We start from the raw sequence: 229,273 nt of genomic DNA, 5'->3' as shown, positions 1-229,273 counted from the left end.
TCTTCCCTGTCTTCTTTTGGGTTAATTGAATGTCTCATCGTCCTGTTTTAGTTGTTATTTTGCATTATTTTATAGTGATTGCTCTAGAAATTATAATACCCATCCTTAACTTATTAGAGTCTACTTAGAGTTAATATTGTGTCACATTACATAAAACATAAGAATCTTGCAACAGTATAGTTCCATTTATTCTATCCTGTCGTTTGTGCTAAAGTTCTCATGTATATCACATCTATATATGTTATAAATGCCACAGTGTAGTGGTATATTCCTTGCTTTAAATATCCATATATTTTTAAAGAAATTAAGAGAAAAATATATATATATATACACACTTATGAGAGCTGGAACTCAACGGGGCTGCCTTGTTTTTCCAGGTCTCGCAAGTTTTCCACTTTTGACAGTATGCAGTCTTACTGCTTTTCTATTGCTCTCTGTTAGTGGGAAATATTTGAGTTTTCTGTCTCTGACAGGTTTCTGCCTTACACAAGTACTGGCTTTCTCAGGTTTTACTGTATACATTTATGGAAATAAATATATATACACACAGAAATACATTTTTTAAAATTTACTCACATTTTACCATTTCTAATGCTCTTAATTCCTTCCTAGAGATTCAAGAGTTCATTTGTTGTCATTTCTCCTTCAGCCTTGAGATGATTAATGTTATGTGTCAACTTGGCTAGGCTGTAATACTCAGTGGTTTGGCAGACACTAGGTAATCACCTTCCATTTTGTGACCTGATGTGAGCAGCCAATCAGTTGAAAGGGGAGTTTCCTGGGGGTGTGGCCTGTCTCCAGTATGTAAAGGTATGTTCTGGCAAAACTTGTTCACTTTCTCCACCCTACACTCTTCTTGCCACCTGACCCACAGTTCTTGAGACCTAAACCTAACAAAGTCTCTGTCTTGCACCCTGACCTGCAGATTTTGTGTTTGTCAGCCCCTGCAACCATGTGAGCCAGCAGTGGTCTTCAGCCTGTTGCCTGACCCACTGATTTGGGACCTGCCAGCCCCCGTGTTTGCATGAGCCATTTCCTAGAAGCAAATTTCTCTCTATATACATTTATATACACTTCACTGGTTTTGCTTCTCTAGAGAACCTAGGCTAAGACAAGCCTCAAAAACTGGCTTTAACATTTCTTATAGTGCGCATGCACTACTGGTGAGTTTCCTAATTTTTGTCTTTCTCTAAACTATCTTCATTCCATCTTTATTTTTGGAGAATATTTTTGCTGGATATACAATTCTGGGCTGACAGGTTTTTACTTTTATCACATTAAAAATGGCATTCTATGATGGAAATTTTCAGGAACAGATAAGGGTGATGGCTGAACAACATGATGAATATAAGTTAATGTCACTGTACATGAGAAGAATGTTAAAATGTTAAATGTTCATTACATATATATTTCACACACACACAAGGCCTTCTATTATCTCTTGGCCTCCATTGTTTCTGAGTGAAATCCGCTGAAATTTCTACCATCAGTCTCCTGTATAGAACACGTTGTACATTGTTTTTCTTGGCCACTTTCCAGATTTTCTCTTTATATTTGATTTTTTAGTAAGTTGATAATGATGTGTTTCAGGAGTGATTTTCTTTGTATTTATCAAGCCTGGAGTTTGGTGAGCTTCTTGGATCTGTAAGATTATGTTCATCAGCAAATTTTTGACCATTATTTCTTCACAGAGTTTTTCTGCCCCAGTGTCTATCTCCTCTCCTTATAAGAATTGAATTACATGTATTTTAGATTACTTGATACTGTCCTATAAGTCATTAAAGCTTTTGTTACTTTTTCCGTTATTTTTTCCTCTTTGTTCTTCAGATTGGTATAAGTTTTATCAATTGTTTTTCAAATTCACTCTTTCTTCTTCTGTCTCCAATATGGTGTTAAGCTTACCTAGTAAATTTTTCATTTCAGATATTGTGCTTTTTTATTCTAGAATTGTCATTTGGCTCTTTTTTATACTTCCTATTTCTCTGCTGAAATTACCCATCTGTTCATAAATTTTGACTATATTTTCTTTTAAGTGCTTGAACATACTTAAAATAGCTGTTCTGAAATCTTTGTCTGCTGATTGCAATATCTGAGTCATCTCAGGATTGGCATTACATTTCTCTTAACTATGGATCACATTTCCTTGATTCTTTGCAAGTTTAGTTTTTTGTTTTGTGTTTTATGCTGGACATTGTAAATGATACATTATAGAGAATGTGGATTCTATTATCTCCCATAAAAGAGTGTTTATTTCTACCAAGCAGTTAACTTGACGGGCCTAAAATTCCAAAATCTGTAATCCCTGAGATGGGCAGCAGCTAAAATTTTCGCTCAGTTCTTTCCGCCTTCTAGCTATTGCTTTCTGGTTGCTTACTCCTGGGCTTTGAAGTATCCCCTGCATATGCATAGGAACCCTGGTGAGGCAATGGTTAACCACTGGGCTGCCAACTGAAAGGTTGCCAGCTCAAACCCACCCAGTGGCTCTATGGGAGAAAGACCTGGTGATCGACTCGACGGCACCTAATAACAACACGCATAGGTCAGGAGCCAGCCAAGGATTTGCTCACATTTTATTTGCACTTTTATGCTCCCCAGTCTGGGGTTTCTTCCTTTCTTGGATCTCCTTTCAGCTCTTCTGGCAGTCCCAAACACCGTTCTCTGACTTGTCAAACCAGTAAGACTGCAGCTTAGTGCTTGAATTCGGGTTGTCCCATGCTTCCATGTACCCAAGAGGGCCCTTAGGCAAAAAGCTTTGTAATCACAAATCTTACCCACTGCAGCTCCTTTCTTTCAATGGTTGACTTTTCTCTAGTTTCTGTCTGCTTTTGATCTCTCGGTACCTTCAAATAGTTGTGTATTTAATTGTACCTGGAGTTAATCATTATTATAATACAATACAAGCTACTCCACCAATATTGGAAGCAGAACCTCCAACTTTTGCTTCTAAAACATTCAAGTGAAGATGTTGCGTTGTCTGAAATTCAGAGAAAAACTCCAAGGTAGAAATACACATTTGTTATATACCAACATATAGATGGTATTTAAAGCCATGAGATTAGAATTAACCATTAAGAAGAGAGCGTAAATAGAAAAGGGAACTGTAATGGTTTGAATAGGATCTCCCCCAAAACTCACGTCCACCCAGAACCTCAGAATGTGACCTTATTTGAAAATACTATCTTTCCAGATGTAATCCGTTAAGAGTGGATTAGGGTGTCCTTATAACAAGAGGGAAATTTGGACATAGAGACACACACAGAGGGAAGATGATGTGAAAACAGAGAGGAGAACACCATGTGAAGATGCAGAGATACAGGGAGAACGCCATGCAGTGATGAAGGCAGAAACTGGAGTCATGTGTCTATAAACCAAGGAACACCTAGGACAGGTGGCAATCCCCAGAAGCTAGGAAGAGGCAAGGAAGGATCTTCCCCTAGAGCCTTCAGAGAGAGTTTGGCCCTGCTGACACCTTGATTTGAGGATTCTAACCTCTAGAACTATGAGAGAATAAATTTCTATTGTTTTAAGCCACTCAATTTATGGTACTTTGTCATGGCAGCCCCAGGAAATGAATACAGGAAACTCTGACATTAGGAAGTGAATGAAAAGAAAAAGAACAGCAAACTGTGCAGTCAGAGGAAAACCTTGGTGGAAATTTTTAAGCTCTCAGAGACTCAGTTTCCACATCTGTAAAATGGGAATAACAATTACCTTTTGTAATCAGTGTGAAGATTAGAAATAACATATTTACAATGCTCATAACAGTGCCTAGCACCTAGATAGCATGTAGCAAAATGATAACTATAATGCCTATGAGAGGTATTTCATGCTAATAGAATGAAGATCCTCACACCCCACATCCCTGAACATCCCTGCCCTTTGAATTGCTTGGTCTGGATTTAAGCTCTCTATAACCTGCTTCTTCCTCAGCTTAGATTTGATCAATTTTCTTCACAACATATGTTTGCAAAGAATTTTAAGAGTATTAAAGCTAAAAATACCTTAGAGGCTATTCCGGAGCTTCCTCAAAGGTATTCCACTTATGCTAATAGATGTTAAAGGATAACAAATGTTCCATAGTTAAATAAGTTTATTAACTATTGGGTGATATAAAGTTAAAGCTGTTTCTGTACTTCACAAAAGAGTAAACTTTAGTGCTGCTACGCTTATATGCATTGTAAATATTCAAGAGCAGGATAAATTATAGGGCAGCTCCGAGATTAGTTGGCCACAGAAACTTTTTAAAAGGAGCATCTCCTTGTTCATGATCCTATACATAGAAAATCCCAAAGATTCCTCAAAAAAGCTACTGGAGCTAATAGAAGGATTCAGCAAAGTGGGAGGCTACAAGATCAACATACAAAAATCAGTTGACTTTCTCTACATCAACAAAGAGAACTTTGAGAAGGAAACCAGGAAAACAATACTGTTTACAATAGCTTCCCAAAAGATAAAATACTTAGGAATAAATCTAACCAGGGATGTAAGAGACTTATACAAAGAAAACTACAAAACACTATTGTAAGAAACGGAAAGAGACATACATAAATGGAAAAACATACCATGCTCTTTGACAGGAAGACATAACATTGTGAAAGTCTCAGTACTATCTAAAGTTATTGTTATGGATGGAATTGTGTCCCCCCAAAGAGTGTATCAACTTGGCTAGGCCAGGATTCCCAGTATTGTCTACCTGTTTTCTAACCTGATGTGATTACCCTATGTGTTGTAAATCTTAACCTCTATGATGTTAAAGAGGCAGGATTAGAGGCAGTTATGTTAATGGGGCAGGACTCAATCTAATGGATTAGGCTGTATATTGAGTCAATCTCTTTTGAGATATAAAAGAGAGAAGCTAGCAGAGAGTAGAGGGACTTCATTACCACCACGCACGAAGAGCCAGGAGTGGAGTACATCCTTGGGACCTGGGGTCCCTGAGCTGAGAAGCTCCTAGACCAGGGGAAGATTGATTGATTTGAGGATTCTAACCTCTAGAACTATGAGAGAGTAAATTTCTATTGTTTTAAGCCACCCAATTTATGGTACTTTGTCATGGCGGCCCCAGGAAATGAATACAGGAAACTCTGACATTAGGAAGTGAATGAAAAGAAAAAGAACAGCAAACTGTGCAGTCAGAGGAAAACCTTGGTGGAAATTTTTAAGCTGTCAGAGACTCGGTTTCCACATTCCCCCAGAGCTGACAGAGAGAGAAAGCCTTCCCTGGAGCTGGCACCCTGAATTCAGATTTCTAGCCTCCTAGACTCTGGGAATAAATTTCTGTTTGTTAAAGCCATCCACTTGTAGTATATCTGTTATGGCAGCACTAGATAAATAAGACAGCAATATGCAGATATAATGCAATTCCAACCCAAATCCCAACAGCATGCTTTAAGGAGATGGAAAAACTAATCACTAACTTTATATGAAAGGGAAAGAGGACCCAAATAAGTAAAGCATTTTTAAAGAAGACAAATTAGGAGTCCTCACACTACCTGATCTCAGAACCTACTACATAGCCATGGTAGTCAAAACAGCCTGGTGTTGGTACAATGACAGACACATAGACCAATGAAACAGAATTAAGAAACCAGACATAAATCCGTCCACCTACGGAGACAGCTGATTTTTGACGAAGGACCAAAGTCAATTAAGTGGGGAAGAAGCAGTCTCTTCAACAAATGGTGCTGGCAAAACTGGATATCTATCTGTAGAAAAATGAAATAGGAACGAAACCTCATACCACACACAAAAACTAGCTGAAAATGAATCAAAGACCTAAATGGAAAACCTAAAACTATGGAGGAAAAAATAAGGACAGCACTAGGGGCCCTCATATAGGGCATAAAAAGAATACCAAACATAACTAAAAATGCACACACAGTAGAAAATAAATGGGACCTCCTAAAAAATTAAACACTTATGCTCAACAAAAGACTTCTCCAAAACTGTAAAAAGAGAACCCACAGATTGGGAAAAACAATTGGCTATGAGATATCTGACCAGGGTCTAATCTCTAAAATTTATAGAAAACTTCAGCACCTCAACACCAACAACAAAAACAATCCAATTCAAAAATGGGCAAAGGATATGAACAGACACTTCACCAAAGAAGACGCTCAGCTAGCTAACAAACATATGAAGAAATGCTCGTGATCATTAGCAAATAGAGAGATGCAAATCAAAACCACAGTGAGATACCATCTCACTCCAACATTACTGGTACTAATCAAAAACAAAACAAAAAACCCAAAAAATAACAAATTGTGAGGTTGTGGGGAGATTGGAACTCATATACTCCTAGTGGGAATGTAAAATGGCACAACCACTATTGAAGATGGTATGGCTCTTCCTCAAAAAGCTAAAAATAGAAATACCATGTGATATAGCAATCCCCTCCTAGGTGTATACCCTAAAGAAATAAGAGCCGCGACATGAATAGACATATGCACCCCCATGTTCACTGCAGCATTACTCACAATGGCAAAAAGATGGAAATAACCTAAGTGCCCACCAACAGATGAATGAATTAACTGTGGTTTATACACACTTTTTTTTTTATATACACACAATGGAATACTATTCAATGATAAAGAATAATGAAGAATCTGCAACATCTCACAACACGGATGAATTTTGGAAGACATTAGGCTGAGTGAAAGAAGTCAATCACAAAAGACAAATATTGTATGAGACTGCTATTATAAAGCAGCAACAAGAGTTCCACACACAGAAAAGAGAAAAAAAAAATTCTTTGATGGTTACCAGGGATGAGAGGGGGAGGGAGGGAAAATTAACAAAGAGATAGGAGACACATGTTAATACTGGTGAAGGGAAAGGCATTACACAATATGGGGAAGTCAGCACAACATGACCAAGGCAAAGGAAGACACTGAGAGGAACACAAGCATAAAGGGCAACTACGGCAACTATTATAGCATCTACAATCCTGCAACAATAGTATTAACACACTACAATTTATGAATGGATACATAGGAGGATAAATATGCCAAGGTGTGTGGGAGGGTGTAAAGGAGCACACCCACCAGCGGATACAGGTCTGATGGTGAATATTTCTACATACGTGACTGTAGGTGCTGTTCATATATTAATATATACAATAGAGCACACAAAGGGCACAATCAGGGAAACCTCTTAAACATAACCAAACACCTCGTGAGAAGTTCCTAGGCTCGAAGGCAAAGGACCATAGACTCGGGACATCCACGTCAATTGGCACAACATAGTTCATAAAGACAATGTTCTGCATCCTACTTTGGTGGGTAGCATCTGGGGTCTTAAAAGCTTGCGAGTGGCCATCTGAGACACAATTATTTGTCTCTTCCCATCCGGACCAAAGAGAGTGAAGAAAACCAAAAACTCAAGAGAGCAATTAGTCCAAAGGACAAATTGATCACGGGAACCACAGCCTACACAATCCCGAGACCAGAAGAACTAGATGGTGCACGGCCACCACTACCCACGGGTCTGACTGAGATCACAGCAGAGGGTCCCGGATTGAGCAGGAGAAAAACGTAGAACAAAAAATCAAATTTACAAAAAAAAAAAACAAACTTACTGGTCTGACAGAAACTGGAGGAACCTCTGAGACTATGGCCCTATGACACCCTTCTGAATTGAAGCCACTCCTGGAGACCACCTTTCAGCCAAACAATAGACATGCACATAAGATAAGCAATAACACCCAAGAGGAAAATGTTCCTTAGAACAATCAATAACACGAGATCAAAACGACAACTTTTGCCCAAAAGCAAAGAGGAGAAGGCAGGAGGCGATAGAGAATCAGGATGAAAGGAAACAGGGAATCCAGGGTGGAAACAGGGAGAGTGCTGAGATGTTGCAGGGAATGAAGCCAAGGCTATGAAACACTTTATGTACAAACTATCAAATGGCAATCTAATTTGCTCTATAAACTTCCATCTAATGTACAATAAAAAAAAAAAAAAAAAAAGGAGCATCTCCTGAGATCAGGGTCCATATATAGCCCAAGGAGTGGCTCAGGTAACCGTGACACTGGAGAGAGCAATGAAATTAGCTCAAGCTCTTTATCTATGTCCTGTGCAAACTCCAATGCCTGTCCCAGGTTTTCACAGATTGCTGGGTGCTTGAATTCTTACCTTCTCCTTCACCATTAGGTCAATATTTTTCAACCAAGCACCATAGAAGAGGATAAGGGGCAACAAAAAGGGAACATCATTGCCTGCTATATATGGCCTTGTTCTTTCTTTCTGCTTTCATGCCTTTTTCTGATGAACTTTGGGAAGGTAGAACAAAACAAGAAGACTTTTCTAGCACAATGTTTTTGTTGTTGTTAGGTGCACATCAAAATGTAGGTGTTAGGTGCACATCAAAATGCTGCTGTGAAAGGCAGTTAATACTTCTTGTAGATTCTTCACTCTAAAAAATCTGACCGACTTACAGCCTCCTCTCATTATGCCTAGGACCTCTGGCATCTGACCCCACTATTAAGAGGGTTCTCTGGGGTCCAGGGAGAAGGCATACCTGAGTAAGAAAAGGGTGGGCATAGGGATGGAAAAAGACTGAGAGAATCAGACAGAAAGACAAGCAGATGAGAGCGAAGGGTCTTCAAGATCCCCATTCAAAGTGGACTCTGTGGGCTGATCAGCACCCAAAAGGGAGAAGTGAAAAATGATTCCCACCACCTCCACAATTACGTGTTTGCATGATTGACGAGTACATGTTGAAACAATAAGATACCCCTAAAAACCAAAAAAAAAAGTTGCCACTGAGTAGATTCTGACTAATGGTAAGCCCATGTGAGTCAGAGTAGAACTGTGCTCCACAGGGTTTTCAATGGCTGATTTTTTAGAAGTAGATTGCCAGGCCTTTCTTCAAGTGCCTCTGGGTGGACTTGAACCTCCAACCTTTTGATTAGCAGCTGAGCATGTTAACTGTTGTACCACCCAGGGATTTCACAGCTGTTAGAATATCCAAAATCCTGACAACACTGTCAACACCAAATGCTGGTTGAGGATCTGAAGTAACAGGAAGTCTCATTCATTTATTTAAAAAAAAAGTTTTTGTTTTTGTTTTTTTTTAACGTATGGCTTTAATATCTTACACAGAAAAGGGTTTGGGGAATTGTTTTGTTCCTAATGCTGAAGAAAGTGACTGAAGTCATGATTTCACCATAAAAAAAGAGTAGAAAACAAGAAGGGATTGGTGTGGACAAAGGCAAGCTGACTCCTGGACGGGCAGAGAAAGGAGCCAATTTGTTGGTCAGAAACAATGGAAAAGTCTCAGAGAGAGGCAGAGACCTATATCCCATTTCAACTACTTTTAAAAACTGATGCCCAGACTGAACACATTAGAAGAGGTGGTTGAACAGTTGGTCAACACTAGTTTTAAGAAATAAAAAAAACAGAAGGAAGGAAGGGGGTGGGGGTGAAAGAGAAGAGGGAAAGGGAAAGAGAGAGGAGAAACAGTTTCTATTAAAAAAATGATTTGTGTAATAAAACAACTTTCTAGCTTATTTGCAGTGTTTCACAATGCAGACGTCTCAGTCTGGCAGCTTCATTGATTTCCTGATTTTCAGGAAAACTGAGACATCATTTGGTCCCTACTTGGCTGTTGACTGGCATGAATATGCAGTTCTTTCAAAACGTGAAATGGTTGCCAAAGGGGTAAAATCTAATTTTCTCTGACATGTTGTTCCAAGCCCTTCACTGTCTCAAAGATGAAGAAAACCAGTGGTGAAACTTTGCTCCTCTCCCCACAAAAGAGTGTGAAGAATTTATGAAGATATTCTGGGGGTTGTAGGGGGATAGTTTTTACAAGAACTAAAAGGTTCTGAGCCCATCTCCTGGGATGGGGGGGTCACCAGCCTGGGTTCGTGTTATACCTATGCAACTCAACCAAAAGCCTGAGGGCAGGGCAGTGACTTGTAATTCCCAGTATTCAGAAGACTATCATCATCACCAAGTGTTTTTGAGCCCCTGTTGGTACAACCACAACAATAGTAAAAATAGCTAATGCTTATTATGCACTCTGTGTATGCATTTAACCCTCACCACAGTCCTATGAGGAAGGTTCTTCTATTATTCCATTTCAGAGAAGGAAAATAAGGCTCAGAGGAGTAAAATAACTCTCCCTAAAGCACACAGCTAATAAATGGCAAAGCCAGAACTCAACCCCAGATCCTCTTGGATGCAAATACCATGCTCTTAACCCCACATTTGCCACCTCCCCAGACTTTGCACCAGAGGCTGCAGATGCCATGAGTCATAATAGAGCCAAGAGTGACTGGAACCAGGGCGGGTTCTTAATATGAAAACTAGCAGACCAGGCAAGAGTGTGACACTTGGTCCTACAGGCAAGAGGGGGCTAGCTGTGGCTTCTGAGCAGAGGGATGAGGGGTCTAAGGAACATTAAGGAAGAAGAGTCTGGCAACAGAAGGGATAAGAAAAGGGAGCCTCTGGAGGCAGGTGCCTGGGTGGTGCAAATAGTATGTGCTGGACGACTAACTGAAACGTCGATGGCTTAAACCCATCCAGCACCGTGGAAGAAAGTCCTGGTGATCTTCTGTAATGATCACAGCCAAGAAAGCCCTTTGGGGCCGTTCTACTCTGTAACACCTGGGGTCGCCATGAGTCAGAATCAACTCAACAGGTTTTAATGGAAGGGAAATTACGGTTAACACTATGCTAATGGTATGGGGGGGAAGGGCCTGGAACATGAGCACAGAATAGTTACGAAAAACATTACAACGGAGGGATCGCCAAGATGTGGGGTGAACAGGAAAGCAAGGTGGAGTCAGGGAGGTGCCAGCCAGGTGGTCCAGATGAATGGCCAAGGGGAGGGGGCACTGTGGGCCAGAGTGGGGGATCCATGAGAGAATAGGTCTCGGGAGGTTGGTTTGGGAATGTTAAGTGGGAGGAGATGGTGTGGCCTGGTGGGGAGACCCCACAGAAATTGGGTGAAGTCAGACCCAGGCTCTGGAGCAAGAAAAGCCAGGCTGGAGGGACAGTAGACTGGTGGAGAAGGAAAGACAGCAGGCTAAGGACCTCAGTCTCTGGGCTAGATTAGAGGTAGGAGGAAGCTAGAACTGCGGCAGGATGTAGGGCGATAGGGATGGCAGACAGTCTTGCCGCTGAGCCAGAGGACCTCCCCGTAGAAGGGGTGGGTGGCAGTCCATCCAGAGCGGTGTGGGCTTGAGGGTGCCGGGATTTGTAGATCAGAGGCTGCTGGTGAACCTGAAGAGAGTCTCTGTGGGAGAAGGATAGATGTTGAAGGCAGGTATAAAGGTGTATGCTCTGGAGTGGTGGTGAGGAAACAGGTGACAGACTCCTCTTTTGGCAGGACTGTAAAGACCCGGATGGTATTTAAGTGAGCAGATGTATGAAGCACACCAGGTAAATGGAGAAAACGGCTGTTGAGAAGGAGGAAGTGGAGATGTCAAGAAGATGGGGTAATCAGGGTGGGAAGAGGATGTGGTAGAGGAAATCAGAAAAAGAATAGTTAACACTTTGTGAGTGCTTCCGGTGTGTCCGGCCCTGTTTGGAGTGCTTTCTTTATACTCATTTCTTTAGTAATCACAACAATTCCTGAGGTGAATACTATTACCAGTATTATCCCCATTTTACAGATGAGGTAACTGAGGCCCAATATCAGAGTGGCAGAGCAGCAGGCAGTGTGCCTCCAGAGCCTAAACATTTAACTACCATGGTATACTGCACAGGGACAGAACAGGGTTAGCTAGAGGCACCATTTCCTCTGACAGACGATAAAAAGGAGAGGCTGGATGGAGTCAGAGAGTCTAAAGCCAAGCCCCTGTCCTGCAGGGCTGGAGGAAATCCAACTGCCGTCTTTACTGGGGCTCCTGCATGGAATCTTACAGACCCCACAACATGAGGAATGCCCCTCTGACCACGTCTGTACTTAGAGCCACTGAGATGTGGTGATGGTTAGGAATGTGTGGGCCGTACGTAGCAGGAGACCTGACTGATAGTGGCTGAGATTACAAAAAAAAAAAAAACTAAACTAAACCCATTACCATTGAGTTGATGACAATTCATAACAACACTATAGGACAGAGTAGAACTGCCCCCAAAGCATTTCCAAGGAGCGGCTGGTGGATTTGAACTGCTTACTTTTTGGTTTGCAGCTGTAGCTCTTAACCACTGTGCCACCAGGCCTCCGAAACTACAAAGGCATCTAGTTATTTCACATGACAAGAAGTCCGGAGGCAGGTAGTCCCAGGGAGTGGTTGCACAGTCCCCTCCTGTCTCCAAGGATTCAGGATCTCTCCATCCCCACCTTCTATCATCCTCAGTATGTGAGCTTCTTATCCTCACTCCTGTTGCTCCATAGTCACCAAGTGACTGCCAGACAGTAGCCGGGCCACTCAGCAGCTTCCAGGTAAAGTTACACAGTTGTGCTGCCAGTATAGCAACACTCCCACTTTGACATTAGAAGGGCGGTGTTCTTTGCGTCTTGAAATTCTGTGATAAGGCTGATCCAGAAAAGCTTTCAGTAAATTCCACATTTTATGAAAGTCCTGGGCTTAGACAGTTTGGACCAAGTGGAGATTATCATAGCTGTGGAGGACAAATTTGGGATTGAAATTACTGATATAGATGTGGGAAAATTAATGTGTTCAGAAGATATTGTAGATCACGTTGCAGATAAGAAGAATGTATATGAATAAAATATCAGACTGTGAGAAGATCCAGGTGATTCTGGTGTCTAGAAATGAGAAGACATATTGGGATCATTGCTGACTTTGAGAGAGTAATTCTGTTGGATTTGTATTTAAATTGTCTGTTTAGCCCTTTGAAAATAAATCTATAAAACCAGAAAAAAAAAAAAAAAAGAGACTGTCAGAGCTCAGAGCTCACAACACCATCTTCAGAGCAGGTGGCAGGTGCAGGCCACCTGGAGCTTCTTCCCAGACTTCTCCCAAATCCTCTTGGCCAGAACTGAGTCCTAAACCAATCACCAGCAAAGAGAAAATTAGCACACTTGATTTAGAGCAGTCATGGTTCACCTTAGGAGCTGGGGGAGAGGCCCACCTTCCTGAGCAAGTTGCCACCTGAACAAAATGTTCTTTAAGGAAGGAGAAGGGAATGGATGATAGGTAGGTATCCAACCGTGTCTGTCACAGATTGCCCACTGTCCCAGTCCACAGGGCTCTTTCAGGTCTGGTTCTACTGTGCCATGCCACACTCAGGGCCCAGAAATTTCAGCCAAGACCCAGCCCCCCTGGACATGCCCAGAAGCCTCCTCCTGAGCTCTGCCAGTGTGCTGACAGGGAGCTGGGCACAGTCCCAAATGACCATGTGCGCACACAAACCGCTACCTCTTCCCAGTCAGGAGAAACTTCCTACCAAAGGTGGCCACACTGCTTCTCCAACACACTTCTCTCAATCACTCCCAATGTTCTTCCCTCCTGGAGTCCCAGCAACATATCCTCAATGATAGCCTTTGGGGGAAATAGAGGGAAACAAGTGTCTTGCTGACAGCATCTTCTCTTGGCCAGTTAACACAAACCTGTCGTGGGGCCTGGCTACCTTTGTACCTATAGTGGCTAGGGAGATAGGAGCAATATTGCCAGGGAAACACACACATGTCAATCTCAATAAATGATCACGCCACTGTTGGAGCAGTAAGAACAGTGTGCTAATAAATAGGAAGGAGACCTGAGCCCCAATCCCCACTCTGGGAATAAACGTCTTCATTGGTAAAATTGTTTGGAGGGAATGCAGCTGGGTGGGTATGCGAGAGTGTCACTCGTTTTGCAAACTGGATAAAAAGGCCTCCATGAATTCCTTAACAAAATGCCCCAGTCAGACCCATTCCTACCTGGATAGTAAGGTTGGGAAGCCCAGGGGCGTGAGGGTAACAGGCATTGTGAGCGTCCAGGTGCAGAGTTCGGCATTTCCAACCTGGCTCCATGATCCTACAAGGGGGGCGGTTAAAAAATGGCAGGAGAGGATACCTAAACTCACATCTAAGTATCTAGAACAGGGGTTCTTAACTGGGGTTCACAACCTGTAGAGTTTGGGGGTCTGTGAACTTGGATCAGAACATATTACAACTTTACCCATTGCCATCAAGTCAATTCAGAATCATAGCAACCCTCTAGGACAGAGCAGAATTGCCCAGAGGGTTTCCAAGGCTGTAATCTTTTTTTTCTTTTTTTATTGTACTTTAGATGAAGGTTTACAGAACAAACTAGCTTCTCATTAAACAGTTAGTACACATAGTGTTTTATGACATTGGTTAACAACGCCACAACATGTCAACACTCTCCCTTCTCAACCTTGGGTTCCCTATTACCAGATTTCCTCTCCCCTCCTGCCTTCTAGTCCTGGCCCCGGGGTGTCGTGCCCCTTTAGTCTTGTTTTGTTTTATGGGCCTGTCTAATCTTTGGCTGAAGGGTGAACCTCAGGCAAGACTTCAGTAGTGAGCTAAAAGAGTGTCCGGGGGCCATAATCCCAGGGTTTTTCCAGTCTCTGTCAGGCCAGTAAGTCTGGTCTTTTTCATGAGTTAGAATTTTGCTTTACATTTTTCTCCAGCTCTGTCCGGGACCCTCTATTGTGCTCTGTGTCAGAGCAGCCAGTGGCGGTAGCCAGGCACCATCTAGCTCTACTGGACTCAGTCTGGTGGAGGCCACGGTGGATGTGGTTCATTAGTCCTTTGGACTAATCTTTCCCTTGTATGTTTAGTTTTCTTCATTCTTCCTCACCCAAAGGGGTGAGACCCAGTGGAATATCTTAGATGGCTCCTTATAGGGTTTTAAGACCCCAGATGCTACTCACCAAAGTAAAATGTAGAACATTTTCTTTATAAAGTATATTATGCTAATTGAGCTGGACGTTCCCTGAGACCATGGTCCCCATAGCCCTCTGCCCAGCAATTCGGCCCCTCAGGGAGTTTGGATGTGTCTATGGAACTTCCATGACCTTGCCTTGGACAAGCTGTGCTGGATTCCCCAGTATTGTGTGCTGTCTTACCCTTCACCAAAGTTACCACTTATCTATTGTCTATTTAGTGTTTTTCCATCCCCACCTCTCCCCTCCCTCATAAGAATCAAAATTGTTTCTTTTTGTGTGTAAAACTTCTCATGAGTTTTTACAGTAGTGGTCTCATACGATATTTGTCCTTTCGTGATTGACTTATATCATTCAGCATAATGCCCTCCAGATTCATCCATGTTATGAGATAATTCGCAGATTCATCATTGTTCTTTATCGTCGTGTAATACTCCATGCGTGTATGTACCATAGTTTGTTTATCCATTCATCTGTTGATGGGCATCTAGGTTGTTTCCATCTTTTTACTATTGTGAACAATGCCAAAATGAACATGGGTGTGCGTATGTTTATTTGTGTGACGACTTTCATTTCTCTAGGATATATTCCTAGGAGTGAGATTGCTGGATCATATAGTATTTCTATTTCGACCAAGGCTGTAATCTTTATGGAAGCAAACTGCCACATTTTTCCCCCCCAGCGGAGCAGCTAGTGGGGTCAAACTGCCAGTCCTTGGGTTAGCGGCCAAGCACTTAACCACTGTACCACCAGGACTCCTTTATTACACCTTTACTCACCTCCATTTCCTCCGTTATGAATAAAGGCAGTGAACTACCATCATATTCACTGTGCCAGTCAAAGCCACAGGCCTTTTCATGTCCCTGGATAATTGCTGCAGATATCTTGAAACACCGTTTACACTCATCCCTATGAGTCAGAATCGACCCACTGGCAACGGGCTTTGGCTGGGCTACCTCAAATTTACATTTATTAGACCCACCCCTATGTCTCATATTTAATATGTTCATAAAGAAACCTGTGTATTGCCACATCACATATTAAAAAAAGAAAACAAAAACATTTTGGCAACTATATTTCAACATAACTAGCTTCCTTTGTAATCCTATATATTTTCTTTTATGAACATTTAGATATTATTTTGGGAAGAGATCTATAGCTTCCCCAGACAACAAAGGGGTCTATGGCACAAAAAAGGTCAAGACCCCCTGCCTTGAGGCGCCTTGTTAACACTGGGGTTTTCCTGACAGTCCTGCCTGGGACACACAGGATGGCCACAGCGTGGCCACAGTGGGGTGTGAGGGCAGCTCCTGAGCTGAGGAGAGATTCTGGTAGGTGGACCCAGATCAGAGCTCCCAGGGAACCTCAGAAAGGGCTCAATGGTGACAACTCACCGGATCTTCAGTTTAAGCTAGCAGCCTGTCACGCAGAAGGAGAAAATCATTGGTGTCTTATCGTATGTCACAGGGGTGTTAGGAAGATGAGGATGGAGCTCCGAGCTCACTGTGGAATAAGGGGAGCATCACTGGTTCTTAAGGAATTGCTTCAACTGAATTTAAAGATACAAAAGCCAGGAGTGGGGTTGGGGGAGAAGAGGGAGAGAGTCCTCCCTAGCCAGCTGTGGCTCTGTGTGGGTCTAGTGATGGCCTCCAGGAAGATGCGAAGAAACTCGCACCTGGGTGAAGCGAAAAAACCACTTAAAGGTGCAAGTGAAAGTTGAGCCCTGCCCCTTTCAGATAAGCCTCCAGCCTCTAGGCAGTGCTGTGCACACCCTCCCTCACAGGAGCTCCTCCACCTCTGCCTCCCCAAATACATGCCCTCACTGAGAGCACCGCCAGCACCTCATGCCAGCCAGAGCTCGAACCATGCCAGGTAGGCCCGGCCCGGGGGCAACATGCCTGTCTCCACTCTCACGATGACACAGGTATCAGTAGCAGTCCCCACCATGCAAGGACACCATTTTACAAGGGAGAGAAGTGAGGGTGATGTCCTTGCTATTTATTACTGAACTGTCCCCGAGGTCCCTGAATGTGGTTTCTTTCTCTCTCTGTTAAGACCTTCCAAAACTCCTCATTAGTCATGGGGCAAAGCCTGGCCTCATCAACCCGGGGCCATGGGGCATAAGACCTGCCCATGACCTGCAGCTCACCCCTAAGAGTAAACAGTCGCCATAGAGTCAATTCTGACTCATGGTGACCCCATGTGTGTCAGAGTAGAACTGTGCTCCATAGGGTTTCCAATGCACTGGCCTTGTGCCCATTGTGTAAGGCCCAAGTTCATGAAGCCCTTTGCACCTTTTCCCAGAAGGTTTGAGATAACTGTGAGGGCGAGACTGGATCGAAGGACACATAAAGGTTTAATTCTGGCGTAAGGGAACACTGAGGGATGATGGAGTCTGGCCTGGGAGTCTGAGAACCTAGACATTTTCAGGGAGTAACAATAGGATACAGGCTACCTGCTTTGCCTCCTACTTTACTCTCTGCCACCCTTCATACCATGCTGAACTGGACAGGCAGAAAAATGGCCAGTGGACCCTGGGACATCATTTATTCATTCACAGGTATTTGTTCCAAGCACGGGGTTATGGGGGCATCAGGAGGGGAGAAAGAACCACACACACTGCAATACTGCAATACTGCCCTCCGGCTTGGCCGGCCAGAGGAAACTGCCCATTCCCTGAGGGACAGTGATGGAGAAAGGCTGTCAAGAGGGAGGCCTGAAGCATAGTCTTGAAGGATGAAGAGAATTTTGCCAAGTGGAGAAAGAGATGGAGGGCCTGAAAGAAGCCAAGCTCTAGGCCTACTTGGAGAGAGGCAGTGCTACGTCACTGTGCTTTGTGTGTGACAGCTGTCAGGAGAAAGTGGGGCCCTGTGGTAAAGTGAAGGAGCCCTGGTGCTGCAGTGGTTCTGCACTCGGCTTCAAACCAAAAGGTCGATGGTTCGAACCCACCAGCCACTCTGTGGGAGAAAGATATGGCAGTCTGCTCCTGTAAAGATTTACAGCTTTGGAAACCCTATGGGGCAGTTCTACTCCGTCCTACAGGGTCACTAGGAGTTGGAATCAACTCAGTGGCGATGAGTTATTTGGTTTTGGGTGGTCAAGTGCATTTGGGAAGTTCTAGGTTAAACAATGGTGAACAGATGTCTTTGCTGCAGGACTTATCAGAGCCTTTTGCCTGCTAATGTGCACAGTGAGCCTCACAGTGTATCTGGGACTGGTGTTCTATGGCAGATCAGGCTGGCATGAGGAATATGGAAGGTGGTGGGAGTTGATGAGGTTAGGGAGAATGTAAGGGACTTTGAATGCCAGGCCAAGAAGGCTGGACTTCTCCTTGGAACCAGTGAAGTCTCAGAAGGTGACTAACCGAGAGATTTAGAATTAGGGAATCTGGGGCAGTTTAGTAGCCAGCAAGGTCATGGTTATGGCAAGACATGGCCACCCCACCTGCCATCCGTTCTTCCCTCCTTGACAGCAGGGCAGCTCTGTGGGAGAGGAAGCAGAGTCCATGGACACAGTCAACAAGGAAGGGCCTCGAAGACACAGGTGAGGAGGGAGGAAAGGCTGGGGCAGCCCTCAAATCCAAATTTGGGTTAAGAGTCTTTGGCGTAGTGGTTAAGCTTGCTTGGGTTCAAATGAGGGCTTCTAACAGCTTCCTGCAGGTTCAAACTCCTGCTGAGAATATGCAGTTCTAACAAGTTGCCAGGCCATACTAATGCTGCTGGTTAGGATCCAATTCTGAGAACCACTAGTAGAGCAGTGGTTCTCAGAATTTATTATATGTAAGAAACATCTGGGGATCTTGTTAAAATGTAGATTCAGATTCAGTATATCTGGGGTGGAAATGCAAATTCTCAGCCGGGATTCAAACTGGAAGAAACCAGTTCAGAGCTCTGTTTCAAACAGACTGGCACCTGGTTCCCCTTCCCTACCATTCAACAAGTGCTAAGTGCGTTAGTTAAACTTTAACTCTTGGAACTATTCCAGCCACAAGTAGGTGTACCCCAGCCTGTGCCTTCCCCCAGCTTTGTTCCTGGGGTCTGCCCAATAGCCCTAAGATTCACCCCGATCCTGGTTCGAAACCCTAGTTCAAATTCTGGCTCCGCCAGCTCCTAGCTGTGAATATCTGCCCTAATATCCCTGGGCCTTGGGGTTTGGTTTGGTTTTTGGGGGGAGTCAGTTTTAACATCTGAAAAATGAGAGTGTGAAGCTTATCTAAAGCCCCGCAGCCTCCCATTGTCAGTTTCTTATTTAGGCCTCCCAGCAATTAAGCGATAACTGAAATCAGAGAAGTGTCTCTCTAAATGTGGTCTGATATCCATCAGAATCCCTGGGCCTGGGTACCGGGTGATGGGTTCCCATTTGAATGCACATTCTATGGTCCTAACCCCATCCTAACCCCAGACTTGCTGAGTTAGAACCCCAGGGGGTGGGACTTGGGAAACTGCATTGACATTTGAGACCCATGTGCCCAGGGCAGGAACTCCTGGGCCAGGGTCCTCAGCCGCTTGTGCGAATGGCAATTTTTTCTACCCAAGTTCTTTAAATCTAAACAGAAGGATCCCAGCCGTTGTCAGGTGAAAGCGCTGGAGAAATGAACCATCTTCCAAAAGGGGAGGAGGCAGAACATTTTGCCAGAAAAGCCAATTTCTGCCTTCTGCAGCTCCCAGCCGACAAGCCTGCTGTTGTTCCGTATCTTGATTGCTTATCACTCACCTGAATAACTTAAATGCATCGTCCCACCAGCTGCAGCTTTCTCTGCAACTTCCTGAATTCAGCAGCCAAACACGCTTGGTTCTACCGTAACACAGCAGCAACTCCAGTGGCTCCACCTGTGCGGAGCACAGGGCCCAGGAAGGGGACCTCCCTCGTGGCCAACTGTACTGGGTTGAATAGTGTCTCCCAAATTCATGTCCACTCAGAACCTCGGAACGTGACCTTATTTGGAAATGAGGTCTTTGCAGGCAAAATTAGTAAGGCTCGAGATAGTACTGGAATAGAGCAGGCCTTAACCCCAGTGACTGGTGCCCTTACAAGGAGAGGACACAGGGAAGGTGGCATGTGGAGATGGAGGCAGAGACTGGAGTGATGCAGCTGTAAGCCAAGGGATGCTAAGGGTTGCCAGGAGCCACCAGAAACTAAGACGAAGCAAAGAAAGAGTCTTCTCCTAGAGTGTTTCGAGGGAGTGTAGCCTGCTAACACCTTGATTTTGGACTTCTAACTTTCAGAACTAACTGAAAACACATTTCTCTTGTTTTAAGCCACCCAGTTTGTGGTAATTTATACAGCAGTCCTTGGAAACTAATACACCATCATTGCTGTAGATCCCGGCCCTGGCTCAGCCCACCCCTCTCAGCCCCACTACAGTGGTGAAGGAAAGGACCCCACACACAGGCGATTCTCCAAAGGGGCCTTTTAATGCGGCCCATCACGATCACAGCTCTTCTCCCAACCAACATCTTTGAATTCTACATCAACTAGGCCTATTTCCTTCTCAAGGACAAGGGCCCTGCTGTCTTCTCCTTGGATGACCATATTCCAGGAAGAGTTGACTTTAGTAGTGGCAAATAAATATTGGTCCTAGGGGCAGTGTCTGGCAGGTGGCGGTCCCCGGGCTTGTCAAGTCACTGCAGCTTCATGCCACTCCGCCGCCGTGAGTCCTTGCGGGCGATAGGGCTGAAGTTCACGATCTCCTTGTAGATGTGCTCTGGGGAAGGCAGGGTGGCTCAGGGTGGGTAAGGGGGCACTGAGGGCAAGAGAGAGCCCCTCAAACACAGCGTGGAGTGGGGAATCAGTTCAGAAAGGACAAGCAGGAGACAATATCTGCTCTGACAGAAGGGGGCAGGAGTCTCTGGGAGGGCGGTAGGGCAGGCCTAGGTCAGGCAAGGCAAGCAAGGCAAAGAAGAGTGAGCCTGCAGGCAAGGACAAGGAGGGGACTGAGGCCCCAGCTCTTACGCTTCCATTCATCCACTGTGAGCTTCTCATGCTCTAAGGATTCATCAAATGGCTGCTGGGCCTCCGTCTCCTCCTCAGGGTCCCGGAAGGGTTCAAAGAAGGGGTGGGTGAGGGCCTGCGAGGCTGTCAGGCGCTTGTCAACATCCAGCTCCAGCATCTTCTCAAGCAGGTCTATGGCTGCAGCAACAGAGCCATGAACCACACCAACCACCCTCAACTGGGGCAGCTCAGGAGAGCCCACCCACTGGGTGGCAGAAATATTGGGACAGCAGAAGCCCTTCAGGGACAAGGTCCCCAGACTCACCCTGAGGGCTGGCACGTGGGAAGAGCTGAGAGAAATCCTTCTTAGGACTCTGTGGCAGGGACTGGATGTAGGATTTGGCCTGGAAGATAGAAAGCATCCAGTGATCACTGACTGTCAACCCCTTGGGGCTCAGGCCTTGGGTATGGAGCAGGGATTTCAGAGACGCTCCAGTGTGCAGGGCTGAAGGCTCAGGTCAGAGGCAAAGGTGGGATGAGGGTAAGAACATCTGCCAGGGCAGAGGGACACTGGGGGAAGGCACAGGTGACCCCTCCTCCCTAGAGGCCCCCAGCCCACCTACTCCCTGAGTAGCCACGCCCACAGCCCAGACCCCATCTGCCCCTCACCGCCTTGTCGTTCAGCTTCTGCACAAACTCTGCGCCAGGCACCCCGGTCACTTTCAGGATCTGGGTCAGCTGGTCCAGGTCTGGTCAGTGGGTTAAGGCCAGCCTGGCTCTCTGTGGGTAGATCTGAGCCTGCCCTTCCCACAACCCCCATCAATCCCACTGTGGGGACGGTCCAGGCTCCAGAGACACCTAACGCCCTCCTGCTTCCAGAAAAGGAGGTTCGTCCTTCAGGACTCAGTCTCTGGAAGCCTTCCTGACCCACCAGGCCAGGTGAGGATGTCTCTCCAACAAATGCTCCTGGTCCGAGAGTGCCACCTTCCCAGCCCTTATTCCACCTGGTTATTGCAGCCTGCCTCCTTGTTTGCTTCCCCAATCCTTACACTGTGAGCTCCGCAGGGGAGACTGCATCTTCCTACCCAGTGCCACACAGGGTCAGCACACACAGGTGCTCAGTTAGCGTGTGCAGTCCAAAATGCGAAGTACTTCCTACAGGGGGACAGAACTACAGGTAACTTCTTGCTGTTGTTAGCTGTTGTGGCAATGACCCCAATTCCTGGTTATACCATGCACTATGGAATGAAATGCTGCCCTGTCCAGCCATTCCCATGCTCAGTTGCAGATGAAACCATTGTGCACCATAAGGCGTTCATTAGCTGATTTTCAGAAGTAGATCACTGGGCCTTTCTTCCTAGTCTGTCTTAGTCTGGAAGCTGTGTGGAAACCTGATCAGCATCACAGCAACCTGCAAGCCTCCACTGACAGACAGGTCATGGCTACGCCTGAGGTGCATTGGCTGGGAATCCAGCCTAGGTCTTCTGCACGGAAGGGGAGAATTCTACCACTGAACCACCACGGCCCCTGATGGAGACAAGTTTTCTTCATTTTGCTTATCTACATCTTAAAATTGTTCTACAGAGAGCATGTATCACTTCCACATTAAGAAAAGAAAAATTTAAAGTACCTGTTGGATGAACGAATCCCTGAATGAAGTCTGGCCTTTCTACCAAAGGATACAGTCTTTCCCCTTGAACAGAGTTTTCCCTGTCAGCATCTCTGCCATGATACAACCAACAGACCAGATGTCTACTACAGAGTGAGGGAGAGGAGGTGTCACCTCACTGTCTGACAAGGACCAGCTGACCAGTCAACACACAGTAACCAAGATGGTCTCAGGGCAGCTGCCCCACGCCCCTCCCCCAGGGCAGCTGCCCCACGCCCCTCCCCCAGGGCAGCTGCCCACTGACCAGTCTGGTTGTAGTGCATCCAGCTGAGGATCACCTCAGGGGCCCGGTACCAGCGGGTCACCACATAGCCAGTCATCTCAGCGTCTGCGTGCCGTGCCAGCCCAAAATCCAGGATCTATGGCTCAGGGGACACAGAGGAAGGAGCTCGCTGAGGGAACAGGGCTCCCAAGAAGTTTCACGAGGCTCCTGTGGGAGAGGGGCCCACCCTGAGTCTGGGATGACCCTGCCTGTGGCCACTCACCTTCAATTCGCAGTCCTCATTCACAGCTAGGTTGCCTGGCTTCAGGTCCTGGGACAAGAGGAGAGAAAGTGAGCACTGGGCTGAGAGGCAAAGACAGAGCACTCCTCCTGGCTCTGCCTTTGCCCGGCTGTGTGACCTTGGCCAGGCTCCTCCCCCTCTCTGGGCCTCAGGCTTATTATCTGTTAAATGAGAGTTGGACTAGGTGTCCTCTAGGAGCCCACCCAGCTCTAAGATGTTCTTGGAGCCAGAAACACACAGCTCAGGGCTGGTTTCCTTTGTAGCACTTCCCTATAAAGCTTCCCTGGGCCGAGGCTGGGTCTGAAAACCCCACATTCCATGCTCCTGAGGATTACCTCTTCCCTCCACCTTTCCCCACTCCCTGACTGCCAGAGAACCCCTCCAGGAGTGGGATGGGGGCCCCAGGGGATGGCACAGAGGCAGCACTCACCCTGTGGATGACTCCAGCTGAGTGGATGTACTGCACGGAGAGAGAGAGAAGGGTGAATCCGCTGCCCCAGCTTCTGCACCAGGCCCTTCAGGCTGGCCCAGAAACCTCCTCCGCCTTGTCACAATGTGATTCCCCCAGCCCCCAAGTCCTATTGTTGTTGTTGTTAGTTGCCTCTCGCTGGAGTCTGCTCTGACTCATAGCGACCTTATGTACAACAGAACAAAACGTTGCCCGTTCCTATCCCGTCTTTATGGTCATTGGTATGTTTGCATCCATTGTTGTGACTACTGTGTCAGTCCATCTCATTGAGGGTTTCCCTAGCTTTCACTGACCCTCTACCAAACATGATGCCCTTTTCTAGCAATTGGTCCTTCCTGATAATGTGTCCGAAGTAAGCGAGGTGAAGTCTTGCTATCCTCACTTTTAAGGAGCATTCTGGTTGGCCTTCCTGAAACCACAGGTTTGTTTCCCCTCCACAGCCCTCCAAGCCTGCACCCACCTTAAGACCCTTGAGTGTCTGATACATCAGGTACTGAATCTTTTCCTCGGTGAACTCCATCCCCATGATCTTCTGCAGATCCGTCTGCATGAAGGGCATCACCAGGTAGCTAGAAGGCACAAGGGATTCTTGCAACAGTCCCCAGCCCCACCCAGCCCAGGTCTGAGCTTAGAGGAGGGGGCGGGTGGAGCAGAACAGAGGGCTTAGAGATGACCTCTGGTGCACAAGAAGAACCAGCCCCAGCACAGCCAGCCAGAGCCCGACACGGGCCTCCTGACTCCTGGCTCCCAGCCTCCCCACAGCAGGCCACCCAGATGGCAGTGTTCAGAGTAAGCATTTAAATTGGAGCGTACTCGGGAAAACCAAATGGAGCTGTGTTCCCTCTCTTCAAAAGTGCCCTCTCCTTGCCCTCCTCCAGGCCCCACAGAAAGCCAATGGCTGTGAGTTAGAAACATCTGTGACTATTTCCTTTTGTTCCTATCCAAATGTTTTCTTTCCTGGAGAGTCATGCCCAGCTGAGGTGGCTCCACGAGCAAATAAAATGTCTGCCCTTCCAAGAAGGAAACGATACCACCACTTCCAGGAGGATGGAAGGAGGAAGGAGGAGGTGGCTGGGCTTTACGGGATTGCAAAATATATAACTGCTGCTCAAGGCAGTAACAGCAAAGTCCAGAGCAAAAATAATGAAGATTAAAAAATAAATTAAAAAAGAATGTGGTTGAGGCCATCTCCACGACCCTCTGAATTTTTTATTTTATTGTACTTTAGATGAAGGTTTACAGAACCAACTAGTTTCTCATTATACAGTTAGTATACATATTGTTTTATGACACTGTTTAACAACACCACGACATGTCAACACTCTCCCTTCTCAACCCTGAGTTCCCTATTACCAGCTTTCCTGTCCCCTCCTGCCTTCCAGTCCTTGCCCCTGTAGTCTCATTTTGTTTTATGGGCCTGTCTAATCTTTAGCTAAAGGGTGAGCCTCAGGAGTGACTTCATTACTGAGTTGAAAGGGTGTCCAGGGGTTACGCTCTGAATTTTTGAGGACTTTTTTTGCCTGACCACATTCCCGCCAGGACTCTGCCCCATTCACAGTCACCCCCCACCATTTGTGGCCTCTGATTCTTTCTTCTCAACCTACAACTTACTGAAGTCTCATCGTCCTGGAACCACCTTCCGTTGACCTTGCTTCTTCAAGCAACCACCCTTTTTCCAAACTCTTTTCCTTTCCACCAAACATCTAGAAAAGGTGGTCCATACTCTTCGGCCCCACCTTTTTAACTTCCAAACCCAAAACCCATTGTCACTGAGTTAATTCTGACTCATGGTGACCCCAGGTGTGTCAGAATAGAATTGTGCTCCACAGGGTTTTCAATGGCTGTAATCTTATATAAGTAGGTCACCAGGCCTTTTTTCGGTGGTTCTCCTGGATGGATTTGAACCACCAACCTTTCTGTTAGTAGTTAAGAGAAACCATTTGTGATACCCATGGACCTTCCCCCTATAATCTAGCTTCTGTTCCTGCCCTACCGCCAAAACAGTTCAGATCTAGGTCACCAACAGGTCGGATCAAGATACACCCATAGTTCCCATTTTTCATATTTGACCTTGTGCAAAGTCTGACACTCTCTCAAAGATCTCTGCCGATTCTCTCATCTTACCATGTTCTGCACTTACCTCTTCCTGTCCCTAGCCCAGACCTTCCTCTCCTGAGTTCTAGATTTGTTTGCAACTGCTGGTTAAATGCTTGAATGTTCACAGGCTCTTCAAAAGTGAACTTCTAAAATAAAGTTCGTATCTTTCCCCCAAGACCAGTTCTTTCTCCTTGTATTCCAAACAGGAACCTGGGTATCCCCCCGCCCCCTGCCCCCGGCCATCTCAATCAGCCACTGCATCCCAGCAGATACAACATTCTGCCCCACATGGTTCTCAAGTCTGCTCTTGGCATCCCATCACCTCTACTTTAGACTAAGGTCTCCGAGCTGCTGCCTGCTCCTTTCTCACTGCTGACAGAGCTGTTGTTGTTAGCTGTCATCCAGTCAGCCCCTGACTCATGGTGAACCCATGCACAACGGAATGAAACACTATCCAGTTGTATACCATCCCCATGATCAGTTGTAGATCAGACCATTGAGGCCTATCAGGTTTTCACTGGCTGATTTTCAGAAGGAGATAGTAGGCCTTTCTTCCTAGTCCATCTTAGTCTGGAAGTTCTGCTGAAACCTGTTCAGCACCATAGCAACAGGCAAGCCTCCACCAACATGTGGGTGGTAGCTGGGCATGTGGTGCATTGGCTGGGAATTGAACCTGGGTCTCCTGCACGGAGGATGAGAATTCTACCACCAAACCACAATGCCTCCTGCTGCCAGATAGCATCCCCAAATCTGAATGAACTATATCACCTCCCTGTTCAAAATCTCCATGGACTTGAGGCTGCCTGTAGGATCAAGTGTGGACTCAGCTTGACTGAACCAGCCACCGGTGTCCGCTCACCACGCTGTATTTCTCAAAATTGCCCAGACATTCCTTTCTCTTTCCTTCATCTCAGCCTTTGCCCACACAGTTCCTTCTACCTCCAGCCCCTTCTACCTCAGGCAAACTTCAATTCATCCTTCAGGACTGAGTTCAAATGTCACTTCCTCTGTAATGTCCCCTGAAGCAGCACATAGTCCCCAGAATTCTGCTCATACCTAGAGCACTGACCACACTACTGTCATTCTTCATTTAAAAACTGCCCGCTGTACCCTCCATCCCACCCAACACATGGTGCCTTGAGCAGGGGCTGGTGCTTGGTCCTGGTCCGCTTTGAATTCCCAATGCTAAGCCCAGCAATTGGCATTATAGGAAACAACTCAATTCAAAAATATTGCATGAAATTTAAAACAAAAGCATGCTAACAAAGAGGCCTTCAGTTGCATTGAAATAGAATTAAAAAAAAAAAAAAATCCACCTTCCTAAAGGCTTCGAAATCTTAGATCAGGCACTGCATTAGTGAAGCTATAAAGTTAGTAACTATATTTTCTGGCTCTGGGTAATTCTGTCAAATACCTCATTGGCCAGAGGTGGCCAAGGCTTCCCAATCCTCGCTTTATGCTAGAAGGAGCCCCTAGGTTCAGACTTGCACCTGGGCCTCTGGTGAATGGCCAGGTGAGTTGCTACAAACCCTGTGAGGTCTGACAGGTATGTGTATGTGTGTGCGTCTGTGTGCGTGCGTGTGTGCGTGTGTGTGTGTGTGTGTGTGTGTGGTGTTAAGGCTGGGTAACTAGCAACGCAGCTTTTCAGACAGCTCCAGGCCCAGTAAGCACCCTACAAAGCCCCTCCTACCTCTTCCTGCCTGCCTTCCTCTCCTCCCTTGGCTGAAAGAATCTCTTCAGAGAGAATCACACCTTGATAGCCCAGATGCACAGGGCAAGAGCACCCTCCCACTCCCACCCCAAGAGAGAATATGGATCCTCCCCCAACTGGCTCCTGAGTGGCAAGAGGGACCTACAAACGCCCCAGAGCCCAGTGCAGTTGACTCACAAGTCATGGAAGTTGCGCAGGGAGGAGGCTGGGGTGAAGACATCCAGGAGCCCAATGACCTGGGGAAAGGGTCATCAGTGAGAGCTGAACAGCAGATGGCCTCTCCTCATCCCTCTTGTAGGGCTCCAGCCATACACAGGACCAACCACCCTTTCCTAATACACCACCTCCAGCAGGAGGTAAGCCCCCAGGCTTCTTGGGAGAGAACTTGCAATAAACAGTGATGAAGAGTCAGGCTGGGGAGAAGGGGAGGGGGACGTTCCTATGCTCATTGCTCCCAAATCTGGTCTTCAGGGCAAGCAGCACAAATCCAGTCTCAACTCAAGCAGGGACCCAAGGGTGACAAAGGGTGTAAAGGAAGGGCTGGGGAAAGAGCCTTGCTACATGTATCCCTGCCTGCCACAGGGCTGGTTTGGAACTAGGGGCAAGATCACCCCTGGCTGGAGGCCAAAGGGGATGGGTTTGCTGAAGAGGGAGAGGGCTAAAAAATGTGCACAATATTTTGAAATCATGATTTTGATTGTTTGCCCTCCAATCTAGGTGTCCTGGAGCAAAACTTGGTTGTGAGGCCCAGCACTGGGTCACTGGTTTTCCTAGACATTTCTATCAGATGGGACAGGGTAATGGTTATGCACTCAGGCCTGGAGTCAGGATGCTGAGGACCAAATCCACTAACTAGCCATATAACCTGTGAGCTTTTCTGTGCCCCAGTTTTCCGATCTGTAAAATGGGAGCAATATTACTTGTCTCATGTGGCATTATGAAGATTAAACAAGTCAGTTTATGCAAAGCTCTTAGAACAGTGCCTGACACATAGTAAGTGTTCAGTAAGTATCCACTATTATTATTATTGGAGTCCTGGTGGCAAAGTGGTTAAGAGCCCAGCTGCTAACCAAAAGGTCAGCAGTTCAAATCCACCAGCTGCTCCTTGGAAACCCTATGGGGAAGTTCTACTCTGTCCTACAGGTTGCTATGAGTCGAAATCGACTTGACAGCAACGGGTTTGGTTTTTATTATTATTATCTGGGTCATCCATGGAGACAACCGTAGCTAAGAGTCTAGTCCCAGCTGGCCACCTGCTCTCAGGCCTAGGACAAATCACAAAGTTCCTCTGTGCCCATTTCCTCATAACAGTGAGACTGTAGTTTGTACCTTACAAAGCCCATTCTGCTCCATTGCCACAACTACTCTTCGCACTCTTTCTGGGAATTGAGCAGGGCAGGTTCTGACGTCCCCATTTTTATAATGAGGTGAGGAAAAGAAAGCTACTGGGAAGGGGCGGTGTAGCAGGGAGATTTCCGGTCTCTGGGCCCCGTCCTGAGCTCTCCGTACTCTCTCAGGCCGTCTCCAGCACCCACCCAGGGGCCTGCCCGTAAGCACCCCCCGGGCCCAGCCTACGTTCTCATGTTGCATGTGTTTCAGCAGCAACAGCTCCCGATAGGCCCGCTTGGCAAACATCTCAGACTGGAAGGGCCGACTCAGCTTCTTGATGGCTACCTTCTCCCCTGACCGCTTGTCGATGGCAGAGCTGTAGGGACACAGGCAGGTCAGCTGGAAGCACCCACCTCAGATCCAGGTAGTACCTCCCAGGTGACTCCGGGGATCCCAGGAGGTCCTCCCTCTCCCACTCCTTCATCCCCATCGTGGGCTAGGCTGGGGAGGACATGATGCCAACCACCTGGAATGTGGGGGAGCAGCAGGAAGCACAATGAGGTGTACTGCACTACAGCCAGACATGTGTTAAGGTGGACAAGGTCAGGTGCAGGGCGGGAACCTCACTCTCCATGCAACTGGGAGTCACGTCCTCCTCTTTGGGCCTCAGTGTAGCTAGCTCTAATTCAACCCAGAGAGACCCACACAGCCGCCCAATGAGAAAAATGAGATGGCGCTATGTCGCCTCTGACACAGCCTGGGGCTTCTCCCTCATCCTCCACTCTGCAGTCCAGCCTCCCTCTCCCTCCCAGCTCCAGGAAAAGCCCCTGGGAGGGCCTTCAAACCCTCAGGATGCTGGGCCTTGGGGGTCCTAGGTTAAGGTTGTGGGTATCCATCCCAGAGCAGCCAGCAGAAGGGGACACCTAGGGCCAGCCCGAGAGTGCAGACGGTGAAGCGGTCCAGGCCCACGCTTGTGGGGAGGCTCCCCTCGCGTCCCAGTGCCTAGGCGCCCGCCCACCGTCCGCCCCGACGGTCTCAGGCCCCCTAAGCCCCCAGCGGCCGCGCAGGCCCGAGGGTCTCACCACACGGCTCCATAGGCCCCGCTGCCTACGTGCGTCGGGGACACGTAGGTCTTGGGCAGCTCCCAGGCGGTCTTGTTGACGTCCTGCTTGTAGAAGCCCTTTCTCCGGGTGAGGCTCATCCCGGGCACCCAATGCGGAAGACTCAGCTTGGCGGCTGCGTTCGCGGCGCGCCGGGCTCCCAGAGCCCGGGTCCCCGCTCTCGGTCCCGCGCCGAGCCCGCCCCGCGCAGCCCGCTCCTCCCCCCGCAAGGGCGGGGACACCGGGCCCGCGACGCGTCCCACCTGCCGGCGCGCCCAGGTGCACAGGGCGCGGCCACTCCCGGGCCTGCCCCGACAGCCCTGCGCTGGGGAGGCCCATGTTTGCGTGCAGCTGTGAGAGTGCGTGGCCCTGAGGACAGACAGATCCCGAAGCGGCAGGTGCGGGCCACCTGAACAGACTCGCTGTCCTGCGGGAACCGGGAGCTTCCAGGTCGAGGGCGCGGGGGCGAGGATTTGAGGACCAGAGGGGCTTCCACGTGGGGCGGAGGACTTGGAAGAGGGGGCCTTCTAGCTCCCGTACAGCCGGGACTCTAGGAATAGCTCGCCGGGAATTTCGGAGACGATTTCAGATAAAAACAAAACTGTTTATTATGGAAAATAGCAAAATATACAAGAGTAGACAGAATAGCCCGGTGCTTCTCACGCTTGAATGTGCACACGAATCCCCTGAGAATTTTATTAAAATGCAGATTCTGGTTCAGTAGGTCCGGGGTGGGGCCGCAAGTCTGCATCTCCAACCAGCTCCCAAGCTCAGAGGGCCTCTGGGCCACGCTGGGAGTATGGAGCTCTGATGAACTCCATGACCCCAATCTCTCAGCTTTAACAATGACATCAACTCATGGACAGTTTTATCTACAAGCCCTTCTCTCAACCCCATTATTTTCAAAGCCCAGGCATCATATTTCATTCATAAATATTTTTTGTATCCCTAAAAGATAAGGATTATTTTTAAAAACATAACCTCAATATCATTTTACACTTAATAACTGTAGCTCCATAATATCAAGTATCCAGTCTAGGTTCAAAATTTCCGGTATCGAGCATAGTTTTTGCTGGCTCCGGAGGGCAATTACAAACCAAGGCTTTCTGCCACCTATGTCTGGTGGTTTGTGCAGCCTGAAGATGATTTCTGGGCTGAAATTAAATCACAGAGGCCCCTGAGGACCAAAGGGGAGGTCTCCGGATGCCTTTGCCTGGGACACCTCCCCTGTCCCAACTTGTCTGACGCACGGTGGCCTGGAGATGGGGGTGAGGAAGGAGTGGGGACCACTTGCTCCACTTTGTTGAAGGGAGAGGAGGGGTCTTGAAGATGGAAAGGAACTTTCCATGGCCTTTAGCAAGCTGGAGATCTGCACTAGGCGATCTGCAGGCCCCAAACCCAGCCCCACAGCCTGTCCCATAAAGACCGGCTTGGCCTTCCTTGCCCAGGCACCACCTGGAAAATCATTTCCGGGCGAGGGATCTGACAGAAATGCCCAACAGGCATTTTAGGCAGGAAATTGATCCTATTCATCTTTGGCACGCAGTAGGACCAATAAATGTATGGAGAATGAAAGGAGGAGTCAGCCTATTAGAAATGAAAAAATATTTAATAAACACTTGTTTGTCATGTGCCAGACATTGCTCTAAGTGTTTTACATACACAGCTCACTTAATCCTGGTAAGAGGCCTATGAATCAGTACTGTTATTATCCTCATTTAGAGATGAGCAGCCTGAGGTACAGAGAGGTTAAATACCTTGCTCAAGGTCACACAGCTGGTACGGGCCAGAGCTAGGTGAAGAAGCTAGTACAGCCTGGTTCGGGAGCCCCTGCTCTTGACCACGAGGGTTTGCAGGGTATGCAGGTTGAGACAAGAGGCATTGCTCTTTTAAGGAAATGTCCTGTGTTTCAAATAATCTGCCTCGCCAGCATCAAAGGACGGGTCTATAGGTCAAACCATATCTCTTCCAGCCCATCCTGCCCTGGGGTATCTGACAGGTTCCCTGCCTTCTTCCCAGCCCCATCCCCCTACTCCAGCCTTGGGACCCTCTGGGAGGAGAAGGGATTGCGAGCCTGGGGGCCCTGCAGGATGTCAGACCTTTGGGGTTGATGGTGCCAGAGGAAGGCACTTTGTTCCTGAAGCTGGGCAGTGTTAAAAAAAAAATCAACGCCCAAAGAAATTAAAATATAGGATTTACCTTGAGCAGTTATTGTATACGCATATAGGGAGACCATCCTGATTTCTAAAAAAACAAATGACTCAATGTAGGCTAGTTACAATGAAATTTATAAAGAGAAGAGGAAGGAGAATAGAAAATCAACCATTGGCAAATCTTAGCGTGATTGATTGAACCCTGTCCCCTCTACTGAGATCAGCTGACATCAGGTTGCTAGGTGATCTCTGGCCTTGGTAGAGGGGCGGGGAGGGCCATCATTTGCACAAATGTTTAGGTGTAGTCCAGAGGTGTTCAAATGATAAAAATTACCTCATCTCTCAGGAAGGAAAGGGAATTACCTAAAGTTACTTTCTTTTTTGCATTAGACAAACCCTGACCTACCTGTGGTTAGCAAATGTCTTTATCACAAAGGGGTTTGCAAAGATTTTATCACTGTCCTTATTATTAACACTCCTTTAAGAAGCTGGAAAAACCCAATTTAATAATTCAACAGTTTTGGGGGGTCAGGCTTTTACTGTTAACTTTGGACTCAAGGGTAAGATAAGATGTCTGTTATTCATTTTTTTTTTTTTTCCATAGCAAGGTCCCGGAAGCCAGAGCATAGAGCTGGGGTACAGGCAAAGGAGAGGTGTCTGGAGACTCAAGCTTCCTTCTAAGCTGGGGATCCAGTTGTCCAGGGTAGGGAAGGGGCTGGGACTTGGGCCAGACCTTGGGATGGAGGATAAAGAAGGTGTGGCTGCATCCTCTGGGTGGTGTCTTGAGAACCTGAGCATGGCAGGGAAGATCCCACCCAGCAGGGTGAGGAATACCAAGAACATGACTGTTGGCCAAGTGGGTGCAATCCTGAGAGACACAAACCTGCTACTCTGGCTGTAGCTCTGGACACCTCTTGAGCAAGGGCCAGGAAGTGACTCAGGCCTCAGACTCCACAGACACTGACCCCCACCTTGGGCCTGAGGAGGGTCCCTCCCCCAGCTCGGCCTGTGTTTACTGAGCAGCCAGATGGCCTCAGAGGGAAGCACTTTGGAGGACCCAGTCCAGGAAATCTTGAATGGGGGAGGAAGAGGATGGATTCACTGAGGACCTCCTGGATGCCCTCCCTCCCACAGTCCACCCACTCTCTCCTCTTGGAGCTCCAAGGCCCCTTTGCTCTTTTGCTCCCCAGACACCGACCCAAAGTTGTCTTGTTGGTTTCTGCCCTATTCACACTGAGGCAGGAGCTTAAGGAACCAACCTTGGAATGAGACCTGAATTTGCATCTGGCTCTGCCACTTACCAGCTTTGTGACCCTGGGCGAAATGCCTTCCCCTCTGTGAACTTGAGTGTCCTTGTAAAATGGGGATGATATTAAAGTATGACAAAACCATTTGCAGTTGAGTTGATTCTGACTCATGGCGACACCTTGTGTTGTAGAGTAGAACTGCTTCATAGGATTTTCTTGGCTGTGATCTTTATGTAAGCAGATCACCAGGCCTTTCTTCTGTGGTGCCACTGGGTGGATTTGAACCACTAACCTTTAGGTTTTTTTTTTTTTTTAAGGTTAGTAGTCAAGGGCAAACCATTTATGCCACCCAGGGACCTCTAAAGTATGACAAGTAGATTTAAAGAGTCCTTGGAACATGCTTTTCCACCTGTCACCCAAAACCAAATCCATTGCTGACGGGTCGATTCCAACTCATAAAGACCCTATAGGACAGAGTAGAACTGCCTCATAGAGTTTCCAAGGAGTGCCTGGCGGATTCGAACTGCCAACCCTTTGGTTAGCAGCCGTAGCACTTAACCACTACGCCACCAGGGTTCCAACTGTAGTGTATGTATATTCCTTACCACTACCCAGTGAGATACGGACTGCTACTGCCTCCAGCTGAAGGTCCCCAGGAGCACACCTGTGGCTGAACAAGTTGGGTTCTTTGCTCTTTGCAGTGAGGACGAACGTACACCATGGGGAACCTTGGGGGCATCTCAGTAAGAGGAAGTCAGAAAGGAACTATCATTGGGTTTGTGCTTGTGTTAGGTGATTCTGGAGGCTGGTTTAAGGAACCAGGTTTTTGTTCTTGATTGGATGCTGTCCGGAAGCAGGGTTAATTCTATGATTGGGTATCTTCATAAGTCTAGAAGGAGGATAGACTGAAGCAAGGCGACAGCTGTACTTGGTAAAGTAGCATCAGTCATTCATGTTAGCTGAGTGAAGGGGATGTTTGGACATTTTGGTGGTTTGGACAATACTCATGTTTTGTCTGTGCTCAGACATGGTTATGGAGAGGCCTTGTCTTTGTGTTGATCTAGCATGGTCCCAGATGGCCTTATCTGATGTTCAAGTTCTGTGAAAGTGTTTATGTTTGACAGGAGAATACCAAGACTGAGCTGTGACAGGACAGCTCTTAGCAACACCAAGGCTTAGCCGATGGGACCAGGCAGCTCCTGGATGTCAGGGCTGTTTTTCTCTGTCTCAGAACTATTACTCCTTGGTACGGATGGAGACACTGAGGCCCAGAGAGGTTAAGTAATTTGCCCAAGGTCACATGTAACTAAGAAAGTAGTGGATGTACCTTCAAACCTGGCATCTGGCCCAAGTCCCTACATTTAACCACTGACCAGACTGCCTGAGGGGTCCTTGGTTGTTCAAATGGTTAATGTGATTGGCTGCTCACTGAAAGATCGGAAGTTGTGGTCTACCCAGAGGCACCTCAGAAGAAGGGCCTGGTGATCTACTTCTGAAAAATCAGCCATTGAAAACCTATGGAGCCCAGTTCTTATCTGATACATAAGGTCACCATGAGTTGGAATTGGCTCAACAGCCACTGACTTTTAGACTGCCTGGCACACAGCAAATGCCTGAGAAGTGGTGGCTGCTATGGTAATGTTGTCTTCCTAACTCGGCTGTGAGCCATTGGAGGGCAGGGACATGGTTTGGGGATGGATGACTAGTTTTTAGAGACTGAGACAAAAACCCCAGATAATTATGAAGCAGGCCTCCCTTCTCCCCCCATTGTGGCCACCCAGACTCCAACTTGCCTCAGGAACACTGCAGTTCCTCAAACGCTACAACCCTCTCCACCACAAGTGGCAGGGCCAACACTCAAACCCTCACCATGACTGGCCCAAGATGAGAAATCATGACTCACCTGGGACCCCATTAGGGCATGGAATAGGCCAAGGAGCCAAGGCTCCAGCTTCAACTCTGTGAGATTCCCATGCCCCTGTGGTAATTTCTAAACTCTAAGAAATGACCAACCTTGGAAGGAGGCGAGGAGACCCTGCACACTGGGGCTACTCTGTGGCTTGTTAGACTGTGTGGCCTTGGGCAAGTTAATTATTTCCCTAAGCCTCAGTTTCCTCATCTGTAAAATGGGAAAGGGGAATAATACCCACCTCATGGGGCCATCATGAGGATTAAAAGAGAGGACATGAGAAGGGTCTAATTTAGTGCCTGGCACATAGTGGGTGCTCACCAGATGCTCCTTTCCCAATGGGCAGCAAAAAGGACGAGCTGGGCCTTCCTTGTCCAGGTACCGCCATTACTCGTCCCCCTAACCCCAACCCTTTTGATGCTCAGAAGCTGCCTCCTAGTTTGTTCCAACTCATGTCCAACTCCCTTATGAAGTTTTTGCCAAATACCCAGCCCGAGAATTCATTCGCTCATTCATTCAACATTTATGGAGGCCCTAGTATGTGCCAGGCACTTATCTAAGTGGTGGGGATGCAGCAGAGGACAGAGAAAAACCCATCCATGTGGAGCTGACAGTCTACTGGGGGAAGCACATGAAAAAAAGCCAATGAAAAAATATATAGCATGAAGTCGAACCATGTGAAATTGCTGATGTTTGACAATTTCATATGGGTCGACCAAACATAACGTCAGGTGGTATTAAGTGCTATGATATAAAGGTGTCCCTGGGTGCTGCAAATGGTTAGTGCACTTGGCTGCTAACCAAAGGTTGGCAGTTCAGTCCACCCAGAGGTACCCTGGAAGAAAGTCCTGGCAATCTCCTTCTGAAAAATCAGCCGTTCAGAATTCTGTGGAGCACAGTTCTATTCTGACACACATGGGGTTACCATGAATCAGAATTGATGTAACTGCATTTCAAAAATAAAAAAGAACTGGGGGTACTCTTTTAGACCGGGTAGTCAGGGACGGTCTCTCTGAAGAGGCAACATTTGATCAAAGCCTGAATGGAGGCAGGAGTGGGCATGCGGATATCTGGGGGAAGAGCAGGTGTCTGCCTTCCAGACAATGTACAAATTTACCAAACACGGTTAGCGGTTTTCCCACTCTGTGCCCACGCCAACCCTGGGCACCAAATGAGCCCCTACCCTCTACTAGGCCTCCAGCCTCATTCCTCTGGTGCTCCTGTCTCCGACTCCCATTACAGTTGTCTCTGTTAGGCCCTCAGCACACACAGCTCAGAGCACCTAGGGATGCCTTACTGGCCTTGGAAACTCAAGGGGTGCCCGACCCCTCCTGTGTGACCCTCTCTCAGGACCTCCGCCCTTTCTTGGGGGCTGAGGCTGGTCAGCCGACTGAGGGCCTGAGCAAAACATCCATCCCAGGGACAAAACATCAGACCCCCACTTCTACAGGCACCCCTAAACTAGATGAGCTTTTCTCTTGGGGCCTCCCTCCTTTTGCTGTGATGGTCTGCCCTCTCCCTGCCCTCAGCTTTAGCATCCCCTGGTGGAGGATGGGGGATAGGGACAGCTCTGCTTAAGTGGCACTTAGGAGCAGGCCCTGGGGTCAGCCTTTCTGGTAACCGGAAGGTAGCATTCCTCTCTGCACACCTACCACTGTCCTGTTGCTCCCCTTTCCACTTCACTCCTAAGACCCATCTCCCTTCCCACCAGCCTATAGGATGACCGCCTTCTCCTAACCCTGTGAAGATGTGGCCTAGGAAAATTCTGGTGAGATATTCTAGTGATACCCAGGCCTCTGCTCTGCTTGATCTCTATTGTCCTTCGTAAAGTTTATTGTAATTTTAATTAACCTGCATTGCTCCTTGTGTTATGTATTGACGTGTGTCCCCCTAAAATATGGGTCAATGTCCTAAACCCTATACCTGTGAATTTGACCCTATTTGGAAATAGGGGTTTTTATTTTGCTATGTTAATGACACCATACAGAGTAGAATAGGTCCTAAACCTAATCATTTCTAAGTGGTGTCTTAGAAAAAGATCGGAATAGATACAGAGACACACACATGGGGGAAGACAGATGCCATGTGAGGACTGTCTATAAGCAGAGGGACACCAAGGACTGCTGGCAGTCGCCGGAAAATAGGTCAGAGATCCACAGAAGGACCTGACACAATTGTCACAACTGAAACCCTGATTTGGATTTTAGCCTCTAGAACTACAAGAAAATAAATATCTGTTTTTTAAAGCCACCCTTGTGATATTTCTTGTTACAGCAGCATTAGGTAACTAAGACACTCCTTATGAAATGTCCATCTCCACCATAAAACAATGGCTCCATGAGGGTGAGGACAGTGCCTTGGTCACTGCTGAGCCCCCAGCCACGTGTCTGGCATATAGTAGGTGCTCAACAAATATTCAGTGAATCAATGAGCCAAAGGTTTTTGTGTCGCTTCTGGGGATAAGAGGTAGTGAAGAGATGTGGTTTGAAGGCCCAAATGGTGGCACTGAGGGAGCAATAGAAGGGGAATATACTTGAAATTAGGCCTACTGTGGGGTGTCTGGGATGTGGAGTCACTGTTTGGCCCAGTACAACCTATCCTGGGATTTTTCTGGCTTTGCACTGTTCTTTCCTTGCTTCCTGAGGAAAGGTTTATGGGTGTTATGTCTGAGTGGTCCTCCAGCCCCTAGCATGAGGTTGGACCAGTGGTAGAAGGTGTTTGATCTCAGAACGGGGGCACATATCCTGAATTTGGGGACCTATTCTCTCACTGTGAATTTGTACCAAGCTTCCATTCCAAGGCAGGCCCCCTCCTGCCTGTGGCCCTTGCTCTGCTCCTGCTGAAGCCTGAGATCAGCCAGATTGCCACCCTTTGGAAGTGCCCTTCCTTCCTGGTCTTTGTAGGTCAACTCTAAACTCATTTCTTCAGGGAGGTGTTCCAAAGTGAACTCCAGACTTGCTCACCCCAATACCCCTGTATGAATCCTCCTAACCCTATGACCCTGACTGCCAACACCCCATGCACATACCTAGGCGTTGTGGTACTCATGTTCTTGGGTGTACTTGTACTCTTGGGAGCCAGTGGAGAGGTAGCCGTGACCTGGGAGACAGAGTGGAGTTTGGATCTTGCACCACCACTTACGGGCTGTGTGGCCTTGAGCAGGTGAGCACACGTCTCTGCGCTTCAGCTTCCTCATCAGCAAAATGAGTGAGAATTATATTCACTTAGCTGGACAATGAATATGGAAGACTGAATAAAAATAGATGCCTTTGAATTATGGTGTTGCCATAGACCACCAGGAGAACCAACAAATCTGTCTTGGAAGAAACACAGCCAGAGTGCTCCTTGGAAGCAAGGATGGTTAGAGTTCATCTCACATGCTTTGGACAAGTTATCAGGAGGGACCAGTCCCTGGAGAAGGACATCATGCTTGGTAAAGTGGAGGGTCAGTGAAAAAGACACAGTGACTGCAACAACAGGCTCAAACATAACCACAATTGTGAGGATGGTGCAGGACCGGGCAGTGTTTTGTTCTGTTGTGCATACAGTCGCTATGAGTCAGATCTGACTCGACGGCACCTAACAACAACAATAGCCAGAGATGGCAGAAGTCCCTGGGTGGTGCAAATAATTAATATGCTTGGCTGCTAACTGAAAGGTTGGCAGTTCGAGTCCATCCAGAGGTGCCTTGGAAGAAAGGCCTGGCAATCTAGCTCCAAAAAATCAGCCATTGAAAACACTATGGAGCACAGTTCTACTCTGTATGCTGCGCAAATAATACAAGAAGCTGGACTATATGAAGAAGAACGGGGCATCAGGATTGGAGGAAGACTCATTAACCTGCGTTATGCAGATGACACAACCTTGCTTGCTGAAAGTGAAAAGGACTTGAAGCACTTACTGATGAAGATCAAAGACCACAGGCTTCAGTACGGATTATACCTCAACATGAAGAAAGCAAAAATCCTCACAACTGAACCAATGAACAACATCACGATAAATGGAGAAAAAAATTGAAGTTGTCAAGGATTTCATTTTACTTGGATCCACAATCAACAGCCATGGAAGCAGCAGTCAAGAAACCAAAAGATGCATGACATTGGGCAAATCTGCTGCAAAGGACCTCTTCAAAGTGTTGAAGAGCAAACATGTCACCCTGGAGTCTAAGGTGCGCCTGACCCAAACCACGGTATTTTCAATCACATCATATACATGTGAAAGCTGGACAATGAACAAGGAAGACTGAAGAAGAGTTGACGCCTTTGAATTGTGGTGTTGGCGAAGAATATTGAATATACCATGGACTGCCAAAAGAATGAATAAATCTGTCTTGGAAGAAGTGCAGCCAGAATGCTCCTTAGAGGCAAGGATGGCGAGACTGCATCTTACATACTTTGGACGTGTTGTCAGGAGGGATCAGTCCCTGGAGAAGGACATCACGTTTGGCAGAGTACAGGGTCAGCGGAAAAGAGGAAGACCCTCAACGAGGTGGATTGACACAGTGGCTGCAGCAATGAGTTCAAGCATAGCAACGATTTTAAAGATGGCTCAGCACCGGGCAGTGTTTCGTTCTGTTGTGCATAGGGTGGCTGTGAGTTGGAACCGACTCGACGGCACCTAACAATAACAACATAGCCAATTTCAAGCTACCGATGTGATATCACTAGACACAGAGCTGGAAGAAAGGCACAGTAAGCTCTTGAGAGCCACAACCAGGGGTTCCTGCACACCACTGTCAGCCCCAGCCGAAGCATGGCACCAGGGTTGAGTAAAGGACTACTGTGGGTACGAACCCCAGCTCCACTTTTAACCAAAAATGAAACAGTTGCCGTCGAGTTGGCTTTGGCACATGGTGACCCCATGTCTGTCAGAGCAGAATTTTGCGCCATAGGATTGTTCAATGGCTGATTTTTTTGGAAGTAGATTTCCAGGCCTTTCTTTGGGTCTGGTTGGACTCGAATTTCCTTTCTTCTGGTCTGGGTGGACTCGAACATCCAGCCTTTTGGTTAGCAGCCGAGTGTGTTAATCGTTTACACCACCCAGGGACTATGGAGCACAGTTCTCTGACACATGAGTCAGGATCATCTACTTTCAACAGGTCCCTTGAAATCTGGTCCCCTGGGCCCAGTGACTGGACTTCCTTTACAGACAGCTTGTCCCTGCCTCACTGGCCCTGCCTAGTCTTTACTACTTCGCACTTGCCTGAGGCCACCCTTCCTAACCCAACAGGGTGTACCAGTGGAACAGCTTGAGAGTGGTACAGCTCAGGGGTGACAGACAGGATGGCAAAAACCCAGCTGTGAGGAATCTTCCTGCACCGAGCAGCCTTTCCTACTTGTCACTTCCTACCCATTAGTTCTGGGTGCATCCAGGATGGAGGTCAAACTTCTTAGCCTGTTGGGCAAGGCCTCCCTTCACCACGGTCCCGTCTTTCATGCTAATTGGATCTTCCAATATCTCTGCACAAATGACCTTCGTTCTAACCATCCTTCAAACATACCTTACTCATTCCTGTCACCATGACTTGGCCTGGGCTGCTGCCTGTCTGGAATGCCATTCCTTGCTTGCCAAGGATGGGGTGGCCCCTCATTCCTCAAGGCTTGGCTCAGTGGCACCTCCTCCGCTGGCTTTGCCAGCCATTCCCACACACAGTGCTCTCCCCTCCTCTGACTCCAGTAGAATTTTTGGCACTGCCAGGTTCCTAGACTTGAACTGTCAGTCAGCTTTCAAACTAAACTAAATTACAAGCTTCTTGAGGGCACAAGTGCCTTATTTCTCTGTCCTCTGTATCTACTTGGTGATCTGCGGTAAAGCTTTAATCCGTTCAACCAAATTTTGCTGAGCACTTATCAAGACATTGAGAATACAGGGACAAATGTCATGGTCCCTGTCCTCAAGAAGCTCATACCCTGGGGAGGGAGGCAGAGGGAAACAGGAAATGATAACACACTGTCATCTTCAGGTGGAAGCGTAAACTGGTACCAGCTTTTAGGAGAACTCTTTGTCAATGTGTAACTTAAGTAGTAAAGGTGTGCACCTCGTTTATCCCGATAATCCCATAGTTATCGATTTAGTCTAAGGGAACTGACACAGGGGACACTTATCACTGTGTTGTTTATCATCTATGTCCCTAAAGAGAAATTTCCAGCCACATGGAGAAACAGGAAAAGGAAAAATGCCTCTATGGATTGCCCCCAGATTTGGAGGGTGTGTTTGGGATGGCTGAACTCAAGCTAAGAGGAGCTCTGGGGGTGCAGTGGTTAAGCGCTTAGCTGCTAATGGAAAGGTTGGCAGTTCGAACCTACCAGCAGCTTCACTGGAGACAGAGGTGGAAGTCTGCTTCTGAAAAGATTACAGCCTTGGAAATCACGTGGGGCAGTTCTGCTCTGTCCTATAGATTCACTATGAGTCATAATTGACTCGACGGCAACTAGTTTGGGTTTTATTTTATGGGACTTAAAGCACAGAAATAAGTGTTAAGGATGAAATTCACTTGACAGGTTGGGCTGGGGAACAGGGGTGGGAGGGGAGCAGGTCTCTGTTGAGGCAGGTATTATTGAACAACCACTGAGCTATCTCACACTCATGCCACATTCACTTCAGATATTTTAAAAACGTTATAAATACTAATAGTCATCATGATGGTGGCAGAAACTTACGTAGTTCTTACTATGAGCCATATACTGTTCTAAGTGCTTTAAATAGGTTAACTCATTTAATCTTCACCACAACCCTATGAAGAAGGTGCTATTATTAACATCATTCCATTTTACAGATGAGAAAGCTGAGGCTCTGAGAGATTAAGTAACTTTCCAGGGTTACACAGCAAGTTTGAGCGGCAGAGCTGGGATTAGAACCCAGATCGTTTGGCTCTTAACTACTGAGCCTCTCTTGTGCCCCATCCTGACTCCATGTCCTCCCTCCTCAGAGGTAACCACTGCCCTTGAGTTGGTGTGTATCATTCCCACGTGTGCTTTTTACTTGTACTATATATCAGTAGGCACTATCAAACTAGATTATTCAGCAACTTCCCTTTTCACTCAAGATTGCTGGTGAGATTTGCCCATGTTGATCTGCCTAGCCTAAGCGTTTCTCAACCTTGGGCACCCCTGGCATTTGGGGTCAGATAATTCCATATATGGTAGGATGTTTAGCAGCACCCTTGGCCTCTACCAACTAGATGGAAGCCAGTAGCACCTACCTTACCTCCCTCCAATTGTGACAATCAAAAATGTTTGTCGAATGTCTCCGAGGCGTGGTCAAGGTCTGGAGGGGCAGCAAAATCATCCTAGTTCATTTGTTCTCACGGCTGTGTAATATTTCATTGTATGAATGCACTATAATTGACTTTCCCATTCTCCATTGGTGGACTTGAAGCTTTTCTCCAAGTTTTTCCTGCTATTACCAGTGAAAAGCCCTGTGCACATTTCCTTGCACGCATATGGCAAAGTGTCTCTAGAATAATTACCTAAAGGTGGAACGGCAGGGTCATAAGGCATGTGCAGCTTCCACCCCTTGCGGAATCCTGCCAAATTGCCTCCAATGCATGAAAGTTGTACTATTTCTGTGTCGTCAAATTCATTAGCCTTTTCCTTTACGGTTTCTGGGTTTAATGACATGCTTTGAAAGCCCTTCTCCACCCCAATAAGTGAATTATGAAACTTCACTTGTGTTTTCTTCTCTATCATGGATTCACTTTAAACATTTAAATCTTTGGTTTGTCTGGAAATGATTTTGGTAAAACCAGGAAAGTAGCTATCCTGATGCCTTCAACGCTATTTACTGACACAGATCATTGAATAATATGCATTTGCTTTCACAAAAGTTATATATTTTTACATGTCTAAGAAATTTTCTAGGAGTTACACCAATCTGTTAGCAGTTATTATTTCCAGGGGGTGGGTTAATGGAAAGGTCCCTGGTGGTGCAAACGGTTTGCTTTTGGGTGCTAACCAAATGGTTGGAGGTTCGAGCCCACCCAATGGCACCATGGACAAAGGGCTTGGTGATCTGCTTCTGTAAAGATTTCAGTCAAAAAACCCTATGGAGTAGTTCTAGTCTGTAACACACGGGGTTGCCACGAGTTAGAATTGACTCGATGGCAATGGGTTTGGTTTTGGATAATAGGGGTTACCTTGCTGTTGTTTTTGGGTGCCATCAAATCAATTTCAACTCACAGTGACCCCATGTGATAGAGTAGAACTCTCCCATATGGTGTTCTAGGCTGTAACCTTTAAGGGGGCAAATTGCTACGCCTTTCTCCCACCGAGCCACTAGGTGGGTTCATACTGCCAGCCTGTCAGTTAGCAGCTGAGTGCTTAACTTTTGCACAACCAGGGCTCCTTAGAGGTTACCTAGCTCCATTTACAAAGTTTCAATAATAAGCATATTTTGTTTGTGTCATGAAAGAGTGATAATAGTTAGAAAAAGTAGTGTCTTTAGTGCTTTGGCACCAGTAAGCATGGCACAAGTCACAGAAGCACTTGGAACAGGCTCCTGACTCAACCTGAAGCTGGGGAGAGGCACGGTGGGGTGGGGGGTGTTTTCTGTGAAGCAAGATGGGGCTTGTTGGGGTACAGAGAATCAACTCAGCTGTTTGCCTCCTGTTAGAGGCATCTGTCAGCAGCCATTGTCAGAGAGTCACTGCCTGTCTCACTGGGCAGGGCTATGGGTGCCTGAGTTTTCTGGACAGGGCCCATACAAGCAGCTCCGTCATGCCTGAGCAATGGTCGAGGAGAAATGGGCCTTGGTGTAATGGTGGCAGGAGCAGGTGACCTCACCCTGGAAACAGATGGCTACCTTCACAACCCTGCAAGTGGAGCCAGCTCTTCAGGTCAAGGTAACACCCCAGGAAGACGAGCAGGCCTTGGATTCCCATGCAGAAATCCCATTGTCTGTCAGCTGAGTGCCAGGGAGGTGGATCAAAGGTGCACTTGACCCAGAAATGGCCTGTAGCAACAGGCGCTCAGAGGTTCTGTTCTAGGGGTACCAGGGAAATGGTACAGTCATTATTTATGACTATCTCTACCACCAGAACCTGAACTCCACAAGGGTGGGAATTTGGCTGTAATTTTTCCCCATATTCTCTGTGCCTGACACATGGAATGTACCTGATAGGTATTTGTGAGATGGTAAAATGAGGGTGCAAGACACCCTAATGACTTCCAGTTCCCCTCCTTTTCCCCTGATATTTTCATTTTAAAGTGGCAGATGGGTAGGGAAACAATGGGAATTATATGGATTATGGCCATCAGCCACCCTGAGCAATCTTGATTCTGGTTCCAATACATCAAATTGCTGTGCACGCAACCTGAATTACACAGCAAGATGGAACAAAAAGAATCAGAACCTAACTTTTCTAACACTGTCTCTTCTTAGACTAGGAGCTTCTACCCAGCACCGTTTCTTAGGCAGGGCAGATAACCGGTACACATTTCGGTTTTTTTCTTTAGACGGTCATTGCTTTTAAAGATTGTTGATTGATTGTAAAAACAGGAAGCGGAGGACAAGATGATTTGCAAATGATCATAAGACGATAGTTATTTACCGACTCAGTCCATAAAGATGGAATGCCTATGGTGTATGGGGTACCATGCTAGGTGACAGGGACACAGCAGTGAACAAGACTGTGTGTGTCCTCAAGAGTCCAGTAATGAGGGCTAGTATTTATGGAGCATCCACTGTATGCCAAGGGCTTTATATGCCTTGTCTCTTTTAATCTTCTCAACAACCCTAGGAGGTAGGCTCAGAAAGATTTAGTCACTTGCCTAAGACTAGACCACTAGGAATTAGTATGGCTGGGACTTGAACTCAGACTGGCTGGTTTCAGAGCCTGTGTCCTTAACTTTTATGCTGTCTTGCCTTTTGAGCAGGTGATGCAAATAGCAGGCAAGAACAAAGCAATGTGAACAGCGCCATTACTAACCAACCAGGTGAGTATGGGGAGCACACAGACGGGGTACCTAATCCAGGCTTGGGGATGGTCAGGGAAGACTTACAGAGGGAGTGGTGTCAAAGCTGGGTAGAAGAACAAATAAAAGCCCAGAGGAGCAGGGAAGGAGGAAGAAGAGGGTTCTAGGAAGAGGGGACATCCTGCAACAAGGTCAGGAGAGACAGAAAGCAAGAGAACCTAGTGCCTTCGAGTCGAGAGTGCATACAGAAGAAAGAGAAGGAAGTGATGTGAAGCTGGGGAGATAAGCATGTTGACTGTTTTCGCCCAGAATTTTTATTTAATTGGTCAGAGTACTGGCTTAAGCCCCTTCAGCTAGGGAAAAAGGTAATTCCTGCCAGTCCCTCCTGGGCCTGGCTCCCCTCCTGAGGGATGAAGGTACATTTCTATCCTAGCTGAGGAAGGAAGCAAGCAAAAGGGGGTTGGGATGGGGAGAGAGGCCTGGCATGAAGCTGAATAAGGCACAAAGCACACAGCGGTGGCTGCCATGGACACTGGTGCTCTTTTGGCTCCTCCCCTCTTTGGCCAGCAGCGGCCAGCAATAAGGCAATTATGCCGAGTGAATACATTTTTCTTGATTTTCTTTCAAAACACCGAGAGGCATGTCTAACATCAATACTATAAAACTCTTTCAATGTTGACACCACTGGTCTGTGGATTCCAGCCCTAGTTGTAACATGACCAGGATAAGAATTTGAGGTATCACTTATACAGGATATTCAAAGATATAAACTGCCTAACAGAGAGTAGGAGTTCAATATAATAATTTCTTTTTAGTAGAGAGGGGAGGAAAGGGGGTGAGGAGGCAAAGGAAGGAGGGGAAGAGGAAGGAGGCATGTCTGTCCTTCGACATGGAGGTTTCACTTTCTTAGGGCTCTATATCCCAGTCATTTCATCTATGTCAGCAGTTTTCAACAGGTATACTTGGGAAATCTGGGCGACATTTTTGGTTGTCACAATAACTGGGGGGTATTACTAACACTTAGTATGCAGGGGCCAGGGTGTGCAGTGGGATTCTCAAGAATTGTTTCACATCATAAATAACTCAAGAATCCTGCTGGACATTCATGTAGGTGAAAAACCTATTTAATGATTATCTCGGCCTGGACTCTAACTCAATTTTTACAAATAAAACAATGTTTTGAGTGGTGTTAATATACTTAAAATTTCCAGGAACAGAATTGTATAAATTAAAAATATATATACTCGTTTTGTTCGGAGTTTTACCAAGACTTGTTCACCAATTTCAGAAAATCACATGACGACAACAGTCAGCCATGGTGAGTTGCTGATACAACACAGCGTTTGTGGCGGTCGCGTTCACAGTAATTCTATGAATAGGTGCAAGCAGCTGACTACTTCATTATATCTTTTATGTAGTTATGCTTGTTTACACATTAAAATGCCATTATATTTTTCTTTTACTCATTTGTATCAAAGCATTATATTTTCTTTGAAATCACACATATCCATGTATATTATCTACAAATTTTGGTTCAGGGAGATAAAAGGCATATTGCAGGTCTATTATGAAAAGGGTGCTGATCTGATAAGGCTGAGAACCACTGATCTTGGTCAAGGGTCTAGGCTGGGCCTGTGCTTTTACATCTTTTTTTGGTGGGGGGGCCTCAACTGACTTTTAAAAAGTAGTGGCATAAATTGTTTTCATTATTGCAAAATTGAAGTTAATGTTACTTCTTCACCCAACTGCTCAATGACTTCTAAACAAAGCCTGTCCTCTATGTCGAACTATTAGGATTGAGTACTACAGTATCCTGCTGGCTACAGGCACTCAGACCACGGCCACAATAATGGGGAGCTTCCCAGAAACCACAGTGGAGCTGAGAGCAGGCACGCATTTGCATTTTGGGGCAGCCCTGAAAAGGAATCCTCTCCTAAAAGAAATCTGAGATTACATGCTTAGTTATAACAACTGGCTTTCAAGATCATCCCAAGTAGAGAAATTTGAAGACTAAATAGCACTTGCGGGGAGTAGTAAGCCTCTGGCTTGTCTCTCCAATCATGCTAGAACAGCACGCCAGCTACACTGCTCAGGAAGCTACATTTAAAAAGCCCCCTGACAGAGCTGCCCCCAAAACATTTTGCTGCTAAGTGGCAAAGCCCAACTTAAGTGGCACTGGGTATCAAATCCACTTTATTGCGCTCCTCAAGGGCACTGTGCAAGGTGCCCGTGGCAAATACAAAGGTTGAAGACAAAGACAAAATAGAGATAAAAGCCAGTAATGTGAGAATAGAGAAGAGGCTCTATAAATAGGTGAGGAGAGAGATCAATGGATGTCAGTGTCTGAGGGAAGCTTTCTCAAAGGATGTCAATCAGAGAAAACATGGAAGGCCTCTGGACCATCCAGTCCTCAGAGCAGCTTACACTGCTCCCAGCGGCAGAACACTCCCCAGTTGACCTTGACAGGACAGCCCAGACGCCCGAGGTCAACTCAAGTGAGATGCAAACTAACCAGTACCTTGAGTACCCACAACTTATCAGGTCTACTAGGATTTGTTATTTCATTTAATCTTTATAATCACGTAAAAGGTAGTAACTATAATCCCAAAGTCATATACCTGACAAGAGGTAGAGCTGGGATTTGAATCCAAGTTTTTGTGGCTTCAAAACCCAGTATTCTATCTACTGTACCCTATCACCTGCCTATCTAAGAAAATCTTGTAGCCGTACACCAGTTTAATTCCTAGATTTTCTGTCTGTGGACAGTAGTCAGAGCTTCTGAACAAAGGACAACTTAACTCACTCAATGCCCACACCCAGTTTTTTTACAAAATGGAATAGCCTTAATCTAGTACAGAACATACTTTCTCCTGAACTGCTTAACACCCTCCTTTACCCCAGAAAGATATACTCAAGTCTTTAAAAAGGCCTTTCAAACTTGTACTCTCCATTTCTGCTTCCCCTGCGATATCAAGTCATGTCTTAGTGACAATAGGTTAGTAGGTGCTAACCTTCAATTATTTATTTTTTCAAGAAAAGGAGCTTTGTATTCTGCAGGACTAGGGGGAACCATGCTTTAGATCAGTGGTTCTCATCTAGGGGTGATTTTGGCTCCCCCCACCCCCGCCCCCAGAAGACACTTGGCAATGTCCGGAGAGTTTTGGCCGTCACACCTGAGGGTGGGGTATGAGTATGCTACTAACGTCTTGTAGGAAGAGGCCAGGAATGCTGCTGAACATCCTATAATGCACCTCTACAACAATTACCCAGCCCCCAATGTCAACAGCACCCAAGTTGAAAAATCTTGCTTCAGATCCTTAAAATAGGCCCTTCAGCCCTCCCAGGTGGGTGGAGAATCCTTCTACAAAGGAGTGGTGGTGTTCTGCCTGCCAGAGAGAGGCCTCTCTCCTGGGTGCTCATGTTGCTATGTGAAGGCAAGATATTCCCTGCAATGTCTGATCCTTGCAAGAACTGATGTACCACATGTGGCAATTGAGTCTTTTCTCTCACTCCCTGAACAAGTCGCTGAGGACAGGACGAAGGAAGAGCCTGTGCTTGGTTTGCCTATCACGGCCATCATTCCAGCTGCCAGCCAGGGACCAGCCAGCACAGCAGGCCCAGCTGTACACACTCAATATCCGCACAGGCTGGGCCTCATAAATCCGTCCTAGGACACCTATCGGTATTCCAAGGCCATCGAGCAAGGAAGCACACCAGCACAGGCCTTGAGAACTCAGCTGTGAGACCTTGTGGTCCTTTAGTCCTGGGATGTAATTCTGTAGTTCTGAAGAGTATATCCAAGGGCCATAGCCAGCTAGTACAGAACAGTCATAAAACACATTTGCTTAAAGTCTATAAACAATGTACACATATGTACACACATATACATAGTCTATAAACACATATGTGTACTCATCCAGCCTCAATTCAAAAATAAAAATATACTGTTTACAGATGGTCTTGAAATGTCAAAGCAAAAAAGAAGTCAAATGTTTATTTAAGAAACTTCATTTTACAGAAGCTCGAGGCCGGGGGTGGGTAAACTTTTTCTGTAAAAGGTCAGATAGTAAATAGTTGAGACTCTGCAGGCCATGCAGCCTCTGTCGCGACTACTGAACTCTGCCATTATAGCCTGAAAGCAGCCACAGAAAATACATAAACAAATGAGTGCGGTTGTGTTCTGATAAAACTTTATTTGCGGATGCTGAAATTTGATTTTTACATTATTTTTCACATGCTACAAAATATTCTTTTGATTTTTTTTTTAGCCACTAAAAAAATGTAAAAACCATTCTTAGCTTGTGGGCTACAAAAAAACAGGTGGTAGGTTGGATCTGGCCTGCAGGCCACAGTTTGCTGACCCCTGTCCTAGGACACTCTTACACCCAAGTATGGTATCACAGGCCCTATCATGTTATGCATTGTTTCTTTGCTCTTTGCTTTACCTACCCACATCAAAGACCCAGATTCTCTTCACCATAGTAAGTACAACTAAAGAGCTCCAGCCTTCTAAGTTTTAGGTGTAATATTAAGATTTATCAGAAACGTATGCTAGGCCACAGTTGAGAGAATACTGAAATAATGTTATACTGTGTATTAAATAAAAATATCCAAGTCAAAACATAATAAATTTGAGAAACTCACTACATTTGAAAAATAGGCTTTATTTTAACCAGTGGTATTGTATAACATCCTATAACATAACTGATTACAGCCAAGTTCATGAATACAGATAAAATAGCAATTTCCCTCATTCTCTCTTCCATTTTCCATTCAGAGAAATCAGGAGAAGGGAGCGTTATGCTCAGAAACCAAGGAGCTTTCCACAAGCTCCAGTCTGGAGTCCAGGCTCCTGGAGCACACAGCCTCCTAACACGTATGTGGTCACATGTGCAAAGACCTTTATTAAAAAATATCCACTGCGGTATTTCTGTAGGAAATCACACTAGCACTTACAACCAAACATGGCTGAGAAAATTCACCTTGCTGTGGATTACATTTCCAAGTGAGGATTTGAACTGCATATAAAGGAGATGAGGCCTTAAAGTTCACTTTCCTTTCAAGAGCGGGTGAATCCCAGGTGAAGGGGAATCACCACTGGCCTGCCTCCTTCCTTCTTGCTCCAGCTGACTCAGGGGTATTACCCTGTCCTCTGGAGTACGTGTATCACTACACTGTGATACAGAAATGGAAACACCTTGTCCCAAGCTCAAGGTGTTGTCACATAGCCAACCCTGAAAGTGGCTTTGTACTTCTTCTTTCACAAAAGGCTTAAATGTGGGCCTTTCTGGAGCACAAGATGCCTGAAATTCAAAAAGTTATGAAAACTCTTCTCCACCCCTGAGGATATTTCATCTCTAAAAAGTTGAAAATACAAAATATTAAAATAATTTGCCCTTTCTCCCCATCAAAAGGAATCACATTCCCAAAGGATTCCTGCAATATATAAAATTCAGAATGAAAATTTATTTCTCCCCAAGCCAAGACCAAGAAGTCAATGTTAAGCTGCCAAGAAGACCCTTTTCCATAATGGGGTAAAAAAAAAAAAAAACCCTCGTTATTTTTTTTACAATCTATTTAGAGAAAGATAGCAAAATGAGTTTCTGGCCTCATGAGCTTTTATTTTCACTTTGATTTTCAGCATCCCTTTGTACTGGTTATTGGGAGTGAAGAGAACAACTTGTTTTCCAAAGTTTGGGATATTCCTGGGAAAAGCCCTGATCTTTCCCATGACAGCTCCCCCCAAGTAGTTCATTAAAAACTAGGATGGCAAGAATTAAAATGCTATCCATCCGTCCATTCCATTTCTTTACGGTTTTCACATCAAAAGCACCTGGAGTAACAGTTGTGTTCAACACAAAATAGCACTGGGGGCTGAAGAGAGGGTGACATCACCTGCCCATTCATCAGCTGAGGTGACACAGGGTCTGAACTACCCAACAAGTCTTCACTGGTGAGCGTGCCTGGCACCAGGGCCTCCCGAGGAGAACAGGACGAGCAGCTGTGCATGCTCAGATAGCAAGACATGCAAAACACATCCTCACTCCGCTAGGAATAAAGAGCACACAGGAATACACTGACAGCAAGAACCCGCTTCTGACTACTGGGGCCAATACTCAAGAAACCTCTGTGCCGAAGGTGAGGGGTAAGCAGAGAAATGGCAACACCACCTAGGGGTGAGGGAGAAACAGATACACATGTACGCATGCTCATTCATACACACACTGCCTCCGGAGGCTCCCTGGTCATTACGGGTTCACAAGTGGCCATCCGACAACGCTGTCTACTTGCCCGGCTCAGAACATTACCTGCTGTACTCCCTTAACGATCCACACCTTTTTCTCTCCTTTTAAGGCACAAACATATTTACAGTTTCAGATACAGCTGTCACGTTCTGAGGATGACACTAAGCAAGTTAATCACAGGTGAGTGCACAGAAGCCAGCTGGTCCGTTGTAGCTGTACACGCTGCTGAGGGACGGCTTCAGCTCTGAAGTAGCCAGAAGGTGCGAGCCTTCCCTCTGGGCCACTGCGGGATGCGGTCAAGTCTGCCCAACTTCCAGGTGGGACCACAAGAGAGGCCGAAACAACAAAAGCATGACTGGGATCTGGGAGGTTGAATATTTTTACTTCGCATTGAACATACCCCTGATAAGACGGGAGCTCTTGTCTGCCTGCGCCAACTCTCACAAAGAAGAGAAGGCACAGGCTACCGCAGAGCAATCTCAATGCCACATAAAGTCACTGTGATCATGGTTTGCTCCTATTCTCTTACCATAAAGAGAACACACACATGCACACGCACTAACACACACACACACACACATAGACATACACACCCCTTCCACCATGGAGGAAATCTTTGCAACAAGAGGCACTTGAATGATATTTGGAGAGTTCCCATGAAAAGGCCTTCCTCTCACAGTGAAGTGGGATCAACAGAACAGGAACCAGGTTCTCAGGACTCCATCTCTTCTTGGTCAAGGGGTGGTGGCACAAAACTGATGACTTCATCGTAGGTCAGGCCTAGAAATCGGGGAAAAAAAGTAAGATGTTAGAGTTGTAGAAGGCTATTCTCCTTGAAGAACACATTCGAATCGTCTTACCAAATTGGCAAGCATTCTGACTCCTAACCTCCAGATCCTCCCTCTCTGCCCAGACTAGTGGTTTGACGAGCTGCTTCAAATAACTGCCTCATTGTTTGAGGCACAGAAGTTCAAGGTTACAAATAAAACAGCTATTTTTCCTGATTTCTTTCATCACTGAGTACCTCCCTCTTTAAAACTCTCTGGAGAAGGTACTCAAGAATAGCAGAGCACTCCTACAAACTACAGCAAAAGACAGTCCTGGCTTTTGGAATTCAACTGGAGTTCTGAATTTGCATTTTTTGGAAAGGACGTTTAAGATTGAACATGGGAGAAATGGGTTCTATTCTTGGCTGTGTCCCAAACTAGCTCTAAGGTAATAGATAAGATATAAGGTCTCTTTGACTCAGTTCTATTGATAAAATATCCCATTCCCTACTCATCTCAGAGAGATGAAAATGCAAAGACTCTGAGAACCTCAAAGCCCTATGCAAATGAGAGGGGCCATGTACAAAATCAGATCAGACACGAGCTTCTCAAAGGTTCAGAGTGTCATCATCTACAACAGTTTCCATTAAAGGAACGTATTCATTCTGCAGTACAGACCCTAGCTACAAGTTTTAGTGAGCTGATTACAACCATTCAGACGTTTTTATTCTTTCATGGCTTTTGGTTCAGTGGCTCGCCTAGGAAAGGTTTTAACCCTCAGTTCTCAAGCTAGATACTGATTCTGCTCTCAGGACTCACTTTTCCACTCATCTATCAGGAGGTCCCTGCTTTCGAAGGACTGGTCGTAAGGATCTGCCACCGGCTCATCATCGGGGTCATGGTACTGAGCAAAGTAAGCATGCGCGAGGGCTTGGGCTGCTGTGATTCTCTTATCTGAGTCCAACACAAGCATCTTCTCCAGCAAGTCGACAGCTTTCAGTTCCAGAGATTGGAAGGAAATAAAAAGAGTTCTTAACATGGTACAAAAAATTATGCCTTATTAAACAAATACACAGTTTTGGTCCTTCATATTTAAACAAAGAATTCTCCTACAAAACCTCTGCTCTAAGATGTATCCTTATCCCATTGCTCCTTTCTAGGAATGTGTGTATGAGTGTGTGTGTGTGTGTGTGTGTGTGTGTGAGTGTGCACGCATGTACGCATGAATGGATGGATTTTTAAAGAGTACATTACTAAAGAAGACTTTAAAAAAAAAACAAAAACAAGAGGAATTCTGTTTGGAACGAGCTTGTGGGATGTCAGTGTCAATGACTACCACTACAGTCAAACTGTATCAAAATGAAAGCCTATAGCTAAAGTAATCCAGAAGAGGTAGGTAGGACTGGTTTGTTTTGTTTGTTTTTCTTTTTTGTCTTCATGATTTATTTACTAATTTAAGGTAAATAAATATTAACCAAAAGGATCTTCAAATAATGAAAAAATTGAAGGTTTGAGGCTATGGGGGAGACAGGATGTTTGAATAAAAGGGAATTTTATTTTTACAATTTTTACTATGAAAAATTTCAAATATACAAAAACAGAGAAGTAAAAGCAGTAGAACAGTGACCACCCATAGACCTACCACCCAGCTTCAAAAACTGTTAACATTTATATTTTACCTATCTATATATTTTTTGCTGAATCATTTTATAATAAAATTATAGACACGATACTTTATCCCCAAATATTTCAGTATTAAGACATCTTCCTACATAATCGTAATTCTGTTACCAAACTGACAGTTGAACAACTCACGAATCTCATCTAAAATCCAGTCCATGTTACAATTTCTCCAATTATCCTAAAGTTGTTTTTTACAGCTGGTTTGTTCAAACTAAGATTCAATTATGGACCATTTGGTTGGGTCTCTTTAGTCTCTTTTAATCTAGAATAGTCTCTCACCTTCTAAACCTCCCCCCACCCCTTTCCTGTCTTTAACCTGAAAAGACCTTCCAGCAGTCAAAGACTGCTTCGTTGTACTTTACTGTATTTCCCGAAAACTGGAGGTTAAATCTAAAACTTTGGCAAGTGTCAGGTTAAACATTTCTGGCAAGAATATTTCATAGGTGATGTTGTATATTTCATACTGAATTAATGATGTTGTTAAATTTGATGTTTTCTTCTTTGCCCCAAGCAAATAATCTGTGGGATACTTCAGCACCGTGTGAATATCAGTTTCTATCAATCTTTCACTTGTGGCTTTCAGCATCCGTTAATTTTCCCTGCCAGAAGTCATTACTTCATTGGGGATAACAAAGAGGTGATTTTTCTAATTCCTTCTTTCACGAGAGGATGTTTTAAGTTTCAGGACAGGGGCACTTGGAAGGATACACACTGCTATGAGCACTGTTATCACTTTGGTGAAATAGAAAGGCTTTTGAGATTTTGCAAATTATTGATGATTCCTTAAATTGGGTGGGGCGGGGAGGGGGGAGATGAATTAGTGAAGGGGAGGTCAGCTTCCTAAAGGGATCTACTGCCACATACACTGGAGGCTACAACTGACCCCTGTCCCGCAGCCCAAATCCCAGAGTAATCCACAGGAGAAATTGGGATTCCAGAGGGATACAGGAACCAAGTGCATATTCATGTGCTGATTCATGTTTGTAAGTTTACACTTTAAAGTAGTAGGAGAATTGCAGATATATATTCTCCCAACAGTCTTCCCTTCTTAGAAAAAGCAAACCTTATCAACTATGGGTTTTATAATTGAATATGGAGCATATAATGATTCCGCCACCCTTAGGGCAAGAAGCATTACATTTTTATAAACAATAGCTTTGATGAGGAATAAGGACAGGGATAAGAAAAAGATTCCTCAAAGATCTTGACAGATACGAATACACACATTAACATCAAAGGGCCATTTAAGTTTTAATTCATGTTTTGGGAATAATGGTCCATCAGTGATGGACAAAACAGAGTTGCTAATATTTACAGCGCTGGTGTACTCCTGCTCAGTTAATACGCTGGGCACAAGTTCACGATCAGTAACATTATGTTCTGTCTGTCAAGCAAGAGGAGGCTCTATGTGACATCAGTGTTTGGCAAGGAGCCGTTAAGGCAGGTTTAACTTACAGAGAAGTGCAGTGCCAAGCACCAGATTGACCAAATCCTACCATCAACTCACTAGCAGTCAGTGCATTGCAAAGTGGTGTCCAGTTCTTTTGAATGTTTAAATGTCATGACTTCGGGGAACGGGATGGGCGTGGCCTAAATAAGCTGCTAGGACACACGCATTTCCCACCCTTCTCAGAAACATGAATTAACAAATCTCTTTGAGGCTGCTAACCAGGAGTCAAACAGCACTACCATGACTAAAACTTAGGGCTGACATGGTGAGAAAAACTAAGAACAGAATGACAGACAAGAAAACTGCTGGCATACAACATCTTTTCCCAACATTCAAGCGTACTTCTGACTCCAAGACAGCTTCTCACCAATCCTTGAACCAGCTAATAATACAGCTCAAATAAATCATGCAAAACCAATAAGAAAGAGCACATGCCAAGGTGGATGCAAATCTAGCCCAAGCCCAGTGGGATTCTACATATGAGTGTGTGGATTCATCCTTGGCTGTGAGAATGACCCAGCCATATTACCAAGGCTGACGTGGACTCATTCATAACTGTCCAACACTTCTGAAGACAGTAAGCCTCTCTGCCAGCTAAGAATTATCACGGCAACACCGACCCTCCTCTCAACAATCACTAAAGACAAAGTACTTAAGATAAAAGAGCAGCTAGCCTTCACCCCAACTTTTGAAGAGCTCATTGTGACTGTCAGTCCCTGAAAGGATAAAACTTGATCTGAAACACAGCTGACGGGATCTGTAAGCAGCGGGATGGCCCACGCAGATCTCATACAGTTGCTTAATAGATGGGGTGCCTTAAAGAAACGCAGTGAGATTTTAACATACCACCACAACACGGTCTTCTAAAAGTGAGAAAGCTGACTAAAGTAGCTATAGTGCCATTGCTTCCTTCCCTGTTGTAAGAAGGTCCTAGTCTGAATCTTTCTGTGTCCACTACTAAATAGCACTGAGCTCTCCTGGAATCAGGGAATTACAGCCTCAGGCAATACGGCTTTTGGTGACCAATTGAAACACATACCAGCCCCTAGCTTTAAGGCACAGAGCCTCATTTTTTAGCCAAAGCAGTAAATATCCTGTAGCCCCCTCTGTGGCTGCCCCTCTGCCAAGGATTCTGGAGGTGATGGTAGCAGGAAGGAACGTGGTGCCATTCCTTGAAGTTTGTGGTGAGGATGGTTAAGCTTCTGAAGAGCACAGAAGACAAGGGAAGGGGAAAGTACATGAGTGTGGAGGGCGACAGGATCTGCAGCACCAGGAAGGTCCAGGCAGAGCAGAGCACGCTGCATGGAGTTCCTGGGTGTGTCCTCTAAACACACATCCATGCTTCAGTTTTTATCCTCAGCCTGGGAGACTATGAAATGACAGCAGTTGTGAACAAGTCACAGGCTTTCCTCTGCATCTCTTTCCTCCTGCCCCCCCAATCTTTTTCCCTAACATTCCCACCACTTTCTCTCCTTTCCTCACTGTACCAGCCCATGCCCTCACCAAATCCTGTGATCATATAAATATATATGTATGTCATGTGATAAAAAAAACTGACAATATAAACATAGATAATAAACATTTATTACCTTCTAAGATTTAACTTGCCCTAATCAAAAGGAAAAATTCTTCAAATCCCTAACTTTTATCATAATCAATGCAATGTCCACGAGGAGCGGGTATGGTCAACTTACCCAGGGGATTGGCACCAATAAATACATTTGCAAAGTTCATCTTCGGCATCTGGGTCAAAGACTGAATGTAGTTTCTTGCCTGTAAAAACAAGGGTTTTCAGAATGGCTCTGTTCACTCATTAATATCATTGCCTTCAAAGATTCTCGGTCCTGCTAAGGAACGAGTGTTAACTGACAAAGCCTACCAGCTCCAGTGTTTTTGACTGTCTTTGATATTCTTTAAAAGCTTTTCTCTTACCACCATTCTAACTTCCTTATTTGTGATTATCACCTATATTTATTCTTGCTATCTCTCACAGTTATATTTCAAGTGAACAGGAAGGCTGTTCTCAACACAGGATCAGAAGCCTAAAATATAAGGCCAAGATAGATAAGAAGTAACTCTTTCCCAGTAGCCTTCCTAAACAGTTAAAATGGGCGTAAGGGCTGGTATTCCTAAATACAATTTAGGACCAGCAGTCTGTTGATGATGCTGGCCTCAGTAGGTGCTCTTAGTACATTAACAGGATATCAACATTAAGCCTTGCTAACAAGAAAGTAACCTTGGTAACAAGAAAGTGAACATAAACTTAATATATCATCCAAAGAGATTGAAACACATTTAAAAAATAGTTTTAAAAACATCCTAATAAGAGTAATGAAGAAGTGCCCTTATAAGTGGATTACAAATTATATGGCCTAGGCAGAAATCCTTCCTGTACCACTTATAAGCTACCATCTTCTTGAGCAAGTCTTAACTGACCTATCAACTACCTCATCAGTAAGATACTAGTATTAGTATTTGGCTTGCCCATATCATACGGTTATTGTAATACTCAAGCAAGATAAAACCCATGAAAGCACATTGGAAACAAAAGTTCTGACACAAACAACATCTGTATCATCTGCACAGTTACTATAAACGTCGTCTCTGGAGTGGGGTAGGTTTGGGTCTGAACCTTGGCTTAATCACTTTGGGGAAGTTATTTATTCTCTTCATGTCTTGAGTTCCTCCTCTGTAAAACAGGATTAATACCAGTGTCTGCCTCACAGTGTTAAGAGTGAGGACGAGAGATAATAAACCAAGCACTTCCTTAGCATAGCACTTGGGTCACAGTGAGAGCGCAATAAACATCAGCTGCTATTGCTGTCACCTTTAGAAAGGAAAGTCTGCTTTCATTTTCCAAGGATGCTTGCACTTCCCAACTTCTGAGCTTCATCCTAAAGAGCTTAAGGTGTCAAATATTTTCAAGGACCGATATAGCTCTAATCAAGACAAAAGGCCTTGATTAAAACAAAAATTGGTGTTGTGAGTAATTATGTAAGAAGAAACGTTAACTCATAATTAAATGTTTCAGATATTAGTTAGGTATTAAACTGTATCGATGGCCTTTCCTGTTTCAAATAAATCCCCCTATCAGCCCATCTGAGTAGTTGAGATAAAATTTTTGACTCTGCCCTAACCATTTCCTTAAAATTCCTGTTTTAATATAACACAACAGTTACGTATGTGTATATGTATTTACGATCATCACCTTTATATATTCTTGGTCTCTCTCACACATGGTTTGAAAAAGCTCTGGCAACTTCACCTTCTTACTCATTGTATGCGGAGCAACTGGGAGAGGTCAGCTTTAAAACAGAGCTGAGAATCTTTCCGATTTGAGAAGAAAGTTCTAGGAATTTAATACATACATGGATGTAATCCCTTTCCGTTTAGCATGTAGATAAAAGGATGAAGGGAAAACAGGTAGGAGACAGCTGTCTCACCCAGAAAACAGTTACCCCTCCAATAAAGATAAACTAAAAGACTACCTGAATACAGCTGAAGTAGGAAAAAAGGTGCTGGGAAAGGCCCCTGTATTGCCAACCTGGTATGAAGTCCCCCAAAAGATTAAGAACGACTTAGAACAGAGTGCCCCAAACATCTCTGGTGATAAAACTAGAGTTAGATTAAGTAGTTAAGAATTGGTAAAGAAGGCCCCTAGCCCTACCTAAGCAAGTATTCATATTTATTCTTTATTATTTGCATGCTTTCTTTTGAATATAGTACTTATCAGTGTTGGGTATTTCACATTTTTTTTTTTTTTAATGAAGAATCCTATTCTGCTCATTTAAAAAATGTTTGAACAGGAAAGCACGCTAATGACGTCAGCTAACTACATGTCCAGCAGAGGTTCATCGGATGGTAGCATAACCCTAACTGCAGGCATACACCTAGGAAGAAACAAACAGCTTCTTGTGCACTGAATTCATAAAACTCAAATATAAAAGTAACACCATTTTCTCTTTACGAGCCTAAAAGTTACATTCTCAATCCACAGGATTCAATGACATTTTATCCCAAATGTCAACATCTTGTAATAGCACATAGGCAGGCATTGCCTTAGTATCCCTCAAGACACATGCAAGCGTTCAGTGACATTAAACACTGTCAGTTACGTAGTGGCAGTAAAACGTGAATGTGGCCTTCTGAATTAGACACCCCTGTACAGTCTACTTGTTCTCACCTCATGACTTGGCATCCTGTTAATGAGATAAGCAGGGGGTGTCCCCGTCAGACGCATAATCTGCTGAAGCTGGTTAATATCTTAGATGCCTAGTCAAGGGCATTGTTAAACATACAGTGCAAAAAATAACTTTCAACTTAAGTTTTTCAAAAGGCCAAAAAGCCACGCCAAAACAAACAACCCCATACTCCCCCACACACCCCACCCACCCCTGGCCAGAGCCCGAGGCTCCATGTTAAAGCAATGCTTCTGTGAATAGCGTGAGCATTATCAGGCATGGAGCCAATGACTGGCCATGCAGATAAGGAAAATTAATTTCCTTCAGTTTTAGCACCAACATTAAATGTTTTAGCCTCTCTGGAAATAGACTAGCCCTTGATTCAGGATGCCAGCCAGAAAACTATTTGCAAGTACCAATGGCCAAAACCTTAAATGTGGGATAAATGCAGAAAACTGTGACTCAGTGTTGAACAAAATATCCAATATATCCATTCGAGGAAAAGACTAAATTTTTGTGGCACAGGTTCTGGTGATTCTCCAAGGTACCAGCCCTCCAAATGTTAAGGCATAGGTGGGTGTGTGGGTAAACACGCAATGCCAAGTTTCAAAAACATGAGTAGTAGTACATTTAAAATACATGCCACAGACACACAGTGGTTAAGTGCAGACAAGGGGTGTGGGGGGAAATTAAGAGTCCAATGGCAAAGACAAAATAGAAGTTACAAGCTGCTGACAGGTTTTATAGCATGCCACAATGACTTCTCCCAGAAACCTCTTTAACAGGTGAATAAATTAATTTCACCTAGCAAATAACCTGGGAGGAGGTTTGCAAAAACACTCAGCCATAACCTGAATAGAGCAGAACTAGAGGTCTTCCACGTGGACGAGCACATACGTAAGCTGTCGTATTTCAAACTTCTAACCATCCATCAATGTTAACACAATCCCTCCCTCACAAATACCATGAGAACTGTTAGTTTATCGTGTATTTCTACTAAAAGCAGAAATGGTGGGATCTTTTTTTTTAAACACTTCTTGAAAATACTTTGATAACCCCCTTTTCCCTTTCTTGTTAACTATTTATTTAGTTCCTTCCTTCAGTTGTTGCATCATTTGCAACAAGCACTGTGGTCAAGTAATTTCAAGTAATTTGTTATTTCCCTCAATAATCTTTCCACGTTTGCTTACCCCCTGAACTCAAACTCCCTAATGGTTAGATTGCTGCTAACGTAAGGCTAGCCATCAGCAAAGAGCTGGGGCCAAGGGCACCACCCTGTCCTTCACGCTCCCTAAACCCAAGGTTAGAGGGGCATGGAGTTCTTTTAACAGTCTCACAACAAAGTTTAGATTTGCCTTTAAGCAAATTACATAACAAACAGTACTGTGCCTGCCAAGAGAAATAACAAAAGGGGCCACTAAAAGTCAAGAACAAAAAACGTCAAAATCCTGCCACTTTCTCCCTTCCTTTCGGTGAATAATACTTTGCCTGTATATTTTCTATTTTTGTTTCTTCGTTTTTTTTTTTAGTCAAATTGGTTATTATACCACCCACCCCCCTTGCCAGGAGGTTAGCAAGAATATATTTCTAAAGAAAAATGTGAGAGGAGTCAATGAAAGAGCTTAGGCATTCTTAATGTGATTTTTTCATCTTTCACTGATACTATAGTTACTGGATTACGGCCAAAAAAGCTCTGTCCGATGACACCCATCGTGAGTCACACTTCCTTCCCTATGGTACATCCTAACTTGAGTCAATGCATCCATTACCACCTTCTCTTCCTCAGAATTTCCTACTATTTACGGTCTGAAGTTTTACACTAAGTGTTAGCATCACTACTTCACTGCTTTGCAGAAGTAACGAAAACAGCTATGGGCTTTCTCTGTTTACCACATTCCTTCATTAATGCTTTTCCCCCCCAAAATAGTCTTTGAACAATTTCACTCACCCGGCTTTGTTATTTTTCCACTATGTGCGTCACACATTATGTGCTTCTATTTATGATAAACAGACACTTGGGGAGTGTCACTGTTTGTTGTCATCACTTGGAATTGACTTGATGGCAATGAGCTTGGTTTTTACCCTTTTGAATGTTTAGACTACTTTTATCTACTTGCCACAACTACATAGGAAAGAGAACCTTTCTGATTATACCTGCACTCAACAAGTATTGTTTGAGTAAGTTCTGTAGTCCGGTACTCAATCTCATTATGCCCAGCTCTATACCATCAAGATATATGTAGCCATCGAGATGCATAGTGTGCCCCAGCTCACATTACATAAATAAATAGCATTCTGTGCCGTGCACCCAGTGTTATTTTTTTCTTAAAAACAAATGATGGATTAATGATAGACAAATGCTATTTTGCCCATGCTTTTTTCTTTTAGAATTTCTTGTGACTAACAACATATATTTACGGGACAGATGGTTGTGGGATGGGAGAGGTGACTGAGAAAGAGCTACTGGTAGTCATTCTGAGACAGGGAAATACTTTGCTATCTCAGTCTCATTAGCACTATTCATTAATTAACTGAGATCCTGCACAGGCCCCCACCCCTGCCCCCATGTCCTCTCTACTAGCCAATCTTTCTAAGCAAAATGCATTAAAAAAAAAAAAAAAAAAGGCACTGTCCTCTTTAAGCATCATCTCGTATCTTCTTTGACTCACTTTAATCCAGCTTCACTATTTTATAAAGTAAAAGAAAACAGTCTTTCAGTTTGACATCGTGGTCAATAGCTCTGACAATGACTTTCAGAGCAGTGTGCAATCCCTTGAGATTATAGCTCGGATCATGTTATCAGAACAGCTGGGATCAATATTCCGCTCTGCCAAGTGACTCAGTCCATGATTCGGGCAAGCCATAGTCTTTCCGTGCTTTTGCTTCCTTACCTTAATTAAATAAATGAAACAAACTAACATAGGTCTAGTAAATCCCTCAGAGTAGAAATTCAGAAATACACTGGGTTTTGTTGTTCTTTTAAAGAATATACCAAATACATACCAGGTGATGGTATTCTTTATCTTGTCAAGGAGACAATGAACAGTTCAAACTCACCTGCTCATGCCTGCCTGAAGCTACCCAGCAGTCTTCCCACTGGGCAAAGGGGCCCCTTCAGTCTGAAATGTTGGGAGGAGAATCCAGGATGGCACAACTGGAGCTTGGCTCAACAGCTCCTTTTCCCTTTTATCCAACTTTATGGTCGCAGCCATGGGTTGTGGCAGGAATTGAGGGGGGGAAAGGGAGAAAGACTGGGCTTTCGTGGCTTCTCTCATGTCTCTGGCCCAAGAAAATGACCAAAAGCAGGAAATCATAGCCAAAGTGAGCAGGGTCATAGTCCCATGGCTTCTCTTTAAGTCTCTGATGAGAAGCAGGAAAGCACTAGCTCCAAAGCCCTTTCTCAGGTTATTCAAGGTGTAATTACAAAGGAAGGCTGTGGGAGAAAGGATTTACAACCATATTCCCACGGCTCCGAGGTGTCAGGACCGGGAATGTCTCCTCTGAGCGGCCTGAGGACTGAGTAGAGAGGTATCCCTTTGGAAGCCCCATGTATTTGTTCAGAATAGATACCTTACACGGGATGAATGAGTTGTCTATTCTAAAATATGATAATTTCTGGAAAAGGGCAAGAGCACGTAGACAAAGCACATTTCATTCTTTCAGTGATAAAGCTAGACTAATACATGGTAAAGTTCATGTTCTGGAAACAAAAACTACCCAAAAAGGGAAAGAACTCTTCAGTATATGTGAGACTTCTGAGAAAGATGAGGTCAGGGCTTGAGACCAAAGAATCAAATTTTCCATTAATCTCTTGGAATGAACTGATCTCAAATCTCATTGTTTTACTGGGATACTATTGACCATTAGAAGCTCTCATGATTAAGGACGTACCCAGATAGATTGAGAGACAGGATAACACACTCGTACACACATGCACACACATTTATATCCCATCCCAGAAGTCAGGACACAATAGGTACATGTGCTTGCAAACATACCCAAGTCAAAGTACAGAGTGATGGGAGGCATGTGGCAGAAGTAAAAAGGAACTTAGGTTCCTAACAGGGCAGATAGTTACAATCAAAGCATCAACTCACAGACTCTGAGGAGATTTTCTTCAAAAGCTCAGCCCCTGGGGTTCCAACGAGTCTTAAAATGAGCTTCAACTGATCAATATCTAATGGTGGACTATAAAGGAAAATGTTGGGACAAAATAAAAATGAAAAACAAACAAACAACAAGCAAAATAAAACAAACAAACTCCAACAACAACAACAAAAATAATCCAAAATGGTGACTTCATCTAGTCCAAGGCTTCTGCAGGATGGTTTCTTCAGTAGAACGCACTCCTCCTGTACAAAGATTCAAAATGCTACCACACGCATATCCAACTTATATTCATTTTGTGCATCTGTCAACATCACCTGTCTGTAAACTGAAATGACTTTAGCAGGGTACTCGGCTGCTAAAGACAGCAGGTGAAAGCACGAAGGCTTTATTCAGTTCATATGCTCAGTCCACACCTACCTCACCTTCTGCCAAAGTACAAGTAGCCAGTCAAGCAAAGAGGATTGGAAAGCAAAGTGCTACAGATTGGGAGAAAAGCAGCAGAGTCTAGGAGCTAGGGGGGTGCAAGCCTATTTGTGACAATTTCCTTAAGGCTTGACCTAAAGGGTTTGTAATCCAACAGTAGGAGGCCTGCCAAGATCCCAGGGCCCAACCTCTTGAGCATGCGTTCCAGAAAACCTCTCTCTCACACTGGCTAGAGAGCTGTGAGCGACAGTCGGCCAGCAGAGGGCACTCCTCCACTGCACGTTCTTTCAGGAGTGCCAGAAAAAAGCAGGGCATATTAGATTTCATAAACGCAAAATGAGTATAGAATGCTTAACAAACTTCGCATATCCCAAAGGCCCTAAATGATGCTCAAACCTTTATTCTGGTAGCCAACACTTTCATGTACATCAGAATGTGCATGTATTAACCAGAAGACAAAAAAATCCATTTAGCTGTACTACTTTTAGTCTTACCTAAAAAAGAAGTTAAAAGTTGAGGAAAAAAAACTTATAAAATAGCTTTTAAGATTCTTAATGAAAAATTGAAATTGTTTAGCCATGTCTATATTTACATTTGGAGGGAAGGTCATGACTTTGCTTCTTAGTATAAAACCCAAATTAATTCATCATTGTAAATGAAATGGAAATATTGCAACTTAGACTCATACAAATTACTCTCAACATAAACTTCCTTTCTTTTGGTCAAAGTCATCAGAGTGAATACATTTTCTAGTTTAAGGCGAGTGGTAAAAAAAAAAAAAAAATGGTGAATTTGTTTTCCTGCTTTCATTAGTGATACACTTCCATCAATGGGAGATATTTTCAAGGTAAAGCTAAAGAATCAGAAAAAGACAACCAACATTTTAGGATTCAGCAATCATTAAAACTCCTATCTGGGCTCCAAAATTCTGAAACTTAGCCTGATCAATGCTTCTTTAGGGCCAGTAGAAATTTACCCAGCAATAAAGTTAAGTAGCATAGGCAACATGGCTAATCAATGTATAGGAAATTTACTAATTCTTAGTCCAGAAGTGAGAGCTAGGTCTAGTGCTAAGTAACTACTGACTAAACAAGGTTTGGGAATCTCGAGAAAGATAGCTGGAGCGTCCAGGTTCACAAGTCAAAGTTGGTGACAGGCAATGTACCTGAACGTTAGTCTCCATTTCCCTCATCCTGCCTTAGGATCACTGAAGACTTTCCTAGGCTATTTCTCTCATTTGATTCATCTCCAGATTCTGCAAGATGATAATTAGGAAATGTTTTCTACTCAAATAATACTAAGCTTTTTCTTGTCTTTGAATACTGTCTGGAAGTATGTCCCCTGCCCCCTGTCAGGTTCTCTGCATGATTAGATTCATCTCAACTTCAAGTCTCAGCTTAAACTTCACCCTCTCAGAGAGGCCTCTTCCAAAACGCCATATACAAGTGTTGCAAATTCTGTTATTCTTAATCTCAGCACCATGCTTACTAACATCACAGTGCTTATTACAGTCTATAATTACTTTATTCGCTTACTCATTTTTGTCTGTCATCTCTACTGCTCTATGAGCTCTGAGAGGCTGTTTACCACTTACCACCCCACCCCCAGTGCTTAGCATAACAACTGATACATGGTGGGCACCGAAAATACGTGATTCAATTTGCAAAAATTCAGTTCCCTCACACTTTTCAGGGATACATTTAACTGGGTAGCTATCCCACAAGATAAAGTATATCACATGAGAAATAAACTAGATTATTTCAACTCTCAAACATGTAGTTTTATAGTATGTGGATTAAAACTCATCTCTAGAAAGAATGCTACTGAGATTGGTAAACTTACTGAAGAGGCTTCTGACTACTTAAAATAAGGGCCAAGTTTTATACTCCTTCAGAAAGGAGGAACGCTCTGGACCGTAAGACTCACGTCTTGACTGATGTTGTAAAGACTTAGTCTGCAAGCTTTTTCTCATGTCATTTCTAGAGATGAGTCACGTCCATAATATATGAAAAGTATTATTTGCACAATATATATTAAAAACAAAAACAAGCCTTTTTGCTTTAAAAATGGTTTTATGATCATAAATAAAATTCTCTAGTGGTCTAAGCAAACGAGTGAATCAGTATTGACCATATCTTGCCCATCTATGCCAAGCAGTACAGTATACGGGCTGAAGAAAACCATTTCTAAACACTCATAATTCATAACCATTCAATCATGTGAAGTTAATACTAAATTCAGTCTTTGGCAAACTTTTAATTCGCCTGTTCTCCAGCCTCAGTTTCTACAAAAGATTGCTTTTTGACATTTATGACACTATGTTTAAAGGTACCCAGGAAGACTATCCTTATTTGTAAACTAAACCAAACCCGTTGCCGTCGAGTTGATTCTGACTCACAGGGACCCTACAGGACAGAGTAGAACTGCCCCATAGAGTTTCCAAAGAGCGTCTGGTGGATTCAAACTGCCGACCTTTTGGTTAGCAGCCATAGCACTTAACCACTATGCCACCTCCTTACCTGTAATAGTTTCATAAATGAAAAATGCACATGATTTCATAGGGTGGCAAGCTTTAACACAGAGTAACTTAGCAGTTATAAAATACTGAAATAGCAAGGCTTCAAATGGAAACACAGAGTTTAACAGTGGTGTTAATTTCTAAACTTTTTTTATGCAAGGTTTATTTGGTAAAAATGTATACTACTATGGAATACCTTTAGCACATCAGGTGAATACCACTAGGGCTGCTTGAAGAAAAATTGGGGTGTAGCACCACTTGTGTTATTCAATGAGGTTTTCATAGTTGCTAACAATTATATCAAGATGACAGAACTAAAATCTTAAAATGAGCACGTATGCCTTCTTTGTCCAACTTCACTGTCACTGCTTTGGTTTAGAACCTAATGACTACTTGTCTGAGCTTTTAAAATGCCGCACCCACTTAGCACCACCCCAAAGTTAGTCTCAACCATTATTTATGATTCAATCAAATATTTTCCTGCCAGTAAATATCTTTCAAACAAAACAAAAAAACCCCAAACAAAACAAACAAATAGAAGCTGGCTGGATCATAAAAATCTCAAAAACCCTTTTCTGCCTATTACCCAAAGCAGGAGTTTTTGATTGCTCTAACTTCACCCTGCTAACTGAAAAGGCAGAAACTGGAGTCCACTCAGAAGAAAAGCCTGGAAATCTACTTCTGAAAAATCAGCCACCGAAACCTTATAGGGCCCAGTCCTACTTTGACACCCGTGGGGTCGCCATGAGTCAGAGTCAACTTAACAGGAACTGTGTTCTTTTTTTAATGTCACCCCAACCTGTCTCAGGAATATGCCAGTCCCACCAGACACAGTGGCTCACTACAGCAAAGACCGGGGCCTCATGCCTTTCCCTCCTGCTGCTGTGAAAATCACAGGCCCCAGTCCTGCAGCCCCACATTCATGGTCCTCTGTGGTCTGGTACCAGCTTCTTTCCTGACTCTGCCGTTAGTAAACACACGTGCAAAATAAAAATCGACTTAGTAGCTAAAATCACTTGCACGAAGGAAATGCAAGCATGCAAACCTCAGAAGGAATCACCATAGGTTCTCCAAGAGCTGGCAAATCCACTGAAATACAGGTCCGTCTTCCACTAGTGCCAGCTACTGTAAGGCCACTACAATTTGTCCAGGCAGCTAAGGGTGGCAGCGCTTCAGGTAGCTAATACAAGCAGAGCAAAGCAAAACTTACCACGTTATGACAATCAGTTATTTCCATAGCAAGCCATTTTTAATAAAAGGCTTAACCCTTTTCTCCCTGAACGGAAGGTATTTTTACCTCAACTTAAAAATGTGTTTTAATTGCAAGGATCACAACATCAAAATCTAAATAATAATTCTCCTGATCTGAAGAAAAGGACAACTACTTAGGCCTAAGATTGCCCTTTGGAACTAAGTCCTATTTAACAGAAGTAAAAGGTATTTGGACAGAATGAACAGGTTAGAGAAAAAGAGAAACAAAAAAACAGACTAAGGGTAATGGGATGATGTGAGGAAAAATAAAAGAGGGAGAGAGGGATATCCTAGTCACTTCTGAGTGCTCTAGGCGGGTAAAAACCTCCACAGGTGGGAGAGTTGAAGACGAATAAAAAGACCAGTTTCAGGACCTACGTATAACCTACAACCACCCCTCGTGAGCAAGTTTCAAAAAAAAAAAAAAAAATCCACAGAGGCGCAAAGCCAGAACACTGATCTCTGGGAGGGCAGGAAATCCTCCTGGTGACAAATAAGAGGAACTAGGATGAGATACAGCCTAGTTCCTTCTCTTCTTGTCGTCCAAATAGTCACTTTTCACTGCCACACAAAGAAAATTTCTTAAGGTACCTTAGGTCTGTGGACAAATCTGAGAATTTTAGCATTTTCTGGGAAAATATATTCTCAAGTTAGAGATGAAAAGGCAAATAACAATTTAATACTTTTCTTCTTCAACATTTTTCAGGACACTTGCTTTTAGTATCTAAAGTAAAATTGTTATTAAAAAATGACAGAGTGAAGGAAATTCATTCAATTACATAGGGAAGGAAAGCAACAGCAAGACAAGAATATGGTGTCTGGTAGAGAAACCAAAAACCAAACTCACTGCTGCTGAGTCGATTTTGACTCATAGTGACCCTATAGGACAGAGTAGAACTGCCCCATATGGTTTCCAAGGAGCGCCTGGTGGATTCCAACTGCGGACCTTTTCGTTAGCAGCCGTAGCTCTTAACCACTACGCCACTAGGGTTTCCTGACATCATATAATAGGACTACGAAATTCATTTTTTCCCTTCCTTAGGCTGCAGAGTGTTAAGCTTTAATAATAATATTTTCTAACTGGCTTGCTCTTTTCAAAATCAATGGTATTCGGAAATAAGTTGGCGCTACAGCAGTTCCACAGGGGAAAGATCTGACAATCTGCTCCTGTAAAGATTACAGCATAGAAAATCCCATGGGGCAGCTCTACTCTGTCATGTGGGGTCACTATGAGTCGAAAGTGACCCGAGGACACCTAGCAACAACAACAGACCTGAAGAGGCACTCTGTAGCCTCATTCGCTCCTAATATAAAGTCCTGTCAAGCTGTGTCCAATTGACACACCTAGTCAACTAAGCTTATATAACCTATCGCTGTTGATTCCGACTCAGAGTGACCCTACAGGACAGAGTAGAACTGCCCCATGGAGTTTCCAAGGAGCGCCTGGTGGATTTGAACTGCCTGCCTTTTGGTTAGCAGCCGTAGCTCTGAACCACTGTGACATCAGGGTTTCCAAGGCTTATATGGAAGGGTTTTATTCTTTAAAAAAGAATACTATTACTGAACTTGATAGAAAAGTTCTGCAAAGTCACAGTGAGCATAATTTCTAACCCAATAATATGCAATTAGCCCTAAGACAAAAGTTAGTATTTCTTTTATCTTTAGGCATACTCCAGGGATTATTAATAAGAAGTAGCGAAAGAATTTCTCAAATAGGAGACTTACTGCAAAACAGAGAAAAAGACAGAATAGGAAGAAGACTTGCAGACATCTAAAACTGCACAGTCCAATACAGTAGCCACTAGCCATATGTGACTAATTAAATAAAACTGAAAATTCAGTTCCTCAGCTGCACTCACCACATTTCAAGTGTTCGATAGCCACATGTGACTGGCGGCCACTATACTGGACAGCGCAGACAGAAAGCATCTCCAACATCACAGAAGTTTCTATTAGATAGTGCTTATCTCCAAGCTAAAACTACCAGTTCCAAATGTGAGATGATTACCAAATGAGGGAAACAGAGAGAAAACAGAGCATTCAAATAAAGAGCACCCTCTAGAGGCTGCCTGGGCAAGTAGATGAATTTCAAAAGCACACACAGTAGCTGCGCGCCTTTCAGTGCAAAGGAAGGGGATGTGAGGCCAACACACTCTTCAAAGATTTTCAAAAGAGGAGTTCTAGAAATTAGGAGACTAGGCAACAAATAGAACATTGGAAAGAAACTGTGACCCGAATGACAGGCATTTCAGCTGAGTAGCCCTATCTCCTCTACAGCTTCGTGTCCTCATTTATAAAAACAGGGGCTTCCACAACCGTATTTTTCATAGTGTGCCCACATAAATAAGGCACATAAAAAAAAAAATTCTGGCATAGCACGCCCATGCATACACTGTGCATGTCTCCTGACATTTCCAGAAGTGAATTTTGGCCTCATTTACCCCATTCAGTAGTCCGAAAATGTTACTTTTGATCAAATTTATATAATAAAGGCATAAGCCATGGTCAAGAAGTCATGGATTGAATTTGGTAATACCCCAGTAATCGGACAATAAACAACTGAAACTGCGTTTGCTCTGTGGATGGGCCTGAGAGCGGTGGAGTTCCTCGTAGCCGAACTGTGCCCAGGTAGGTTGTGCCGGAACGGCCAGAGGGTCCGTGGCAAAGGGCTGTGTGTGGGGCTGCCACAGCCCAAGGACAGGTTGGTCCCTCGGTGAGCGGAGGCCACGCTCCTGTGCACTTGGTACCTCAGTGCTGGCCCCACATGAAGCAGTGTGGCAGAACAGTCCAGGTGCAGGCAGCACTGCCTTGGCCCCGTGGGGCCCCAGGACGGCCAGTCAGACCTGTCTCCTCTGAGCAGGGGAAACTCGACCCTTCTGTGCCTGGGGCTCTCATGCCCGCCCAAATGGCCCGAGTGAGCCACCGGACCGCAGGGTGGAATGCGTGCAGCTGTGGCACGCAGGCCTCGCCCGCCTGAGTGGCCTCTCCAGCCAGGGGTGCCCCAGCAAGGGCTGCTTCCAGGGTGGAAAAGTTATTTCTTCCTGCATTGGAGAAAGCAGTTTGCAGAGTAAACTGCACTTGCCGGGAAAGAGGCTGCTTTAGAAACTTGAGAGTAGACTGGTGAGGGTCTGCTGCTGGGAACCGAACCTCGGTGTCAATAGGCACCAAGACGAAGACTTAATATTAAAACCGTTGGAGAGGAAAAAAAGAAAAAAAGAAACTGAAGTCAGCAATATGTAAAAAATATTGGTATATCGTGCTTATGAAAATAATGTGCAGGGGTTGCAAGATATGCAAAAATACATAACACATGTGTTATCTGAGTGAAAATATGGTAGATGTTTTCTAATGTCTTTTTAGGCCCCCAAGTCAATAATGCCAGGCTTTTAACTTTCTGATCTCATTTGTACATAAAAGAAAATGAGGAAAGACGGCTAACAAAATAATTTTACAGGGTTAGCAAGGTTAAAACTAAAATCCAACTGGATTAGCTCTAGGTGTACTAGCACTGGCTCCATACTAGAATCCCCTGGGGCACTTAAAAAAAGTACATCAAAGCCTGTGCTCTGACTCACACCACCTGATGCTGAGTTTCTGGAGTAGTGCCCAGAAATCTAGAGTTTTTAAAAGCTCCCCAAAGAGATTCTGATGCACAGTGAGGGTTAAGAGAAACTTTACTAGAATATAAGTGATTATAGACTTCAGGCAAGTAAAAAATAATAGAAAACACTTTCCTTTCTCCTTGTCAGGCAACCAAAGCTACATCCACATAGATGGCAACTGATGAGAGGAAGGTTATGTATATAAATTACTTGAATTCGATTTTTATGACCTAGAAGAACATCTGCCTGAAAAAGAGCCAAGGAGACAATGGTGAATTCTTACAACAAGAATTTTGAAGTGAATTTCTATGTATTAAAAAATGAATCCCCTGGAGTAGGCAGCTGTCTGTGAGATGGGACTACGAGGAACAAGAACCACATTGCTTCGAAACCTTTTCACAAGTAGCCTGTCAAGGTGATCCATCCTTTATTACCTGTCACAGAATTAAGGGGGGAAAAAAAAAGCCTTTAATGATTCACAGGTAGACAATAAAGTGAGAAGGTGAAACGGGCAACCATTTCCCAAAAGCCATTAACGAAGATGATGGCTAGCACTTACTGGCAGGCTCTGTTTTAAATATAAGTGTTTTACAGATATTATCTCACCGGATTCTCACAACAATCCTATTAAGTATATACTATTATTATCATTTTATGGTTAAGGAAACCAAGACACAGAGAGGTTAGAAAACATGCTCAAAGTCATGAAGCTAGGAAAGAAAAAGCTAGGCTCTAAACCCAGAGAGTTTTTTCCAGAGCCCATGATCTTAACCACTGTGCTATACTGTCTGTCTCTCTTGCCACCCTGTGTGTGTGTCTACGACTGAATGAATGTAAGATGGAGATACAGATTATCTAGAAGAGGAAGGCAAGGGGGAACAGAGGACAGCATCAGGGCACTGGGCTTGGGAGGACAGGCTGAAGGATGGGAATCTGAGATATGTACTCGAGGAAAAGGGAGAATACACATTTTCCCTAATTCTTTTAGCTTGGACTGTAATGTATATACCACATCTCTGAGAAATAGACATTAGGTGAATCAAGCAAAGGACAAAGGAGAAATAAATGCTAATGCTAAACTAACTTAAAATCCAGGGGTAGGGAGGAATAAGATGAGCTAGCTGCAGAGACTCTATTGAACTCTGCATCAATCCAGTAATATTCAGAGGGAAATAAGCAGGTTTACCTGGCGGGAAGAGGTTTTTCAGTCGCTTAGGAAAGTACATTCTGTCTAGGAGAAGATAGAATACATGGAAAGACAGCACAAACATCACAGTCACTGTAGAAATATATTCCAAACTGAAAGCAAATAAATTAACATTCTGGTCTATAAACTCACTGTGAGTTTGCGTAGGTGAGGGGCTAAAACAGCTCTGAGGTCTCAGTGTGACAGAGCAGAGGTAGCTGCAGCATCTCGAAAAGTCCAGGTTCATTCAAAGACTAGCTGACTGAGCTCTCCAACACTTCCCACACCTGATTCTGGACACATATCTCAACATTTCTTCTCATTTAAACATCTTTCCTAAGTGGAGCTGACAGGAGTTCCAACAGGCCATATTTTGGCCTCACTGCTGGGTGGGGGTTACTAAACCATGAAATGAAAATGCAGCAGTAGGGGAGGGGCTAAAGTAAAGGGGCCAAGATGATCCACACACCAGACACTAAGTCTGGCAGTAAATTAAGGGTTGGCTACAATCTGGTGTAAAAACAAAGCTGTACTGAAAAAAAAAAGCACATGTCAGGGTGACCTTATCAATTCTTGCTTTTACTATGTGTTGTTAAACAACAAACAAAATGAGTCAGCAGATATATCATTACAGGAACCAAATATAGCCTTTTTAATATATCAAACAAACATAAAAGCAAGATACCCCTAATTTATAAATGCTTATCTGGTTCTCAGTGTTTGTACAAGCAGACTAAACCTGTCACTGGGATCCAGGGCTTCTCTTGAGTATGCTCAGGTCTCAGAACTACTGTGGCAAGATTAACATAACAAGGGACTCGTTGCAAAAGGATGACATGAAAGATTTAAAGCATTTTCCAGCTTATGAGAAATTTTTCTAACTCATAAAAGTAAACTCGAGCCTCTTTCTTAACAAGACAACTACAGAGCATTAGGGAAAACCTCAGAGTGCACATCTGGACAATGAAAGCAAGTAGTTGAGAGCCTTTCCAGAGATAGGGAAAAGGTAAATACACTTCCATGGACACTGGAATACATAATAGAAACAGGAATCCAAACTTTTTAAAGGATACGGTCTGTACCAGGAAACAACGTTCTTCCAGTCAACAGCTCGGCCATTATGCATCCCACTGACCAAATATCAACTGGCAAAATTAAAGAGAAATAAAAGTACACACAACATCACTCTTATTATACTTGGCCATATGAGGAACCATACCTAAAGGTTAAACACTTAAATTAATATTTAAGACATCTGAAGTTCAATAATAATATTCCTTCTCCCCCTCCCCCACCCCCCGGAAATAAACCAGCTTATTAAGACCTTCACGCCACTAAAGGGCTTCAAAGGTGGGCTAGGTCAAAACATATTTAAGGCAAAAGAAATAAGTCGTTCACAAAACGGTAACAGTTTCTTACTGGTAAAATGGTAGGTTTTTCCCTAGGAATATTGAGGGTCTAAGATTATGAACCCATTGTCTTCAGGTAGAAGTACTCAGAGAATCAGTTGAAAATCTGAATAAATAAAAACCCAACTGCTAAATCAAAATGTCTGAAAACTGTGTACAAAAGCCCCACTTCCCCTATTTGAGCAACTGAAATATTTCCTATTTGTAGGCTTTACAAGGATCACTGAGGGAAGAAAAGATGTTCCTCCCATTTCTGCCACCTCTCCTCCTGGGAATACCAAGTACACCCAGCACTGTGTTAATAAGGCACCGAACGACCAGGGCAAGCGCTACCTGTCTGGTTGTAATGCATCCAGTTCAGCATGATCTCGGGAGCCCTGTACCACCTGGTGGCCACATAGCCTGTCATTTCGTCGTCTGTGTGCCGAGCCAGTCCAAAATCCAGGATCTAAGACAGAGAGGAGAAATCAGACACTGGAACAGGTAAGCTGCCAAGACCTGAGAAGCAGGTAGGAAAATAACTGTGATGCCTTATAAAAAAGGAAATACTGTAAAGCACTTCCGTACACAGATTTCCCGGTCCTTCCTTGGAATGCATAGTAAACACACAGCATGAAAATTTAAAAAAATAAAATTAACAAAAAGCTACATAAAAATACCACTCCTAGGTATTTACCGATGCGAAGTGAAAACATACGTCCATACGAAGATTTGTACCTGTTTTTATTCATGGCCACTTTATTTACAGTAGCCCCAAACTGAAAACAGCTCCAATGCCCATTAACAGGTGAATGAATAAACAGACTGTGGTATGTTCATAAAATGAAATACTACTCCGCAATAAAAAGAAATAAGCTATTGATGTACACGATAATACAAATAAATCTCAAAAGCGTTAGACAAAGCAAAAGCCAGGGACAAAAAAATAAACCGACATGTTTCAATTTATATGAAACTCAAGAAGAGATGAAGTTTATCTCTAGTGTCCAGAAGATCATCAGTGGTTACCTAAAGCCAGGATTGCCGGTAGAGAGCATGGTGGTAGACACATGGATACACATAAATTTGTCAAAATGTACACTCAAAATGGTGCATTTTATTATAATGTAAATCAGATGTCAAAAAAGTTGAGCAAAAAACAAAACAACATTTCCAGAGCTAATTGCTCTTTAGGCAATTAATTCACTTATCTCAGATTTGAATTATTTTGAGCGATTGGATTTCTGGCATTTTTCTTCTTAGGAACCTGTTGAATCTAACAATTATCTCTTCAGGATTGGGACTGGCTACCTGATATTCAGAACACAACTCTCCTTTATTGTAATTGCTGTATTAAATTTCTAACTTTATTTAAAAATGAAAACAAGTCACCTGATACCCATTTCAATGTCACTTTAAACAGCTTACTAAATTCTCTATGGTTTAAATTTCAAAATCTGATATTTCTAAGGACAATATGATTTTCACACTAAAAGCTGTGGCTTTATAAACCCATTCCCTGTACAAGTTTGTCCAGTTGGTCAAGCACATATATAACTTCCACTCATTCGAGCTCTCTACCTATTTTCTGGTTGGCACTCTGGACACTCAATAAGCACACAAACACCAGTGTCTCTTCATCTTACCTTCAGCTCACAGTCTTCGTTCACAGCTAGATTACTAGGCTTTAGGTCCTAGAAGGTAAGCACAGAGAGGACAGGGTCACCTTTATTATGCGAGGTAAATTCTCTCCTTACAGGTAATAGTGAGGACCCAGGAGGGCTCTACCATTCGTGTTCAAGATACCTTGTTACATAAAATTAAGACTTCATCTAGCTGTAAACCCACAACCTCCATCCTGTAGTCTGTATCCAGTCCTAACTAGCCTTAAATAGACATATATTATACATCTTCATTCTTTTTTTTTTTTTCTTTTTTAAAGTTGCAATCAACCAAAATTTCAGTGGCTAAAGTAAATTTAGATTAGGATCTCGGCTAAATGTCATTCTTCTACCCCATCTTCCCAAAATAATTTAGTAAGTCGCAATACATACCCTGTGAATTATGTCGGCTGAATGTATATACTGTGAAAAAGAAAAGAGTCAGTCAAAAAAAAAAAGTTTTCTCTAACCTCCCACTGTCATATAACATATTTTCATGAATTAATAAGAACTGCCCTATTAACAGTGGGATTAGAAGGAAGAACAAGCAATTACTAGTATTCTGTACATTTATCACAACTGATTTATACTCATTTGAACTCTCTAACCTCTTTTCTGGTTGGCACTCTGGAGCTCAATAAGGGCTCAAAGCTGCTAACCATCAAAGATGGTTTACTTTTAAAACACTGTATCTGTCCACCACACAAATAAATTAGCTTCCTTGAGGGTTTTTAAAAATCTCAACACCATACAGACCAGATATTAGATTATAGCAAGAAATTATTACTCATTTTTTAGATGTAATAATGAAGAGTTTTCTCTTGAGATATACATACTAAAGAATCTATGGATGGAATGATATAATATCTAGATTTGCTTTAAAATAATTTGGGGGTTGGGGAAGATGAAATAAACAAGATTGGCCAAATGTTGATCACTATGGACACTGACTTAATATGGGGTTCATTATACTATGATCTCTACTTGTGATTTTGTGAGTGTTTAAATTTTCCACAAAAATTTTTTTTGAGGCCCTAAATGGAAGAGTAGAAAGGAAAGAATTCATTCCTTAACATTATTACTGATACCGTCTGTACCTTTAGGCCTCGGAGAATTTGGTAGATAAGGAATTGTACGTGGTCATCCGTAAGCTTCTGACATTTTACAATGTTGTTCAGATCTGCCCCCATAAGATGGGTCACCAGATACCTAGAAATTAATGGAGAGTTACAATAATCCAGAACCCCTACGAAAGCTCTCATTCACCTTCACAAGACTTTTAAAAGTTTTTAAAGTACTTACTCGCCCAGCAAGTACCACAGTATCAGCTAAAAGCTTAGTAACTACTCATGGGGGACTCATTACCAACACACTATTTAACTTTACCACCTGACATCTATCTTTCTAAAAATGTTTATACTTGTTTCTACTTGGAGTATCTTTTTCCCAGGCTCTTTAAGAATACGAAAAGATGGAGATTAGAAAGGTATATGTGTTAGTATCAGTTTTCTTAAAAATGTCATTATTACATGAGAAATATACAGTGTAACTATGCATACAGCCATAATAAAATATCTTTTATTTTTAAATCCACCATTCCATTTTCAGCCCAATATAAACCTTCCGGAAACTGTGGTAGCATAGTGGTTAAGAGCTATGGCTGCTAACCAAAAGGTCGGCAGTTCAAATCCATCAGGCGCTCCTTGGAAACTCTGTGGGGCAATTCTACTCTGTCCTACAGGGTCGCTATGAGTCAGAATACACTTGACAGCAACAGGTTTTCAGGTTTACAAACCTTCCAAGCTGTAGGTTTTAAAATAGGAGTATCTTTAAATATTCAAACTGCAATTCTCCTTCTTCAGGAATGACTGGTAAAAGGATACTGTCATGGACAGCATTCCCTACATTTACCTTAAAAGAAGGAGAAACACATTTTATCTGTAGGCAAGATGAAGCATTCCAGAACTTCTCCTTAGAGGTGTGGTGCTGGTTATTAATCCCATCTTTATGTGGTAAGATTAGGGAATGATTACACTCAAGTCCAACAGGTTCACCACAGATATTCTAGACCCAATGCCTTCACCCATGCATTACTGTATTACACAGATATGACAACATAAAAACCAGAACAGCATTAAAGAGGCTAAATTAAAAAAAATAAGGATAGGTTTTATATATTGTTTAAGAATCATTCTCCATTCCTGAGGTTGGGTAATACTATATGTCAGGTGAGTGATAAAGAATGATGATTTCATTTTATTTATATTTTTTATAAACGTGGGGGAAGAGAAACCAAGCTAGGAAATTTCTATCTACTATAAATGCATTACATGAATAACTATGTGACCTGTCTTTACACTTACACCCACCCCCGACATACACTGTATTTATTACTTTCTTTCCTCCAAAGGGAATTGTTTTTCTCTGCCATCATTTCCCTACTGGGCTGCCATGGTCAGCTCTCAATTTCACAAAGATCAATAGGACTTAGCCTAGTTGTAACCTCAAGATATTTAGCATTTCATATTTTTAAAACTTACATATTTATACTGTCTTGAGGAAAGGGTGAACTCTGTAATTTAAAGTGTAAACTAGACCTTCTGAATGGTTTGCAGAAAGGTTGTTTTAAGGTATTTTCCAAGTTCAATATAACAGAACCAAAGGCAGACAGCACTTATTCTGAGCAGGTTATGATGTCCGTATCCCATGCATTCTTCCTGACAACCCTATAAATCCCATTAGTATCCCCATTTCACTGATGAGGAAACTGAGACAGAACAAGGATAAGTAACTTGAAGGTCAAATGAGTAGTAGTTTCAGGAATTGAATCCAATACTATTTGACCCCAGAAAACACGATCTTAATCACAGCACATATTGCCTCCAAATTTTCAGTTGACACAGAATTTAAGTCAAGAGAATGACCTTTTAAAAAAAGTTTTATAAATGTCACAATAATTAGGGAAGCATTATCTCCAGAGAATTTCCTTACCAATACCCAATACTTACTATCAAGGTTAATCTTTAACTAATGGAGACGAAAATCTTGCAAGGATATGGCCATACCCTGCCCTAATTACCATCAGTGTATTTTTTTTTTAACCTTGAATTAGCACATAACCTGACGAATATGAGAAGAGAGCTGTGAATAACTGGTTAGTATTCAGACATCAGGGCTTCCTTAGAGAGTCTGGAATAGTAGTTGCCATATCGATAATACCACTTAGGACAAATTTCAAGGCTCAGCCTGAGGAAGAGAAAAGTCCAATTTCTGTCTTAAAAAACTGCTTTGCCAACAATTACATTTTTATGACATTGGGTAGTAAAAGGATTACTCTCTCAACTTTTCTAAATCATTATAAGGAGAAGGGGGGACACAAAGGAAACTTAGCTCTACATGATTCTACCTAGGATCTTAGTTGGTCTTGAAATAACACCTAAAAATCCTGGCTCTCTAATAGGTCTGTGCTAGTTCACAAAGGTGTTAAGCAGTATTCGCAATGTAACCAAGGCAGTTAAATGGTTACTAGCGACAGGAGAAATCCTACAGTCAGAAGACCACTGATCGCGGAGCCTGAGGGACAGGCATGCTTCTAGTTAGAACATTTTACCTGTGAAATTCTCCTCAAACTCCCTTCCCATCAGAGACCACATCCATTTTATCACTAAAATTTCCAGAGTGAGGGTGAGACTGTCAAAATACTATATAAGTTTATGAAATGAAACCATCTAATCAAGCATTACTGCTGTTGGGCTACAACAGAATCACTGAAAATCACTGTTTATGTCTTGCAGGAGAGAATCTAATCACTATATGTTATTTTCATGAGGCCCAAAGACTAATCCACAACCATAACTTTCAAATTCCACCTCATTAAATGTAGAAAGCTTTCCAAAATAAATCTTGCAACAATGGACAAAAGCAAGTATCATATAAAAATTGCTGAATGTTTATGGAACACACACCAACTTTTAAAACAGGGAGCTGGGGGTGGCGGGAGGATGTAGATGAGCACATTTTAAATAAGTCAATTTCAAAAGGGGCATTAATGGAGGCATCAATTAATTTCTACAGCATTTGTCTTTGGAAAGCACATAAATTACATTTTAGTAAAACCCACTGCCGTGAAGTCGATTGCAGCTCATGGCAACCCTATAGGACAGAGAACTGCCCAACAGGGTTTCCAAGGAGAGGCTGGTAGATTCAAACTACTGACCTTTTGCTTAGCAGCTAAGCTCTTAATCACTGCGCCACCAGGGCTATTGTCGGTGTTCGTAACACCTCAAATGAACTAATGAAGGTTTAACTTGAGAACAGTTGGAAAGCTATCTAGTCCTCCCACCTTCAAAAAGGAATTAAGTAAGTAGGACTTTATTATGCTAGAGGATGGAAAGATTATTTCATGGTCTAATGCAAATCTTGTTTTTCACCTTTTTTGTGTGAAGATCGTTACCTTTAAATTTAATTAAACTGTAAAGAGCATCAAATCACCATTTCTCAAAGCAATTATTCTAAGTAAAATGCACTGTACCAGCAAGAAGGCAGAACTCTGCAATGAGTGGTTTTCAGTACTCTAGACAGCACCCCATTATAGAGCTTCATTTATTAATCACTTCTTTGATAACACCCAATTGTCAAGTCCTCCCCCATCACTTTTAAGAAGGCATAATGAGGAAAACAACAACAACAACAAAACACTTCTATAGCTATAGGTTGGCATCTCTACTACTGTCAGCCCTATTCAAAGCAATTATCAAAAGGCAAAAAGCATTTCCTCCATATTTAAACAGGGTGTTTAAAATCATTGAAAGGATCGACAATTTGTAACCCACAAGCCTCTGAAACACATCCAATGATCCTTGGAACTCTATAGTACAGTCTGTTCTCAACACAGCAGACAGGGTGATTCTTTGCAAATAAAAGCAGGTCACATCATTCCTCTCCTCAAAAGGCTGCCCATTTCACTTACAGTAAAAGATAAAAATCTTTTCAATGGCTTATAAAGCCCTTCATGATCCACTACCCTGCCCCTAATTATCTCTTTGGCTTTATCATCTACTTCTGTCCCCAGTTCTCACTCGGCTCCACACTGGCTTCTTTGCTCCAGCTACACAGGACTCATTGCAGCAACTCCAATACGGCATCTAGTCTTCTGCCTCAGGACATTTGCACTGTTGTCCCTTCTGCCTGGAATGCCCCCCGTCCCAAGATATCCACTTGTCTAATTCCCCTCCTTCAAATTTTTACCCAAAATTCATCTTCTCAATGAGACCCATCCTTACCACCCCATTTTAAATCGCATCTTACCCTCCACCCTCGCACTCCTAACTCCCCTTATCTGCTCTACTATTTCTTTGTGCCTATGTAGCAATTGTTACGTGCTAACACACTATATATATATATATATATTTTTTTTTTTAACACACTATATATATATAATAGGAGCTCCTGGGTAGTACAAATGGTTAAGCACTCTGCCCCTAACCATAGAGTTGGTGGTTCAAGCCCACCCAGAGGAGCTCTGGAAGAAAGCCTTGGTGATCGGCTTCTGAAAGGTCACAGCCTTGAAAACCCTATGGAGTACAGTCCTACTCTGCAACGCATGGGACCGCCATGAGTCAGAATTGACTCAATGGTCAACTGGTTTGTTTTTCGGTTTTAACACACTATATAATTTCCTTTTTTATTATGCTCATACTGTAATCTACTTGTACAATGTTCAAGGAGGACAGGTTTTTTTTTTGTTACTTCAAGTATCTCAAGCACCTAGAACAGTGTCTGGCACACAGGAGGCACTCAGTTAGTACTGAATTGAATTGGATGACCCGGGACAATTTATCTAGCACTACTGGTAAGACTAAGCAAGGGTACATTTTACTGAAATACACATGCCAAAGATGTTATCTGGTAAACAGACCAGACTGTTCTAATGTAGGGAGTAGAAGTACCATTCAGCAGCCAGTTAGGCATATTAACACGCTTATTTCAGAACAAACTATTCGCCTCACTTGAAGAAAAAGATGACTAAAAGGTGCCCTCTACCTAACCTGTATCACCCCAACCACACTCAGTATTCTACCATACGGTCTATATTACAGGATAAAAACAAAAAAGTTAGTCAAAAGAGAGAGCACTGGGCATGTTATCAGACAACTGGATCATCAATCAGTCACAAACAGTGACAGCATAAGGTCATTCATTCAATCACTCCATTAATAAATAATTTATTGTTGAGCACTGGGGATGCGGCAGCGGAAAAGAACACAGAATTTAGATGAGAGGAAGGCATATACCAATATTTAATTATAATAGAGCATTATTAGGGCTATAAAAGGGGACATCACGCTGCTGGAGAACACATAGGGATTAACAACCAGTGCTGTCAAGTTGACTCCAACTGATGGCAACCTCATGTGTGTCAGAATAGAGCTGTGCTCCACAGGGTTTACAATGGCTGATTTTTCAGAAATAGACCTCTAGGCCTTTTTCCAAAGCACATCTGGGTGAACTTGAAGCTCCAGCCTTTTGGTTAGCAGCCAAGCATGTTAACCATTTGCACCACCCAAGGGCTCTAACCCAGACTTATCTGTTGCTTTTGAGTCGATTCCGGCTCATAGCAATCCTATAGGATAAAGCAGAACTGCCCCATAGGGTTTCCAAGGAGCTGCTGGTAGATTTGAACTGCCGAACTTTTGGTTAGCAGCCGAGCTCTTAACCACTGGGCCACCAGGGCTCCAACCCAGACCTAGGAAGAAGTTAATCAGGGAACCTTTTCGTGAAGGACTCAAACTCTAAACTAGGCCTTGACTGTTCTTTATCATTTTTAATCTGCTAATCTAAGAGGTGGCAGCTTACTGATCCTGTCAGATAAAAACTGAACGTGTATTTTCTTAAAAGATATACGGTTTACTTAGATTTCAAATCTGAGTCAGTGAAGATGTCTACAAGGAGTTCCATTTCCCCTTCCCCTCTCTGATAAGGAAAAAAATTACAAATATAAATGTTAATGCAGTTAACTCTTTCAGCTTTCTTCCAGACTGCTTCTTTTCCTGTATTCTCTATCTTGAGCACTCAATATATTTTCAAAGAAAAAAAGCGTTTCTGCAAACCCAAACAAATGGGCTGGGTTTTTTCGGTGACAATGTTCATCAGCTAGATTAGGGAAACAACAAAAACAAACAAACAAAAACAGAATTCACTAAAGCACAATTTTAAGTACAAAAGATCAAATAGTTATCTATTCGTTTAACACTCTCTATCCCATATATTTCTTTTCTCATACTTGAAACATTTCCTTCATTTCTTTGACTACATGGAATAAATTTCAACCTCTACATCCCAGCCGTATTGATCTGTTTCTTCAGATACAGTTATTGTCTTCTTTGGAGGCTTTCTCTTACTAAGCTTCTGCCATACTGTGCCTTCACTCAGCACTCTGCATGTTATATAGATACCGCAAACTTGACTTGGTCTCGCAGTTATTTTAGATGAGCATTTATGCTTCATCTCATTAATGAGAACATATGCAACTGGAAGTCAGGACTAGGCCTTAGGTTTGGTGTCTTACACAGAACCTAACACATTACTTACTCAATACAAAGGGTCAGCTGACTTTCAGATAATGACTATAGCCTTGAATCAAGTCAACTGTGATTAGCAATAATTTAGAACTAAAAGAACTGGGATGGATGGAATTTTATATATATTATAAAATATCAGTTCATCTCTCTAAAGTGTAGTTTCCTTTACCTGAAAATTAGAGATAATAATATCTACCTTCCAGGGCTGCTGTGCCAAATGAGAAAATTTACGTGAAAGCCCTTTGCAAACTATAAGATGCTATTAAAAAAGAAAAAGAAGAAAGTTAGTATTATAGAACTCACACTCACACGTTTTTCAGTTTTACTCACATGCGTAAGATCAAGCTTTTAAACAAAGGACATGGTTGTATTGTTGTCAAGGATTCAAACCAACAGAAAATTAAAGTCAGACATTAACAATGAGGGCCATCATCACATAAAGTTTAGTTATGGGGAAAGTGCCTCAAAATCCTTTTCAGATTTTCAACCGGTATGCTCATCCAAAAAATTTTCCAGTAGAAAAAGTGCCTCAGCTCAAAATCTTCTTCTCACACATTATGGAGAGTGTGTTTGCATCAGGAAATGGGGGAGAGAGTTGTAACCAAGTCATCCCACATAAAAGTAAAACCTTTCAACCTTTTTCCAACAATGTGCCCAGTGCCCTTTGACTGCTTCTCTCAGGTAAAGCGCTCTACTAAGGCTTAGCTTATAAAGTCCCCGATGCCCTAGTCCAGCTCCATCTTTTGCCCCGTACACCTCTATTTCCACCAACCATGCCTCAACTCTATCTCTTGGCCCCTGGCTGAGTTTGCATTTTCTTCACCTTCCTAACTCTTACTCTTCCTTCAAGCTCTCAGTGTACACATTCCATTGTTTGCAAAGCCTTCCTGAAGGCACTTCAAACCTGGGTTAGATGGCCCTTCTATGATGTCCTTTATTACTCTGTACCTGTCCTACCATGGCAAATCATCCATTTGTTCGACAAATAACAACTTAGTTTCTGTTACTGTTCAAGGTACTGAAGACTCAGCAAAGAAGGCAAAGTCCCTACTCTGATGGAGCTTACAGGGTAGAGGAAGACAGAAGATAACAAATACATGAAGTAAAATTTGCTAAGAAGAACAAAGGAGGGTAAGGAGGAGGCAGTGACAGTGGGGGTAGTATTTCAGCACCTTTTGATAAAAAGACCTTTGTGTAGGGTCCTGAAGGAAATGAAGGAGTCAGTCATGTGGAAATGTGGGGAGAGTGTTTCAGGCCAACATTAAAAATCAGTGCAAAGGTCCTATTTGGAATGTGGTCCGCATTCAAGGAAAAGCAAGGAGGTCAGAATGGCTAGAACGGAGAAAGTGAGTGGAAAGAGTGTTAGATGAGGTCAGAGAGTGCACAGGACCAAATGATGTAGGACTTTAAGGAACTTAACACAGTGTAATTTTATCTATTTAAACTGTCCTTCTCTCTCACAACTCCATGATCAAAGATCATGTTCACCTTATTTGTTATGCCCCCCAGAGACTGGCACTGGGCCTAGCATAGAGTGGATATTCAAATATTTATTGAATGAAATCTGGTTAAAATGTAAATCCGAAAACTCCCTTTATCCACTCAATGCCTTCAGCTCCTTTTATGTTGAGATAAAGGCTAAATATAATAGCTGAACAATCATTTTTTGTAACTGGAAGATGAATCTAGGTGATCATTTGCCTGTTGGCTTTCACTAAAACAATAGCTGCTGACTGACCCGCTGTAGGTCTTCTGCCAGATCACAGCAGAATCCAGACCCCATTCCATCTCCCTCTTCAAGAATAAAGCAGAAATAAAGAACTCAGTGAAAGAAACTTGGGATGGGAAGCTGTAAAATAAGGGGAAAAGTAGCAGAAGCTAGTAGAGGGAGACTGATTTCCATTTAACCATGACAAATCAGTTTTCCTGTAATTTAAGGGAAATAGTTCCGACAACCACTACTCTGCATGCTGAGTAAATAATCAGAGAAGCCGGACTATATGAAGAAGAACGGGGCATCAGGATTGGAGGAAGACTCATTAACAACCTGTGATATACAGATGACACAACCTTGCCTGCTGAAAGTGAAGAGGGCTTGAAGCACTTACTGATGAAGATCAAAGACCACAGCCTTCAGTAGGGATTACACCTCAACATAAAGAAAACAAAAATTCTCACAACTGGACCAGTAAGCAACATCAGGATAAACAGAGAAAATATCGAAGTTGTCAACGATTTCACTTTACTTGGATCCACAATCAACACCCATGCAAGCAGCAGTCAAGAGATCAAACAACATATTTCATTGGCAAATCTGCTGATTTCTTTAAAGTGTTGAAAAGCAAAGATATCACCTTGAGGGCTAAGATGCGCCAGACCCAAGACATGGTATTTTCAATCGCCTCATATGCATGTGAAAGCTGGACAATAAATAATGAAGATCAAAAAGAACTGATGTGCTGGCAAAGGATACTGAATATACCATAGACTGCAGAAGAATGAACAAATCTGTCTTGAAAGAAAGGCAGCCAGAATGCTCTAGAAGCAATTTTGGACATGTTATCAGGAGGGGTCAGTCGCTAAAGAAGGACATTAGGCTTGGTGAAGTAGAGGGTCAGTGAAGAAGAGGAAGATCCTCAGCGAGATGGATTGACACAGTGGCTGCAACAACGGGCTCAAACATATAGCAAAAAATTGTGAGGATGGCACAGGACCAGGCAGTGTTTCGTTCTGTTTTATGCACGGTCACTCTGAGTCAGAACCAACTTGACGGCACCTAACAACAAAAAGAAATTCCAACAAAAAGTCTAAAAACCCTTCATTGCCTATTAAGCCTGATTACAGCATCAATTACAGTTATAAGAAAAGGCAATACTGCAGTAGTGCAAAGTTGCAGCTTACTTGGGGTTGGGTTCTAAAGTCAGTGGTAAGTGCATGTACTTCCTTGAATGCTACTGGCTATTTATTTTTGTGTGTCTATTGGTAACTGAGTATTTGTACCATGCATGTGCACACATATGTGGCCTTCTGCCATATATTGCTATCAAGAAGCCAACAAAGATGTCCAAACGTTTTCCAATCATTTAAAAGATCTAGCTTTATCTTTACAAGGTTTTGCCATCTGTAGGACCCATCGTATGGCAGCCAAGGGCAACTTTCTGGTATACCCATCTTTTAACTCCACATTTCCAAACCATCTCCATCTGTTAGATTCAGTAACTGCACATTGTTCCTGTAATCAAAACTCACTACCTATTGCTCCTTTCTCAAAGGATATTCTTGTTTATTCTATTCCCAAGTATGTAGAATGCCTGTTAATCTAGAAATTAAAAACTCAGTAAAAAATCTGAATTGGATAATAAACGCGATTGCTAGCTAAAACATAAAGGCACATATATACATAACACGTGATTAAAAGTCAACTGTAAGTCTGAAAAATAGAGATTGTGTTAATTAGCACAGAAAGATTCATGTTCAAAATTACAGCCTGCTCTAAACCTGACAACTTGGAGAACAAGTCTAGCCTGCAGCCTTTTTGATTTTCCAAAACAGTGAGGTTTTGTTTGTTTTAATGCGAATTTGAATGTTTTCAGGAGGTGCAGATATTCTGTTTTACCACAGCCCCCACTCCCACTCAGTGTCATTTATGTTACTTGTCTGGCCCTGAAGGTATTTGAGTTTGCCAACCCTGCAATTGCAGGTGAAGATGTTTTGGTCTCTTAAGCAAATACTGAAATGGCTTTGGGAAACACTTAAATACCCATAGTCCTGGACAAGCACTAATTTTTTCAGTGATGCAAACATCACAAAAAAAGTAAACAATGAAATATTTTCCTAAAGGCAACCTTAGGCTCATCATTCTATTTTCAGAGAGTCTCTGGAATTGAAAACACTTCTGAAGTCAACCACTCCAATTTTCATCATTTTTCTGGGAAGCTGACTAGGGCCTCGAGAAGTGACTTGTCCAAGGTCATATAGTCAATTGTAACTTGGTTACACAAGTGTTTTGAATTTGTTTTTCCCAACCAGACTGTGATTTCCTCAAGGGGAAGGACTATGTTTCTGATTATTTTGAGCCTGTTCCAACATTCTGTTTGGTGTTCTGCACTCAGTAAGTATTCAACAAATAGTACTGAGATTTGCCCCTAAGAGGTGAACTCAGTTATTGTTTATAAAGAATAGTCAGAACCCAGTTAGACAGCTAAGTAGAAAGAACAAACTCCTGCTCAGCAGTCATGAGTTTTGTTAAACAAATGAAGAAATAAATGCAACTTTAGTTCAGTAGATAGACTTATAGATGGTAGGCCCTCATATGGACAAAAGAGCCTAAGGTACTACAATAAAACAGCCTTTTAAATAGAGACTGGCTTTAATTAAGGTCTTTTCACATAGGCAAAATAGATTCATAACCCAGGCCCATAATGCCCGAGTAAGCCAAATTAAAGCACTGCCCAGGTCAGCAAATCATCAATTTCCTTGTTAAATAAATCCATCTTCATTACACCTAAAATTTTGGGATAACTCAGATCTGATTCAGACGTTTTCCAAACACATTACTTCAGCATTTCTTCCACATTTAGGCAGAATATCAAAAATCAACATTCTGCAATTTTCTCTTTTCCAAGTGTAGCCTACAGCAGGGCTCAACGACTTGTAACACACACGCCTCTGGGTGGCATCCAGTAATCTTTGGAAGCCTCCCGGTTCTGGTGCCAAGCAGGGCTGCAGGAAGCACAGCTGTTCTTCGTTATTGCTTATTTTTTCCTTTGCTTGTTTCTTAAACTTTCATCAGCGAGAACAAGGCTAATGTGGGTGGGGAGTTCTTGTACTCAGGCCAGATTCTCTTTCTTCTACTCTTAGCCATACCATGCGCCAACTAAGTTCAAATGGTGGAAAAAAAAATTTTATTTATTTATTTATTTTTGCTACGTTTCCTCCTTCTCTACTTTATCTTCTATATTTTTTTTTCATTGATTTCTTCCTCTTTTACCTTAGATCATACAAACTCAAATATATCCCCCTGCTTGTTCTGTGGGAAAGGAGCAAATGATGTTTGCACTCAGCCCAGAATATGGGTTGGAAAAACTGAACCCAGGATCAGCGTTGGGGACAATAGGGAGTGGAGGTTAAAGAAAAGTAGGTCATCTGATCTAAAACTGTTTTGACTTTTATAATAGTCACCCTTACCAGTTAGGGATGCCAAAGCTTCAACAGGACCAAATGTATAACTTTATATATGAAGTGTGTGTGGTGTGCCTGTGAATGGGAGTACAGTGGTGCTAATCCAGCTGTTACTGGAAAAGCTACAGGAGAGAGCTCATACATACCGAGGAATGCCTGCTGGAACCTGTCTTACACTCACACTTGTGCAGCTTGGTCGTGTGACTGCATTAAGGCCCCCATGGGGCAATCCTTGTCAATGGAATCAGGAGCCAATGGATAAATTCTCCTCATTTTCTGAGGTATATTCTGCACAGCATCTTAGAAGATCTCAACAGTTTTGAGCCCAGTTGCCCACAAGGATGACCAACTCAATGATATCCTCGTAGTAGCTTTCCCTTTTTTCCCTGTTTCATTTTCCCTAGTCTTTCACCACTGGTCCCTGAGTCTCAGACTCTGCTTTCCCAGGGAGGTTCAGGCTAAAATAGAGATGGTCACGAAACTGGGAGAATATCACTATTCATCAGCCTCTCTCCATATATGGGGCCCACCTCTCATCCATGAACAGAAATCCAATAGTTCTAATGCAGTTTTATCTCCTATAAAGGAGATAAAAAAGAGGGAAGAGCCTATATGGAGCTAGGGCTCAGTTACATTTCTTGAAGACAATCTTTAAAAGCTACGTCAGGCAATTTGAGGAGAAAAATGAGTCAACTCCCTATATTCTTTCTCCATGGAACTCTTTTAAGGACTCACCATGACCCTATAAGTGGGGCATGGCTGCCTGAAGTGATGGAAATACTAACATGTACCATCCATAATATACATCTTCTGTATCTACACCCCATTCCCTCCACCAGAAGAGTTGGGTAATACGCATAAAGCTGCTTTTGAAGTCTGTATACTACTAAATGGTGTAGGAATAGAAATGGACCGCTAATCTTCATCCTCAGAGGAAGGCAAACATAAAAAAATTTTACTCACACATCATTGAATTCCTCCAGAGACCTTGCAGGTGTAAATACATCCAACAGACCAATCACCTACAAGAAAACATAAAAAAAAAAAGTAAATAAATATTGATAGTACCCATCAAGGAGCCCTGGTGGCACAACAGTTTAAGCACTCAGCTGCTAATCGAAGGCTTGATGGTTCGAACCCCCCCAGGCGATCTGCTCCTGTAAAGGATTACAGCCCAGGAAACCCTATGGGACAGTTCTAATCTGTCACATGGGGTTGCTATGAGTTGGAATCCACTTGACGGCATCCAACAACAACAGTGTGGTACCCATCAGGCCTTAAATTATCACTTTAATAATGCACTAATTCCAAATCCAGCTACCTCAGTTCCATAACATCACACCATCAAATATTTAACAATTCCAACTGATTTTCTACCCAAATTATTCTTTGGTTTTTTACTTGTTAACATCACATCTTATAGTAACCTATTTTACTATTAAAAATCTTCATCTCTTTAGAATTTGGTCACATATTTTCAGTAGTTTTTCAGATGGCAAAAAGATTCAGGGTCTCTACCTTCCATATGCTCTGATGGATTAACAGAGGACAGTGGTGATTCAGTGGTAGAATTCTTGTCTCCCACGCAGGAGACCTGGCTTCAATTCTCAGCCAATGCCCCTCATATGCAGCTACCATCTGTCTGGTGACAGACAGGTGGCAGCTTGCATGTTGCTATGATGCTAAACAGGTTTCAGGAAAGTGTCCAGATAAAGATGGAGTAGGAAGAAAGGCCTGGCGATCTACATCTGAAAATCAGCCAGTGAAAAGAAAACCCTATGAATCACAAAAGTGTGCTCTGATCATGGGGATGGCACAGGACCAGACAGCGTATCATTCCATCGTACATGGGTTTGCCATGAGTTGAGGGCCGACTTCATGGCAGCTAACTGAAACAACATTGAATTAACAAATACTTTCCATTCTGCATGTTAAAATACTAACTTCCTGCCAACTACACATATATACTTACCAAGAGTCAGTTATCCTTGTTTCCCAAACCGTAATATGCCAGTTGTATATGGTATTATAATTCCCTAATTCAGTTGGTCCCCCACAAGTCTGTCAGTTTGTCATACTGTGGGGGCTTGCATGTTGCTGTGATGCTAGAAGCTATGCCACTGGTATTCAGATACCAGCAGGGTCACCGATGGAGGACAGGTTTCAGCTGAGCTTCCAGACTAAGACAGACTAGGAAGAAGGACCCGGCAGTCTACTTCTGAAAAGCATTAGCCAGTGAAAACCTTATGAATAGCAGTGGAACACTGTCTGATATAGTGCTGGCAGATAAGCCCACCAGGTTGGAAGTCACTCAAAAGATGACTGGGGAAGAGTTGCCTCCTCAAAATGGAGTCGACCTTAATGACGTGGACGGAGTAAAGCTTTCAGGACCTTCATTTGCTGATGTGACAAAACTCAAAATGAGAAGAAACAGCTGCAAACACCCATTAATAATCGGAACCTGGAACGTACAAAGTATGAATCTAGGAAAGTTGGAAATTGTCAAAAATGAAATGGAACGCACAAATATCGGTATCTTAGGCATTAGTGAGCTGAAATGGACTGGCATTAGCCATTTTTAATTGGACAATCATATAGTCTACTATGCTGGGAATGACAACTTGAAGAGGAATGGTGTTGCATTCATCGTCAAAAAGAACGTTTCAAGGTCTATCCTGAAGTACAACGCTGTCAGTGATAGGATAATATCCATACGCTTACAAGGAAGACCAGTTAATACGACTATTATTCAAATTTACGCACCAACCACTGGGGCCAAAGATGAAGAAATAGAAGATTTTTATCAGCTGCTGCAGTCTGAAATTGATCGAACATGCAATCAAGATGCATTGATAATTACTGGCAATTGGAATGTGAAAGTTGGAAACAAAGAAGAAGGACCAGTAGTTGGGAAATATGGCCTTGGTGATAGAAACGATGATGGGGATTGAACGATAGAATTTTGCAAGACCAACAAGTTCTTCGTTGAAATACCTTCTTTCACCAACATAAGTGGCAACTATACACACGGACCTTGCCAGATGGAACACAAGACATCAAATCGACTACATCTGTGGAAAGAGATGATGGAAAAACTCAATGTCATCAGTCAGAACAAGGCCAGGGGCCGACTGTGGAACAGACCATCAATTGCTCATATGCAAGTTCAAGCTGAAACTGAAGAAAATCAGAGCAAGTCCATGAGAGCCAAAATATGACCTTGAATATATCCCACCTGAATTTAGAGATCATCTCAAGAATAGATTTGACACATTGAACACTAGTGACCGAAGACCAGACAAGCTGTGGAATGACATCAAGGACATCATCCATGAAGAAAGCAAGAGGTCACTGAAAAGACAGGAAAGAAAGAAAAGACCAAGATGGATGTCAGAGGAGACTCTGAAACTTGCTCTCGAATGTTGAGCAGCTAAAGCAAAAGGAAGAATTGATGAAGTAAAAGAACCGAACAGAAGATTTCAAAGGGCCTCTCAAAAAGACAAAGTATTATAATGACATGTGCAAAGAGCTGGAGATGGAAAACCAAAAGGGAAGAACACGCTCAGCGTTTATCAAGCTGAAAGAACTGAAGAAAAAATTGAAGGCTCGAGTTGCAATAGTGAAGGATTCCATGGGGAAAATATTAAATGACACAGGAAGCATCAAAAGAAGATGGAAGGAATACACAGAGTCATTATACCAAAAAGAATTAGTCGATATTCAACCATTTCAAGAGGTGGCATATGATCAGGAACTGATGGTACCGAAGGAAGAAGTCCAAGCTGCTCTGAAGGCACTGGCAAAAAACAAGGCTCCAGGAATTGATGGAATATCAGTTGAGATGTTTCAACAAACAGATGCAGTGCTGGAGGTGCTCACTCGTCTATGCCAAGAAATATGGAAGACAGCTTCCTGGCCAACTGACTGGAAGACATCCATATTTATGCCTATTCCCAAGAAAGGTGATCCAACCGAAGAAGAATATCATTAATATCACACACAAGCAAAATTCTGCTGAAGATCATTCAAAAATGGCTATAGCAGTATATCAACAGGGAACTGCCAGAAATCCAGGCCGGTTTCAGAAGAGGACGTGGAACCAGGGATATGATTGCTGATGTCAGATGGATCCTGGCTGAAAGCAGAGAATACCAGAAGGATGTTTACCTGTGTCTTATTGACTATGCAAAGGCATTTGACTGTGTGGATCATAACAAATTATGGATAACATTGTGAAGAATGGGAATTCCAGAACACTTAATTGTGCTCATGAGGAACCTGTACATAAATCAAGAGGCAGTTGTTCGGACAGAACAAGGGGATACTGAGTGGTTTAAAGCCAGGAAAGGTGTGCGTCAGGGTTGTATTCTTTCACCATACCTATTCAATCTGTATGCTGAGCAAATAATCCGAGAAGGTGGACTATATGAAGAACGGGGCATCAGGATTGGAGGAAGACTCGTTAACAACCTGCGTTATGCAGATGACACAACCTTGCTTGCTGAAAGTGAAGAGGACTTGAAGCACTTACTAATGAAGATCAAAGACCACAGCCTTCGGTATGGATTGCTCCTCAACATAAAGAAAACAAAAATCCTCACAACTGGACCAGTGAGTAAAATCATGATAAACAGAGAAAAGATTGAAGTTGTCAAGGATTTCATTTTACCTGGATCCACAATCAACAGCCACGGAAGCAGCAGTCAAGAAATCAAAAGACACGTTGCACCAAGTAAATCTGCTGCAAAGGACCTCTTTAAAGTGTTGAAGAGCAAAGATGTCACCCTGAAGACTAAAGTGCGCCTGACCCAAGCCATGGTGTTTTCAATCGCATCATATGCATGTGAAAGCTGGACAATGAATAAGGAAGACCGAAGAAGAATTGATGCCTTTGAATTGTGGTGTTGGCGAAGAATATTTAATATAGCATAGACTGTCAAAAGAACGAACAAATCTGTCTTAGAAGTACAACCAGAATGTTCCTTAGAAGCAAGCATGGCGAGACTGCGTCTTACATACTTTGGACATGTTGTCAGGAGGGATCAGTCCCTGGAGAAGGACATCATGCTTGGCAGAGTAGAGGGTTGGCAGAAAAGAGGAAGACCCTCAACGAGGTGGATTGACACAGTGGCTGCAACAATGAGCTCAAGCATAACAACTATCGTAAGGATGGCTCAGAACCGGGCAGTGTTTTGTTTTGTTGCGTACAGGGTCGCTATGAGTCGGAACCAACTTGACGGCACCTAGCAACAACAATTCAGTTGGTATAGTGCTGAGAGCTACAGCTAGTAACCAAAAGATCAGCAGTTTGAATCCACCAGTCGCTCCTTGGAAATCCTATGGGGCAGTTCTATTCTGTCCTATAGGGTCGCTATGAGTCAGAATTGACTTGATGGCAATGAGTTAATTCAATTAAATAATATATACTGTTGACTACATTTGTCCTATAATGGTTTTGTATCTTTGAAAATTTTCATAATAAAATGTTGGGAAGAATTTATAAACTGATAAAATCTAAATACAAAAGGAAAGAGTTATTGTTTCTATGAAAATAAGTGGAGGGATTGAGAAAGACTAAAAAAAGCTGATACAGAATCTGTGGGATTTACATTAACTTTACCCCCAAAATTTGGTCTTTGTCCTTGGTTCCTGAGAGATAACCTCTAAAATCTTGGAATTCCCCCAGTAATCATAAGTGTCTTTGAGGGCTCCAGACCACCTCTAACCTAACAGGTTATGCTAATGAGGTGAGTCTCAGGTGGGGGCTGGCCACACCAGAAAGACCTACCATGTGATATCAACCTTATGATCACCTCGTGGTATCAACTGACTTCAGGGGAGGAGGGTAAATGTTCGAATTATGTAATGAGGCTTCCAATAAAGGCTCTGGACAAGGAAGTTCCATGGTCCACCAGACTGAGTCCAGCACAACTAGATGGTGCCCGGCTACCACCACTGACTGCTCTGACAGGGATCACAATAGTGTCCCAGACAGAGCTGGAGAAAAATATAGAAAAAAATTCTAACTCTCTTGCAAAAAAAGACCAGACTTACTGGTCCAATAGAGACTGGAGAAATCCCAAGAGTACGGCCCCCGGACACCCTTTTAACTTAGTAGTGAAGTCACTTCTGAGGTTCACCTTTCAGCCAAAGATTAGACAGGCCATAAAACAAAACGAGACTAAATGGACACACCAACCCAGGGGCAGGGATGAGAGAGCAGGAGGGGACAGGAAAGTTGGCAGTGGGGAACCTAGGGCAGAGAAGAGGAGACTGTTGACACACTGTGAGGCTGGCAACCAATGCCACAAAACAGTATGTATATTGTTTAATGAAAAACTAATTTCCTCTGTAAACCTTCATCTAAAGCAAAAAAAAAAAAAGAAAGCAAGCAAGCTCTATGATCTTCCCAGTTGGTGAAACACATCCCATGTGGAGTGGGGGGGGGGGTGGGGGGTGCAGGGGTGGGGGCAGCTGGTTGATCCCTTTTTGGGACATGTAAGCTCTATGTTGGGAACTCTCCCAGGTCTTGCCCTAATGCCTCTCTTCATTTGTATCCTCTGCTGTAATAAAGCTGTAACCCTAAGTATAGAGCTTTCCATGAGTTTTGTGAGTGGCTATTGAACCCAAGGGAGTTGTGGAAACCAGCAGGTCCATAGTGAAGGGAATCCCTGGCAACTCCTGAGCCTATGGCTGGCATCCTGAGGGACAGTGGAAAACGCCAAATTTGTAGGTCAGAAGTGAGGGTGTCATGCGTCTCCCAAACCTGTGGTTGGCGCCTGAACTCTTGGGCTGACTTAGTCTGGATGAGTGTGTCCTGTAACGTGTGAGGCCCAGCCTAGCTCCGGTGGTTAGGGTCAGAGGGAGAAGTGCTGCATGTGTGGCTAGGGTCAGAACAGAGGTGAAGCAGAGGTGATCTGAATCCGCCTTACTGTTTGGTGTGAGAATGAGATGTTGATTTTTCCATTCAGAATCAGGTGTAGGAGAAAATACCATAAATGACTAGGAAAAGGATGTCCAGAATGCTGGGACTCTCCATTCAGATTACATTGTTGGAGTCTAAGCTCTTGTTCAAGTCCCTGGGTGGCACAAATGGTTTGCACTTATCTACCAACCAAAAGTTTAGCAGTTCAAAACCACGCAGTGGCACCATGGAGGAGAGGCCTGGTGATCTGCTTCTGTGAAGATCACAGCCAAGAAAACCCTGTGGAGATCAGTTCTACTCTGTAGCACATGGGTCACCATGAGTCAGAATCGACTTGATGGCAACAAGGAAGTTCTCGTTCTGCTTCAGAGAAAATTGAAAGTCTTAGATGACAAGTATGCTTTATATAAGGCAAACAGTATGGAATGAGGCCCTACACAAAAAACTCGCAAATTAATACACTTTTTTAATTTTTGCTTTAAATTAAGGATAAAAATGTTGAGGTATTTATTGATATTTTTTAAATAATTCTCAGCCCTGATCATATCATTAAGACAGCATTTGCTATTTAGTGGGTTAAGCCTAGAAAAATTCCTGAGGTAACTATCACCACTGTAATGTAGGAGGGAACTCAGGGATGGGAAGGAAACAAGTTGAAGCTCCATTTCGAAAAGCTGTAGAATATCCCAGCACTTCTTAAACTAAGCCTTTGAAATGGAGTTAAAAAACATTTTTTTTTGAAGTGTTGGACATTTCTAAAATTTCAGGTGTCTATCTGAAAAAAAGGGGTGTATCCAAATTCTTTTCTCCCTTTCCTTAGACAAGGTTTTAGCTTATTAATAAAAGTATCTAGGTATGAGGTCATAGGGAAGGTACAGGGCTCTTCAGAGAATCTAAGGTGATCCCCCTCAACATCCCTAAATCTTCACTACGTGGTTTCTATCTTGGATCCCCAATCTATAATTGGTTCCCCTTCTAGGCCTTTTTCTCACGGTGGGTTAAAAAAAAAAACCAGTATTTTAAAAATTCTTAACTAAATTAAAAAAAAAATGTTTTCTATTATACTCTGTAATAAAAAAGAACTACAATTATGTACAGGAAATTTGGAAAAATGAAGTCACATTTCTACAGTTATCATAGTAACATCTGGCATTTTTATATGCATTATTCCACAAAAATTTCTCATGTTACTATATAATCTTTAAAACTGACATTTTTAAAACCCCAGAATATTCTCTCAATATTATTCTGGATATTATTCCCATAAAATTCTTAAAATTAACATAACTTTCTTAATCACTACAGATATTTCAATGAGACTATTTTAAAATGGAAAAAAGGCTATTTTTATATAAAGCAAAGAGCCCACTTAATACTCAGTAATTCATGGTTTTTGAGCAGTTTTTCTGGTCATAGACTTATACTAATTTACCCACATATGCAGCACCTGGTGGATTTGAACTGGCAACCCTTTTTTTTTTGTGTGTGCTTTAAGTGAAAGTTTACAAATCAAGTCAGTCTCTCATACAAAAATTTATGTACGCCTTGCTATATACTCTTAGTTGCTCTCTCCCTAATAAGACAGCACGCTCCTTTCCTCTACTCTCTATTTTCTTGTCTATTCAGCCAGCTTCTGACCCCCTCTCCCTCTCATCTCCTCTCCAGACAGGGGATGCCAACATAGTCTCATGTGTCTACTTGAGCCAAGAAGCTCATTTTCTATCCATAGTCCAGTCCAATCCCTGTCTGAAGAGTTGGCTTTGGGAACGGTTCCTGTCTTGGGCTAACAGAAGGTCTGGGGACCATGACCTCTGGGGTCATTCTAGTCTCAGTCAGGCCATTAAGTCTGGTCTTTTTACAAAAATTTGATGTCTGCATCCCACTGCTCTCCTGCTCCCTCAAGGGTTCTCTGTTGTGTTCCCTGTCAGGGCAGTCATCGGTTGTAGCCTCGAACTGGCAACCTTTTGGTTAGTAGCCATAGCTCTTAACCACTGAGCCACCATGGTTTCCTACCTACATATACCCTCTCTTTTAGTTCCCCTTTTTTTTATATAGCTCAGACTACTCATTTCTACAAAGTTAGGTACTTAGAAGGCAAGCAGGACATTTCTAATATGTCCAACCAGATTTAAAGATCTATGGGTATACCAAAATCTGTTGCAGTTGAGTTGATTTCGACTCATAGTGACCCTATAGGACAGGGTAGAACTGCCCCACAGGGTTTCCAAGGCTGTAATCTTTACGGGAGCAGACTGCCACATTCTTCTCCTACAGAGCGGCTGATGGGTTTGAACCACTGACCTTTCAATTAGCAGCTGAGCACTTTAACCACAGCACCACTAGGATTCCTTTCTGGGTAGGAACACGGGAAAACTAAATGGCCCTCATGAACCCATAACTGTGGCCTCACTAGCATGCTGCTCTCTAATCAGCCAAGTTATATTAAACAACAGCCCTAAAAGTAGGCTACGTTAAAGCTCAAAACATCGTGAAAAAGAAACCTCTGATTAAAATATTGATCCACTCACCCAAATATCAGACTTTTAAAAGCAACTTTGATTATACAGCCTGAACTTGAAAGAAGGAAAAAAAAAGGCCTTGGAATTCAACAATAGCTTTTCAAGTCTATATACTTGAACTGCCCTTCAGACCCTTAACCCAGTGCCGTCGAGTCGATTCTGACTCATAGCGACCCTATAGGACAGAGTAGAACTGCCCCATAGAGTTTCCAAGGAGCGGCTGGTGGATTTGAACTGCCCACCCTTTGGTTAGCAGCCATAGCACTTAACCACTACACCACGAGGGTTTCCAAAAATATCAACTTCCCCATCGGGGAATTGAACCCCGGTCTCCCATGTGACAGGCGGGGATACGAACCACTATACTAATGAGGTCCTTTCAGACCCTTACCCACCCATTATTACCACCATTAACTTTTTGAGATATATCCTTCCATTATCCCAAAGTACATAAATTAAACTGGGGTTATAATATGCATAGTTTTATACCCTACCTTTTCACTTAACATATAACAACTATTCTCATGCCTTTAAATATTTTTCAATAATATGTTCTATCATTTATATGAGCCATAATTTAACCAATCACTGGACATTTTAGTAACACTGCAAGAAATGGCACATTTCCGATTTTTGTCCACAGGATAAATTTCAAGAAATAGAATTACAGGATGAGAGGACACCAATATACGTAACGATCTTCATAGTCAAATCATACTCTGTAGAGGTGAGGCCAACTCACACTCCCACTAAGAGTGTATGAGTGACATAACAACACCCTCTGAATAAACCGAAAACCAAACCCATTGTTACCGAGTCAGTTTCAATACAGAGTGACTCTGTAGGCAGAGGAGAACTGTCCCATATTGTTTCCAAGGCTGTAAAGGTACCGTCACATCTTTCTCCCACAGGGGGGCTGGTGGGTTCAAACCGCTCACCGCTTGATTAGCAGCTGAGTGCTTAATCACTGAACCACCAGGGCTCCTTACCCCCTGAAAGTGCTTTAAATTTAGATCAAATCCATTTTCTTTTTTCTCTCCCATCTAAAACATAATTATTTTCTCTAGGTAGATCTAAAAGCCAATTTTTAGTTGCCTAATCCAATTTTTGTCATCACTGATTCTTTTTATCTGAGATGGCCCATTCTCTCAATATAATACAAAAAGGTTAAAACAATTTATGTCATTTTATATTATTTCAGTTGTGACCGCAAAAATCATCCTCAGATCAAAATAAAATTAAACAGTTAGGGATCTGATTCACACACACACACACAGTCCAAGACGTTTTCAAATAAAAGCTCCAGTTTCAGTGTGAAAACACAACAGGCATTTTGGAATCAAACCGCTCTCAGTCTGAACCTCACCATCAGTTTGCTGCTGCTCGGCTCCATGAGTTCCTGCCTTTTTCACTGCAATAACCCTAACATCTGGAAAAGTGCCTGACACACAGAAGACCTCAATTCCTAGTTGCTGAATAAATGAAATCAAGTTATCTCCTCTGAGCCTCGCTGTATTTATATCGAAGACATGGGGATATCATTGCTTATTTTCATAAGATTCTTTCTGAAAGTGCCAAGTGTAAAGGAGAAGGTAGGACTGACCCACTGTGGATCACCAAAATAAGAGGTGACCATAACCCTCAGAGTTTAATAAAGAATTACAAAATATAACTCATAGAAGTAAAGTGTTTGAAGCAGCTACTTCCAGTAATTTGAGACATAAAACTAAAAAAAAAAATAAAAAGCATGGCGGCAAGAATCACAATGAATTAACTTGCAAAAATTAGTAGAGCGAAGCAGACTAGTAAACACTATACCAAATTTTAATTTCCTAAAAGGGAAAACATTTTATGAGATTAAAACTACCCATATTATACCAAAGTATTTTTAATTTTTTGTGGGCTTTTACAAAATATCCTTCTCCATTAATTGTATCTATGAAGTATTAATCGTACAGAAAATAATGTAAAACAAGTTTCCTGGCATTAAAGCAGATTTGGGAAGCATTTTATGAATATTCCACAATCTATTTATTTCTCATTTCTTAAGTGGAAATTTCCTTTTAATTCAAGTCATGTTTTAGCTTATTTCCTTATTCTTTTTGCTGTTATATGAGTTCATTCACCCCAAAGTAGACCAGGAATCAAATTTTTAGAAGACACTTATATAATACAAAAAAGCAGCAAATACCTCTAAAGATCACACTACAACAGGCCAAAGGCTGACCAACAGAAGCAATATATTTTGGTTAAAATAGCACACACAAAGGAAACACTTTAACTCAGTAATCAACTGAAGACAGTGTTTAATGTATTTCCTCCACCTGTCTGTCATTTTGTCAGACTGTGGTGGCTTGCATGTTGCTGTGTTGCTGGAAGCTATGCCATTAGTATTTCAAATACTAGTAGGGTCACCCATGGTGGACAGGTTTCAGCAAAGCTTTGCTATGATGGGCTAGGAAGAAAGGTCTGGCAATCTACTTCCAAAAATTAACCTTATGGATCACAAGAGAACACCATCTGGCTCACTTGATTTGGACACGTCATCAGGAGGGATCGATCGCTGCAGGACATTGTGTTTGATGAAGTAGAGGGCCAGCAAAGGTGAAGGAGAACCCTGGTGAGATGGTTGGCATAATAGCCGCAACGATGGACTCAAACATGCTGGCAGTGGTGAAGATGACACAGGATTGGGCAACATTGTACAAAAGGTCACATGAGTCAGTTGGCAGCTATCTATCTACCAATCTATTTAATGTACTTAACACAAGCACACCAAAACAACCTCTAGGTCTACACCGGTAAAGCTAAATCTAAGACTCCCAAATAAAACTTATGAAAAACCAAAACAGTTGCTGTGGAGTTGATTCCAACTCATGGCAACCCCATGTATATCAGGGTAAACTGTTTTCAATGGCTGATTTTTTAGAAATAGATCACCAGGCCTTTCTTCTGAGGTCCCAACATTTGGTTAGCAGCCAAGCACTTAACCATTTATGCCAGGGACTCCAAAATGTATGAAACAATTCCCTTAATCATTTTTTAAATTTCCAGGCCAGCAACTGAGCAATCTTTGTATTATCTGCCCAGACAACAAAAGGATGCAGCTGGCAGGTTGCCTCTCTTTAATCTTATCTTAGAGCAGGAGTTAATGAGATCAAGGTTGCAATCAAGAATGGGCCAGCTAACTGTGTTCAAAGAACAACTCTTACAGTCATATGGCCTAACCTCAGTTACCCAGCTAACAAGTGGATGGCTGTCATTCATTATCACTAATTGAAGAAATAAGTCAAAATGAACTAATGATAGTGAGTCAGAGGCATTTTTATATAAAAGACAGCATATGCATTTCCAGCACCTACAAATTACATTTGTTACCAACACTTCAAATTTTAATTCCTCTTACAATCCTCAAACTTACCACGTTTTTTGCAAATAACACCCCCACACATATAATGTGTACACAGCTCCCTTATGAAAATAGCGAGGGGGGTTTTGTGCAGCTGACAAAAGAGTATAGCATGCGTTATTTGTGTGAAAATATAGTATTTGGAAGTCTTAGTTCTTTGCTGGGTAAAACTACTTTCACATTGTAAGCACCTATCAACTGTTTGTACAATAGGGAGAAATTCAAGAATGTTTCAACATTGAGTCAAAGTCTTTGGTTTCTTCCCATTCCCTCTTCAAACATTTCCCAACATAACAGAGACATATGAAACATTCAGCCATGTACCTTTGGTTCAAACAAATCAATGCTATCTGAATATAAGTGACCCTCTACACTGATACTGTAAAAAAATACTGTAAGCCACCTATAAAACAACTTATGTAAATTAAAATCTTGTTTTTCTAATATTGTCAGCCCTCTTTTTTAAAGAGTCTTGTAGCCTTTTCTAAATTAGAACGATTTTATCCCATCACTATTATGGCCTTCTCTATAAGCACAGAATAGCCCAAATGTACCCAGTCCAATATCATAGAAGACACACTTCAAAGTACCTCATGGCAGAAAACTAAAGTATAAAATAACAAACATGGTTGTTACTTACGGCCACTAGAAGCCAAGATATGGATTCAGATAACCCAAAATAATATCTGGACTAAACACAGGCTTAAAATGTCTATGAAGAAAAGCAAAACAATCAACTATAGTACTGGTAATCTCCTAAACCAGATGGTCTTAAATTAGCACAGGCCGCACCAGTGGGACCCTGGGCTCCCTGGAGGTGATTTAGGGTTCCATAAATGTTTCACTTGCATTCCATTTTCAAATATTCTTTATGTTTGACAAGGTAAAATGAAAAACAGCACGCTCACTGAAATGTGTTATAAACCAAACGTAAACACATCAGTTAAGCTGCCAGGCCACCTTGATTTTATGCAGACCTTGGAATAAGCTTCTCCTGCCAGCTCTTTCCACATATCTGCACTTCTTGTAAACATGTCACTGATTAAGAAGCCTGTAGGTCTGCAATGAAGTTTTTAAAAACTCAGATTTGTACATGGCTGCTAATGTAAAATTATACCTAGGAATAGAGGTTATCTGTGGAAAACAGGATTTTCTCAATACTATGCAATCCAAATAAAACACAGGATAAATATAAAACACAGGATAAATATGACACTGCAGCAATTTTATGATTATAATGGCATCCATAATTTATTTCCACATTCAACAGTCTTAATGCTCTTTATTTAGAAGAAATTTGAGCTTAATAAAACAAATGTATACTAATAAAATATCACTTATCTGGGATTTATTTTTTAACCTATGGAGGAATAAGTTTGACTATTAAAAAAGAAAAAGCTAGAATAGTCAGGTAATAAATTCACAGAATTTGAACTTTTTTCTACATAGCAACAATCAATAGGGTCAAATCCCTTACGGCCATTGTTTCTACGATGCTGCAAAGTTTACAGTACCTTTCATAGGCAGCCACACAAATTCTTCTTAACTTGATTTCGAAATCCAGAAAAATAAATGTCCTCAGTTAATCATTATTGTTTTACTTTCAGTTAATACTCCAATTATCTCTATGCCATAGTAGGATTTTTAAACACTCTTTTGCAGGATAGAATTGTTCTCAAACTCTCAAATTGATAGAAAAGCTTACATTTAACTTAAACAATGCTCTGTCACATTTACTGAAATACCGGAACTTTAAGAAGAAAAGGGTAATTAAAATATTGTAAAATACACATAAAATAACAGCCATCTTTAACAGAACTTTCAATGAGCCCAAGGCATTCTTCCTTAAACTTCTCCACTGAAATAACCCGTAAGAACACAATAACCATGTGCCTTCATATTCTGATAATGCAGGCTTAAGCAAACCAGGAAAACGACACAAAATTTCTTCGTAATACTTTCCCTTAAAGATCCTTCCAAATTTTGTGTTGTATTTCATAATACGTTCTTTTTTTATTCCCTCTAGAAATTTGAGTAAAACCAGAACACCAGGAAGATGCACTATTTTCATTCCAAGGCTTAGATAGCTGACATAATCCAGCAGTCATTAATACCCATTACAAGAGGCATGGGCTAAAGTTCAACGCACTCTAATGTATCTCCATTTGCAGTAATTAAAACACAATTCCTTCCAGTCTATTCAAGAGCAGAATTTATTCTTCCTTGAATTAATGACTTACATTTTCATGTTTCATATGTTTAAGTAACCGCAGTTCTCTGTAGGTCCTTTTGGCATGAATAATGGACTGAAATGGTCTGGAGAGCTTCTTCACTGCCACACGTAACCCAGTTTTTGTGTCAAAAGCAGCACTAAGAAAAAAGAAAGAAAAAATCACCATTAAAAATGCCCTATATATTTTTGAATATTTACAAGGCTATCTGATTTCCTAATTAAATGGATTTTATATAACAAAATACAAAAGCGTAAAGATAAAAACTAAAATGTCCTATAATCCCACTATCCAAAGTTTTTCTTATTATTTAAGGTGTTTTTTTCTAGTCTTTTTTCTGTGCATCTAGATCGGAGGCCCACAAACCTCTTCTGCACAGGGCCAGACAGTAAATATTTTAGACTTTAAGAGACATACGGTTTCTGTCACAATTACTCAACTCTGGTTGTAGCTAGAAAGCAGCTATAGATGATAAATAAACGAATGGGTGTGGTTGTCTTCTAATAAAACTTCATTTACAAAAACAAGCAGCTGCCTAATGTAGATAAGGCAACAGAACAATATAAACATTGTTGAGATCACACTATAAATTGGGCTTTGCCTGTCTTCTCTGCCTAGGCCTCACTGTCACCTTGCCACCACATGCTACTTGATTGGAGCACAGGCCTCAGAAGCCACCATATTTTCAGAATAATAAGTTGTCACAAATATTTCTTGAGCACTTACAAAGTATTTGGCACTTTTCTAGGGGCTAAGATATAGTATGGAACAACTAACAAATCTCTGACCTCAAGGAGTTTAAAATCTAACGAGAGGAGGGGGAAAAAGTGGAGCAATAAAATAATTTCAAATAGTGATAAATGCTATGACTAAGACATGGTAATGGGATAGAGTGACAGAAAGCCAATGGACTTATGTTCCTTTAGCTAGGATGTCCGAGGAAGTAACATCTGAGCTGAAAACTAAATGATGAGAAAGCAGAAACCATGTGAAGATACAGGGAAAAGGAGCTTCAAGAAGAAGAAAAAATAATATTGGCACTTACTGAGTGTTTACCACATACCAAGCATTGTTCTAAGCCCTTTGCATTACTTTTTTTTTATTACCTCTTTTAATCACCCTAACACACCTATAAAGTAAGTACTATTTTCATTCACTATGAGTAGGAACTGACTCGACGGCAATGGGTTTGGCTATTTACAAATAAGGAAACTGAAGCACCAAAACCAAGCCAAACCCACCGCCATTGACTTGATTCCGACTCATGGCGACCCTCTAGGACACGGTAGAACTGCCCCATAGGGTTTCCAAAGCTGTAATCTTTATGGAAGCAACATTGTCTTTCTCCCCAAGAGTGGCTAGTAGGTTCCAAACACTGACCTTTCAGTTAGCAGCCAAGCACTTTTAACCACTGTGCCACCCAGGGCTCCATAACTGAAGCACAAAGAGGTTAAACAGCTTGCTCGTGGTTGCAAAGCTACAAAGTGGTAGGACAGGAAGTCTGGGTCCAGAGCCCATGCTATTAACCATTTTGCTATCTATGCTGCCTCTCTATGCTGCCTCTCATAATAGCAAGTGTAAACAAACAGAAAAGAAACAGAGGAAAAGTATGGCACTATGCTGGAGTGACAGAAAGACAGCCTGGGTAGGTAGAGCAACAGGGAGCAAGGGGAAGAGTAGAAAGGGATGAGGTCTGACATGTAGGCAGAGACCAGATCATGTAGGTCCATCCACAGGAAGAAATTTGACGTGTGTATTCATTATTTTTCAAGACTGTCAGGGCTAATTTCAATATGCTTCATCCTCCTATTTATTTCAGTCTCAAACAGGCATCCAAGACTTTCCAATCATCTATTATCACCAAGGATACCCTGGTGGCATAGTGGTTAAGGGTTTGGCTGCGAACCAAAAGGAAACCGTATGGGGCAGTTCTACTCCGTCCTATAGGGTCACTATGAGTCAGAATCGACTCGACGGCAATGGATTTGGTTTTGTGGTTTATTATCACCAAAGGTTCCTGGGTGGCGCAAACAGTTTGCACTGGACTACTAATCAAAAGGTTGGCAGTTCGAACCCACCCAGTAGCACCATGGAAAAACGTCTTGGTGATCTGCTTCCATAAAGATCATAGTCAAGGGAACCCTATGGAGCTCAGTTCTACTCTGTAACACATGGGGTAGAAACAGGTTTGGTGTCTTTGATATTACTATCAAACTCTCATCCCCATAAAAAAAAACTGTAATTCCTCCAGTCCCTTCCCTTTTCTCCCAAACCCTTGTGCTATGCCCTCACTCTTTAACTTTCAATTTGTAAAAACCAAATTTTGTGTATCTTCAACCTCTTCTCTGAACCTTGCCCATCTCTTTGCTTTAGTTGAAAGTAGGCTGTAGCTTGAAGACACTACTTCTCTTCCAAAAAAAAATCAAACACCTTGCCATCGAGTCGATTCCAACTCATAAAGAGGTTCTGTAAAACAGTAGAACTGCCCCATAAGGTTTCCAAAGAGTGCTGATGGATTCAAACTGCCATACCTTTTGGTTAGCAGCCAAGCTCTTCACCACTGCAATCAGAGGGCATTTTCTTTCTCAAACCCCAGGTACTTTATGGCTAGCAGGTGGGGTAGCCAACCATTACCACTGTAAGACCATTATTCCCCCTTTGTTTTACAAAAGCCCCTCCTCACCACCCTGATAAACTATCCTTTCTTCTCTGCTGCTGTTATCCACTGACCTCCTGGAATTTTCCATCATTCACTGAAAAGTTAGTGCCTATCTCAAAGTCTCTCTTCACTTCCAACTTCTGTCATCATTCTTGGCAACTTCAACATCCAGGTGGATGGCATATCCAACAGGCCTCTCAGTTTCCTGACCTCTCCAGGAAACTCCACCTCATCTAGTCACTCCCACAGTCATATCCTAGGCCTCTACTGCCACCAAAAACTGTCCCACCTACAAAACTCTGAATGCCAGCACTCACTTTCCATTACAGCCTCTTACACCTTCTGGTTTACTTGCTCATGTACCCTGACTACAACAATTCATTGACCTCATCATCACTGCTTGTTTCTATCCATCGATCCTTCCCTGTCTTCATTTCCTTCTTGCCTGGTTTAAAAAACATATTCCAAGACTAATTAATCTCTTGTACTTCTCTCCCTCTGATGTACTCGCCTGGACAAGGTCCAACCTTGGGTGATCTCAGCCACTCACCTTCTCCATGCCTACATCCAAGGGACTAATTGTGGCTGAAGAAAAAAGACTGCAGAATCAGACAGATTGGTTTTATTTTTAATTTCTGACCTTAACCTAGAAAATAAAAAAAATAGGCTCTCTTAATTGCCACTTTTTTCTAGTACATTCATTTTCCTACTCCAAGGTGATTATTTGACCCTTTGTCTCTCCTCAAACCTCCAACTCACCCACCTCCCTCAGGTGTTGTTTTTGTCTTCATTCAGAAAATAAAAATCATCAGAGGAGAGCTTCACCTGCCTACCATTAAATTTATAAACCTCTCTGTACTAGAATCCATCTTCTCCGTCTTCCCTCTTGCTATGTAACTGAGGACTCATGCCCTTCTTATCAAAAGCACAGACCTTAATACATGCTTTGGAGTCATCCCCCTCATCTTCTCAAGGACTTTACTCGTTCCCTTTCTCTCTTGCATCATCAGTTTATCTACTGGATCACCTTTATCAGCATGTTATGGTTATTTCCCATCCTCAAAGAACAAACAAAAAACTTCCCGTAAGGCTCCCCGTCACAGTTAAGGTTCTCCAACAAATTATCTAAACCAGTGATTCTCAAAGTGTGATTCCAGACTGACAGCATTGGCAACACCTGGGAACTTATGGGAAATGCAAATTCTCAGGCCCCACCCCAGACTTACTAAATCAGAAACTCTGATGTGGGCCCAGCAATCTGTATTTCATTAGGTCCACCAAGAAATTCTGACATACACTAAGGTTTAAGAACCACTGCTACTCCAAGTGTGCTCCATGCACCAGCATCACTGGTATTATCTAGGAGCTTTTTAGAAATGCAGACTTTTGGGCCCTAAAGTAGAATCTACTGTTTTGACAAGATTTCCATGCGATTCATATACATCTTAAGGTTTGGGAAGCACAGATCTATACAATTGACTCTATAATCTCAACTTCCATTCTTTCTTCATTCCATTCCACTGAGGCTGCTCTTCTCAGGGTCATTAATGACCTTTGCTACCAAATCCAATGGCCACTTTCCTGTATTAGCAACCTCCCTTTCTTTAAACACTCTCCCCATACTGGAGTCCTCAACAGCACATTCTATTGATTTTCTATGACCTTCTTCTGCATGTGTTTCCTCTACTCAAACTGTATGTTGGAGTTCTTCAGGGCATGGTACTGGGCCTTCTTCTCCTACATTCTCCTTCTAGATGATCACATCTACAGTTATCACTTTAAATTAAATGTTACTTATATTTTGATAACTCCCAGATCTATATCTCCCACTGAAATCTCTTCTCTGAGCTTTATTGCTTATCTGACATCTCCTTATAAAAGACTCATAAGCACCTTAAACTTAAAAAATACAGTTGTCATCGAGTCGATTCCAACTCATGGTGAGCCCATGTGTGTCAGAGTAGAACTGTGGTCACTGGGTTTTCAATGGCTGATTTTTCAGAAGTAGATCACCAGGCCTTTCTTCTGAGGTGTCTCTAGGTGGGTTCAAACCTTCAACCTTTGGTTAGCAGCCTACAGCGTTAACCATTTGTACCACCCAGGCACTCCCACCTTAAATTCAGCAAATTCAAAACACCCTAGTCCTCTTCCTGTCTCCTTTATCTCAGTAAATAGACTGCCCATCCAGTTGCTCTACTCAGAAATTTGAGTGTCATCTTTGATTCTTCCCTTTCCTACAGCCCCTTGACCCCCATCCAGATCCATCAGCAAGTCCTGTGGTTTCTATCTCCAAAACACATCTCTAATTCAACTTCTCTTCATTTTACTGTTATCATACTAATCTAAGTCAGCCTCATGACCAGTTTGCCTCCTTATACTGGTCCCCCTCTGAATCTATTCTCCACAAGAATCAAATAAAGCTTTTAAAAACATAAATTAGATCACACCATTCCCCTGCTTCAAACCCTTCAAGGAATTTCCTTAGCTCATAGAATAAAATGCAAACTTCTTATCACGGACTACAAGGCCCAGGTGATCTGACCACACCATCCTGCTTCTGTGCTACTCCTTCCTTCCTCCTCGGCCACTATGTTCTGAACATGCTGACCTCCTTTCAGTTCCTTAAACTCTTCCGACAGGCTGGTCCTAGTTCCTGAGTGCTTTTCTTCCCCACCCTCACTCCACCCAGTGGCTGAGTACTTGTCCTTCAAGTACTGGATTAGATAGTCACCCTGTCAGAATGTATCTAAGAGGTCTCAGGCAGTAGTCTGTCACAAAACCCTTTCTTTCCTCACCTCACATAAAGGGAGGAGTTCTTTTCGCTTACACTCCCCTTGTTCTTATGATTCCATAAAATAGGAACTTCTTCCCACTCTGAAGTACCAAGTAAATTTATATTCATCTCCAAACCCCTCACATGCTCTGGTGAGACTGGGAAAATGGCCACCACTCCCATGTGACACAGCGTCTTCAACTCTCCTCCTCAGAATCAGCCTGCCTACCTGCAGGCTGAGCACTTTCTCCTTTCCTCCAATGGTAAGCCTGCTGGGGCTACTTTTCCAGCTGATCTGCCTATGACTGGCTGTGCAAGTTCAATTCAGTGAGAAAGAAATAAGAAGTCCACTTCAGCTGCCTGCTTAAGCCATTCTCCATGCCAGCTTTACCAGGAATAAAGCGCATATTTTGATCTCTATTTGACTCCTGTATCTATTGCTCCTTTATTGAGAGGCAGGCTAAGATTAATCAGTACCCTACAGACCCCAATAAACACAGTTTATTATTAAATGTTAATTTATCATCCAGCATGGTGGTTAGATAAGGGCTAGGGCTTTGGAATCAGACTATTCGGATTTTCATTCCAGTTCTGCCACTTCATAGCTGTGTAACACTGAGAAAGTTAATTAAATTCACTCAGTCATATACGAAATGAGGGTAATTTTTACATCTAATCTGTAGAATATAATATTAAGGATTTACCGTACCTGTTTTATTTACCACTGTATCAAAAACACAAGGCTCTGTGTAATGCCTGGAACATGGTACATTCTCAATAAATGATTTGCAAAAGTATAACTTTATAATATAGGTATCTCAAAATATGAAATAAAAGACTTCAACCCTGCCATTTGTCTCTCAATTTTTATAAATTCAACAGCATCTGGCAAGAAACTGATATTAATAATGGTAAAAACTAACATTTATTGCTAGGCATTGTTTTTAGATCTTTACATGTATGAACACTTTTATCACAACCTGATGAAAAAGGTGTTATAAAATCCCTATTTTACAGATGAGAAGTCTGAGGCACAAAATAGTTAAGCATCAATGTTCTCAGGGTATAAACAGAAAATAGTAGAGCTGGGATTCAAATTCAGGTGGTATGTTTCAAGCATGAACTCTTAATCACTATACCATAATGGAAAGGCAAGTTCAACTTTGCTAACAGTTCAGTCCATTTTAAATACATTTTAATTGTACTGACTCCATCTCTTCTAAAATGCTTCCTACTATAATTAATTATACTTCGTAAGGGAAAAGGTTTTCAGGAAATCTTATACTGGCCTCAAAAAAAAAAAAAAAACCCGTTGCTGTCCTTTATCTCAGTAAATAGACTGCCCATCCAGTTGCTCAACTCAGAAATTTGAGTGTCATCTTTGATTCTTCCCTTTCCTACAGCCCCTCGCCCTCATCCAAATCCATCAGCAAGTCCTGTGGTTTCTATCTCCAAAACACATCTCTAGTTCAACTTCTCTTCATTTATTACTGTTATCATATTAGTCTAAGTCATCCTCATGACCGGCTTGCCTCCTTATACCGGTCCCCCTCCGAATCTATTCTCCACCAGCATCAAATAAAGCTTTTAAAAATATAAATTAGATCACACCATTCCCCTGCTTCAAACCCTTCAAGGAATTTCCTTAGCTCATAGAATAAAACAAGAATCTTTGTATACTTATATGTACATGTTTATTATTAATGATAAAAAGCAACAAGTTTCAGAAGTACAGAATGGTCTATTTGTGGAGAAAAAATATATACTCATACACATGTACATATACACACACAGAAGAAACATATTCCTGGCATTTAACATTTTTTTTATTTGATATTTCTATCCTCGGATTTTTTTTTAGTGGGTTGTATCTTTAATCAAGTCATTAGTAAATTTAAATGCGTACGTCATCTGAATTGTTCTGTCACTCTAAAAAAATAAAACAAACCAAAAAAGGCACTCTTCATATTATAAAACCAACAACCAGGGAAAACATTTATAATCTCACCACTTTAATAAAACCACTATTAACAATTATATTTCTTTCCAACAATAACTTGCTTGGCTATAATCACAGTATATAAATAAATAAATTTCTAACCTCCAACCCTAAACATAAGCATTTTCCATTTTACTAAGCAGTTTTCAAATTTGTCATTTATAATAATTTCTTTAAATATCTGTACCACAATGTACTTAATTGTTCTCTTACTGATGGGCATTGGGCCATTCTATTCATTCACACATAAACATAATATATATAACACTACGATGGACATCTTCAAGAACACTGCTTCTTCCAGATGTATGATTTCCTTAGGCTAATTTGAACTTCACAGGATACATACTTCCACCCTTTAAAACATATTTTACTTCCAAAACAAAACAAGGAGGAATTGTTCAGAGAAACTGTTACCTGTTTATTAGTAAGGAGTCACTATAGCAAAAGCTGCTAAAGCGAGGAAAATATGAGCCACCCCTACTCCCGTCTCTTTAAACTTTTAACTGCTCTGACCTACCCCCTTGGGTTTCCCACTAATAAAAGCAGTCTTTGGAAGCGGGGGATTTTATGGATTGAATTGTGTTGAAGTCCTGGCACCTGTAACTGTGCATGTGATCCTGTTTGGAAATAGGTTTTTCTTGTATGTCAATGAAGTCATGCCAGAGTAGGATGGGTCATAAACCTAATCCCTTCTGAGTTATAAAAAGAGAATGGTCACAGAAGGAAAACAGGAGGGAAGACAGACAACAAAGACAGATGCATCCACAAACCCAGGAACACCAAGAATTTCCAACAGACATCAGTAACTAGGACAGAGTCCCAAAGAAAGAATCCACACATCCAAGACCCTGATTTGGACCTTTAGAACTGTGGGAAAATAAATTTCTGTTCTTTAAAGCCACCCACTTACAGTATTTTTTTGTTATAGCAGCACTAGCATATTGTTGTTAGATGTCGTAGAGTCGATTCCAACTCACAGCAACCCACTGTGACACAGTAGAACTGCCCACAGGGTTTCCTAGGCAGTAATCTTTACAGGAAACTCTGGTAGCATAGTGGTTAAGAGCTACAGCTGCTAACCAATGGGTCAGCAGTTTGAATCCACCAGGTGCTCCTTGCAAACGCTATGGAGCAGTTCTACTCTGCCCTATAGGATTGCTATGAGTCGGAATTGACTCGATGGCAACAGGTTTGATTTGGCATTTTTGAATCTTTATGTAAGCAGATCGCCAGGTCTTTCTCTCATGGAGCTGCTGGGTGGGGTTTGAGTGGCCAACCTTTCGATTAGCAGCTGAGCACTTTACCATTGTGCCACCAGGGCTCCTTACTAGCATACTAAGATGGGGAAATCATGTATTTCATCCTAAATTGCATATTGTAATTCCCCAAAGCAGAAATTTTTAATTATTAAAAGGCAAAAAAAAAAAAAAAATCAGTTATTAGAGCCAATTGAATGCACAGAGGAGAGAAAAACTCAAACTTATTTGAATAACTAATTTATGCCATATATCACTTGGGTATGGCTTAATTTAATCCTCATAATAATTCTGTGAGTTAGTTATATTTGTGGCCCCCATCATCTACCATCAGATGCCTAAGCGTGTCAAGCAGTCTTACTACGCCTTCATTAAAACACTTTCTGGTTTTCTACAACCTTTTCCAACTACTGCTCTATAGTTCCTTAATAACTGGCTCGTCCTGCTCCACCTGTCTCTAGAAACACAAGAGTCTGCCAGGACATAAGCAAAGGCCTTCTCTCCTAACACACACCTTAGAAACTTCACTCTTCAGCCTCAGCTTTCCTGTTTTTCTAGCCCTGGTGGTGCAGCGGTTAAGAGCTAGGCTGCTAACCAAAAGGTCTGCAGTTTGAACCCACCAGCCGCTCCGCAGAAGAAAGATGTGGCAGTCTGATCCCCTAAAGATTGTTGCTAGGTGCCATCAAGTTGGTTCCGGCCCACAGCGACCCTATATACAGCAGACTGAAACACTGCCGGGTCCTTCACCATCCTCACAATCCTTGCTATGTTTGAGCCCATTGTTGAAGCCACTGTGTCAATCCATTTCGCTGAAGGTCTTCCTCTATTTCACTAACCCTCTTCTCTACCAAGCATGATGTCCTTCTCCAGGGACTGGGCACTCCTGATACCATGTCCAAAGTATGTGAGATAAAGTTCTCACCATCCTTGCTTCTAAGGAGCTTTCTGGCTGTACTTCTTCCAAGGCAGATTTGTTCGTTCTTCTGGCAGTTCATGGTATATTCATTATTCCTCACCAATACCATAATTCAAAGGCATCAATTCTTCTTTATAAATTTACTTTTTTATATTTACTTTCCAAAATAAGAAACCAAAGGTCTGAAATACTAATAACTCACCCAAGGTCATAAAACCAGTATGCAGTTGTAATTCAAACCCAGATCCGTCTAATTCCAATGCTCGGTCTTCTTCTGGAATGCCAACCTGGTCTCAGGAATAAGGACACCTAGGGTCAACTACTGGCTTTGCCTTTATAATAATGATTCACCTACTGGAACTGCCAGTTGGGAAGATCCCTTTGAAGCACATTTCAAAAACTAGATGCACAAGTAAAACCTTGTTTTCACGAACAGCATCATAAAATGGGATTACCTTTATGATGCACGTTCTCCAAACCAAAATTCAGGACATGTGGCTTAACAACTTTTTTCCCCGATTGAAAATTCACATGAAGCCTTCCAAAGTTTTAATATTCACATTTTATAAAATCACTGATATGGTAAAAATAAAATTATAGGAAAAGAAATAAAAATTCACTGATAGTAATATTATACTAGAAGAACCCTGGTGGCACAGTGGTTAAGTGCTTGGCTACTAACCAAAGGGTTGGAGGTTCAAATCCACTAGCCACTCCGCAGGAGAAAGATGTAGCAGTTTGCTTCCATAAATACTGCAAACTTGGAAACCATAGGGGCAGTTCTACTCTGTCCTATAGGGTCCATATGAGTTGGAAGTGACTCAACGGCAATGGTTCTAGTATTATAATATTAAAAAAAAAAAAAAAAAAAATTTTATTAGGATGGTATTTTTGTCACTCATCTACTGCTAACTGAATCCAATGCCTAGCACATAATAATATTCATTAAATAAAGTTAAATATTTTGTTACACATTCATAATTGCCCCCCCCAAAAAAAAACTTTGTTTACTTGATTTTTTTTTTAATTTATTGTGGTAAAATACATATAACAAAAAGTTTGCCATTTCAGCCATTTTTAAGTGTCAGCGACATTAATTACATTCACCAAGTTGTGCAGCCATCACCACTATCCATTTCCAAAAGTTTTCATCACTCCAAATAGAAACTGAGTACCCGGTAAGCAATAACTCCCCATTTTCCCCTCTCTCCAGCTGGTAACCACTAAAAAAACTTCTGTCTCTATGCATTTGCCCATTTATTTCGTATAAGTGGAATCATACATTTGTCTTTTTGTGTCTGACTTATTTCACTCAGTACAATGTTTTCAAGGTACACCCATATTGTTGCATGCATCATGTCTCTTTATGGCTGAGTAATAATCCATTGTATGTATATACCACATTCTCTTTATCCATTCTTCTGGTGATGGACACTTGAGTGGTTTCCATCTTTTAGCTATCATGAATAATGATACTATGAACACTGGCGTACAAGTAACTGTTTGAGTCCCTGCTTTCAATTCTTTTGGGTATATGTCTAAGAGTGGAATTGCTAGGTCATATGGTAATTTTCTGTTTAACTTTTTCAGGAACTGCCAAACTGTTTTCCACAGCAGCTGGGCCATTTTAACATTCCCACCAGCAATGCACAAGGGTTTCCATTTCTCCACACCCCCACCAATACTTATTTCCCATTTTTCTGATAATAGTCAGGGTGAAGCGGTATTTCATTGTGTTTTGATTTGCATTTCCCTAGTGACTGACTGAGCATCTTTTCATGTGCTTATTGGTCATCTGTATATCTTCTTTGGAGAAATGTCTATTCAAGTACTTTGTCCATTTTATAATTGGGTTGTCTTGTTGTTGAGTTGTAGAAGTTCTTTTTATATTCTGGATATTAAACTCTTATCAGATATATGGTTCCCAAGTATTTTCTCACATTCTGTAGGTTGTCTTGTCACTTTCTTGATAAAGACCTTTGATGCACAAAACTTTTTAATTCTGATGAAGTTCAATTTATTTCGTCTAATTTTGATGAAGTTCAATTTATCTGTTTTGTCTTTTGTTGTTTATATTTTGGTACCATATCTAAGAACTCATTGTAAATAACAAGGCCTTGAAGCTTTACCTCTATGCTTTTTTCTAAGAGTTTTATGGTTTTAGTTCTTATATTTAGGTCATTGACCCATTTTGAGTTAATTATCATATATGGTGTGGCTTATTTACTTGATTCTTAAGATATCCTAATATAATTTTATTTTATTTAACTTCTAAATTTATTTATGTATACACCACTGTATTCCATTATGGATTTAAAGCAGCTTGGATTTGTATATATATACACAACCTGACAAAACAGTAAGTGATGAAGAGAAAATAAAGACAAATAAGAAAGCCTATTTGGAGCCCTTGTGGTGCTGTGGTTAAGAGCTACTGCTGCTAACCAAAAGGCTGGCAGTTTGAATTCACCAGCCATTCCTTGGAAACCCTATGGGGCCGCTGTACTCTGTCCTAGAGGGTCACTATGAGTCAGAATCGACTCGATGGCAACAGTTTGGTTTTTTATATAGATGAAGGAGCCGTGGTGGCACAGTGGTTAAGTGCTGGGCTGCTAACTTAAAGGTTGGCGTTTCAAACCCACCAGCCACAAAGCAGGAGAAAGATGCGGCAGTCTACTTCCGTAAAGACTCACACCCTTGGAAACCCATGGGGCAGTTCTACTCTGTCCTATTGGGTCACTATGAATCAGAATCAACTTGATGGCGACGAGTTTTATATGGATGAGGTTAGCATACAAATCTCTATCGTGAAGTCCCTTCAAAATACCCATTAGAGGTGGGCCTCAAATTTGACTTTGAGTCCACTAAAGCCGGCACTAAGAGAATACAACCAGTTAGAGCATGAGTTGCAGGAGCCATATAATAAAAACAAACCAGCTACTCAGGAGAGCTGAAGACAGGCATAATTATTCCTGTAATATAGCCAGGGAGAGTTCTTCTTATGTATCTTCATGAATAGGACACTGTATAATATGGTAAAAATGTCTTAATCATTATCCTTACAAAAACATAATAGTGGATTCCAGCTGATTCTTTTCTTAGAGGATCCCTCAGTATAGGCTGTTGTTATAAAGCCAAAATACAGTTGGTTATTGGAAGGGGGGCAGTAAAAAATAACATGGTATGCTGTTCTCTGACAGATTTTAACTAAAAGGATATCTCAAGTATGTTTAACAAAAATAGAGAATAAGCTACATATTCTTCAGGCAACCCTCCAAAGACCACTTCCATCAACCTAGCTCTTGACAGATGTTGTTAGGCGCTGGCGAGTTAGTTCTAACTCAACAGTGACCCTATGTACAACAGAACGAAACATTGCCCTGTCCTGCACCATCCTCTCAATTGTTGCTATGTTTGAGCCCTCTGTTGCAGCCACTGTGTCAGTCCATCTTGTTGAGGGTCTTCCTCTTTTTCGCTGACCCTTTACTGTACCAAGCATGTTGTCCTTCTCCAACGACTGCTCCTTCCTGATAACATATCCAAAGTACGTGAACCAAAGTCTCGCCATCCTCACTTCTAAGGAGCATTCTGGCTGTACTTCATCCAAGACAGATCTGTTTGTTCTTTTGGCAGTCCACAATATATTCAGGATTCTTCACCAACACCACAATTCAAAGGCGTCAATTCTTCCTTACTTACTGTCTTTCTTATTTACTGTCTACCTTTCACATGCATACGAGGTGACTGAAAATACCATGGCTTGGGTCAGGTGCACCTTAGTCCTCAAAGTGACTTTTTTGCTTTTAAACATTTTAAAGAGCTCTTTTGCAGCACACTGCTCTTGATAGGTATAGAGATACAGGGAGTTGGTGTTCATGCTCCACAACTGACACTTGGCTGGCAGATTGCCTATATTGCAAAGTAAGGGCAGGTCAGTATGCTTTAACAGCCAGCCGAGTTGGTGGGTAAAGCAGGGCAGACAACCTCTCAAGAGAGGTGAGGTACTGTTTAACCAGGACAAGGACCTGAAGAGCAGGTCACACCACCTCCACAAAGCAACAGAGCATGAGAGAACAAATGACTGCACCAGGATTTTCCTCAGAAAATAATTTGGGTTTTCCTCAAAAGAATGAAGAATGAGCAATCATCTGGGAGTCTCTCTGATTAATTTGTAGGGATCATAAGTTATTTTACAGTTTCTTTCAATGGTCATGGCTGGCTTCTCTAATCCCCAAAAGATGTTAATAAGCAAAATGAGCCCCCAATGATGATCAAGAAAACAATTTTTATATATTTTTGGGAATTAATGAGCATATTTAAATCTATTCAAATCTATAGGGTCTCTGTGAGTCAGAATCGACTTGATGGCAACAGGCTTTTTTTTTAAAAAAAATAGTTACTGCGTTAGCAAATTCTCATTGTTGTGTGCTGTTGAGTTGATTCTGACTCATAGCGACCCTATATGACAGAGTAGAACAGCCCCATATGATTTCCAAGGCTGTAAATTTTTATGGAAGCAGATTGCCACATCTTTCTCCAATGGAGTGGTAAGTGGACTTGAATTGCCAACCTTTTGGTTAGCAGGCAAGTGCTTAACTGCTGCACCACCAGGGCTCCTTAGTACATCAAACTCATTAAAATATCTAACTAGGAAGAAATACCATATTTTTGCAAATAACACACCCATGTAAATAACACGCCCACACGATAAAGTGGTATAGCTCACTTACGAAAATAGCAAGGGGCAGTTGTGCAACTGGCAAAAAAAGTATAATGTGCACACTTTATATGTGTAAAACACGGCAATCTGCAAGAAAAAACCCTGCAAACATTTCTCCAGATCATATAATCCAAGGTTTTTTTTCCAATTGAATTCAGGTTAATTAATAATGGCCTTCAAAATCTGCCTCCTAAATAACTAATTCAGACTACTAACTTGGAATTTTTTCTTTACCTATAACATTTGATAGAAATTTTAATAAATACCTTACTGGAAATATTATTCTGTACGTCTCTCACCCTAATCTACAGAATGTATTTTTTTCCCCTTCTAAATTCAGATAAATGTACAGGTATCATTGTAGTTCTGATACTGCTTTTCTATACCTGTTTTAGATACAACATCATGAAAATAAGAGCAACTTTCTGCAAGAACTGGAACTCAAGTTTTTATTTAGAAACCTCAAAAAATAGTCTTCAGAGTAGCAAGGAATTTAAAAATTGAATTTTAACGCTTAAAAATTCTTAACACTTGAAACACTGTTAGCCTTCTTTCAATATCTCCACTAACTCTCAAATACCTTGTTTTAATGTCTACTAAACACTTTGATTTTAAAAAATTAGGAAGTGATTTCATTCTCTATTTGCACTGTATATAGTATTTTCACATGGAATTCAATTTCTTAAAATAAAATGTTCACATTGACAGGACGAACATCAGACGTAATTAATACGATTGTTACATGTATGTGCAATACAAACAGTCCTCAGCTTTTCAGTTTCTAAAAATTCTTCTCATAAAAAAAAAAAAAACACTTAAAAACTAAATGATACATGGAGGACCTTATCAGCAGATAAGCAGCCCAGCATGGAGAAAAGAGTCATTTAACTGATCACGTACTTTGCCTTACAAATTTACAGTTCAAGAACTTTTATACAAATTCAGCATTTTCATAAAAATCTCATGTAGATAGGAAAGAGTAAACGTGGTAAGATTTATCAGGAACACTAGCCCTGGGCCTGGGACTCAGAGAATGGCAGCACACATGCCAGATACTTACCATTCCTCATTTGGCCCCATTCCTACTGCAAAAGCTTCTAAATTTAGTTACTAGCACAAAAATGTTTTTATAAATGCTTCGATTTTCACTAGGAATGATGAAAATTTATATTCAAACAATGTGGAAATTCACTTAGATATGCAATCTAAAAATCCAAAACTATGTGTGATTAAAAAGTGAAATGCCATTAATCGTCATTAGCTACAAGTTCCATTCGAAAACAGAATTTTATATTTCTTCACTGAAGCTTTAAAAGCTCCATCAGTGTCAGTTAAAATGTTTCTTTGATTGCAAATGTTAAGTGATATACTTCTCCATCAAAAGCAATGGTTATCCCATATTGTTACAAAAATATTACATGTGGATTACTTTCTTTTAAAAGGGATTATTTCCCAAAGCCTCATTAGAATGTTACCAGTATGGGTACATTTTCTCTACTTTTGTGTAACTGAAAATTGCAATAACAGATATTTTTGAATAGTTATCATGTAATTTTTAAACTCCTTTCAAGCAAAGCTGAAATATCAGACTAACCATATACTGCACTGTAACAATTTAGTATTACCATCAATCAACTTTGCCTTGCTGCTACAATTAAAAGGCTTTTTTTTTTTTTTAAATAGTAACAGTATCACTTCCTATTTAGAAAAGCCAGTTGCCATCGAGTCCACTGTCCAACTCGTGGTGAGCCCATGTGGACAGAGTAGAACTGTGCTCCGCAGGATTTTCAATGGCTGATTTTTCAGAAGTAGGTCACCAGGCCTCTCTTCTAGGCCACCTCTGGGTGGACTCAAACCTCCCAGCTTTTGGTTAGCAGCTGAGGGTGTTAACTGTTTGCACCGCCCAGGAACCCCTCATCCAGAAAAGCACTCTACATAAATATTTGCTATGAACGTGACTCTAGATGTACATGGCAGGTGTTAACGTGTGTTCACAAGTTTTAGTATTTTTCAGTTTAAAACTATTAGTCTTATATGACGTATGTGTGTTTTTATGGTAACACTTTGTGGCTTAAACATTTGTTATATTATCTCATAGTTTCTGTGGGCCAGGAATTCACGCATGGCTTAGTCGGGTAGTTTTGGTTCATACTCTCATGACATTGCAGTCAAGATGTTGGCCACAACTACGGTCACTTGAACGCTTGACTGAGGCTGGTAGATCCACTTCCAAAATGGCTCACTCGCATGGCTGTTGGCAAGGGGGGGACATTTGGCAATGTCTGGATACACTTTGGGCTGTCATAACTTGGGGGGGTGGGGTGAGTGCTACCGTCATCTAGTAGGTAGAGGAGGCCGGGGATGCTGCTATGTATACTACAATGCCCAGGACAGCCCCACAGCAAATAGTTATCTAGCTCCAAATGTCAATAGTGTTGAGGTTGCGAAAACTTGCTCTAGAGCAACTGATTCCAGAGAAAGAGCAAGACAGAAGCCACAATGCCTTTTATGACCTACCCTCAGAAGTCACACTCCATCACGTCTGCCACACTCTATACATTAGAAAAGTCTATAAGTACGGTCCTCACTCAGGGAAGGGGGATCAGGCTTCACCTCTTGAAACGGGGAATATGAAAGAATCTATGGCCATGTTTTAAAGCCATTACACTTAGCAACTGGATTCTTCTACCAAAATACTCTAATTTCTGAGATATTTCACTTAGTCATGGAGATTCTAGATAAGAATCTTTTTACTGCCCTAGAAATAACTAGGATTCCATTTAACAAAGCTACTTTTGCATCCTAGTGAATGGTCTCCGCAGTATCTTGATCTTAACAAATTCTATTAAGCTTAAACATATTCAGTGTGATATAGAGAAGGCTGAGTTCTAGCTTTGGTTCTGGTATGTCCTAGCAGGTGACCTTGGCCAAAGGCTCTATGAGCCTGTTTCCAAATCGATAAAAGGGAATGCCACCTGCCCTGCTTATCTCACAGTGCTGTTCTGAGGTTCAGAGAAGTTAACTGTGAAAAAATAAAAGAGGGACAGTTTTAAATAGTCCAAGTTGAGATGAACATAATATTATAAGATCAATCAGTGGTCAGTGCTCTATCTGCAGCTTCTAGCTTGAGGCTTATCACATAGTAAATGCTTAAATATTTTTAGACTTACTCTCAAATTTCAGGTTGAGTATATCTCTGAAATGATAGTACAATAGGGCAAATTATTAAAATATAATTAAGGGATAAAATCCTTGATCATTTTTTGTCATGTTATGGATAACTAAAAGATAGCTTTACAAGTTCAGATGTATATTTATTCAATAATTATTAGATAGGAGCAAAGAACTACTATAATCAGCAACATAATGTAGTAAATACTTAAGACACACTAAACTATTTAACGTATTATTCCTTTATTCCCCCCCTCCCAGCCCCCAATTTAGACTGTGAGGGATAGCAGAAGTTATGGTTTTGGGTTTTTTTTTTTTTTCCTTTTTATCCTCAGAACCTAGCTCAGTGTCTGCCACATAATGCAAGATTAATAAATACATACCAAAGCAAATAGTTCCTGACCTCAAGGAACTGAGAAATCTAGCTGGGCTGTCAGGATGAACAGGCACATACCCACACACAATTAAAATAAATACAAAGCAACAAATTTGCTTTCTCTAATCCATTCTGTGCACTCCAGCCAGGCTAATCTTCATACTTTCTTGCTATTTCACAACTAAGAAACTGTAACAGCTTTCTATAGCCTAGAAGCCATCCTAGCCGGAAATCAGAATCCCTTGTAGACTTTTAAAAAATGCAGCTGCTTTAAGGACCACTCCAGACCCAACTTCTGGAGGTAGCATCCAAGCACCTGCACATTTTAAAGCTCTGTAATTAAGTGTGGAGCACAACCAGAACAAGAACCACAATTGGATTCACCCTATCTGAGATGTTCCTCCTGTCAGGCCAGAACTTCTCATATCTGTCAGTTAGGTTTTCTCCTCTTCTCTAAAAACGTTCCCTTGCCTTGTCTCTAAATACTACCACCCATCCTTCGAAACACCACTACCCACCCTTCAAAATAATCTTAAAATCCTTCTTTCTTCATGAAGTCATTCTAACCAGTGTAGCCCTCAATGTCCCCAGATCTCTACATAAATCGATAACTTTTTATACACACAGTTCACTAATATTTTACGGTTATTAATTTTGTCTCCTTAACTAGATTATAAAAATTTTTAAATATTTCTTTGATACACTGGTGGGCATTTAACATTATCTGATGAATGACTGACAGATTTCCTCCACTATAGTAAACCTAAAACATAAAATGAGTATTATATACACACACACATTTCAGACTTTCAAAATTATGTTGCCTTAATACGTAGAGTCATAAAAGGTTTCAATTAATTGGCTCTTTCACTGATTATAATTTTCACAACCACAATCACTCATCTGTACTGACATTAAGCTTCTTTCAAATACCAGCTTATGTACCTAAGGTTGAACCATGCAAGTATACAACAGCAAATCCATTCCAAGGGAAGTTCATGCTACATTTCTCAGAGCATCCTCAAGAAGTGTGTAGGAAAGTAATCAAGGGAAAGCATAATAATTGCATTTCAACAGACCTTGAATCTAAAGGGTTTGAGGTTCTTGAGACTCAATCAGGTAATGAATTCAAAAGGAAAAGGCACAGGAAGAGGAAAGAGAATTTAAGAAAAGAGGAGGAAGAAAACTGATCACACAATGAAATTAGAAAAACACAAGGGAAAATCAGAACAGCAGGTTACTGTAAGGAAGTATTAAAAAGATATAAAGCAGAATATTACACATAAAAATTTATATATTGCAACACTAAAATTAGTCACTGACTCCACACCCATGTTCATTGCAGTCTTATTCACAATAGCAAAAGGATGGAAACAACCTAAATGCCTGTCAACAGATGAATGGACAAACTAATTATGGCACATACACACAAGGGAATACAATGCAATGATAAAGAACAATGATGAATCCATGAAACTTTTCACAACATGGATGAATCTGGAGGGCATTACGCTCAGTAAAATAAGTCAATCACAAAAGTACAACTATCATAGAAGAGCACTATTATAAAAATATAAGAAAATGTTTACACACAGAAAAAAAACAATCTTTGATGGTTAAGGGGGGGTTTGGGGAGGGGAAATCATTAACTAAATAGTAGACAAGTGGTAACTTTGGTGAAAGGAAAAACAAGACATGATACAGGGTAAGTTAGCACAATTTGACCAAGGCAAAGTCATAGACGCTCCCTAGATACATCCAAATACCTTGAGGGACCAAGTAACTGGGGTTAAAGTGTAGGGACCATGGTCTCAGGGGACATCTAGGTCAAATGGCATAACACAGTTCATAAAGAAAATGTTCTACATCCTACTTTGGTGAATAGCATCTAGGGTCTTAAAACCTTGCAAGTGGTCATCTAAAATACATCTATCAGTCCCATCACATTTGGAGCAAAGGAAAATGAAGAAAATCAAAACCAGAAGGAAAATACTAGTGCAAAGGACTAACGGACCACATGAACCACAGTCTCCACCAGCCTGATCCCAGAAGAACTAGATGGTGCCTGGCAACCATCACCAGCCACTCTGACAGGGATCACAACAGAGGGTTCCGGGCAGAGCGGGAGAAAAATGTAGAACAAAATTCAAATTCACAAAAAAAGACCAGACTTACAGGTCTAACAGAGACTGAAGGAACCGCCAACACTATGGCCCCTGAACGCCCTGCTAACTCAGAATTGCAGCCAATCCCGAAGTCCACCTTTCAGCCAAAGATTAGACAGGCCTATAAAACAAACAATAACACATGTGAGGAATGTGCTTCTTAGTTCAATCAAGTATCTGAGACCAAATGGGCAATACCTGCCCAAAACCAAGACGAGAAGGCAGGAAAGGATGGGAAAACTGGATGAACGGACACAGAGAAAGCAGGGTGGGAAAGGGGAGAGTGCTGACAGATAGCAGGGACTACAACCAATGTCACAAACAAGTTGTGTATAAATTTTTAAATGAAAAACTAATTTGTGCTGTAAACTTTCACCTAAAACACAATAAGAAAAAAAAAAAAAGATTAGTCACTGACTCATAACTTCAAAGTCATTAAGATACTACTGTAGACAATTTTCAGGAAATTGCATCTTACAAGATACTAGACTACGTAATGTGCCTATATAACCCATTCTGAATCAAATAAGGTCAATCTTCCTGAGTTACTGCTGCCTAAAATCTATAAGATTACCTGAAAATAATTCAGTCTGCTATGTCTAGTACTTTAAGCAAAGCCTTCCCAGATGCAAGAACCTTCAAAAACGTAGAGAAATCTAATTCTTAATATACTACTCTCCCTCCTTACTCTATTTACAGCTCACTTTTGTGGCTTCCTAAGCAGCACTATATTTCTAGGAGTTTAAAAATGCTAGATATTGAAAAGAGACAGGAAAGAAAGGACCCAGAAAAGAATACCAGAAGAGACACTAGGGAAAATACTGCCAACTTGGAGTAGAAGCCAACGTCCCAAAATAGTGTTCCTTTTCAGAGGCATTCAAAACATACTAAGTTGGGCCATGACAATGGCAAAAAGCAATTATTCATGAAAATCAGATCTCCCTCACCATCATAAGTTGTTTCTCAATTATGCTAGTGATATACCCTGCCTCTCACAAGCAAGTTACGTGAGTTCTCCCATCCATTAGGCTTTTCAGGTTAGTAGTATCTAGGAAGGAGTGCTGTTATTCCCTGGAAATGATAAAAGTCATGTTTAGAGAGGCCTCAAGTCATAAAGCAGAAAGTCTTTATAGCATTTCTATCTTCATGGAAGTGGAAGGTTCTTATCCTATCTAGTTTTTACTTAGGGCCAATCAGTCCAAATACATAGAGTTATTGTAAGTGATTCTCAACCAAGGGAAATTTTGTGTCGTTTCCCCCAAACATGTGACAATGTCTAGAGACAATTCTGGATGTCACAACTAGGAGCTGCTACTTGCATCTAGTGGGTAGGAGAAAGGGAACCTGCTAGACATCCTACAATACATAAAACAGCCGCTAACAATAAAGAATTATCTGACCCAAAATTTCAGTAGCGCCAAGGCTGAGAAACCCTATAGATTTGGGAATAGAAACACAGCTTGACAGATGTTCACAGTAGTTACTGCCTGTTCTCTTAATTTGCTAATTTCTCTCCTTTTGCCTAGTACCAGTATCATTTAATCTATTGAGATTGACAACTTCAAAGCAGATCATTCAGAGCATAAGGCACTTAGAACACTGAACTAAAAAAAAAAAAAATTTTTTTTTTCTGAACTAGGAATCAGAAAATGAAGCAAGCCCAACTTATAACGTCAAATGAGAGAATGGCGTTATCAGAAGTATACCAATATAAAATGCCAACATCAATACTTCACTTCAATTTAACACTAAGATCATTAGGGAGTCAAATTTTATTATATTGGATCAGGAAGATAACTAAGATGTTCACCAGCATTTGGTAGCCTGGAAAAGAAAACATAAATAGAAATTATTCAAAAGCCTAAGTTCAATAAGGATCAAGAGAGCGTAAGCCCTAGATGAAGGATTTGTCAGTTGAAATGAGGAAAAAAAGGAATAACCATTAGAGATATTAAGAATAAAGCAATAATCACTGAAAATAATCTGGCATCAGTGTGAATTTAAGAAGGAGAAAGATAATTAAGGACAAGGAGTCAACATCATTTATTTTTGGGAATCAAGTTAGGTCTCCTACAGGCATGAGGAAGTTTTAACAAGAAAGATGAGTTTAATACACACTTGCATAAGCCAGACACTTCACACTGTGAGTGCCACAGTGAAGACTGAGGGCATGATTAGAGTGCATGATTTGTAGGTGAGAAGACTGTCACAGCAGAGACACTACCCCAAGGGGAAGTATAGGGCCAGGTTAAGGATCTAGTGAACCTTACCCTCACAGCCCCTTTCTTTCCCTAAAACATAGTCCCCCTCAGCCCTTAACAAATCAAAAGAAGTTATGACCTCTTGTGGGCACACGCTGATGTCATCACTTTTTAGATCTGAGTCATCAAATGGCTGGATTCTCCAACATACATCTTCAATACATACCCTTGCATAAAGCTGCCCTAGGTATAAAAAAGTGACCAGTATGTCACTGAATTTGAGAGAGACATAGAAGAATCTAAAAGATTTCAAAAGAAGGGTAAGAAATATAAAGGTAGATGGCAACCTAAGCTGAAAGAATGCAGAAAAGAAAAGCTTACAGAGGACTTTCAAAGCTATCTCTGAGAAAACATAAATATGTCCCCTCTAGACTGATATTTTCAAAAGCAAGGATCCTTTCCTGATTTTCAAAAAAAAAAAAACTTTATAAACATAATACCTAGCACAGCGCCTGGCAATGGGACACTGCTGAATTAATGAATTAAAGAAAAAAAGGCGGTAACAATTGGCATGCTTTTTTTGAACACATTCATGTGTTGCATGTATGCCTACCCTCTGGACCATAAGCTTGGGAAAGCAGCAGATGCATACTTTTGGATAGACTGACAATAAGGCATGCATACACACACGCCTTCCCTCATGTAATAGGCAGTTATAATACCACTAAGGAGAAGATTTTGAAGAAAACAAGAAATTCTACAACAATATCACTTAAAGTAACAGGAGCCAATATGTTCAGGGTCTAAAGTTTCTCAGACAGCAGGTCTAGACAAAATAAACATTTGCTCTATTACCTTTTTGTTATGTTGCCATGGGAATCTGTGTTTGCAGGAAAACTTATTTTCTGCAACCAGATGATAGAGCAGTAAAAACGGGGATAGCTTCAATGAAAGAGAGGAGCTTACAAATGTAAACCAAAACCAAAAAATCAAACCCGTTGCTGTCGAGTCGATTCTGCCTCATAGCGACCCTACTGGACAGAGTAGAACTGCCCCATAGGGTTTCCAAGGAGTGGCTGATAATTCGAACTGCTGACCTTTTGGTTAGCAGCCTGAGCTCTTAACCACTGTGACAAATGTAAAGGCAGGGAAAACAATAAACCCTATAGGTTTTTATAGGGTCATGTGGCTACAGGATCTTTCGATCTTTAAGATTTATTTAAGTTAATAAACAGAAAAGTCCTTGTGGCCTCATAGCCAAGACATCAGTGAATAGGTAACCGCAGTCTGATCTCTCCTAAAATTATTATAATGGGGGAAAAGGAGGAATGTACAACAAATACACAGCTAAATAAAATGAGATCTTACATGTTGAGGGAAGGTAAAAAATGAGTTTAAAAAATGACCCAGTATTAAGGAGAAACCTAGAAGCCCAAAGAAGTTAGGAAACACTGAACCTGCCACCATGCTAATCTTTTTGTCAGTCTAAATCTAGAGCTAATCTCTTTGCTCCTTCTTTTCGGCAATAAAAACCTGAAAAAGTGACGTAGGCCCATACTAAAGAGTTGGACTGGACTGCCTGATTTTCCAGGGTCCACCAACAGTACTGGCTGTAGTACTCTGGGCCTGCTGGAATGCAAGTAGTGGGTATGGGTCAGGGCTCTGTGCACCGATTCCCCACATACCTTGGCCTCTCCCCCAACTCCTACTAAAATTTGGCCTCTAGCTCACTCAGGTATAGCCATACTGATCTAGCTATTTCTGGGAAACAGCAACCCCTCTCTTGCTTCAGGGTCTTTGCATTTGCTGTACCCTCAGCCTGAAATGTTCATCCCTCCCTACCTCATCCATGTCCAACCGGTATATTATATTCCCTTACCTCCTTCGGGTCTTTGATCAATGTCACCTTATTACTGAGGCTTATATCCTGACCACCCTTGTTAAAAAGGCATCACAGCCATTCCAGCCCTCCTTATCACTTTTCTTGCTTCATTTTCCCATAGCACTTAACCATGTGATATACGATAAAATTTACTTATTTATTCTGTATCTCCACTACTACTCCCCTCTCCCTTGGAATATATAGTGTCTTTTTTTTTTTTTTTTTTTAGGGACAGAAATGTTTGTTTTGTTCATATTCCATCTCTAGCATCTAAAGAGTGACTCATACATAATAGATGCTCAAGGTATTTATATAATACATGGAGCCCTGTCCTCAAATAGATTACCATGAACTTAACTTCCTCCTCTTTTCCTTACATAATCCTGTGCTCTATAATATTCCAAAGTTCAGAAAATGGCACTAAAATCTACCAATTTGCCCAAGGCTCACACATAGGTGTCATCCTGGACTCTTCCTCCTTTGTACCAACTTTCAACCTGGGAGCTGAGCACATCCAGACCCAGGGTCTATTTGTCAAAAACGTAAAACTCACAGACCACCATCCTCCTCTTCCCTAGAATAAACTTTTCAAAGGCTTAAATGTTGGGGAACTGGTCATAATTTTTTTTACGAAACCTTGTCATATGTGTACTTAATTTATGGAAGCACTGTTCTACAAGAGCAGTGCTAAGTTTGAAAAGACTACTTCTAATATCTGAAGTTACTTTTACAAAATGCATTTCAAATCTAAAGAAGTATTTGTTTTGTTTTGGTCCTGGAGAAACATGTGCATCGTTTCTAAGTACGCTACAACCCTGAGAAAAAAACCCCTCAGTTCCAAGTCAGGGAAACCTACTTTGTAATGAGGTTTTCTGAGCACTACAGTAATTATACCTCTAGGATAGGAACAAATTTATACCAAATTTCACACTACAGTAGAGAATGAAAGTCCAATGTATTTTCAAAGGTCCCAAGAGGCAGTTAGTTCTATTTATGCCCTATACTTACAACACAAACATGTACAGGTAGTCTCAACTTTACATAAACGTACCCTAAAGAATTTCAAAGCAATAGAACCGGTAAATTCAGGAATTAACTATATCACCTAACGATTCTTTGAAAACAAAGTTTTTAATCTGGGCAATGAGTTCATTTTTGATTTGTCAATTCTGAGGAAGCGACTTTCATGGGTTAAGTCATGACCCCTCAGGTTAGCTGGGCAACAGCACTGATGGGATTGATTTTCTAAAGTCACAGCTTATTGCAAGTGACTCAGCAACCCCTTTCTTCACAAAAGGAGAAATGGAAGAAGCGACCTACACAAGTGAAGGTGTCACAACACAACCTCAGCTGCCCAGGTCTACAGGAAAAGAGACTGTTGAAGTGTTGAAACCACAGAACCAAAGCCAAAGCAGCACGGACAAGAATGTCATTCCTTTAGTGAATGAGTACGACGCCTCATCTATAAAACTGGGTTAATAATACCAGCTGCAGAGCAGTGAATTACTTAATATGGCCCTTTTAGCCACAGTCTTTGTAACTTCCATCAAAGGACTGAGTGGGACTAAGCAAATGAGGTCCTTGTGGCCTACCAAGGGGACTGCAGATCTTGCTAATAATGTAAATAAGGTGTATGGCACCCTTGTGGGAGTTGGACCGTGCAAATAAGGTGCATGGAACCCTAATGAGGGGATCGGTCAGTTTTACCATCCTGCCAGGCTTAAAATGAGCCATCCCAGAGGCAGACAAAGGGAATCTCTCAGCCATCAAGAAACAAGAGCTGGGGGTGCAGCTTGTCCTTTGGACCCAGGGTTTCTGTGCTGGAAGTCTCCTAGATCCAGGAGACAGAGAAACAGAGCTGTAACACCAGAGACCACAAGATGGCAGGAAGCGGTGGCACAGAAACAAACAGAGCGAGAGAGCTGAGTGCCTTCGGGCTGAGCTTACTGGCAGAGTGGGGTGGCTCTGGGCACTTATCAACAGAGCTAAAAGAGCTTTTTAACACTTACTGGAGGAGGGCAAGGGGCTGAGGGCCAGAGAGAGGCCTGTCTGTAGGCACAGCTGAGAAAAGACTGTCCTGATCTAAGAACTGTATCCTGAGCATTCCTGAAATTGAGTTGTAACTTGTTTGTTACTTCCCTGAAAAACCCCTAACTGTCACAATGGTCTGTGAATTCTGTGTGGCCATTACACAGAATTACTGAATGCAGCAGAGAAGTAGAGTGCCTTGGGAAGGACGGTTGGTGTCAGAACTGATAAAAAGTTTGGAGGGAGGCAGCATGTCCGACTTTCCCTTCACAGGCATCAGCCTTGGGCTGTTGATGCAGATAATGATTTCCCTTCCCCTTTGTGAAGTTAGACAAAGAAGTCAGACATCTCTGCCAGGTCACTTTTACACCAGCCTTCATAGAAAACCAAAAACCAAACCTGTTGCTATCATAGTGACCCTACAGGACACAGTAGAACTGCCCCACAGGGTTTCCAAGGAGTGGCTGGTGGGTTCCAACTGTCAACCTTTTGGTTAGCAGCTGCAGCTCTTAACCACTGTACCACCAGGGTTCCTTCATAGAGCTTGTGAGAACTAAATGATAATGCTTTGAATGAAATCATTCTGTAAACTGCCCCACAGAGTTTCCAAGGAGCAGCTGGTGGATTCAAATTGCCAACCTTTTCGTTAGTAGCCTAAGCTCTTAACCACTATGCCACTAGGGCTCCATAAAAATGTCAGTTACTACTAAAGTGAGAGTGGTCTAGGCCAGCAAATACTCTACAATCTGAGCCAAGGAACTCTAATATCCCCAAACAAAAAGAATTCTTCCACCTTTGAATCCTAGGCCCCTGGGACTCAGCTTCATCTGCAATGTTGCCCATGAAAAGGGCAAAGTCAATATGCATCATCTCTGAGGCTGAGCTAGATGGAGACCAAAAGCAGAATACTCCTCAGTATCAAGAAATTAAACTAGCAGAATTAAAGAGCCAGAGGTCCAGGATACCCTTATTTTAAAATGAGAGTGAGTAGAAAAGTATCAGTGGAAAAATGTGATTTGACAAATAAAATATGACTCTAGCCAAGTGGACTGAACGCTTTCTTATAACAGTCTTTACACCTCAATAACACAAACATTTGCTATTATTTATGTTTAAATCTTTCTTACTGGCACTGACAGCATTCAGCCAACCACCTTGTTTTTGGCTACAAAGAAAAGGAAATAGGGAAAAATATCAACACGAGCCTATTATCACCACCAGAAAAGTGAATGGCACGCTGACCTCATTGATCAGGAGTCAAGAATATCATCTTTGCATATTCAAAAATGATATATTTTTATTTGTACCCTGGTTTATTGCAAAAGAAAGATTTAAAACACGAATGGCCATTAAACTAAACTTAAAAAAAAGAACACAAACAGTAGCCTCATTTATTTTTATTACATGCATTTATAATATTATATATACTCCTGTTCTCCAAGCCATTTTAGGAAGTTGGATTAGACATCTTAGTATACTGTACCATTCTTTAACTAAACGTTTTATTATATACTTTATATACTGATGATAAATACAAAGTGCACAGTACAATGCCTGGAACACAGTAAGCAATCCGTAAGATGTAGTTTTTACCACTAGGTTATAAGGTTGGTGAGAGAAGCACCGTCTTGTGCTGTGTTGTTCAGCACTCTATCTCAAGGACCTAGCCTGCTAACTAGACCACATTTGGTGCTCAATAAATACTGTTGAATAAACAATCAGATATGATCTCAGAGTAGTTCTCAATCCTCATCACACTGTTTTACGGTTACCAGTGCCCCCACCTCCCTTAATCAACAGCAAGGGACTGGAAAAACCGTACCCCAGAGGAAAGGCATTTAAGTTCCTGTTTATATTTCCTTAAACTCACCACAAAGATTCTCCCCTTCAGTCCCAAAACCACAAAATCAATGCTTTGCAACAACGTATTCTTAAACAATTTTGCTTCATTTCCCCTCACAGACAATGCACAAAGTTCCTTAAAACTGCAAAGCTTAGTTTAGTTCCCTTTCATCTTTAACAAGGAAAGACAATTTGTCAAACCCTATCAAGTTTTTGAAGCCTGATTCCTTAATCTTTGATTCATTTTCGGCTACCACACAGGCTGCTATTTGCATTACATTCTACAAATGAAAATAATGAAAACACACTTAAAAGAGGAAAAAATTTACACATCAAAGTGAACACACTTCTTCAGAGTAATCAAATTAGGAAACTGAATACATTTTTCAATGATGCTGCATTCCTTTAAATACTTGTAGAGATTCTTTTTGGGAATAAGACTTCAGGTTCAGTCCTACAAGCCACACTAGAAATTGTCATTACTTTATCATTGTGATTCCTTTTTGACCTAAAATCACCAACCTGACTTTCCTAATCCTTTTCACCAGACCTGGATCTAAATTTATGAATCGTTTGGATTCAATTTCACTTTTAGCTATTCTCTAGTCAAATCTGCTCTCAAAGAATGAAGATGAAAAAAGTTACACAAGCACCAAAGTAAGTTCTAAGAAACACATTTTCTGTCCCACCTGAGGAAATCTTGGTAGCACAGTGGTTAAGTGCTATGGCTGCTGACCAAAGGGTCAGCAGTTCAAATCCACCAGATGCTCCTTGGAAACTCTATAGGGCAGTTCTGCTCTGTCCTATAGGGTCTCTACGAGTCGGAATTGACTCAACAGCAATGGATTATTTTTTCGGGTCACACCTGAAAAGTTGATAATTGAAAGAACAACTTCAAATAGCTACTCTGAGATGATACTTATTTGCAAATCTAAGTTCTGGTATTTTCATTACACAAGCAGTGATACTTGTTTTATAGTCAATTTTTATGCAATTTCACTTGTATTTTCTTCCACCAAAACTCTATAGGTTGCATCTTCTCTCTCTCACACACACACCTTCCAGTAGACTCCGACACACGGCAATCCCACGCACGTCAGAGTAGAACTGTACTCCACAGGGTTTAAATGGCTGACTTTCTCCTACGTAGGTCACCCGGCCTTTCTTCCAACGCACCTCTGAGTAGACTCGAACTTCCAGCTTTTCAGTTAGCAGCCAAGTACATTACCCATTTTTACCACCGAGGGATTCCATCTGTATCTTAAATCCGCCTAGAAATATTTACTAGAAATGCTACTTTAAAAAAAGACAAAGAAAAAAAACCTCTGCCTTCCTGAAAAGACACACAAGAAACTTAACAGTGGTTGTTTCCGCAGAAGGGAAGAGGGCAGCTGGGGAACAAAAAAGAAAGGGAGGGAGACTTTTCACTGAATACTCTTTTATATATTTTGAATTTTATAAAATATGAATGTATTACCTATTTTTAAAAATCTATTCAACAAAATTACTTCCAAATGTCAGATACTGCTGGCTTCTATAAGCCAGAAGAGTACTAAAGAAATATGAAGTTCATTTTAGCGACACTTTATTAGAAATCTGATGTGTGGTCTAGTGCTGAGCTATTCATACTTACAGGGAAACCCTGCGAGCAAATTTTTTCAAGTTCACCTAAATTCCCTGTAGCTGAGTTATTTTGCTGTATCACTCCATTAAAGTTTAAACGGAAACACTGGAAACAAAAACCTGATATTGCAAAAATAAATATGTCAATTCAAAAATGAAGGTAAATTAATGAACTGTAAAAGCTGCAATGACTCAAATACATCTTTGAAAAGTTGTAAATCAAGAAATATATATAGTGAATGTAAAAAGCTGCAAATTCCTTTAAAATGAGAGAAAGATGTCAAGCATGGTGCCATCTGCGACATAACGCAAGCAGCTTTAACTAGAAAATGCAATATGATCTGTTGCAGGGCACAATTGCACAATCTTAATTACCCGAAAAGTCTACCAAACAGGAAATTCATGATGTGACTTTAAGGAACACAGGAATTACACTTAAAGATTAACACATTCAAAAAACTGGAATATATTCCTAAGCAAAAACTTATTTTACAGACCCCTTTTCAAATGATGCATGTACACGAAATTACTAAAACCCAGAAACAGTTAATAATTAAGTCTGATATTTAGTTTCAGATCGGGGCGCCCAGATTACAGTACATCTAAAATACAGTACATAAAACTTTGGAAACAAGAGAGAAGTTAGTGAAACATTTCAAGTCCGGAAACTTTATTGTACCCGTTTAATTTAAAACACTTGCGGTGTAAAAAGGCGTCTCTTCCTTCTTTTGCTACATGCTATGAAAACTGTCGTGTACCTCAGGTCACAAATGCAGATAAGTTTCCTGCAAAATCTCTATAAGGGGCTTTAAAAACACAGTATTTGTAGGAACTGTCGCAATTTAAAACTATTTACAGTCCTTCCCAGCACGGTTAACTTTTTGATCTTGAGAGCGTCCAACGGTCCTGAATATCCTTTGCTCCAAATGAGAAAATTGTTTTGTCAAACAATACTTAAATGAGCAGAGGAATGTGACTAATCAGTGAGACGACCGGTTTCTTAAACAGCAGGGTTCTCGCAGGCACTATCGCCGCCACCGCCACCGCCACCACCTCCCCCACCCCCCCGCGAAAAGGAAATACGCTTTCAACCGAATCGGAAACACACCACTCAAACTGGCACGGTGTTCACCGAGATAAAGTCAGTATTTTAAGCTCTATAGGTCGCTGCTAATTCAAAAGGAACCCTTCTCAAAACGGAATTTCAACGCAGCTTTGCAAAAAAAGCCCGGGGAGAGCGCCCTTCCTCGTTGTTCAGATGATCACAGTCTCCCAGTTGGGCTCTGCCTTCTCCCGGCAGCTCCTGGGCTTGTCCGCACAGAGGGCCAGCTCCAGCGCCCCAGGGTGGGCGCACCCCCGGAGGGGGCCCTTCTGTTCGACGCCAGCAGGGACACCCCCTCCCCCCGCAAGCAGAAGGCACCCTCGTCCCTGTCCCCGGAGCAGCAGCCTTCTGAGAAGCCTTCCCTGTCCCTCGCGCAGGGCGCGAGCCAGGGCCGAATTCCAGCACCCCCACCCCCACCCCCACCCAGCCCAGCATGGAACTGCGTCCTGCACACGGCTGACCACCTAGTTGCTGTGCAGATGGGGGTGCCAGGGGTGCAAGACAGAGCTCGAAGGGGCAGCGATGCCGTTCCTCGAGAAAAATTCCTGCCACTTGGCGCATCGCTGAGCCGTGGGGGCAGGCCTGGCCCTTGGGCGTGAGGGGCCACCCCGTCCACCTTAGCCTCAGGCCCTGCGACACTCACCATACCGAGCCATAGGCACCGGAGCCCACCGGGGACAGGTTCTGATAGCGCTCAGGCACCTCCCAGATTGTCTTGTTCAGCTCCTGCCGGTAGAACGTGGGCCTCTCCTGAGACATCTTCCAGCGGCGGCCGCAGGGTGAGGAGGTGGCCCTGCGGGGCCCCTGCCTGCGCCTGCACCCGCTCCCGGACTCTCGCTCCCTGCCGGGCAGGGCCGGGACCCTGCGCTGGTCGCCGGCGCAGGTGCGGCTGCCGCGGCCCCTCGGACTCCCGCGCGCGCGCGCGGCCCCTGTCAGCTGCAGCACCTAGATGCGCCTTAGTGACGGGGACGACCCCGGCTCAGGACAGGGGCGCGCTACCCGGCTCGGGGCTGCGCCCGCCGCGACCCCCCTGCACACTCGCCCAGACCAGGCCGTCTCTGGGCTGCGTCGCCGGACTCCAGCTGCAGCGCCCACGGAGACTCCAGCGGTCGCGGATCCAGAGCCAGTGAGCAGGAGCCTCCCTCTGTACTCTCGCGAGAACAGGTCCCGGGACTCTCCGCGAGCCGAGAGTCACCCAATATGGAACCTGCTCGCGGGAGGGGTTTCGTGATGTGAGAGTACGGGAGGAGGAGCAGTTCTCGCGACAAGAGAGCAACAGCTGGAGGCCAGAAGCAGGAACTTCCAAGGACTGATGTCCTTAAGGGCGCGTAGGCAGACTCGCCAAGGAAGAGACTAGCGGGCAACACATGCCTCGTGCGCCCCACCGTGGTGGGCTGGGGCAACGCCTGGCTCTGGTGCTAGAAAGCGACGATGACAAATGGGGCATCGGGAAAAGGGCCCAAGATCTTTGAACTCAGTATAGGCACCGGCAGCCAAACACCTGCTCAGGGAAATTCTCAATTTCCAAGAAATAACTTGCATATAAAAAGAAAAAGGTTCCAGCCAGAAAGCCGCTGCCTTCCCATCTGCTCAGGGACATACGGCTTCTTCTTAGGGATTCTGACGAAGTCTGTCACAAAAGCAAATATTAGCCCTAAAGTGAGATTTTTTCCAGCCAAGCTCTCCTAGTAATTCTCAAACTTTTATGTACAGAAGAATCAACCTGGGAGTTTGTTTTAAAACACAGCTTCCCAGGGCGCGCTGCAGTCTAATTAGATAAGTCCGAGATGGGCACTGCATTTTTAGCATAGATGCCAGGCGGTTCTGATTTAGGGAAATCTTGGCTATCTCCCTTCGAGAGGTTTCCTTACGTCTCTCTTCTGACCTAACCGGTAACCGGAAGACTTGTGAATTGATGCGCAGTGCAGATCACGAGCCCTGGCACCAAGTAGGCCTGCAATCAAAAGTGTAAAACCTCGAAGCCAGTGGGGGCCTGGATGGCACAGGTAAGGAGTTCCCTTGGGCTCCGGACGCGCGGCCCAGCTATCCCGGTCCCCGCTCCCCTACCCCTGCTGCCTATGCCCCCTGCCCGCTCCGAACGCCCGCAAGCTCGGGCGCAACGGCTCGGGAACCGCCGGCGTCTGCGCCCGCATTCGCGTCCCAGCGCTGCCAGCCGGGCCAGAGCCGCGTCCGACCCCACCGTCGTCATTCCCGCCTTCGCCCGGGAACCAGGTGAGCCGCTGCGGGAGTCGCCCAGGAGCCAGGGGCTGTAGGTGGAGAGCGGTGAGGCCGCGGCGGGTCCCCGGCGTGGGAGCCTGGGTGCGAGGGACCGGCCTTTCATTACACATCGAAGTCGCAGGCAGGGGGCTGCTCCTGTCCCCAGCAGGGCTAGGCACATAGCGGGCGCTCAGTCAATATTTGAGGGATGAATGAATGGGGATCCCCTGGGAGCTCAGAGGTCTTGTCTGTGCTTTGAAAGGCCGCGTGGAATGGCTATAACAACAGACAGCGTGTGCATTTTTGCAAGCTGCCTCCTTTCAAAGTCGCTTGCCGGGATTATCAGAAACCCTCGAAGTGGCCCACTGCCCCAGTCTCAGCCGCCACCGCATCCATCTCCTCCTGAGGCTTGACTGCCCAAAACTTACAGCTTTTGTTCATTTTGTTCCTTCTGCCTGAGCCTCCTCCCTCACCTGTCCCTTTCTCTTCCTGTCAAATTCTGTTTATCCTCCAGGATCCTGTGACGTTTCTACAACATCCCACCCCAATAATAAGTGTCTCTCCTCCACACTCCACTGGTTTTGCCCTTAACTACATTGCAGTACAGATAGCTGCAGGTAGTGTCTGATGGTTAAGCTCCTTGAGGGCTGCATCTTTGTCTAAGTCATTTTTATATCTCTGTCACTAGACAGTTATTGAAGAGTGCTAAAAAGATGCCTTTTCTATATCTGAAATTCATTTCCCATTAAAACCTAGGTAGTAACTGGCAAAGGGCTGTTTTAACAAATGCTTATTTTGAAATTTTGGAAGTGAATTTTGCCTTCACATAATTTTAGAGAATATATGAAAGATGACAATAGTGGGGAAAGATATTCTGGCAACTAAACTTAAGTTTCAAGATTTCAATTCTATTGGGTCAATGGTCAGAAAGTCGCACTGTATTTAAACTTTTTATTCTTAATTTTTTAAATAGTCTGAACATAGATTATGTAAATGAATAAATGGATGGATGGATGGATGGATGGATGGATGGGGCAAGTATGGAAGGTGAAGGAGCTGAGTCAAAATGCATGTGTTTTGACAATGCCCCCAAACTTAACACTGGAAGACTAAAGAAGTTGGCTACATTTACAGTGGTCCTCATACTTTACTGTGTATCGGAATCACCTGGAGGGATTCTTAAAGCAGAGTGTTAGGCCTGCCCCCAGAGTTTCTAATTCAGTATGTCTAGGTAGGGCCTGGTGGTGTAAGAGCTACCGCTGCTAACCAAAAGGTCAGCAGTTCGAATCTACCAGCTGCTCCTTGGAAATCCTGTGGGGCAGTTCTACTCTGTCCTGTAGGGGCGCGATGAGTTGGAATCGACTCAATGGCAACTGTTTTGGTTTTTTGTTGTTGTTGTTTAGGTGGGGCCTGAGAATTTGCAGTTCTAATAAGTTCCTAGGCAATGCTGATGCTACTTGTCTGGGGATCAGGTATGGGGTACAGAGATTAAATTAATGTCTCCCTTGTAGTAATCCAAACCAAAAAAGCAAACCCGGTGCCATCGAGTAATCCAGGTACTCAAAATTATGTTACATTTGTAGAGTAAGAAAACGAAAACTTACGTGGTTCAAACACATTGTCTACCAAACTTAAATATTTGCTCTGATGGAAGGAAGCATCAAGGAGTTGTCTTCAAAGTGGACATTTATCTTCAAGGTTATGGGTAAAGGTTAGCATGGTGTTGATTACACTGAGTGCAGTAGCCCCATCAGACTGACACTGTCAAGAGCTGGAAACAGACACTGTCCCTTTTGTGTCTTAGCTGCAAGGTCATCATCCCATCAGTGTAGTTTTGATGATCTTTTCTGAAATTCATCACCTTTTCCACACTAAAGTGCATCTGGCACTTATCAGTAGGAGCTTCTCGTCACACACCTTGTCAGGAAGGGTCCTGCTAAAGCATGAAAACAAGCCATTAGGGGTTCTATGAAATCGAGAGGGAAATAATGGAGCTGGAAAATTCCAGAGAAGACTGCTAAAACAAATAAATAAGGAAATCATGTGCCTTCCTTTAGGCAGCCATTTGATGAGTCCTTTAAAGCCAGCATCAAAGATAGCTTTCCACTTGCCACTCCTCACCATCCTCACTGTGGCCACCAAAGCTTATAATTCAAATACCTCTGCCCTAGACTATTCTAATATCGATTGTTTCTAACCAGTCTCTTGTCGCTAGCACTGTCCAATAGAACTTTCTATGATGATGGAAATGTTTTACATTTGTGCTGTTCGGTAAGGTAGCCACTGGCCACATGTGGCTGTTGAGCCCTTGAAATGTGGCTAGTGCAACTAAGGAACTGATTTTTTATTTTAGCTTAATTAAGTTAAATTTAAATAGCTGCATGTGGCCAGTGGCTACTGTACCGGACAGTACAGCTGTCAATCATACCACCGACAAGATTCCTTTTCCCAAAGTGCATCTCTGTGCATATTACTCTTTCTGCTCAAACAGTTTACATAGCTAAAAAATAAAGACCAGCTTTTTTTACAACTCAGCATTTAAGACCTTCCAGGAATAGGCCTCATTCTACATTTGGGGGGCTTAACACTAATTTTAGGAGCTCCTGGGTGGCACAAACAGTTCAAACCCACCCTGAGGTACCTTAGAAGACAGGCCTAGCATTCTGTTTCCCAAGGGTCACAGCCTTGAAAACTCTCCTCTGCACACATGGGGTTTCCATGAGTCGGCACTGAAGAATGCTATATCCCACTCATTATATAATAAGCCCCACTTATTTTATACCTCCCATGTCTCTTCACGGTGCCAGACTAGGGTCAAACTCAGCAGCATCTTCTTTCCCTGCTGATTCCGCCAAGCCTGTTCCCTTGGCTGTGGTTTTGCTGGATAGTAGGTAGGGACAGTGGGAATCTCTTTCATCCATTCATGCACATCACTAATTAGATGATGAGGCATTTGGCTACCTTCGTTACATGAGTCTGCTCGACAGCAACTAACGACATGAACTTTACGAAGATCTCTTGAATTACTTGCCTTACGTTATCTTTGTACTTCCCTACTACTGTTTCCCTGAAACAGCTTATGTTCCACCCCGCCCCCAGCTTACACTGAGCTCAAATCATGTCTCCTCCAGAAGGCCTTCTCCATCTCTCTAGGCCAGGACTATTAATCTCAATTTTGGAGGAGGTCCCATGGTGGAAGGATGGGGCATCTATTTTGGAATCAGACCAGGTTCAAATTCTGGCTCTGCTATTTAAGTATTGTATGACTCTGAGAAAGTTACTAAACTCATCAGTAAAATGAGTATAGTCACTTTCAGGAGAATAATATCAAGCTCTTTAAGATGATGTACATGAAGAACGTAGTATATGGCCGAGTGGTCATAAATGTTAATTCCTCTCTTCCCCACCTCTAAACTCTTACAGCACTATATTTTGGTACTTTTCTTCTACTGAATTGTAGAATAATTTGTTCTTTTGTATCCCAAGAGCACCTAGCATTCAACAAATGTGTGTTGAGCACTAAATTAACTGACCACAGGTAAAATAGCATTCTTCAGTCTGAAACAAATGAAGGCCAAGAGTGAATATGATGGAAATGTATAAAAAAAATTGTAAAAATAAAAGCAGATCAACTTTGTTTAGGAAGCATTGAGTTTCTGTTTATGGTGATAGAAATTTGGCAATGGATATTGGTGATGGTTGCACAGCATGATTAATGTAATTGATGTCACTAAATTGTACACGTGAAAAACATCTAGTTGGCAAGCGTGTATTATATACTTACAACAATAAAATAAAAAGATATGAATGCTAGTCTAGTAGAGATGGAGGCCACCTCTTGAGACATAAACAATATAAAATAAGGGTAATAAATGAAATACTAATTGCCATCAGTGAACTAATGCAGTATTATAAAATACCTCCAAAGGGTACGGCGGTAGAAAATGTGAATACTGCAGCTTCAAGAGAAAGAGACAATATGGACAAACCAAAATGAAAAACCAAACCCATTGCTAACTCAAAGCCAATGGATTTGGGTTTTGTTTTTGTTTGGTTTCCCAACTCATCGTGACCCTATAGGACAGGGTAGAACTGCCCTATAGGATTTCTAAGGCTGGAGCTTTAAGGAAGCCAGCTGTCACGTCTTTCTCCGGAAGGTGCGGCACACTTTTCGGTTAGTGGCAGGGTGCTTTAACAGCATCACCAGGGCTCCTGATGGACAAGAAGACCCTCATTATCTCCTCAGTTTCTCATTCATCACTGTACCATTCTGTTGGCTTCAAACCAAAGTAACAAATGAAATCGTTAATTAGGACTTCCCTCCCACAAGGCTTTAACCCTTTCATAACCAAATTATTTTTCACTTTAAATTTTTCATTGATAAAATTCTTTTCATTAATGGAATGCATGCTGAATCATTGAGCATGTCCCTGTGGAGTCTGGTGTAGGATTGGTGGGACACGTATGTCTGTACCATCCAGGATGTACCACCTCACACAACACCCTGTAAAAACTAATTTGTGGCACATGCCCGTTTCTTCTGTTTCAAGTCCCCTCTTGACGGCTGCACTGTCAGTGGAAAACCTTCTTCCCAGTAAACCCAAGGGCTACTAAATGTATGTGGGAGCTTTTTGTCCCTCAAGTCCTTAACAGCAAAGCCCGAAGGAAGCAATTTCCTGCCAGAAGCGGCTTCCAAATCCCACAAGGCTGAGGGCACAAAGGCAGCCTAGTAACATGCTTAGTTACAGCCTCCACTTTCTAGGCGTGAGTGCCCAGACGTCCTCCAAATCCCACAGTCCTCTTCTCACGTATTTCTGGTTTGTCTAGTTCAGGTGTTTCCGTTAGTTGTGCAGTTGCCTCCTGTGGACCTAGGTGGGAAAGGAATTTTTTTCTGTTCGTTGAGCTGTTGGCGTTCACTGTTTGGAGTCAGTCAGGCCTTAAGGAGTCACTGCCACTGCCATCGACATGTTGGTCCCAAGTGCACTCGTGAAACAATCGTCTCTTCAGTCTATGGCTGGTGCTGTTCCGGTTCGCAATGAGAAAGGTTGAGATCTCAATGGAATAAGTGAAGGTGAAATGCGGTATGTCGGCCAAGAGGCCAGACTGTGTCCCTATGGGGTCCTAAGGTGAGGAAGATGAAGAATTTCAGCTCATTAAGAAAGCCAATGATCAAGAAGCAGAGCCTGAGGAACAGAGGGAGGATTCATCTAGTTATCCCCATCTGCGGTGTTTGCAGAACCCTATTAGTGAAGATGTGGAAGAGAGATTGGCTTGACATTGGAACGAGAAGATAGCAGTGAAGAAGAGGAGGATGCTGATGAGGAAACGAAACAGCACCATGGGATGATGGGCCAGCGAGCACAGGAGAGATAAAATGAAGAGATGGAAGTCATGGGAGTGGAGGATGAGGGACATTCTGAGGAGGAGTCAGAATCGGAGTCTGAGTATAAAGAGTACTCAGACAGTGAAGATGAGATGAAGCCTTGTCACCTTAAGCCGGCCTTCATCCCAAAGGACTGAGTGACAGCTCAAGAACAGGCAGCTGAAGCACTGAAACAGAAGGAGCTAGAGCAGAAGGCAAAACACTGAGGAGAGGCACAACTACGCACTCAAGACTGTAGAAGGGGAGACCAAGAAGGAGCTAGCAGAGAACATCTGGTCCCTGGCTGCACTGGATTCACACAATACTGATGATGAAAGTGATGAGGTGGAATATAAAGGCATGGAAAGTTCGGGAGCTAAAGAGAATCAAGCGGGACAGAGAAGATCCAGAACCGCTTGAGAAGGAGAAAGCAGAAACTGAGTGCATGGAAAACCTGACTGAAGAAGAGAGGGGAACCGAGCTGCGGGCAAATGGCAAGTAAGAAGATTTCACATAAAAATCAGGAATTATGACTTCTCTTGGAAAAGATGTGATCTGGCTCCCTGGGCCTGACACTGCTTCGTAGCAGCAATTGCCAGAGCTGAGTAGCTGCTTATGCCTTAGGACCCGACGTGCTCTCGCCAGCCCCCATTGTTCCCACCACTCTGTGATGTCCATATACTGTCTGCCCACACCTCACCTGCCTGTCCCTGCTGGCATTTGAGTTACCCAGCGCTGCCTTCATGCCACTTTCAGAAACAAATATTAATGCTGGATTCTAGACCCTGGGTCTGACCCAGGATGGTGATTTTTATAATCTCAATATAATTAGCGGGTTAATTTGGCTGTTTTAGGTTGGCGGAAACAAATAAACTCTAGTAATGGGAGTTTATTGTGAGATTACATGGGGATATTAAGGAAGACTAGGTCAGTATTCCTATAGGTGGGGGAAAGAAAGAGAGAAATACTACTTATGTTTTAACATACTGTGCTACCTTTTGTTTGTAAAAGACACAAAGTACTAATTCTCATGTATTGATACCTTGTGAAATACCTCTTCCATTCCCTTCTGTCTTCTCCAACCACCTTTTCATTCTTTATTGGATTTGTGATCTTTAGTTCCTGGGTAAGGAGCCCCAGTGGCACAGTGGTTAAAGCGCTTGGCTGCTAACCAAAAGGTTGGTGGTTCGAACCCCCCAGCCACTCTGTAGAAAGATGTGGCAGTCTGCTTCCATAAAGATTACAGCCTTTGAAACCCAAGGGGTGGTTCAGTTTTGTCCTATACGGCCACTCTGAGTTGAAATCGACTCGATGGCAATGGGTTTGGTTTTTTTATTTTTAATTCTTGGGTTTTATACAGCATACTAATGCAACCCAATACTCTGATGATAAAAATTCGATATGTAACTATGGCCCAGTTACTTAGCTTTTCTAAAACCTAGTTTTCATCATCTGTAAAATAGCAATAATAGTAGTACTAGGATTATTGTGAGAATTAAATGAAATTATTAATGAAAAAGATTTAGTGTAATGCTGGTGATAATGATGGAAGTGGTGCTGCAGGATCATCCTGAAAGTTGCTGATACAGTGAGCTTGCTTTTCACCTGGCCCGTAAAACAACTGTTTGTGTGAGCTACATGATTTGAGCGTTTACCTATATATTTTATATCTGTGTAATATGTATATACTTTTTCACATTTATGTGGAAGAATTTTAGAGTTTATGACTTTTTATTATTCAAAAACACAGATGATTAAGAATGGTCGTACTTTCTTCCAGAGATGGATCTATGTCCATCCTCATTAACTCCTGTTTCTCATTTTCTTAAAAGAACAGGGCAATACAGATTTTTGAAGCTAAATGTGACCCTTAGAAATCACGCAGTACAGTCACATCATTATATGAGTCAAGAAATTGAAACTCAGAGCCCAAGAAACTTGTCCCCAGTCATACAACTAGTTAGGAAAGGAAAAAAAAAAAAAACCAGGGCCAGGACCCCAGTCTCCTGGGGCACCATGCAAGGCTTTTTCTGCTAAACAGAAATGCCACTAACTGGATACTTGACATTCATTCAAGAAATATTTGTTGAGGGCGTATTAAGTATCAGATACTATTATGGGCCCTGGGGAGACAGCTATGCACAAAATCCTCCCTACTGGGCTTGCATTTTAAGTGGGGCAGATAGACAATGGACAAATAGACAAATAGCGAATCAGGTGCGGCAAGTGCTGTGAAGCCAAGTAAAGGGTAAAGGGATAGAGAATGATGGATACGTTTTAGATACAAGGAGCCCTGGTGGTGCAGCGGTTAAAACACTTGATTGGTAACCAAAAGGTTGGTGGTTCAAACCCACCAGCCACTCTGAGGCAGAAAGATGTGGCAATCTGCTTCTGTAAAGATGACAGCCTTGGGAACCCTATGGAGCAGTTCTACCCTGATATAGGGTTGCTATGAGCCTGTTTCAACTCTACAGCAATGGGTTTAGTTTGGTTTATTTTAGATAGAGAGGGAGATAGGAGACACTGTATTGAGCCCTTAACCTTTCGCATTTTTGGCAAAAATTGGTAGTTATTACTGACTTTTGCCTCTTGTTCATTTCTCTGTAACATGGTTGAATAAAAAGAAAAGGCTTTCTAGCTGCACACCTGGGTTCTAGCCCTGACTCTAATTTTTATTAAACAGCCAAAACTGTTTACATTCCTAGCTTTGATTTCTTCATCTGGAAAATGAGGATAATACACATCTTGCCTTATGTATAGGGTGGTTCTGAGTTTAAAATTTGCAGTACATGAGACCCCTTTATAAAACAGAAATGTGTTATGTAAATATAAAATACCATTATATGAAAATTTCATTTCCATCAAAAATGTACTGAGGAGCTTGATTTTTTTTAAGATTATTTTTCATTTAATCTCTTTTCACTTATCCAGAAATAATGCAACCAGAGAGGAGTACCCAGACTTTTAATTCTAAATATCGGCAAAATTCTTTCACATACGATGTTAAGCGAGAGGTGTACAATGAGGAGAACTTTCAACAGGAACACAGAAAGAAGGCTGCTTCCTCAGGGAACTTGGACATCAACATCACCACCTTCAGACATCACGTCCAGTGCCGGTGCGTGTTAGCCAACATTCAGCTGCCATTAACCTGGGCAGGACCGAAACTTGGCCTGATTCCTTCGGTGCACACTTCTGTCTTCTCTGACTTCCTGTCATCATAACCATGCCATTTATTGTGTAATTTTTCTTCAGTATATATATGTATATATATATACCCACACACATATATGTGTATATGGATATAGTTTTATGTTTTTGTTTTGTTTTTTGTTTGCCTTGTAGCACTTTCTAGACTGTAAACTTCTTGGGCATAAAGACCTTAGGTGCCCCCCACAGCATCTAGGGATGCTAGATATCTAATAATTATATGATTAATCAGTGTCCTGACAAACAGAGGCAACCATGTGGACTAATAGTAGCAGAATGAGATCTTTCTAACTTCATATACAATGGTATCCACATAGCCTTCATGGTCATCAGTGTAGAACCCACCACTACCTCTGGAAAGAGTCCAGAGAAGACCATGTGACTACCTAGGTCCTATAATTCAGGCACTCTTAACCTGTTTTTGTGCTGTGAACCTTTTAGCAGTCTGGTGAAGTTTATCAATCTTTTTTTATACATAAAATACATTGGATTATACAAGAAAGCAATTATATTGAGCTCCTTGTAAACCCTATGGACCAGTTCTCCTCTGTCCTATAGGGTCGCTATGAGTCAGAATTGACTTGATGGCAATAGGTTTGGTTTTGGTTTTCTTATAGTGATCAAAATAGTTTTCGAAAGTTATGTTATTTAATAATTGGGTCTAATAACTACCATAGTTTCAAAGTAGTGATATAAATGATATTTCAAGATATCTACAACAGTTGTGATGTGATATGAAAATATTTGTGATTTCTCTTGGTAACAAGTCAAGTTCTGCTAATACTATTGTGATGTGTTGTCAACAGTCATTATGGAAGGAAATGATAAATTTCAACTAAAGGTTAGTGAAAATTATGACAATTTTTTCTATCCAAGTTTATAGAACCCCATCTTTCCCCCAAAATTCTTTTTTTTTTTTTAAATTATACTTTAAATGAAGGTTTACAGAGCATACTAGTTTCTCATTAAACAGCTAGTACACATATTGTTTTATGACTGGTTACCAAACCCACAACATGTCAACACTCTCTATTCTTGACCTTGGGTTTCCTATTACCAGCTTTCCTGTCCCCTCCTGCCTTCTAGTCCTTGCCCCTGGGCTTGTGTGCCCCTTTAATCTTGTTTTGTTTTATAGGCCTGTATAATCTTTGGCTGAATGGTCAACCTCAGGAGTGACTTCATTGCTGAGCTAAAAGGGTTCTGGGGGCCATACTCTCAGGGTTTCTCCAGTCTCTGTCAGGCCAGTAAGTCTGGTCTTTTGAGTTAGAATTTTGTTCTACGTTTTTCTCCAGCTCTGTCCAGGACCCTCTATTGTGATCCCAGTCAGAGCCGTCAGTGGTGATAGCCAGGTACCAGCTAGCTGTGCTGGATTCAGTCTGGTGGAGTCCATGGTAGACGTGGTCCATTAGTCCTTTGGACTAATCTTTCCCTTGTATCTTTAGTTTCCTTCATTCTCCTTTCTCCCAGATTCTATCTACAGACCTGTTGGGGGCCCATAGGCCCCAGGGTAAGAACCTTTGGTGACCTACATCATGATATTAACCCTACTCATTCAAGTTATCCTCACTCACACTCTAGATTTATATTGCCTGTGATTGGCATGTGCTCGGTGATGGGGAAGGCCTCTGCATAGCCCTGTTTCAAACTTTCCATTTTCTGAGGCTTCCTCTTTTGTCACATCCTGCTTTTTGCAAGTTCTGGTCTTGGATGTTCTTTCCCAGTCCTACATCACTACTTTCATTTCCTCCATTCCAGGATGGGTCAGAGGAAGTATGTTGAGGAGGGCGCTGGGGTTCACATTGGCTTTGTCTCTATAAAATGATAGTCTTTTCCTTATTTTACCCTCATTTCAGACAGGTACTACCAAAGCAACTTTAACCTAACTCCCCTACCATGCCTCTTGGGCACTTAAATCAACCTGTTCTTGCTTCCATGGGCTCTTAGAACAGTTCTTATTCCCTACTTCTAAAACATACAGTTCTCCCACTTCTGAATTTTAACCTGACAGGTACCACAAAAGAGTGGTTAAGAGCAAGACTACTAACCAGCCATACTACTTGGGCTTGAATTCCAATTCCACAGCTTCCCAGCTGTGTGACCTTGGGTAAGCTATCTAGTCCTACTATGGCTCAGTTTCTGAATCTGTAAAATGGGGATGATGACATGATAATAGGTGGTGCAAATGGTTAACTTACTCAGCTACTAACCAAAAGGCTGGAGTTTCAGGTCCATCCAGGGGTGCCTTGGTAGAAAGCCCTGGTGATCTGCTTCCAAAAAATCAGCCACTGAAAACCATACAGAGCAAAGTTCTACTCTGATACACCTGGGGGCGCCATGAGTTGGAGTTGACTCAATGGCAACTTTTTTTTTTTTCAATAGAGTCTACCTCATAAGAGTATAGTTATAAGGATTTAAAAAGTGTTTATAAAGCTTCTAGTACACAGAGAACACTATACGAGTGTTTTTAAAGCAAATAGCATAATCTTTTAACTCCGTATCTTCCTTTCTGCACAGAACTTCTTTTTCCTCATTTTATTCCTCCTAGTTAGCCACTGCAACTCTTGTCAAATTCCGCCCTGTGCTTTCACATAAACTCACATTCCTCACTTTTAAGATGTGCTCACTAAAAATCAAGATTTATGTCTAAATCTCTAAACTCCTCCCTCACCAATTTCAATTTCTATTCCTTGACCCCCTCCTTGATTCCTTTCACTCTTAGATGCTAATCACTCCAAGTTTTTTTGTTTTTTTCTCCCACGCTGGTCTTCTGCCGGGCAGCACGTGGTGAAGTGAAGTAACAGAGTGATGTTATTGTTAGTTTCCGCCAATTCTGACTCCTGGCAACCCCTTTTCCATTGTTGTTGTTAGGTGCTGTCTAGTTGATCCCAACTCATAGTGACCCATGTGACAGAGCAGAACTGCCCCATAGGGTTTTCTTCTTTGTAATCTTTACAGAAGCAGATCATCAGGTCTTTCTCCTGTGTAGTCGCTGGGTGCGTTCGAACTACCAACCTTTAGGTTAGCAGCCAAGCACTTATCTGTTTGTGCCACCTGGGCTCCCTTTCCCACATTGTTGTGTGCCGTCAAGTTGAGTCTGACTCATAGTGACCCTATAGGACAGAGTAGAGCTGCCCATAGGGTTTCCTAGGCTGTAATCTTTACAGGAGCAGATTGCCAGGTCTTTTCTTCCACAGAGCCACTGGGTGTTTTCAAACTGCAAACCTTTCGGTTAGCAGCCAAGCACTTAAGTACTGCGCCACCAGGGCTCCTTCCCTTCCCCAAACGGAGTTTTAATTAGAGAGAACACACTTGGTGCACCTGCCGCACACCCAGGGACGCTCATAAAAATAGCAGACTGATTGTCTTGCTCCTACCTCCTGAGCAGAATTTAACAGCTGTCAGTAGGAACTCCTTATATAATATAGTGGCTAGAATGCTAAACTAGAAATCAGAAGACCTGGTTTCTAATCCTAGCTCTGCCCATGCTTACTACTGTGACTTTGGCAGAGTCACTTCTATGGGATAGTAATGCTTGTAGTTGTGAGAGTCAAACATGTGAAGTTATTTCTTTTCTGAGCACATATTTTAGCTCTGCATATACTAAAGTTATATTTGTTATCTAGGTACTTCTCACACATGGAATATCTCCATAGTCTTTGGTTTTAGCCCATGCTAAAATGTAAATAGCAAAAGCACTTTAAAGCCAAATTGATATTTATTTACTTAGTTGGTGCAGTTCTGCTTTTTCAGGTGATCCAAAGGTTAAAGTAAACCCTGGTGGCATAGTGGTTAAGTGCTACAGCTGCTAACCAAAGGGTTGGCAGTTCGAATCCGCCAGGCGCTCCTTGGAAATTCTATGGGGGGCAGTTCTACTCTGTCCTATAGGGTTGCTATGAGTCGTAATCGACTCGACGGCATTGGGTTTGGTTTGGGTTAAATGGTAAAGCAGGGTTTTTCAACCTCAGCATCATTGACACTTTGGACCAAAAATTCTTTCTTACAGAGGGCTGTTCTGTGCATTATAGGATGTTTAGCACCATCCCTGGCCTCTACTCACTAGATGCCTGTTGTGAAGTCAAAAATGTCTCCAGATATTGCCAGATGTCTCCTGGGGAGCAGAATTGCTCATGGTTGATATCCACTGGGTTAAAGGATAATAAAGCTTTATTTTATTGCCCTTTCTTTACATGACTGACTCCTTAAGCATAGGACTTAATCTGTATTTTCTATAAATCTCATAGATTTGGTGTTCAGTAAAAATGTTAGTATATGGGAATGATGATGATGTGAAATGTGTTAAGTCCCCCTGCCTTCCACCAGTATTACTGATTATAAATCAATTACAGGTGGTTTTGCCCCCAGGAAACATTTGGCAATGTCTGGAGACATTTTCAGTTGTCATAACTGGACAGGGAGGATTCTACTGGCATCTAGTGGACAGAGACCCTGGATGTTACTGAGCATCCTACAATGCACAGGACAGCCAGTCCCACAACAAAGAAGTAAAAAAAAAAAAAAGTATCTTGCCTAAAATGCCAGTAGTGCTGATGTTGAGAAACACTACTGTATGGAAAGAAGGGCTGTGCCTCGTGCCTTTCCTTGGCTTTGTAGCCTTTTTCTTTGGAGAACCTAACCAAGTCCCTGCTCTTCTTTCTCACAGCTGCTCATGGCACAAATTCATAAGATGCATGCTTACCATCTTTCCCTTCCTAGAGTGGGTATGTTTGTATCGATTCAAGGATTGGCTTCTTGGAGACTTAATTGCTGGTATAAGTGTTGGCCTTGTGCAAGTTCCCCAAGGTAAGGAAGACAACGAAGCCTTTTTATTCAAAACCAATAAATCAGAACTTGTCCACTTGTCCGGGGTAAACAATTACTTGTGTTAGATGAATAGAAAAAAAAATGTAAATTCCATCACATGATTACCATTTATTTGTAGCCTTACCTGCCAGATTTTTAACCCCTCCAAGTGGTTCCAAAAGACTCAGTTTAGTTTAGACCCCTGAGTACTTCCCAGAGTATTTGCAATGCCCACTCTTCACCATTTTTTGCTTAACTAGTCTTTTCATATTCACATGACTATGCTAGACCTCACTTGGCATTGGTTTTATGTAGAAAGGTGAAGGATAAGAAACCCAACATGCCAACCTCTCTTCAGCAGGAGTCCTAACAGCTGGTCACATAACAGTCCGGGTCTTTGGTCTTCCAAGTAGCAGTTCAGATGTAAAAGAATAAGATCACACAGAGCAATATGGGAGCTATCTGGGCTTTAGAAGCCTCATTTCCCAGATAGTAACCAACATTTCTTATAATAGTCTCATGAATGTTGATCCAGGGTCCCATAGGGACATGCCCAGTTAATAAGCATCTCCATGCTCAGAGTCCAAAGCTAGGGTTTCCCATTGGGTGTTTATAGTTCATTCATAGTCCTCTTGGTCCAGATGGAGTATACCAATAGGGCTCATTTTTACCATAAGCAATGTTGCCTGGTAACACAGCTGATATTCCAGTGTTATCACGTTTCCAGGGAAACGGAGCTAGAAAGTTAACCCAAGATCAAATTTATCCACAGAGAAAGAAGAGGGGCTTTGTTAATCTTTTAGTCAAGTAGTTCACAATTCCCCATCGTAGTCTTTAAATACTGCCATTTCTCCATTCTTCTGAGGGCAGCCAGTAATGGGTGGAGCTTATGATTGTGCAGTTTGTACAGAGCACAGAGGAGTCCAGCCAAAGGGACAAGTGGTAGCTGACGTCCAACTTTGGCACAGGGAGAAGGCTCAGTTGAGGAAAAGGGATGCCTTTTAATTGTCATGCAGTAAAATTGACTTTATTTCCTTTCAGTGTATAGTTCTATGAATTTTAAAGCATACATATATGTATATACATATATATATTTGTGTAACCACCACGACAATCAGGATACATAACAATTTTATCACCCCCAAAACTCTCTTGTGCCATCTCTTTTAATCACATCCCTCCCCGACCCCTGATCCTTGGCAGCCACTGATCTGTTCTCTATCACTATAGTTTTGGTTTTTTGAGAATGTCATATCAATGGAATTGTGCAGTATATAACCTTTGAAAGTTGGCTTTTTTCTTTCAGCATTAGGTCTCTGAGGTTCATGTAAGTTGTTGTATGTGGCATCAGTAGTTTTTTGTTATTGAGTAATAATTCCATTGTATGGATGTTCCATAGTTGGTTTATCCATTCACCTGTTAATGGACATTTGGGTTGTTTCCAGGCTTTGGCTATCACAAAGTTGCTATGAACATTCACCTACAGGTTTTTGTGTGAGCATGGTTTTCATTTCTCTAAGGTAAATACCAGGAGTGGAATTGCTGGTCATATAGTTCATATGGTAAGTATATGTTTAACCTTATAAGAAACTGCCAAACTGTCTTCCAGAGTAGCTGTACCTACTATTTTACATTTCTACCCGCAGTGCATGAGAATTCCAATTCCTCCACATCTTCATCAGCACTTGATATTGTCAGTATTTTTTAATTAAACTTTTCATTGTGAGATAATTATAAATTCACATGCATTGATAAGAAACAATACACAGAGATCCCATGTGCCCTTTGCCCAGTTTCTCAATGGTAATATCTTGCAAAACTGTATTACAACCTCACAACCAGGATATTGGTATTGATACAGTTAAGATACAGGACATTTTCATTGCCACAGGGATCCTTCATGTTTCCTTTTTATAGCTACACCCGCTTCCCTTCTGCCCTACCCCCCTTTAACCTCTGGCAACCACGAATTTGTCCTCCACTTATATAATTTTACCATTTCAAGAATGTTATATAATGGAATCAACAATATATAACCTTTTGGGATTGGCTTTTTTTCACTCAGCATAATTTTCTGGAGATTGTTGCCTGCCTCGTTAATACGTATCAATGGTTTGCTCCTTTTTATTGCCAACTAGTATTCCATGGCATGAATGTACCATAGTTTTTTTTAACCATTCACCCATTGAACATCTGGATTATTTCCAGTTATTAGCTATTATAGATTTGTTGTTATTGTTCTTAGGTGCCATCAAGTCAGTTCTGACTCATAGTGACCCTGTGTACAACAAAATAAAACACTGTCTGGTCCAGGACCATCCTCATGACTCTTAATTATGCTTGAGCTCGTTGTTGCAGCCACTGTGTCAATCCATCTCATTGAGGGTCTTCCTCTTTTTCGCTGACCCTCTATAGTTATTTACAAATATCTTACAGGTATATTACAAATACAGCTGTTATAAATATTCATGTACAGGTTTTTATGTGAAAATATGTTTCCATTTATCTGGTATAAAAACCCAGGAGTACAATTGCGGGGTTATATGGTAATTGTGTGTTTAGTTTTTTAAGAAACTGTCATGTTGTTTTCCTGGTGGCTGTATGATTTTACATTCCCATTTTCTCTGCATCTTCACCAGCATTTGGTATTGTCGCTATTTTTTTTTTTTTTTTTTTTAATTTGAGCAATTCTGAGAGGTTTATAGTGAAATCGTGTTGTGGTTTTAATTTTCATTTCCCTATTTTTTTTTTTTTAATGGCTAATGATGTTTGAATATCTTTTCATATGCTTGTTTGCCATATGGATATCTTCATGAAATGTCTTTTCATGTCTTTGTGCATGTTCTAATTGGATTGTTTGCAATTTTGGTGTTGAATTTTGTGAGTTCTTTACATATTCTAGATACTAGTCCTTTGTCAGATGTGTGTTTTACAAATGTTTTCTCCTAGTTTGTAGCTTGTCCTTTTTTTTTTTCATTGTACTGTAGATGAAGCTTTACATAACAAACTAGTTTCTCATCAAACAGTACACACATTGTTCTATGACATTGGTTAACAACCCCGTGACATGTCAACACTCTCCCTTCTCAAACCTGGGTTCCCTATTACCAGCTTTCCTGTTCCCTCCTGCCTTCCTGACTGGTGCACCCCTTTAGTCTTGTTTTGTTCCATGGGCCTGTTCGATCTTTGGCTGACGGGTGAACCTCAGGAGTGATCCCATTACTGAGCTGAAAGGGTGTCCAGGGGCCATACTCTCAGGGTTTCTCCAGTCTCTGTCAGGCCAGTAAGTCTGGTCTTTCTTTTTGAGTTAGAATTTTCTTCTACATTTTTCTATAGCTCTGTCCAGGACTCTCTGTTATGATCCCTGTCAGAGCAGTCAGTGGTGGAAGCCGGGCACCATCTAGTTATACTGGACTCAGTCTGGTGGAGGCCGTGGTAGATGTGGTCCATTAGTCCTTTGGACTAATCTTTCCCTTGTATCTTTACTTTTCTCCTTCCTCGTTCATGAAGGGGTGAGACCAATGGAGTTTCCTAGATGGCCACTCACAGGCTTTTATGTAGCTTGTCTTTTCATTCTCTTAACAGGTACTTCACAGATTAAAGGTTTATAATTTTGAAAAAGTCTAACTGACAGTATTTTTTAATTTTGCCATTCTGAGAGGAATGTAGTGTATCTTATCATGGTTTTAATTGGCATTTTCCTAATAGCTAATGCTGTTTATCATCTTTTCATGTGGTTATTTGTGATCCTCAAGTAATAATAGCAAAAGAAAAGTGAAGTGCTTATTCTAGTGTTCGCCCATTTTTTAATTGGGATTTTTATATTCTTATTGTTGACTTGTGAGATTTCTTTATATACGCTGGATACAAGTCCTTTGTGAGATACGTGATTTACAAATATTTTCTAAGTCTATATTTTGTCTTTTCATTCTCTTGGCAGAGCAAAATTTTTCCTTTCATGAAGTCCAGTTTATCAATTTTTTTTGTTTTATGGATTGTGCTTTTGCTATCACATCTAAGAACTCTTCACCTAACCACAGATCATGAAGATTTTCTCCTTTGTTTTCTTCTAAAAGTTTTGTGGTTTTATGTTTTATATTCAGATCTATGATCCATTTTGAGTTAATCTTTATATAAGGTATGAAGTTTAGGGCAAGGCTTTTTTGTTTGTTTTGTTTTTAATAATATTTTATTGTGTTTTCAGTGAACATTCACAGCAGTTTAGATTCCCATTCAGCAATTTCTACACAAGCTGCTCAGTGACATTGGTTACATTCTTCACAATGCGTAAACATTCTCAATATTTCCGTTCTGTTGTTCCATCAAGGTTTATTTTTGTTGCATTTTCCACATCATTTTAAAGAAGACTGCCTTTTCTCCCTTGAATTTTTTTCATACCTTTGTCAAAGATCAAATGGCCATATTTTTGTGAGTCTATTTCTGGACTCTCTATTCTGTTCCACTATGTATCTATCCTCCTACCAACACCACATGTCTTGGTTATTGTAGCTTTGTAGTAAGTCTTAAAATTGGGTAGTGTGATTCCTCCAACTTCGTTCTTTTTCAAAATTGTTTTAGCTATTCTAGTTCCTCCACTCTTCCATGTAAAATTTAGAATCAACTTGTCCACATCTATTAAAAATCCTGCTGAGATCTTAATAAGTATTATATTAAATCTATGGATCACCTTAGGGAGAATCAACATCTTGATTATGTTGAATCTTCTAATCCATCATCATGGTATGCCTTTCCACTTATTTAGATCTTCTTCGATTTCTTTCATCAGCCTTTTGTAGTTTTAAGCATGCAGATCCTGTACATGTTTTGATAGACTTATACCTAGTATTTCATTTTCAGGGGGGTTATTGTAAGTGGAGGGAGCCCTGGTAGCACAGTGGTTAAATGCTTGGCTGCTTACTGAAAGTTTGGCCGTTCAAATCCACCAGCTGTTCTGCAGGAGAAAGACGTGGCTGTCTGCTTCCGTAAAGATTACAGCCTTGGAAACCCTATGGGGCAATTCTACTCTGTCCTTCAGGGTTGCAATGAGTCAGAATCCACTTGACGGCCATGAGTTTTGTTTTGTTTTGAATTTTAAGTGTTATTTGTTTTTAAAGTTCAGTTCCAAATTTTTCACTGTTTGAATAGAGAAAAACAATTGATTTTTGAGTGTTGACCATCTTTCCTGTCATTCACTTATTAGTTCTAAGAACCTTTGTAGATTCCTTGGGATTTTCTACATAGACAATCATATTATCTGTGAATAGGGGCAGTTTTATTTCTCTCTTCCCAATCGCAATGCCTTTTATAACTTTTTCTTGTTTATTGCACTGGCTAAGACTTCCAGTACTGTTTTGGATAAGAGTGGTGAGAACAAACATTCTTGCCTTGTTCCTGATCTTAAAGGTGGAAGTATGGTCTTTTATCATTAAGTAAAATGTTAGCTGCAGGATTTTTATAGATGTTCTTTATTAGGTTGAGAAAGTTCTCTCCTATCCTGTTTGCTGAGAGTTTTTAACATGAGCAGATGCTTTATTTTGTCAAATGCTTTTTCTATTTTTTTTTTTTTTATTGACAGGATCATGTGGTTTTTATCTTTAGATGTTAATATGGAGGATTACATTAATTGATATTTTAATGTTGAACCAGCCTTGCATTACCAGAAAAAAGGAGTACCTTTTAAAACTCACACAAACGTAAAAAAAAAAAAAGATTCCATGTGGTAACCACAAATCAAAATGACTCATTTGTATGGATAATTCACTCCCAGTAAAGTATCAGAAAGTCTCTAGGGTATTCCTGTGGTGCTGTAATGGGAGAACTGAACTCTTGGCATTGATGCTATAACTGTGAGTCCTCTACTGACTCCCACCTATCACAGGTCCTTCAGTTCTGGTCAGAGTTTGAGGGCATCTATTGCCAAGTCATCAGTGTAATTTGATACTAAAATAAGAATCACCTTAGAATGTATAAATATACCTAGCATCCAGCACAGTCTCAAAAAGTATTTGTTGAATACTAATGACTACATAACTATATGAATGAATGAACCCAAACAACTCTTGCTGACCACAGAACTGTGTATTATTTTAAGTATTAAGTCATTCGTACCACCTATTCAAATGTAAGTAAAACTTTTGAATTATTCACCGTACATTATTTAGGTACTGCCTATTCAAATATAAGTAAAACTTCTGAATTATTCACACTATGTTATTTTATAATGTGGATAATTCAAAGTTTTTATTTATATTTGAATACACAGTACTTAACGACCCAATAATTTTCTTCAAATAAAGATACTACATGGTGATGACCTTATTTAAAAGGTGCTGGATCTTCCTTCCTTACAGTAGATTTTCAATTTATAAATGTCAAAAGAAAGTAGAAAATTACCATTAGGCAAACACCACAGGAAAAATTGTAGACAAGATCCACTAATGAATGCTAGAGACCAATGGGTGAAAGTTTCAGAAGAAACAGGATTTACATAGTTTCAAAGAATCTACTCCAAGATATTTATTAACTACCCCACTACTTTGCAGTGGAGAACCTGAAAGAAACCACCATAACCAATTTACCAACATCAGCCTCACATATACACCTACTCCTCACTTACCCACTATGTCATTATCTGACATTTCACATTTACAACAATAGTAAAAACTCTATTGTCTAATTATTTTGCACATTAATGACATACATCTGGCAATAATGGACACTGAGTTGCAAGGCGAAAATACATAACACTGGCTGTGATCGTTAAGGTTATATGTCAACTTGGCTAGGTCATGATTCTCAGTGATTTGGCATTTATGTAATGATGTAATTTGGCAGCTATATAATGATGTATTCTGGAAGTTGTGTAATGTTGTAGTCATCCTCCATTTTGTGATCTGATACGGTCATCCTCCTGTTTTCACATAAAGCCGATTTTCGCATAATAACCTGGTCTTTGGAACCTAACCATGTCGATAAGTGAGGAGTGGATATAGATATCATTGAACCTTTTTATATGATGCACTGAAAAGAACACAATGTCATTTCTGTAGAATTCTTGCAAAAAATGCATAACCTTAGTACCAAACCACACCCATTGCCACCAAGTCAGTTCTGACTCATCGCGACCCCATCGGGTTTCCAAGGGTGTAAATCTCTATGGAAGCAGACTGCTACATCTTTCTCCCACAGAGCTGCTGGTGGTTTCAAACCGCCATTGCACCACCAGGGCCCCTAACCTTAGTATAGTCATGCGAAAACATCAGACAAACCCAAGTTGAGGGGCATTTGACAAGATAACTGATCTACTAATACTCTTCAAAAGTGCCAAAATGATGAAAGATAAGGTGTATGAATAACTTTAAATACAAGAATCAGCAAAAAGCCAATTCCTCCTATGAGGTGGAGGTCAAATATATCCCAGATTTCCACATTCTTTAAGCTGTTGTACCACTCTATCTCTGACACTGGCACTGTCCCTCCCCTCAGCACTTTTTTCTCTCCCATTTGGGCTCGGCAATTCCCTGTAATGTCTCACAGAACTTACAAACTGTACTTACAGTTAAGTGGTTTATTGATGAATAGGGTAGAACTTGGGATCAGGATCAAGAGGCTACAACTTAGGAATCAGGATCAGGAAGCATGTAGACAGAGTTTCTCTTTTTCAGTGCAGGACAGGTCTCTCAGCTCCTCTTGGCTCCCTGAGGACAGGCTCCTCTCAGCCCTTCAGGACAGGCTACTTTTGACCCCCTCAGGGGAAGTTCCTTTCAACCCCCCAATGACAGACTTCTCTTGGCCCCCTGAAGACTGACTCCTTTCAACCCTCTCAGGACAGACCCCTCTTGGCCCTGCCATCTGTCGCTGCTGGCTCTGCGACTGGGCCCCTTCCAGGCTTCTCACAGTCTTTAGTATTATAGCCTTTGACCAGTGTTACAGCTCTTCTAGGAGGTTCCTTGCCTCTTCTCTCTTTTTCTCTGCTTCTTCTTTCTGCTATCTTCCTTATGCTTCTTCCTGCTGCTTCTCTTCTTCCTTATATCTGCCAAAGCTGTATAGGGTTGGCTGTATATATACACAAACTCCTTGTAAATTTCAAGACATGGCCCTCCCACCAGGCCCTCTTGGTAGGCCACAGATACTCCATTTACATAATAGACATGGCTCGTCTACAACTCACCTCATTTGCATAGTCTATTGAACAATCCCTGCAAGGTAAATATGAATCACAGGACAGGCTGCAGCCCAGGACCAGACAAAAAGTCAGGTTGTTTACAGCTTACCCAAGAAATGTCAATCAACTTGGACAAAAATAATAAATTCTGTGGGGTAGAAATTAGGGCAAAGGTAACTTCTTAGGGCTTAGGGGAAAATCTCTCAAGCTGTTTTTCAAAGAACCAAGACAAAAAGCCATATAAAGGAACTCATTTCACCATATAAGTAAAGACTGAGGGGCTGTTATAGATTGCAGGACTAAAAAGAATATATTTGTAACGCGTATACCCAGTAAAAGACTTATATCTATAATATATTCTTACAAATCCATAAGGCAACAAGTTGATAAAGATGTTCAATCTTATCAATAATCAATGAAATGAAAAGTGAAATCAAAATGAGTTACCACCAAGCACACTAAAATTAAAAATCTGACAGTATCATCTGCTATCACATTTGGACAATGGAAACTGTCATACAGTGCGCTGCTGGGAATGTAAATTGTACAACTATTCGGAAAACAGTTTGGCATTACCTAGTAAATGCCCCAACAGTTACACTTCAGGGTATATAACCTCGAGAGATTTGTGCATCTGTGCACTAGGAGATATGTACAAGAATATTCATAGCAGTATTGTTCACAGTAGCCCCAAACTGGAAATAAAGACAGGAGACCATGAAAACCAGAGACAAAGAGAATGGGGAAATAGCCACCTTGGATCGTGATGGCGTTTTAGTTCTGTCTGTAGTTCCTGCTGAGGCCCAACTGCAGTTCGTACCCTTCTCATAAATGCCTGATTTTGTTTAAGCTGATTTGAACGGGCTTTCTGTTTCTTGCAATCAGCAGAGCCTTGCTTGGGGAAAAAAAATGTGGAAAGGGAATTTAAGATTATAAGAGACTTAAGAGACATATCCACTAATTACAATGTGAAGACCTTATTTGGGTCCTGATTTAAACGGATTCAAAGTAAAGCATAACATGTAATAGCAAATGGTTTCTTTTTAAAGATCACCCCAAACCCCACCTTCCTTTGACTCAAGGTCTCATGAGGTCGGAGTCAAGCAGTCATCCCAAGGCTCTGTTGAGGCTGGAGAATCTACTTCCAAGCTCACCCAGGTGCCTGTTGACAGAACTCAGATTATCTGCTTCCAAGCTCACTCATGTGGTTGCTGGCAGGCCTAGGTTCCTCGACATGTGGGCCTCTCCATACGCTGGTTGAAGGTGTTCGGGACACAGCAACTGGCAGGACTAACTACCTTATCTGTGGGGTCCAATGCAAAATGAAAATATAAGGCCTCTTCAAAATTATTCAGAATTTCAAAATGGTGACAGCAGGGCATTAAACCAAATTTTGGGTCCTTCTGGGTGTGGGTCCCTTCTAAGCTGAGATCTTTCTGTGACTGCACAGGTCCACACACATAAAACCAGCTCTGGAGGCTGATGACCTGCATGAGAGAGAGAACAACCAAAGCAGAAGCCATGGTGTTTTTGCAATCTAATGTTAGAAGTGACATCCCATTATTTTTGTTGTATTTTGTTTATTAGGAACAAGTTACTAAGTCCAGCCCACACTTCAGGGGAGAAGATTACAGGGTGTGAATACCAGTTGGCAGGAATCATTGGGGGTCATCTTAGAGAGTCCTCTACCACAACAACTCAACAACTATAAGATAATCAGGGAAATATGAACAATGGATATTTGATAATGTTAAAGAACCATTATAAACTTCTTAGGTATGATGATGGTATTGTAGCTAAATTTAAATAGAGTCATCTTTTAGAGATACATATTGAAATATCTACAGACGAAATGATTTAGTATATGGGGTTTGCTTCAAAATAATATGGAGTGGGAGAGAAGTGGGGGCATAGATGAAACAAAAATGGCCATGAATTGACCATTGTTGAGTGAGTGATGGGTATACAGGAGTTTGTTATTCTCTATTTTTGTACATATTTGAAATTTTCCATAATAAAAACTTGAAAAACGAAATAAAGTCTTGCCGTCTAAGACAATAAACCTGCTCATTGCAGTCATGATTGAATTTGAATGAGCACACTGATATGATGTAAGTTGAGGGGGGAGGCGCAGGTCAGGAGGTGTAGGCTTGAAACATCAAAAGGATGACACTATCTTAATCCAGTTGCTTCAAAATTTCCAAATTCTTATGGTGCTTCCTGGAAAAGAAAGTTTAAGTATTGCAGAAGGAGCTGAAGGAAGAAATTGGCGTGATTGGCACATGGAAGAGAAGACAACACATACCAACGTTGAGTCAAGTTAGTTAAGTGTGCTTCTTGCCTTGCTCTTCAGCTTTGTCTTCAGCCATGGAAGATTCCCAGGGCCTTCTTTTGCTGGACTGAGGGGAGGGGAACCCTGCTTCAGGGCTGTTGGAATTAGAGGTCTTACTGCTCTGATGTTTGCTTTCCATAATTAGCATTAAGACTTCATGAAAGGTGTTTCAGCCTATGATTTAGAATTGAGGTATAAAAAAATGCTTGGTAAAATAAGAAAAGAAGCTAAGAGTCAAAAAAAAAAAAAAAAGAGTCAAAGGAGGTAAGAAAAGGTACTAATTAAGGGCTTTATGTCAAGGGATATTATTACCCATACTCAGCTATATACATAAAAAAATTTTTTTTTATGCATAGATCACTTTTATTTAAAATATTCCTTACAGTTTTTATTCAAGGTAACTTTTAAAAGCCAAGCTACATTTTCTTACTTAAATTATCTTGCTTTTCAGGCCTGATGTTTAGTTTGCTGGCAAGGCAACTGATTCCTCCTCTCAATATCTCTTATGCAGCTTTCTGTTCTTCAGTAATTTATGTAATTTTTGGATCATGTCATCAAATGTCTATTGGTGAGTTGAGTACTAGAACCATAGAAGGTGGATGAGTTTCCACCTCGGTCATTTCCTTATTGCTAAGGAACCCTTTTTAAAGCTGCCTTTAAAATGAAGAGAGGCAGAAGATTGACATTCTATCTGTAGAGTTAGTGTTCAGATTGTAGGAATTAAACACTTCATTTAGTATGCTACTGCTAATGTAACCGCCAGAAAAACAGGCCAGCGAGGTATTTCCCGAAGAAATTAAAGGGAGGAGGTAACTTCCTTGGTGAAATGACCACACATTGAAATCTGACTGCCCTCAACCCAGGAAAGCCAAAAACTTCCTAGATGCTAGAGTGGATCCCTCTCTCAGGTGGTCTCAAAATAACCAAACTCTGCAGGGGCTGATGTATAGTATAGCATGTCAGTTTATTAGTTTACAATGAGAAAATGCTGTCATAGTAATCAAAGCACTCAAGCCCACAGAATGAGCACTTTCCTTCCCTGAGTCAAAAGTCCATCTACAACTTTTTAATTAGAAATGACTGTTACATGTGTATATATGTTAGATGTATATATGTTGATATGAGGATTAATTGAAATAATTTGGAACAGGTTTAGCTCAGGGTAATCTTGCATGTAGTAAACCAATCATGAATGTTAGGTGTTATTTTTCTTATGATTATTGATTAGCTTTGTTTCCTAATCCTTTCATTACCATCTCACTTTCACCTTCTTTACGAGCAGGCACAGTGGCTAAGCCTGAGAACCGTTACCAGTCAATTTCTCTTTTTGAATCCCATTCCACATGCCCATAATACAAGAAGAATAGTACCTGGACCACCAAGATCTAAAGTCTGTGAGCTGGACACAGTATGCGAGGCCAGAATTCTTTTCCTTGCCCTTTCCTCTCAATCGCCACTTTCAAATAAGAGAAGTTCTTTAGAATAAGGACAATACAAAATCAGACCATGCCTTGCTTTTGTCAATATCTGTCAGCTTACCTGGACTTTAAAACCTCACCTCTGCCCAAACATTCTGCTTCTTTTATAGGTTCCTTCTTCCTTGTGAGTGCTCTGATGATCAATGTCCTGAAATTGAACCCATTCAACAGTGGCCACCTGGTATTGGGAACTTTCCTCAAGGATGACTTTTCTCAGCCCTCCTTCCTTACGGCTTATAATAGATCTTTGAGTGTGGTGGCATCCACAACTTTTCTGGCTGGGATTATTCAGGTAGGATCTGAGTCTCTGAACTCCTACAGAAGAAATAAATAAAGGGACTAGAAGTGGACCCCTTGTTTTAATTGCTCCTGTGATCCATTGTGATATATCTGGAATTCCAGTGATTTGTTTTTGGAAAGCTTGTGGGATGTGTGGGTAGGCTCTCTCCTCAGTGACTAAACTCCTCCCTCTTCAGAAACCACCCATCACTGATTTAGGATGAGATACTGAAATTCCCATTGTTCACTTTTCCTCTAAGACTAAAGAAGTGTCCTAGGAACTATGGTCCACAGTTCCACTCATGATTTTACTCTTTTAAAAATTACATTATATTCTTTTAACAATAATAGCACTCATAGGCTCACCTACTACATTGTGGGTTAGTAAACATTAGAGTCAAACCTGAAATTTTTTTTCCTGCAACGACAGAACCTCAGCTAAAGGACAGTGATGTCACTGACTTATTAAAATACCAAAACTTATTTTTGGTGGTATCTTTCCTTTCCTCTGAGAGTCTTACCACCTAAAGCTTTACTTACTGAACTAAAGTTACATGTTACAGTTTAATTTCTCTTCTCAACTAACTCATTCTCTAGCCGATTTTTGCTCATCTACCCTGAGACTATCTTCCATTAGGTAAAGACTTATTGGGAGCCTACAAATGCAGGATATCACAGTGGGGAGGTCCCAGCCCTGACACGTATGACCTGTATGAACTTAGGTAAATGATTTTACCTTTGTAGGCCTTAGTTTTCTCATATTGAAAATGGGAATAATAATATTTGTTTTGCAGGGGTCTTGTGAGAATTAAGTGAGATGTTTTATGTAAAGCACTCAGACGAGGGCCTGTCACATAGTAAGCATCAATAAAGTATAATTCCTTGGTGCAAAGAACTGAATTGAGTACTTTAGCAGACAAGAAAAATAAAAAAGAAGATATAGCTCCTGTGGTTTAGAAAACAATTCAGTCTTGTGGGGAGACAAAACAGTATTTATAGGCAATATGCCAAGACCTGTTATCTAAGTGGCCTTGGGCATGTTTTCTCCTCTTCTTTGAGCCTCATTTTTTTTTAATCTATAAAAGGAAGAGATATTCCACTTTTGGGAAGATGGAATAAACATACCTTTTCCCGTTCTTCCCGCTAAATACAATTAAAACCCTGGACATTATATGCAAAACAAACATAAGAAGTACCTGAAAGGTAGAGAGAAGAAAGTAGATCAGGTAGGAACAAAACCAAAGGAACAACATGGTGGTGGAGTTCCCTGGGTTTTCTTTTTGCCAAGTATATCCCAGACATGGAGCTGAATAAACCAGAAATTCAAAACAACAGTGGTCACAGACATAAAAGCTCCTATAAGAGTCTCCTCTCTCTAAAACCAGGAAAGGGGCAGCCTTGGAACACAAAAAACTTTAAGACAATAACTGTTGTACTCCAGACAAACACCACAGAAAGAACTGTGACCTCACACCCACCCGTGCCAACAAAAGCTGAGTGGAAATCCTAAACTGGTATCCTCACCTGGCTGTAATAAGGTCCCCAATCCTTCAAACTAAGGTGGGGTTATAAAAGACATAGTAAGGAGTCAAGGCTTCCAAACTCGCTGAGCAGCAATGAAGTGCCCCCTGCCACTTCCTGCTGGAACTGGTGTCAGTGGAAGCTTAGTGAACAGTCAGGAATTTTACCATTACCCACCAGTAATGAGGCCACACACACACCACCACTACCACCACCACTGTGTATCAGTAGGGGCTGTATGGGGAGAAGGAACAAGGCATTCCTCCCTTTTCCAGCCAAAATGGTATTAGAGAAGGCCTAGTGAGGAGCCAGAACAACCATCCCTGCCTGCCTAGCAATAATGAGGAGCCCCTCCTACCTCAGGTGTCAACAGATGCTGAGAGGGGAACCTGGACTTCTACCTCAACCAGCCAGTAATGAGGAAGTACTCCTCTCTCATTCCCCTGCTGGAGCTTTGTCAAAATAAGCTACCTAAAATAGAAGGTTTAAATAAGATCCAGAGTCTCATAGCATAATGCCTAAAATATCCAGGTTTCAATAAAAAATCACTCATCCTACCAAGAACCAGGAAAATCTAAACTCGAATGAATGAAAAAAGACAATAAATAGATGCCAGCACTGAGATGACAGAAATGTTAGAGTTATCTGGCAAAGATTTTAAAGCAACCATCCTAAAAATGCTTCCATGAACCATTATGACCATGCTTGAGACATATTAAAAAAAAAAAAGCTTCAGCAAAGAAATAAAAAGTCTAAGGAAAGAAACAGAAAATATAAAAAAGAACTGATACAGATCCATGGAATAGAATTGAGAGCCCAGAAATAAAACCACACATCTATGGTCAAATGATTTCTCAGCAAGGGCACTAAGTCAATTCAGTGGGGAAGGAACAGTCTCTTCAACAAATGATGCTGGGTGAAAGTGGATTTCCACATGCAGAAAGATGAAGCAGATTCATACCTCACACCGTACACAAAAACTAATTAAAAATGGATCAAAGACCTAAATGTTAAATGTGAAACCATAAAGTTCTTGGAAGAAAACATACAGGTGAAGCTACGTGACAGAGTTTTTTTTGTTTTTTTTTTCTTCTCTTCAATGATTATCAAATTCAACAGCAAACCCATAAGCAACAGAAGACAAAAATAGGTTATTGGGACCTCATAAAAATTAAATACTTATGTTCATCAAAGGAATTTATCCAAAGTGTAAAAAGACAGCTACAAACTAGGAAAAAATCTTTGGGAACCATATACCTAATAATGGCCTAATATCCAAAATATATATAAAATTGTTACAATTTATCAACAAAAAGACAAATAACCCAATTAACAAAAATGGCAAAAGACATGAACAGACACTTCACTAAATAGGATATCCAGTCGGCCAACAAACACATGAAAAGATGCTCAGCATCATTAGCCATTAGAGAGATACCAATGAAAACTATAATGAGATACCATCTCTAGAATGATACTGACCAAAAAAAAAAAAAAACATGTTGAAGATGTGGAGAAATCAGAACCCTTATCCATTGCTAATGAGAATGTAAAAATGGTACAACCATTGTGGAAAACAGTATGGAAATTCCTCAAAATATTAAAAATAGAACTTCCGTATGACCCAGTAATTCCACTAAGTGTATACCTCAGAGACCTAAAAGTAGTGACACTGACAGACATATATACACCTATGTTCGTAGCAGCACTGTTCACAATAGCAAAAAGGTGGAAGCAACCTAAGTGCCCATCAAGAATGGAATGGATAAATAAAATGTGGTACATCCATACAACAGAATACTACTCATCCATAAGGAGAAATGAAGTCCTGATGCATGCTACAACATGGGTGAACCTCGAAGACATTATGCTGAGTAAGATAAGTCAATCACGAAAGAACAAACACCGTATGACCTCACTTATATGAAATGGCAAGAATAAGTAATATCAAATATGTATAGACAAATAGTTATCAGTGGTTACCTGAGGAAGGAGTGGGGAGGAAGAGAGGGAATTATTTTCTGAGATGTAGTGAGTTTATGTGATGGTGGTGGGAAAATTGGTACAGATTAAGGGTAATGGTTACAAAATATAACTAATGTAACTAATAACACTAAGTCGTACACCAGAAAAAGAGCAAAATGACAAATGGTGTGTTATATATAATTTTACATCAGCAACCAAAAAAAAAAAGGATGCAGTTGCTGATACTGCTTAGGTACAGTCTCATGGGATTTGTCCTCTTGGTTCTAAAGCTTAGGGTCATGGCTTAGTGGGACTGCCCAGCTAATTGGCCTAACACGGTTTTTAGAGTTTCTGTTCTACCCACAAGTTCAGTGAGTAGTGCCTTGGGCCTTAAAAGCTTGTGAGTGGCCATCCAAGATACAACAGTTGGTCTCAATTCACCTGGAGCAGCAGAGCAGGAAGCAGATCCAGGAATTGAAGAAGGAACTGGGGTTCAGGTCTGGTTGCCTCCGTGAACTACTGTCTTCTTTGCCATGAGACCAGAACTGTTTGGTACCTGACTACCATTATTGAATGTTATGATCAGGGGCTCAATAGATGAATCCTTCTCAAAAGGGGGAAAATGTGGAACAGAATTTTAAATTTCTTATGGAACTCAGTCATACTTGACCCATTGAGTCTGGAGGAACCTATGAATCTGTTGCCCTGAGAAAATTTTGAACCTTGAACCAAAATTGTCCCTTGAAATCATCTTCAAACTAAACAACAGTTTAGCTGAATTAGTAAAGCATGATCGCCTTGAGCATTGCACTCTTTTGAAGAATTATCTAGATGAGATAAAATTGACAACAGTAACTTTAAAACATAGATGAGTAGTTTATGGGGCAGTGAGTCTAAGTCAGTGGTGGTGAAATAATATGGGAAGAGACAGTGAGACTGATAACACAGTGTGAAGAATGTAACCAGTGTCATTGAACTCTACCTATAGAAATTGTTGAATGGGTGTGTCTTAGTTATCTAGTGCTGCTATAACAGAAATACCAGAAGTGGATGGCTTTAACAAACAGAAATTTATTCTCTCACAGAATAGGAGGCTAGAAGTTCAAATTCAATGCTCCAGCTCCAGGGGAAGGCTTTCTTTCTCTGTTGGCTCTGGAGGAAGGTCCTTATCATCAATCTTCTGCTGGTCTAGGAGCTTCTCAGCACAGGAACTCTGGGTCAGAAGAATGTACTCCACTTCTGACTCTTCTTGCTTGGTAGTAATGAGGTCCCTCCCCTCTCTCCTTGCTTCTCTGTTTTATATCTCAGAAGAGACTGACTCAAGATACATCCTAATCCTGTAGATTGTGTCCTGCCTCATTAACATAACTGCCTCTTATCCTGACTTATTAACATGATAGAGGTTAGGATTTACAAAACATAGGAAAATTACATCAGATCACAAAATGAAGGACAGCCACACAATACTGGGAATCATGGCCTAGCCAAATTGACACACATTTTGGGGGGAGATAATTCAATCCATAACATTCCACCCTTTGGCCCCCCACAACTCATGTCCTTGCCACATGTAAAACACACTTACCCCATCATATCATCCCGAAAGTCTTATATCAACTCCAAGTCCAATATCTCATCTTCTGCAAAATTTCTCTTCATCTATAAAATCTAGAATACAAGTTGTCTGCTTCCAAAGTACAATGGTGGAACAGGCACAAGGTAGGCATTTCCATTATAAACGGGAGAAATTGGAGGAAAAAAAGGAATAACAGACATTAAGCAAGTTAAAAACCTAGCAGAACAATTTACAGTAGCTCTCAAGGCTTGAAAATAATCTTCTGTTCTCTTGAGACCATCTAGGCAATGGCCCTGCCCTCCAGACTCTGGGTGTTGGCCACACTCTCCAGATTCTGCGTGGAGGCCCCTCGGCCCTGATCTTCAGCTTCACCTTCCAAGCCCACTGGAATGGCAATTCCACTTCCTAGCCTTTGGGCTCCATTCTCCGAGTTCATCTGAGTGGTGACCCCCACCTCTGCAGTCCCAATAGGCCCCCTGGGTATAGCAGCCCTGCCCCCTCAGCTTTGGGGAACAGATCCGGCCCCCTTCCACTGGCACTTGTGGAAGGTAGCCCAACGCTTCGGAACCAAGTTGGTGAAGATCTGACTGAAACTTAGGAGGCCACGGCCCCAACCTTTGAGACCCAGCAGGCTCTGGTTCCACCCTTTGAGACCCCAGAGGTAATGGCCATCCTCTTTGAGACCAAGGCAGCTCTGTTTCCTGTGCTCCTTATCTCTTCAGCTTCTGCTTCCTGGTTCCTTGGTCTTTTGGTCCCTCAGGCCAGTCCAGCCTCTGTCCTGCTCCAGCAAGTGTTCCTAAGCTCTTTAGCTCTACTGATAAGGGCTAGGAGGTACCCCACTCCACCAGTAAACCTTGACCTAGAGGCACTCAGCTCTCTCGTTCAGTGGGTCAGCAAGCCTAGCTCTATCTATATGTGCCCAGAGGCTCCCCACTCTGCCAGGAAGCCTCTTGCCCAAAGGAATTCATCTCTCTTGCTCCATGGATTGGCTCCCACACTGTTGCCAGTTCCTGGCTCTCCTGCTGCCATTTCTCTGCTGTTACTTCTTGCCGTCTGTGCTGTCTCTGGTGTTACACTTCTTCTCTCTTCCTTCTGAGCCCTCACCAGAACTGTCTTTGATGTCCATAATTCCACCAACAGTCTCTTCAAGGCAATCTAGGCTTTCACTATTAGGAACTTTAAAACTCTTCCAGCCTCTACCCAGTACATTCAATTACAAAACCGCTTCCACATAGTAGGTATCTGTTACAGCAGCACTCCACTCCTGGTACCAGATTCTCTCTTAGTTATCTAGTGCTGCTATAACAGAAATACCAGAACTGGTTGACTTTAGCAAACAAATATATTCTCTCACAGAATAGGAGGCTAGAAGTCCAAATTCAGAGTGCCGCTCCCTGTTGGCTCTGGGGGAAGGTCCTTGTCATCAGTCTTCCCCTGGACTAGGAGCTTCTCAGTGCAGGGACCCCAAGTCCAAAGTACATGTTCTGCTCCTGGCTCTTCTTGCTTGGTGGTAATAAGGTCCCTCTCCTATCTCCTCGCTCCTCTCTTTTACATCTCAAAAGGGACTGACTCAAGATACAGTCTAATCCTGTAGATTGTGTCCTGCCTCATTAACGTAACTGCCTCTAATCCTGCCTCATTAATATCATAGAAGTTAGGATTTACAAAACATAGGAAAATTACATCAGATCACAAAATGGAGGACAACCACACAATACTGGGAATCATGGCCTAGCCAAGTTGACACACATGTTGGGGGAACACAGTGCAATCCATAGCAGGGTGTATGATCTGCTGTGTATATTTTCACGAAAAGTTTTTTAAAAAGAGAAGAACTGAATGGAAGTTTTAGAACTGAAAAATACAGTAGCCAAAATAAACAACACATGAGCTCAACAGCAAAATGGAGAAAACAGAGGAAAGAATCAGTAAACTTGAAGATAGAACAATAGAAGTAACCCGCTCTGAACAAAAGAGAGAAAGTAGACTGAAAAGAAAAAGAACAGAGCCTCAGGGACCTGTGGGACAATAACAAAAAAATCTAACATTTATCTCATCAAAGGCTCAGAAGGAGAGGAGAAAAGGGGCATAGTTGAAGTACCTGAAGAAATAACAGCTGAAAACTTCCCAATTTGGCAAAAGACGTAAACCTACAGATTCAAGAAGATGAGTGATCCCCAAACAGGATAATGCCAAAGAAATTCACACCAAGACAAATCAGAGTCAAGCTTCTGGAAACTAAACAAAACCAGACCCAGAGCCGTCGAGTTGATTCCGACTCATAGCGACCCAATAGAACAGAGTAGAACTGCCCCACAGAGTTTCCAAGGAGCACCTGGTAGATTCAAACTGCCAACCTTTTGGTTAGCAGCTATAGCTCTTAAACACTACACCGCCAGGGTTTCCCTGGAAACTAAAGACAAAGAAAAAAATCTTGAAAGCAGCAAGAGAGAAATGACACTTCTAGGGAAAAAAATGTTAGAATGACAGTGGGTTTCTCATTAGAAACCATGGAGGCCAAAAGGAAGCAGTACACCATCTTTCAGATGCTGAAAGAGAAGAACTGTCAATTCAGAGTCCTATGCCCAGTGAAAATAGCCTTCAGGAATGAAGGAGAAATCAAGATATCCTCAGATGAAGGAAAACTAAAAAAATTTGTCACCAGCCAATCTGCCCTAAAAGTTCTTTAAACAGAAAGGAAATGATAAAAGAAGAAATCTTGCAACATCAAGAAGGAAGAAAAAATGACAGAAGAATAAAAATATGGGTAAGCAATATGTTTTCCTTATCCATTGAAGTTTTCAAAATTATGTTTGTTGAAGCAAAATTGTAACAATGTGGTTCAAAATGTATATAGAGGAAATACGTAAGACAATATGTTATGAATGGATATTATATATAATATATAATGAATATATATTATAAAGGGAGATAAGATTTCTTCACTTCACTCGAACTGGTAGAATGTCAACACCAGTAGACTGTCATAAACCGAAAACCCACTGCCGTCGAGTATGTATATATAATTTAATACCTAGGGCAACCACTAAAAAAGCTATACAAAGATATACACTCAAAAAACCTTACAGATAAGCCAAAATGGAATTCTGAAAAATGTTCACGTAACCCACAAGAAGTCAGGAAAAAGAAAAAGAGAAATGAACAGAAAAAATAGAAAACAAAAAATCGAATGGCAGGCTTAACCCCTAATATGTCAATATTTAAGTGTAAATGGTCTAAATATACCAATTAAAAGGCAGACACTGGCCAAAGGGATTAATAAACATAACCAAACTCTATGTGTCTATGAGAAACTCACTCCAAGTATTATGCTATAGGCTGGCTGAAAGTAAAAGGATGGGAAAAGATTTATCATGAAAACATTTATCAAAGGAAAGTAGGAGTGGCTATTTTAATATCAAATAAAGTAGACATAAGAGCCAAGAAAATTACTAGAAACAGAGAAGGATATTATATAATGGTAAAAGGGTCAATCCATCAAGAAGACATATCAATCATAAATATGTATGCACTGAATAATAGAGCTACAAAATATGTAAAGCAAAAACTGATAGAAATGATAGAAAAAATAGACAAATCCACAACCACAGTTAGAAACTTCAATACCCCTCTCTTAATACTTGATAGAACAACTAGACAGCAAGGATGTAAAAGAACTCAACAACACCATCAACCAGCAGGATCTGACAGACATTTATAGAACACTCAATTCAATAACAAGGAGAATACACATTCTTTCAAGGACCCATGAAACATAAACCAAAACAGACCATATCCTGGGCCGTAAAACAGACCTCGACAAATTTAAAAGAATTGAAGTGTGTGTTTTCTGAACACAGTGTAATCAAACTAAAAATCAATAATATAAAGTTAACAACAGGATCTCAAAACACTTGCAAATTTAACAACACACTTCTAAATGATCATGGGTCAAACAGGAAGTCTTGAGAGAAATAAAAAATAATACATCTAAACGGAAATGAAAATACAACATATAAAAATGTGCGGGACATTTAGCACTGAGGTGCACACAGTAGAAAGGAAAAGTCCTAAATCCATAATCTAAGCCCCTACATAGAAAAAAGAAGAGGAAAATAAACCCAAAATAAGCAGAAGAAAGGAAATAACCAGGAGGAGAAATCAGGAGAATTAAAGATAGAAAAGTTTACATAGTGTATGATTCTGTTTATATAACATTTCTTAAGTGACAAAATTGTAGAAATGGAGAATGTCTCCATAAATGCCAGGGGCTATGGGTGTGAGGTAAGGGGAAGAAGGATGAAAGTGGGTATGAAGGGCATGAGGGAAGTGGGGGTGGCTACAGAAGGGCAACAGTAGGGATCCTTGTGGTGATGGAATTATTCTGTATCTTGACACTGATGACAGAATCAGTGTCAATATCTTGGCTGTGATATGGAACTATAGTGTTGCAAGATGTTACCACTGAGGGAAACTGGGTATAGGGGATCTCTCTGTATTGTTTTCTTTTTTTTTACAACGTGCATGTGAATCTATAATTATCTAAAATAAAATGTTTATTTAAAAAATGAGTCTATACTAGATAATAGTAATACCTAACAGTGCTGTGTGCTAGCCACTGTTCTAAGCATTTTGCATGTATTACCTCATTTGATTTTCATAACCTTCTTTAGGAGGGGTAGGTATTATTATGGTCCTTATTTTAAGAAAACAAAAGCATAGAGAGGTTAAGTAAATTGCTGAAAGTCACACAGCCAGTAAGATCTCAAATGGGATTCAGTCTCAGGGCTGTCTGACTCCAGAGCCTGTGCTCTAGATAATCTTAAGTGCAAAATAATATTCATAAAAGTGAAGAGTTTAGCACCAAGAGAACATGGAGTAAAGGAATGCCTTGGGTTGGTGTTGGTCTGGGAAGAAAATAACTATTTGCTTAGCCTTTTCATTCAAAATTTAGTACTTACTTTCTATAAGAATAGCAAATAGGATACATCTCACAACTCTGACAGATTGACAATGGCTGCCTATAATATTATGTTAATACAAATCCTGATGCCACATCATAGTTCCGCAAGAAAGAACGCCATTGCTAATTTATAGATAGTTGCCATTCTTGAGGTGGAGGGAAGGGATGGCATGAAGAACGAGTGATTGTATTTCCATCTATCACTATTTTCAGATTTGAGCTAGTTGTTGTACATGTGTTATGAGGGAGCCCTGGTGGTGCAGTCGTTAAAGCATTTGGCTACTAACCAAAAGGTTAGCAGTTCAAATCTACCAGCCACCCCATGGGAGAAAGATATGGCAATCTGCTTCTGTAAAGAAAGACTTACACCTTTGGAAACCCTGTGGGGTAGCTCTACTCTGTCCTATAGAGTCGCTGTGAATCGGAGGGCAGTGGGTTTGTTTTTGTTTTATGTAATTTAGTCCATATCAAACACTGTGTTGATTATTATTCACATTTTATAGATGAGGAAACTGAGGCTCAGAGAATTTGAGTAACTTGTCCAAACTCACACAGCCAGTGAGTAGCAGGGCCAGGATTAAAGCCGGATTCTCTAAGTCCAGGAATACTTTTTCCTCCACACTTCATAAAGGAGCATTGGATTGGCAGAAATGGCAAAAAAAGCAGCACAGCAATAGGATCGGCCAGTCACATAGAAGACACGAAGCAGATCAGCTTGACTAGAGTAAGGGGCATATTGGGCAGTAATGATAGATTAAGGGAGATGCAGTGCCCAGATGATGAAAAGCTTTAAAACAGATCAAAAGATTCATCGTTCCAAGTTTGTTTGTTTTCTAAGAGCGTCTAAAGCAATGGAGGATGAAGTGGTGACAATAGTAGTCTTCAAGATTTTCATTTTATTCTTCTCTTCCCCTCTTATGAATAGTCTTCATAGGGCTGTCCCAGTTTTCTTAACCTACCCTTTTAAGGGGACTGGGGCTTAACCATTCTCCATCAGTTTTCTAATTGCATTTTTATTATAAAAGATAGACGCGTATATTGCAAAAAATCTCAAAAAATTAAAAAGTATATAAAGTACAAAGTGTCATCCCAACCTTTAATAGTATTCCCCAAAGGTAACTTTTGTTAACAGATAGTCTGGTGTGTATCCTTTCAGATTATTTGCAGGGGAGGGTGTGTGTGTTGTTCCTGTTGTTATTAACTGCTGTTGAGTCAGTGCCTGACTTACGGCGACACTAATGCACAACGGAAGGTTGTAGATCAGACCATTGTGATCCACAAAATGTATTTATTTATGCTTTCAGGATATATATAAACTTGAAGACATAAATACATTCAGTTTAACTATTTTAGCAAAGATACGAGTCAAAGCCAAGAAGGTTGAGCTGGAGCCCAGTTTTGTTGACTTCTTTTTTCCCCCGTGGAAAGCTGTATTCCTCACAGAGATGTTAATGTCTCCTGAGAAGGACTATGGAAGTTAGAAGAAAAGGGCCTTTACAAAGGCAAAGGCTTGTTCTGATCACCTTGTCTTTGCTTCCCCATGTCAACCTAGAACAGATTCTAGTAGATTCTAGGGCAAGAATTTAAGCTAGCTGAAGAAAAAAGGAAGGAATGCTTGTTCTGAGCCTCTGAATCAGCACACAAGGACTCCCCTTATCTCATCAATTGTAGCTCACTCGAGAAAGAAACACAGAACAGTTATCAAAAGGGCCTAAACTTAATTTTTGTTGGAAACTCCTCTTTCTGAGAAAGGGCCTTGGGCCCCTGAAGGGAGCCTAATCTTTGCCACTGCTGGTTTGATGACATTCTGTTACATTTTCACTCTGATTTCAATTTGAACTTCCTCAGCTATCAATGGGCGTGTTAGGTTTTGGTTTCATTGCTACTTACCTTCCGGAGTCTGTCATCAATGCTTACCTGGCTGCCACGGCACTACACATCATGCTGTCCCAGCTGACTTGCATCCTCGGGATTGTGATTAGTTTCCACGCTGGTCCAGTCGCCTTCTTTTATGTGAGTAATTTCAGCTCTCACCAAAAATTACAAATGTCCTTCCCCTTGTCTCCAAAGGGGAGTGGACCCAAGGGGAAAGATACTTGCCCATTCCCAAAAGGTGACACAGCCCATAGTAGCTGTGTTAAGAGGGTTCTAGAAATAATTTCTTCTCTGCTACATTTGGGGTCTTGGTTAACTGCAGATGCCGGTTGGACCATGCTCTCAGCTGCATTAACCATTTCAAGCCCACCATTTTAACTGACATGATTTACATTAAAATTTGTTCTTTAAAATGGCAAATGTAACTAATGTCACTCAAAAATAATTACTTGGCAAACATCTTGTTATATTCAGCGAAACCTGTAAGAACTGGAGCTTGATGGAACCACCTTGTTTTTCCGGGTCTCGAAAATTTTCCACCTTTGACAGGGTACAGTCTTACCACTTTTGTATTGCCCTCTATTAGTGGAAAATATTTGTTTTCCTTCTCTGGCAGGTTTTCGCCTTCCACGTGTTCCAGCTTTCACAAGTTTTACTGTTATTTTACCACAATAAGAATTTGGTCTTTAACATACTGTATCTATCATAATTCTTCCCAATACATGCTATGTAATCAGCACGTATCCTAAAACAGCGAAAGAATATATAATACTAAGAAGTCCATGAATGCAAAAATGAGGTAGGAGCTAAGCTAGATTTTGGTTCATGGTGACCCTATGTGTGCCAGAGTAGAACTGTGCTACTTGGGGTTTTCAATAGCTGATTTCTCAGTAGATCACCAGGCCTTTCTTCCAGGGTACCTCTAGGTAAACTCAAAACTCCAACCTCTTGGTTAGCAGCCAAACACATTAACAGTTTACATCACCCGGGGACTCCGTATAACAAACATGGCCTAGGAAAATTAACGATGAATAGGCTAACAAGCAGAACTCCCAGGTCATTTCCGTTATACTGAAACACATAAAGTGTATTCTGTCCTTATTGAACATCGCTGTCTCTTTTTCAGCTTTTAAAAAAACGTATTTTCTCCAGGAGTGCTTGCCCTCACTATTGTAGTCATGCTTGTACAGACCTTTGTGGCCAGCAACCCTGCCTAAGGACTTCTTTTTGAGCTAATCTAGAAAGAATATCATTTTCTAAATTTAGGCAATTATGTCCCTTGCTCAACCTCTGTAATTTTGTTTTCTTTCAGAACATAATTAACTACTGTCTATCTCTACCAAAAGCTAATTCCACCAGCATCCTACTATTTCTAACTGCTGTAGTCGCTCTGAGAATCAACAAATGTATCAAAATTTCTTTTAATCGGTATCCCATCGAGTTTCCCATGGAATTCCTACTGGTAGGTTTTTCAATGCCCCAAATTCATGGTAGATAATTTTAAATACCAATTTTTCCCAATTAAATAAACAACAAGTAACCTAGAAGAGAAGCGTTCACAAGAGCCTATAAAAATATTTTTTTTATAAAAACATTAAGTGGAATTTGTGACAAACCTGAATATATTTAGTTTTAAATGCAAGCTTATATTTGTATAATATGCTTATTTTCAAAGTACTTTATCTGTTGCTTCTTTTTAATAATATTTAAAAACAGAGGGGCTTTTCTTCCCTTTGAAAGTAATATGGGCTTGTTCTAGAAATTTTGAAAAACATTAAAAAAAAATCTCCTATAGTTGCACCACCCAAAGTGAACTGCCATTAATATTTTTGCATTTTCAATTATTCACACTTTTGTTCTTTCAAACAAATATGTATTCATTACTTACTGAATGATAGGCCTATGTGCAGTGTTGGTGAATTTCCATCTTTTTCAACATAGAGATTGTTTCTGTTTTAATATAGTTGCCATCATACTGTTATTCAGCCTCCTTTTATTCTCATTATGCTCCAGTAAAGATTGAAGCAGATGAGGTATTACCTGAATTATCTAGTAAGTAGCAGCTAGGGCTCACTGCTGTCTAATGTCACATTTCTTATTTCCTTTTTTTAAAAAGTCTACCGGTAAAATTTACCTTTTGTAGTTATAATTAACATTTCTACAGTGATAAAGACATTTTCATAAGTAAAGCTCAGTTTTGTAAAGCAGTCATTTCTCATTCTTGGGATTTCTGAATTCTTGGGTGTGTATAAGAAGGGTCCTGTGGCAGAGATATTTAAAGTTCCCCAAATATCTGTGTGCTCTCTTGACTCTTCCAGCCTGCCTTGTGGTTAGGCAAGACCAGGTGGCTCCTAGGCCAGAGTATAGGAGGGTAGGTGCAAGGCCACATGCTCTCTCTTCCCCTGCTGTGATGATCTTAGGGGTCATGTGTTGAGATAGTGGAGTCCCCAGGTGGAATCAGCCTGGATCTCTGAGGCACTGTTAAAGAAGCTGCCCTGGAGAGCCGTGAGCCGCCAGTGGACTTTGTGTGAGCAAAAAAAAAAACTTTTATGTGTTAAAACACTAAGATCTCATGGTTTGTGTGCTACTACCACTGCATAGTCCATCCTTAACTAACTAACCAAGGTTCATACTCTTCAAGATTCGAAAACACTGCTTTGGGGACTGAGACCAAGCTCAGTCTCGTCTGTCAAACTCTTGTGGAGGTACATGCTCTTTCTTCCTTGGAGTAGTTGAAAAGCTATTCATTCCTAAAGGCCTGAAGGTGAAAAGCTGCTTTTACAAAGACTTTTCAAGACCTTGGACACAAATAGTGCTTCAATATGTATATGGAGTTTGGGGAGTAGAGTCAGAGGCAACTTCTCCTTTTCATGGTGCCCAGCTCTGGAACCTTAGGACACCGTGGCTTCAGGATCAACCACAAACAGCATCCATGACACAGACATCAGCCCTTTCTTAAAAGATAGCATCAGTGGGATCATAGTGAGGTTCCCTCAAGCATCCTCAAAGGCAATGGGCATTAACCGGGGTTGTCAGGAAAGGAGAGAAGCGAGAGTATAGAGGATGCTGTGGGTTGACTATAGGTGACAGACTGGTTTGTGAGCCATAGTTAAGACATCCCTTTGGGAAGTGCTTAAATAATTATAACGCACCATGGCGAGATGGGGGAGGAACTGAGATTCAACAATAAAGTGAGTGGATGCTTAGAATTATTGCAATTTAGGCATTAAACTTTTTTGTGGCCTAATTTGTACTCAAAGGCTACTGAAGCCTACAATATACTATTTATACACATGTCAAGTCAACTGGAAACCCTGGTAACATAGTGGTTAAGTGCTACAGGTGCCAACCAAAAGGTCAGCAGTTAAAATCCACCAGGCACTCCTTGGAAACTGTACGGGGCAGTTCTACTCTCTCCTGTAGTATAGGATCACTATGAGTCAAAATCGACTTGACGGCAACAGTTTTTTGTTTTTTTTTTTTAACCGGTCAAGTCAACTGATAGGGATAGAGTTCTCTCTTTTCTTTCTGGCACATAGCGGGGATTAGAGATCTAATTTAGGACTGAAAAAAGCCTTCCTGGTTTTCCTTGGAAGCTGGGGAAATGGGAGAGGGAGGCTAAGAGCTGTTATGGTCTGAGGTATAAAAGGCTTCTCTATCAGCCACCAAGAAACCACTGCTTAGCCGTGCTGGAGGAAACTGCACTCAGCAACCAGTCCATCCTTTAGTTATTATACTAAAATATTTAGAAAAAAAATTCAAGGCACTATCTGGGACCCAGGTAGAAGATACAGGCAAATATACTTGAGCTCCTTAACTATACTAAATAATATATATTTTATGTTCACAGTTACATATACGTGTGTGTATACACACACACACATATACTGTATAGCAAACACCAAAAAAGTGTCAACAGTATTTATCTTTGGTTTTTTATTTCTGCTTTTTAGTTTTCCAAATTTTCTTCATTTTCCTTAATGAACAAGTATTACCTTTATAATGGAAATAAAAATTTCCGTGGCCACTTGACACCCTTCTTTCCCCTTAACTATATAAAGTTTAAGACTTACTGTCTCTGACCCAAGCTGTGATCCAGATTCTTCCATCCACTGTGGTCTATGTATGGGCTTCCTAGGGGCCTTCATCTGATCACAGCATCATAGGAAACCGACGGTTGTCCTGCTCGGTATCTGGCTGAACTCTCGAAGTTGATACTGGGGAAAGATTTGTGTTTTAGGGAGAATGAGGTAAACAAGTATATACGATTTTAAAACCTGGGCATTGAGATCTCCTGTCTGTGGAGCTCTGGTGGTGTAGTCGTTTAAGCATTTGGCTGCTTACCAAAGGGTCAGCAGTTTGAATCCACCAGCTGCTCCGTGGAAACCCTATGGGACAGTTCAGATTAGAACTGACCTGTAGCATCACTATGAGTTGGGATTGACTCGAAGGCAATGGGTTTAGTTTACTTTTGATCTCTGGTTTAATGTATTTTGGTGTGAGGTCTTTATATGGTGAAATAATTGCTAGGTTGTCTATTTTTTCTCTAGTTGAATGTCAGGTACTGGAAGGGAGAATTGCTATTTTTAGAAGTAAATGAAAAACAAAAGCAGGTAATTGCTTTGCTAAAGACTTTTTTTTCCCCGCTGTGTTGTCAGGAGCTGCTCCATGTTAGTCAGTATCATGATTCTTAATATATCTCAACAGTCCCCCAAAAGGCTTATCTATATTGGTACAGTGTACCTAGATCTAAAAACTTTAAAAAACCTGAGACCTTGATACACCATTAGCTGAGAACATGTTTATATCGGTCTTAAATTTTTAAGGTTAGTGGGGAGAGAGAAGTCCGACCTTCACGTATTCCCATCCTAGTGTCAGAGATGGAGGCTGAAGTTGCTTTTCATTCTGGCTACAATGCTAACAAGAGCTTAGGGAAGGACCCTGAGACCCTTAGAGTCGGAGAGGACCCCTGCTTTTCTTGTTCAACTGAACTGGTCCTGCATCTCTCTCCAGCCTTCATGTATAGGGGTTTCCACTCATTTCATTTCCTGTCTTCCCAGAGCCTGTGGGCACCTCTGATCCTGGAAGCAATGCACAATACTTAGATGATCATGTGCCTTTTTTTTTTTTTTAACCCCCTACAGATTGTTGGCTTTACTCTAATTGCAAACAAGCTAAGCATGGCTACAGAAACCAGCAAGACCCTCGTTGAAATGATTCCTTATAGGTGGGTAATTCCACTTTTCAGCACTGCTTTTCCTTTTCTATGGCCCTCTCTCAGTCTCTGACCACACAGCCTAATTCATAGTCTCTACAAGTAATCTCTGGCCACAGCGACATTAGGGTCATGGGCTCAAATTCATGTTAGAATACAGAGGTTTATGAAAGGAGAAAGGCTGGGACAACTCCTTGGTCCTTCTCTGATCAGACTGTTTTTCTTTCCTTATTTGAGCCAGTCCCCTCCGCTCAAATATTTTTTGAAGAGTGTGCTGTGACCTTCTCCACCTCTGTAACTATCTGATTGCTTCTCAAGTACAGGACAAGAGATGCCTCTGTTTTCCCCCAGGAGAAGGTAGTTCCATCTGACTTCACCCATTTAAACTGAATTGGGGCCCCTGAGCAATATTATTTTATTACTCTGGAGAGAAAACATCTTCAAATACTCTGGCATAATGGAGTTCTTAAGGACTTACAATGATTTTTATATTATAATTCCTATCAGTGACTATGGGCTAGTAGCACTCTTGCTTCTGTTAGGAAATAGCAATTCCTTGAATCTTGATAAGATGAATCACTTTAGCTAAGAAAGGCAATATACTGCGGTTTCTTGATGCATATAGTCAGGCTTTTGAAGAGTATTGCTTATTTCCTCACTTGGACAATTGGAGGAAACCCTGGCTGCTTGGAAACTCTATGGGGCAGTTCTACTGTGTCCTACAGGGCCGCTGTGAGTTGAAATTGACTCAACGGCAACAGGATTGGTTTGGTTTTTGGTTTGAACAATTGGAAATACTGCAAAAGGTAGCCGGGATTCTTGCTAAACTCCAGAATAACAAACATAGGCGACTTTGATGCAACCAGATTAAACTAATATCATGACTGATTTTCAAATGTTAACCTGACACTGCATTTCTAGGATAAACTCCGCTTAGCCATGGTGTATTATCATTTTATATATTGATTTGCTAAAGTGTTAAGAATTTTTACATTTATGTTTGTGAGGAATATTGGTCTGTGATTTTCTTTTCCTGTAGTGTCTTTATTTTTGGTGTTAGACTAATGTCAGCATCATAGTAGGATTTAGGAAGTAGTTCCTCCTCTATAATTTCCAGAAAAGCTTCTATGAATTGGCTTTATTTCTTCCTTAAATATGTGGTAGAATTCATCAGTGAAGCTATTTGGGACTAGAATTTTCAATGTGGAAAAGATATTAATTATGAATTCAATTTTTTTTTAAATAGGCTATTTATTAAATGGAAACCCTGGTGGCGTCGTGGTTAAGAGCTATGGCTGCTAACAAGGTTGACAGTTCGAATCTACCAGGCGCTCCTTGGAAACTCTGTGGGGCAGTTCTACTCTGTCCTAAAGGGTTGCCATGAGTCAGAATCGACTCGATGACAATGGGTTTGGGTTTTTTGTTTCTTTGTTTGTTTTTATTTATTAAATAATACTATCAAGTTAAACCAAAACCAAACCCGTTGCTGCGGAGTTGATCTGATTCACATAGCGACCCGATAGGACAGAGTAGAACTGCCCCATAGAGTTTCCAAGGAGCGCCTGGTGGATTCGAACTGCTGACCTTTAGGTTAGCAGCTGTAGCACTTAGCCACTATGCCACCAGGGTTTCCACTATTAAGTTATGTAATAATTATCCATAATTCAGCTGATTTATTTCTTCTTGAGAGTACTTTGTTAGTTTTCAAAGAATTTGTCCGTTTAAGTTGTCAAATATAATAGCATAGTGATATAATATTATATATTAATATTATAATATTCTCTTATTAACTTGTTTTAATAACAGGTTTATTGACATATAATTCACATACCATAAAATACACTTTTTAAGAAAGTATTCAATTCGGTGGATTATAGTATATTCACTGAGTTCTGCGATCATCATCACTATCTAATTTTAGTACATTTTCATCACCCCCAACAGAAACTCTATGACCATTAGCAGTTATTCCTAATTCTCCCTTTCCCCCAGCCCCTGGCAACCACTAATTCTACTTCCTGTCTCTGTTGCTTTTCCCATTGAACATTTTATAAAAATAGAGTAATATTAATATATGGTCTGTTTTTTTTTTTTTTTTTTGTGCCTGGCTTCTTTCACTTAGTATAATGTTTTCAAGGTTCATCCATGTTGTAGCATGTATCAGAACTTCATTCAGTTTATTGCTGAATAATATTACATTGTATGGATATACCACATTTGTTTATCCATTTATCATTGGTGCACATCTGTCTTAATCGTCGAGTGCTGCTATAACACGAATACCACAAGTGCATGGCTTCAACAAACCGAAGTTTATTCTCTCACAGTCTAGTAGGCTAGAAGTCCAAATTCAGGGTGTCAGCTCCAGGGGAAGGATTTCTCTCTCCATTGGTTCTGCAGGAAGGTCCTTCACATCAATCTTCCCCTGGTCTAGGAGCCTCTCTGTGCAGGAACCCCAGGTCCAGAGGACACGCTGTGCTCCTGGTGCTGCTTTCTTGGTGGTATAAGGTCCCCCTGTCTCTCTGCTTGCTTCTCTCTTTTACATCTCAAAAAAGATTGGCTTATATTGTAGATTAATCTTATAGATTGAGTCTATGTAACTGCTGCTAATCTCATCTCATTAACATCATAGAGGTAGGATTTACAACACATAGGAAAATCATATTCGATGACAAATGGTGGACAGTCACACAATACTGGGAATCATGACCGAGCCAAGTAACAGATATTTTGGGGGGACACAATTCAATCCATGACAACATTACTTTTGGTTATTATGAGTAATGCTGCTATGAACATTTGTGTAGTTTTTGTGTAGACATGTGTTTTCAATTCTCTTGGATATATACTAGCAGTGGAATTGCTGGGTCACATGGTAACTATTGTAACTGTTTGAGAAACTGCTAAACTGATTTCCAAAGTGACTGTACCATTTTACATTCCCACCAGCAATACATTAGGGTTCCAATTTCTCCACATCCTCACTAACACTTGTTATTGCCCATGTTTTTCATTATAGACATCTTATTGAGTGTCACCCCATGTGTTATAAAGTAGAATTGCTTCATAGGGTTTTCTTGGCTGTAATCTTTATGGAACCAGATCGCCAGGCCTTCCTTCCATGGTGCCACTGGGTGGATTCAAACCACCAACGTTTAGGTTAGTAGTCTAGCACAAGTCATTTGCACCACCCCGTCACTCAGAGTTGGAGTTGACTTGAGGCAATGGGTTTTTTGGTTTAGTGAATGTGCTGCAGTATTTCATTGTAGTTTTATTTTCATTTCCCTAATGACAAATAATGTTGAATATCATTTCATGTGCTTATTGGCCATTTATATATCTTCTTTGGAGAAATGTCTGTTCAGATCCTTTGGCCATTTTTAAATCAGGCTGTCTTTTTATTACTGAGTTGTAAGAGTTCTTTATATATTCTGGATATAAGTCACTTATCGGATATATAATTTGCAAGTATTTTCTCCATTCCGTGGGGTGTCCTTTCACTTTCTTGATGGTGCTCTTTGAAGCACAAAAGTTTTTAATTTTGATGAATTCCACTTTATCTATTTATTTTTTTCTTTGCATCTATTCAAATCCTTTTCAATTTATTGAGTCTTGTTTAATGACCCAGAATATGGTCTGTCTTCATAAATGATACACATGCACTTGAGAAGAATGTGTAATCTGCTCTTGTTGAGTAGAATATTCTATAAATGTCAGTTGGGTCAAGATACTTACTGGTATCTGTAGTAAGCTGTATAGTGGTCCCTCAAAGATGTTGATGTCCGAGTCCCCCGAACCTGTGAATACTTAGCCTTACATATATCTATAAAAGGGAATTTACAGATCTAATTAAATTATAGATCTTGAAATGGTAAGGTTATCCAGGATAATCCTGGTGAGTCCAATATAATCATCAAACCAAAAAAACTGAACCCATTGCTGTCAAGTCAATTCCAACTAGCAGCTGGGGATTCAAACTACTGACCTTTTGGTTAGCAGCCGATCTCTTAAACACTGTGCCACTAGGGCTCCAATGTAATCATAAGTATCTGAATAAAAGGGAGACAGAGGAGGATTTGACTACAGAAGAGCAAGGTCGAGTGATGCAGCCTTTTTTTGGCTTTGAAGATGGAGGAAGGGGCCATGAGCCAAGGAATGCAGGCAGACTCTAGAAGCTGGACAGGGCAGTTCTCAGAAGGATTGCAGGCCTGCTGACACTTTGATAAAACATAACATTTTTGAAGGTTCCTCTAGGGAGAGGGATGTAATAGGGTGGAAGGGATAGTGAAGGAAGCTAGGCTTCTCTGAAAATATCTTGTTTTGTATGTGACTCTGGAATTACATCATTATTTTATATTACATTTTAAAACAAAATTAAATAAACAATCCTTAAAAACAAAAATCAGAATAAAACAAATGAATCTTTGTACTGAGTTGGTGGCATAAACGCCCAGAGAACTATTCCAAATGATACTAAACTACAGTAATATGACTGTTCAACCCTAATGTAATAAATCCTAAGCACTAAAAGACTAATAAGAAAATCTTAAACTGTTTTCAGTAATTATATTGTTGTTGGTGTTGCATTGTTTTTCTGTTTGTGTGTATTGTGGGATAAAACCAATGAATAATGTTGCTGGTGCTGCTGAGCAGAGGTGAATTACCCAATAAGCAAGGTAAACACAGGTTTACTTGTGCTTATTTCCTAATCTGTAGTGAACAATTTCACATGTTTTTCGCTACATCTAAATGTGAAATTGTTTACTACAGATTAGGAAGTAAGCACAAGTAAGCCCATGCTTACTTTGCTCACTGGGTAATCCGTCCCTGTCAGGGACTGTAAATTTGAAAAGAGGCTTGGACTCTGTAGGAAGGTGCTGTGGGGTTGAGAGAGAGAGGCAGATGCCAGCCATACCTGGAAGCAGAATCTTTGTGATATGTTGAAAAAAAGTGAAGTTGTTCACTACAGATGACCTGGTCAGCAAGGTAAGCACCATGTTTACCTTGCCTATTGGATAATCCACCCCTGCTGCTGAGAATTGGGATTTTAGCAAAGGAGAAAAGATGTGAAATCCATGAGGTCACATAAAATCTTGTAGTTCTGTATTTGGATTGAAACTATTTGTATAAATTCATGATGTATTTTGTCTTTAAAAAATACTTATTTCATGGTTCTATTCGTCAAGACTTAGAAACAATGGCCACCCAATAACAATGAACACTACTAGTACCCAGTTTGTAGTCTCTAAATGCCTTTTCTACCAAAAGTAATGAGGACTTTGTCTTAGTTATCTAGTGCTGCTATAATAGAAATACCACAAGTGGGTGGCTGAGACAAACAGAAATTTATTTTCTCACAGTTAGCAAACTAGAAGCCCGAATTCAGAGTGCTGGCTCTAGGGAAAGGCTTTTTCTCTCTGTCAGCTCTGGAGGAAGGTACTTACCTCTTTTGAGTGTCTGCTCCTGGGTGATCTTCATGTGGCTTGACATCTATCTTCCCCCATCTCTGCTTGCTGGCTCCCTCTTAATCTCTTTTATATCTCAAAAGAGATTGACTCAAGATACACCCTATACTAATCCTGCCTCACTAGCATAACGAAGACAATCCTTTCCCAAATGGGATTGTAACCACAGCCGAAGAGGTTAGAATTTACAACACATATTTGGGGGGGACATAATTCAATCCATCACAGATTTCTTGGAGAAATAGCTGATTCCAGGTCTAGGGCAGGCAATATACCACACAAATCTGGACTGTATTGTCCTACCAGAAAGCAATGACACTCTCAGTGACCACCAGAGTCATGTCAGAAGGGCCCAGGATGAATAAATGATTTCAACGAAGTTGCAGGATATAAGCTCAACATAAAAAAATTAGTTGTTTTTCTATATACCACCAATGATTTGTGATTTCCAAGAGCTGGGGGGCAAGGAGGAATTAGGAGCAACTGCTAGTGGGTTCAGGGTTTCTTTTTGGGGTAATACAGATATTCTGTGATTAGAAGTGATGATGGGTGTGTAACAGTGTGAATATACTGAAAACCACTCGCTTGATCATTTTAAAACAGTAAATTTTATGTTATGTGCATTATACCTTAATAAAAATTTAAAAGAACCAAAGAGCCATCTTAAAGAAACTGTCACTGGACAAGCACATCAGATATGCTTAAATCCATGAATATATAAAGATTCTTAAAAAAAAAAAAAGCTCATTTTTTCACCTTTAAGTAATGCTAGAGAGCCACCTTATTATTTTGAAAATTATTAAATAAAGGGAAAGAATCAAGCATTTATCATGCCTTTCCTATAGGAATTGCTTTTCAGGGTTTCCAAATAGCTGTTGTACATAGGATTGCTATGAGTTGGAACTGACCCGATGGCCCTAACAACAACAAATAGCTGATAACAAGACATTTCACTTTATAGTAAGTATTCCAGCCAATAAAGGGAGAAGAAATTAAAGAATTAGAATATCACCATTAAGGTATACTAACAATAATCATTCATTAGTGGCTGCTAACATCACAAAAAGAGACAAGCATTGTATGTGCCTCCTGAGAGAAATACCTATGAAATATTTTTGCTCACAAACATCTGTCCCAAATCTGACCAAACCTGAAGGGCTAACTACCAATTTACAGCAAATTCAAGGCACAGAGGATTGATGTTAAATGATATTACAAGGATGCAGTCAATAACTGTGAGAAACTCTATAGGAACAATGACCAGGTTTCTTTGACAAAAAATTACAAGAAAGGAAAAAAAGAGAGAAAAAAAGGATATGGATGGAGAAGCTCTAGATTAAAAGACATTTAAGAGACATAGCAACCAATTGTAATGTATGCACCTTATTTGGGTTCTGATTTGAACAAATTTTAAAATATATGTTTATGAGGCATTTGGGGGTACTTGAATATTGATTAGACATATGATAATATTAAGAAATTGGTAATAATTTTTTAGAGTACATCTTTTAGAGAAGTACATGAAATATTTACAATTAAAATTATACAATGCCTGGGATTTTCTTCAAAATAATCTTGGAATAGACAGTGGGTAAAGGTACAGATTAAATAAGATTGGTCATGAATTGTTAAGTGCTGAAGATGGGTGATGAGTACATGAGGGCTCCCTATGCCATCCTTTCTTTTATTTAATAAATGCTTGGAAGTATTCTACTTTTTTTTTTTGCAAAATATGATTTTTGAAATTTTTTTTTTTTTGGCTAAAATATACATGGCAGAAATACACCCATTAAACAATCTCTGCATATACATTTCAGTGACATTTGTTACATTCTTCACGTTATGTCGCCATTCTCGCTATCTCTACCTACATTGTTTTACCCCCATTGACTTAGGTTTACCACCCCCTAAATTTCTCAACTATGTTTTAGAATTAATATTGGCAATTTGCTCTCATATAAGTAATTATTTAAAGGGGGGAGCATGATGCTCAAGGTGAACATTTTTTACTAATTAAGCTAAGCTGTTGTGTGTTTAAAGATGACTTTAGGGGATAGTTTCAGTTCAAGGTTTATTGGTTTTCTCAGGTTCAGGGGTTCTTCCAGTCTCAGTGGGTCCTGTAAGTCTGGATTCTGTAAGAATTTGGAATCCTGTTCCACCTCTTTTCCCAATTTGGATCAGGATTTATCTGTTGAGTCCTTGATCAAAACATCCAGTAATGGTAGCCAGGCAGCATCCAGTTCTTCTTGTCTTATGACAAAGGAGGCAGTAGTTCACATAGGCAGTTAGACCTGCAATTCAGTTCCTTCTCCAATTCCTGGGTCTTCTTTCACTGCTGCTCCAGGTGAATAGAGACAAATTGTGTCTTGGATGGCCACTAGCAACCTTTTAAGACACCAGGCACTACTCCACTTTAAAAACTATTTTAGGCCAATAGACTGGGCATGACCCTAATTGAAAATGTTTACTTTAAAAAGAAAATATCAAATATTTGTGAGTGGTGCTATGCTGCATGCATATACAGGAAGCCAAAAACATGATCTCTGACCTCTAAGAAGTCACGGCCTAAAACTGACTACACAGAAGTTGACTTAACAGATAATCCGGGCAGCAGAGTAAAATTACTAAACCAACACATGAATGGGCAGAGATCCCTTCCTATAAGGATTGGGATTTTCTTTAATTCCCTGGACAGCAATCTGATGGTAATAGTAAGAAGAAAGTTTATTGTATTAAACAAGGAGAGTTCACTAGTTAGTAATAGGGTGGGAGATATACCTGGTAAGAGGTTCTGCTCATGGTTCGTGTTTGGGAATGTTTTGTATGCTATGATCTGAGTAGAAATAGAATGTATTGTGTTAGTAAAATTAGATAATCATGACTATCAGCAAAATGAACAAGTCTTGACATTCTGGTGATCTCAAAACTATAGAGTATAAAGTGAGGGTAGAATGTGGAAGTAATTCGCATGGGGGCAATAACTAAAATTATAGCATGAAGTATTTGAGTGAGAATAGAAGGGAATTCATTGTGCTTGCTAGGTCTAATACATATTGGATGTGATATCTGCCTATTGTTTACCCGTTGGTGTGGTCTCAATATAAATAAAACATTTTTCATGAATCATCATGGATTTTGCCTGTTCTATTTGTTACCTTTGGTACATGGCAGAAACCTCAAACGAGAGGCAACAGAGCATATTCTCCTAATGACTTTTGTAGCTTGGCTTGGGTTGCTGGCAATTTGGCAGGCTGCTGCCTCAGTTGCTCTACCCGGCCCTTATTATTGTAAAAAAGAATCCGGCCTGCCCAGTTGGAGAAGGGTGGAATGGGAAGGTGCCAATAAAGGAATTTCTGCTATTTAGGAATAATTCTACCATTTTATTCCAGCTTCCTGTTTCCTGTAATACCAGATATGGACATTCTTTCCAAGGTTATTTTCCAAGCCATCTCTTTAGCTTTAGTGAGCTCCTCTCTACTCGTATTTCTAGGCAAGAAGATTGCCGCTGTCCATAACTACCGTGTCAATTCAAACCAGGTGAGAGGACAGGACTTTCTATACTGCTTGTCTTAGTTTCCTAGTGCTGCTATTAAAAAATATCACAAGTGAATGGCTTTAATGAACAGAGTTTTTTTTTTTCTCATAGTTTAGGAGGCTAGAAGTCCAAATTCAGGGCACTGGCTCTAGGGGAAGGCTATCTGTCTCCACTTTGGGGGAAAATCTTTGTCTCTTTCAGCTTCTGTTCTTCTGTTCCTTGCCGTGCTATCCACATGGCATCTATCTTTCCTCCATTTGTGCATGCTTGCTTCTGTGTCTATGCTGCTCCTTATAACTCAGCAGTGAATAGGTTTAGGACACACCCTATACTGATACGGCCTCATTAACATAACAAAACGCTAGTCCCAAATGGGATTACATCCACAGGTATCAGAGTCAAGACTCCAACACACATTTTGGGGGGACACAATTCAATCCATAACACTGCCTCTGACCATTATGTCTTTGTTCTCTAATCTGAGCCTTGCTTGGGCTGTGATTTGGACAGTAATAACCAAAGGATTTTGGAGGAAGGAAGGATACTTAACTTTGAAGCCACTTGAATTAACATGTGTTATTCCCCTAGAACAGATATTGTACAGAGAGGCAAGGAGATAACATACACTATCATGTTGATAAGCTAGCAGAGTTCCTGTCTTAACTTTCCTTTCCACCCAGTCCTTAGAAATTAGTCACATACTCTGAGGTGCAAATGCTATAGGATATCACATACAAAACCAGGCTTCTAATATACACCTAGTCCCTGACTTACGACGTGTTTTTATTTGTACATCTCATTGTTAGTAATACGTTGCAGTGAGTAATTTGCTGATGTTATTCTCAGGTGTTCATTCACAGGTGTTTGATTTTATGATTTACTGTTCAAAATACTGCTGGATTTATAAAGATACTGATAATTAAAACTAAAATAAAAAAAGATATTCAACATACATGAGAACTGACTTATGATAGAATCGTAGGAATGGAACCCTGTCATAAGTCGGGGACTACCTGTAATTAAATTGTTGTTGTTGTTGTTAGGTGCTGTCGAGTCGGTTCTGACTCATAGTGACCCTATGCACAACAGAATGAAGCACTGCCCGGTCCTGCGCCATCCTTACAATCCTTGTTATACTCGAGCTCATTGTTGCAGCCACTATGTCAATCCACCTTGTTGAGGGTCTTCCTCTTTTCCACTGACCCTGTACTCTGCCAAGCATGATGTCCTTCTCCAGGGACTGATCCCTCCTGACAACATGTCCAAAGTATGTAAGATGCAATCTCGACATCCTTGCTTCTAAGGAGCATTCTGGCCGCACTTCTTCCAAGACAGATTTGTTCATTCTTTTGGCAGTCCATGGTGTATTCAATATTCTTCCCCAACACCACAATTCAAAGGCATCAACTCTTCTTCAGTCTTCCTTATTCATTGTCCAGCTTTCCCATGCATATGATGCGATTGAAAATACCATGGCTTGGGTCAGGTACACCTTAGTCTTCTGGGTGACATCTTTGCTCTTCAACGCTTTGAAGAGGTCCTTTGCAGCAGATTTGCCCAATGCAATGTATCTTTTGATTTCTTGACTGCTGCTTCCATGGCTGTTGATTGTGGATCCAAGTAAAATGAAATCCTTGACAACTTCAATCTTTTCTCCGTTTTTCGTGATGTTGCTCATTGGTCCAGTTGTGAGGATTTTTGTTTTCTTTATGTTGAGGGTTTTATGTTGAGGTGTAATCCATACTGAAGGCTGTGGTCTTTGATCTTCATTAGTAAGTGCTTCAAGTCTTCTTCACTTCCAGCAAGCAAGGTTGTGTCATCTGCATAACGCAGGTTGTTAATGAGTCTTCCTCCAATCCTGATGCCCCGTTCTTCTTCATATAGTCCAGCTTCTCGTATTATTTGTTCAGCATACAGACTAAATAGGTATGGTGAAAGAATACAACCCTGACGCACACCTTTCCTGACTTTAAACCAATCAGTATCCTCCTGTTCTGTCCGAACAACTACTTCTTGATCCATGTAAAGGTTCCTCATGAGCACAATTAAGTGTTCTGGAATTCCCATTCTTCGCAGTGTTATCCATAGTTTGTTATGATCCACACAGTGGAATGCCTTTGCATAGTCAATAAAACACAGGTAGACATCCTTCTGGTCTTCTCTGCTTTCAGCCAGGATCCATCTGACATCAGCAATGATATCCCTGCTTCCATGTCCTCTTCTGAAACCTGCCTAAATTTCTGGCAGTTCCCTGTCGATATACTGCTGCAGCTGTTTTTGAATGATCTTCAGCAAAATTTTGCTTGTGTGTGATATTAATGATATTGTTCTATAATTTCCACATTTGGTTGGATCACCTTTCTTGGGAATAGGCATAAATATGGATGTCTTCCAGTCAGTTGGCCAGGAAGCTGTCTTCCATATTTCTTGGCATAGACGAGTGAGCACCTCCAGCGCTGCATCTGTTTGTTGAAACATCTCAATTGATATTCCATCAATTCCTGGAGCCTTGTTTTTCGCCAATGCCTTCAGAGCAGCTTGGACTTCTTCCTTCAGTACCATCAGTTCCTGATCATATGCCACCTCTTGAAATTGTTGAATATCAACTAATTCTTTTTGGTATAATGACTCAGTGTATTCCTTCCATCTTCTTTTGATGCTTCCTGCGTCGTTTAATATTTTCCCCATGGAATCCTTCACTATTGCAACTCGAGGCTTGAATTTTTTCTTCAGTTCTTTCAGCTTGAGAAACGCTGAGCGTGTTCTTCCTTTTTCATTTTCCATCTCCAGCTCTTTGCACATGTCATTATAATACTTTACTTTGTCTTCTCGAGAGACCCTTTGAAATCTTCTGTTCGGTTCTTTTACTTCATCAATTCTTCCTTTTGCTTTAGCTGCTCAACGCTCAAGAGCAAGTTTCAGAGTCTCCTCTGACATCCATCTTGGTCTTTTCTTTCTTTGCTGTCTTTTCAGTGATCTCTTGCTTTCTTCATGGATGATATCTTTGATGTCATTCCACAATTCGTCTGGTCTTCAGTCACTAGCGTTCAATGCATCAAATCTATTCTTGAGATGGTCTCTAAATTCAGGTGGGATATACTCAAGGTCATATTTTGGCTCTCGTGGACTTGCTCTGATTTTCTTCAGTTTCAGCTTGAACTTGCATATGAGCAATTGATGGTCTGTTCCACAGTCGGCCCCTGGCCTTGTTCTGACTGATGATATTGAGCTTTTCCATCATCTCTTTCCACAGATGTAGTCGATTTGATGTCTGTGCATTCCATCTGGCAAGGTCCGTGTGTACAGTTGCCACTTATGTTGGTGAAAGAAGGTATTTCAACGAAGTCATTGGTCTTGCAAAATTCTATCATTCAATCCCCAGCACTGTTTCTATCACCAAAGCCATATTTTCCAACTACGTATCCTTCTTTTTTGTTTCCAACTTTTGCATTCCAATTGCCAGTAATTATCAATGCATCTTGATTGCATGTTCAATCAATTTCAGACTGCAGCAGCTGATGAAAATCTTCTATTTCTTCAACTTTGGCCCTAGTGGTTGGTGTGTAAATTTGAATAATAGTCATATTAACTGGTCTTCCTTGTAGGCATATGGATATTATCCTATCACTGACAGCGTTGTACTTCAGGATAGATTTTGAAACGTTCTTTTTGACGATTAATGCAACACCATTCCTCTTCAAGTTGTCATCCCTAGCATAGTAGACTATATGATTGTCTGATTCAAAATGGCCAATACCAGTCCATTTCAGCTCACTAATGCCTAGGATATCGATGTTTATGCATTCCATTTCATTTTTGACAATTTCCAATTTTCCTAGATTCATACTTTGTACATTCCAGGTTCCTATGATTAATGGATGTTTGAAGCTGTTTCTTCTCATTGTGTCGTGCCACATCAGCTAATGAAGGTCCCGAAAGCTTTACTCCATCCACGTCATTAAGGTCGACTCTACTTTGAGGAGGCAGCTCTTCCCCAGTTATCTTTTGAGTGCCTTCCAACCTCAGGGGGCTCATCTTCCAGGACTATATCAGACAGTGTTCCACTGCTATTCATAAGGTTTTCACTGGCTAATGCTTTTCAGAAGTAGACTACCAGGTCCTTCTTCCTGGTCTGTCTTAGTCTGGAAGCTCAGCTGAAACCTGTCCTCCATGGGTGACCCTGCTGGTATCTGAATACCAGTGGCATAGCTTCCAGCATCACAGCAACACACAAGCCCCCACAGTACGACAAACTGACAGACACGTGGGAGACAATTAAATTGGCCTCCTAGAATTACTTTTTGCATTTTTTTTTTTAAGGGCACTCTCCAACAACTCCTAGTTTGCCCCTTTCCCTAGAATGCAACAGGAAAACATGGAAGCAGAATATGTCTGAGTTTGACTTAAAATAGTATAGAAGAGAAAATAGTACTGTACTTCTCCTTGTCATTCTAAGTCCTGGTGATCATGTAAAAGAGAATAAAAAGGCAAGAGCCTCATTTTCTCACCTTGATGAAGTTCCCTCCTTACGATCACTAGGTAAAATGAAGATTCAACTTCGGAATCTAGAAAATCAAATTTGCCATCCTTTTATTCTTTCTAGGAATTTTTTTTTTTAAGAATACTGTGCAAGAAATAAATGGTGCACCTTTATTTCAAAATCAAATCAGCCTTCTTCAACAAAAAATGAGCCTAAATTGTATGCTGTTGCTTTACAGGATTTAATAGCCATTGGCCTTTGCAATGTCATCAGTTCATTTTTCAGATGTTGTGTGTTTACTGCTGCTATTGCCAGGACTGTTATCCAGGATAAATCTGGAGGAAGACAACAGGTGTGTTGAAATAGAATTTAATCTCTAATACATATTTTTTTCTATTCATATGTGTATGCATAGAAGGGCATTACATGGGTTTAATCTTGTTGCAGTTTTGTTATGCTTGTTGGGGAAGACCTTTTGGAAGAATTTGGATTACATGCTTGCCTTAATTTTTGTCAGATTTTGTCTTAAAAGTTTATGTCAATGTGAAACTTGAAAGTTATTTTCTATAGATATATTGTATGTGAGAGATTATTATATAGCCCATAAAAACCCATTTTCTATATTAATATATGTGAAGACTAACAAGGTTTCAAGTAAGCTAATCATCATCTATTAACACTTTTTCTATGGGGAGATGCATTCTCAGTTTTAGCCTGGGAAAGCAATAGTACAACTCTCCCCATTCTGGCAGCAGAACTAAGAACATTCCTGGCTTCCTCAAAGGACATGGCAAGGGGCTTTCATGATGGGGAATAAAGCCTTTGTCTAGGTAAGCCTAGGGACTATTCTGCCTTTATATAAAGAAAATTATCAGGTCAGTCTCTTTCTAGGTACTCTGAATCAGTAAGAAAAATATTTGGGGAGAAAAGAGAATGATAGTAGAGAAAGCTCTAAAGGCAAACTCTTGTCTAAGTACAGGCGTGAGATTTCACAAGGCCAATGTGCATGAGTTTTGAACTGAGCAGATTTATGAGAAGTGTCCCATCTCAGCTATGTAGCATGTTAAATGTTAAGGAGCTTTCAGAATTGGATCTGGAGTAAGCCCAGGGAATAGGTCAGGGTTCAGAAGACAGGGATGCAGTGGCAGAGGTCAAAGCCAAGCTTATGCCACAGAAGCAGAGGAAGAAGATATAGCTATGGCCAGAAACTGATATGTCAGAAGAATGGACACTAAATTTTGAGGCAGAAAGATAAAGTATCACAGTCCATGTGCAAAGTAAGGTGAAAGCTAAAAAAAGTCAGAAAGAAGATTGTTTTTAGGGGCCTTTCAGTCAGCTGTGACTCATGGCAACTCTATGTATGACAGAACAAAACACTGCCCGGTCCTGTGCCATCCTCACAATTATTGCTATGCTCAAGCCCATCATTGCAGCCACTGTGTCAGTCCATCTTGTTGAGGGTCTCCCTCTCTTTTGCTGACCCTCTACTTTACCAAGTATGATGTCTTTCTTCAGGAATTGGTCCCTTCTGATAACATGTCCAGAGTACTTGAGACAAAGCCCTGCCATCGTCACTTCTAAGGAGCATTCTGGCTGTACTTCTTCCAAGACAGAGTTATTTTTTATTCTGGCAGTTCATGGTATATTCAATATTCTTTGCCAACACCGTAATTCAAAAAGGCATCAGTTCTTCTTCAGTCTTCCTTATTCGTTATCCAGCTTTCTCATGCATATGAGGTGACTGAAAGTGCTATGGCTTTGCTCAGGCGCATCTTAGTCTTCAAGGTGACCTCTTTGCTTTTCAACAGGGAGGTCTTTTGCAGGAGATTTTCCCAATGCAATATGTTGTTTGATTTCTTGACTGCTGCTTCCATGGGCATTGATTGTGGATCCAAGTAAAATGAAAGCCTTGCCAACTTCAATATTGTCTCCTTTTACCATGATGTTGTTTTTTGGTCCAGTTGTGAGAATTTTTCTTTTCTTTATGTTGAGATAAATCCATACTAAAGGCTGAGCACTGGTAAGTGCTTCACGTCCTGTTAGCATTCAGCAAGCAAGGTTGTGTCATCTGCATGTTGCAAGTTATTAACTAGTCTTCCTTCAGTCCTGATGGAGGAAGTTCATGTAGTCCAGTTTCTTGGATTATTTGCTCAGTATACAGATTGAATAAGTATCATAAAAAGAGTACAACCCTGACACACCTTTCCTGGTTTTAAACCATGTAGTATGCCCTTGTTCTGTTCAAACGACTGCCTCTTTGTCTATCTACAGGTTCCTCATGGGCACAATTAAGTGTCCTGGAATTCCCATTCTTCCCAGTGTTATCCATAATTTCTTATGATCCAACAGTTGAATGCCTTTGCATAGTCAATAAGACACAGGTAAGCATTTTTCTGTATTCTCTGCTTTCAGCCAAGATCCATCTGACATCACCAATGATATCCCTTGTTCCATGTCCTCTTCTGAATTGCCTTGAATTTCGGGCAGTTGCCTGTCAATGTACTGCTGGAACTGCTTTTCAATTATCTTCTGAAAAATTTTACTTGTGTGTGATATTTATTGCTATTGTTTGATAATTTCCACATTGTGTTGGATCACCTTTCTTTAGAACGGGCACAAATATGAATCTCTTCCAGCTGTTTGACCAAGTAGCTGTCTTCCAGATTTCTTGGCATAGACGAGTGATCACCTCCAGCATTGCATTCATTTGTTGAAACACCTCAATTGGTAGTCCATCAATTCCAGGAGCCTTTTATTTTGCCAGTGCCTTTAGTGCAGCTTGGACTTCTTCCTTCAGTACCATCAGTTCTTGGTCATATACTATTTCCTGAAATGGTGGAACATCGGCCAATTCTTTTTGGTAGAGTGACTCTGTGTATTCCTTCCATCTTCTTTTGTTGCTTCCTGTATAATTCAATATTTTGCCCATAGAATCCTTCAATATTACAACTAGAGGCTTGAATTTTTTCTTCAGTTCTTTCAGCTTGAGAAATACGGGGCATGTTTTTCCCTTTTGGTTTCCTAACTCCTGGTCTTTGCACATTTCAGTGCATCTCTAACTGCAGTGCAGTGACCCTCCATAAGAGGCATGTCTTTAGGGATGCTGGTAAGCCCTTCCCAGAGACTTTAATGTGTCCAGTGGAAATCGCTGCTCAAGCAGAGAATGCTGCCAGGCCCCTGGTTCAACACATTGCGGGCTCCCAGCCTCCACTCTGTGAGTTTCTGATCTGGACCAGAAAAGGCCTCTGAAGCTCCTTCAGCCTGTACTTACACTTCTTCATCCCATAGCACCGGGGTATTCTCTCCACCCTTTCTCTCTGGGGCTTTTGCTTCAGTTTGCCTGAGAACTTCCCCACTTCTTCAAAGAGAATCTAAAGGGCTGGCTTGGAACCTCTCAGAACATCTCAGAACCTTCCACTTAGAGCTGCTTTATTTTTATTTTTCATCTAATATAAATACAAACTGTGTATGTGGCTGGATTTCTCTTTAATTCCTCCTTGTCTAAAACTCACTCTGTCCACTGCTTGCAGCTAAACATACAGGCTCTTCCTGCCATGGTGCTGACCAAGGAGTTGGCAGATCTGGTCCTGGCAGAGGAGACATAAAGAACCCTAGGCCTGTAGCCAGTTGGAGCCTCCCCTTCTTCACCTTCCTGAGCACCCATTTCTGACCCCTGTGCTTTCCTGTTCTCCAAGATTGGATTCTTTTCTTTCCCAGGCTTCCAAAATTGCTTTGAAAAAGTGAGTCATGATAAAAGACATAAACATTTTGTGTTCTTTTTAGAGGAAGCAGACAGGGCAATGAAAAGAGCATGAATTTTAGAGTTAGACTATCAGGATGTTGAAACCCGGCTCTTTGCTTCCTCTATATCTGACCTTGGGCAAGTTTCTTTTGCTCCCTGAGGCTCTAGTCCTCATCTGTAAAATGGGGATAAAGCCAACCTTTCAGATGTGACAATTAAATTAGATGATAGTAGTGTCTATCACAGTGCCTGTCATTTAAGAGATGTTCAAAAATCCTATCTCCTACCCCAAGTTCCTAGTCCCAGGCCAGGTGCTCAGTGGCCTACTGTCTTACTTCCTTCCAGCCATTGATTATGGAGCAATTGTTGGTTGAGGGTTTGCATGTTGATAGTGGCTATGGCTTTGGGGATTCTCTGCTCATTCTTAAATCACTTTGAATCCCTAGGGAGTAGGCTGAGTCAAGACAGCCTGGAAAAAGTGATGGAGAAATCAGCAGAAAAGCAAAGCGCTTGTTGTCTTTAGACCTGATCTGGCACCAAACCTGAGACTCAGAGAGCCATCAAGCATCCTCCTAAGGCATGATGCCACCAAGGCTGGACCTCTGATTCCAAAGCCCGTGCCTTTGAGGGTGCTGGTGAGGGGACGCAGCATTATTGGCAAGCCTCCCTACTCTCTCTGAGAAGCAAGTTTTATGAGATTCAGTGTCTAGCTTATACTCATTTTAGTTTAGGTTTTATATAGCTTATTTCGGCTTCTGCATGTCTTTGTTTTCCTTTTTAAAAAAGTCAGCAAATTTCACTGGTGTATGTTTTGCTGTGTATATTCTCAACAACAATAAAAAAATGATTAAAAAAAAAATCAGAAGGTTTCTGGAGAAAAGAGATGGCAGGAAAGCTAAGACCTGATATATTTTCCTGGGCTAATCAAAGTAATGTTTTACTCCAGTGCCAACAAAGAGCACCTAAAGCTTGAGCTATAAATTAGATCCAGCAACAGGCTGAGGTGTTAGGGGTTCACTTACATGTTTCAGCTCCACAGTGTATGAAATGTTTGCCATTAGAGGTTTCTGAGTTTCACTTATAGTGACTGTTTTCCCAGAATCTTTCTTCCTACACTACTCTCACATGGCTCAGGTTTTTCATATTTGGCCGCTCACTTTAGCCATGAGTCAGCTAGGAAGGGGGAAAGAAGGAAGTAGAACACTGATTGCATTGCTAATCTTTTCAGTGATGCAATTACATGGCAAATAGCAATAAGCGGTGATAGTGAGCCCAGTAGGAAGATTATTTCTTATATTGGAAATAAAAAAAAAGCGAAAAATCCAAGAATCACTGCTGTGTAGACATTTAATGCATTTGATTCAAGGAAGTCCCTCATTTCTTGCTTGTATATGCCATTGTTTTGATTTGTGGTTATGGTTTCACACACTACCACCACCACCACCCATCACAATGGAAAATGACGCTGCTATATATTATTTTTACATATTTGTATTATTTTTATAACTAGGGGCTAAATTAAAAAAAAAGAAATTTAACTAATAGAGGGTATAATGAGTTCAAAACCATGTCCAGAGAGTCTTGAGATTATAAAGGGAACCATGTTTCTTAGCTTTCCACCTTTATTTGCCAAGTCAGAGTCACTGCTTACCAAGTAACACTGAGCCCAGAGTAGTCTACCCTACATGAGCCTTGACTCATGTTTGTAAATGTTTTTAATGCCAATGAAACAGAAAGACAGTGAAGTAGGAAAATGGGAAGCGATTATCATTGTATTTTTAACCTGTTAGATGGGAACCCATCCAAGCTCCAAGCAGGAAAGTGAGGGGTGAGATACTCATACAGGCAAATGCAATGATTGGGATTTTAGGGCTGTCAGTGAGAAGTCTATTAGGGATCTTATAAATTGTGCAAGCTTGTTGCCATCAAGACGATTCCAAGTCATAGCAACCCTATAAAAAAAAAAAAAGAGTAAAACTGCCCCATAGGGTTTCCAAGGCTATAAATCTTTACGGAAGCAGACCACCACATCTTTCTCCTATGGAGTGGCTGGTGGGTTTGAACTAACTATCAACCTTTTGGTTAGCAGTCAAGGGCTTAACCACTGCGCAACCAGGGCTCCTTATAAATTGTGCAAGGGGGGGTTAAAGTTAGAAGGAAATGCAAGCATGATTTTAGGAGATTTCAGATCCGTAGAACTGTGGCAATACAGGTTCAAATACCCAGGACAATTTGGAACGTTTCGTAGAGTATTCATGCATTCATTCAACAAGTATTTACTGAGTGCCTAGTATATGTTTAGCACTTTGATAAAACCTGAAAATATCAGTTCCGCAAAGATGTATTTATGCTGAATGGTTACACCGAACTCCTTTAAAAAAAAAAAATTACATGCTTCTCACCAAGCAGAAGGCCTCAGTTGCAGACAGGGACCAATATGTTCCTGATGGTCTCTCTCCAACCGGCTCTGTCTCCTCAGTTTGCATCTCTGGTAGGCGCAGGTGTGATGCTGCTGCTGATGGTGAAGGTGGGACACTTTTTCTACCAACTGCCAAATGTAAGTGGCCAAATCCCCGGATTGCATCTTGGTGGGGCATCTCTGAGGAGACTTACATTCAGCTTGCCCTCAGTGGTTGCTCCAGTCTATCTCTGTACCTTTCCTTTAAAGTCATATTATCTGCCACACAGTCATGGGAATTAAATAGCTAATATGTATTAAGCATTTAGAACATTGTTGGGTTTACAGTAAGTGCTGGAGACATGTTAATTATTCTTGTTATTATTCTCATTAGTCATCTTTTTATTATAAGCTACTGCATAAGGATTCAGTTTAAAATGACAGACTAGACTTCAGATGACAGAACCCCCAGTTCCACCACAGCCTTGGAAGCTGACTGTGCATTCATGCCATCTGTTTTCCTAAACTGTTTCCAGAAGGCCTTGTTCTTTGTTCACGGGGACTTAATCCCTCTTTTGCCCCCACACTGCCTCTGGTTAGTTCACAAGACTAGAACGTAGGGTCTGAAAGTTGAGTTTTAACTCTGTGTTTAACTCATACCTCTATATATGAATGTGCCATTTCTTCCCTTGGTGGAAGACTGATCGCCTTGCACTTAGCCATGCGAGGTACATTCACTACTGGCTGTAACCAGTTTGTTTTAAATTATAATATAGATCAATGCTGTGTGACCATCATTTCCTTTTTAATTTCCTTAATGTGCCCTTATAGCCGTTTTTAGATAGTACGAAGGCAACTGACAACGACGACAAGAAGGGAGGTGGGAGGTTTCTTTCCTGATGTAGCAGTTTGGTTACACACAGAAATAGAAGTCCTTAAGCTAGAGTGGTTGTGAATGTTGGCCATCTCTTTGAAAGCACCCACCTGGTGAATATCAGGTTTCAGTAGCTCAGGTCCATCTCAAGGCCGCTGCTGTCTTCTCCTCTTGGGATTCTGGGACCTTGGAGTTCCTCCTTGGAATCTATGCAAGGAGGGTGGGAGTAAGCTTGTGGTTATCAGTGGCTATCCCCTGATTCTCAGCAGAAGTCATCTCTAAAACTTAATTTATACAGCACATTTGGTACTATAACTATTGGCGTTAGGAGGGCCACTCACTAATTTACTTTAAACAGTGATACTTTTTTCTTTACAGCTAGAAGCAGAATAAATAAATCCCAAACAAATATAAAATGTCAGAATTCACTGAAAGGTAGTGGTAAAAGTAGTTAGCACTCCTTTATTTTAAACATGTTGGGACTTTTAAAAACAGCCCTTGCTTTTAGCTAACCACATTATTTTTACATCTAGTTAGCGTGTTTCTGGATAAGAAGATGTAAACACAATTGATCAGTGGGATATATGAATTACTATAGCAGTGGGATTCTAGGAGTATTAAACAATGGCTGACTTCTCCCTTCCTTGAAAGACTTCTTACAAAATCCTGGTTGGAGTCCATTGGTGGAGCAGCCAGGCTAGGATCTCAGCTAGCAAGGGGACCAATACAGATTTTATAAAACATGATGTAAAATAGTATACTTACTATTATTCCAATTGTATGTGAAAAGTATAGAGAGAACAGACCAAAATGTTAACAATGGATGTCTCTTAGATAATAGGAATTGTGTATAAGTTTAATTCTTCATTATATAATAAGCATATTTTACCTTAATATTCAGAAAGGTAAGTTTTAATTAGTATATTGTTTTATGAGAAGGTTTGCTTCCTCTTCATATTCCCTGCCTCAAGCCAAAAACCTTTCAAAAACCCTACGAAGTTGAGTTCCTTTTCCTTTCCACCATATCTCCCTGCAAACTGCAAAAAGTTTGGAGTTTCTTCACTGGAAGGAAGATGGTATGGTGGAAAAGAGGTCATTTCTGCTGACTTTATTTTTGCACTTTCCCTCTTCTGCTGACCTGTTGAGTCAAATTGGTTACTAAGTACCCTGAGAAGACCAGAGTCAGCTTCAACTCAGCCATTCCTGGTGGTAGGATCAGTTCTAATTCCCAGGCAGAGAATGTGGGGGAGAGGAAGGCTAGGAAAAGGCAGATAAATATTAAGCCAATTCAGGCACTTCATGAGCACAAGAAAATTTTTCTTAAGATAGATTAGGTTCTACTTTGAGGCCCTGATGATTTTTATGTCTTTATGAGTATAGGTCTTCATTTTCTCATATTTAAGAAACTTTTTTTCCATTATAAAAGTAGAAATGGTCATTTTCAAAACTTTGGGGAATTCATAATAGATAAAAAATAAAATTAATCTACAATCACAAATAAACCACTATTAACATTTTGGCATATATCCAACCAATATTATTTTCTGTGAATGGATGCCAATTGGCATAGTGATATCTTTTCACTTAATATATAGCATGATACTCCATACTGTAACTTATTTAATCATTTCCTTATTGTTAGAAAGCTAGGTTCTCTGCATTCTTGGTGTTATAAATAACATGACAATGAATCGTTTTGTACATTTACCTTTTTTCTATATTTAGGATAGATTTCTAAAAGTAAAACAAAATTTGCATGTGAAAGCATACCAGCACTTCTTAATATATCACCAAATTATTTTCCAAAAGAACCCTGGTGGCGCAGTAGTTAAGTGCTACGGCTGCTAACCAAAGGGTCGGCAGTTCGAATCCGCCAGGCGCTCCTTGGAAACTCTATGGGGCAGTTCTACTCTGTCCTATAGAGTTGCTATGAGTATGAGAAAAGGTTGGTAGGTACCCTTTTATATTCAACAACCATGTACATGGAGTGTTATCAGTGTTTTTAAATTAGGTAATTTAATTTCATGAGCAAAAAAAAAGGCATCTTGATGTTGAAATAATTATAGTATATCATGATTGAATCTGAATAAAAGCCTAATTGAAACTTTTATTTTCTGTGAGTGGAAGTTGCCTTAATTTGTTATCCAGACCATTCATCATTTAGACTATTCTATGTGGGTTTCTATGTAGGTAATGTAGATATGTCAGGCACACAAGACCAGGCAAGACCAACTAGCCAAACACAAGATGGTTAGCCAAAGATACCAGCTCCCCATGGGTTGTCCCACACACCAGAAAGAACAACACCATCTTAGGCTGAGTTCTCTAGAGGAGCAAAACCAGTGAAGTGTATATATACTGTTATTCTTGCTAGGTGCCATAGAGTTGGTTCTGACTTACAGCGACCCTGTGTACAACAGAATGAAACACTGCCCAGTCATGCACCATCCTCACAATTATTGCTATGCTTGAGCCCATCGTTGCAGCCACTGTGCCAATCCATCTCACTGAGGGCCTTCTTTTTCACTGACCCTCTGCTTTACCAAGTGTGACGTCCTTCTCCAGGGACTGATCCCTCCTGATAACATGTCCAAAGTACATGAGACAAAGTCTTGCCACCCTAGATTCTAAGGAGCATTCTGGCTGTACTTCTAAGACAAATTTGTTCTTTCTTTTGGCAGTCCATGGTATAGTCAATACTCTTCGCCAACACTGTAATTCAAAGGCATCAGTTCTTCTTTGGACTTCCTTATTGTTCATTGTCCAGCTTTTGTATGTGTCATGGATTGAATCCTGTCCCCCAAAAATATGTATATCAATTTGGCTGGGCCATTATTCCCAGTATTGTGTGATTTCCACCATTTTGCCATCTGATACGATTTTCCTATGTGTTGTAAATCTAGTCACCATGATGTTAATGAGAGGGATTAGAGGCAGTTTATGTTGATGAGATTTACAAGATTAGACTTTGTATTAAGTCAGCTTCTTTTGAAATATAAAAGAGAAGCAAGCAGAGAGACAGGGGGACCTCATACCTCCAAGAAAGCAATGCTGAGAGTAGAGTGTGTCTTTTGGACCTGGGTTCCTGCTTGGAGAAGCTCCTAGTCCAGGGGAAATTGATGAGAAGGACCTTCCTCCAGAGCCAATAGAGAGAGAAAGCCTTCCCCTGGGGCTGATGCCCTGAATTTGGACTTACAGCATATTAGACTGTGAGAAAATAAATAACTCTTTGTTAAAGCCATCCACTTGTGGTATTTCTGTTATAGTAGCACTAGATAACTAAGACAGTATGCATATGAGGCGATTGAAACCGCCATGGCTTGGGCCAGGAACACCTTGGTCCTCAAAGTGACATCTTTGCTTTTGAACAATTTAAAAATGTCTTTTGCAGCAGATTTGCCCAATGCATATGCCGTTTGATTTCTTGACTGCTGCTTCCATGGGTGTAGATGGTGGATCCAAATAAAATGAAAGCCTTGTCAATTTCAATATTTTCCCCCTTTATCGTGATGATGCTTATTGGTCCAGATGTGAGGATTTTTGTTTTCTTTATGTTGAAGGGTAATCCACACTGAAGGCTGTGGTCTTTGATCTTCATCAGTAAGTGCTTCAAGTTCTCTTCACTTTCAGCAAGCAAAGTTGTGTCACCTGCATATTGCAGGTTATTAATGAGTCTTCCTCCAATCCTGAGGCCGTGGTCTTCATATAGACCAGCTTCTCAGGTCATTTGCTCAGCATGAATAAGTATGGTGAAAGGATACAGCCTTGACGCACACCTTTCCGGACTTTAAACCATGCAATATCCCCTTGTTCTGTTCTAACGACTGCCTCTTGGTCTATGTACAGGTTCCTCATGAGCACAATTAAGTGTTCTGGAATTCCCATTCTTTACAGTGTTATCCATAATTTGTTATGATCCACACAGTCGAATGCCTTTTCATAGTAAATAAAACACAGGTAAACAGCTTTCTGTACTCCCTGCTTTTAGCCAAGATGCATCTGACATCAGCAGTGATATCCCATCCCTCATTTCACATCCTCTACTGAATCTGGCTTGAATTTTGGGCAGTTCCCTATAGATGTACAACCACTTTTGAATGATCTTTCAGCAAAATTTTATATGTATGTGATAGTAATGATATTGTTTTGATAATTTCCACATTCTGTTGGATCACCTTTCTTTGGAATGGGCATAAATATGGATCTCTTCCAGTTGGTTGGCCAGGGAGCTGTCTTCCAGATTTCTTGGCATAGATGAGTACTTCTAGCATGGCATCCAGTTCTTTTTAGTACAATGACTCTGTGTATGCCCTCCATCTTCTTTTGATGCTTCCTGTACTGGTAAATATTTTGTCCCATAGAGTCCTTCAATATTGCAATTAGAGGCTTGAATTTTTTTCTTCAGTTCTTTCAGCTTCGGAAATGTTGAGCATGTCCTTCCCTTTTGGTTTTCTAACTCCAGGTCTTTGCACATGTCATTATAATTCTTTACTTTGTCTCCTTGAGTAACCCTTTAAATCTTCTGTTCAGCTCTTTTATTTCATTATTTCTTCCAATCGCTTTAGCTACTCTACGTTCAAGAGTAAGTTTCAGAGTCTCTTCTGACATCCATTTGGGCCTTTTCTTTCTTTCCTGTCTTTTTTAAATGACTTTCTTCATGTATGATGTCCTTGATGTCATTCCTCAGCTCGTCTGGCCTCAGTCATCAGTGTCCAGTGCACCAAATCTGTGCTTGAAATGGTTTCTAAATTCAGGTGGAATATACTTAAGGTCATACTTGGGCTCTCATGGACCTATTTTAATTTTCTTCAGGTTCAGCTTGAACTTGCAAAGAGCAATTTATGGTCTGTTCTGCAGTTGGCCCCTGACCTTGTTCTCACTGATGATATTGAGCTTTTCCAACCTCTCTTTCCACAGATGTAGTCAATTTGATTCCTGTGTGTTCCATCCAGTGAGCTCCACATGTATAGTCGCCATTTATGTTGAAAAAAGGTGTTTGCAATGAGTAACTCATTTTCTTGCAAAATTCTATCATGCAATCTCCAGCTGTATTTCTCTCACAGAGGCTGTATTTTCCAACTACCAATCCTTCTTCATTGTTTCCAACTTTTCCATTCCAATCACCAATAATTATCAATAGATCTTGACTGCATGTTTGATCAATTTCAGACTGCAGAAGTTGGTAAAAATCTTCAGTTTCTTCACCTTTGGCATTAGTGGTTGGAGCATAAATTTGAATAATCGTTGTATTAACTGGTCTTCCTTGTAGGCATATGGATATTATCCTGCCACTGACAGCCTTGTACTTCAGGATAGACCTTGAAATGTTCTTTTTGACGATGAATGCAACACCATTCCTCTTCAATTTGTTGTTCCTAGCATAGTAGACCATATGATCAGCCAATTCAAAATGTCCCATACCAGTCCATTTCAACACACTAATGCCTAGGATATTGATCTTTATGCGTTCCATCTCATTTTTGATGACTTCCAATTTTCCTAGATTCATACTTCGTACATTGCATGCTCTGATTATTAATGAATGTTCGTAGCTGTTTCTTCTCATTTTGAGTCATGCCACATCAACAAATGAAGCTCCTGAAGGCTTGACTCTACCCACATCATTAGGATTGACTTTACTTTGAGGAGGCAGCTCTTCCCCAGTCGTGTTTTGAATGCCTTCCAACCTGAGGGACTCATCTTCTGGCAGTATGTCAGACAGTTTTCTGCTACTATTCCTAAGCTTTCCATTGGCCAGTTTTTTTAGAAGTAAATTGCTAGGTCCTTCTTACTAGTCTCTCTTAGTCTGGAAGCTCCACTGAAGCCTGTCCACCATGGGCGACCCTGTTAGTATCTGAAATGCTGGTGGCATAGCTTCCAGTATCACAGCAACATGCAAGCCACCACGGTATGAAAAACTGACAGATGAGTGATGGATAAATATATAGAGAGAGATTTATTTCAAGGAAATGGCACACACAATTGTGGAGGCTGGCAAATCCCAAATCGGTGGGTCAGATATCAGGCCGAAGGCTTCTACTGACTCACATGGTTGCAGGGCCTGGCAAACCCAAAATCAGCAGGTCAGGCACAGGCTCCTGGCTCATGTTCCAAGAAGCAGGGGTCAGAGGATGATGAGTGTCGAGTGCAGTGCTGAGAGAGAGCGAGCTCTTCCAGAACACCCATATATATTGGATGTAGGCCAGACTCCCAAGGATCTTCCCCTCCAACTGATTGCCTGCTCACATCAGATCACAAAATGGAGGATGATTACATAATACCTACCAAATCACTGAGAATCCTGGCCTAGCCAAGTTGAAACATAACCTTAACCATCATAAACACTGAAACTGAAGGGGCGGAGTGACTATAACTTTTAGCTACACTTCCCTTCACTTTTTATGTAAGTAATAAACTATCTGAATCTAAAACGGGCTCATCGATATCTTTACCGGCCAAATCAGTCAGGCCTTGGCCTTGCCCTGTCTTGCATGTTTGAGAAATTGTGGAGGAAAGCAGAGAAAAACGTGCAAAATACTTACTCGATTGCACAATGAGTTGTAATATGGACTTGATATTAATATGAGATATCAGTGGAAAAAATCTCTCGGTGGGAAGCCTAACTTTTTTTTTTTTAATGTGTTTTTGGTGAAAGTTTATCCAACAAATTAGGTTCCCTTTTTAACAATTTCTATGCATATTGTTCAGGGACATTGGTTACATTTTTCACAATGTGTCAGCATTCTCTTATTTCCATTTCTGGTTGTTCCGTTTCCCCTGATTAACCTGTGGTTCCTTTGTGAGGACTTGGGAGTTTTAGCCCCTACGGAAAATGAAGCAGTGTTTATCTTTTCCCCACAGGCTGTGCTGGCTGGTGTTATTCTGAGCAATGTCACTCCCTACCTTGGAACCATCTCCAACCTACCTCATCTGTGGAGGCAGGACCAGTATGACTGTGTGAGTATTTAGCACTGGCTGAGGAAGGGAAGGAAACCCTGGTGGCATAGTGGTTAAGAGCTACGGCTGCTAACCAAAGGGTCAGCAGTTCGAATCCACCCAGTGCTCCTTGGAAACTCTATGGGGCAGTTCTGCTCTGTCCTATAGGGTCACTTTGATTCAGAATCAACTGGACGGCAATGGGTTTAGTTTTCTGGTTTTCTGGAGAAAGGGAAGGACAGAAGAGAAGGTTAGAGGGAGGGAAAACAGAACAAACAAAAGTAATTAGTCATGGACATGACGATTGCTAGCCACTCTTGGATGCCTAGTACTTTTGCTTTAAAAGAGAGAGTCAAGGCTGTTAGCAAATGAAAATACTGAGACTTTATTCCAACTATGCAAAACTAAACGAATTAAGTGTTGTTGTCGGGTGCTGTGGAGTTGATTCTGACTCATAGCGACCCTACATACAATAGAAAAAAATACTGCCCAGTCCTTCACCATCCTCACAATGATCCCATTGTTGCAGCCACTGTGTCAGTCCATCTTGTTGAGGGTCTTCCTCTTTTTTGTCGACCCTCTACCTTACCAAGCATGAAAGCCTTCTCCAGGGACTGGTCACTCCTGATAATATATCCAAAATATGTGAGACAGTCTCACCACCCTCGCAGAATTCTAAAGAGCATCCTGGTTGTACTTCTTCCGAGAAAGATTTGTTCATTCTTCTGGCAGTCCATAACATTTTCAGTATTCTTCCCCAACACCATAATTCAAAGACATCAATTCTTCAGTCTTCTTTATTCGTTGTCCAGCTTTTGCATGCATATGATGTTACTGAAAATATCTTGGGTCAGGTATTTGAAAATGGCTTGGGTCAGGTGTACCTTAGTCCTCAAAGTGACACCTTTTCTTTTGAATAATTTAACGAGGTGTTTTCCAGCAGATTTACCCAACATAATATGTCGTTTGATTTCTTGACTGCTGCTTCCATGGGCACTGATTGTGGATCCAAGTAAAATGAAATCCTTGACAACTTCAATATTTTCTCCATTTATCATAATGTTGCTTATCGGTCCGGTTGTAAGGATTTCTGTTTTCTTTATGTTGAGATGTCATCCATACTGAAGGCTGTAATGTTTGACCTTCATCTGTAAGTGCTTCAAGTCCTCTTCGCTTTCAGCGAGCAAGGTTATGCCATCTGCATGTCGCAGGTCATTAATGAGTCTTCCTCCAATCCTGATGCCACGTTCTTCATATAGTCCAGCTTCTCAGATCATTTGCTCAGCATACAGATTGAATAAGTATGGTGAAAGGATACAACCCTGACACACACCTTTGTTGATTTTAAACCATACAGTATCCCCTTGTTCCATTTGAATGATTACCCCCCGTTCCTCATGAGCACAAGTAAGTGTTCTGGAATTCCCATTGTTCACAATGTTATCTGTAATTTGTTATGATCCATACAGTCGAATGCTTTTGCATAGTCAATAAAACACAGGTAAACATTTTTCTGTCTTCTCTGCTTTCAGCCAAGAGCCACCTGACAGAAACGATATCCCTTGTTCCACATCCACTTCTGAATCTGGCTTGAATTTCTGGCAATTCCCTGTCAATGTACTGGTGAAACCACTTTTGAGTTATCCTCAGCAAAATTTTACTTGTGTGTGATATTAATTGATAATTTTTGCATTCTATTGATTCACCTTTCTTTGGAATGAGCACAAATACGGATCTCTTCCAGTCAGTTGGCCAGGTAGCTGTCTTTCATATTTCTTGACATAGACAAGCGGACACCACCAGGGCTGCATCCTTTTGTTGAAACATCTCAGTTGGTATTCTGCCAATTCCAGGAGTCTTTTTTTTTCACCAGTGCCTTCAGTGCAGCTTGGACTTCTTCCTTCAATGCCATTGATTCTCGATCATATGCTACCTCCTGAAATGGTCAAACATCAACTAATTCTTTTTGGTAGAGTGACTCTGTGTATTTCCTCCATCTTCTTTTGATGCTTCCTATGCCGTTCAGTATTTTGCACCATAGAATTCTCCAGTATTGCAACTTGAGGCTTGAATTTTTTCTTCATTTCTTTCAGCTTGTGAAATGCCAAGCATGTTCTTCCCTTTTGGTTCTTTATTTCCAGATCTTTGCATGTGTCATTATAATACTTTACTTCTGAGCCGCCCTTTAAATCTTCTGTTCAGCATTTTACTTCATCATTTCTTCTATTCCCTTTCTACTCTACGTTCAACAACAACAACATCCATTAAGTGGCTACCAAAAAACCAAACCAGCTGCAATCAAGTCGATTCCAACTCATGGCAACCCTATGTGTGTCAGAGTAGATGTGCTCCATAGGGTTTTCAATGGCTGATTTTTTAGAAGTCAGTCACCAGGCCTTTCTTCCAAGGCACCTCTGGGCAGGTTTGAACCTCCAACCTTTTTGTTAGCAGTTGAGGACCTTATCCATTTACACTACCCAGGGACTACTTAGTGGCTATGCTTACATACCAATCTAATAAAAAGGGTTTGTCATCCATTGCTTATGTGAATGGTAGTTGATCTAGCTAATAAATACATTCCAGGATCCAAAACCAAAAACCAAACCTATTGCTACTGAGTCAATTCTGACTCATAGTGACCCTATAGGACAGAATAGAACTACCCCATAGGATTTCGAAGGAGAGCCTGGTGAATTCGAACTGCCGACCTTTTGGTTAGCAGCCTAACCCTTCATCAGTGTGCCACCAGGGTTTCCATTCCAGGATAGGAGACCAAAAGTCTTTTTCTTTTTTTGTGTCTTTTTTTTTTTTTTCTATTGTACATTAGATAAAGGTTTATAGAACAAACTAATTTCTCAGTAAATAGTTAGTACAAGTGTTGTTTTAAGAGATGTCAACACTCTCCCTTCTCGACCTCGGGCTCCCTATTACCAACTTTCCTGTACCCTCCTACTTTCTAGTCCTTGCCCCTGGGCAGGTATGTGCCTTTAGTCTTGTTTTGTTTTGTGGGCCTATATAATCTTTGGCTGAAGGGTGAACTTGAGAGCGACTTCATTACTGAGCGAAAAGGGTGCCTTGGGGCCGTACTCTAGGGGCTTCTCCAGTCTCTGTCAGGCCAGTAAGTCTGGTCTTTCCCTGTGAGTTAGAATTTTGTCCTGCATTTTTCTCCAACTCTGTCCAGGACCCTCTGTTGTGATCCCTATCAGAACAGAGAGACCCAAATTCTAACAAGAGAAGGAGGTGTGTTTCCAGGGGGAATGACTAATGAAGCACCCTTCTTTCCATTGGAGCACAAAACCAGAGGACAAAAAGGAAAAACAACAAGAAATAAAAGATGGAGGATGTAATATAATGAGAGGAGATAGCCTAAGTAGAGGCAGAGAAATAGGAGAGGGAGTGATTTTTGGAGCCAAGTGCCTGAGGAGCTAAGAGGGAATGTGGTCCAGAGCACAGGTAGAGATTGTAGTTCTAGGAGGAGGGATAATACTTCCAATAGGACTGGAGAGAATGAGAGAAAGTTGAGTGCAAAGGCTGAGAAGTGGAATGTAGAGATATTTAAGGTAGTTCCAGCCTATTTTCTCTGTAAAGATGAAGGTAAAGTCAACTGCTGAGAATGATGGAGAAGGTGGTAGGATGGGCACTTGTAAAGGATGTTAAAGATTTGCAGTAACTATTATAGGTCTTGGAGGGCAATGCTGGTTCAGTGATAGAATTTTTACCGTCCATGGGGAGACCCGGGTTCGATTCCCAGCCAATGCGTCTCATGAGCACCCACCACCCGTCTGTCAGTGGAAGCTTGTGTGTTGCTATGATGCTGAACAGGTTTCAGTGGAGCTTCCAGACTAAGATGGAGTAGGAAGAAAAGGCTGAAAATCTACTTCCAAAAATCAGCCAATGAAAACTCTATGGATCACAACAGTCCAAGCTGCACCACAGCATAGGTCTGGGCCGCATTTTGTTCCCTACGCATGGGGTTGCCATGAGTCAGGGGTGACTGAATGGTAGCTAACAACAATTAAACCAACAATTACAGATCTCAAATAGCAGCTACCATTTTATGAGTGTTGTGTTTTATGGGTTGCTTTACAAATGATATTTCTAATCACAATAAAGTCTGTGAAGAAGATATTATTCCTATTTTGCACATGAGGAAACTGAGATTTAGAGTGAGAGTGGAAGAGAGAGATGGCCAAGGCTGTATAAAAGGATTGCTATGCACCATTGAGAACCTGTTTGTGATGGCACCAGTCCATATGACTGGGTAATTTTTTTCTGCAAATCCTGGGTGTGGAAGGGAGAGGGTAAAGGTGAGTTGAAAGATAAGACTGGTAATTTTCTGAATTCTGCTTGTTTCATGGTCTTCCTTTTCCCTTGTTCCCTTTTCCATAAGGTTATATGGTTAGTGACGTTCTCATCTGCAATTTTTCTGGGACTGGACTTCGGACTACTTGTTTCAGTAGCTTTTGCCTTCTTCATCATCGCAGTTAGGTCACACAGGTACTTCATCTCAGGGAATAGGAGGTGAGGCATCATAAGGCAAGATCGTTATGACCTAATGGCGAGTGTCATCTCCTTTCAGAGCTAAGATTTACCTCCTGGGCCAGATCCCGAACACGAACATTTACAGGAGCATCAGTGACTATCGGGAGGTAAGAATCCAAATCAGCACCACTCCTGTGCCCAAGGGATGAGCTTGGCGAGGCCTGATGCTTAGTGTTTCCATAGAATGTCTTCACTGTTGTTTGCTGCACTATAGACACCCATTAAGGAAGGAGGGGAAAGGGATGTACAAGGCTAGGACAAGCACTAAAGTAGGCAAATCTTTATAGTACTACAGCCAGCCAGTTAAAGGTTATTTAAAAATGTATTTTAGGGAGAGGATTACCAAGAAAAAGAAAGGAGTAAGGAAATGGAGGGGAAAAGAAGAAAGCAGGAAAAGCAGGGGGTGGAAGTGGGAAGGACGGATTTTCTAATTCTTGCCTCTAACCAAGAAGAATATAGATACTCCAAGAGGTGCTAAAGAGATTTTTTTTTTTTAATTTTTTGCAACCATCACCACTATTTATTTCTAAAACTTTTCCATCACCCTAAACAGAAACTCTGTACCCATTAAGCAGTAACTCCACTTCCACCTTCCTCCTGCCCCTGGTAACCTCTCTTCTGCTTTCTGTCTCTATAAATTTGCTTGTTCTAGACACCTCATATAAGTGAGATTGGACAATACTTGTCCTTCTGTGCCTGACTTATTTCACTCAGCACGATGTTTTGAGGCCTCATGTGTCAGAACTTCATTCCTCTTTATGGCTGAGTAATATTCCATTGTATGGGTAGAACACGTTTTGTTTATCCATTCATCTGTAGATGGATATTTGGGCCTAAACAGTGTTTATTCTTAGTCTATGAAACAGCTGAGAAATTTCCCTAAACTTAACGTTTTATCTTGCAGATTACGAACATCCCTGGGGTGAAAATCTTCCAGTGCTGCAACTCCATTACGTTTGTGAATGTTTACCAACTGAAACGCAGGCTGTTAAATGAAGTAGCCGCCTTCTTCCTCTCTTTCCCTGCCTGCCCTGTACCCCCACCCCGCCCTTTTGCCTTCTTTTCCGTCACTCACTCTCAGTGTGCGATCCCTCTTATATCTTCCAGATTGATATGATAAGGGTGCGTCTCAAAGAAGAAGAAGTTTTTGGCCTGTTCACTCGCTGCGCTCATAGTGGTCATACCAGCCGAGAGGCTGAAAGGGGTTGTAGGTGTTACTGCAACTGTGATGAACCGGAGCCACCACCCAGGGTTAGAAACTCCTTTTCTGAATTTTTCTCATGTTTTATACAGTGCGCTAACAGGTTCTAAAAACAAAATTCAAAACCCCTGAAGGATTTTGACTTTTAGATGGACCACGGAGAACTGGAAATCAAAGATTTCTACTCAGAACTAAAGACACAGGCTCACCTTTGAGGTCCAGGTTTTGACCCGAAAGTAGGTAGGAGGAGCTGTTCTGAATCTTTGATTTCCTGTTTAATGGCAAGTGACTTATCTGAGTGCAGAGAGCACTGTTTGCCTTTTCAGATTGTCGGTAATTCCCTGGTTGAACCTATTTCCCTGGCTTTTACCTGACCAGCTTTAGATTTCTGAAAAGAAATGACTTTAAGAGTGTTGTCCAATTCCAGTGGGGACAAGGTGGAGGGCTGTGGTCTCCAGTATTCACCAGGGTCTCCTGATGACTGCCTAGGATCAGGGAAATAATGGCAGAGGGTGCAAGAGGGAGCACCAAGTGCAGGTGGCTATTCTAGATATGGATTTTACATTATCTGGAAGATATTTTCATAGCAACCCCATGAGTCGGAATTGACTCAACGGCAACAGGTTTGGTTTGGTTTTGGAAGATATTTTAACTGAAGAGAGTTACAAAGTGTTTGTTATTTCCAACGCTGACTTGTGCTAAACAATCCCTTCCCCCAAAGCAGGGCTTCTCATTTCTAGCTTTTGGGCCTTTCTGTAATCATCCAGTCTACAGCCTACACCCTGGACTGGCAGTTATATCTATACACACAGAGATTTACACACATACACACACACACACCACCACTACCACCACACACTTCCTTCCCCTCTTGTGTTGTTGTTTGTTGTTGTGTGCCATTGAGTCAATTCTGACCATAGCTGCCCTATATGACAGAGTAGAACTGCCCCATAGGGCTTCCTAGGCTGTAATCTTTACAGGAGAAGATCTCCAGGTCTTTTCTCCTGAGGAGCAGCTGGTGGGTTCCAACTGCCAACCTTAAAAGGGACCTATAAACACACTTACCTTTTCAAAAGCTGAGTGCCCATTCTCACTCCCACACACCCTAATGAAACTTAGCTTCTACTGAACTCCCTGAAAATACCAACTGTGTTGTCAAAACCAGGTTAACAAAATTCAAAGGATATTTCCTCCAACTACTCTGGACAGAATTGGCACTACATTTAATCTTTATCTTGTATCCATACTGTGCTGGGTACTGTAGAGAATATTTACATAATATCAGTGTTATGGATTGAATTGTGTCCCCAAAAAATATGTGTTAACTTGGCTTTGATTCCTAGTATTGTGTGATTGTCCACCATTTTGTCATCTGATGTGATTTTTCTATGCGTTGTAAATTGTGCCTCTATGATGTTAATGAGGCAGGATTAGAGGCAGTTATGTTAATGAGGCAGGACTCAATCTACAAGATTAGATTGTCTTAAATCAATCTCTTTTGAGATATAAAAGAGAGAAGCAGGCAGAGACAGGGGGACCTCATACCATCAAGAAAGTAGTACCAGGAGCAGAGGGTGTCCTTTGGACCTGGGGTCCCTGTGTTGAGAAGTTCCTAGACCAGGAGAAGACTGATGACAAGTACCTTCCCCCAGAGCCTTCCCCTAGAACTGGCACCCTCAATTTGGCCTTGTAGACCCCTAGATTGTGAGAGAATAAACTTCTCTTTGTTAAAGCTGTCCATGTATAGTATTTTTTATAGCAGCACTAGGTAACTAAGACAATCAACAAACATATTTCAGAGTGGAATAGGGTGATCCAGAATTTATTGAGCCCCTACTGTGTGCCCAGAACTATGACGCTATGAAAAAGAAAAAAGAATTTCAAGGTTCTCTGTCTTCAGGGAGTTCTGAATTCTTTTTTTCATGGAAAATTTTGTACATATACAGAAGTAGAGACAAGACTATGATGAGCCCTTATGTACCCACCATTAGCATTAAGATGTCTCAACTCAACCAGTCTTGTTCAGCTATACCCCTACCCACTATCAGCCCCTCAAAATCACAGGATTACTGTGAAGCAATTCATGAAGTTATAAATCAAATTATAGAGATAACTGTATATTAATGTGACATATACAGCTATATTTATATTTTACCAATCCTAAATTTTTTTTAACATTTCTGAAATTTGATGCATCATGCAGTTGATGGCATGTTCATTTAATTCATAATGTTTTCTTTCTTTATAGTACAAGTAATAGTGGTGTGCCTTAAAATTGATAAAATAGAATAGTGAACCATACAATGTACTGTATTGTTATGTTCTAAATTGTGTGTTAGACTCTAACAACTATAAGGCTTTAGGTAAGGGGAGATCAGTGTGAGCTCAAAACGAAGATTTCATGGGAGAAATAGATGTATACTGGTCAGGAGAGAGAAATTTGGAATGATTTCAGGTAGGAATGAAGAGGACCCCAGGCCTACAGATCTGCTTGGGCAAAGACCAAAACCCAAACCAAACACACTGCCATTGAGTTGATTCTGATTCATAGCAGGGTTTCCAAGGCTGTAAATCTCTACTGAAGCAGACTGTCATGTCTTTCTCCCAAGCAGCAGCTGGTGGTTTCAAAATACCGACCTTTCAGTTAGCAGTTGATCGCTTTAACCAGTGCACCACCAGGGCACCTTTGGGCAAAGACATCAAGGTAGAAATAAGTGTAGGGGTCTCAAAGTAAGAGACTTGGTCCGGGAAATGAGGTCAGGCAGGCACAATGTGAGTGGATTGTGAAAGTCCTTGGAAGATAACATAAGGAGAGAAATGGGAGGCTCTCAGCTTTTGCTCTGCCTAGAGGACCTTGCATCTTCTCACCACTGAGCCAAGCCTCACCTGTCCCCTTAAGGTCTGGCCTCAGTGTCTTTCAACCTTGGGGGCAGCTCTTTTCTTTGAACTGTAATATTATCTATCCATACCAGTTTTTTTTTTTTTTTTGCTATATAATATATACTACCTTGTATGGATTTTATCTTGAATTTTTTTCTATTTTCAAAATATACTTCACAAGCGATATTATTAGAACAATAACATTTTTCTATAACAACCATCACCCAAAATTACAACACTCTAGCAAATAAATTCTTTTCATTTTTCTATGTGCCTTATAGGTCTTATCCATCAATGTTGTTATGTCCCTTCTCCCCAGGTAGAGTCTGATCCCTCCTGTGATGTAGAGTCCACATTCACATCCTATCTGTCATTGTATCCCTACTACTTGATACTGGCCTTAAACTATAGCAGGCACTTGAGGGCTGTTAGGGAGATGAAAGGAATGAGAGGTAAAGACTGCCCTGCCCAAGTCATTTTTGTCTTCTTCAGGAAGTCTGACAGAAGATGCTTGTACTGATAGAAGATGAAAGGGGGTGTTGAGAAAAGGGACTGATGGAAGAAATACTTGAAAGTATTAGTCGGCACTGGAGACTAATTGGAACCCAGGAATGAGGGAAAGGAATAAATCAATGAGTTTAAGTTTGAGTCACTAGAACAATGATAACATCATTGATGGACATAGGGAAGTTGGGAGGGAGATGCCGTGACTGGTGACGATAAGGAAAGATGAATGTGGTTTTAGTCCTGAGCTTGAAGTGACAGTGAGGTATCCAAGTAAAAATAGACAGTACCTAGTCTGGGGACAAGCTTCATAAAAGAGGGATTGAGCTAGCAGACGGAAACAGCATAGTTGCAAATACTTGCAGTCCTTGTCTGAGTCCTCTCACAGTCATCCGCTAACTGTTGTCCCAGATTGCCTACACAGAACGATTCGAACGTAAATTGGGTCACTCCTCCTCCACCATTCACTTAGTCAGCTGCGCACGCTTCGAGAGCGTGACCACGAACCAATCTACATCTGATGAGCAAGTGCCATACACAGTATCTTCCACGTCTCAGCGGAATCAAGGTCGAAACTTGGAGGAGGAGGAGAAAGTCTGGGTTCCTAATAACCCCCTGAGAAACAGCTCACCACCACTGCCTGATACTACCGAAAGTCAGGGGAGGAGTAGGTCACTCCTCCCTTACTCAGATGTTTCTCTTCTGCCCACCACCCACACCATCATCCTGGATTTCTCCATGGTCCATTTTGTGGATTCACAGGCTTCAGTCATATTAAGACAGGTAAGTACCCAGGAGCTTTTAGCAAGAGCTCTGATGCTCTCCTCCCACCACTGCCTAGATCCGGATCAAATCCCATTAGTCTCTGATCTGCTGCTGTGTGATTAATAGCTAGGCCACCAGAAACTTGGACACTGGAGGGAGTTTAAGGTCAACCAGAATAAAAAGACAATGAACCAAATTTGATTGATTGAACTCTGTGTCTGGGGTTGGTTCAGTAAATATGGCACATAATTATTTCTCAAGGAATAAAAACTAGGAAACTCCTAACGCCATTGAAACAGCAATCATACCATGCCCAGCGATTCCCAGTATATGCTGGGAGTTAGCTGCAGATGTTTTCAAGGAATGTCCGAATGCTACAAAAAATATTTATTAAGAATTCTCCATTACTTAGCTGCTCTGAGCCAGACAGTGTAAAAGATGCCGGGATGCCTTTTACTCAGAATTGAAAAAATTATGATGAAATGACACCCCAAGCCTGAGGCTGCCTGTCCAGTACCTATAATCTCTTCCCCATTCCCACTTTATGGCTTGCATCTTTGGGTGAGAAGGGCAGGGCAGAATTCTCCTTCAAAAGCTGCATTCCTTGATCCTGGCGTCTCTCCTACTCTCTGTTTTCTCTGGCAGGTCTCATTTCTCTCCCTCTTGTACACTATAGACAATTTAGATGCACAACTAACGCTATTGATTTCATTGTTTAATGTCTCAAAAGTACAATATGTTTTTTCAACCAGTTTATCTCTATTCTTTACAGCACTGCATCTCCACCTTGCTCCTGCCGGCAGTGGCTCAGGTTTAAACATCTTGAATGCTTACTTCCTGGCTCTGTGTGTGGTCTATCTCACTCTTGCTCCTTTGGCTGGTTTTCCTCCTTTTATCCTCAAATCAGATTTTATCATACCTTCTTATTCCTAAAGGAATGCAATTCTCTCTTAAGTGAGCCCAGGTCCTCTTCCGTCTGAGGCAATAGGAAGCCTTTCATAGCAGAAAGAACTCTGGCTGGTGGTCTAGAGATGTACACTCTGCGCTGGCTTTGCTGCTCACTGTCCATCTGACCCAAAACAAGTTGCTAAATTGCACTGGGTCTCGGTTTTCTCGTCTATAAAATGACAGGCTTAAAAGGGATTAATGTTAAGGGCTTTTCTATCCATTAGATTTCCCTGCTCCCCCCACCCCTCCATTTTTAGGCTTAAGCATAGTTGATATTCTCTTGTCTTCAGGGCTTTTCCATCTCAGGTCGTTCTTCTAGGTGGTAGTCTCTTTGCCCAGTCTTGCACTGTAGTTGTTACCTTAGATTTCATTCAACCCACGTTATGGAATGCCTACTATGTACCAGACCACATTGGGCATATTTATACACAATCTCATTTAATTCTTCCAATAGCCCTGAGAGATAGGCTATATTCTCCCTTAAGCTCTCAGCTAATAAATGGGGCCAGGATTTGAACTTAGAGCATCTGACTTTACATCACTCTTCCTGGCTCTTCTGCAGTACACTTGTATCATCCCTCCCCTCCCTTTTTTGTGGAATCACTGTACGTTCTGCTCCTTGGCATCACCCATTCACACTTGGCCTCTGTTGATGACTTTCTGCCTCATCCCCAACATGGAGGCAATGTCAGACATGTCTACTTTACAGCCTGCAGGATTCACAGGGCATTTTATATTATAAAAAGGTTGGGTTCTTCATTCCCTTTATAATTGCTCCCTACTGCCTTTACTGGAGGAAATCATATTTTGTTTACTTTATAATTGAAATTTTAAACCTACTAAAATTCCAGCTATCCATTCTTTTTTTTTTTTTTTTTTTTAACCACTTTTAAATTTTCTTTGGTCGTTCTTGAGAATATGCACGGTAAAACATGCACCTATTCAAGTTTCTATGTGTACAATTTAGTGACATCAATTACATTCTTTGAGTTGTGCAACTGTTCTCATTCTTTTCTGAGTTGTTCCTCCCCCATTAGCATAAACTCACTGCCCCCTAAGTTCCCTGTCTGATCTTTCAAGTTGCTGTTGTCAATTTGATCCCAAATAGATAGTTCTTAAAAGAGCCAAATGCACTAACGCTCAAGGCAGACCTTTTTTTACTAGTTAAGCTAAACTATTGTTTGGTTTTAAGAAGACTTCAGGGGATATTTTTGGTTTAAAGTTTAGAAATTAATCTCAGGGCAATAGTTTCAGGGGTTCATCCACCCTCCATGACTTCAGGAGGTGTGGAGTCCATGAGAATTTGAAATTCTATTCTGCATTTCCCCCTTTTTGATCAGGACTCTTTTATAGAATCTTTGATCAAAATGTTCAGTAATGGCAGCTGGGCACCCTCCAGTTCTTCTGGCATCATGGCAAAGAAGGCAATTGTTCATGGAGGCAAATAGCCACACATTCCATATTCTCCTATTCCTGACTCTACTTTTTCCTCTGTTGCTCCAGGTGACTAGAGACCAACTGTTGTGGATGGCCGCTTGTAAGCTTGTAAGACCCCAGGCACTATGCAATGAGCTAGGAGGTTTAGAACAGAAGCACCTGACACATTATTAAGCCAATTAACTGGAATGTCCCATGAAACAATGACCCTAAACCTCCAAACCAAGGAACCCAATCCCATCATGTTTGGTTGTCCATGAGCAGCTTCAGCAGCTACTCTTTTTTTCATTTTTTGTTTGTTTTCTGTCATTGTTTAAATATATCTGTCACACAACTTTTGCCAGTTCAACTTTTTACAGGTATACAACTTACTGACCACAATTAGAATATTCAGCTGTGCAGTTCTACCCTTAATCAATGTGATTTTTCCATCACTGTTAACCCCTCTTTTCCCCCTCCCTCCCGCCCTAAAAAAAACAAAAACAAGCCCATTGCCATCAAGTTGATTCCGACTCATAGTGACCCTATAAGGCAGAGTGGAACTGCCCCATAGGGTTTCCAAGGAGAGCTTGGTGGATTTGAACTGCCAACCTTTTAGTTAGCAGCCCAGCACTTAACCATTACTGTTATAGCAGCACTAGATAACTAAGACAGTCGTTGTAAATACATCTATCACACAACTTCTGCCAATTCAACTTTTTACAGGTACAACGTATTGACAGCAATTAGAATAATCGGCTGTTCAACCCTATCCTTAATCAATGTGATTTTTCCATCACTGTAAACCAAAACTCAGTACTCCATGAGCAATAACCCCTCCTTTTGCCCTCCTTCCCACCCCTGATAATCACTAATAAACTTTGGTCTCTATATATTTGCCTTTTTTTGTCTTTTATATAAATGAGATCATACAATATTTGTCCTTTTATCCGTTTGTGATTGACTTATTTCACTCAGCATAATGTCTTCAAGCTCCATCCACACTGTAGCTTGTCTCAAGACTTCATTTCTCCCACTGGCTGAGTAGTAGGGTGCCTTGGAAGAAAGGCCTGGCGATCTACTTCAGAAAGATCATAGCCACTGAAAACCCTAAGGAGTACCATTCTACTCTGACACACATGGGGTCACCATGAGTTGGAATCAATTCAACTGCAACAGGTTTGGTTTTGTTTGATATTTACTAAAGTCAAATGCAACTTTGTGGAGTAGCTCTGATTACAATCCTCAGGGTTTTTTTATTTTGTTCTCCCTACTGTATCACTTGGACATCTCTGGGCCACATTTTGCCTACTCTGCTCATTGAAGAGAAGGGGAGAAGTGGTCACATGCAAACACTAAGCAATAATACCAAGATATGGTTGTTCATGAGGACTCTAGAGTGTTCCCATCACACCTGTGCCATCTCTGTCCTGGTGCTTTCCTCACATAAACAATACCTGTTTATGTGAACAGTTTCCTCTTTGAGACTATGAGCAGCCCTCCCTCTCCCTTCCCACCCCCACATGAGACAGTCTAATCCTCTTCTGTATTCCTGGCACTTCAGACATTTCCTGGTATATAGAAGTCCACTCGTCAAATGTTATGGAGCTGAATCAGAATGCAAAGCCACATACATCCCAGACAACTGAATGACCAAAAAAGCTTTAAAACTCAGCTAATTAGAAGGCCCTTTTCTGGTTGATCAGTCCTGGTAGAGCAGTGGTTAAGAGCTTAGGCTGCTAACCAAAAGGTTGGTGGTTCAAATCCACCAGCTGCTCCTTGGAAACCATACGGAGTGGTTCTACACTATTCCGTACGGTCGCTATGAGTTGGAATCAAATCAACGGCAACGAGTTTGGTTTGGCTTTCGGTTTTCTAGTTGACTGTGAAACTCTCTGACACTGATTTACTCTCTCCCCGCAGATGTGCAATGCTTTCCAAAATGCCAACATGTTGGTGCTCATTGCAGGGTGTCACTGTGAGTATCCTTCACCCTATGAGAGGGCCGTGTTTTGCACCCTGTTGCTCTGCTCCCCAGGTTTCTAATTCTTTGTGTGTTCTGGGTTTGGTTTGTAGCTTCTGTGATCAGGGCATTGGAGAGGAATGATTTCTTTGACACTGGTATCACCAAGGCCCAGCTGTTCCTCACCCTCCATGATGCTGTGCTGTTTGCCTTATCAAGGAAGATACCAGATTCCTCTGAGTTAAGCGTGGATGAATCCGAGACCGTGATACAGGAAACCTTCTCAGAAAAGGTTGGATGATGTCAAGCATCTGGGGGTGGGGTGGGCAGAGAGGCCTGATCAGAAAGAGATGGACAATGTCCAGGAAAGGTTATTTAGTATGGCTATGCCAGATTTTGAAACATTGAAATGATCCCTAACCGATTGGCAAGTGGCAGTGGACTTGAGCCCCCAAATACCCCTACTGTCATCTCATGTCTGTCTTATTTACAACCCTTTCCCCCAAGTAAAGATGGTTTACTCAACCCAGCAAGGGGCCTGAAGGATCCTCTTTCAGCAAGCTTGGTTAGTGCCTGTGCCATACCAATGACTAAATATTTAAAATATCTTTTCTGTCTATACCTTTAGAATCTACCTCCCCCCTCCACTCTTGGGATGAATAGCAGAGGTAGTCTTTGAACTAACAGAACGGTGAACTAATAAACTAACAGAGGTAAAGACCTGAATAGCTGACTTTGCCAGCCTAAGACTTGGGCTATTACTTAGATGGTGAGCGATGGAAGATTAAGTCAGCCTGGCCAAATGCAAAGGAGAGTGACATATGAACCAAAATTTTCAGCCATTAGTTATGACTAAGTAATGGTCTGGGCTTATTTCTGTGTTTTCAAATCAGTATTTGTGTAAGTTAAAGCCCCACCACCACCACCAAAAAAAGGAAATTAAAACACAGATTGGCACCAAAATATTATCTAATGACTAGAAATTCTTTTTAAAGTAAACCCTGCATTTTTTATGACAAGAAAGTATTATCATGGTAATAAGTGTTTAAAAACATTTTAAAAAGTCAAAAAGTAATATTATTCAAGCTTGCACATGACCTTTATCTTTCTTTTTTTATTTTTTAGTTATTCACTATCAAGTATTTCCCTTGCTTTGTAGAGAATTCTCACAAGCTATGTGCCTCTGCTTATCCAGAACAACTCCCCCAACCCCATAACTAGATTTAAACTTTGTTTTCTATTTTTCCTCTATAATCCACTCCATTTATAAAATCACAAAACCGTTTGATTGAACAGGATCTCAGAGCTCCTCAGGCTCAAATCCCCACCCAGAGCAAGAATCCTCTTGACAGCATCTCTGACAGGAGGTCCTCCTGCTTATGCTCAGAGACTTGAAGTCGTTCTCAGACTTTAGTATGCATCAGAATCACCTAAACATGCAATTGAAATACAGATTGCTGGGTGCCTCAGTGCCACAATCCCCCAAATTTCTGCTTCAGAGGGTCTTGAGTAGGGTCTGATAATTTGCATTGCTAACAAATTACCAGGTAATGTCGATGACCCTGTACCAGGGACCACACCTTGAGAACTCTACTACCTTAGAGATTCAACATGCATACTTCACTGTCATAATCTAGTGTGCCTGGTAATCTTTGGGTGTATGGCAGACATTATTTAGAAAATGTTTATAGGAATAATTTGAGGCCTAAGATGATATTTTTACTCCAGAAAGAATTTGATTCTTTTGCCAGGTAACTGGAGGCACTAGCAATCCGGGATCACTTCGATGTGATTTCAGGACTTGAGTTTTTCTAGGCCATCCAGGTGACCCAAAGCCCAGTTGCAGTCCGTGGAAAGGTTTACCATAGCCCCTCCCTTGGCAGGCCCTGGCATCCAGTTTTTGCAACCCTTACCTCTTAGAGCTGTCAAAAGTACCACTCAGCATATCTGTGCCACTTCTAGGTCATTAAATACTCTCAGGGCAAAAGTAGCCCCAAATGCTAGGTTCATCTTTCTAGATTTCCATCTTTTCCAAAATCTTGGCCTGTAATTCGCCATGATCTTGTTAGCTTTATGCTGCCTTCAAATCAGAAGTTTTTGTTTTTTTAATGTTTCACCCAGCTCTTCTAGTTGTCGTCAGTGGAAGAGTTGGTCTGAATTATTTAATCTGCCTTTACTGGAGCTCTGGTGGCATAGTGGTTAAGATCTCAGCTATTAACCAAAAGGTCAGCAGTCCAAATCCACCAGCCACTCCTTGGAAACCCTACGGGAGAGTTCTACTCTGTCCTATAGGGTCACTATGAGTCGGAATCAATTTGACGGCAGTGGGTTTAGTAGTTTTTTTAGCCTTTACTGTAGGTGGAAGTTTCTCTATTTTTTATTTACAATTGTGATACTCTTGATGTGTTTGTTTTTACATTTTATATAGCCATATCTCTTAATCTTTCCTTTTCTTATTTTCTATTTGCTTTTTATGTTTAGAAATCCTTCCCACTTAGAAAGTAAATAAATAACATTTTATTCTAGGTATTTATGCTTTTATTTTTATATTATACTTTTTAACCTAGTTATAATTTATTTCAGTATTTGGTGTAGAAGAGTAATCTATTTTTTATCTGTAGTGCTAACCATTTTGAGCTATATCATCTATTGAATAAACCATCTTTCCCTCATTGATTTAGGATGCTGTTTTAATAAAATATTATATTCTTATGAAAGTTAACATCTATTTCTAGTTTAGTTTTTGGGTCACTGTTCTGTATAGCTTCAGTATCACACTGTCCTGATCACTGTTCCTTTAAAGCACATTTTAACATTGGGTTAGAAAGTCCTGTATCATCCATCAGTGTTCCATTTCAAAATATGCTTAGTCATTCTCACCAATTTATTCTTCCAAGCCAATTTTTGAATTTTTTATCAGGTTCCCACAAAACAACAACAAAACCTGTTGGAATTTTCATTAAAATTTCATTAAACTATAAAATAATATGAGAATTGCTATCTTTACAGTATTCATTCTCCCTCTCCGGGAACATAGGCTATCTCTACATTTATTCAGCCTTTTAAAATATTTCATAGTAAGGTTTTATGGCTTTTTCATATAGATAATCCTAGCTACTTTACACTTCATGCATTTTATACTTATATTGCTTTTATTTAAAGTCAATCTTCTTTTCCATTATATTTTCTAACTGGTAATTGCTAGCATACAGGAAACCTATTAATTTTTTTTTTAATGTATTGGTTTTTATAAAACTATTTGGTCACCTTTCTGAATCCTCTTACTAGTCCTAAGAGGTGTGTCATTATTAATTCTCTTGGGATTTCTAGGTAGAAAAAACATTTCTACAAATAATACTAATCTCTTACTTTCCAATTGTTAGAATTCTTATTTCAGTATCATTTATTATTGCATTTGCTTGACCTTCCAGAACAATTTAAGTAATAGCGATGAGTCTTGTCTTACTCCCGAATTTAATGAGAATAGCTACTTATGTGTCTCCATTAAGTTTATTGGTGACAGTTGGTTTTAAAAAAAGTATTTTTCTGGTTTACTAATATTCCTATCAGGACTTATATCAAGACTTGGCATTGAATATATTGATTTTTTTTCCTGGCATTTAAGATAGGGAACTAGGAGATGAGTGGTTTCTATTTCAAATCTATTAAATTTAAGATGACTTTTAGACATCCAAGAAGAAATGTCCAGAAGGCAAGTGGATATACGGACCTGTAGATCAGGGGAAGAGTTATAATCAAAGAGTCATTGGCATACAGATGACAATAAAAACTATGGGACTAAATGAGATTACCTATGGTGAGAGTGTAGACAGAGAAGAGAAAATTCCCAGGATCAAGCACTGTGGCATGCCAACATTTAGAACTCCAGCAAAAGTAGGGAATACAACAAAGAGACCAGGAAAAAGCAATCAGAAAGGTAGGAGGAAAAGTGGGCAAGTTGTTTCGGAAAGGGCAAGAATGGTTAATTTTGTAGAAGGCAGATTCCATGGATCACTTGTGGGACACCTGGTATGTGACAGGCTCAGTGCCTGTTAAGGTTATCAAGAACCAGGCACTGTCCTACCTCAAGGAGCTATGGTCTAGTAGCTATGGATAGGTTTGTAAATAAATAAGGCAATGTATGACAGAGGTACAACTGGAACACAAAGAAAGCTGTGTTCCTAATTGGTCGTCTTTGTTCTGAACCTGGAATGATAAGTGTTTGTGGATGATATGAAGACAAGGCAAGCAAAGGGAGCAGCATGAGCAAAGGTAAGCAGTAGTCAGGTATCTTTGGATAACTTTATGGCTAGAGCAACGGGTGGGGACCACAGCTGGAGATAAAGCTAAAGAAGATCGGAAGTGGCCAGATTATGAAGGCCCTTACATGCCTTGCCAAGAATTGCTTTGGGGGTTGGCAAAACAAGTGAGATCAAGAAGATAAGATGTTTCAGAAAGCTGTCGAGACCACTGCTGTTTAAATGGTTGACCATGAGATTCAGGCAAGTTAGAAAAGCCAGAGAAATCAGGAGTTAGGGATTGATGGAACTGAAGAATAGTGAGTAACTAAGGAACTAGTGGGTACAAAGAGGATGAAAAGCAGATTTAGGCAAGAATTTTTTTTCTGTTTTGCCAGGAACCCATGGTTCTGGCACCCTAAGTCCTGAAATTCTTTTTGCTAAAACGTCAAACTTAATTGGAAATTTTAACCTAACTAATTGTTTTATTTTGTCTATTTCAGAATGAAGAACCAGGGTATCATATGAACAATAGTAATATAGAAATTCCGAAAAATACAAATCCAGGCTTCAGGGCTTTAATCCGGGAGCCAGAAGTAGTCGAAGAGTCAGAGCTAGAGCCCACGCTTGAGTCGGAACAAGAGAATGAGCTGGATTTGGACCTAGACCTGGATCTGGAGCTGGAGCCTGAGTCTGAACTGGAGCCAGAGCCTGAGATAGATCTAGAGCCAGAGCTGGAGACCGAGTCAGAGACCGAGCCTGTGCCCAAATCCAGGCCAAGGGTTCAGACTCATTCTCCACAGTACCGCCGGTCGCCGTATCCCAGTTCCCAGCCTCAGACTCAGCCTTGGACACGGTCAGTGGAGAGGAGGCATCAACATATGGATTTACACTCATCCAAGGGCAATGATACCAAGGATCCCTGGGAGGAAGACTGGATATAAGGGGATGGATTCCCTTGGCAAATCATCCCACCCAAACGGGGGGTTGCTTGGTCAGGAGACCTGGGTTTGATACAAATTGACAGTACTTGCCTTGTGACTCCTCCATCTGCTTGCTTCCTTCCACGCTCAGCACCGGGATCACACTTTCAGATCACAATACTAAATGCCAAGAATTGTCTCTGAATTCCCGATCCAGGCTCACTTCGTTTCAACTTCAATGGATTCTTGTGAAGGTTTTCCTTTTTCACACACCCTACATCTCTGGGGTTTTTGCAAGACCATCTCTAACTTATTCCTCTTATCTCTTTCCCTCTTTCTCCAAAGAGATAAGACTCAAATAAAATACATAACTCTAGTTACATTTGGGAAGACTTTGAATCTTTCCTATACCTTCTGCCTTCTCTTCATTCTGTATCATCAAGGCTATGTCAGGTGAGAGGGATTCCAGAAATGGGCAAATATGGTGAAGTGATGAATAAGACAAAGAAAAAGATCAACACACAAAAAAATTAGTTGAGTTTCTAAACACCAGCAACAATCTGAGAAGGAAAGAAAGCAATCCCAATTATAATAGCATCTAAAAGAATACAATTTCTAGGAATAAATTCAACCAGAGAGGACATGAAAGGGAGTTGAAAGACATGTACACTAAAAACTACAAAATATTGCTGAAAGAAATTAAAGAAGATCAAGATAAATTGAAAGAGATCCCATGTTTATAAATTGGAAGGCTTAATATTGTTCAGGTGTTAATAATACCCAAAATGATATACAGATTTGATGCAAACATTATCAAAATTTCAGCAGCCTTCTTCACAGAAATAAAGTTGATCCTCAAATTCATATGGAATTTCAGGGGGCCCCAAATAGACAAAATCATTTTGAAGAAAGAACCAAATAGGAGGACTCACACTTCCAAATTTCAAAACATACTACCAAGCTACAATAACCAAAACAGTGTGGTACTGGTGTAAGGATAGACATACAGGCCAGTGGAATAGAATGAGAATCCAGAAATAAACCCGTGCATCTACAGGCAATTGATTTGGCCAAAGAGTGCCAAGTCCATTCGATAGGGAAAGAATAGCCTCTTCAACAAATAAAAAGATGCTCAACATCATTAGTCGTTAGGTAAATGCAAGTAAGATAGCACATCACACCCACTAGGATGCCTATTATCAAAAAATCAGAAAATAACAAGTGTTAGGATGTGAAGAAATAGAAACCTGTTGACCCTGATTGCTATGCCAAACTGTTCAGCCAGGGTCCAGGGTCACCAATAAAAGCATGACTTACCCACAGGCATTGGATGGAACAATGCTTTACTCACATAAAAAGACCAAGATCAGCTTCAATAGCAGGCATTGATCCCCCTTGTCCAGTGGGTCACTCCTTGAAGTTGATACAGGGCTCGTGGGCTGCACATTCCCCTCTAATGCTTAGTTGAAGGACTCCATTCCCCCACCCCCCTGCTGGAAACAGATACAAAAATGGAGGTGACCAGGTGCCATATGACACATATGCATGAGCAGAGCAGAGAGAAAAAGTTTACTATGCACCTAAAACAGGAAGGGAGCCTCCCCAATAAAAAACTGGGAGACAGAGAGAGGCTCAGTTTTCAGCCTCCATATCAGGGAATGCTCTGGGTCCGAGGCTTCTGATTAGGCAGCCTGGGTAAGAGGCACAGGGACTGTGGCAGACTATCCTCCAAACAGTCCACCCTCCTACTGTCACCAGGACATCGGAAAAAATGAAGTAATGTAGTCACAAGTCCTGATATGCCCATTGTCCGTTGTCATGCTCTCCTCCAAGCTAAGACAGAATTTCCTCCAAGTATGAGTCAGGGACCTAGGAGGAAATTGAATTCAACTCAGATGGTTTGAATGAGCAGTTCAGTAAAGGAAAAAATTAGTGTAATGGGCAGGATTAAGGGAGCAAAGGATGCTGAGGCACCAGGGACTAGCTATGGTGAAAAGCTATTGCCATCCATAGGGACAAAGAAAGGAAAAAGTCACCTCAGCCCAGTGACAGAACTATGGCAAGAGCAGTGGGCCTGGGGGACATACCTACTACCCGAGAGGACACCTCTGAAGCAGAGAGGCAGAAGGTACACAAACTTCTTCCCATCAGCCCTTTGATCCCCTATCCAGAGTCTTCTAGTGGTCAAACCCACCTGACTGAATGTGAGCTGTCAATGGAGACTGGGCAGTGCAGTCTATAGGGGTCTACTGTTCTGGAGCATAAAGAATGGATCTGCAGTAAGGAGGCCAGAGAACAGCCAGCTCACTCAGGAAACAATGGAGGGGGGGAATCACAGAATACAAAGGGAATAGCTGCATAACACACGTAAGAGACTGGACAAAGTATAGAATCAACTTCAGTTTCCAGCCTGGCATGTAAAAAGCTTAGAAGTTTTCACAGCTGTCCTCACAACAAGAAAGAAAAAGCCAAAAATCAATAGCTTTTCTTAGATCTGGAAAATTTAGGTCACAGGGCAAACCACCACCCCCAAAAGAAAAAAAAAAAAAAAAAGTAAATACAGAGATTCCGCTTACCAGGAGCAGAAAGCACTGCTACTGGACTCAGCATCAGGTAGGAATAATTAAAGGGTAATTGACTAATTGCTGGAGATTGAGTGTGGACTAGCTTGAGAGTTAGAGGTATAGCCTTGGAGAGGGGCACAGTGTTTTGAGTTTTGCTTCTAGGAGCCCCACTAGATTCTCACTGTAAAGCTTAGAAAAAAAAATCCCTTTGTGCTTCTGGCAGGGGAAGGGGCAAAAGTAACCATTTTGAAAAAGTGCTCAAGGGAAACTACCAGAGCCTAACCAAAAAAGAGGAGCCCTGGTGGTGCAGTGGTTAAGAGTTTGGCTGTTAACCAAAAGGTTTGCAGTTTGAATCCACCAGCTGCTCCTTGGAAATGCTATGGAGCAGTTCTACTCTGTCCTATAGGGTTGTTATGAGTTGGATTCGACTCGAGAGCAATGGGTTTTTTTTTTGTTAGCTGACATGGAGGAAGGGAAATACCCAAACCCAGCCCCGTCTAGCCTTCCACATGGCGGAAGAGAAATAACAAACCACCACCATCTCCAGCCTTGGAGGGAAGAGATAAAGTGGAAACGAATATTCAATTCCAGCCCCCTCCAGCCTTACTGTTTCTCATACAGGTTGAGGAAAAAAAAAAAAAACAAAGAGCACATGTGAAGTTCACAACCCAAGGATGTCCTGTCCCTTTTTTTCTCGTTGCTTTTCAGTTTGGGAAGTTTCTAGTGATGTATCTTCAACTGCACTGATTCTTCTCAGCCGTGTCTAGTGTACTGATGAGCCCATTGAAGACATGGCTCCCTAAAAGACAGATTTAATCATGGAATTATAAAATATTTCCCTTCCCCCAACATCGTACCAGCACATCAACATCAACAGGGGTTTACGGGGGGCCGGGGGGGGGGTACAACTGAAAGAACCTCAGTTTCTTTACTGGATACACCATATTGGACTTGAAACAAAAAAAAAAAAAACAAGGCATGCTAAAAGGGAAAAACAAAAACAACTCTGAAGAAACAGGGCAAGCATCAGAACCAGGCTCAGATATTGCAGAGATTTTGGAATTATCCGGTTTAAAA

At 41.5% G+C, this 229,273-nt stretch overlaps 3 protein-coding genes and 1 pseudogene across 12 annotated transcripts; 2 read left to right on the top strand and 2 right to left on the bottom strand.

Moving 5' to 3' along the window:
- Window positions 1-20,211: 20,211 nt before the first annotated feature.
- Window positions 20,212-29,839, bottom strand: MAPK13 (mitogen-activated protein kinase 13). Of its 2 annotated transcripts, none has more exons than XM_049890635.1 (12): window positions 29,602-29,839; window positions 28,766-28,895; window positions 27,368-27,426; window positions 23,843-23,951; window positions 23,344-23,373; window positions 22,896-22,943; window positions 22,655-22,769; window positions 22,425-22,496; window positions 21,411-21,490; window positions 21,067-21,145; window positions 20,763-20,939; window positions 20,212-20,514 (listed from the first exon to the last, which is right to left on the bottom strand). In XM_049890635.1, exons 1-12 carry the CDS (start codon window positions 29,718-29,720, stop codon window positions 20,432-20,434), a joined length of 1,101 nt encoding a protein of 366 aa, XP_049746592.1. In that variant the 5' UTR covers window positions 29,721-29,839; the 3' UTR covers window positions 20,212-20,431. The 2 variants fall into 2 exon arrangements, with proteins under 2 accessions (XP_049746592.1, XP_049746598.1); XM_049890641.1 differs by having other exon boundaries at window positions 22,425-22,493.
- A 19,644-nt stretch (window positions 29,840-49,483) lies between these two features.
- On the bottom strand, window positions 49,484-135,045 carry MAPK14 (mitogen-activated protein kinase 14). Of its 3 annotated transcripts, none has more exons than XM_049890602.1 (12): window positions 134,509-135,043; window positions 103,159-103,288; window positions 89,029-89,087; window positions 76,402-76,513; window positions 75,698-75,727; window positions 75,290-75,337; window positions 73,998-74,112; window positions 73,329-73,400; window positions 59,168-59,247; window positions 56,679-56,757; window positions 52,671-52,844; window positions 49,484-51,864 (listed from the first exon to the last, which is right to left on the bottom strand). In XM_049890602.1, exons 1-12 carry the CDS (start codon window positions 134,622-134,624, stop codon window positions 51,797-51,799), a joined length of 1,083 nt encoding a protein of 360 aa, XP_049746559.1. In that variant the 5' UTR covers window positions 134,625-135,043; the 3' UTR covers window positions 49,484-51,796. The 3 variants fall into 3 exon arrangements, with proteins under 3 accessions (XP_049746559.1, XP_049746550.1, XP_049746569.1); XM_049890593.1 differs by lacking the exon at window positions 59,168-59,247 and adding an exon at window positions 63,263-63,342 and having other exon boundaries at window positions 134,509-135,041; XM_049890612.1 differs by lacking the exons at window positions 49,484-51,864; window positions 56,679-56,757; window positions 59,168-59,247 and adding an exon at window positions 63,263-63,342 and having other exon boundaries at window positions 52,686-52,844; window positions 134,509-135,045.
- Window positions 135,046-135,072: 27 nt separating this feature from the next.
- SLC26A8 (solute carrier family 26 member 8) lies at window positions 135,073-226,007 on the top strand. Of its 7 annotated transcripts, XM_049890580.1 has the most exons (20): window positions 135,073-136,097; window positions 144,376-144,562; window positions 149,315-149,454; window positions 160,402-160,518; window positions 161,539-161,720; window positions 173,581-173,745; window positions 174,920-175,069; window positions 178,752-178,834; window positions 187,677-187,824; window positions 192,541-192,654; window positions 198,524-198,601; window positions 206,178-206,273; window positions 210,643-210,749; window positions 210,832-210,901; window positions 211,699-211,791; window positions 211,902-212,045; window positions 215,791-216,162; window positions 220,432-220,486; window positions 220,585-220,763; window positions 225,213-226,007. In XM_049890580.1, exons 1-20 carry the CDS (start codon window positions 135,863-135,865, stop codon window positions 225,651-225,653), a joined length of 3,156 nt encoding a protein of 1,051 aa, XP_049746537.1. In that variant the 5' UTR covers window positions 135,073-135,862; the 3' UTR covers window positions 225,654-226,007. The 7 variants fall into 7 exon arrangements, with proteins under 7 accessions (XP_049746537.1, XP_049746479.1, XP_049746501.1 ...); XM_049890522.1 differs by lacking the exon at window positions 198,524-198,601 and having other exon boundaries at window positions 135,074-136,097; XM_049890563.1 differs by lacking the exon at window positions 198,524-198,601 and having other exon boundaries at window positions 135,075-135,871.
- Window positions 140,726-142,425, top strand: LOC126079534 (microfibrillar-associated protein 1-like; annotated as a pseudogene).
- Window positions 226,008-229,273: the final 3,266 nt, after the last annotated feature.

This window comes from Elephas maximus, chromosome 1 (assembly GCF_024166365.1).
Source record: "Elephas maximus indicus isolate mEleMax1 chromosome 1, mEleMax1 primary haplotype, whole genome shotgun sequence".
Classification (NCBI taxonomy): domain Eukaryota; kingdom Metazoa; phylum Chordata; class Mammalia; order Proboscidea; family Elephantidae; genus Elephas; species Elephas maximus.
This window is presented reverse-complemented; position numbering and strand designations above follow the sequence as displayed.

Excerpts from the sequence above, each read along its gene's own strand:
- MAPK13 (XM_049890635.1), bottom strand. The coding sequence starts at position 29,720 with ATGAGCCTCACCCGGAGAAAGGGCTTCTACAAGCAGGACGTCAACAAG. Across the intron at positions 28,896-29,601 it reads GGGGCCTATGGAGCCGTGTG|CTCTGCCATCGACAAGCGGT; the intron begins GTGAGACCCTCG and ends GTGTCCCTACAG. Across the intron at positions 21,146-21,410 it reads AGAAGCTGAACGACAAGGCG|GCCAAATCCTACATCCAGTC; the intron begins GTGAGGGGCAGA and ends TCTATCTTCCAG.
- MAPK14 (XM_049890602.1), bottom strand. The coding sequence starts at position 134,624 with ATGTCTCAGGAGAGGCCCACGTTCTACCGGCAGGAGCTGAACAAGACA. Across the intron at positions 75,338-75,697 it reads CAGCCGACATAATTCACAGG|GACCTAAAGCCTAGTAATCT; the intron begins GTATGTATTGCG and ends CTTACCTTCTAG. Across the intron at positions 52,845-56,678 it reads TATTGGTGCCAATCCCCTGG|CTGTCGACTTGCTGGAGAAG; the intron begins GTAAGTTGACCA and ends TGGAACTGAAAG.
- SLC26A8 (XM_049890580.1), top strand. The coding sequence starts at position 135,863 with ATGGCACAGGTAAGGAGTTCCCTTGGGCTCCGGACGCGCGGCCCAGCT. Across the intron at positions 160,519-161,538 it reads ATGTCATCAAATGTCTATTG|GTTCCTTCTTCCTTGTGAGT; the intron begins GTGAGTTGAGTA and ends CTTCTTTTATAG. Across the intron at positions 211,792-211,901 it reads AACGCAGGCTGTTAAATGAA|ATTGATATGATAAGGGTGCG; the intron begins GTAGCCGCCTTC and ends TATATCTTCCAG.